Raw genomic sequence first — 220938 nt, 5'->3', positions numbered from 1 at the left:
TCTGCCTTTCCCCATTACTTTTATTTTTGTTTGTTTATTTTATTTTTTATTTTTATTTTTTACTCTTCCTCCCCCTGTACTAGATGTATTTGTTTTCATTCTCTAAATAATGTGTCTGACATAATTAAAATGTAATAATTGTCAAGGCTGTTGAAATATGATGGACTAATATGTTAAAAACTAATATTATTCTGTATTGTATGTTATTTTGTTGTTCAAAATAAAAATATAAGTTAAAACAAAAACAATAACAACAACAACAAAAAACATACCTAACCAGCATATGCTGTTTTTTTTTTTTTTCCAACAGGGTGAACAGACTTGACCAAACCACTTACAGACAGCAGGGTTACATAACCATGGGTTACTGCACAAGTACACTACAGTCTACATGCTCGCTCTATGGCATTTAAATGCGGTGACCCTGAAGGTTACAAAAAGACAAAAAGTAGATATGATGTTAGCAAAAGCATAAAAGCTACCAAAGCATCTTACAGTCAGAGACTGGAAACGTACTACACTGCACATGACTCCAGGAAAATGTGGCAAGGCCTAGCACACATCACAGATTACAAAGGCCGGATATTTGCAAATAGCTCTGATTCTTTGCCTGATGAGCTCAACCTCTTCTATGCACACTTTGAAACCATGAACACAAAGCCCTGGAAAACACTGGAAGTGACTCCTGGGGGAATGGGCACAGGTTTACAGGTTTACAAGTCACTGAGTAAAGTGAACACTCGCTAGGCGGCAGGTCCAGATAACATCCCAGAATGCATGCTCAGACTATGTGTTTCAGAACTGACCAGCATGACCACTGACATCTTCTATTTTTCCATCACTATGGCTACAGTCCCCTTCTGATTCAATTCCACCACTATCATCCCTGTTCCAAAGAAAGCCACAGTCTCATGTCTTAATGACTTCAGACCAGTGCTGAGATTGAGAGAGTGGGCAGCTATGAGTTCCTTGGTTTCCACATCTGTGAGGACCTCCAGTGGACAGTGAACACAGTGAAACTGGTAAGGAAGGCCAACCAAAGAATACAGTTCCTTCGGAGACTAAGAAAGTTTGGCATGTCAGCACAAATACTCCATAACTTCTACAGATGCACTGTGGAGAATGTTCTAACTTGCTGCATTGCTGTGTAGTTTGGCAACAGCAAATGACAAAAAGGCACTACAGAGAGTGATAAAGCTGGCCCAGAGAATCATAGGTACAGATCTCCCCTCACTAAAGGACATCTACAAAGGATCTGCAAATGAGCTTGCAACATGATCAAGGACCCCACCCACCCATGACTTCTTCACCCCCATGAAGCAGTAAGCAGTACCGGAGCGGTGCGGCCAGAACATCCAGACTCCAGAACAGTTTATATCCTCAGGCCATTAGACTGATAAATAGTCATCACTCACTGCCACAGGAAAAAATAAGCCAGTTAAATGGCACTCTGCACTTTACTTTACCTGCTAGACTTTCATACATACACCTCATACTACATCAAACTGATAATTACTGAATCATGGAAAATTTAAACACTTGACTTTACACAGACACTTCATCACCACTTGACACTTTAATCAACATTGTCACTTTGTCACTTGCACTGCATCTTTATACTGTGAAGAAATTTTTATTGTCAATTGTTTTTCTATTTGCATACGAGTTCTCTTTTTTTTTTTTTCATTACACAGTCTTTTATTGTTATTTATTTTTATTTCTGGTTTGTACTTTACTGTATATTCTATATTTTTTGTTTTGTTTTGGTATTGTCTTGTTAAGTTTTATGTTTCTTCCCCTACCTCGTCTGTCTTGTCTCAGGCTAAACATGCATGAAAACACCTTTTACAAACCCGTTGCAAAAACAACAGGAACACAAGAGAGAGAACGTCCAAAACAAGGTCCTAGCGTCGCTTGTGACGCAGCGTAGAAGTCACTCTGCCTAGAGCGCTGTCCGTGACGCAGCGTTGAAGTCTCACCAAGTTCCCAGGTGAGAGCGTTGAGAATGCAGAGAGGGGCTGGAGCGATGCATCCAAGTCTCAATGGACACAAAGATAGCCAGGGCAGGGAGGAGAACAAAAAAGTCTGGCGGAATGAGAAAGAACTGTTCAAAACAAAAGAAACAAAACAGAACAGCACTTGGAGCCTAATAGACACAACATGGCAAGACTAGGCAAACAAGAAGAGAAGGTCACGAGCGAAGCGTTAGCTCAAACATACAACAACGGTCTGACAAAAGACTGAGCACAAGGGGATCTAAAATAGGGGAAAGCAGACGAGGGATAAGTGGCAACAGGTGAGACAGAACACAATTAAGGATGAGGATAACGAGTGGGAGGGGAAAACGCCACACTGACAGCAGAGCACATGGAGAGCTGTCAAAACAAAACTGATGAGCTTAAAGACAACAGGGCACGCAGACACAGAGACAAGACAACAAAACATGGCAAATCAGACCGAAGTCATGACACAGTTATTATAAAGTGTTACCCAAATAATTTGTAACAGGTAAGAAAGGTTATAGTTTACAGTTTAGAATGGGGGATGCAGAAAGCGTTATAAGTGACTTGTATACATATACAAATAATTTGTAACAGGAAAGAAAGGTCTACAAATGATATGTAACACATTTACAAGTGATGAATAGTTTACACTTTAGAAAAGGGGATGCAGAAAGCTTTGTAAATGATTTATTCATGCATTTACACATCATCTGTAACAGGTGTTGAACACTTTGTAGTGTGTACTGCAGTGTGAGTGCTGACTGCTGAGGGTATAGACAGCTGTCTTCTCTGACACACATGGAGTGTTTAACTCTGTGCACCTGATGTGAGCTTCAGTGGAAGGTAAAACCGGTTCAAGGTTGACTTCATCACTAGATCCCACACACTCCACAGCGAACACAAGCCTGTGCTGATGAGTGAAAGGATTTAATATAATCCACTAGAATCACCTGACTGTAAGGCATTTATAAATGTTTATCCACTTCAAAACAAATAAATTACTCTTCTTAAAAATAGTGCTTTAGCATATCTGCATGTTTGTGCTTTTAAACACAGACCAGCTTACAACTTCATCAATAAATCATATACTGATCATTTACTAATGGTTTGTTCAACATTTGTTCATGATTAACAATTGTTTATTGAGATAATGATAATAAAAGACTATTTATGACTTTTGTCATAAATACTTCAATTATTATAAGTGATAATGTATCAATTAATAACTTATAAACCATATACTAATGATCTGTTTGATTTATTTGATTAAGATAACTTACACATTTGTAAATTGTTAGCATAACACTTATTAATCATTTATGAACGTATATTGTCATGTTTTGTAAATGATTCGTTCATCATTAACTAATAACTTATAAGTGTCTCATAACTGAATTAATAAAACATTCATAAAATGTTAACATATCACTTATTAATCATTTATGAATGTATAGCCATGTTTTGTAAATTATTTGTTCATAATTAAATAATTTATAAATGACTTATAACTGAATTAATAAAACATTCATAAAATATTAGTATATCACTTATCAATCATTTATAAATGTATATTCATGTTTTGTAAATTATTTGTTAATCATTAACTAATAATTCATAAATGACTTATAACTGAAAGTTATTATAAAGTGTTACCCCGCCTTCACAACCAGTGATGACCGTATTTCCTTACACTGAGTTTGCCGGAAAGATAATTGCTTTTCCCCAAAATGGTGCAATGAATTGAACTTTAAGATCACCCATGACAACTTTGCGTTTAAATAATCTTTCCCTGCTGTCTTTCGAATGGGAATTGTTGGGTTATCTGGACTATGACATCATTGACATTTTTAATAATTACTCCTGAAGATTCCACCTTGTCATGAAAAAGGTAATCCCAAGGTGGCCGAACTATGTTGTAAGTTGTTATGTTTGTTCTGCTGAAACTGCGAAGTAAATATGTTGTAGGCTTAATTTGAAAGGTTTTAAAGTTCATGTGTTAAGCCGTTTATATTTCTGTTTAATTAACCTTTCCCTGCTGCATCATTTTTTTTATAGTAATAAAAATAATTTAGTTCAGTTAGAGAACAGACACTACAATTAAAATCTGAATGCGTCTGCTCAATTCAGCGTGAGCTGAACTAGAGTCGCAATACAGATCAGCAGCAAGAGTCAGATTTCATTTATCAGCATGTTGTATGCCGTGCTTATTCGCTTTGTAAATAAAGCTGTCTTTTGTATGTTTTGTTAATAAAAGTTCTGTTTAATATAAGCGAGTTTGTCATTGTACTGTTTTGTTGTTGTATTTTTTCATTAAAAATAATGAACACACCATTCAAGCAAATGCCGGCCCGATTTGCTGCTACTTCAAAAGCGAAAGTTAAATGCGCACAATGCACAGGCATGGAAAAGAGGGAAAAACTACAACAAAAAACTACTATATATATATATATATATATATATATATATATATATATATATATGTTGCCCCCTCATTTTAAGATGGGAGCCCCCAAAAATAAAATTCTGCTGCACGCAAAGATCTGAAGAGGACTCAAATGTGAAAATATCCATAGCGACTATGCATACATTTCAGAAAACCACTTACTATTTAAGAGAAGTACATGAAAGTTTATATAAATTTTCTATTGCTTGTGATGCTTTAGAAATATGAATAGTGGTCAAATCCAATAAATCATCGCTAAAACATGCCATGGACCAATTGGTAGCTGCATTTCTTTCACTTCTTAATATTTTTTTTATATATTTAACATAAGTTATTAATAAAATTATTGTTATTCTACTTCATTTTCCTGAACATATGTACACAGGGCATAACACAAATATCTTTCAGTTGTATATTATCATATGGGGGATAACCGGATCGGATTGGATTTCAGAGGTGCAGGTTCCAGATCCAGCTTGTTCTGACACAAATTAAGCCCTGGTTATGTAACAAATGTTACACAAAGACACTGATTTATAAGTCCCTAATCCAGCATAGAGGGGTTCCGTGAATGTGGAGGTGAATGTGTGTAAGTGTGTGTGTGTGTGTGTGTGTGTCAGAGATGCTGTAAAAGGACAGAGTTCCGGCTGACCAGTCCAGATACACTCCTACTCTATTAGAGGAGGGAGAAAAGACATGCATGACAGTTTCCTTATCATTGTGACAGACAGTAGATATGTAATTTGAGCAGTTCAAAGTCCAGGACTTATCATTAGATCCAAAATAACAGTCTTTACTTGCGCCTTTCCTGCTAATTCCTTTATATGTAACTGATATATAATCTTTAGTGCCACTCCATTCAACCTCCTAGTAACAACGTCCAGTCAGACTCTCTCTACACAGAACCTGATGCCAGTAATCAAATCTCTCTGGATGATCAGGATATGACTTCTCATTCTCCACATATATCACCTTTCTGTTCTTCTCAGACAAGATAAAATGAGGGTTTGCGGTGTTTGGATCCAGTGTGAGATAACAGGCATCTGACCAAATAAAGAGAGATGAAAGGAAATTCAAACTTAGGTAATAGCTCTGTTAAATATGTGTGGGAATAATAATTGTAACTGGACCTACGTTTTTGCAGTCCTGGTGTGATCCTAAAAGGTCCTCCATGGTCCAAACTAGAAGGAGAGACAAACATGTATACACTGTGTTATGCAGTATGCAACTGACATATAAATAGGATTTCAGTACAATAAACATTCAGAATTTAGTTTTTCAAAGAAAATGTTTGTTTTATTTTTTCATATCTTTTTAGATAATTGGTATCAATCTCAGATAGGTTTGTTAAATAGTTTGCCAGGTCTTCTTAGGTAAATGGAAAACCTATTTAAAAAGGTTTTTCCGTATGATTAACCAAGTCACAGTTCTCACAGTATGGGGAGGAAGAAAGATCTTTCTGAAGATGAAAAGCATGAAATGGTGCAATGTCTTGCTAAAGGCATGAAAACTAATATTTTGTGAAAACTGAATAGATATTGTAGGAGCCATATTTAGATACTTGCTCACTACTAACCTAAGAGATTGTTTAATTTATTTATTTTCTATTTCAAATATTATGATTTAAAGATGTAAAGAAATTTTATGTTGGTTTAATACTTGGACTAACCTGTTTATGTGAATTTACTTGCTCCTCCTGCTTGACACGTCACTACGGCGCGAAAGTGCAAGTGTTAATAGCCAGTTAGCATTGTTTGGTAGAAACAGGTTAGAGGGTGGAGAGCAACAGTTTCTTTAATCGCATTCTCACACCTGTAGTTCTGTCATGTATGTTTTGGTATTGTTTTCATGTTCATGTTTTCATGTCTTTTATTTTGTAGTTTTATTCTTGTTGCTTGTTTGTGCCATGTTTCCCTTGTTCCTCTTGTTCTCCCTTAGTCTATGTGTCATGTTGGTTATGGTCATGTGTTTCTGAGTTCTGTTCTGTCATTGGTTCTCTTGTTCCTTGTGTCACTTGCTCATTGGTTGTCTTAGTCATGTGTTCTCTAAGTTCTAGTATTTAAGCCATTGTCTTCCCCATGTTTCTTGGTCGTGTATGTCAATGTAACCCTGCTGTCGGTGAGTGTGATTGTCAAGTCTGTTCTTTGCCAAGTCAAGTCTGCTCAAGTCAAGTCTGCTCATCATCAAGCCTGTTTATGTTCAAGTCTAATGGTTGCTTTGTTTGTTTGCTCACTTTAATTCAATAAACTGCACTTGGGTTCATCAAGCTTGCCTTCAGTTTGGACTAATCGTTACAGAATACACGACCAAGAAACATGAACCCAGCAGTTTCTCTGCTTTTGTGTCTCCGCCAAGGTGACCGGGCTATAGAGAATTATGTAGAGGAGTTTTGTGGACTTTGTGATTTGGTGGGATGTAATGATATAGCCCTCAAAGACATTTTTCGTTTTGGGTTAAATGAACCAATTCGTTCCCAATTGCCTGGAGGGAAAATACACTGGTCCCTTGAGGATTATATTGATTATGCCCTCCTGCTCAGTGGTTCATCATTTACTGTGGGTCTTGCAGATGTGGAGCCCCGCAATCCTACAGCATCCACCATACACCAGAGTGTCTCCACACCCCATCTGTCATGTCAGGAGTTGTTCATGCCACGCCAGGGCCTGCTCACGCCATGCCTGCTCACGCCATGCCCGCCACGTCAGGACCTGTTTTCAACATGGCCTCCACACCAGAGACTTGTCCTAAGATGGCCGCTATACCAGAGTCTCCAGAGGGGACTCCAGCCCCTGACCAGCGTCCAGAGGGGACTCCAGCCCCTGACCAGCATCCAGAGGGGACTCCAGCCCCTGACCAGCGTCCAGAGGGGACTCCAGCCCCTGACCAGCATCCAGAGGGGACTCCAGCCCCTGACAAGCCCTCACCCGAGATGGCTGCCTCGACTGAGCCCTCAGCCGAGATGGCTGCCACGCTAGAGCCTTGTCACGCCACGGCTGCCACGCCAAAGCCTCGTCACGCCACGGCTGCCACTCCAGAGCCTCGTCACGCCACAGCAGAGCCTCGTCACGGCACGGCTGCCACGCCAGAGCCTCGTCACGCCACGGCTGCCACGCCAGAGCCTCGTCACGCCACGGCTGCCACGCCAGAGCCTCGTCACGCCACGGCTTCCATGCCAGAGCCTCGTCACGCCACACCTGCCATGCCAGAGCCTTGTCACACCAAGACAGCCACGCCAGAGCTCCCTCACATCAGGTCTGCCCAAGTTTCCCCTAAATATTTTTTTGGGGGGGGACTATGGGTACCAAGCTCCTGCGGATGCGGAGCTTGGACCACCACTGCACCATGGTCTAGGCCCACCATTGCTCCATGACTCAGGTCCTCCAGTGCACCGGGACCCCACGCTCCACGGCCCAGGTCCGCCCACGCTCCACGGCCCAGGCCCGCCATTGTCATGTCCTATCCTCCTGCACGGGCCTGGCCCACCATCCCTCCCCCAAGACTGCCTCTGCTCCACCACCCTCCTGGACTGTCTTGTTTTGGTTTTGTTGGGCGTCGGGAGCCGCCCTTAGAGGGGGGGATCTGTCACGTATGTTTTGGTATTGTTTTCATGTTCATGTCTTAATGTCTTTTATTTTGTAGTTTTATTCTTGTTGCTTGTTTGTGCCATGCTTCCCTTGTTCCTCTTGTTCTCCCTTAGTCTATGTGTCATGTTCTCATTGGTTGGTTATGGCCATGTGTTTCTGAGTTCTGTTCTGTCATTGGTTCTCTTGTTCCTTGTGTCACTTGCTCATTGGTTGTCTTAGACATGTGTTCTCTAAGTTCTAGTATTTAAGCCATTGTCTTCCCCATGTTTCTTGGTCGTGTATTGTCAATGTAACCCTGCTGTCGGTGAGTGTGATTGTCAAGTCTGTTCTTTGCCAAGTCAAGTCTGCTCAAGTCAAGTCTGCTTATCAAGTCTGCTCATCAAGTCTGTTTATGTTCAAGTCTAATGGTTGCTTTGTTTGTTTGCTCACTTTAATTCAATAAACTGCACTTGGGTTCATCAAGCTCGCCTTCAGATTGGACTAATCGTTACAAGTTCATATTTTTGGGATTTGATTTGTATTTTGTTTGAAAAGTGAACCGGAGATCGTGATTAATAAATAACGTTTTGTTACGATTGCATCTCTGTACGTGCTTTATGGACAGGACATGTGTATACGAAGATGCTCCTCCACTAACCTCAAGGGGCTAAAGAAAGTTTTTAAAGATTAGCCGTCACAGTTATTAAAGAAAATTATGGCCTGTATAAAATGTCTGATGAGGAGATTCAGACGGCCGCCGAGGCTGAAAAGCTTTTAAATTCACGCATTGCAACGCGTAGAGGCAAATTAGGAGTATGCACGAGGAAAATGAATGAAATTAAAGCTTTGCTCGTTGGAGGTGGAAGCATTGAACAGGTGGATGATTGCATGGCGTCATTATTATTTTTCATCCATGATTTTGAAAGTTTGCATAAAGCAGTGCAAGAGCTCTTAGCAGAAGAAGAAAAGGAAAATGATCATGTTGATTGGTATGAACCTAGAATGATGAATTTCGATTACTTTATTAAGGAAGTTGAAATGTGGAAGAAAGAACAGCAAAGTCTACAAACAATAGTCAAACCAAAAGACAGTATTTCTAACATTTCTAGTGAGTCTAAAAGGTCAACATCATCTAAGGCCTCTTCTGCAGCTAAAATAGCTGCCGCTGAGAAGGCTGCTTTGGAGGCAAGTGCTAAAATTCTACCAGATAAACAAGCTTTACAGATGGAAGAAGCAATTATAAAATCAAAGATTGAAAGGGCAGAACTGCAAATAGCTGCAGCAGATGCAAAGATCAAAGTGCTGAAAACTGATACTGAATCACAAGGTGATGTTATGAATGACTATTATGATGAGGCAGAAAAGGAAGGTAATGTTGAACCTACTTTTACTGACACATTGGCATTAGAATTTGCTCCTGTAACCACTGTACCCAAAACTCCACTCCAGAGAATTGTTAGCCACATGCAAACTAACTCTCGAGCAGCCCCAAGTTCATCAAGTCCACAGTTGGAGGCCAGTAACAGCTCGAACAAAGGCATAATCTTAATGGTTCAAATGCAAAAGGAAAGTAGCAAAATCTTTCTCTATTGCCCAAGAGGGAAGTACCAGTTTTTGATGTCTTTCATTCATGCTTTTAAATATTTGATTGAGGACAAGACAAGCAGCAGTCAGGATAGACTCTACTTTCTTGAACAGTTCACTTCTGGTCAAGCCAGTGACCTTGTTCGTAGCTGTCTGCACATGGAACCTCGCAGGTGGTATACTGAGGCTCAGCAACTTTTAAAGAAACATTTCTGCAATGAAATGAAGATTGCAAATGCTTACATAGAAAAGGCACTGAATTGGACAACCATTAAAGCTGATGATGGAAAAACTCTTCATGCCTATGCTCTATGCTTTAGGGAGTGTTGCAATGTCATGCAAGATCTAGAATACATGGATGAACTGGACGTTACATAAAACTTGAAATTGATTTTAACCAAACTCCCATACAAGCTCTGCAAAAGGTGGCAGACAGTAACTTTTGAACTCTTCCAAAGAACGAATACTCGCATCAGATTTAAAAATCTTGTAGAATTCCTGGAAACTCAGTCAGAGATTGTACTTCATCCAGTCTTTGGAGATATCAAAGATCCTACCCCTGTTAAAGGTACAGTTTCAAAATTTAAAACAACCAGCGTGAGGATACCTAAAAGGGACAGCAGCTTTATTACTACGGTGACACAAGCTGATGAGGAGATGAATATAGAGGAATATAAAGTGCAGCAGCAAGCAAACACCCATGATGTTGTTTCGGCCTTGTGTTGTTTTTGCCAAGGTAAACATGCACTAACTGACTGCATAAAATTAAAATCAGAGTCACAGGACAAAAAGGTTGAATATCTCAAAAAGAATGGTCACTGTTTTGGATGCTTGAAAAAAGGTCACATGAGCAAAGATTGCAATAAGAGAATGACTTGTCAGAGATGTCAACGAAAACATCCTACAATGCTCCACATTAACAATATAAAATCAAGGCTGCAGATTTTGCCAAACCCGAACCTCACAAAACTGAAAGAAATGCCAATCAATAGTGCGTTAGTATCAGCTGATAATGCAACAGGGGCCAGTAGAGAATGTGCACTAGCTATCGTGCCAGTTGAAGTTAAAGTTACCAAAGGCAGCAAGACCATAAAAACCTATGCCTGTCTTGACCCAGGCAGTTCGGCAACGTTCTGCACTGAGAACCTCATTAATCAATTGAATGCCAAAGGACGCAGAACCGAAATCCTTCTGCGAACAATGGGGCAGGAGAGACCTGTTAAGAGCTATGAGCTCACAGGACTTGAAGTAGGCAGTATAGATGGAAGTGCATACATCGATTTGCCTAAAGTATATACTCACCCTAAGATTCCTGTGTCAAAAGAGAACCTACTCACCCACCATGATCTTGAAAAATGGCCTTATTTGAAAGAAATCGAACTGAAAAGCATCAACGCTGACATTGAAATTTTGATTGGAATTAATGTTCCAATAGCCATGGAACTGTGGCAAATAGTGAACAGTCAGGGTAATGGACCGTATGCGGTCAAAACTGTGCTAGGATGGGTGGTAAACACCCACTCCCTTCTTGTTCCTCAATGGATGAAACTGGACTGCAAATCGCATCTCTGTGGAGAATCTCAAGGACCTGCTTATCAGGCAATATAATCATGACTTTCCTGAAAAGGATTTTGAAGAAAAAGAGAAATGTCAGTTGAAGACAAAATGTTCATGAACATAGCAACAACTTCAGCGGAACTCAAAGATGGACATTACCACTTACCTCTACCATTTCGTGATAAAGATGTAACCTTGCCTAACAACTATGAGGTGACAACACTGCGTACACTAAACCTCGCTAAGAGATTCAAGAAGGATTTCGCTTATGCAAATGAGTACAGAGCATTCATGGAGGATGTGTTGAGAAAAGGTGCAGAAATAGGTGCCGCAAGAACAACTTGAAAGGAGTGATGGTCATGTATGGTATATACCACATCATGGTGTGTACCATAATCAGAACGGGAAGCTTTGAGTCGTTTTTGACTATTCAGCTTCATACAAAGGCAATTCTCTTTTTGAAGCGATGTACTATCAGGTACGAGTTCAAAGTCATCATTGTGACTTTCTTCGATTCCCGTGGTGTCCACAAGGGGATGTTAACCAACCACTGGAAGTTTACAGAATGAATGTTCACCTCTTTGGTGCAATATCATCCCCAAGCATTACCAACTTTGCCTTAAAGCAAACAGGAACTGATCATTCTGAACGGTACAGCACACAAGTCGTTGACACAATTAATCATAGTTTCTACGTCGATGATTGTCTCAAGTCTGTGGCCTCCGTGAAAGAAGCAATCAAGCTCACTAAAGACCTCAGAGAAGTGTGCACCCTAGGGGGATTTACTTTGAGTAAATGGGTGAGCAACAGCTGTGAAGTCCTTGAGACTATTACAAAAAGGTACAGAGCCCCTCTTGTGAAACAGCTTGACTTGGACAGAGTAAAACCTCCTCTTGAGAGGGCACTCGGAATCCAATGGAATATCCAAAAGGATGTCTTTACCACAAGACAAACAATTCTTTCTATAGTCAATTCCATCTATGACCCACTCGGTTTCCTTTCCACCTTTGTTCTCAAAGCTAAGCAAATCCTGCAAAGCCATGAGAAGTGTGGATGGGATGAAATAATCCCAAACGAAATGAAAAGACCCTGGCTAAGATGGCTCACAGACTTAGACCAGCTGAGCAGACTTGAAGTGGACAGGTGCATGAAAGCTGAGAATTTTGGTGTTGTAAAGACTGCTCAACTGCATCACTGTTGTGATGCGAGCAAGTTAGGATATGGAACAGTAAGTTACATCAGACTTACAGACAGTATCAAAAATGTTCACGTCACCTTTGCACTGGGAAAAGCCAGAATAGTCCCACTGAAACGAATGACCATTCCGAGACTTGAGCTTGCAGCTGCAACACTTGCTGTGAAAGTGGACCGAATGCTGCAAAAGGAACTTCACATGGAACTGGAAGATTCTACTTTTTGGACAGACAGTACAGTAGGTACTGAAATAAATCCATAACCAAACAAAATGATTCCATACTTATGTTGCCAACAGAATTGCATTGATACATAACCTCTCGCAAGTACATCAGTGGAGGTATGTATGTTCTGGAGACAACCCAGCAGATGACGCCTCACGTGGACTACAAATAGAATCCCTCTTGAATTCCACCAGATGGTTGAATGGTCCTCACTTCTTGTCAAAAGAGGAATCTGAATGGCCTGAGGTTCCAGAAGATCTCAGTTACATCTCACCAAGCGATACAGAGGTGAAAAAAGAAATCATTATGAACTGCTTGAACCTGCAGAACAACGCAGCTACCAGAATAATTGAGTATTATTCTTTATGGAAGAAACTATTGAGAGCTACTGCATGGTGGCTAAAGCTCAAAAGACTCCTGATGCTTCGAAATCAGAAAGACAAAGCTCTTATTCTAGATTCCAATATTGAACAAAAAGGATTAACACCGGAAAACTTGGACAAAGCCGAGAAGTCGATCATTCGCTATGAACAACAGCACTACTTTTGACCTGGAGATTACACATTCGAGAGAAGGCAAACCTATCAAATCAGGTAGCTCCATATACAAACTAGATCCAATTTTGAGAATTGGAGGAAGACTAAGTAAAGCAGCTATGCCGGTGAGTCTGAAGAACCTAATGATTCTGCCAAAAGACTCGCACATATCCAAATCCATCAAAGGGTTGGACACTCAGGAAGAAATCACATGCTCTCACAATTAGGTCAGAGGTTCTGGTTGCCTTCTGCCAACTCTTCTGCTAGAAAGATAATAAAATCTTGTGTCTTTTGCAGACGAATGCAAGCTAAAGTTGGAGAACAGAAAATGGCTGACTTGCCAGAGGAACGTGTTGCTCCTGATCTACCACCTTTCTCACATGTAGGTATTGACTGTTTTGGACCTATAGAAGTCAAGAGGGGAGTGATATTCACCTGTCTGGCGAGCCGAGCCATTCATCTTGAAGTGGCAAGCACACTTGACACAGACTCTTGTATCAATGCTATTCAACGATTTTTATGTCGGAGAAGACCAGTACTGACCATCAGGACAGATTGAGGAACCAATTTTGTGGGTGCACAGAAAGAATTAGAGACCACATTGAACCAGATTGACCATCACAAAATTCAAGAAGCATTGCTGAGCAATCAAGTCAAGTGGATATTTAATCCACCATATGCACTCTGCCATAAAGCCCTGACTGGTGGAGGGCTGCAGTGATGGTTGACTTTCTACAACTTTCTCCCATCTCCCGACTGCATCTCTGGAGCTCAACCACAGTGATCTTTGGGTTCTTCTTTACCTCTCTCACCAAGGCTCTTCTCCCCCGATAGCTCAGTTTGGCCGGGCGGCCAGCTCTAGGAAGGGTTCCGGTCATCCCAAACATCTTCCATTTAAGGATTATGGAGGCCACTGTGCTCTTAGGAACCTTAAGTGGAGCAGAATTTTTTTTGTAACCTTGGCCAGATCTGTGCCTTGCCACAATTCTGTCTCTGAGCTCTTCAGGCAGTTCCTTTGACCTCATGATTCTCATTTGCTCTGACATGCACTGTGAGCTGTAAGGTCTTATATAGACAGGTGTGTAGCTTTCCTAATCAAGAACCATCTCAAGGATGATCAGAAGAAATGGACAGCACCTGAGTTAAATATATGAGTGTCACAGCAAAGGGTCTGAATACTTAGGACCATGTGTTATATTTGAGTTTTTCTTTTTTAATAAATCTGCAAAAATGTCAACAATTCTGTGTTTTTCTCTCAATATGGGGTGCTGTGTGTACATTAATGAGGAAAAAAAATGAACTTAAATGATTTTAGCAAATGGCTGCAATATAACAAAGAGTGAAAAATTGAAGGGGGTCTGAATACTTTCCGTACCCACTGTACATTCAATGCCTGCACATACATGGACTTCTCATTTTTTGCACCACATGTACACCCATTGGATTCTCTATGTCTCCCTCCCTCCCTATTTTATTTATTTTTTTAAGTTGGGCAGAGAGAGGGGGCAGGCTTGGGTCGCCGTGAACGCATTTACGCCATATGTCGGCACACTAACCACTAGGCTATCAGCGCTGACAACTTTGGAGGGATTCATAGGAATTGTTAAAAAAAAAAAAAAAAGATATATATTGTCATATATTGACATTGTTGAATAGTATGAATAGAATGCAAGTAATGCTATGTTATTGATTTGATAAATACAATATGAATTGACATTTGGTTTGATGTATGTCAAGATTGTATCTAATTATGTGTGTTCTGGCTCCATTGAATGTTTGTTGTTTGGTAATTGTTCTGCAAGTGTTAATAGCCAGTTAGAATTGTTTGGCAGAAACAGGTTAGAGGGTGGAAAGCTACACTACACTAACCCTAAGGGGCTAAAGAAAGTTTTTAAAGATTAGCCATCACAGATATTATATGTTCAACATACTTAAGTATCTCCAGTCTGCATGTGGGGTCCTTCAGTTTCTCAGAGAGCACCTTCACTCCTGAGTCTCCTGGGTGATTGTAGCTCAGATCCCGCTCACTCAGGTGTGAGGGGTTTGAACTCAGAGCTGAAGGCAGATAACGACAGACTTCCGCTGTCACCATACAGCCTGATAATCTAAAAAGAAACAGATATCAGACTTGACATTGGGACCTCTTTTGAATTGTAAATTGTAAAACAAGGAAACTTTCATCTGGGAATATGCCTTGGTTTTACTAAGACCAAGGATCAGTGCCACAAATTTCCCTCTGCAGTTAGAACTAATTTCTTTAAACTATGTAATTCAAACTTGAAGACTAAATAGGTCTAAGATTTTGTCAGTGATTTTGTCATGGATCCTTCAGTTTCCTTTCATTTGTCACTCCAATGCAGCATCAGTAACTGATGCAGTGTGAACTCCGTCCAGAAGTGACAATGCCTGAAGCCTGGAATGATGATGCCTCGGCATGGGCCAAACAGAGGGGCTTATTTGAAAAAGTGCTCTTTTGCACCTTTCTGATTAATACTTCTATCAAGTCTTCTACAGCCGCTACTTCTCATTGGGAAAAATGATGACAGGCATTCTAGACCTTGACTGATACTTGACCTACGAAGTTTAAATAGGTCACTGAAGGGCCTTAGTTTTTGAATGTTTATTCAGAACCAAATTCTGTCTCAAATCCATCAGGGATGGTTTGTTGAAATATATTTAAAGGATGCACGTTCTAAATTGTTCCCCAGCACAGGCCTTGCATCAGTTTCACCCCTTGCACATTTACCAAATGTGTTTACTGTCACCCCAGCTGGAGAAGTAAAACCTCCATGCATGGCCACTTGTTGGACTCCATCAGGTGTGGATGACACTCCTGAATGCCAGAGCTCCCTCTACTAGGCAGCTCTCTTTGAGTCTTTTGAGTCTTCAAGTGCTCTGAGCAGGCTGAGGATCTGGAGCAGTGCTCAATGCAAACAGTCCTGCATTTTTTCCCCCCAAGACCCTTTGGATGCTGGTCTATACCCGTGTATTATTTAGATTTACCTTGCTGCTATAGCAGTGTTTCACATAAAGATTCCTCTTCAGAAAGCATCTCCTAGTGTCTAGTCTTTATAAATAAGCACATAGACTCCCTCGCTTTGACTTACACTCCTGCATGGGTATAAACCTCTCACTTGTGCTTAAGGCTCACTTGTGCTTTCCGGTCCTCTCTTTGAACCACTGGAAAATATATAGAGGCTATATAGAGGTTACTTATTAAATAAATCTCTACCTAACAGATACTCTTATAGTGTGTGAGTTTAGGAAACAAAATGCTGCATACACTGCACATTTCTTGCTGAGGCTTCTGTGGCATCTGCCAGTGAATTGTTGTGATGGAATACAGGCATTGTCAGTCCTGTAAGGAATTCCCAGAGTTTCAGCTTCTAATGCAGCCTCCCCTGCCTTTATTTAGGGAACCATGGTCACATTCATAACTCAGAAATTGAAAATTTTGGTCTTTGAAACCTTATTATCTTTGTATAACTTCCATTGCTCATTAACCAATGACAAAAGAAAAGAAAAGAAAAGAAAAGAAAAGAAAAGAAAAGAAAAGAAAAGAAAAAAAGAATAAAAATGTAGGAATGCTTTCTTCTATTCTAAAAACAACTAAAGACAGTGCTGTCCTCTGTGTGTTTATAAATATTTGCATTGATATTTTATTTAAATATTTTTTAATTTTAATTTGGTTTTTGCCATCATAGCCTTACATAACCTTTCTTAGTGTCACATTACCTACACGTTTATTCTAAAATTGTGGGAGAGGTTGGGCTGATATTTGGGGGTTGCTCAAGTGAATGCCAACTTTTCAGAGATACACAGTTGTGTCCTAGAGATGGTGCACTCCGACTTGTCCTGGTTTTACAGAGAAAAAAAAAATAAAAATTTATATATATATATATATATATATATATTAAAACATTTTATATATATAAAAAAACATTTTTGTTCTTAAACTCTAACAAAAATACAAAAGACATATCCTGAAAACTCAGATGATCTCTTGAAAAACTGTGACAAGAGGTGAATTATAATATTATAAAGTATAATAAAATTATAAAATTATAATAAAAATTAAGAATAATGATAAAATGAAAAGATATATACATTGTATAGTAGAAACAATGGGCTTAAAAGGAATAGATATATGTACAGATGTGATACTAAACCTAAAGGCTTCTGCATCAAAATATGGTGGTCATGACATTATCACATGCGCCCCTTTGAAAGCCACACTATGCGAGCACAAGATATGAACAGACATAATCTGAATTAAAAATTTCAAAAGTAATTTCATTCATATAATCTAACTGTAAAGATCCCTCCTAGTGACCCCTGGGGGTAGCTAGTGACTCTTCTTTTACTTCTTTTTCTTATTTTGTTATCCTCGGTTGATAGATTTCAATTCAGGTGTTTCTTGTTTAGTCTGTATATTGCCCTGAGTTTCTTCGTGTCTTGCCTTCTAAATGCCTTGTGATTTACTACCTTGTTTATTTGGTAAGTCTAAGCCTAACCTTTGTTCCTTCAGTTTCTTTTTAGATTGCTGTGCAGCTAATACTGTAAATCAGCGGTTCTCAAAGTGGGGGAAATAATCTTATTTTCCAGACTGTAAGTCACTTTTTTTTTTAATCATGAAACATGCTGTGATTTATTCCAAAGTGACATATATAATGCATTTAACATCAAATAATCTAAATGTTGACTTTTAAAAGTAAGCATGTCAATTATTTGATGTGTTTTGGTTCATATTAGTGGCATGTGCCAGAAAGATGTTTAAATAGACAGATGGCAGAAAGCACATCCTGTTGTTTTCTTTATTTTTCAAAGGCATGACATTTTGTATGATAGTTTTTGCCATCATAGCCTTACATATCCTTTCTTAGTGTCACATTACCTACATGTTTATACTTACATTGTGGGAGAGGTTGGGCTGATATTTGGGGGTTGCTCAAGTGAATGCCAACTTTTCAGAGATACACAGCTGTGTCCTGGAGATGGTGCACTACGACTTGTCCTGGTTTTACTAAAAAAAAAAAAAAAAATTGTTCACATGTCTTAACCTCTATCAAAAATACAAAAGACATATCCTGAAAAGTCAGATGATCTCTTGAAAAACTGTGACAAGAGGTGAATTATAATTCACCTCTTGTTATAAATATTATAAAGTATAATAAAAGAATAAGAATAAGATATCTTATATAGTAATATCATTAAGAATAATGATAACATGAAAATATATATACATTGTATAGTAGAAACAATAGGCTTACAAGGAATAGATATATGTACAGATGTAATACTAAACCTAAAGGCTTCTGCATCAAAATATGGTGGTCATGGCATTATCACAAGCACCCCTTTAAAAGCCACACTATGTGAGCACAAGATATGAACAGACATTATCTGAATTAAAAATTTCAAAAATAATTTCATTCATATAATCCTTATATCCTTATATAATTTCATTCTATAAGATCCTTCCTAGTGGCCACTGGGGGTAGCTAGTGATGGCTGATGGATTTCAATTAATGTGTTCCTGTGTCTGTATATTGCCCTGAGTTTCTTTGTGTCTTGCCTTCTAAATGTCTTGTGATTTGCCACCTAGTTTTTTGGTAAGTCCAGACTGTAAGTCACTTTTTTTTTTTTATTATCATGAAACATGCTGTGATTTATTCCAAAGTGACATATATAATGCATTTAACATCAAATAATCTAAATGTTGACTTTTAAAAGAAAGCATGTCAATTATTTGATGTGTTTTGGTTCATAATAGTGGCATGTGCCAGAATGATGTTCATGTAGACAGAGATGGCAGAAAGCACATCCTGTTGTTTTCTTTATTTTTCAAAGGCATGGACCACACCCACGAGGAGGCCATACCTCTCGTGGAATGCGCTCTCACACCCAAGGGGCATTGAAGGCCAAAGGAGGAGTAAGCAAGTGCTATAGCGTCAACTATCCATCTGGAAAGCCTGGGCTTCGTGACCAGAAGACCTTTTGTGCGGCCACCGAAGCAGACAAAAAGCTGTTCCGCCTGTCGAAAGGAGGCGGAACGGTCAATGTAAGACCTCAGGGCTCTTACAGGACAGAGTAGGTTCAACTCCTGTTCATCCTGAGAAGGAGGAAGAGCGGAGAGAACTACCATCTGCGCCCTAAAGGAGGTAGATAGGACTTTCGGGACATATCCATGTCTCGGTTTCAGGACAACTTTGAAGTCGTTAGGCCCGAACTCAAGACACGAGGGGCTCACAGAGAGCGCCTGTAAGTCTCCCACATGCTTAACTGATGCTAAAGCTAGCAGCAAGGCAGTTTTCAGCAACAAGGGTCGTAGGTTGTCAGTCTGGATTGGCTCAAAGGGAGGGCCTTTAAGGCCTCTAAGAACCACAGAAAGATCCCAGGTAGGAAGGAGGAGGGGGATTCAACCTCCTGGATCCCTTAAGGAAGCGAACAACAAGGTTGTTTCTCCCTATCAACTGCCCTGCTATAGGAGCGTGAGAAGCTGCTATAGCTGCAAAATACACTTTAAGGGTAGAGGGAGTACGGCCTCTATCCATTAAGTCTTGAAGGAAGGACAATATCTGGGATATGTCACAAGTCAATGGGTCCTCGCCCCAGGCTGTACACCAGGTGGCAAAGATGGCCCATTTCAGGGAGTAGAGACGTCTCGTAGACGGAGCTCTGGCCTGAGAGATAGTGTTTAAGACATTCTCGGGGAGGCTTGCAGGCTCCCATTGAGAAACCACACATGAAGGTCCCACAGCTCGGGTCTGGGGTGCCATATTGTCCTTCTCGCTTGGGAGCGGAGGTCCCGTCTCAGAGGGATTGACCATGGCTCCAGGGGTGATAGCCGAGATAGCTCAGAGAACCATGGTTGGGTCCTCCAAAGAAAAGCCACCAGGAGGACTTTGTTAGCACCTTCCCTGACTCGTCTGTTTACTTGGGGAATCAGCGCGATCGGGGGAAAAGCATAAAGGAGGAGGCTGGGCCAGTCGTGGGCCAGCGCGTCCCTGGCTTTTGAGAAATATATTGGGCAGTGATGATTGTCAGAGGCAAAGAGGTCGACCTCTGCCTTCCCTAAGACGCCCCAAATTCTCTGGACTGAGCGGGGGTGGAGTGACCATTCCTCTTAGGAAAGGTTGCTCCAGGACAACATGTCTGCCCCTATGTTCAGCACGCCCTGTATGTGTGCTGCTCTCAACGAGAGCAGGTTGCACTGGGCCCACTCTAAGATGGTTTTCTCTAGAGTGAAGAGGGGCTTTGAAAAGAGGCCGCCCTGGTGATTTATGAAGGACACCACCGTCATGCTGTCTGACCTGACCAAGACGTGCTGTCCCACCAGGAGAGAAAGGAAAACCTGGAGAGCTCGATATACCACCATCATAGGTTGTGGCACTAAGTCGCTGTGAGGGACTGTGGTGCACACATGGAGTGGAAGAGGAATTCTGCACTCTTCCTTTTTTTTTTTTTTTTTGAGTATGTTTGTGTTTTATTTTGTCCGCTACCACAGCGGTTATACACTTGGGCGCTAGAACTGGCCCTTTGTGTGCAATAAACACATTTTCCCAGCACCCGGAATTGAACGGGGCGACTGGGAACACATACGAGGCTGTTTGGGTCAGTGAATGCGGCTTGCGGGGCGGGGCCAACAAGCAAAGCGCACAGTGATACAGCATTTGATAAACACCAGAGAAATCTGCTTTCTCAGAATTAATATATTCCACGAGTCTCACCTGAGTCAGGGGAGAGCGTCATGTCATATTCAGCTGAGCGCTGTCAGCATTGAGCTTGTTCTAGCACTCTTGTAGTGAGAGCACACTCCCTCAATTAATGTGGCTTGCGGGGCGGGGCCGCAAGTGAAGCACTCAAAGGTTCGTTATTTAATAACAAACACTAGAGAGATACGCTCTTTCAGTGGTAATATATACCACAAGTCTCACCTGAATCAGGGGAGAGCGTCATGTCATATTCAGCTGAGAACTGTCAGCATTAAGCTCGTTTTCCTGCTCTTGTAGTGAGAGCACACACCCTCAGTGAACACGGCTCGCGGGTGCGTGGCCGGCAAACGACACGCTCAGAGATCGGGCATTTTACAACAAATGCTGGAGAAATGCTGGAGTGAATATATACCATGAGTCTCAACTGAATCAGGGGAGAGCATCATTTCATATTCAGTTGAGCACTGTCAGCATTTAGATTGTTCTAGCACTCTTGTAGTAAGAACAAACTCCCTCAATGAACGCGGCTTGCAGGGGGAGCCGGCGAGCGAAGCGCTCAGAAGTTCGGCATCTAATAACAAACACCAGAGAAATATGCTTTATATCAGAGTTAATATATTCCAAGAGTCTCACCTGAGTCAGGGGAGAGCTTCTCGTCATATACAGCTGAGCGCTGTCAGTATTCCTATATCGTTGTAGCGCTCTCATCGTGAGAGCACACGCCCTCAATGAACGGGGGTGTGGCCGGCAAACGACACGCTCAGAGACTGGGCATATTACAACAAATGCTGGAGAAATACGCTCTTTTAGAGTGAATAAGTATTCCAAGAGTCTCACCTGAGTCAGGGGAGAGCGTCATGTCATATTCAGCTGAGCGCTGTCAGCATTGAGCTCGCTCTCACGTCTTTTTCAATGAACGCGGCTTACGGGGTGTGGCCGGCAAGCAACACGCTCAGAGATTCAGCATTTTGCAACAAACATCAAAAAAAGCGGTCTTTTAGGGAGAATATATATCATGAGTCTCGCCTGAGTCAGGGAAGAACGTCATGTCATATTCAGCTGAGTACAGTAGTGAAAACACAGTGAACGCGGCTTCTGCGTGGGACTTCCCTAGACGTCGCACACACTCACTGTGTCTGTCATCAGCGTGCAGAGAGGTTCTGCACATGCCACAGCCGTGGTGCAAAATTTGCAACAACGTTGCAGAAATTTGCTCTTTAGAAAGCTTTTATATTTATAATGCAACTTCGTTGCAAAAGGATACACCGAAGTGCACTTGCTCGATGCTGCAGGCGGCTCGGGGGCGAAGCGCTGACCAGACTGCTTGGGAGCGGTGTGGGAACAGGGCTGCTTGAGAACGGCGAGCTGATCTGGCTGCTGTGAAGCGGCGGGTTGATCAGCGCTGCACGAGAGCGGCGATCTGGCAGACCTGTGAGAAAGCAGCAGGCTACTCGTAGGCGGCGGCTGCTAGAGAGCGGCGAGCAGAATAGAGAGTGGCGAGCAGGGAGAGGCGAGCTGACCAAACTGCTGCAGAGCGGCGAGCTGATCAGCTGTGAATTCCAGCTGCTTGCAGGTGAAGGCGGCTTCAAGTCTTGTAGATCAAGCGAAGAGATGATATCTGCATCGCTGAAGGAGAATGATTCGATTTGCCATGGTGAGACGGCCGCTTATATAGCCTGAGACCCCGCCACTTTTGGCGGGCTCGCTCACCATTGGCTCGCGCATTCCGTGCTGTCATTGGTTTGTTGTCTTTAACTTCACAAACCAATGGCCGTGCAGTTCACACTGCGTGATTGTATAAAGGCTTCAGAATCAGAGAAAAAGGAGTTTTCCCCGAAGCGTGCGAAGTGCGAATGATCTAAAAACACAGACAAGTAAGCTGGAGTTCAGCGATCTTCATTTGAGATTTTCTACTTAAATTAAAATGTCACTCAGTCGGTCGATATATTGCGCTGCTCGTTTTCTGACTAAATCTGCGACCAAATTGTAGGCTGATATCCAGCAGTGGTTCTTAAACTGACGTACTCGAACAAAATGCTGAGTTTTGCCGTTCGTTTTATTCTACTCCACCTTAAAATAACATTAAAACTGGGCATGTATTTCTAGCAGGTAAAATCCATTAAATACTCGATATTCAGTCAAATTACCTCATCTTTCGCAGTCAAAACTGACTGCATCCACACCAGCAAATCACACTACATTAGTGCTGTTCTCGAAAATATGCCTTTGTAAAAGTGGGGATTTAGCACTTACTAGCATGAAGAGTAAATATAGACACAGACTGCATAGAGGTTTAAGATTAAAACTCTCTTCGATACAAAAAACATGCCCTTCTGTGAGTTATTGTTTTTAATGTTGATCATATTATACCAACAAGAATGCAATGTTTCCCGAATATCCACACGATTTCAAATGCGACATTGTTTTTTTTACAACAGTTCAACAAACAAAAGGGTAATATTAGGCTAAGTGATGTATTTTAAACAGTATTGTCAGTATTTTTGCTCTATATTGCAATGAAAAGGCAGAATGCCCACCACACACTGGTGGAGAGGAGACGTAATGAAGTAATGAAGCCAATCAGTATATGGGGATGATTAGGGGGCCATGATGGGCAAATGTGGCCAGGATGTTGGGGATACACCCTTACTCTTTTCGAAGGACATCCTGGGATTTTTAACGACCACAGAGAGTCAGGACCTCGGTTTAACGTCTCATCCGAAGGATGGTGCTTTTTGACAGTATAGTGTTCCCATCACTATACTATACTATATAGTGTTCCCATCACTATACTGGGGTGTTATGACCAACACAGACCACAGTGTGAGCACCCCCTGCTGGCCTCACTAACATCTCTTCCAGCAGCAACCTAGTTTTTCCCAGAAGGTCTCCCATCCAGGTACTAGCTCCAGGTACTAGCATCCAGGCTTAGCCCTGCTTAGCTTCAGTGGGCAACCAGGGCTACAGGGTGATACGGTTGCTGGCTAATGCTGTTACCTGTAGTTTGACTAAAAGTAATGACTAAAACTTGACAAAAATGCGATGACTTTTTGTTGACTAAAACTAGACTAAAATATGAAAGACAAAAATGACTAAAATGTGACTAAGACTAAAGAGCATTTTCGTCTGAAGATAAAGACTAAGACTAAATCAAAAATGGCTGCCAAAATTAACACTAGTTTTGGCTCATGTTAGTGGCGTGTGCCAGAAAGATGTTCAAGTAGACAGAGACGGCAGAAAGCACACCCTGTTGTTTTCTTTATGTTTCAAAGGCATGACTTTTTGTAGTCATTTTGAATGTACACAAATAAAACAAGACATTTTACAATTTCGAATGATGTCCTACTCTTATCTGTATGACTATAAATGACAGAGTATTAAGTTGTTTCTGCTGCTGAAGAAAAAATCCAAGTGATGGCGCTGGCGCCTTGCACGCTCACACAACAAAGTATCAGTTCTGGCATTGCGAACTTGACATCGAAATAAAACACAAAATAAAACACAGTTAACCAAACATATAACAAGTTATTCTACTTAATTTAATTTGTCTGTTGTACAATATGAATGCTGTGCTGGTCAGTCATCACCACGTTACTTTAAAAAAGTAATTAGTTATAGTTACTAGTTATATATTTCTCATGTCTGTGAGGCAAGCAGCCTATACGCTGAGTTTCGGTTCATTTAGCCTATAAGACGCGCTCCAGTTCACGTGCAAGTGATGGCGCCGGTGTTCTGAAATATTCGGTGTCTGAGATTTTCGGTGACACTGGGCAGAGCTTACATGAATATTCACGAGTTTCCTATTTTGTGTTAAAGCGCCAATGAAAATTTTAGTGCACTGTCCTTGGATCACAGAACTGTTTTCGGTAACGTGATTGTGTTTCTGCGTCGAATGAGGTTAAGATTCTTTTTTATTAATAACTGTTTATGTATGCTCAATAGTTTGTAGGTAACATGTGTCGTGAGATATAATTTAGTAGTGATTACAGCCACTGGTGGTCTTTCGTTAGGAAATGAGCCAACAGCCATATGAATAGAAATGTAATGAGACAGTGATATTAGCTACCCTGCAGCACTTTCACAAGGTTTTAGTTCAATTCTACAAGCTTTCCACAACAATTAAAATGTTAAAATTGAATTACAAGTGGTCAAATTGATCAAAACTAAAGTTACTAATGCAGGTTTTATTTACAAATATTTATATGGAGAAGACCTAATTGTCAAAAGTATGAGGAATATTATTGTTATGTGGGTAATCAGACATACAGGTGCTGGTCATATAATTAGAATATCGTGAAAAAGTTCATTTTTTTATTGTAAATTATTTTAAAAAATGAAACTTTCATATATTCTAGATTCCCTACATGTAAAGTAAAACATTTCAAAAGTTTTTTTTTTTTTTAATTTGTTGATTAGAGCGTACAGCTAATGAAAGTCCAAAATCCAGTATCTCAAAATATTAGAATATTTACATTTGAGTTTCATTAAATGACAATCCCTACAGTATAAATTCCAGGTATCTTTTGTTCTTTGAAACCACACTAATGGGGAAGACTGCTGACTTGGCAATGGTCCAGGAGACAATCATTGACACCCTCCACAAAGAGAGTAAGTCACAGAAGGTCATTACTGAATGGGGTGGCTGTTTACAGAGTGATGTATCAAAGCATATTAAATGCAAAGTTGACTGGAAGGAAGAAATTGGGTAGGCAAAGGTGCACAAGCAACAGGGATGACCGCAAGCTTGAGAATACTGTCAAGTAAAGCCGATTCAAACACTTGGGAGAGCTTCACATTGAGTAGAATGAAGCCGGAGTCAGCGCATCAAGAGTCACCACACTCAGACATCTTCAGGAAAAGGACTACCAAGCCACTTCTGAACCAGAGACAACGTCAGAAGCATCTTACCTGGGCTAAGGAGAAAAAGAACTGGACAGTGAACAGTGGTCGAAAGTCCTCTTTTCAGATAAAAGTAAATTTTGCATTTCATGTTGAAATCATGGTCCCAGAGTCTGAAGGAAGACTGGAGAGGCACAGAATCCAAGCTGCTTGAAGTCTAGTGTGAAGTTTCTGAAGTCAATAATGATTTGGGGGGGGGGGGGGGGGGGGGGGGGGGGGGGGGGGGGGGCGTGACGTCTGCTGGTGTTGGTCCATTGTGTTTTATCAAGTGCAAAGTCAATGCAGCCATCTTCCAGGAGATTTTGGAGCACTTTATGCTTCTATCTGCTGACAAGCTTTATGGAGATGCTGATTTCCTTTTCCAGCAGGACTTTAGACGTCAAAAACCACTTCCAAGTGGTTTGCTGACCATGATATTACTGTGCTTTATTGGCCAGCCAATATGCCTGACCTGAATCTATGGGATATTTTCAAGAGAAAGATGAGAAACAGTCGATCCAACAATATACAGATGATCTGAAGGCTCAATAGTGCCTCAGCAGTGCCACAGGCTGATCACTTCCATTCCACACTTCACTGATGCAGTAATTTGTGCTAGGAGCAAGTCATTTGCTGTAATATGTCCTGCCGATCAAGTATTGAGTGCACAAAAGAACATACTTTAAAGAACTTTAACTTTTCTGTTTTGCAAATCCATGTTTTGATTGATCTTAGGAAATATTCTAATATTTTTGAAATACTGGATTTTGGACTTTCATGAGCTGTACGCTCTAATCATCAAAATTTAAAAAAAAAACTTTTGAAATGTTTTACTTTACATGTAGGGAATCTAGAATATATGAAAGTTTCATTTTAAAAAATAATTTATAATAAAAAAATTAACTTTTTGATGATATTCTAATTATATGACCAGCACCTGTATATACACACTGCTGTGATTGTTCTGTCATTTCTTAATTGCTTGCTCAGTTGGTAAATAATTTCAAAGGGACTTTATTAAATTGGTCTGATCATGTGATACCAGTGATACCAGCCTTTGCTACTTACACATTCAATCTAAAATATATAATAAAATGACATTACAACAAACCTGTATTATTAAAATTTTTAATACACTGTGAAAAAGTGAAAAAATAAAGTGTCTGCTCTGTCTGGTGTACAGGGATATTTATTGGCAAAAGTCATCATCTTTGGGAACGAACAAAGGTTATATTAGCTATAGACATTATATTAGTTATTACATGCATAATTCATCATGGCCTATTTGGATAATCATTAAACTATATTTAAAGTACATTAACATGTTTTCATGCATGTGCGCAATTTTGGAAACATATAACACTAGAAATTCAAGTCTACCCAGATTAGAAGTGCTTCTACAAACTAGGAAAGTTTACTACTGCCTTCAGCACAGGAGTTTACAATTAATATTATTATGCTACCATACATTTCGGCAAACTTTTAAAACTATATGCATTAAAGTTGACAAATAAAAATAACAAACACGTTATGTAACACGTTTATTTCAAGCGAATGAGGAAAATAAAGTGGGTTTAATTCAAGCAGCTTTAAAAGTTTTTAGAATTATAGAATAATCTGGCATTTTTCTGAAGGCACTCGTCTGCACTTGAGATGTTGAATGCTCTGCTGATTATTAAGCATGTTAATTACACAAATAAAATGTTTAGCGTACATTTATTGAACAGTGATTTATTAGCCTATATGTAGTTATTTATTGTAAACTTTATTATTAAGTGAAGTAAACATTTTGCTGAAATATCCACAAGATATAGGCTAAGAGCGCATGATTTATCCGTCGATCTGATGCGTGTGAAAGTTGTGTTCGTTTCTATAGCAACAGTAGAATCCGGGTGCAGTGTTTCAGAATCAATCATTGTAAAAAGAACTCTTATGTCGAGATGACGAGAAAATTAAGTTGTGATCATGGGAAAACAACTTTTGTTATCTCGAGATCATGAGAAAATTAAGTCGTGATCACGAGAAAACAACTTTCGTTATCTCGAGATCACGAGAAAACAGCTTGTTCCCTTTCGATACTTCACTCGTACTGCGTATGGGGAAAGGTCTCCTTTTTCCCCGTTACTGAAGCTTTTTTCAATAACGCAGTGTAACTGCATCGTCACTCATGGAAAGTTGTTGAACCAATGACGGCGCGGCATAGCTGTGCGGCCTATGGCGACAAAGCGTGCGAAGAAGCCCGCCAAAAGAGGCGGGGCTTACGGCTATATAAGCAGGCATTTCGCCATAGGATTTCAGTTCTCTCTCCTTCAGCGACGACAACGCATCTCCTTGCTGATCTCCGAGCTGAAGCCTTCACCGCTCTGAAGAAGCTCTCGCCGCCGTCGAAGAGGCTCCCGCAGCGGACTGAGCTGAGCTCACTGGACGAAGACAGCGCCGGCGCCCTCGCAGACTGCCGCCTCGAGCACCGCTCTCGAGCCGCCTGCTTCCCGCTTCCGGCCGCCTCTCAGCGCGTCTCCTGCCGCCATCCGGCACGACTATTAGAGCTTTTTCCCGCGGTTTTTCGCCGCTCTAAAAGAGCTTTTTCTCGCGGCTCTCGCCGCTCTAAAAGAGCTTTCAGCGGCCCTCGCTGCTCTATAAGAGCCCCTCAAACGCCGTTTTCACGGCGGCGCCGTTGCTGCAAATGCCGCGCCACTCTTGTGGCACATGCAGAGCCCCTCTGCATGACGACGATGGGCACGGTTAGTGCGCCGGCTGCCTGGGCAAGTCCCACGCAGAGGCCGCGCTCACCGGGACCTCATGCTCTCACTGCGAGAGCATGAGTCTAGCCTCTCTGCGCTCGCGGATCGCTTTCTTCACTGAAAGCGGTCCCGCCGCTCGCTTCCTCCCGCGAGCCGGCTAGGAAGAGACAGCGGGGCAGAGTGGATCAGCGCGACACTTCCTGCCCAAGCGCTCCAGCTCTGCTTCTGCTTCCAGCCGCCCCAGGCCTGCGCCGGCTCAGCAGAGCAAGACTGCCCCCTCTACCTCTCAGGCAGCACCTCCCAAGGAACAGCGCCAGCGCCCATGCCCCGCAAAGCGCTCCTCCTTCCCGAGACGTCAGGGACCCCGGCCTAAGATTTCGCTGGACCCGATGCCTCCTAAGTCTTCCTGATCTGCCAGGAAGGAAGAGGATGGGGCTAAGTCTCGCCGAGGCCGGACCACCCCAAAAGCTCCTTCGTTCAGTCTCCCCTCCGCCCCATTTAGTTCCGGGCATGGGAGATATGTTCAGTGTTGCGCTAACTGGGCCCACAAATGTTGTGTCCATGCAAAACGCTGTTCTCATGGCGAAGACTATACATTTTTTACCTCCTCAAAGAAGGAGCAAACTTCCTCTTCCACTCTTTCCGGTGTACGGGCCCCCGACCGGCGGTCCGTCATCCGATGCCATACAACCCCTTGTCACGCGGGCCGAGGCCTGGCAAGCCATTCCCGGGGTGTCAAGTTGGGTCCTGGGAACCATAAGTCGGGGCTACTCGCTTCAGTTCGCCCGAAGGCCCCCGCGCTTCAGCGGGCTGCTTCAGACTTCAGTAAACACGGACAACGCTCATGTCCTCCGAGCCGAAGTCATGACTCTACCTGAAAGATGCTTACTTTCACATCCAGATAGCCCCTGGTCACAGGCGATTCTTGAGATTCGCATTCGAGGGCGTGGCTTACCAATATACAGTCCTTCCCTTCGGGCTGTCCCTAGCTCCTCGCACTTTTACCAAGTGCATGAACGCGGCGCTTTCCCCACTGAGACAGATGGGAATCCGTGTTCTGAATTATCTCGACGACTGGCTCATTCTGGCCCAGTCAAGAGCCGAGCTAGAACTCCACAGATCCGTGCTCCTCAGCCACTTGGAGTGCCTAGGACTCAGGGTCAACTTTGCCAAGAGCTCGCTGCTTCCCAGCCAACACATCATGTTCCTGGGTGCAGTTTTCGACTCAGTCCGTATGACGGCGGTAGTCTCGCCAGAGCGCGCCCTGGCCATTCAGCAGCTCGCGGCTTCAGTCAGAAACAGAGCCTACCTCCCTTTGTAGTTCTTCCAGAGGATGCTAGGGCTGATGGCTTCCGCCTTCCCGGTTCTGCAGCTCGGCCTTCTCCGGATGCGGCCTCTGCAATACTGGTTGTTTCGGGTCCATCCTCACGCCTGGTGGCACGGCCGCCTGCGTCTCAGGGTCAATCAGGCCTGTTTGACAGCTCTGAAACCCTGGACGAACCCTGTATGGTTCAGTCTTGGAGTACCCCTACAGGCGGTGTCCAGAAGGACAGTGCTCTCAACAGATGCGTCCAACATCGGTTGGGGCGCTCTTTGCGAGGGCAGACCGGCCTTCGGCTCGTGGTCTCGCGAGGAAAGCCATCTGCATATCAACTGCCTCGAGATGCTGGCAGTGTTCTGAGCCCTTCAGGCGTTTCAGGCATACCTGATGGGACGCCACGTCCTAGTCCAGTCGGACAGCATGACAGTGGTGTCATATATAAATCACCAGGGCGGCCTTTCATCCAGCCGCTTATGCGCACTGGCGAAACGTCTTCTGGAGTGGGCATTTCCGAGGTTACAGTCGCTCAAAGTGACTCACATACCCGGGAGAACAAACTTGGGAGCAGATATGCTATCTCGGAGCAACATCCCCTCAGACGAGTGGATGCTCCACCCCCAGACGGTTCTCACGATCTGGGAGTTCTTCGGGAGGGCAGAGATAGACCTCTTCGCCTCAGAAGACAACTCTCACTGCCCAATTTATTTCTCGAAGGAGGAAGATGCTCTGGCCCACGACTGGCCCTGCACCCTCCTTTACGCTTTTCCCCCGATCGCTCTGATCCCTCAGGTTATCAGACGAGTCAAGGAAGACAAGACAAGGAGTCCTCCTAGTGGCCCCGCTCTGGAGGAGCCAAATCTGGTCCTCAGAGCTGTTCAGGCTTTCCACGGAAGCCCCGTGGCCGATCCCCCTGAGACAGGACCTCCTTTCTCAGGCGAACAGGACGATCTGGCATCCCCAGCCAGAACTCTGGGCTCTGCACCTCTGGTCCCTCGATGGGAGCCTCCAAACCTCCCAGGGGACGTGCTAAATACCATCTCTCAGGTGAGACCCCTGTCCACGAGACGCCTCTATGCCCAGAAATGGTCGGTCTTTGTTGACTGGTGCTCTGCACGCAGCATAGACCCTGTGGAGTGTGACGTATCACCGATACTGTCGTTCCTCCAGGAGCGTTTAGATATGGGTCGCACCAGCTATGGCAGCTATGCCGCGCCGTCATTGGTTCAACAACTTTCCATGAGTGAACCAATGACGATGCAGTTACACTGCGTTATTGAAAAAGGCTTCAGTAACGGGGAAAAAGGAGACCTTTCCCCATACGCAGTACTCGTTCCGTATCTCAGGGAACCGAGGTTACGTTAGTAACCGAGTACGTTATCTCGAGATCAAAATAAGTTGTGATCACGAGAAAACCAGATAGAAAAAATAATAATAATCCATGGCCGTTTAGGGCTTCCGTACTACGGAAGCCGTACAGATAGGAAGTATAAGGCCCATAAAATTGGTACAGTAAAAGATGTTTATCAAGCCAAGCCAATAATTTATCAGCCTTTGAAAATGCCAGAGAAACAGCGCTTTTCATCTCTGTTATGGGAACAACGCGTTATGGAAGCATCACGTTGTTCAAGATAGAACATAAACACCTCAATAAGTAGCTGACTAATGAATAACTGGATTCAACCTTGTAATTAAAATGCAAGTTTGTGTAATAGGTGAAATTAATGTCACACAACAGGCAACGGTATTTCCCAGTTCTTCAGCAGTTTTAATGACGCATATGAGCAGTTCCGTGGATATAATGATCAATAGAGTATTATTAATAGTTTTAAACACTGAATACGTATTTAGTATTATGTATTATGATTGTATTATGTATTATGATTCCTTCGTTTGTGTTTTTTTAGGTGGGTTGTTTTTAAACGTGTGACAGGTTGTTGCATTCCAAAGAGATAATTTCATACATTTAAAAGTGTAATGCCACAAAAGTGTTATGCCCACACTTGCAGACAAGCGATATGCATATTTATTTATTGGTTAAAACACTTGATCACACAAATAATATTTCATATGAATCAGACTTAGTTTTTGATTGTAAAAGTAACTTACAGCATCCAAAATAAATAAAAAATATGTATTTTTCAGCATTGCAAGGTTTTTATTTGCATTATCCACTCACAAAACCCCAACTATCTCTGCAATGATGCTGAGGCTCATACTGTTACATCACTCAGGGGCAATTCTAGGATTTCAATATTAGGGGGACTCAGCCCCCAATGAGGGTATGATAAAAAAAGAATAATTTCATATATTGTTTGTATACTTGGGTAGGCATGAACAATACAGTAGTTCTACACCACCTATCAAGTCAATCCCAAAATATATTAAATAAATTTCTAATCATTTTAAAGAACCAGCTAATATTCATTAATATTCACTAAGAATATAGACAAACTTAATATTACTGTAATTGTCTAGATTGCCAATTCGTGGGTCAAATATTTTTTTAAAATATTTTTTCAACACATGTAATGTTTTAAACATTATTATTTTTAACTTTACATTTGTGCAGAAAAAAATAATTTAAAGAACATCATTCATTCATGAAGATAACATGGAAAATGCACCATTCTTTAGTGGATGATTTCTGTCACCTGGTGGAAAACAAAAACACTTTAAGCATGAAAATGACATGAAATTACCACTATAACCAGTAGATTAGCTCATTTTCCATTTCCACTCCCTTTGGGTGGAAATTTAAGGGGACTAAAGCACTCCTAAAATTGGCCTTGTGACGCCCCTGACATCACTGATGGTCATTTGGACTCATATTTGATATTATACTTATACATGATATAATGTTTGTCACTTCAGTTGTACTTTAAAATGTGTAAAGTCTAACGTGATTGGTTGTAGCGAGAATGTGCTATGATTGTTCAGCGCAATGTGGACGTTATCTGATTTGAGTAAATGATGGATGGAGTCCATTTATTTGTGGATTTGTCTGCACGTCTAGACGCTAGAAGTGTTCCAAAATCCACAAATGTGTGCAGAGATCTACAAATGCACAAGACACAATTTACAAATGTGTGTAGCGATTCACAAATACACAAGAAGCCATCCACAAATGCACAGAAAGCAATATTTTTTTTTAAATTTGCAAATCTCATTTTACTATTTTTTTGTGACACTTTATAATCTATTTACATTTGTTTATGAGTATCAATCTATTTATTTGGAATAATGCAACAATTCTAAACCCACTCTTAATGATATGTACCGAGGTCCAATTTCAGTGAGGTTTACTCATAAACAAGCACATAGTTAACGACATACAGGTTACAGAAAACATGTATAAACATTTTATTCTTTTATATCATGTTACTCTCAAATCATGCTTAATAACTTATTCTTATTATTCAGCCTGGTCTCATTGTTAATACGTAGGTATTAATACGTAACTTTCAAAGACACAAAACGTACATTTTTGTACGTTTAGAAAGGTGCTAAAACGTACAATATTGACGTAATTATGGCACTAAAACGTAAAAATACTTACGTTTTTACAGCGAAAAAAACGTAAAATATTTACGAATCTTATCATGTCTTAAAGATATATGTATAATTTCCATTTTATCGTTTTGTAGATAAATGTAAGATCCCTAAACCCCATCCCGAACCTAAACCTACCCATTTTATACAGAATGTTAAAAGAATAAAACATAATGGGCAGAAATGTGTAGGAAAATGACAATTTTAGTAAAAATATAACATTAAAACGATATTTTGAGCCACTAATCCTACACCTATCCCTAAACATACCCATAACCATTTCTTTAAACTACCTACTAATATAAATAAAAGAGTGACAGACAAACAAGCGTAATCACAATAATTTATTTTTTTTGCGAAAATGTCAAAAGTGGTACCAAAAGTAGTTCAAATGATGATGAGTTCCAGTCACAGTCCTCTCTGGCGGTAATAGTTTTTTATAGGGTACAGAGCAGAATTTAACTTATTAATCCATGAAAATATGATGAATCCGGCTTCTCTCCGTGAAGGCGCGACACTCATTTCAGATGTCAATCCACTGAAACACGGCATGTCGCAATCTGTGACGAAGCAGGTGAGAACCAATGAGCGTTCGATATCAGTGCCGTAAACCATGTCGTAACGCTTCTCGAGGGTGGCGCCACTTTCAATTTGAATCATAACGAGCGCGAGCTTTGACTGTGATGGTCGCTGTTGCTGAGCATGAAGATGAAGATCGGTGGATAAAGGGCTGAATTTGGATCTGTTCCTTACAAACATATGGATTCTAAAGATTGGGAGTACAGTGAACAAATAAAATTGATGTGATTTGTGAATTTATGTTGTGTTTTGGTGTATCTTATGGTTGTATTGTCAGTCACTGCATAGGAGAAAACGTCTTCTGTGTCGCACAGCAAACACACTAAATATTACAAAATGGTTAAACAATTACAGAAAATTTATTCATAAGGTTTTAAATTGTAGTCTTGTTTAACATTATGCAATCCTCCGAAACGAGCAGCACAAGTCACGAACAGAAATGTTATTTCATATTAAGTAGATGAGTAAACTGCTTTCAATAAATTCGACTAAAAACAAAATTAAATCCTTAAAGCCACGATTTTAATATTAATACATGGGAATTCATATACATTTACACTTTACGTTACATGATTTACGTTTTTATTGCTGTTAATACGTAAGTACTTTTACGTTTTAGTCTTCTAAATACGTCAATGTTGTACGTTTTTGTGTGTATGAAAACGTAAGTAAATGTACGTGTGGTAGAACCACAATTTACGTAAAAATACACACGTATTCTCATGAGATCACGTTGCAGCATTATTATTATTATTTTTTTTTACATTGTTCTTTTATGTCTCCAAGAAAACCAACAAACTGTTTAAAATGATACAACTCTGGTTAAAAATAAAACATTTGATAAATTTATCCAGATCTATCAGTTTTGCTTAAAACCTCAAACCCCACACATATTCTCAAGGTGAAGCCAAACCTACATCATTTAGTGTATTATTTGTCTGTACTGAACAGTACCAGAGGAGGGAGGGAAAAAAATGTTTGTCAAGATACAACAGGTCCATTCTATGAGTTTTTAGGGAGCAAACATTTTAGTTCATTTTTGACCATGGGACAGTCTGGGGAGCAGATTTAGACTATATTGAGTAACTTCATCTTTGAAGCTCTTCCATAGTTTTTATATTCATGCATGAATTTGATTCACCTTATGTCTCTTTGTACATCTGGTTACAGATTCTCAAGCTAAATATTGTCTCCACAGTTAAATCACCAACTGCATAATTATACTCACGCAGGTTCAGAGGCCACAGAACTTTTGTTGATTTATTAATCTTGATAGACTCAAAGTTGGGTTCTGGAGAAGCAGTGTCCACCACCTCTCTCTCTGTAGAGAGACTCATTGTGGAAGCAGTGCAGAGTCAGCTATTAGGTCTGCAAAAACAGTTATAAATTAGGTAAAAATTATCATCCACACAAAAAGATCTAAACCCAGCATATACACAGACTGATCTACTTCCCCCTCTGAATCAGTAATTTTTGTAATTACTCCATCTTAAAGGTTGATTTGGAAAAGTAATTTTATCAGTAAGTGTCATAAATAGCAGCAAAGGCAGAGTGAATGGTCGAGCCCAAGTGCAGCTGATTTAATAAATAACAAAACACTAAGTAGACAGCCAAGCAATGGCCAATATAAACAAAGAACAAACTAAAGGACTAGAGTAAACTACATATCCAAAACTTATAAAACTGAATACAGAGAAAGCATTACTTGACAAAATATCAGTGTTACTTACCACTACTGCTTAAAATAAAATGTGTCTGTGCATGTCTATATAAATATGAAACACACACGTGGCTCTTTAAGATTTATGAATTTCAACTGAATAGCAAACTTCCATCAAAAAGAATAATGGTTATAAGTGATAAAGTAAAAAAAAGAAAGGAGCTAAGCATGTAATATGGTAATACAATAATTTATACAGAACCTATCTAATATAGCCAGTTTCAGTTTACACAATTTGAATTTAAATTCAAACCATGTTAAAGGAATGGTTGCCAAAAATGAGTATAAAGTATAAGGTTATAACCCCCCACCCCCTCGCCTGCCAGCCTTCAAAAACATAACATGAAAAACATCGACAACACAGCTAACTGTGATACTCATTTGTAATTCTGTTCTGTGCAGTCCGAAGTTTTAAATTACTGTATGGAGTAAGATTGATTTTTTTAAAGAAAGTGACAGATAAACATTCTTGCGATGTCACACTTAATTTATGTTGTGGAAGATTCTGGAAAGCAAGAAAAATAGCAGGTAAGGTAATATACAGTATGGCCCAGATGCAGAAGTTACATGCAAAAAGTGCGGTGGAAAAAGGGGCCTTTGTGACTTTCATGCTCAGGACACATAACTTCATAGTTCATTCCTGTATGGGACACTCTGTCAAGCTTGTCTGAGTGGCGCTTAGTGAATTTGGGTCAATTGCACAATGAAAAAACAAAAATCTAAATTATTAGACCTTAAGTCTACATTGTTTCCACTCTTGCTCTCTCTTTTTCTTTTTTAGTCAAACTGGTAGTACAACAAGAGTGGCACTTTCTCCACCCCCCACCACAACAGGTATTTCGACCAAACATTAAAAAAATCTCATTCTGTTGAATTGTGCCATTTCACTCATTAATTTAAGCAAACTGTCTGTCTCACACTACTATTCCTGCTTTAAAACAAGTCTAAAAAATTAAAGAATACAGAATATAACAAAATTATAAAGCAGGAAACAATTTACCATTTCAGTCTATCAATTTATCAAAGTCTACCATCCTAGCAAATCAATCAAGCAGATGAAGTCTATACATCTTTCGTTAAGCTGAAGCATATCCATTTAAATTGTCTAACCGATCTTATGTCAAATAGCTTAATAAATGTACTTACCATGAAAAACTCTAGCTTGTGAATCTTGACTTTTCAGCCTCTTTCGTTTTTGCTAGCCTTACCTGTTTTACCTGTTTTACCTGATTTATTCAGACACATGGGAGGGATCTTAAGAAGCTGGAGGGATGTGAAGTGTGAGGGCAAGGCGTTGTCCTATGCTATTTCTTTGAGATCTTCTCTCCAGATGCGTTTTATTGCTTTATTGCTTGATCTCAGCTTTTCTTTTAGCAGGAAAATCAAGTCTTACAGTTGAAAAGAAAGATGCTAAAGTTAGAGTAGATATCAAATGATTCTCAGTCAAAGGGCCACGGAAAGGAAAATTGGCTGCTGTGTTGGATTCAAAAGAGTGTCCAAATGTTGTTAGCACTTAAAAGGTACAAGTTGGAGGGAGAGGTAAGAAGCAAAGACCTACACTAAATATAAAAACAGAGTGTAGCAGGCCAAGCCTCCAGGTAAAACAGCACACTCTAGTGTTTACACTGGATTTGCTTTTGTTGTGATGGCAACGGAAGAAGCACAGGACGAAAAGTGGACACATGGGAGCCAGTCGGAAAATATTTACCCCAACTTGATAGCACTTTCTACTTTGATTGAAAAGAAAGATGCTAAAGTTAGAGTAGATATCAACTGATTTTCAGTCAGGAGGGCAAGGAAATGAAACATGGTTACAAAGGATGCAACATAGTGTCCACATGTTGCTCAAAGTTGTTAGCACTTAAAAGTTGAAGGGAGGGATATAAGGGTGCAGCCATATTAGGTCCACTGAAAAATGAAATTCCATAGAAAAGAGGTTGAGTTTTGCCTGTAGCTTACTTCCTCATTAAAACTACCCCAAAGAGAAGCACTTATGAACACAGGACCAATCAATGCTCCCATTTGAAGTAATCTTAATGTGTTGAACTCTGTGTTTAATTGACCATTGCATGGAGAACGCAGTGTTGAGTTCCAGAAGTCTCCTGAAGCACTGATCACTTGAAACTACCCCAACAAATAGCACTTACCAAATACAACAGACGAGTCAGTGCCATTGTGAGGGTACCGATAGTGACATTAGAAGCAGCTGAAAATCTTGTCCAGTGTATAGCCTGAAACTCGGTAGGATGGGACGAGTCAGAGATGTTGCCTGTATTTTGGAAGAGCTGGTCTGAGCCATGTGGTTTACCAGCACCCAATATAAGGGTGTCCATGCTCCCTTGGCTATGCCATGGTCGTTGACACTCTGCTTTTCTGTGAAGCCAATCAAGTTTTGATTGCCGTGTTAACATCTTTGGAACGACTCAGCATTTTTCAGCATGGGTGGACTTTTTACACATTTAAAGCACTTCATGCAAATGCAACAATTATGAGCTTTTTTCCCTAAATTTAGTTCAGAGTCATTTTAAAAGGAAAGACTTACACAAAATACAAAAACAGGAAAAGGCAGACCAAACCTCTAGATTTAAAACAGCACCCTCTAGTGTTTACACTGGGTATGCTGCAACACCAACATGACTGAGCTAAAGAGAAGCACTTATTCTTACATTAGGAATGATTCATTTGTAGTCATCCGAAGGGGCTCTTTGAATGTAAGGGATCTGAGAAAAAAAAAGTGGACACAGAGGAGACAGTCAGCAAATATTTACCCCAACTTGATAGCACTTTCTACTTTGATTGAGAAGAAAGATGCTGAAGTTAGAGTAGATATCAAATGATTCTCAGTCAGGAGGGCAAGGAAATGAAACATGGCTACAAAGGATGCAACATAGTGTCCACATGTTGCTCAAAGTTGTTAGCGCTTAAAAGTTGAAGGGAGGGATATAAGGGTGCAGCCATATTAGGTCCACTGAAAAATGAAATTCCATAGAAAAGAGGTTGAGTTTTGCCTGTAGCTTAATTCTTCATTAAAACTACCCCAAAGAGAAGCACTTATGAACACAGGACCAATCAATGCTCCCATTTGAAGTAATCTTAATGTGTTGAACTCTGTGTTTAATTGACCATTGCATGGAGAATGCAGTGTTGAGTTCCAGAAGTCTCCTGAAGCACTGATCACTTGAAACTACCCCAACAAATAGCACTTACCAAATACAACAGACGAGTCAGTGCCATTGTGAGGGTACCGATAGTGACAGTAGAAGCAGCTGAAAATCTTGTCCAGTGTATAGCCTGAAACTCGGTAGGATGGGACGAGTCAGAGATGTTGCCTGTATTTAGGAAGAGCTGGTCTGAGCCATGTGGTTTACCAGCACCCAATATAAGGGTGTCCATGCTCCCTTGGCTATGCCATGGTCGTTGACACTCTGCTTTTCTGTGAAGCCAATCAAGTTTTGATTGCCGTGTTAACATCTTTGGAACGACTCAGCATTTTTCAGCATGGGTGGACTTTTTACACATTTAAAGCACTTCATGCAAATGCAACAATTATGAGCTTTTTTCCCTAAATTTAGTTCAGAGTCATTTTAAAAGGAAAGACCTACACAAAATACAAAAACAGGAAAAGACAGACCAAAACTCTAGGTTTAAAACAGCACCCTCTAGTGTTTACACTGGGTATGCTGCAACACCAACATGACTGAGCTAAAGAGAAGCACTTATTCTTACATTAGGAATGCTTCATTTGTAGTCATCTAAAGGGGCACTTTGAATGTAAGGGATCTGAGAAAAAAAAAGTGGACACAGAGGAGACAGTCAGCAAATATTTACCCCAACTTGATAGCACTTTCTACTTTGATTGAGAAGAAAGATGCTGAAGTTAGAGTAGATATCAAATGATTCTCAGTCAAAGGGGCAATGAAAGGAAATTTGGCTGCTGAGTTGGATTCAAAAGAGTGTCCAAATGTTGTTAGCACTTAAAAGGTACAAGTTGGAGGGAGAGGTAAGAAGCAAAGACCTACACTAAATACAAAAAGAGAGAGTGGCAGGCCAAGCCTCCAGGTAAAACAGCACCCTCTAGTGTTTACACTGGATTTGCTTTTGTTGTGATGGCAAAGGAAGAAGCACAGGACGAAAAGTGGACACATGGGAGCCAGTCGGAAAATATTTACCGGTGCCCATCCTGTTTTTGGAGATCCAACTTCCTGCAAAGTCCAGCTCCAACCCTGATCGAACACAACTGAACCAGCTAATTAAGATCTACAGGAGCACTTGATAATTACAGACAGGTGTGTTTGATCTGAACTCCGCAGGTAGGTAGACAGGATTTGGCACCCTTGACCTACATGTTTTTCTTGATATTGTGTGACTACTACTCATTTAGGGTCATGAACATATCTGCAAAGTTTCAACATTATGTGGAATATGGGTATACGGAATTTCTATTACAATTGTGACCCATAAATTTTATGGTTAAAGGCAGGCGCACAGCCCCAAAATAATAATAATATTAATAACAAAAAAATTGTCAGTTTTTCAGCTATCCTATGAGGGTATTTATATTTATGCATTTGGCAGACGCTTTTATTCAAAGCCGTTCATGCTGCGTTGAATGTGTACGAATTTATTAGCTCATGCATGTCAGTTTTGCTGGGAATCAAACCCATGAACTTGCCATTGCTAGTGCCATACTCTAACATAATCATACCCAGAATTGTACAAATGTACAACATAATACAAGGGTTGAAACAACGATAAAAGATAAGCTCAGATATAAACTATGAGATCTTTCAGCAAGACAACATTCCAAAAGAGTTTCAGCATCATGCTAGAGTTAAATAATTTCACCACACCATCTTTTCCTGTGACAGACTTCTCTACAGACAATAACACAGTCCTCAGAAAGACAATGATAGCTTCTTCTCTCATCTCACATTAGAACAGAAAGCTGGGGAAGGCCCCACTGGGGAGAGGCTCTTCTAGTGGCATAAACAAAGCCTTAGCACTCAACAAACACACACACATATACAGCGGATCAAAGAGAACTGTGTTAAAACCTCTCCCAGCGCAGCCACACAAACAAGTTCTAGACAAGAAGGTAAAACACTTCAGAACTGACCCTGGCTTATGGGAGAACAAGGGTATACAGTATGCATATGAGTTCAGATGTTAGGGAGAATTTATTAATGCTGACCAATTACATACCAAACTTGATAGAACCCTAAGCTGCAGCTAAAAAAAAAAAAAAAAATCTAAAATACAGAACTGTACAATAAAAAAATAAATAAATAAATAAATGTGGATGCCATCTGTGAAGTTTGACCCTGAAGCACACCATGACCATTACAGTTTTAAACAATAATCTTGTCTCTCATAAAGCCATAGTAACAGGCTGTCGAGGAGATACTGTTGGATAGACATATTGATATTCTTCATTTGCCCCAAAATAATATCCACCTCATACCCATTCTAATAAAGATGCATAAAGATATTATAATGGAGTGTGAATTTGCATCTTTGTCAATCTGCTGCAATCTCTGCCTGTCAGTTGTTTTTTTTTCGGAAAGAGAGACAGAAATCTGACAGCCTTATTTTCTCTGTCTTAATTATGATTTACAGCCTATCCATCTCCACGCCATTCCAAACCATCACAATCGCTGCTCATTTACACCCCATGCAAAATGACTGCCTGCGAAACATTCTGCCAATGTTTCCACGAAATTTGTAAAGCAGTCAGGGGAGTTATTCATTGCAGCCCTCGGGAACTAGTGTGATTGTCAAGAACGGATGTAATGTTGTTAAATTGTGGTGAGCACATTTTCCACTCAATCTGGGATTATAAAATTAAATGAAAACTATAGACTTTACAGGTCGACTGAATGCAAATGTCCTTCATTCACAAAATACTACGCTGATTATAATGGCACTTTCTCTTTTCACTAATTTATTTACAGTAGAAACAAAATAAATAGTGCAAAAATGCACACATTTTGTGTGGGGCGGGGATAGAAACAAATTTTAATAGTCTTTCTCACATTAAAAAAGCCAACCTCTTCTATCATAAACATGAACAAATCATCCTCTCCAAGTCAAAGAGGCAGAGAGGGATCATATGGATAAAAATGAAAGCTTAACAAGTAAACAAACCGCTTCATAAATTACACATCTGAACATTTAAACTTCGGGGGCGCCCTCCCCCTCTCCCAGAGTTATTGATTTTTGCCTCTCTGGTCCTGTTTTCCAAGACTAACAGACTCTTCTGGAGATCTTTTGGGTAAACAGGAGTCTGGAGCGGGCGGCTTTGCTCCTCTGTTGACAGCGAGGGGGGAGGTTATCTGAAGGTTGATTGGGAACAACAAACTTGCAGAGAGGCTCTTAAACTAAGCAGCAACTCACAGATATTTCTCAGTTCTCACCTGCTATTCAATCAGACAGTCTCAAAGCTGTAAAATGTATGTTAAAGGTGTTGCGTTTGCCTAAGGTTTGTCTTACACCTTTCACATTTACATGATGTGATGCACTGAGGCTTCAGCACAGACCATTTTGTAATCAAGACTTTAGATTTTTTTCTTTCTCACCTTTTTGGCACACCCCTTGTGTTTAAACTTTCAAGAAATCACCAGGACCAGTAGAAGGTCTGTAGAAAAAAGGTCTGAGGGGTTGTGTGGTGATTCAGTCTACAAACTGAAGGTCAGAGCCAAGCATCCCGAGACTGAGTTAATGCATTGTTAATTTAGTGTCACACAATCTTCCCAAGTGGTTTATACACACATACACACCCTCTCAAATGGACCCCCTGACCCTTAACCCCTCTGCTCCATTTTCTCTATGATCAATAGTAGTGTGGGTCGAACAAATAAGCCCATCCATCCATCCATCCATCCATCCCTTCAGTGTGTTGTTTTCCATCTCTCCCTGGAGATTGTGTGGAATTCTGTTGACTTTTGCATCTCTCTGGAGGACTGGAGTGATCCGTCTCATCACAGATCTCTGCTCTCCAGCAGTCTAGATTATTATATTTATGCTCTGCTGGCCAACATATTGACCTCACTTAACACAAAACAGCCCTCTGTTGCTTTGTGCCATTAGACTATTTTATACTATTTGACGTGTTAGAACAGTCATGAGAGATACATAGACAGGAAAGAGAGCTAACGATTACCTTGAGGGATTTGAACAAACCTCTAACCCTAGTGTTAAACTGACACCCCAGTGGTTTTGCTACAGAAATGTATGATACCTCAAATCTCCTGTTTCTAAGCAAACTTATTTAAATTTGGTGCTTGATGACTATCAGTGTTAGATTGTAGGATTTTTTTTCTTCATTTGATGTGGCAAAACCACACAAAAACTTAAGTTTCTCTTTCCATAAATAGCAAGATATTCCTCTCATTTCCCTCTCTTGAAATCCACGGGTAACTATGGTAACTGGGATTTTCTCCACAGAGGAAGAGTAACTGTATGAGTTAGCAGAGGCAGAGCTACAGTCTACTAAAATGAGCAAAATTAGCCAATTATTATTAATTCCCAGTTCTCATTGAAAACATTTTAAAATAATTCTTAGCTTTTACTTGGTTAATTCATCATCAATTGCTGTACCTTCCCTGATATGTCTTGTACTCCGAGTTACACCAACAAAAGTACATTTTAAAGCTCAAATCAGGTAGAAATAGTTTCTTAAGGTGACAACTGCACCTTTCACAATTTTTAACATCTTGGTAATTAGAAAAACATTTATGGTAATTAGAGACATTTTCACTTATTTTCCAGTTCCTTGCATGAACTTTAAACATCAAACAGCTCACAAAAGTACTTTATTTATCAAGAGGAAGAACCAGTGACAGACAGACAGACAGACAGATAGACAGACAGACACAGACCTGGATTGCCGTCTATCTGTAATGTGTGCATTCTCTCAAACTAAAATAAATAGGGTGACAGTGCAGTCTATCTGATCTCTGCACATCTCTATTGATCTGTTTACGAAGACTTTCATCTCTCATTAAAAAGACCACAATACACTGTATGACAGAGAATCTCTTTGTGTCATATCAGTGTTATGATATGCTGCTTTAACCATCGTTACCCATGAAAAACAGGTAGATTACAGCAGACAAATACAGGGAGTGCTGACAAGAGTCAAGCCTGGCGTGAGAGAGCCTTCTGTGGGCAGGACTCGAGTTACAGGGACCCTGGTTAAGTATGCAGGGGAGGAGAGGATGGGAAAGGTAAACTCCAGGGCAATCAATCAGCCGGGGACCCGGGGAGGCCAGGTCGGATTGCCTGACTCCATCAGAGAGTGGTGCTGTTCACTTTCTCTGGGCATGAGGCCATGAGAAAAGAGAGGAGAGAGAGAGAGAGAGAGGAGAGAGTGCTATAAGAAAGTAATGAAAAACACAGAAGAGGCGAATGGGATGGTGATGCATAATGTGCAAAATGCAGTGAAAGACAAAGAAGTCCAAAATGAGAAGCGACACAGCCCTGAATGGAACCGAGGGCTGGCCTCTGCAGATGCAGCCATACATGTTGTGTTGCCAACCAACATAAAGACCTCCTGCGATTGCTGGCCCTTCTACCACCTGAGGCTAAACAACAAACTGCTGCTGTTTTTATTAGCATTGTGTCCTGTGTATACTTGACACTGTTTCTGCTGCCAGAGGACAGAGAGAAATGACAGAGTGAAGGAGAGAAAGAGCCAGCTTTCTCTAGCTGCACAGTTTTCAGTCACAAATGACCTCTTTCCTTCATGGACAATCATAGCTGGTTGATCAGCCTATATCTGCAGTGCGAAAACAGGACGTGATCTGAAACCATTCCTAAGCCATGGCCAAAGTGCCCAGACATACATATGTCACGCTCCATTTTTTAAATAATAATTCAACATAAATAATAATAAATTCAAAAATGTAAAAATATACAATATACTTGCAACGCTGCATACCTGCATTTACTTGCACCTATTGGTCAGCCGTCTCATATAAATTTTTATATAAAAATACAAAAATGATGCATTTAAAAAAATGATGTATTTAAAAAAAATAATAATGTTCAAAATAAACTAATTGCTAAATAAAATAGCTAAAATCAATAAATGGCTAAATAAAGGGTTAAATACATGGCTATTAAATACAATTACTTATATAAAAATACATATATTATGTGATTTAAATTGAATGAACAAATTGCTTAATAAAATGTAAACAGCTAGAAAATGCTAAATGGATATATAAATAAATCAATATAATTATTTATATAAAAACAATTGATGTGAATTAATTATAATTATTAAAACAAATAAATTGCTGAATGGCTAAAAATGATAAATAAATAAATAAATAAATAAATAAATAAAGTGCTAACATGTGCACTACAAAAACTACAAAGTGGCTCAATTCACCTGTATTCAATCTATGAACATCAGCTGGATCAGTTGGTGTTCAGCAGCAAAGCTCAAAACTGAAACTATCAAACGTCTCGGGAGGAAATGATACATACACAGGCCTTTTGACCACCTGTCTCACTGTCCAGCACTAAGGCAGCCCTCACCTTTACAAAAGCAAGAGGGAGCGAGAGAGAATGAGAGCGAGAGGGTGAGAGACAGATGAGTGTGAGATTTTAAGCATGCGTGACCTTGGGCAACCATGTGGCAAATGCCATGCCCATGGCCCCTGTCGCGTCTAGTGCACTCAAAAGCCCTGAGAGAGACAGAGAGCGATAGGCCCTGAATCTCTACATATCTCTTTACTCCCCCTTACTTTCCCTCTCTCTCTGCACTTAAGAGGGTAACGTTGCTCTTGGTCTGAAACACTGCAAATGTCTTCCAGACCTTCTCTGGCCCTGTCGCTCCTTAGTGGCACGGGCGATGTGTGCATGTGTGTGTAGAGTGTTTTAAGACCTAGAGGTTGTTGAATATGGAGCTGTGTGAAAGATTGAGATCGCCATGCCACACACAGACTATCGCACAGACACACACTCCTCTGGGGTCCTCAAAAGAGGACAAGAATCCAATTTTCAATTTACAGTGGAGTGGGAAATGTGGCTATCCCTTGAGAGCCTGAAGCATCCATCACCCTCACTTTCTACACAGTGGGTGGAAAGGTAGGCTGTGTATGAGTATGTGTGTTTACGTGTATCCATGTGTGTGCACGTGTCGGAGATCCATTAGTGGGAAAAGTGTGAGGTGGTGAAGTGTTGTTTCGGAACTCCAAGGCCACACAGTTTGAATGTGACTTACTTGACTTACTTGAATTACATGTATGTAACATATGTTTATGTAAAGTATATAAATAATTAAAAAAAAGAAAAAAAAAAGATCAATAATTATCAACCCCTTACATCTTGTCCTAATTAATTGCTTTACATATTTTTTATTGTAAAAAAAAAAAAAAAAATCTTAAATGTATTTTTTTTTTATTGTTAACCCCTTCTATTACATCTAGACTGTGTATTCACAGACAATTACATCCTCCTAAAATGGTTTAGTTTTAAAGGCCTTTCTGTGATAATGTAGAAACTATTAGGGTGCTATCATACACCCGGTGCAATGTGTTTTTTTTTTTTTTTTGATAGTTTCAACCATCACTTTCACGTCCAGCGCCCACGTTGTTTAAATAGCAAATGCACTTGTGCCCATCTGTGCGCCCATGGGTATTCTGGTCTGAAAACAAGGTGTGTTCAGGTGCATTGTTGGCATGTTGCTATTTTGAGGCAACTGAAAATGACTGCGCCATTGACCAACAAAAACCTGGTCTAAAGTCCATGATGCAGATTTTATTTATTTTTTTTTTTTTTGAAAGGACGCGTTAGTAATATGCGCCTATAGGCGGGTGTACAACGTGCGTACACTCTGCTTGTTACACACACACAGGGCAGCAGCACACAAACATGCCAAATATGAAAAATAAAAGGATTACAATGTAAAAGATTATTATTGTGTACATAAAGATAAAAATGCCTACATGTCATAACGGATAGTTGTTGCATTTATTAGAATTACCCTTTGCAGTAATGACGAATGAATTTGTTTATTTGAAATTGCTAGTCATTTGACAAATCGTGGCAATACACACATGTATTTAAACTGACTCGTCAGGTTGAGGGTGTCTATATTCCGCCATGTAAATTGCAATCCGCCTGGCTTTTAAAGGGAATGGGAGATGACACTGTAATTGGTTTAATGCACGTTACAACGCAAAACAAACCCATGACTCATTAAAAGACTAGGTACAACCCTTTTGGACCATGCACCGACCATTTTTTCCGTCGTTAAACTAGCAAAAGTGGATTCTGGCATGCCCTAAGTGCACCTGCGCCATGCGCTTCAGACCATGCGCTTAGAACGTTAAAATAGGGCACTTAATGCCACATGGCACTTAAAGGGATAGTCCACCCAAAAATGAAAGTTCTGTCATTATTTATTCACCCTCATGTCGTTCCAAATCTATATGTATTTCTTTCTTCTGCAGAACACAAACAAATAAAGGATATTTTGAAGAATGTTCCTATTAACTTCCATTGTATTTTTTGTCCAAATAATCAAAGTCAATGGGAACCGAAACTGTTTGGCTACCAGCATTCTTCAAAATATCTTATGTTCCACAGAACATGGGTGGACTATCTCTTTCTATAATCCCCAGATAGTTTGTCTGAATGTAGGTGTGCAGGACAGAGTGTGGTGCAGGAGGGTTGTACTCACATGCTGTGGAGCACACACCAGCCACAGTGAGGATCTCCAGATCCCAGACACTCGTTACAGGACGAATACTGCTCACAGGCCTCCACTGGGACACGGGTCAGCTGGAGACAGAGAAAGAGAGGTTAGGTTATGTGTGGAGTGAGAATTTGATTCATTTATGTCTCTCTTAAGTTGTTCACACCGGCTACAACATTAAAGGCGGATAAGTTGAACTCAACCGTCTCATCGCAAAGGTTCATACTGTCAAATGTCATTGAAAATGAACACCTTCTTGTCGTTCATCGAAATGTGTGGATGGAATGACATTTCTCAGGGTTTTAATTCATGTGCAATAGAAAAATATCATTTTTTTTTTTTTTAAATTTCCTTCATAAAACTGATAACAGCTTAAACTTGAATGCAAACAGAAAGCAGAAAGATTGTGAAGAGGCAAAAAACACAAGAATCATTAGAACACACATACACCCATTCGATAAACATGGCGTTTGGTCACACAGCGGGATAAGGATCTGCCAAGAGAGCTCATCCTGGGATGTCAACTCCAGCTAGAGCATCTTACCATTTACAGCCAATTAACACTTAAGAACTAGAGAGGCGCTGTGGCACCGATGGGAAACATACCGAATTTATTCAAACCAAAGGAGAAATCTGCACTAAAATACACGTAGTATGTAAGAGCTGTGAAGGCGAGGACCCTCTGCCATCTCTGTCTCCATGGCTACGGCCCGGAGCCCTCAGCTTTCTTGTGCTTTGATTGATAACTTGTCACTGGTGGATGACTACTGTCAATCACAGCTTAGATGACAGCTGATAGGTCCAGAGCGGTCAGGCTGGGTGAATGACAGATGACATCATTACTGGCCTCACCACAGTGCTGTTTTTATTTTATTTTTTAAAAAGAAATGGGCCTTTTTCCCCATTTCAATCAGGCTTGGGAGTGAGACTGCGTTTTCAGATTGAGAAGATTTGACTATAACATTTATAAGAGCCGAGTGACCAGTTGCAGTGAATCATGGCTCATATTTAAGTTCGTCGCTCTTGTTCTGGTGTCAGCGCTTATCCATCAGCGTGTAATTGTGTCTCTAAAACTATCTCTCTTTCTAGAAAATTCTTGCAGATATCTCAGCAACATTTACGTGAAGCATTTTGGACACATGACACAAATGGGTTCAAAACAATGCAGGAAAACTAAATCAATACTGTCATGATGCCTGTTTGTTTGCTAAATATTTTGCGAGGGGATGTAAGGTCATTTCAGCCTTCACAGGGCGATTTTGTCAATGTTTTCTCAAACTACCCAGGAGAAAATTCCAGACCGAATTATCTACTGCTTTTTGACAAAAAGCACCTGATGTAATTGAATATTCCAACTGACAAGGAGAACAAATAATTTTGAAAATCTCTTTTGACCACTGCAAATTGCCGTGGGGCTACTATTGGCCATTAATGAGAATTTGGGTATTTGGCACAATGGAAATGAATTACATGAATAAAATTTAATCACCGTCCCACCACAGAGACTGGGAGCTTGGAAGAGAGAGAGAGAGAGAGAGAATGAAAATCCTATTGGGCACAGTCGAAATAGGCAATTTTGGAAAAGTGTCATGTGACTGTGTATATATGGGGCAAACTTTTGGGTTTGTTAAACAACAAAACTCCCCTGTGAATTAAAGGGATAGTTCACCTAAAAATGAAAATGGTGTCAATTACTCACACTCTTATTGTTCCAAATAAGACTTTAGTATAAATATTAAATCTAAATCATCATATAAAGTGATTGTGTCTCTTCAGAAGACTTGGATTATACGTTTACAGTGTCAGATGTTTTGGAAATGCCAAAGTATTGATGGAATGAACTTTCAATGGATGAAGAGAGATCTCTCTGGTTTCATTAAAAATTATTTTATTTGTGTTTCAAAGATGAACAAAAGTCTTACAGGTTTGGAATAACATTAGGGTAAATAATTGATGAAAGAATTTTCATTTGTGGGAGAACCAATCCATTTAATTGTCAGCCAAGTGTATGAGTCGAATGTAAACGTTCTCATCCTGAAAAACATTTATTGAAAATCATTGTAGTAATTACATCACGTTATGTTCTTATGTTACAATAAAAGATTAAACCTATTATTAAATGCTGTGTTAGTCCTTTTTATAGCCTACTCATTTCATAAGAAACAAGATGATGTGAAATCTCTCTCAGTCGGCTCTGCTGTCTAAAAGCACATCGATTTAAACTGTGTCTAATGTTGGCCTCTGATTTCTCCTTCCCAGAGGCTTTTGCGAGAACATTTTGACTGGGATTTACAGTAAATATCAGACACTTTTCCAACAGAATGAGAGAAAGGAAATGCAGTCCTCTGAATGGCTTTAAAAGGGATAGTTACATTTACAGCTATTAGAGAAAGATAAAGAGTATAAGAGAAGAAAGCAGAGGGTGAAAAAGAGAGACCAGGAGGTTGCGACTGAAAGAGGGCATCCTTTGGAAGAGTGCTCCAGATGGCTCGATCTCGCTGCTGTGTCTGAGGTTCTAAATCCAGGAGAAAAGTCATTTCTCTCTTGTCACGCACACATGATGCCTGTCAGCTGGTCTCGGTGCCGCCACAAAGCCCCCCGTCACTCTCCGGCTGCACACCTGAATTCTCTTCCTCCATTTCACAGCTATGAAGAGGTAAATTATCAGGCATTGTGATAGAGCCTTAGCATAGCATAGGGGGCCTGAGAGACCGCAGGTTAGGCCTTAGTGAGCAGAGAGGGAGATTGACTCTCATTACCTTTAGAAAATGATAAGGGTTTAGGAGCCACCCGTGAAATTCTCCCCTCTGATATGACGGGTTTCCTTCCTATTTATGAAAGAGCTTGTTGTGCTTGTGCAAATGTCTGTCTAAATGCTCTGTATGTGTGTGGGGGGTGAAATCACAGATTTTGAAGGCAAGAGCTTTGATAAAGCATCAGATCTGTATGCACCAGGCACACATGACTGATAAAAAATCTCTGAAATTAATAAGAGAGCAGCCCATAGATGAAATGTATAATCTCATGTGTGAGTATGGATGCGCGTGCTTGTTTACACTTCCTTCATTCAGCTAAGGCATAAACCCCATCATCACATGTTGTGAACAGCAATGCTATTTTTAGGGTAGAAGCAGAGCCATCTGTCTGCACACCTCTCTTTTAATAATAATACTTAATAATATGAGATTTTCACATTTTCTGAAGAATATGTGAGTGGTGCCTGCCAGTGCAAAACCAGCTGCCATAATGCTGATGTGTTTGGCAGGACACTGCAATGCTGATGCTAAGGTGTTCTGAGTGGTTTGTAGGGTGTTTCTAGGTTATTCTGGATCATTATTGGCCCAAATCAAGACTCCATCCCCGAGTCTTTATTATATTCACATCTCTAGATATTGGTCAAATCCCTAACCTTACAGGCAAAGTGTGTACTTTTTGTGCCACTAGCATCGTCGACAGAATTGCAAAAATAATGACTGCTTTCAAACAGGTTTTTGAACACCCAACTTCAGTTGGTGAAAGTATTTTAGCATAGAAAAAATCTGCATTTCATTAAGTGAGCTTGTAATATTTTTTGATCCCCCTCTTGTCCCCACAATTTTTTTATTCTGTCTCAACTACATTACCATTGAAAATGCAAAAGCTAAAATAACTACATAAAATTATTTTTGTATATCAACAATGGCTATTATCATCATCATTAATAATAATAATAATAATAATAATAATAATAATAAATAACTCTTATTAACAAGTTATGTTTAGTGAAACACAGTAGAAAAAGTGTTAACTGATTCACAAACAAATGATTCATTTGAGCCAGTCCTTTTAATGAATCATGTATAAAGACTCAAAATCATGTTTTAAATAAATAGCGATTAAACTACATAGTTTGGGCCATGTTGATCATTTAAAAAAAAAAAAAAAAATTGTAATGTTTTGTAAAGTTCCCTATATAATTTACTGCATTCGCTGAGAATATGTAACCAAAATAGACAATATAACTTTAATAGATATATCCAAATGGATCAGAATCAAATGAATCTTAATCATTTAAAATTCTATTCTATCAAAATCAAATCAGGAAATGTGTAATTCTTCTTAGCTAGCACATACTTTAATATGCCACACACTTCCTGTTAGCTGCAGCGAGTGAGTCTATGAATAGCGCACTCCGCTGGTGTAGAGTGGATGTGCGCTCTCTGCCGTATCTAATACATGACTGTGAATTCTGCATTTCGTCTCAGTGGCCTACAGCAGAGCGCGCTTTAACACGCTCCCCACGGCGATAGAGAGAGACGGAGACAACAGGAGGAGGAAGAAGACAAATGTGTCCAGAAAGAGGACTTCCCGCTGCCCTCCCGAGCTGGAAAAGGAGTGGCGGCGACTGAGGAATCTCATTATGTCGTAAATCCTTTAGATTATTAGTCATTTATCTGAGAGCTCTGTAAGAGGATTGAGACCAGCAGATAATGAGGCAAACTGACAAATGACACTGCCCAACAGATTAATGTATCCTTTAACATCTCTCGTTCGGTTCCAAACGGAGGCAGCATTTTAAGGCATCAGACTCACTCTAAACGCTTCTAAAATTGAGTCTGTGTAAGTATGCATGTAAATTAAACTATATAAGAGCTTTCACAATAGTTGTGACACTCCATCTGAGTGTTTTCTGCTTAGATTGACACACTGCGTGTCAAAATAAAGCAGGCTCCTCATCACCTGTTTTGTAATACCTGGTCATCAAGCCTACTTTAATCACCCTACTAACCTAATCAAGCAAAGTCCTCTTCCATTTCTCTCTCCTCATGAAATCCGCCGGTAAATCCCACAGACCTGACTGACTGGCGGAGTTTCTCAGTCGTCGCGGAGCTGAGCTGTGGTTTATTATGGAGTCTAATCCACTGGGCTCATCTGTAGCTCAACGTTCCTCTGCTGGCATTAACAAACTTCCTCTGACTCACTGAGAGTCATTTCTTGCAGTTCTTTTGTACATCCATGAAAGTTCAAGGCAGACTGATGCTGAACTAACATGAAAGGTGACAGAATATTTCAAAACCGAGTGAGCTGACTATCTACATAGCATTTATGGGTATGTTTAAAAAAAAAACTGAATGTTTGAACTCACCTAAAATGGCTACGTTGGATATTTACAAGACTATGTACATTCAGTTGTGGATCAGTTTTTACTAACTGTCTTAATGAAAATACAACTGAAGATAGTTAGGGGATAGAAAATATCATCTCAGAATAAAAACAATGGAATTCTCCACCATAATCAGAAACAAACATGTGTGCGCGCGTGTGTGCGTGTGAGACAGTTGCCCTTATCAGCGGCATAATGTTGTGTTTGCAAGAACCGATGAGTCACAGAATCAACAGGCTTCAGGGAAGAACCGACATTGTTGTCCTGTGAAAGAACAATATCCATGCCATACAACACACTAAGCTTGACCCAGCCAATTACCTGCTGATCAAACATTAGCTGAGCTTCAGCCAATCACAGGGAAGCTCTATTATTGCTAGAGATAAGAGAGCATAAAATAAAATAAAAATAAAATGTCAAACACAAAAACTGCAGCTAACACTAACACAAGTACCCTCAAATTCAAATGAAATCTTCCCTCGGACACACACTAACACAACTACACACACAAAGACACAAGCACACGTATCCCTCTCTTTTCCTATTTGCCCATTTTTGGATGTTTAACCACCAGTGAAGCAGAAGACAGATGACAACATCTCATCATAACTGATTTATGAAATGAATCCATCAACGTCCATCTTAAATGAATCTCACTGCTAATGCGCACACACATATACACACCCTGGCTGACGAAATATATCGTTGTCATTTGGGCAACAGAGGGGGTCATGAAAAGTGCATTTATACGTGTATAGTGAGCTTGTCAGTGGAAGATGAACGCTGGTAATATGAGCTGCGATGTTCTTCCCTCTCATAGTAACAAACACAGCAGCACTGAGCTGTTGCCAACTAAATTACAGTGTCTCATTAACACACATAACATGCAATGTATTTATATAATAAAATTTTAAATAAAAATACTTCTCTCAATCCATTTGCCATTTACATACAATGACACTTAACACATTTATATTTACATCACTGTGAGAACCTCCTATTGGCGTCTATTGTTCATAAAGCAATTGATCCGTTGTTGGATCGCTTTGTGTATATACTGTTCTGGAAGTCAAGAATGGTCTACTTGTGATGAAGCACCTTTAAATAAAGCTAATTACTAGACTAACCGTAATCCTACACTTCTGACAGTACACTATTCAGTCCCATCAGGTGTGTCCCCACAAAGCTGTCTTTCTGGAGACATTTGGTCGAAATCTGACATGCATCCATCCCCAGAACCGCAGGGGGTGCTCAGGTCTGGTAGCTGGTCATAGTCATGGTTAAACAGGCTGTGCCCTTCCATGCCCTGGGGTCTTCACAGACGGAAAATGCAATTATGTGCGCTGTGAACCCAGCCACTCTGTGTGCTAACTGGATTTACATTCAGGCCTTGCTACTCCACTCCCGGCCGTCACACAAACATATCAGAGCTGATTCTGTCCAGACGACATCATTAGGCCTACAGGCACCAAAACCAAAAACCACATCCTAAACGCACTATAGAAAACAGATCAGAGTAGCCACACACACACACACACACACACACTGAACTAACAACAACACTGACTTTTCCTCTCACCTTTTATTGCTCTTTCCTCTAAACAGGGACATATTTTATTGTTTTTAGAAGTGAAGTGGGTGATTTTTGTGCTAAAAATAATAACTGTTTTCTGAACACTTCTTGTCTTCCATTGGTCAACCAAACTCACAGCACTAGTTGAGCCAACGTTGCAGTTTCTGGTCGCTCAAACAAGTCATGTTGATAACATCACAGCTTTGTTTACATGCTTTGGAAAAATTAACCAAGCAAATGTCTTACCAGTACTGCATTTATGCTGTGTCTAAATTACTGTAATTACGAGATAGCAACTTGGAGATTCCACATGGATCTGTTCAAGTCCTCAGAAGGATCCAGCTTTGTTGTTGATGACAGAAAACTCTAAATTTTAGGTTCAACTAAGTCATGAAAGAGTTTAACTAGTCAAAAGCTCATTTTTAATATATGGCATTTATGACTATGACACGAAATGGAGGCAACCCCAAAAGGACATGACAAATAAAAAAATAAATAAATAAACAACAACTATTCCCTATACTATACAACTATTGTTGCATGTGTTCTTCTATGTATGTGCTTCCAAACTGACATTTGTGTGTCCATTCAAGACTCCTTTAATCACAATCAGCATTCCAGGAGAAATTTGTTTGCTCTCGTCTACAAAAATTCCCCTGAAAGTTTGCCAAACGCGTCCAGACATCCTGAGTACTTCTATTCACTCAAACACAATGGCCTGCAGTCTAAGTAGGCCACTGCAATAACACAACGAAACATTTTCAAGACCCGGATGTCACACCGGGGGATTGGCAGAGAACGTTGCATATGGGACCGCTGTTAAATGGCAGCTCATAATTGAAATTAAAGGTCGTCTTTATTAAACCTATTCTGATGAGGTGGCAGATGCCTTATCCCACCTATGAATGCCCAAGAGCTGATCTGCAACGAAAGAGTTTGACTTTGAGCTGTTTGGCTGGTGTGAGACACGCTTAAATTATTAACACTTATACTACCTGCAGTTTCAACTTGCCCTACATGAATTATGAATATGCTGCAAGCATGAGAGTGTAGAGAAGCCACCGTCTCCAGCCTGCTCTCTGACATAGCTGTTATGAAAAACACACAGAGACAAAAAAAAAAAAAAAAATCAATTTAATTTCCCTGAAAATAGGGAAAACGAGCATTGATTCTTGATTCAAATGAAGCCATTGAAGCAACAATTGTCTTAAATTGCGGACAGAACGTTCTAGGGCAGGACAAAGCCAAGGCATACGTGCTTACCTCTGACGGGTTTTGCACAAAAGACCTATCCGAAAATCCAGTGTAAAATGACAGTAAACTGCGGGAGAGAAGAAGACAACTTCCATTTGGATGGTACTGAGACAACAAAAGCCTTTAATGTGCCAAGACCAGTAATTTGTGTAACTCCATTGAGCTCTGAACCTCACTGTCATTCATTTAATGCAGGAGGAACTATAGCTGAGGCCTCTGTCATTAGCGCTCACAGCTGTCCCTCTGACCACACACACGCGCCTGACACTGACATTGTCTAAAGTTACAATAAAAAACACTTATCCCTAGAAGAAAGGATGACAAACGTGGACAAAAAGCCAAGCACAATAATTAGCTGCAAGCTCTGATAACTGTAATCTGCATCACTCTCAACAGACAGTCTGGCCCCTTTCCTTAAAAAGACACATTTATCTTGCTGTTTAAAATGATACAGGAAAGTAGCCAGATTTAATTAGAGGGATAATCAGGGGATTAATTAGAAAGAGAAAGTAAGAGAGGGAGAGAGAAAGAGACAGAGAGAGAAGGAAGGAAGCAAAAAAAAAAAAAAAGTGATCAGCAAAGGTAAAAGTTGCTCCATTATTCAAATTAGGTCTCCTTATAATTTACAGTAAAAAATAATGTTGCAACGTCGGTTCTAATTCATTTAAAATATTTAAATTATCTATCCAAGTGTTTTACTTTTTTTTAAAAATATCTTCTGAGACAATCAGTGACAGTTGTACAATAGTATCCAACAGTGCCAGCCAACTTTTTCAGTGGCCTTGGTTTCAGAAGTATTTTTCCCATAGAGATTTTTAGCCTGTTAAAGTAATATAAACCATGAACCATACCAACCAAAAAATAAAACTATTTTTTAAAGATATTGATTGTTTATGTAGAAATACCACTTTTTTTTCTTTTCTTTTTTTTGCAAAATACTGTATACACGATCAGGCATAACATTATGACCACCTTCCTAATATCGTGTTGGTCCCCATTTTGCTGTCAAAAACAGCCCTGACCCATCAAGGCATGGACTCCACTAGACCCCTGAAGGTGTGCTGTGGTATCTGGCACCAAGATGTTAGCAGCAGATCCTTTAAGTCCTGTAAGTTGCGAGGTGGGGCCTCCATGGATCAGACATGTTTGTTCAGCACATCCCACAGATGCTCGATTGGATTGAGATCTGGAGAATTTGGATGCCAAGTCAACACCTCAAACTCGTTGTTGTGCTCCTCAAACCATTCCTGAACCATTTTTGCTTTGTGGCAGGGCAGGGCGCATTATCCTGCTGAAAGAGGCCACACACAGTAAAACATTCAGTGTTAAATTAACACTTCCAGTGTCACCCGGTGTTTATATAATCCGGTGTGGATTATATAAACACTGGCAATGTTAATTTAACACTAACAGTGTATATTTAACACTGGAGGTTTTACTGTGCAGCCACCAGGGAATACCGTTTCCATGAAAGGGTGTACATGGTCTGCAACAATGCTTAGGTAGGCGGTACGTGTCAAAGTAACATCCGCATGGATGGCAGGAACCAAGGTTTCCCAGCAGAACATTGCCCAAAGCATCACACTGCCTCCGGCAGTTTGCCTTCTTCTTATAGTGCATCTTGATGCCATGTGTTCCCCAGTTAAGTGACGCACATGCACCCGGCCATCCACATGATGCAAAAGAAAACGTGATTCATCAGACCAGGCCACCTTCTTCCATTACTCCGTGGTCCAGTTCTGATGCTCACGTGCCCCCCTGTTGGTGCTTTCGGTGGTGGACAGGGGTCAGCATGGGCACCCTGACTGGTCTGCGGCTATGCAGCTCCATACACAACAAACTGCGATGCACTGTGTATTCTGACACCTTTCTATGAGAACCAGCATTAACTTCTTGATCAATTTGAGCTATAGTAGCTCGTCTGTTGGATCAGACCACACGGGCCAGCATTCGCTCCCCACATGCATCAATGAGCCTTGGCCGCCCATGACACTGTCGCTGGTTCGCCACTGTTCCTTCCTTGGACCACTTTTGATAGATACTGACCACTGCAGTATCTATCACAATTTGGCCCTTGTCAAACTCGCTCAAATCCTTATGCTTGCCCATTTTTCCTGCTTCTAACAACTTTGAGGACAAAATGTTCACTTGCTGCCTAATATATCCCACCCACTAACAGGTGTCGTGACGAAGAGATAATCAGTGTTATTCACTTCACCTCTCAATGGTCATAATGTTATGCCTGATCGGTGTATACACAAATATTTAAGTAGTTTGTGACATAATTTGCAGTGCTCCATGGGAGTGGGTGGGCACTAAAGAGTTTTTTGTGCTTTTGATTCTCTGATTGGTGGAGATTTCTTTGCAGAATCATGGATAATGTAGTTTTTCACCAGGAATTCCACTGTTAAACAATTATTTACAAAGTTGAAATTACCGACTTTTGACTGTTGCATATAAAGAAGAAGAAATTAGGTGCAAGTGTCAAAGGTGATAAATAAAATAAAAACATTCACCTGTAGTGGACTTCATGTATCTGACAGCTCTTACTGTATAAGCTAGACATCAACAGGCCTGGTTTCATGGGAACCGTGATCAGTGCTATACTCACAGCTGACCTCAGCAATGACTCAGTAGGGGGGACTATGGGCTCTCGAACCCCAGCACAACTTGAGCTCTGTTCAACCAATCAGCTATAATCACACACATAACCCAGACCTCCTCAGCTCCCAAACACTATCATTCCCTGCCTCTAAACCCCTCACATTCCCTCCCTCTATCTCTTTCACTCTGTGTCTTCAAGGCTGGACCAGCAGGAGATTATCGACCTACAGTTCTTGTTTTTCTGCTCCGCTCTCCCACAGGGAATTTATATAACGGTGTGTACTCATGATTGTTCTAGCATACACTAAATTTGGGATGTAGGCAGTTAATACAAAAATTATATATAAATTATATATATATATATATATATACATATATAAATTATATACAGTGCTCAGCGTAAATGAGTACACCCCCTTTGAAAAGTATCATTTTAAACAATATCTCAATGAACACAAAAACAATTTTCAAAATGTTGACAAGACTAAGTTCAATATAACATCTGTTTAACTTATAACATGAAAGTAAGGTTAATAATATAACTTAGAGAACAAAATTTTCAGTTTTACTCAAATTAGGGTGATGCAAAAATGAGTATACCCCACTGAAAGCCTCTGGAGCAAAGCTAAATTTTAGACTACAAATGTCTAATTTAACAAGAATTCAACCACAGATGAGTCTTATTATTCATTACACAGGTGTCCAGCAGACAGGTGACTATAAAAGGGTGTTAAAACCCCTTCACAGTTCATGCTGTCAGCAATGGCACCACATGGAAGAGAAATGTCACAAAAAATAATTTCTTTACACCAGAAAGGTAAAGGTTACAAGAAGATCAGCAAAGCTTTACTTATCAGTCAGAATACTGTAGCAAAAGTGGTACAATAATGTAAAAAAAAAATGGAACTGCAACCATCTCACAGAGACGTCCAGGTCATCCACGGAAGTTAACACCTCGACAGGAGCGTCTTCTGATGAGAAGAGTTGAAGAAAATTGGCATGCAAGTTCACTGCAGTTATCTAAAGAAGTAGAAAGCCAAACTGGGGTGACTATTTCCCATGACACAATACGGCGTACACTGCAGAGGAATGGCATGCATGGGTGCCGTCCACGAAAGAAGCCTTTCCTAAAGCCCAGGCACAAAAAAGCCCACCTAGAGTTTGCCAGGGCCCATGCTGACAAAGATGAAGACTACTGGGACTCTATCCTGAGTGAGGAGATCAAGATAAATGTTTTTGGAACTGATGGCTTCAAAACTGTATGGCGTCGCAAAGGTGAGGAATACAAAGAAAAATGTATGGTGCCTACAGTGAAACATGGTGGTGGCAGTGTCCTTATGTGGGTCTGCATGAGTGCTGCTGGTGTCGGGGAGCTACATCATGAATTCACAGATGTACTGCTCTATACTGAAAGAGAAGATGCTACCATCACTCCGTGTCCTTGGTCGTCGTGCACTTTTCCAACATGACAATGATCCTAAAGGCCACTGTTGGATTTCTGAAGAAGAACAGGGTGAAAGTGATTCAGTGGCTCCTGATCTGAACCCACTCAAACACCTATGGGGAATTCCGAAGAGACAAGTTGAGCATCAGTCTCCATCCAGCATCCAGTCTCTAAAAGAGGTCATTCTTGAAGTATGGAAAAAGATAGATGTTGCAAAATGTCGCCAACTTGTTCATTCCATGCCTAGAAGACTTTTGTTGCGGGGTGTACTCATTTTTGCATCACCCTAATTTGAGTAAAACTGAACTGTGTAATCTAAGTTATATTAGTAACCTTACTTTTATGATATAAGTTAAACAGATGTTATATTATGTCTTGTCAACATTTTGGAAATTGTTTTTGTGTTCATTGAGATATTGTTTAAAATGTTACTTTTCAAAGGGGGTGTACTCATTTACACTGAGCACTGTGTATATATATATATATATATATATATATATATGTGAAAGTGATTCAGTCACAAGTGTATCATGTCACAAGTGTATCATGTTGAATTTCCAAGCAATCCCCAAGCTATACTATAACACAGAGCACAGAGACCACAGGACCACCTCATAAACACAAACAAAAAAAAAGAGTGTATGTGTGAAAGAGTTTGAGGTACATGAAAAGGGTAAACGTTTTAAGTGATACCGATTTTGTGTTTGTGTGTTTGTGTGTGTGTGTGTAAGCGTGGAGCAGATGCACCAGGCTCGACCGCAAAAACAGTCATGAGAATTTCTGCATTTTGTTATCAGTCATAAATATTAATGCAGACATCTCAACCACAGAGCTAGAGACAAACTGTGAGAGTGGGATAGACAGACAGAAAGCGACTGAGACAAAGAAACAAGCCAAAAAATGGCAAGTCTCTGTTATTCACAGCAAAACAAATGAAAGTGTAAACACAGAAATGAAAACAGTCTGAGTGAGATCTGAATCTGTGCAAATATATCACAACTATCAAAGCATTAAAGCAGTTCACTTGAGTCAATGATTCTGAGAGTTAATTCAGTGAAAGATTCATCAGCAACCTGTGAGTCTTTCTGATTCGCACTGTATGTTTATGTCCAGCCATGAGGACAACACCATCTTGGCATTATTATATATCACATTCGTTCAAGATCAGGTAAAACATAATTGGTTTTCTGTGGTGCTGTAGATTCAGCAGTGATGCAAGAAGCACTGTGTTACATCACATATCATTAAATTTTAAAGCAAACTAGAATAAATCTTTCAGTGTGCACGTGTGCATGTGTGCTGTGGGGGGGACAGAATTACAGGTGGGACGAGAGAATGCATGTTCACTAAATAGCTTCTAAATATATGCATGATTCCCCAGTAGATGTGATCCCCTGATGTTTGGGACTAAACAGAAACCAGACGACAACTCTCTAACTGGGCTAATAGGCTAATTGCAACAGGGTGAGATTATTCACTGGCAGAACACCACAGGTCCAGCTCTGGTATTTATTCACGTCAAAGAAAACACCATCTTTCCTTTCCCATAAGACTTGAGTAGATGATCATGGCCTAGTTTTAAACCACACTTTCAATTGGTCTTAAATTATGTTTACAGCATAGCTAAAGTTGGCGAGAGTGACCAAAAAAGCCTAGATTCTAGTTTAACGTCTGTATTGATGTGGCAAATCATTAGGATGTAGGAAATATTGTGTTCTGGTGGAAGGTGCGGTCACATTAGCAAAAAAGATCTATTATCAATAGGGTAGCAATGTGTGAAACACAGGTCACACAGAAGTCACTTTCTAACCAAGCCATTTTCTGTTGGTCATTTTGTCAAATCTGTGTGACGAACTTGATTCAGTCTCAAAATCTGCATGGGGAAATCTTTTGCCATCAAATAAAAATTCCTGATCACGTGGATTCCCATTAAAAGAGCAAAGGTAAATGTGACTACACCTTTAGCTGCTATAAACAGGCAGTGTCCAAACACAATTTCTAAAACTATCCAGTAGTAACTTTTGCAGACTAGGCAATTTATAAGTTGTGTCTAGCCAATGTGATTGACTAGGTCTACCTGAGCTGTGCCTCAAATCCCAGGATGCCGTCCACTGACCCTCACTGCTAGTGAAATGAATTTTACTGAATGAGATTTCAGATTTATAGCCTTTGCTATAAATCGTGACATTGCCTGACCATCCGCTTTCAGGCCAGAGTGTGGCATTACAGAAGCATTGTATTGAAGTAAAAGGATTTGTGGGTAAAAATGTCATCTTGAATTTGCCTTGATATTCGAACTAAGTATTGGGATACTTTAACAGTTTGTAAGTATTGTGTGTGTGTGTGTGTGTGTGTGTGTGTGTGTGTGTGTGTGAGAGAGAGAAAGAGAGAGAGCTGAAAGCCTTAAATCCTGGTGATAAGTGCAGACAAGAGTGTTCAGGGTTATATAAAAGAGTGGAGAATCTCTTCTAGGGGTCAGAGGTCAAAGGTTAAAACACCTAATTGTCACATCAAGAACACTTCAAGTGTTATTTTGATTCATGCAGCAGACATGATACTTTCCACCAAATGACAAACAGTGTAGACATGGAAAAAGGTGGTATATTTTGGATAATATGAAAAGCATTATTTATGTCACAAGAAAAGCCCTGATGACAGGTTATTTGAGTTAGGATGTTTTTACAGCACTGAGTGCATGCAGTGCTTTTCTGATTTCGAGATTTACAAGCTTCAGTAGTGCTAAAGACATCAGGGACAGAGCCAAATCTACTCCATTACACCGATTGGGCCATTTTGAGCAGGCATATCCTAATGTGCAAATTGTGTGTGTATTTTGCACACACAGTGTGTGAAAATCTAATCTACCAATCCATCACCTGTCACTTTTTATAATATGGAATGTCTCATCCTCTCTTTGGCTGTCCAAGCGCACCTCTCAGGCTGTAATTACAGTAAGTGAAACCCACAAATTCTGGTATAATTTTATCTCTCACTCTTTCCCAGCTTCTATGTGCTGCGTAAATCCTGATGCATTTTGAGCAAATGGTAGCAGTGACTCACCTGTGACTCTGACATCACATATAAGAAGTGCTGATCAGAAGAAAAGGCCATGTCTCTCAGGATCGGCCCGTTGTCGACCACCTGGATGGTTTCGTACTGTAAAGCACCGTAGGTAGGACCATCTACCCGAATCTGAAAGGAGAGAGAAAAAAGACACTGTGTTACTCGACCATTAATACATTAGTAACGTGTGAAAGAAAAAAAAAGTAAATCAGACGGGAAGGGGAAAGAGTTGTTAAGTTGTTAGACAGCTGTAGGCGACGTTACGTGCCATAAATTGCAGGTTCAGCAGAGAGCTGTAACATTCTCACTCAGTTGGACCGCAGTGATGGAGGTCTCATGACTATATCTGAACATCTGTTGTTGCTGACGCAAAAAGTGCACACTCACACTCAGTTCAGGTCTTGATATAACCCTAGCCTCCCTCCAGACTACATCTTCCAACCAAACACACTCACTAAAGAGCCCTGTGAGAACTTAAGTCTTTATACCTGCCATTAAACATTACAATACACCTGATAACCCATTATGAAAGAATGAATGAGCAATTTCCTTTCCCTTTTTTGACACTAAACAGTTTAGGAGGTATCATATCCATTCCTATGTGAATTTATGGCCTGGAGTCCCATCAGACCGCAAGTCCTGTCAACCCAAGATCATGTTACCACAAGAGACGTCTAAAATAATTTTGTGGCACCACTTCAAAAAGTCCCTCCCTAAGTTTCTGTGAAGTTTCAAGTGTTCCCTCTGGCTTTGCGTCCACTTTCTCTGGGGCTTCTAGTACTGTATGCTGAGGGTCACAAATAAAAAGGAAAAAAAGCACTAGAAACAAAAGAAGAGAACAGAAAAGAAAGGGGCGGAAGAAAGCAAAAACCCTTCACACGAGCCAAAGCCTTATTCAGCAAGAAGGTTATCTAATCTCTTAGATCGAGGGCTGGTTAATTTGGCTGGGATTAGGTTTCGGCCAGGAAGGGCTGCAGTGTTTGGGATGGCAGCGTGTGGACAGTGGAAGAATGAACTGCAGGAGGGCTTGCAAAGCCCCGGTCGAGCCCCGAGAGAGACACATGGAGTGGTCCGACAGATCACTGGAGGGGCCAGGTGAAGCGGATGGACATTATCACAACACTAGCTAAACAAATTAGCCACAGGGGATGAGTATTAGCATGTCTGTTAGCGTTAGCATGATGGTACAAAAGGAGAGTATCTTTTCACAGATAGAGAAGGAAAATAAAAAAAATAAAAAAACTACATGCTAATATGCATAAAATACACAAGTCAACAGAGCGACACAGGACTATTAGAATCCCAATATAAAATCAAGCAGCAGTTCATTAGTCCTAAAGTATATCAGGTTTTATTAATAAATGAACAATATTGGTTTTATGAAATGTTTTTTTCATGATTATAAACTGCTGAATTCCTAAGCCTTGAACAAAACAATATAATTCTCTCCCTTTCATTTCAATATCAATAAAGTGGATTATATTCTTTAAATCCTGATTGGATTACACCGCTAATCTGTGTATCACACAATCATTTGGATTTAATTCCAGTTCAAAGCCATGACTCTGACACCAACTGTACATTTATTATCTCTCCCTCAGTGTCACACATTCTGTGTGTGTTTGTACTAAATACTTCTGCAACTAAAACTTACAATTACAATTTGTTGCAGACTGTGTACTCTTAAAATAGAACTCTTTAATTTTGGAGTAGAAGTAATCCTGCACATTTCTGCTCCATGTATTGTGCTCTGTGTGACCACAGGTATGCACTAACCACTGCACAGTCTCAAAACATCCCCCTAGTGGCTATGGACTGTAACAACAGTGGCCAGTCATGTGAGGTTACACATTAAATTATAGTGTTTAAATGCAGTCAAGGTTAAATTACAAAGAACACTGATAGTAAACAGCTGTTTTTCATAATTTACATCAAGGTCACTGTATTATGCATAATAAAAGTGTTTTTTTTTTATTACAGTTTTTTTTTATTCAGTATATGAATGAAAAAGGATGAAGGTAATGTTGCAGCATTGCTCATTTGTAACATTTGATATAGAGCAGAGGTTAAAGCATCACTGTCATAGGGCAGTATAGTAGAGAATGGCAGACTGACTGTAGTTAAAGGGATAGTTCACCCAAAAATGAAAATTCTGTCGTCATTTACTCACCCTCAAGTAGTTCCAAACCTGTATGAATTTCTTTGTTCTGCTGAACACAAAGGAAGATTTACTAACACAGTAGGAAAAAATAAATAATATGGTAGTCTGTGGGGGGCAAGATCTGTTTGGTTACGGACATTCTTCCAAATATCTTCTTTTGTGTTCAGCAGAACAAAGAAATTCATACAGGTTTGGAACTACTTGAGGGTGAGTAAATGATGACAGCATTTTCATTCTTGGGTGAACTATCCCTTTAAGATCAGCTAAGGGAACAGCAAACAGAAGGAGAGGAGAGGTGATAAAGGAAGCCATAACCACAGGAGCTCTGCAGCTTCATAATGTGGGCAGGACTCTACCCAGCATCCATGGAAACTGCAATTTTCTCTGGTTCAAAATAACTTCATCTTAAGCCCTGGTATCAGGCCAGTGATATGACTAGAGATTAAGACTGATGGTGTAGACTATTTTCTCAAAAACTGTGGGATGAATTCACTAAAACAGTTGGCGACTCGTGTGGTATCCCAAAACTGCGTCTTATTCACTGAAGGACCTTACTTTTTTTACCCTCCAGCTACAGTAACTAATGAATGCAGAAGCATTTTTTTTTGTCCTTATGTATGTAAAACTGGACAAATCTACAAAGCAATTAAATCCTGATAATCATTTTTCTTTTAATCTTTTTTTAATCTTTTTATTTTATTTTAATCCTTTTAGGTTAGCTTAGAGTTTTCTTTAAACTAATTTTATTTAAAAATAAAACATGCAAAAAGAATCCAATTCTTTCTTGATTCATATAGCCTGCCTACAAAGGAGCATTTATTTATTGATATGAATGTATAGCAGCCCAAAATATTTTTTATTGTGGTACATTTCAATGCAAAGTAAAACGTCATGTAATCCCCACTCAATCAAAATCCTTTCAGTCAGCACTCCTGTGGTATCCGACTAGTGATGGCTGCCCTTTCAAACTCAGATTCTTATTCTCTATCTAGCAACTGCCATTGACTTCAGAAAAATCTGCATAAGCACGTAAGCACCTATCTCAGGAGAACGCTTTACTTTTGCACCAGCAGGCACAAGGCAGCCCTTGCTAAGGCCTGCTGTTAACTAAAGCATTTTGCAGAGGAAAAAAAAAAGCGATAGAATTCTTTAAAAACCATAAATTTAACCTTGGCAAAAGCAGTCTTGTGATCTTTCAGTGAGCTTTTCTTCCACAAGCTGCAGTCACTTGGGAGGTGTTCCTTCTGTTTCCTTTAATATGAGCGTGAGATAGCCCACACTCTCCATTTGTGAGGGCAACAGCAGTGCCACGAATACACCACTCACACAGAGCAGAAGTCTGTTCGCCATGGCACACAGGATGCTTCTGGTTGCCCATTACATTACGGCTCAAAACGACCCGGCACTGATATAGAACAAAGCTGAGAAGAGGCACTGAGTTACTGAAGAGCTGTGACAAAAGAAAACTACAAATAACTTCAACAGAGCATTAGCTGCAAAGGTGCACATCTGACAGTACAAACTCGTTGGACACCAGACACCAGGCAGTGTTTGGGTGAAGGCCACTACGATTAAGGCGGTGTGCTGACGCTCCCTCGAGAGTTCCTTTAGAAGCAAGAGCTACTCTGATGCACAGATATTGATCTATGACATTTAAACCCCAACTATAACAAAAATAGAGCTGCACGTGTCGACTTCTGTAAGCAGATCGGCCTCGCTACCGTGAGTGATTCTGTGTCAAGATGTTGAGCGATTGTTTTCTGTTTTTTTGAGTCAAATCCCCCGAGAGGGTTTGAGATAGAACCTACACATCAGCACTCTTAACGCACTGGGAGATCTTGACGTGTTCCAGCCTGCTATAGTCAAGGAAAGTGGAACGAAAGGTTTGCTTTGTTTTCGACGCCTCCATTGGCTGAGTCGGAGTGTGCTGTAGTAAACAGCGAGAGTGGGTGGACTGGAAAGTCTCTTAATGTCAATCAATGCTGAAAGAAACTTGCAAATTCCCATTTTGCAACATCGATACTTGGCTGAAGGCGACTGGTTTTGCAAAAGGAACTTGAATGGGCTGACGCTAAGCTGGGGAATTAAAGATGATCATGTCCTGAAAGCCATTGTCTGCCGTCATGGTGAGAACTAAGTATTAGGCAATAAAAAAATGAGATGATTTCAGTGGGGAATAAAGACTTTGGTGGTCAGGGTCTCTAGACTGCAGATAACAGGGCCAAATTCACTAGTGCCTGTGGAGTGATATATTAAAGATCAAATATATGTATTTTCCCTCATTTGTAAGCTAAGTGAATAAATGTAAATATATAATAAACATTCAATGCTGTACTTGAAGATGAAGAATATGTAACATAAATCCCTCTGAAAGGTTTACGGTTCAGAGTTTTTCATTTCAGTGCATAGGGCGCTACTGCCATTTGCAAACTAATTTTGAGGGCCTGTTTGCATAATTCCTTTAGTCCACTGGATGCTTAAAAGACATAGATTGAGCATGCAAACACTGCCAAAAGTGCCAGTGCCAAACAATCACAACTTATACAAGCACAAGCACAAGTGCAAAGACTAAAAGGACTCTGTTAGCAAAAACACACCAAACCATCAGACGGCTTCATTATCAGGTATCGCCGCAGCCAGGCAACTGGTCCTTCTAATATGGCATTTCTGTCACTAACGAGTGAATGAGACATGGACCTGTTCCGCTCCAAACACGTCGCGCCCAGCAAGATGCCATGTTCACAAGAGAGAAAGGCTTTGTTTTGGTTGCCGGGTTATGAGATTGAGGTTGTTGAAAAGCTCTGATCCGCAAAACACGTGTGCGTGCATGCGTGTACAAAGCCAGGCCCCGGTGTCTCAGGGAGCTCACAGGCAGAACCCTGCGGAGGAGAGACCTAATCAGATTTCCTGATCCGTTTGTCCCTCCGGTTTCTTCTTTGCAATCAGCGGATCGGTACCGCGGCAGGATTTTAATTACCAGGGCTCTAACAGTGCGGCACAAACCCGCTCTGACACACTGATTGCGGCAATGTCATCGCCAGCCAAATTAACTTTACTCTTCAACAACAGGCCTCCAAATAAGCTTAAAGCTTTTAAACACACCAGCTCAAGACCAACATAGTCTGAACTTAAATTGGCTTAAAAACTTTTACATTCATTTTCTCATTTAACGCTCCGTAACACACTGTAGGACATGAATACACAATTTAAGGACACAATTTAAGCCATTGTTTCCCTGCCCGTAATGTAGTTAACCTTTATGTAATTGCGTTGAACTCTCAGTCGGTTTGCATGAACTTCGAATCTTGGCATATTTTCTCTTTTAGCGATGCTGAAAATGTAAAAATGTCCCCGTTCTGCTTGAGGAAGGTGTGTTTTATATGCAGGGCTTGCTCTGGCTGCAGGGAGGATGGAAGTGATATTAGCAGGCCGAAAGTTTCTCTGTCACCTCTCTTACCCTGCAGTCCCGCAGAGAAGAGAGCTGGGATCACACTGCTGTAACTGTTAAAAACCCATTGCGATGGGAAGGAAAGAGAGAGAGGGAGAGATATTACCCACGGGAGTCTGGTGGGGAAATGTTGCGAGCACGTCCATCATATTTCTCCTCTCCGCAGTCTTTCCACAGGACTACTGGAGGAGTTTTGTACTGTGCATACAAAAACGGGGGCCTAAAGTTAAAGATCCAAACTGTGAAGTTGCATGTATACATGCAAAAGTTTTAACACTTGACTGAATTTTTGTTTTGCTTGATTGTTGAACCTTTTTCTATTCTATTCCATTATATTTCCAATTTTATTCCATATCTATTATTTATTAAAAAATATATATATATCAACAGCAGAATACACAAACAATACTCGACAAGGTAACATGGCAAACATGAGGGCTTAGAAGGGGAAACACATCACAAGTTGGAACTAAAGAGCATGAACCAATGAAAAAACAGAACTGATAACAAGATTACAAGACAAACCAATGAGAACATGACACATGAACTAAAGAACCAATGAAAACAAGACATATGTACAAGGAAGATTATATAATATAAAGAATAAATGTTATTACTTTTTTACTTGATTACGTCCCGAGATATGTCACATGTTTTAAAGTCAGTTTATCCCTTTATTTATTATTGACACACATATAAATTGTGGCCACATATTGTATGAAACTAAAAAAAAAACAAAAAAAAAAACAGTGTTTTCATTTTAATATTGTGGAATAAGTATTTTAAGCTCAGATACTTCCCTGCAGATCGGAGGTTATTTTGGCCGTGGAGGGAAGTAAAGGGGACGGGTGTCTGCAGGGCGGCCCCTCTCTCCTCCTGTGTGACAGACAGGACTCCCCTCTCACTCTCTCTCCAGGGTGTCTACGAGTCTGACCTTTCATCCATCTATCTTTCCCCTCTTCCTCTCTACTTTTATCGCCCATGCTTTCTCCTCTCACCCACTCTTCTTCAGCTCTCTCCTTTACATTTCCATCTCTCTATTGCCTCACGTCACTCATGATTTCGCCATCTCTTCACTCATTCCCATCAGCCCCTTAAAACCCACCTCATGCATCAATTTCCACAGTATTCCTCTTCCATACTCATCTCTCTCATCCTCTCCCACTGGGTGTTCCTGGTTTAATCTGAGGTTAGATGTGACCTCTGGGACACATGCTGTTTCTTCTCCATTTTCTATTCTATCCCTCTTTCGGGTCTCTCTCTCTTATATCAGAGAGGGTTCATTCTCTCAGTGTATTCAGTCTGAGAGGAGGCCTCATGGCCTGTGGCTGCTCTGAGTAGCACTGGATCTTTTTTCCCCTTCACCCTTATTTTGAGAGGCAGACATCTTACTGTGGCTCTTCAGTCATGAGCAGCGAGTGCTCTGGGCTGATGCTTGACCAGCACACGCTCTCAGACTCCTCCACATCCATCAAAGAGAAAAACACAGCACACACACATTGTTTCTTCAGTAATGCTTTGTTTATGCTGCAATGCCCGAAATGCACTTATCTGAAAATTCGGTTACACTTTAGTTTAGGGTCCAATTCTTACTATTAAATAAATATTAACTACTAATTTTGCCTCAATAAACTCCTAATTACTGCTTATTAATAGTGAGTAAGGTAGATGTTAAGCTGTCGTGACTTTCTCATGTGGAACACAAAAGATGATATTATGAAGAATGTTTTTTTTTTTTTTTTTGATAAAATGATATTCAATGGGGTCCAAAACAACACTGGACCCCATTCACTTTTGTTATATGGACCAAAAAACAGTGACATTGGAAAATCATACAGCTTTGGAAGGTAAGGGTGAGTAAATGACACAATTATCAGTTTTTGGTGAACTTTCCCTTCAAGTTTTAACCAATATGTGTATTTTACTATATTTTTGGAAAAGGAATAGTTGCATTATAAGATATGCAACACCCAATTTTCACAATTCAATCAATTCCTAATTGATAAAATCAAGCATCGCTCCGACATTTTCTTGTTCACTATTTCAAACGGAAATGCGTCCCATTGTAGAATTGAAATGGTTTGTGAGTGCTGTGTTGATTTTAATCCGTTTGGTTATGTGGAAAAACTTGGCAGTCCCTAACATGGAAAACTCAGTTTTTCATTCCGCATACATCTTTAAAAACCCTCCACTATTATCGCTTTCACCGTGTATTATTTTCAGCCGTCAATACGGCCATTCATTATTTAATACAGCTCTTTCTCTCACTCCAGCTCCTCATTATAGTCACTGCAGGGTGGAGAGACAGACGGGGCGTCACTGGAATTTTTAAATGAAGTAATTTATCTGAAACAAATACCTGCAGAAGGGAGACAAACCTATTTTCCATCAGCCCCATTTTTCCAGCTGGGAAATAAAAACAATTATTTCTGCACTCTTCCTATTTTATCTTATTCACACACATACGCCCAGTGGCCACACACACACACACACACACACACACACACACACACACACACACACACACACACACGCTGGGAAACATACAGTAGGTGTCCATGTGTGGTATGGGTCAAGGCTACTGAAACTGACAGCGACCCTTGGTGTGTCCAGTGACTCGTCGAAGTTAAGAAACATTTAACTTTATGCAAATGAGCTGCAACATGATATTAGAAATGTCTCTGTATACCTTTGCCAATCGCTGCCAGTGTGAACGGAGCTTGATACTGGCTGCATATAGTGAATTAGCCAACATTAACCATGTTTTTGTTGCACAAATGGTTTTTATGTTTCACATATAAGCTACATTCACCATGAATAATGAACCCTTTAAGATGATGCACACTAAAAAGGGGAGAGAGGAGAAGGTGTGTGTTCAAACACCTGTGAGAGTTTTTGGAACTGGCTATGAGACATATGGTAGATGGGAATTTTGCTGGCTTTGAAGTGAGAAAAACAGGGAGAGGAAAGGAAAGGAGAAAGGGCAGACCATCCCTCAAAAAGTGAAACCATACATTTACTACATTTATTACTAAAAAAAACACAAACCATTTTGCATACACTACCTTTCAAAAATTTGGTGTCAGTAATGCTATTCACCAAAGCTGCATTTATTTGACCAGAAATACAGTAATATTGTGAAATATTACAATTTAAACTGTTGTCTGTTTTAATGTATTTTAAAAAGTCATTTATTCCCCTGGTTTTTTTTTTTTTTTTTTTTTTTTTAATTTTCAGCATCATTACTCCAGTCTTCAGTCACGTGATCCTTCAGAAATCATTCTAATATGCTGATTTGGTGCTCAAGAGATGTTTCTTACTATTATCAATGTTGAAAACAGTTGTGCTGCTTAATGTTCTTGTGGAAACTTATTTGATATTTTTTTCAGGATTCTTTGATGACTAGAAAGTTCAAAAGAGTAATCCTTTGTAACATTACAAATGTCTTCATTGTCACTTTTGATCAATTTAATGTGTCTTAAAAAACATTACTGAACTTTTGAACATTATGTGTGAGCACACTTTGTCAAAACAGGTGACTTGCATGAGCAAAAGCTCACAAAATGCAATCTGAAATACACCCAAACGATAGAGTGACAAACAAAGCTATCCTGTAACAATAATTCCCTTTCTCTCTGTCTGTAGTGTCTGGCAGGCTGAGGCTGTGGTAGACCAGATGCTGATAGAGTTACATAGAGACATTTCTTTCTCAGGGATCTATGGTCTTTGGCGGTAAAAAGAGGCCATTGTTTGAACTGCTAGGGGTTTGGGGCTGTTCGGATTGCTGCTACTGCAGCAGGTTAACAGCATTCAAATCTCTCAGTATGACTGAGGAACTTTATAATGAGATTAATTTTTCTGAGAGAGAGAGAGAGAGAGAGAGAGAGAGAGGGAGAGAGAGAGGAAAAAACCATTAAATCAAATTAATCTTTCTTAGTGGTCCTTGATCTGTAAATTATCCATCATTTCTAAAAAAAAAAAAAAAAAAAGTTGTTTTAATTACTTAATATATTTTTCTACAAAATGTAATAACTTTCACTGCCTGATACACAATAATTATAATCAGGATTTCTGCCCTTCCAAAAATAATAAGTACTTAATTCACAGACATAATTCAGAAATCAAAGCTTGAGGGTATCTCTTTTACTAGCTACAAAAATGTACTGTGTACTTATGGAAGTTACAAATGCCATTTGAAGTGAGATGATAAACTCGCAGGGCATTCTGAACTGTTTTAAAAATCTTAGGAACGATTCAAGGATGCATTCACATGCAGTTGATACCTGTGGGCTGATTAACTGAAATAGTGATGCTGATAGACTCCTGCAGAGTATGTCAGTCTCTCTGCCGTAGCACATACACACACCTGACACTTTCCCCTGTCTGAGCTTCATGCGGCAATTCAGCAAATGACAGACGCTCCGACAGCTAAAACAACAGGTCTGATTCCACTCTCGCACACACACCCCACAATTACCACGGCAGACCTGAAACAGACATAATGTCACTCAGCTAACAAGCCAATGGGACAGAAGAGCAGAGTGACAAGACAGGTAAAGACTGCGTGTCTTCATTTGAAAGTCTGATAAATGCAGGGACCGATAATAGCATCGCTTCAGTATAGCACGATCAAAAAACTAAACGTTCAGGCTTGTCTAATGAATGAGGATCTAGACTACAATTAAAAAGTTTGCAGGTTTATAAAGGTTTCACCAAGAAGTTGGACAAGAAATGACACCACATTGAAGTGAATCAATGTTAATGAATGGATATTTTAAGAGATTGAATCATTCTCGTTCACTTTCCCTTTTGAAGTGCTTCATCTGGTCTTGAGTAATAATAGATCTATAAATATAGTAAGTATAATAAAGGATAAGACTTGTTTCACTGAAGAACAACTGTTTCTGAGTCAATGCAGTGAATGATTTAATAACTTATTCCTACAGAAAAAAAATATGCTGGTCATTATTTACGTATTACAATAATGTAATCTACAAAAAGATTCCCTGAACAAATCACTGAATTAAACAGAATGAATCTTTTTGGTTAACTGAATCAAAAAATGTGTTTTTAAATTGCATTAGATATAAAATATCCACTTATCAGTAGGAATGAAACAGATTTTGAAATAGAAAATGTCAGACGAAGTCAGGAGTGTGACAGCACTCTTTATCCTTTCAGGGAGCAGAGAGAGGGGTGAAAGGGAGGATGAAAGAGGGATGAGTGAAAACAGTCCTTAAAGGTGTGAATAATGCATGAAGAGCCGAGGCCAGACGAGAAACAGTCATCAGACCAGAACCCGATCGCTGATCCAGTTACCACTGAGCCGTCCCTAAAGCCCTGAAGTCTGCCTCTCTCTCATTTCTGTCTTGCTAAAACACACACACACTCTAACATAGAGAAAGTGAGGTGAATTGATTCTGGATCAGTGTGTAATCAGTGTAATAAAATGAGAATTATTTAAAAAGACTGTAGGTTGATTGGTCCGCACCATCCAATCATATTTTCTGTGAGAAAAATCTCTTGAGCAGTTCACTCAGGATTTGTTCTTGCATTCAAAAACAGCTAGACAGCGCAACAGAATAAAACAGAATGCAGATGTCTTATTGCATATTTTTTAAAACATGAAGGTCTTTTAACTTCAGATGGTGTCTAAAAAACTGAGACATCACAAAGACATGGTCAAAGACTTTCTTCTAGAGTATGTTTACAAAGAATAAAGAGCTGCAGATGGATACAAGAACATATCATGAATGGATCTTTATTTGGTGAGCTATTTTTTTCTATGTTTGTTGACGTGCTGCACTGTACATCATTTTAATTTCTCACATTACCACATTTTCATATCTGGAAATGTGTTTGCCACCTCACAACAAAGACTTTCGATCACACATAAAACCAATCTAACGTTCCAGCATGCATGCAATAAATCAAATTATCATAATTCATATTTCACACATGCCGTTTCTGAGAATGCTCTCCGGTAAATAATACTGTAGTAGATGACAGAAAGACGACTTGTTTCTTTAAACAACATTCACCTGTCATCAACAATCCATTGCCTTAACAAGTCTAAATGAAAAGCTACACCTATTAAAATCAAAAGCATCAATTACTAATTTTTAACATTAACAAACATTATTATATAATGATTAACACTCATTAGGTAATGCATATTATATTGCCACAAAAATTCAGATGTGTTCATATTTATTTCAAAATTCAATGAACAAGTGATCTGTTTGATACTGTGTGTTTCTAAATGAGTAAATCTAACATATAGTGAGGTTTATGCTAAAACCAAAGAAAAGTTAACAATGGGTTAAAAAAAAAAAATCAAGAAATAAAACTCCATTCATCCATCCATCCATCCATCCATCCTTCATCCAAGTGTGTAACATACAAGGAAAAGTACAGCCTTTGCTACAACTTGAACATGAAAGCACCAAAGCATTCATTGCACATTTATTTAGCTAAAGCTAATTTTGTCCGTATACTTTACAAAGCTAATTTTTGTTGTATATTTTCCAAAGCTATAGATGGTTGCTTAGTCATGTGATCGCTTTGCCTATGGCAGCCACCGAAGCTCTGCTATAGCTTAGGCTATACTGTATGTAGCCGTTATTAACTGCATTCTGAAGTCATCAACTCCTGGACATCCACGTCCACTAAGAGGTGTGAGGCCATCCCTCTTTCTCTCTGTCTGTAGGTGTGAAGGTTGTATTACGCCTTGTTAGCTCTGAAACACAGATTCTCAGTTGCCTGAGAGAAGTGTTGGCACTTAACAGCAGTGCTCTGTCACTAGCTATCTGCACTCTCCATGAGCCCGGGGAGAGATCTCTCTCTCTCAATCACACACACAGAATGCAAACCACACACCACAACAAGCCACTAAACACTAGCATGTATATGAAACTAACAGGAGCTATAGAGAATATGTGTTCTGATTTCTGTTCATGTTTGTGACTTTGTTGTAACATCATCCTGGCTGCAGTAACCTTTGTTTTTCAAGTTGTGACAATGACAGTAGGTGGGAGAGTGAGTTTATCTGTGAGCGTATACATTCTCTCATCATTTTCTGCGTGGTGACATATCAAAGAGCAAAGAGCGAGACCTGGCAGGCGTAGTCTTTGTATACAGTAAGTATGAGTGACAAAGCAAACTACGCTGCAATAAATATGGAGAGAGAAGTGTGTGTGTGTGTGTGTGTGTGTGTGTGTAATCTGAAAGACAGCTCTTATAAGTGTAAAGCTTTAATTCGGGAGAGACGGGAATGGGTTGTTTCCCACAGAGACGGAAGTCTAAAGAGGATCAGAGATTGTGTCTGTCAACAGCCATAAGAAATCCTTTCATATGGTTTCAATTAGAAAACGGAAAAGGAACTGTCGGGAGTCCATTTCCTGTCCTCCTTCCCTTGTTTCTTTTCTCTTTCTCAATCAATCTTTTCAGAAAGTTGTTTTACTTAATATCTGTATAACTGAGCACCAGAGATGTAGCTAGGGATTGTGGTCCCCCTGACAAAATACACATGGCACTTGGGTTCAAATCCATTTACATTAATATAATACAGTATATTACGTCGTAAAAATATTAATGCACAAATATAATAAATTAATAACCATTCAAGAATTTATTTTTTTATTTTAGTTGTTTTTTTTAGTTATTGTTCATATATATATATATAAACAATAAATTAAAAAGCACAACTAAAATAAATAAATAAATTCACACCAACCACAATTGTGTGTTTTTTTTTTTACTTAATACTTGCATTAAAAAAAAAAAAAAAACATTCCCACCATACAGCCCATTAGGTGCGCTCTGGATCCAGAAGAGAATGTTGCAAAGGTAATAAAAATTTGAGTGAGTTCTGCATGTCTTTTTACTCCACTCATGTCATTACAGGTATTTGAGTGAGTGAGTGAGTGTGTGTGTGTGCGTGTGTGTGTGAGAGTGAGTGAGTGAGTGAGAGAGAGAGAGAGAGAGAGAGAGAGAGAGAGAGAGAGAGAGAGAGAGAGAGAGAGAGAGAGAGAGAGAGAGAGAGAGAGAGAGAGAGAGATAGAAAGACGCTGCTCTCTGGCTCTGCGCTTCCCTGCAGGCTTTCATCTTTCTCAGGTTAGATTACTGTAAAGCACTCCTGTCTGCCAGCATTCCTGGAAGCTTTTTATCCGTGTACTTGTTTGTTTAAAAAAAAAGTGGCGGAAAAAAGTGAAGTGGAAAAAAAACAGATATAAAGGGAGCTGGGAATAAGAGGAGCTAACGGTCCTTTCCTCAACTGTCTAAACACATTTCAAAGCTCTGTTAGCAAACTGACTTAACTCTAAACCTACTGGCATACTCCCACCTTTCACCCTCACTCAGGGTCATTTACAACAATGCATGAAAGCTAATAAAACATAACATTAGCCTCAACAAGAGCCATAATGACAGGATGAAATGTATATACCCTGCTGAAAACTAAAAGCTAAAAACTTTATTATTTAAACTTCAAAACGTAAAGTTTAGTGTTTTAAAATATTGATTTAGAGTAAACTTTTGTGCAAAGTGATTTCTATTTAGTCTAATATAAGTTTATACACATTCTCCAAATGAGGGTGTTATCTGTCAGATAACAAATTTCTACACACAGTATGTGTTTCAGAAATCTGATTCAATCGAACATGTGAACAAACCAATTCACACTGCTTTTAGTTTTAGCAGATGCTGACAACTTAAAAACAGCAGCACAAATTTAATTAGAGCTGCCCTAGAGCTGTTTGTAACTATTAGTGCTGGCAATTGGACAACTGGAGGACCGAGTGTGTTTGTATGTGTGTTTGAAGGGACTGTGTGTTTAATAAAGGGTAGTATTACCATCCCACCTTGGAATGCCCAGAGGCAACATCAGTAATCATAGGGCTCATCCCACATTCACATGCATGTCTCTTACAGTATGTTTATGTATACAGGTATGCATGTGCATGCTTGTGTGTGTGAGAGAAAGAGTCTTGACTCTGCATTGGCTCTAAATGTCTGGTAGGGCCTAAAGCCGGAATGGAGTTCATGCACAAAGCTGTTTAAGCATGACAAGCCCAGGCAGTGTTAACCCTGCAGGGCTTGGGCAGGCCGGGCCGCCCCTGTACCCACAGACAGAAGCTGTGGAGAGAGCGCAGAACTTGTGAGCCAGTTGGGCAGGTGTTGCCAAAGCCTGCAAAAGCTTGTGTGTCCTCTAGGACCTCTGTGCACAACCACCCACACAAACACACATGCTCTCCAGTGAATTCATTACATGGGTTTGCAACACGGGAAGATTTCTGAAAAATATCCGAACTATACCCTGGTGATTTAGCTCACTTCTGAAGACAATTTTGTCCCTAAACTATAGTCAAGTTAATGCACGCATACACACAAACAGAAACACCAGGTTACAGGTTACTTTACGTACAACATCTCATTATGGGGTTTACACGCAGAGTTCTTACTGAACTGTTATCCATAATGCAATGCTGGTTTGAACAATGCTGACATTTCTCACCTGAGGTCAGAGTTCAGGCCTCGTAGACAAATTGTGGACGCATTCAACCTTTCTAATCATAATCACAACCCTCAATTTGTTATCCCTCTGCTATGATGTAGAGCAAAAACAAATGGTTTAAAAAAAAATCAATTCAAGCACAGGGCTTTTAAACAAACTGAAAGCATTAGCACTTGCTGAAAATGTTTTTAAACTATTATTTAATTATTTCCTGTTATTTTTCTATAAACTTGGTGGAGTGGAGAGCTGAAATGATAGTTTAATAAATGAATACATTAACATGTGGCGTCATCATCATAACAGCATCATAATGAACAGAGCAAGCATAGCGTATTGTTTAATTATCCCATGATTTTACAAAAAGGCTAATTGGAAAGATTAGACTTGTGTACAGAATAACCATTTACGTAAGAAGAGCGTAAGAACAATGGGGGGGAAAAAATGCATCAGCACACTGGGGTGGAAAACAGTGATGAACAAAACATACTGGACATATTTACTTAAACAAGCATAAGCTGTGCCAACAGGTACACAACATATGTACATTTAGTCTTGGCCCAATGCAGATGGCAGAACAAACTGCTGAGCCAATGGCAGCAATTGAGGATATCTTTGAACTGATACCTCCAAATACTAATAGCTTATACAATACAAACAACAAAAATCCAAATTGAGATTTACAGGCAGTCCTACAACAAGTGAAGAGCTGCAGAGCTAACTTACATTAAAGCTATTAGACATGGAGCTCAGAGAGAAGAAGCCCGCAGATATGAGCGGCTATATGATTGTTATAGGTAGACAGATGGCCGGCTTTCACTCGTGTCTCCTCTTGTCCATGTCAGCATGACCTCAGTTCCTCCACAACTGCTCTACACACAGGTCACCTGTGCTCAAAACACCTGGACCAGACCTATGCCACGTCATCTGTGTGCAGGCTGCACCTTGACAATAATCTCATGGCTTTTTATGTTATTTTAAAGTTTCCATGGAATCAAAGTAAGTTTTGTGGTCATCTATATGCTAACGGAGCCCTAAACACTGACAAAATTCACTCGTACACATTTAAAATTTACTGTCTTGCTCTTCAGGGAAAAGGGACTGTAAATATTAATTACTCATGGGACAAACCTTTCAATGTCTCACCCAAACTTCCTAGTATATAATATATCAGTATCTTCCTAATATATCAGTACATGACAGAAACCTGAGCACGTTGAGCAATTTCATGTTGTCTTTAACATCATTAGCAGTAACCGTATGTTTCTTTACTGACACATGAACAGCCTATGGTGTTTTACCAAGGGGGGGGAATCAACTCCACACACACACACAGTTGACTGTCAGTCAGTGACTCATATGTGAAGATCTATCTTAGACAGCATTATACATATATATGTAAACTCTCTGTTACTGTATATTAACCAATATAAGAGAATCCAACACTGATTTCAGACCAGCCAACAAGCCCCAATCTGCTATTTTCATGAGCGTCATAGGCACAAGGCCTGCTCCATGACAAACCCCTGAAACTCTTTAGCATTTTAATGAGGCGCTTTATCCCGTGTCAGTCGACTGTGTAACTGCGGGTAAGAAGAGGAATGGCAGGGTAAATTATTAAGCAGAGCTGCCCTGTGCCTCCCAGCTGATACGTTCTGAACCAGAAGACACCAGGGGTAGAGGGGACGCACAGCCCTGAAGTACGACACAATTTATGACCTCTGATGGAAAACACCTTCTGAAACCATTATGGATGAGCTATACGATATATGCAGATAGATGGAGCAGCACATTTAAATTTTATTGATCGTTATTACATTAGGAAGGTGATTATGGGAACAGAAAAATTTACTGACAATTTAAAATAGCATATATATAAAAACATATGAACAAAATGGTATTATATGGTATATTATAATACATGTATATATTACAATAAAGAGGAAAATTATTATATTATAAAACAGTGTAACAACAACAGATTTTTAAAACTATAAAATAATTATATTCAGATAACTTGAAAAATTAACAAGAATTACTATTAAATTGTTTTTCTAAATATTTTCCCCATATCAATTTTGAATAATAATAGTAGTAGTAGTAGTACAAAATAATGAGAAAGATTTGTACTGTACATTCATGTCTCCAACAAAAGACCGTTCATGTACAGTCACAGTCCGAACAGTATGATCTAATGTTTGAGTCACACTGAAAGTGAGCAGTGAAATCAAAGGTGACTGTTCACTTAACTATAAATGTAACTAATATTGACACAGATGCCCACATGCTTTTAGGTCATTTCAAATCCAAGACAAGGCATTAAAATACTTTCCCCAGTAGAACTAAATGCAACAAAGAAAGACCAGATGAGGGTGGAGGTTTTTTTCTGACATTTTGCATCCATTTTATAGTTTTACCAAGGCAATCTTGATGCCAAAGGACGTTTCCCAAAGAAGGACAGACAAATCCCCCTCAAATAAGGGCCGGAAAGAGGCTTTTCTATTGCACATTCAGAGGTACCACTCATCAGGGGCGTTTGAGAGGCTTGTTTAGTGTTCGGCAAATAATGGAGAATCAGAATTCCAAAGATTCCATCTCGTCTTGGAGCCTTTGATTGCTGATGAAAGAATGCATGGATAATCTCATTCAAAAGGCGCTAATAACCTTGACTGACCTCAACTGCCACACTTCAGAATGGGACTGAAATGAGACTTTTTTGGTGACAAAAACGAGTCCTTTACAAAGAAACGCTTGGCTGTGGCCTTTCCTTTGTGGTGCGAGAGCACTATGAATGCACAGGGGCCTTTGACAGGCAGAAGTCAGTGTTCACAGTCGGCGTCTGGTGATGAAGACTGGCTGAGGCAACTGCAAACCCTGAGGCAGATAGAGCGCGAGTGTGACTGGTTCTCCGTGGCATTCACCGCAGAGCCTTAGGGCAGAGGCCCGACTTCCCAATGAATGGGTCAGTGACTATTGAATTTGAGATGCAGAAAGCATGAAGGAATGAATGAATACAGACAAATTAACACCTCTATAAATCTGCATCTTGCATGTCTGAGCACAGATGATGAGTCAAAGACTGAGTCAGCTCTAAACTAGAGCAGACTGGAAGCAAAAGAACAACCTGTGAGCACTTTCAAGTAAAAAAAAAAAAAAAAAAAAAAAACACTTTCCATTCGGATAGCATCATTATGAATTTAATTAGTGCATGCACCGGTCCAGATAAGGGATGAGCAAGTTTCTGTTTAAAAAACAAAAGGGCAGTGGGAGAGCTCAGCACTGATTTACACACTTTAATAAAATCCAAATACAATTGTTCGGCTGTAGATAAGCAGATGAATGAAAAAATAGGAGAAAAGCGCAAGCCACTGATTTAGGGTCTAATTAATTCATGAGATAACTGCAAACTGCCAGCCAGAGAGACAGACAGACAGCATGACAGAGACAGGATAAAGCAGGAGGATAGCCAAAGAGACAAAGAACAAGTAAATTTGGAAAGAGGACAGAAAGAAAAGTGAGAGAAAGAGAGGATCAAAGAGACTTAAAGATCAAGGTGCAAATTACTGGGGGTTTTGGGCAAGATATAACCACATATTTGTGACTAGGGAGGACCAAATTTAAAAATTTATGAGGTTAACCACTATTTTGAATATTGGAGCGGGTCTGTGATGGTTACCCTCATAATTACAGTTTGAACCCCTACAAATCAGTCAAATTGTAAGAATGGGGTCTTAAAAGCATGTTTCTAATTCTACACATTAAGTTTAACAAAATTTTCAAAATTTAATTATCCAAGTTAGATCAACAAATTAGTCAGAGTGCTTATTTTTACTTTGTGGAATGGCCGGAGGTGGTAACCATGGCAACAGGAACCTCACTTCTATTAGGATAAGTATCAGACAGAACATTGAGAAAAGATAAATACTGTCATTATTTCCCATTTTATAACAGGTTTACATATTAAAAATTTTATTTAAAAAAAGACTTCAAGATGGTTGGCCGTTAGCTAACTGAGCTAGGGGGTGGCAGAAAACAGATTACAAACCAAAATTTGCATACAGAAATGAAAAGGTATCCTTCAAAAGAGCTGATGATAGCGCACATATGAATCAGAGTGAGAAAGAGAGAAGGAAGTGTGCATGGTGAGTGTAGTCTCAGGGCTGCAGTGGTATTTGTTACATAATTCCTGCTAGCAGTGTAACATCATGGCTGAGTGCTTGTGCTGGGTGAGTTTATGTAGCGCTGGGCCTGTCGGAGCGGTTCGGCACACATGGCGCATATGCGGTTAAAGCTCTTAATGCAGTTCCCGCGTGACCCCGGCAGGCCATGTCCCAGCCAGCTGCAGTATGAGACGGATGGCCAGCTCCTGCTGGGACGTACAGCCACTCTGGTGCAGGGGTCTCTAGAGGGTATTATCCACACAGGACATCATGTTTAATTTACTCAAAGATGTGCTAATTATCATAAATGCATGGGGGAATTAGGAACACATACTGGAGAATAATTACGGTATGGTTTAGGTGCAGAGAAATGACGGTGCTAACACAGCAAGCTGCATCTAAAATGTCTGTTTTTGGTATTGTTGATACACTTATTTACCGATTTAATAAAAAGAGGACAGAAAATTATGAAGAACAAACAGGTTTAGGAAATGAAGCAAGTTAAACTCGAACTCAAATTTCCCACATAAGCACCAAGGCCCAATGTTAAACTGCTAAGCCACAGCTCCGTTTGATCTGATCCTTATTTCAAAAGGATCATGAAGGTACAGTGCAGCCTGAGTGTACATGTATGTATATCTGTGTGTGTTCAGCAGGAGGGAGGACAGAAACGCAGCAGGCACTAGGAGAACATCTAAAGTACATGAGTGATCTGTCACAGTGTGTGTTGTGCGTCTGCTTTTCTGTTAGATCCAGCAGAGATCTGTGGGCTTATGAACATCACCCTCATCAAACGTACATGCATGTGCTTTTAATCAAGACATGTCTGTTTAACTGTGTTTATCAGCCCCATAACAGAAGGACTGTGTGTCTTCCTATCTGTCTGTACATGTGCCTATCCCTCTGTCTGTCTAGTCTGATGAGAGAGAGTGTTTGTGTGTAATTAATTGGATATGTTTGTAATTAGGAGTGAGTGAGCAACACATTTGGCTTTGTTTGGCTGCCTCAGCACAGCAAAAAGGAGTGCAGAAATAAATTGATTACACAGAATTGTAATTACACTGAAATTATCTCTTTCACTCAGGGGGTTAATTACTGTCCATACAGTAAACATGCACTGTTATTACTCATGGGCCTACATGCAGGGTCTCCCTATTAATTCTGAGGAAAACACTGCAAAAATGGGAAATAAATATAGCGGAAATAAAGAGTGTGGACCGGTGGTGTCCGATCAACATTATGATGGTGGTTCATCTCACCTCCTATTTTTACTAAAGGTCAGTGTGTGGCTATTACTCTGAAAATGCAATGTTGTATTTTGTAGTTCATGCTACAATTACACAGGTTGCTTTGTTCATTCCTCTGACAAATCATTTGTTCTTCCAGCTCCTGCATCTTCACTGGCTTAAATTGAGGGGTGGAACTTATATTCCTTAGAGTATCGGCAGTGATATTGTATAATATTTAATATTTTAACATTTAAAATTCTTACAGACCACAAACCTTTTTTTAAATGCTATATATAAGCTTTATCACCCTATTTTTTACATTATTCTTGTTGTGTTAGCAACAAGTGAAAGTCAAAGTCTTTACCTATCAATTAAAATCCATCACTTATGTAATTCATGACCGTTTATTATGCTACTTTAGAAGGTAACTGCAGACACCAAGGCCATTCACAAAGTTGTGGAACAGGGCTAATGTATCTGCATTTAACCATAACATGACAAGCTGGGTGATCTGCATTTTATCCATCCACAAAACTGAAAGATCAAATCGAGTCGAGTCGACCAATCAGTGTCAGACTAACTCCACCGAACGAATGAGTTCTCATCTCCCTCCTCTTTTCCCTTCAATTTTCGTTTATTTCCTTTGGATAGTGATCTTTTTTTCCTAGCAGACTGTTGAAGGCAGGCAGTAATGAACCGTCTCCATTTAAAGAGGAGAGAGGGCAGTAGAGAGATGAACGCTCACACTGAGATGTGTTATCTTTTATAACTGTGACTAAAACACTGTTTAATGGGTGACTACTCACTCATCAGGGCTCTTGGTTTGACTCTGTTAATAAGCTCTTCTCCCAGCCACTTAAAAAGACCCGTCAAAGCTCACGACACAGACGCACCAATGCTGACACAATTACTAACAGGCATTATAGGATATAAACACATTATAATCAACTAAACATATTGATGTCTATTTAAGGTAAGTCTGTGCACTTGGTCCAGTTTACTCTACCAAAAAGGTGATTGGCTTTTTTTTTTTTTTTTTTTTGAGGCAGTGCTTTCTTTGGTACAGCTGCCAGTGTTATGGTAACTTCTATTCTTTTTATACAGTCTCTAGTGAGACTCAACTCAAGCTAACACGCACTTGTGCGCCCATCAAAAGAATCTGAGTGCAAACTGACTATCAGAGAGATGGAGAGCACCCTGAGAGTTTGATCGTTCACAGCAACAGAGAGAAAGAAGGAAACATCTCGTTTTTAAAGCAGACAGCATACACCTTCAGCTCCTCCGCCGTAAACTCAGAGACAGAGAGTGAAAGATGGACAGAACGAGAGAAAAAGAGAAAGAGTTTGGCGTGTTTGATGTCAGACCACATTCCAGAGGCTGTCTGAATCCCTCCGACGATCACTGCGGCTCTCGTTCCGCCAGTTACCATGGCAACAAGGGCCTGCATGGTGGACCGGAGTTGGAGGGTGTGGATAGAGAGAGAGGGAAGGAAGAGAGTCTCTAACTGCAGCCAGGTACCCAGAGGCCCATAGAGACCCAACATCTTGGCACAGGGTGACAAGCGCTTTTCAAATCCCTCCTTCCATCTACCTCTTGGCTTTTCTTCTCTGGAGAAACAATACGGTCTCTTCTGAATACTAAGAGAGCTCGCAAATTTCTCGCAACTGCTTCATGACTGAAATGTCCTTCAACATCAACGCAGAGATGTATGAGGACTCTCACTCCTGTGCGCAAGGGCAAGACGCATGAATAAGTCATTTGTCAACGTTCCAGTTGGGACGTCATAAGACCGAATCGTAATTATCAAAGTGTCACTCTTGGTTATGAACAAAAGCCATTCCCTGGCACTTAAGATTGGACACTTTAGGGACTGATCGTTTCATTATTGTGTGCGTTTCCAACCCAAAATACACTCCTACTGTCCGTCACTGTCTTAAACCAGTCGAAGCAGAACGGGCTTATATTAAAGACTGACGACTTGTGCATGAAAATGGAAGTTATGAGAAGGTTCACATGGAATATGAGCTTTTATGCAGAATTTAAAGCCCAATCTTAGACAAAACTCTTCACATCTTACAATTTTGTTTTTCACCTATAACTGAATTGAGTTTTGAATACATTTCTTATTATTTTGTATCATATAACACCACCTACAGTGAAATCCCATAGGTCCACGTAACTACATTAAGAATCTTCTGATTGGCTGAAACTGTGACGCTGCAATTTGCAATCAGTAAGGACAGACATATTGCTTGTCGCTGGTAACTTGTTGCACTTTATACATTTGGCAAATGCTTTTATAACGAATGATTTAATTTTCATCAGCATGTGTGTTCCTCGGGAATCAATCACGACCTTATAAGCCATCCTTCTGGTGACTATCCATCCATCCATTCAGCATTAATGTGTGTTTAGCCTGATATCTTTTGACACACATACCACTGGAGTTTTGAATGAAAACACGAACACAATCAGCAATAGCTGATCATTATCATGATTAGCCCTTGAGAATCTGTAGGACAGATCGTTAATGTTGGCGGTGGTAAATGGAGAGAGTCGTGGAGCATCACTACAACCTCAGCACCTTTCAGATCCAATCAGGACAACCATTTCTCACCTCTTCACTCTATTAGAATATCCTTCAACAACAAGCAAATTAATTACAACTCATGGACAACTCAACATGATTGTGTGTGTGTGTGTGTGTGTGTGTGTGTGTGTGTGTTTGGGGGGGTGTGTGAGAGTATCTGTGTGATTTGGTAAAACCTAATGAAAAGTGCAAAAAGCTACGCATGCCAGCTTTACAAATGAAATGTTCAATCCATTCATTAGCAAGGACCATTAGGCAAAACCTCACAGCAAAACAAACAAACATTAGAGCCTATTTGGAACAATGATGGATGGACTCCAAAGAGATTTTTAGTCTTTTTTTCACCTAGTAGAATGTGACCTCTGGCAAAGAGAAAAAGAGAGACTGTTTCACTTAAGTACCAACTTTGCCTCAGATGTTTCTTCTTAAATGTCTTAGAAGAAATAAAAATGGAAACAAATAAGACATGAGTAAAGAGCTATCAAATGGACGTGGATAGAAGTATGAGTAATGTCTGAATATTACATTAAATTAAAATAACAAAATTAAAAATTAATAGTAGGCTTTGATATCTTGGCAAATCTGAGACACTCAGTGGAGACACTGAGATTACTAAGGTCTTTTTCTCAAGAGAATAATCTGAGAAGCAGGAGGCTTTCCTCCATTTACTGTCTATGAGTCTGAAATAAGATAAAGATGTCCTTTGTGATTTTTCTTTCATATGGGTTTGCGCATGATTGTGTATGCCTTATGGGAAAGTGAACAAAAAAAATAATATCACTGACTCATAACCAAGTTACTAACTGAGAGCCAAGGCGTGTGTGTGTGTGTGTGTGTGCGAGAGACACTGTTAGAGAGAGCGAGACGGAGAGAAAGAGAGATCCCAAATTCTGCTTGGAGTACTTCTCATATCTGACTCACAGTGCAAAGTCCCTCTGCAATTAATCTCTCCTTTAAAGTTTCTTTCTGACCCTCCCAAAGGCTTTCCTCTCATTCTCCTCTTTCGCTGTGTGTTTGTGTTCAGTGAGGAGTCATTGTGGATTGGGGCCTATTTGATGCAGAATCACAACAGGAGTGGAAATGAGAATGAGGAAGAGGAAAATGAGAGTGCAGGGCCAGTAATGCTCAAAGACATTTGCTCTGTTCCGAAACCTAGTGAGCACACAGAAGCAGATTTTTAAGACACCACAGGCACACATCACAAAAAGGTACTGTAGGCAATTTAATGATGTTTCCTCCTAAGATAACTTGTTTTATCGAAATTCTAAGGCAGCCTCATCTGTATCATTAGTGGAGAAGACAATCCCAGAATGAATCGTGCAGAGCTAAGATGGTAGACGATGCGAAAGAAATGTTGAATATAAATAAACACTTCAATCATTGTTGAAAAGTATAAAATAGTTTGATGTCATTAAAAATGTATTATTGTACCCAATAATTCAGTGTGCTCTATGTATTTTATGGTTAGTAGAGTATTATGCTGTTATCTCTACTAGTGTTAATTTCGTTCTACCTTTTTTCCATGACTAAGATGAGACGAGACGACACCAAGGTCATTAAATGATAACTGTGACTATATTAACATGCAATATTGTTGTCACTATAAAAAAAAAATAAAAAAAGGACCATGCTGATAGGGAATGTGGAGGTCATTTTGAAAGGGCAGACTTTTTTTCTCCTCGAGTCATCCAGGAAGACCAAGAAAGAAAAGGAAAGGACAGTGATTGAGAGACAGGAGAGGACATACAGGGAATATTAGCACTGTCTTCTTTTCTCCTCCATCACTCCACAGGGTGCCTCTGTGATTTGTGTTTAGGACGGCAATCAACAAACGAACAGAACCAAAATAACAAAACTGACCCCAAAACAGCACTCTCAGATGGCTTAAAATGAACTTGAACTTTTTTTCAGACTCTCTTCCTCATGTGACGTCAGTGACTACTTCACACAGTACAGAAACACCCTGGTGGGGAACAGCAGGCTGGATAGGTTTGATTAATGGGACTGATGGCTTTAGAAGGTGGTGTATATTTAGCATGCTAATATAGGCTCTGCAGACGCAGAGGAGCTCTCTGATATATTGTTTTGAGCACTCTCTTAACAGACCTCTCCATTAAAAGTTCCATAGCATCTGCTCTGGAACTTTTTTTTGTAATGGATGACAACACCTTTACATTCACCGAAGAAAATGTAAGTGGTACTAGCACATGCAAAACTTGCTAGGGTGCTGTGGGTGGTTGCCATGGTGTTGCTACATGGTCACTATGATGTTTAGAGAGACTTATAGTACATTAATAAGGGGTTGCTTTGGTTTTCTGGGCAGTTCTAGGTGGTTGAAGCACCGCTCAAACAGAAGTCGCTTTCAAACAAAGCAGCTTTCTGTTTTATACTAATGCAAAATCTGCACGTGGAAATCTTTCGCCATTACGAGAAAATCCCGACCTTTTGAAATGACTGGATTTCTCCTGCTAAAATTCACTGATCAATGGTAAATGTGACTGATTGTGAACAAATCTCTAAAGGTGCATAGTAATTTTGATACTTGCCTTAGCAAACACTACTATTTTGCTTTATTTATAAAATACAGTGTGCAGGAATCTTTGTGAAGATGTTCACAGCTGAGATGTCCGGCTCTAAAAACAGTTACACTTACATTTTAACATGTAAGCATCCTTAAAGAACAGAAAAAGTGCCACAAAGTATGAGGATAACCTCATTCTAAAGAAAAATTTTCTTGGACATAGCTGGGAGAAGAAGTATGAAGAAAAACGCTTATGAACCTAGAAACCTCTCTCACAATCTCTTTTGTCTATAATTCTGTTCCTCTTTTTTCTCTCAATGTTTCTATTTTCTTCTTTTCCATGCCTCATGTCAGCCAGAAATCATGCTGTATAAAGAGAGTCTGGAACAAAATACAACCTGTGGCCTTGGCAAGCTTTTCTATCAGGCTGCCATTGTGGCACAATGACACATTACCCATGGTTTACGATCGCACGCACACACACAGCAGAACTGTGCTGTCTTGATGATGTCTCCATGAGTAAGAATGTAATGAATGCTGACTTCAGACCCATCAAAACAGACGAGCATTAGCCCAATCCAAGCGTGACAGACAGTCAATAAATACTAATCAGACTTTGCTCACCTTTCCCCAGCCTGTCTGCATGACACAATGCCTGTGCTTGACATGAGTGCCCAGATATAAACCCCCAAATGAACAATGTGGTGACAGAGTCAAATGACCTGATTTGAGTTTAATTTTCTAGATGCTGTGCTTTTTTGGTCTTCAGCACTCAAGTAATTCACTATGTAAGATTTTGGGCCATGATTTAGCAGTCTGAATGCCCTTGCGATTAACAACAAAAATAAACTTGACGATTTTTCCTCTTGCTTGGTCAGCTGCCTTATTGTTCGTCATTAGAATTGCTGCCCATTCTCCTTTTCTTGTTGATCATCTAAAGCTCACTCTTTAAGAGCCGTGCCATGTTCTTTTACTTCCTACTCTGTACATCCGTCCAAATTTAAGAGCTGGAGAGAGAGAAAGAGTGGGATAATTATCAGCCGGATACTCTTGCAGGAGGTAACCCCCTCCTGCCTTTCTGTCTAACATAGAATTTTCAATAGTCTAATCACTGCACTGCTCCGGGGGGCTCGGTGGTCTTTAATATTTTAGGCAAAGAGGTTGACCTGTTGTGCCCAAAAGCTGGGAATTCCCAGAGGACCACCGTGATGGCGGAGAACTGGAGATCTGGCACTTTAGCTGTAGCCTCGGAATGACTCACACCTCCTGCGGTTTACACAGTGTTTCATCACCTGCCTCCAGTCTGAGCCAAAGAGTTTTTGCAGAGATCTTTTGATAACCATTATTTAACGCCTCTGTAAACAAATAGTTGTAGTAAGTCACATTTTAAGCTATTTGGGGAGAATTTAATTGTCTAAATTGTTTTGGCACCCAATTTGTGAAAAGGTTTTTGTCGTACATGCTAACTGTTTAGCGAATGCGCCCTTTTTACTGTAGTTAATGTGTGCATCATTATCTAATGACTGCGCTAATCTCTGAGAGTGTTCATTTATGTGCGCGTGTGTATTACGCTTTGATGGAGTTTTGTGAGTGCCTTGGGGCAGAGCTTATTAACAGAGTCAAACCAAGAGCCCTGATGAGAGAGTGGTCACCCATTAAACAGTGTTTTAGTCACAGTTATGAAAGATGACACATCTCACAGTGAATATTCATCTCTCCCTTTCTTTCTCCTCTATTACTTGCGCAATTAAAACAACTTGTAACGTTTCCCAACGGAAGCCTCAACCAAACCTTCCTCTTTCCGTTCTCTCTCCTTCCCCATCATTCCCATCCAAAGTTCTGTCTCCGTACTGGATGGCTGAACCTGAGTTCCACTGTGGGCAGGTGTTAATGCATATTCATGAGCACGCTAATTCTCATCCAGGCTGCCATTGTGAAGCCAGTACCGTAGGTGGTAACTAGCCTTCACTCAAAGTTAAACAAACAATACGGTCGTGAAAAAGCTTCCTGGACAGCAAATACATGCATATTCATGAGTGAGTCACAAAGGTGGACGGCAGCCTCTGCAACAAATTATTGAGGTTCAGGGAGATTTTGGAGAACAAATCTGTGTTTTTATACAAGAACTGTTGAGCCAAAACAACAATTTGACAATGGGTTTACTATGAGATTGAACAAATATGGACTTTATTATACATTTCTAGAGCTCTATTTCTGAATTTCTGAAATCTGTTGGGGAATTTTCACTGAAGCATTTGATTCAATTTCAAAACCTAGTCTGTTTGAGAGATTTGCCATGATCTTCCTGGATTACAAATTAATGCAACTTGACTGGTCAAAACCATTACTAGAACATCAGACCCAATGAAATTAAAATTAAAGTTTTAGTCAAAATATTTTAGCTTTGAGATCATCTGTTGTCTACTAAAACTTTTAACAGATATCAACATAATTAAATCCTGTTGGAAAAAATATGTCCCAAACTTTCCAAACAATAGAAAATACTGCAACACAGGACAGAAAAATGTCACTTCAGTACCATTGCATATGGGTCTTTAAGGCCTACTAAGCCACCAAGAAACAACAGTCATATAACACAAATAAAATCATGATGAAGTGATAACAGTGTATCGTTTCAGTCTAAGCTCTGAGCTGCTACCATGGCACAATGTGATTTAACAAATATTGCTCTTTACACCGTGTCTACACCATTGTCGCGTCGCACCGCGCCGCAACAGCTAAAAGCTGTCTACACTGAGCGCGACAAACTGACCGTTGCAAAGCACTTGGACTACGTCAGAAATAGAACGGGGAATCCGTTTACTGTCAGGAATCTGTTGTGGAGTTTTCCGCGCCGCATCCTGTGTAGACAATATTACTGATTATAATGGATTCCATTGTCTTTTGACGCGTCACGTCACATCCGGTGTAGACACGATGTTATGCGAATTCAAAACTTCCAGGGCACCAAAACAGGTCTTCTCTTCAGGTGAGTATGAGGAAGATACACCATGGCTTGTTGCAGAAATCAGAATCTCCTACCAGGTATAGTAATTACCCACAAAACACGGCTGCGACAAAAGGTCCTCTGAGAAAGAATTGCTTTCAAAGGTGCACTCAGAAGAATGAAGTTTAATAAAAAAAAAACAGGTTCTTTCAAAAGTGAAGGACACACCACTATAGAAAAAGACATGCCCACACACACAGATGTCAATTTAATGTACAAAAAAAAAAAAAAATTCCACTCCACTCACATGCACACAAAATATACACATTTTTGAAAGCACGTCATTTCCATGGAAACAACTTTCAACAGATGTTTTTCTAGGCAGTGCCATGCCACATTGGGCCAATGAGTTTATACTTTTTACCGTCAACCCTCAAAAACCGATGGTCATACATAATTGAGAGAGACTAAAGACACAGAAGACCAGATTTTCATGGGGGTCTTATAAGACAGGCATGGCAAAGGACACCTATATATCCTTAAAGACCTGGATTTAAGTGTCAACTGAACATTTATTTAAAAGAAAAGTGCCTAAGAGAGAGACATCAATAAATGATTTATGCTCTCTTTATATCACTGCCTGACAGATTAATCAGATATTCACTCCTGGGAGTGAAGATACTATCATAGCACTATGATGTGCCCGAGGAGTCAGTCACACTGCATATTAATGAGGAATGGGACGTGAAGGAAGACCACATGGTCATCACATGTGCAAAGATAATGAGGCAGGTCCAATCATGAGTTTTCAACAAGCATCAATATATTCAGTGTTGGGGAAGCTACTGTAAATCTACTTGAGACATTTCCCATCATCCTGTGCAAGAAAGCATCAGGATGACAGAGGTGTAAAGTACTTGAGTAAATGTAATTAGTTACTGTACTTAAGTATTTTTTTGGTTACTTTGTAGTTGCACTGAGTATCAAAGGCTGCGTTTACATTGGCACAAAAAATCCGATCTTTTGCTCACATCTGACACAGATCGGAATTTGTTGCACACGTGTAAACACAAAAATCCACACGAGATCCGATTTTTTCGCATACGATCTGAGCCACTTCCAAATGTGGTTTTAAATCAGATACGTATCCGATCTCTGGACATGTGACCTACGTCTAAACACGCATAAAGATATTGGCAACTTTTACTCTCTACTTGACTACATTTTTGAGCAAGTAAATGTACTTTTTACTCCACTACATTTGTGATGAGTAATGCAATTACAAATTACATTTTTTATGGCAGCTAACTTTTTCTGCAGCAGTTTGTTTCTGATATAAAGAAATGATATCGCCACCTAAGGGCATTGAAGGTACTATATCTTGTGCATTTTGCCTTTACTCACCCAAAACTTGTCAACAAGGATACTTTACGTGAATGTGAGTGCATTAGCAGGTAGTTGCTGATCGCCGATGTTTTATTTATTAGATGAGGAAATGACTGCAGCTGGTGATTAGGCTTAAACCAGCACATACAGTAGACTCTGACTATTTAATTTTACTTAACATTGTTTTATTTATCCGCTATATTGACAAGACCGTTTTGAAGGATATTGGTTTACTTATGGCCTTTCTGTGCACTTGAGCTCAACTGAGACTTGAGAGTTTGTAGACGTTTAAAAGGTTGTGTCGACCTTGATTTATTGCAACATTGAGGTGTTCCATTTTATTTTGATTTTAGAAAATAAACTTGATTTCTCATCTTACAAATCAATTGATTCTTATTTTCACTGGCATGTCTCTCAGGACTAGTGCTTCTCTAAGCCTACATTCAGCATGAGTAAAATACTTAAGTACTGTTAAAATCAGATACTTTAAGACTTTTACTCAAGTCATATTGGAATTGGTTACTTGTAACTTGTAGTGGAGTCATTTTCAAAGTAAGGTATCAGTACTTTTACTCAAGTATGGTTTTCAGGTACTCTTTACACCTCTGCAGGATGATGTGCTAGCAAAGTTACAGCTGCTCACATCACTTTAGTTGGAGTGCTCAATCTGAAAGCATGATTGGCAGTTAATATAATCAGAGCGCATGGCAAAATTCTCTCAATGTCATGATGTTGTGATGTCATAATCCCTTGTAAGGGATGTGTTATGATGCGTTTTTGGCACTCCTGATGAGTGTTAGTGTGACCTGTAAAGTCTCGCTCTGTCACTCACGGGGTGTAATGACACTGAGAGATAATGACTCAGCATTTCAGCAGGGTGGAAACGTTCTCTGTGAATTTCAATAAAGCAGATGGTAGCGATGCTATCAAATATGCAGCTCACAGTTTCACTTTTCCTCTGCTGTGAGGACAGTTGGGTCTTTATTTAGCAGCTTTAGTGAGACAAGTCTGGCTGTAACTGGTAGCCGAGAACGTGAATCATGAATGGCGAGTATCCTGAACTATGACTTGTCTGGAGAGGACGCTGAAAACCAGGTGGTATCATCCTTGAGTGTGCCATCTATTTTCAACCTACCATTCAAAATCCCATTCAGCATGAAAGCGAATCTCCACTCGACATGTCAAATCAAAACCTCCAAAAAAAAAGAGACGAGCTCCTTTGGAAATGAACCCCCTTGACTTGTCCTCCCGATGCAGCAGCCAATCACACTGTGAGACAGCTGCATCTCTTCTCTTCTCAGCGCTTGCCCTACAGATGCTTGTCTGGCTGCTCCTGTGGACCGATGAATCCTGCAGGTAACGAGTCAGCACAGGGAGGCATGCTGGGACACGTGGCTCTTCTTTTGCGCATCTCGTTTGCCTAAATTTGCATTCATTACACATCAGAAGGGCTCAGAGAGGAAGAAGGGAGTGCAGTGTGGCGCCGTGGTGGATTGTGGGAGCTCAGAGGGGGGCAAGAGCTCTCAGGGGCTGGAAAAACAACTCAGTGGGTTATTAAGCACAAGGGTACAGCAGTTCACTGAGGTGAGAAGGAAGAAGAGAGTGTCAGTGAGCGGGAAGGAGAGAAAGAGTTTGCTCCATTCCAAAACCTAGATACCAATGTAGCATTTTAAGGGATCATAGGAGCAGCTTAATTACAGTGCTTCCTAAGATACCACATTTTAGTCAAATTCTAAGGGTGCGCTGCATGTATCCTTTGCAGAGAAAGCAAACCCAGAATGAGCTCAGTGGAAAAACAATACAAGATGGCAGAGAAAGTGGGAGAAATGTTGAATCTAAAAAAAAAAAGTATCAATAACAATACTTGTAAAGGATAATTTACTGAATGGAGTATTGTGCTTAACTTTGCAACATGCTAATAATGATGATTAGGATGCTATCTTAGGAGGCCTGTGTAAGAAGTAGGCTGCTCACTAGGAACAGAGCTTGTTTGTGTGCGAAAAAGCATGTTTCTTCGAACTGCGTGCAGGTTTCGAGGTGGAAGTGAGCTACACTGGGAGTCGGAGGTGATGGAGCAATGAGACGGAGGAAAGAGGAGAGGAAGAACATGTTTAAACGTCTCGATGCACACGCTCAGACAAACCCCACTGACACATCACAACTCCTCCAGTCTCCTGACAAATCCTGACAGATTAAGTGCTTTTATCTATTCACCATTTGCCACGAGAAAAGCATTTATGAGAGCCGGGACAGTGTACATTAGTAATATTCCCTTAAGCGCTCAATCATGTCAACTGCAATTTGGAAAAGCAAAAAAAAATGTAAAAGGTCAAGTCTTCTTTTTTTTTTTTTTTTTTTTTTGTAACTCTTATAGATATCATGATAGCAGGAGGACGGTATTTGTGTCAGAATAATTCTCTGAAACAGATCAGTTCCTGATCCCTGTTTCCCTCTACTGAGCAGCAGAAACAGAGGGTTATGTGTCTTCTCATAACAACAAATAAAGAAAAATGCAGCAGAGCAGAACAGGTACACAGTACATGTCTAAAATAATACAAAAAATAAGGTAGTTTCAATGGTAATCCTGCAGTTGTACCAGGAATACAGGAGATCTTGCTAAAACTGACAAAATAATGCCTAAACAATTCTAATAAATTAGCAGTAGTGATGTTATCCTAATGTTGAGTCTAGTATTTTAACCACAGATCAGGGTGAATCTTATTAACCCACTCAAAAAATGTTTCACTCCAAATACACAGAAAAAAATATAAGAAACTGTTTCTGATTTGTTGTGAAGAAAATTATTTGATATTAAGATATTTTGCATTGTAATATTTTCACGAAAAATAAACATTACTGTAATGTGAAAAAAATGTTAAATAAGTGTTATTTAAGAGTAATATTTGTTGTACCGTCTTATAATTTATGCTAATTTTATTTAGAATAAAAAGGCTCCAGAAAAGATGATTCTAAAGAGAAATTAATCTAAAGAGAAATGAAGAAAATTACAAAAAAAAAATGAGGTAGAATATGTGCCTAATTCTCAAGAAAATAATGTCACAAAGCACCAAATGCTAATATAGCATTCATTTTCAGAATATAATTGCATAAATATAATAATGCATAATTTCTTATTTTTTACTTTTGGTTTTGATGTTTCATCCTTAAAAGGTTTCGTGTATGACTTCATGCAATTTCGCTTTTGTGGCGTTGTTTTCCAAAACTGCAAGAGAAGGTACTTTAAAAAGTGATCTACGCTCTTCTGAACCCGCATGAACTGATGAGGACAGAAAGATCAAGTCAACCAGCATGTTCTCAAAGGCTTAGAAGAAAAAAAACATCACGACCAGTGAGTCTTAACACAATTTAAACTAATCACTTTCATTACAGGCCTGATCGGGTTATCTGTCCTTGTTGCAAACAGCAGGGATATAAGCTTTATTCAAACTGCTCAAAATAGTCAGAGAAAATGGAGTGAAAATGCCAGTAATTAAGTTATGCAGCTATGTTCTAGGCGTAACCACGGCGACACTGAGCTCAGTGTCCACGCCGGTGATGAAAGCCAATCATGACACTGAGCAGACTCAATGCAGTCTGATCTCCGGAGATTATATCTGATATAGCTCATGCATGTTCATAAACAGATAATGGAAGATAAATTTTATTTAGGGAGCACATTTCTACAGCAAGAGAAGGCAAACTGTAGTCAATACTCCTTTGAGAAGCTTATAAGAAAGTAATGTCCAATGCATACATCTGCTCAGCGCCTTTATTGACTGCTGGGATCGGGTCAGAGCTGTAAAACACACTCTAAATAATGTTTACTAGCGTGTTTATGTGTGAGAGTTGTGTGTAGTTGGATTTCATATACAGAAACAAACAATGCCAGAACCTGTTCATACATACACACTCATAGACACAGGCATTCATTTACACTGTAAACACTTTATATCACTGACCAAAGGTTGAGTTCATGCCAAAGAGGACACCGGGGACTGAGAGACTGTTCCAGACACAAACATATCTGTCATTTCCTTCAAATAGAGATGAGACAGAGCCATATCAACACAGAGCAGCTCATTCAGATCAATACACACAAACACCACTGTGTAATCCATTCTACACACCAGCACACCTGGATCTGTAGCATTCTGTCTCCTTAAATCAAACCTCAACCTTTAAATCAATATCAAAAGTGTCAGGCTGGCACGAGGAGACAGACAGAAACAGCTCAGGAGTCACTTTTAATGACTAAGAGGCCAGAAAATCTGCCAATCTCAGTTGACTTTCAGTGACTGTTTGAGTAAGATAGCCTCGCCAAATGGTTAAGATGCAACACTCTGTTGGGGTTACATGAAAAATTGTGCTCAATAACACTAGGGATCTCTATTATGGAAGTATATAGGGTTAATTTTGATTTCCTTTGGTGTTAATATCACCGCAGACAAGACCTAAAACAAAATGCTTCTGATATAGACCTGGTTTGAGTCTCATAGTCACTGAAGCGTTGCTCTACTAAGTGCACGATTTGATGTGTTGGCTCATTGCTTTGGCATGTGACCGCAGAGCCAGTCGCAATATGGCCTAAAGGTGTGGGGTCTGGTCACAGGCGGTCAGATGAAGAGACAGCGGAAGAAACTCAGACGAGGGCCAGTGTGCTTCATTAATCTCTCAGTGGCCATCCCATCTGGACTTGGATAGAAGGGTCAGCGGCCACATGCAGGTAGAGAAAGGACAGGAGAGATGTGAAGATGGTCAATAAGGAAAAGAAAAAAAAGAGGGAGACGGTAAGTAGAGGGGGTACATCATGAAACTAAAGAGAGACATGCATGGTTTCAAAAGGTAGTGAGCTATGTTTTAAAGATGCATTAGGTAGCATTACTGTTCACAATGGTGGTATCAATGGTGGTGAGTTCTAGTTAAATTACACTGATACTAGTGAGTTTTATAGAGTGGTCTGCACAATAATCACCTAGTCAGTCCCTCCATGATTTCGCGATCAAGTAAATCAAGTAAACTCCGCAGTAATTGGAGGATCTTGCATTTTTTTCTTAATTGCCGCAGATTTTCCACAGATTTTGGGCTTAGGCACGTCCCGTGACGTCATCGCAACATGCATTTAGTCAACTCGATTGAGCTGCGCAGCTCGGACCAATAATAGACAATGCGTCGCGACTAGAGTTCAGAGCAGTGGGCCGATCTCGATCACACAACATTTCTACATGTGCGCTGAGAAGAAACTGCTTGAATTTGCCGCAGAATTAATTTCATCACTGTGAAATCTTATGAGAAGCGTTCACATTCGTCGCAGAATTCTCTGTTAAACCAGATATCAGATCAAACGGTGCCGCTGTGGACTGTTTGATCTGATATGATATCTGATATTTGATCTGGTATTTGTGGTTTAACAGAGAATTCTGCGACAAATTTAACCTAAATTCTTCTCACAAGATTTCACAGCGATGTTATTAATTCTGTGGTGAATTCAAGCGGTTTCTTCCCAGCGCACGTGTAATCTGGAAACCATGAGAAAAATTGTGACACTAACAGAAATAACTTGTGGCAGAAATGGTCTAATGTTTTCGAGTGCTTTTAACTGCTTAACACAACTTTTCCCAGCACTTCAAAGCTATAATATTGCCCAGTTTGAATGTTATTTTTAATGTGATGTCCAAAACATTATTTGTTCATACTTCATAGTTTGTCCCCATTTGTAAAACTAAAGGTTTCACGATGTAGGAAAGTAAACACTTATTTAGAAATAAAAAAGAATAAATCACCACTGTAGTAGATGCTGCAGAGGAGCATTTATTGGCTTATTAGCCATTTCCACACCCTAGTATATATTTTTAATATTTATTAATAATAATAATAAAAAGTTAATATTATCTGCATCTCAACTCAAGCTCAGTGCTTTTCTGTCAGTCCTCACAGCACTGCCAATTCAGGGGCTGGTGCCACCTTAGAACTTAAAGGGTTAGTTCACCCAAAAATGAAAATTCTGTTGTTAATTACTCACCCTCATGTCGTTCCACACCCGTAAGTCCTTTGTTCATCTTCGGAACACAAATTAAGATATTTTTGATATAATCCGATGGCTCAGTGAGGCCTGCATTGACAGCAAGTTAATTTACACTTTCAGATGCCCAGAAAGATACTAAAGACATATTTAAAACAGTTCATGTGACTACAGTGGTTCAACCGTAATGTTATGAAGCGACGAGAATACTTTTCATGCGCCAAAAAAACAAAATAACGACTTTATTCAACAATATCTAGTGATGGGTGATTTCAAAACACTGCTTCATGAAGCTTCGCAGCTTTCTGAATCTTTTGTTTTGAATCAGTGGTTCGGAGCGTGTATCAAACTGCCAAAGTCACGTGATTTCAGTGAATGAGGCTTTGTTACGTCATAAGTGTTTTGAAACATTTAGAAATTTCAATGTTTCACCACTGGGGGCGATGATCTCTGTGAAACCATGAAAACATGCTGTAAATATTGCTGCAAATTTTGAGAAAAACCGCCACAAATTCATTCATTTTAGGCCGCAAAAATCAGAAAAAAATCCTGTGAAATCCTGGAAGGACTGCCTAGTCCACAAAGAAAAAAAAAAAAAAAAGGAACTTGGGCATCACTCTGGGTTTTCACCTTGTATACACTTGTTTTATCTTCTGGCTTTAGACCCTTTCTTCTTCAGCCACACAGGTACTGATTCTCCTATTGTCCTCGCTTGATAAAGCATGAGCATAAATTTCCGTCCCCCTCTTTCTCCCACTTCACTTCCTGTCAGCGTTCTATACTATTTTTTTTGTTATCTCAAAAAAGGCAAAAATGCCAAAAATTAATCTAAAAAACCCCCCAAAACATTAGCTTAGCAACATGCTAACGTCAAACTTTAACAATTGTATGTCTCTTGTGCATACAATGTGAAAGGAAGGGAGGGGTGGCATTTGTTGTGTTATGTAGAGTCTTCCAATTGAGTCAAATTATGAGCTTCTGTGTCTAAGAAAGCAGCTGCCTATGTAGGCAGTGAGGCAGCTCACTAGGATTTGGAACAAAGCTATTGCAAGAATGTGAAAGAGCCAGAGAGAAGCAGTAATTACCAGGCGCTCTGGGTGTACGTTTTACCACTCTCGACCCCGAGATGGCTCTGTGTGAGTTGTAGTGGGCCGGCTGGCAGGGTGGGCAGTTCAGAGCAGACAGCAGATGCTGCCTGAGCCCGGCACACAGATGCAATCTGATCAACGCTCAACAGTGCCAGGGGCCAGAGAGAGACAGACCAGACATACGGCACTCTGGCAGGTAAATCAGAACCGCCTCGTCTTTGCTGCGACTCCACAACTCAAAGCCCTCTGCACCCTCTTTGCAGATGGAAGCACACAGACTTCCTTTTCACTGTCTGTAATGTGACTGCGCCAGTGCTACTTCCTCTCTGCATTGCTGTAGAAAAGAAGCATAGTGCCTAAGGTTGTGATTCATTAATCAGTTTCAGACCCAAGAGAAACCTTATTCTGTTCACCCTGACGCCCCTCACTTCTCAATGCTGACCGCAAATCCTTTTCCTTCTCTATCACTGTCCTCCTAAAGTATAGATATGACAATGCATTTCTAAGGCAAATCCTCAGGGGAGCTGCCTCTGAAGGAATCCGGCTGTTTAGAGGGAAACAAGGATTCCACAGATAATTAGCTGAAGGCAAGGTTGCTTTTTATCAGAAAGCTGCACATTTCTGTTGCTTTTCTTTCCTCTCACCCAATCATGTGTCTTTTCTGCATGTAGCAGGGCATTATTAATCAATGTCCAGGATAATAAGGTCCTACGTGGCCAGAGATTGCAGTTTGCGGCAATTGTGCAACAATTTTAAAGGTCCACTGTGCAACAAGCCAAAATGGGGAAGCTCTAAGGGCCAACACATTCTTTATAGTCCAGCAAAACGGAAGGATGTTTGGATTTAGAAGGATGTGGATATGGATTTGGACCAAAAATTAGGTCTGCAATAAAGCCACTTATCATAAAATAGCAAGATTCCATTGTTACACGTGCTTGGAGAAAGATAAAAGTGTAAAACTTTAATGTTCACATTCTCTTTGATCCTGCAGAACATAATGAATTCATTTTCAGGCTGCTAGAACAGCATAAATCTATAGAAAAACTGAAGGATGAGAATTGTCTGAATACGGCTGAAATTGATGTCAAAAACCTTTTAGCTCAACACCTCCACAGTAACGGATCAAATCTAAACTCCTGGCAAGAACTCCTGCGGTTTCCACTATCCTGATTTTTTTTTTTTTTTAATAAATGTTGAACTGAGTCAATGCTAAATTTGCTGAGTGTGGTAGCTGGCTGTAGTTTCTGGCTGTAGAGTGATTCTCCATCGCCTAATGGCTCTGATCTCCATGCCAACTCACTGGCATCCACGCCAGCCACCCCGAGAACCACACTGAGCGTCCTGAAGCATTGAGCGGTCCTGTGCGGCCCACGTAGGCATTTTCTGAAATAGCCCCAGAAAGTGTTTGGATGTTAAAAAGGGTAACCGGGGGCTGTCATAACACTGTTTAATGCGTTGTGGCACTCGGGCAACCCAGAGTTCACATTTCTAATGGATGAGCTTTGGGAGGACTGCTAAAACTGTCCCCGCTGATCAGAGCAGGCCCACTCCAGTCATGTAAGAAAGATGCATGGAAAGTGAGCCAGCCTTTGATGTATGCAAAATGTTTATGTAACACACAACTCACAAGGAGATGGGAAATGAAGTATTAATCAACAAAAGAACCATCTGGATATGAAAGGTTTACACCTGGAGTTTAGCAGAGGTTCATTTAATCTAAATATGCTATGTGTTGAAGGAGCAGGAAGTTTTATTTCTTCAGTGTTTATGCCATGGCAGTGACACCAACTTTAACCCTCTTTTAAAAATCTAGACACCCAGTTACATCAAAGGAGTACAAAAATGTCCAAACAAGCTAAAAATTGTCATAACAGAGACAACCCCCCGTTCCGCACGTGCTGTCAAATATGAGACTGATATATTATCCTGACAATAATGTCTGGATTGCATTGGGTCAAAGGGGACAGCCATATTGATATGTGTGGTCGGCAATGGTGAAACACAGAGGCCAAGTCAATTGTAAAGCAACAACATATCATTTGGCTCAGACGCTGACCTGGGAGCAGTTCATTGATCTGCGACTGTTTCCCTTGCTCTGGGAATACCCACATGAAGGAACTGCAATACAATACAATAATGCTCCAATAACACAGGCTTTAAATAAACATTATAGCAATCTAAAGTGACTATGACTCTTACAGAGTGAGGCATTACATTTAAAGGAGATCCAAGGAAAAACCAAGACACAATATAACAACACAAATGCCTAAGAAACCACACACATACAACAATTTGAGAATATAGAAGCTCATTTAGGGAATGAATGTTACAGTGTCATATACCAGAAAGATCAGAGCGCATAATAAAAATATTCAGAGTGTCACGATGCAATCAAATATGGCCGAGGTGCTTCACGCCTTGAGTCGCTACACTACAGCAAAAGCAATTTCTGTTTAGATAAACGCCCACAAAAACAGAAGGAGAAAATGCAAGGAGGGGAGAATTATGGGAACACTGATCAGATTTGAGCAGATGGGAGTCATCAAGCAAAGCTTTGCATGACATTTCACCACTAGGAGATGTCTATGATACAAATCGTTCCAAGATATAAAAAAAACAACAACACTTAAGACAGAGTAAAAATCATTGCAGCGTGAGAGAATAAGTGCATTGTTCTTTCGTCGCTGATTTAGAACGAGCCGTATAGCAATGCTGAGGTTCACTGCCAATTAAATGCAAATGTCGGTCTAACTAATTAGCAGAAGAATTCACGATGTTACTTCATACTAAAAGACGATGGCGCTTAAAATGACGGTAATTACCTGTCAATTGGACATAATTGACAATAACAACAGTAGTGAGTGCACAGATGAGGCAGGGACAGACATGTCAAGGGTCCTTCAGACGGGTCTGATGGGTAGACGTACTGACAGCTCTGATTTAATGGACCAGAGACTTTGTTCCAAATGTTTATTCTCTCTTTCCCCATCAGTCTTCCTTTCTTACACGTTCTTTACATCTTCTTCCGTCTGGTTTTCATTCTTCGCTTTGCTTGCACAGTCTCCTTCTGTAGTTGGCAGCACAACAGGACTCTCCGCCATCACTTCCCTATTTAATTGGAGCATTAATCTTATTAATTTTTTCTCTCTCTTTCTCTCTCTCTTTCGCTGTCAGAGAGGGAGGTCAGTGACAGCTCCCACTGTGTCAGTGCACTGGACTGTCTGCACCCCTCCCTTTCCTTTCACACAATCTGTTAGCTCCACACTAGGGCCATTCATTATTGATCAGAGCCGGGGCCGCTGCATGTCCGTGAGGCCAGCAGCACCATTTCCATCAGGAATATTTGAGGCCATAAAGTCATTCAGTGAGAGATTCCTGGAGAGACGCATGTCTCGTGTTGTATGGCTGTGGGCGCTGAGGGGCTCATGCTGCTTGTGTGAAAAATGAACATCTTGCCCACAGTATGTCACAGTAAGAGCCTGGGGCTAGAATACCAGAGAATGAAGCAGGATGACACTTCCAGTTAAACGCACAACTATGGCTGTACTTTGAGTCTGTATTTAGTGTAATCTATGAATTATACTAGCAGCAAGGATCTTGGTAGTACTTTACTGCATTTATGCGTTGAAAACTGACCAAATAATGTGTAGACAGTGGATTCTCTATTTCAGAACTCCCATGTGGTCAGAGCTATGGTCTAGTACAGTGGTTCTCAACATTTTTGACTCCAAGGCCCCCAGCTGCCCACAACAATATTCGAAGGCAATGTTTTGGATGGGTTAAAATAGTCTACAGGCATGTTGAGTTATGGTGCTCATGCAGGTGATTCAGGATTGAGTAGAGCTTGTAATGTGTCCTGATGCCATTGATCCTCTCTCACTCCATTATTTTTATGTCCCTTAACTATTTCATGCATTCTGACTTATTTACACTGTTAAAGAGTTGCATTCTCATGCTAAACATGGCCAAAGTTTAAAACACGAGTTAGACATATGACAGAGTATTTCTGTGCCAAATATACTACTTCCGGTTGTGGACATGTCTCGCCGTTTTTTTTCGAGTATGGCCCTTTATCACATAATAAAGGGTGGAATTCCTTGTATAGGCACTTCTCCCTGATAAGCGTGCACACACACACCACCCAGAGCAAGAGCACACCCATCGACACGCTTCGTTCGGGATACGGAAGCCAAGAGATTTTTCAACAATGGGTGCGTCTCAATCAGCTCCCTAGTTCAGTAGTCAGGACACTGATCAGGGAGTCGGCCACATTCATTTTCACGATACTGATTCATGACCTAGGGAGCTAGAGAGCTGATTGAGAAACAAGGAATGTAACCAAAGGAGTGTGTTTTTGGTTGTGAGGGAAAGATAACCTTTTTCAGCTTCCCAAAGAACCCAGGGTTAAGGGAACAGTGGATGACGTTTGTTTTTCCGGGTCAGCAACGGAGTTGCACACATACACACGTTTGTTTGTTCCTGGAATTTCGGTAATGAATGCTTTATAAACAAGTCCCAATTCTGCGCTGTATTTGCAGATCGCAGGTGATGAGTAAAACTGCACCAGATGTCTGTGTTTTGTTGGCAATCGACATGCATGTGCATATAATGTAAACAACACAAACGTTTTTGTTCCCTTTTTATTTATAATAATGTCGCAGCTTGCAGACAATCTCTACGCAAAAGCTGCGCGTGCTCATGACTCTTTAGCTCTGCCCATGGCAGGCACACCTCCAGGAGCTCAGCTTTTTTCGGAAAGACTCGGTACAGCGTATGTATCTTTTATAAATACACCGCCCCCCCTTTAAAAAGTGTGAAAGGCCAAAAAGCTATCCCATGTGGGGTAAATAGTAAAACAAGACTGATCATTATCATTATTATTCATGATTATTGATCATGACTATAGACAGTGATGCAGTAAACTAAAAGTTCCTTCCCTGTTTAAGGTCATTTTACTGTTGGAGAGTGTAACATTTAAGACACATCTGATACAGCTCTGACATCCCCGTGCAGCAGCCGCTGTTCTAGGAACAGTCGTGATTATCCAGCAGCGTGTAGGTCGGAGGCAAGTCACGACAGGGAAAATCTCCCCTTTTGAAAAGGTCACAGGCCTCTCCTTTTGTCTCATGTCAGGATTCATCCACACGCATATGGCCAGCGAGTGGCCCACTATATTTCCATTTGCTTATAGATAGGGACAGATGAGTAAAAGAGACCTTTACAGACAGTGGCACACTGCTCTAATACTGTATAATATCTCTGGATTAAAACTACACAGCGCCGTTCATGTGGACCACAACATCCTGTGTCATTAAAGAGAGAGAGTGGCTTCCTGAGCTGGGTTATAAATGATCAATTGGATATCCTTATGCATCTAGCGTTAATCAGTCATATGGCAGTACGAGAGGAAGTGGGGCTACTTTATGGCTGTGTTGAGACGCCCTGTGAATCTAAGTGAGCTCCACATCCTGTTCTATAGCTATACATTAACCCGCAGTTCATTAATCACACGGTTCTAATTATCTCAGCAGCAGCAGCACGAGTGCAGATAACCACACCAGGTATGTCAGCACGCACTACAGATGTTTCCAAAACCTAGCTGGCCTCTTTGTCTTCTACAGCAGCATCCTAATTGAAATGTTCCTCATATTGTAAGTGGCTGATTTCAAATGCTCTACATAAGCAAAAACACAAACAGAGCTACTCACAAGACTCCAACTTTTGAGTTTGACATTAACGTAAAAATGTGACGTAAAATATTAAATACATTGCAAAAACACATTCCTTGTAATAATTATAAGGCAACCAGGTAATTTTTTAAGTTAAACCAACAATTCTTTTTTTATAGTGTGGGATTGCAAAGTAATACTACCACCTTAGAACTCTGGCCACCCAGAGTATGCAATTTTTGCATTCAGTTTCAGTTTCTCCTACATTTTTTGTAAATTTATAATACATTTTAATACAAAAAGTTATTTGTGAAAACATTTGTACACAGATTTACACGTTGTTAGTGAATGAGACCCACTGTCTAGGTAGGCAGCTCGCTGTTTTGAAACAGCACATGTTTTTACATATATACACAGCTACACATACAAACGCATTGGTGTCACAGTCAGGATGTGTAAATGTGAAATCCAATATGGATGTTCACACACTCTTGGTACGGTGTATGCTGACAGCAGAGACAGCCATACATGACACGAGAGCTTCCGTCAACTCAAACTGTCAGCGAAGAAGCACGCAGAAAAAATGTGGCTCTATATGGCTGAAGGCGAAAGAAAAAGAGTCCAACCGCAGAAGCCCATCTGTTGTCTAAGACGAAGTCACCCTCTTATTTGGACTCGGGTATATCTGGACTTGTGTTCTCAGGCTCAAAGCCCTCTTCTGGGAAATGAATTTGAATATTGGTATAAACAGGCATGCTTGTATCTGCTGCCATGTTGTAGAGAATTAGAAAAGAGAAAGAGAATGCGAGACACATAATGTCTGATGTCCCCCAGGGGAGGACGCATCTTACACATGGTTATCTGCCAGAGTTAAAAAAACGCTTCCATAAGTTTTTCAACAACCTGTGCATAATTACAGCAAACAGCTGCGGTCACTGTTAATCACATACAGTACCTGTACATCTGCTTGGGTCTTCAATGCACGCTCTGTTTTCTTAGCTTTTTATATGGTGATTTAGTTTATGCATAAATGGCAGCACTGAAATACTGCAAATGTTTGAAATTACTGAAAGGCTCATGATAAATACCACAGAACAGGGAAAGAGATTATTCATTTACAGCAATAGACCAACAAGTTGACTGTGTTAAAGTGATAGTTCACCCAAAAATGAAAATTCTGTCATCATTCTGCTGAACACAAAGGAAGATATTTGGAAGAATGTCAGCGAAAAAACAGATCTCGCCCACCATTGACTACCATAGTGTTTATTTTCCCTACTATGGTAGTCAATGGGGGACGAGATCTGTTTGGTTACTGACATTCTTCCAAATATCTTTCTTTGTGTTCAGCAGAACAAAGAAACTCATACAGGTTTGGAACTACTTGAGGGTGTGTAAATGATGACAGAATTTTCATTTTTGGGTGAACTATCCCTTTAAGATCTAAGGTCACGCCTGGTTTTATCACCCATGTTTTCAAATAATATAAAACTTTCTTTTGACATTTCTCAAAAAATATTTTTTTAGGTTAAAAAAAACCTGCCGATAATCCATGTAGACTGAAACATCTCCCAGTAGCCAGTGTCTTTTTGCAATCTGATTTTTATTAAAAAGGTTAAAAAAAAAAGATGATCTCATTTAAAAAAGACTCAAGACAGACCTCAAGATAAGGGGCATCAGATGGTGCAAATTTCAAACACACACACAAAACCAGCATGAGGTTTTAATCAGTGTTTGACCATAAAGACGTAATATACAAATTAGGACCAGATAGGAAGAACGGAGTGGGGGGTGAGGGTGTAGTGGGGCGGCACAGCACTTGACCCTTTTAAATATTAAGTATCAGGGCCACTATCTACAGTCATCAGCTCTTATTGATTGAGCATGAATGTGGACTATACACACACATACACACACAATCACTCACACACTCACAGTGCCCTGTATCCCCCCTTATCCTGACCTCTCTCCCTCCGCTGTGCTGCATGGCAGTTTTAATTGCTGCGGTCAGTGCTACAACCCCATGGGGTCATTTCAATTAAACAGAGTATCTAGAGAAGAGAAAGAGAGAGGTTAGTCTCTACTTCTGTCTCAGCCTGAGCCCATTATTTGACTCCAACCGGCACACACATACACACATTAGCCATAACAAATGAACACAGATCCAGCAACCCTTATTTAAATCAGAGGAAACCCCTCTCTGAGTGAAAGCTCATTCAGTGCTTATCACTTAATAATGCTTATCAGGCTTTATTTGGGAATCTAATGGGACAATATATTTGTTATTTCATTACATTTAGACTATATTTCATGCTTTATTAGCATTTCCATGACAGGAACTGTTGTAGTATTAAGCCTAACCTTTGCATCTATAAATCAAAATCTTCATTCATATGCAACATTCTACAATATTAGTTCACGCTAGCGCTTACACAGGGGACGATTAACGACTCAATCTTCATAATCAGTAGCCATGCAAAGAAAGGCTGGAAATAAGAGCAACCTCATGCATGTTTAACCTTATCACACGCTTGCATGATGTGCTCGACACACCCTGAGGTGACATCAACACAATCATTCCTCTTTCCATTGAGCCTGACCGTCAACCTTTGACCTGTGGGGCTGATCTTGCGGCACAGAGGTTGAATATGTCTAGACCAGTCATGGCTTCAGGCGGAGGGCCTGACTCTGTGTGTGATTAAATAAACAAGGAAGTTTTTCTGCTCGGCTTTTGAAAAGAGTCACTAGACGCCCACTGGGCCTTTGAGTGGGATCAGGCTCCACTGCACTCTGTGATCAGCCGGCTGTTGCAGGACCATGGTCAGACTCTGTGATCGGCTAGAGAGGTCTGAGAGTTCTGGCCCACAGGGCTGAAACACAAATCAGAGACTCGATCATACAATAGAGGAGTCTAAAAAAGACATTGCCTGCATTGCCTGTCCGGTCCTGAGCACCGAAAGGAGCAATAGTAGAATCAGATTCTACCTTGTCTGAAGTGAAGGAAACTATAAACATAGCTTCACATACTTTACTTTAAAGATACAATATAAAAAATAATATTATTAAGGTGCACACAAAGTGTCTCTGGTTGCCTGTGACCATGACCATATTAAAAATTATTTTTTAAAAATCTATTCTTTTTTCTCTATGGCTGCTGTTGATGGCATTTTATCTTACACTATAGCAGTTTTCACTGCTGAAAAGACACAACTCAATAGAAAAATGAAAAGTAGGCCCTGTTGTACAAGATTGTGGAGGGAGGGGATAACAGGGAGGAGGAAAAAGAAAGACTAATACATGTCTACATCTATCTTGTTAAGTCCTAATCTGTTTTCGCTTCTATGCGACGCTGTCGTCTTTACCTATTTTTCTTTCTTCGGCACATAAAAACGTCTGTAATAGGATTTCCCAAATATTACACCAGGATTATTATAGGCTTCCGGAAGGCTTCTTTGCCTCCGCTTTCGGAGCATCTGAAGGACTAGCATGCTTCATCATTCCTAATGCAGCTGAGACACAACGGAAAAGCAATCAGCTCAGAGTTCACATTTCCCGAATCCGTCACTGTAATCTAAGTCATCTGTTGTGCCAACACAATGGGGAAATGCATGCATAATCCATCCCTTAATCGATAGGGGAGGCCAGACGTGCGCTATTAAAGCTACCTCATCAATCATAACATATTTAACCTCTGTAGGCTCAGACTGTGCACCCCTCTCCCCCCTCTATCCCAGCATTCCCTGTGATTCTCGCTATTCCCACAAACATCACTCTGCCTTGCACTAAGAGCGATGACTATGAGGCAGAATGAACAGCCCAGTAGAGATACTTATGGCTATACGGTGGAACCACAAAAGCCCATTTGTGGTGTCCAAAGCTTCGCCCAATCTGGGCAGGTCAGTGAGGTAAGAGACCCCTTCTTTTACTCCATGCTGCTTTTGCCTAGGGGAGGCACTCAAGAGCTTTAGCCCCCCTCCCTAAGGAAAGAAGCTCATCAAGCAAGTCAATACCCTTTCATCCCTGGATATGAGCCTTCTTAAAACATACATGAGCCCAGGAGCCGTTCAGCCCGCAGGAGGCAAAACAAGTGACCCAGGACTAAGTGGAAAAAGGTTTTACTGGATTAGGGTTAAACATTTCACTCATCTACCAACATTCCCAGCCCTGATCCAATCTTTCATATACTTCCCACAAACGTTTTCACTATTAACTTCAGGCTGACTTTGCCTCCAAACATGGACCCATAAATAAACTTAAAGTGTGGAATTGTTGCACCATTTGTGCCAACAAAATTGCATCCTAATTAGTGGAAAAAAATGTGTTTGCATTTTGTGAAACAGTGCTGCAGAGATTCACTCTCGTCCCTGACAGTGTCCTCAAGAGCCCTGTCCTTTCTTTACAGTATCTTAGCAAGCGTTTAAAGCTGCCGCAGGTCTGTTTTAAAACATATAACCGACCATTTCCGGAGGACGAGCTTTGGGGCAATGAATCTTTGATGAACTGAAATGGCTTTATCCCTCAAACAGCTGCCAGGGCATGGAGGGCTTTTAGTGTTGCAGAAGTGCAACTAAATGAGTTTCTGGAAACGGACAGATGACGGAAGAGCGTTGTGGATACGGCAGAAAAAAAGTTGTCTGTCTGGCCCTACGAGGAAGCCCTATGTCTGGCTAAGAGTGATTTCATACAAGACCTTGCTAAATCTTTACACTAAATCACTACACTAAACACTTAATCTTAAGGAGGCAACATCTCAGGATGCAGGAGGCTGATTCGTTGACTCAACTGCAGTGTGATGGACAGCAAACTAATAACACAGATACAGACAAGAACCATCACATATTCGCTCATTGTCTGAATAATGAAATATGGGTGGAAACAAATGAGGGACAAAGGACAGAGCAATGCGGATAAGGAATAAAGGATTGGGCCTAGAGTAATGATGAAACGGACCCCCTGCTTAGCTGCGCATTAATCATTAAAATACAAAAGGAGCACAGAGACAGACAGGCAGCAGACGCAGCCTTAACTCCACTTTACACGCTCTCTTCTGAGCACTTATTTCATCTCTCGCTTTCTATTGGACCCTTTTTCCTTCTCTCTTTGTATCTCCTTGAGAATGATCAGTGTTCTGCCTTCTCTCCTTAAGTGCCACCATTACAGCATGCCTTTATAGCTTTTACTGCATTGATTGATCAAATCAATACGTCATCCTCGGCACTGCTTTGGAGACAATACATTAAGAGCTGCATACAGAAGTGTTCCAAATGTACTACAGCCATTTTCAGGGCATACGAATTGGCGGCAACGCAGAAGTCAGTGTCTGATTGACTCTGTTTTGATTGTTTTTGTGGTTGAACAATCTCTCTGTGTTTATAATATAGTGCATTGAATCTACTTCAGATCTGCATTATCGCCACTTCGTACCTTTCCCAGCTTGTCTTTCCCATGAGTCCCGCTAAAGACTGATTTCAATCTATTGGTTGCAAAAATATGCAATACATCATGCAGCACCACATCATTCTGCAACCACATGTAGTGCGAACATAATCTCTGATAAGAAAATAAATATCGATTTCACTTATATACACAGTTTAGAACCAGACAGGAAAATACAGGAGAGAATTGGTTCTCTATTCATTTTGAGATCACTAACTGTAAATGTTAGGGAGTGCTGATGTAGTATTCTAAAACTAGGGCTGGATATCTTGATAAACTACAACATGACAATATACATTGTGATGTGTCACAGTATCATAATAGAATCACAACTAAAACTGCGGCAAATGCCAGGATCAAAATGGAATCAGTTTAAATTTCTCAAATATTTGCTTTACTTTTGTTTAGTAGAACACCTTAAGACCACCGTGAGAAACTACATTGTTTTGTCATTTGCACTTCATTTATTGAACTGTAAGAAATAATACAAATACACACAGATTAATTCTTCTTCTTCTAATTATTAGTTGTGCTGGTGGAAATCATGAAACCATGATACATTTTCTCAAGATTCTTTGAGGAATAGAAATGTGTAAAAAAAAAAAAAAAAAAAAAAATTGCATTTATTTGAAACAGAAATCTCTTGTAACATCAGAAAAGTCTTTACTGTCACCTCCAGTGCATCCTTGCTGAATAAAAGTATGAAATTTCGGTCACACTTTTGGTTTGGGTCCAATTCTCACTGTTAACTAACTATTAACTACGACTTTTGCCTCAATAAAATCCTAATTACTGCTTATTAATATTTAGTAAAGTAGTGGTTATTATAATCATTATTATTAGAAAATATATATTTGTGTGTAGAACGATTAAACTGGAATTTAATTAAATTTGAAAAGAAAGCCAAACAGAAGCGCTTTTATTTTTATCCCACTGTATGATTCTATGGGCACATCCCTACAGTATATCAAACACAACTGCAGTCAGTTTGATTCAGACATTGTCTTGTTCCCGGTCTCTCTTTTCTGTCGTTCCTTCTCACACAAACATGTTGTACAAGTTCAAAGCACAGCTTCTACACTTACAATTCAGTGCAGACTTTGCACTTTCAGCAGATCAATGATCCCTCGTGGCTCATTTAATACCTCTCCCACAATCATTCTTTCTTTGCCTCTCTTGCTTTCCAACTTCTCACCTCTTCCAACATATTGTTTCCCAATGAAGATTTTTTTGCATTTTCCTACACCTTCTCTCTGTCTATATGTGCTGACTCAGTTCTGTGTGGGGTCAGATGCTGATGGTGGTCATCAGTAGCGTGGTACCCCTGAAACGGCTGCACCCCCAAACATCTGCTCCTCATGAAAAGGAGGGGGCTCGATGATTGATGAACTTGTAAAAAAAGGCCCGAGGTCAGTGATGTATGAAATCTCATCACTTATTCATAGGAGAGAAGGCAAAATGAGACGGGATGAGAAGGCTCTGGCGCTGCGAATAAGAACCCAAAAAGCGAGGCGGCGGGACTCCGCCCTTGAGCATTTTTCTTAAACAAGCCCCTGCATCAGGGCCCTCTTCAGAACCATTAAAACCCATTAAAACTGAATGGCATGCACAAACGCTTAGACAAACCATTTACGCAAGAGAAGAATAGCACAAGCAATTGACAAGCTTGTCATGTCATTGAAACGACTGCACTTTGGAGTAATCTGGGAGCCCCATTCAAAGGTTTTAACCAGCATTCACGCACACACTCACTCTTTGCTCGTTGAGATGCAACAAAGGAATGGCCTTTTTCTCTTTCCTATTTATGAGGTGAATTAGAATTCAGAGAGAGACTGTCCAACCCGGCTGCAGGTGCTGAGTGCAGCTCTCTTGCATTGATACAGGCGTGGTCGTGATTTTTGTGTGTGTGTGTTTTGTAACCAACAGCAGAGAAGGGATGTCTCTGATCCCAAAGGAAACAGATCCAACACTTCCTAACAAAGCAAACAAATCCAACACACCCACTTCACGTCACACATATTTAAAAAGAAAAAGAGAAAAATCAGGGACGGAAAGACCGAGTTGGCAGGAAGGAACGAGCCGTGTGTATTCAAAGACAGATAGAACAAATGTTGGCTGCTTAGTTGTAATTAAACATTGTGCATAGTGGCGTTCCAGCAAATAAAACACTGGCTCGGGCTCCGCTCTTCCTTTCAGTAGGGCCGCAGGTGGCGAAATTGGCAGTAATTGTTCTAATTGTTGGCACTGTTTCCAGCTTAAGATATGTAGCTCTGTTCAATCAGCTGGGCTACTGGGAAAGAAATGGGATGGAGAGATGAAGAGGAGGTGGGTGTGTGTGTGGAATAGAGGGATGAAAAGATGCGGAAGAGAGGAAAGACGAAGACGCAAAAATTCTGTCCAAGTGTTTATTGGTGGCCAAAAGAATTTCCCTGGCAAGCCACTAAGCCGGAACAGAGGGATTGTCTAGGGATGGAACGAGTTCTAGCTGCGCTATTTTTGAATTGTTATTACATATACATCAGGTGAACGTTTTTGGTCAACAAAATTCTATTTTTAAATAGACTTTTTTTATTGTGAAATTATTTTTGACAATTAAGCACATCTCACCCACAAATTCTCTTTTTTTCTGTTAATTCCCATTTTATGACGTAATGTATGAAACATTGCTTACACATTGGTCAGCATGGCAAGTCCTAGGTCCTGTTTACACCTGGTATTAAGATGCGTTTTGGTCGATTTGGTCGAGAGACACATTCCCATCTACACCTGGTCTTTTTTGTTCACTTTCGACCACTTCTTCCCTGATTTCTTTAAGGGGAGGGTCTATGGATGGCTAAATGTATGGGCTTCTTCAGAAGTTTTGATTTAATAGGCGAAAAAAACCGTGCACAATTTGCATATGAACATGACCGGAGACTACGGGAAAACATACAGAGAGCATCAGCTTTCGTTTTTGCTCTGACAGCCACAAGACCACGCTGAACACAGCAAGTGCATGTTAGAAAACAGAAATTTTTAGAGAACATTGTGCTTAGTATGGTTTTTGTCTTCAAACCAAACGTATGGCTTCATCCGGTAAAGTTGAAATCCCGTCTGGCTAGCGCGCTTCCCATAGTGTTTATTGTGTCAGTAGGCGGAGAGTAGGTGGTCTTTAGTGGCTTTCGACCACATGAGCGTCTACACCACGAGCGCAATCACATGACCACATGAGCGTCTACACCACGAACGCAATCCGATTGAATGCCATCTTAATACCAGGTATAAACAGGGCCGCAGTGACAAAATCGAACCCCGTGAAATCAGTATGCGGAAATATTTCACTCTCATGCTTAACCCATGATCGACTGGATTCCCATTGAAATGACCAGATTTCAACTGTGGAAAATACACAGAAAAGTAAGAATTATTTTTTGAATTACAATAATGAGAAATGTACCAGACATACAGTATGCTCAGCTGTCAAATAAACATCATAATAGCCCTAAACATAAGCCTATTTTTTAATAAATTCAGCAAAATAGTGTCTTTCTTTTGATTTTGGGGTGAAATATGAACAATTCTTAAGAGGTTTTGAGAGATTCACCCACACAAGCTTATCTCTGGACTGGTCATGTTTTGTGGTGGTAAAGAGGGAGAGGAAAGACAGAAGAAAGAAGGAGTTAGAAGCTCTCATTGCATCAGACACAGCTCGAGTGTGTTCCGTCTTATTCCCCAGCCTGATGCAGGAGCCATTAGAGACAAAAACATCATGTTGCCCATGGCAAACAGTGGATGCCAAGTAAGCTTTTTCGGATGCGTGAACGTGTGGGGCAATACCTAGTGTTTTTTCTTTCCTCCAAGAGTGAGAATGACGCAGCACCTGCCAGGTGTGAACAGATGACATATGCTATGACGTCATCAACAAGGGACTCCACAGACGGAGAAAAACCCGAATCAAAACAAATCTTCCAACAACAATTATTTAGAAACTTCTCCACTGCACAACATTTTGTGAAGACAGACAGGAGAGAGGCTCCAGGCTGAAGTTTGTCAGGAGTCTGTCACGACTATCTCTCAGGCTACACCTGTACACTGCATGTTTCTGTCCGTCCCTGCACACCAGTCTCCACAGAGACAGGCATGAAGTGGGTAGAGGGGCATGCTGGGATTTGTGTGCTGCTGTGAATTCCTGACAGCTGTGTGTGTGTGTGCACGTTTGTGCGTGAAGTGCCATGTTATCCTCCAGAACTGCTGATAAAGGGGGTGAGCAGTGTATCTGTGACTGAGCTAAAGGCAGAAGAGAGGAACTACTCTATTCTGAACTAGAGATATTGCCATGGAAACAGGGGCAGTTCAAGGTTAAGAAATTTGTTTTCCTTCTGTCTTTAAACAGATCTTGTTAGACTGCAATGAACCAAGTTGAAAAATGGTAATACCTCTTCCAGTTGAGATCTGTGCCATTTCATTGGCTGGATCTGTGCTATTTTTACAGGAATGGCCTATTTAAACAGTTCAGGAATGGACTTAGCTGTGTACTCTCCTGGAAGAAAGAGACAGAAAACAAGGAATGGGGAGAGACCTGCTGGTCTCAGGTGTAAAGGTGACGCAGGTGAAAGTCATGCTTTATCAACCACACTGGTACTTTCACTATGGGAAACATCTGAGCTTACTTAGAGAATCAAACCTGCAATTTAATAATAAAAAAGTCACAAATCATTTTGACTAGCCTGTTTAATAACCCTGACTTTATTAAGTAATTCGAAAATTGTTCATATTACAAAGCTTCACGTATTTAGAGACAATACATGGACTCTGCTATAACCATTTGTAATCCAAGTTTCATTATTAGTTTGAACGCTCAAAGTCATCTAAAGGCTTGAATAGACTACACGAATCTGAATAGATTTTAAAAAACACTATGCATCATACACTTGCCAACTTTCACCCCAAAAAATGAACTTTTGTTGTTGTTAGTTTCACTCAAACATCCTTGCTCACATTACTTAAAAAACTCATGTAACTACATGAACTTAATTTAACTCAGTTGTTTCTACTAAAAATGAGTATTGTCAGTTTTACTTAAGTGTTTGTTCAGTCAACTTAACATTGCTGAGTGAAACGCACAAATTAATGTTGACATAACTAACTGGGCAGTGGATCTATATTTGTCAAATTTTGGCTTTACTTGAATTTATTTTGTTCATACAACTAAATTGTTATTTGTACAAATTACTCAATATAGTTGCGTGGAACCACTTGACACTGCTTTTAAAATCCAACAATTCATTTTTTGGAGTGTTGTAAATGGTTACAACGTTAAATTAAGTTGTAAATTAAAGTAACAGCTATGCATTTGTGGAACAATTACAGTATTAGTTTGCTTTTGAAAGGTTCAACAAAAAATGTGTTTATGTACCCGTACATTTACATAATGTTAATTTCCCCTATGTAAAATTAAATAAGCTTGGTAAAACCTCATAGATGTGATTTGGACTTGATGTAACCTGACAGCATTTACAGGCAAACACATGTTCCTGTGAAGCGCATTTGCATTCCTTTAATTTCCAATCCTGCATGTTCCAGCTTTCACCGTACAACCAAACACTCCGTCTATTCCGCCCCAGTGAGCTTGATGGTGTAATTTGTTATTTGTTGGGCTGTTTTTCTGGTTCTCTGCTGTTGACAACCCTGAATAATTCAAATCAACTGAGCAAAGTTGTTTATTTGTGGAGGTGACTCTCTCTCCCACCCCTCCTTCTGTTCTCTCTTCCCCCTTCTCTATTTTCCTCCCTCTTTCTCCATCGCTCTTGCAAGTATCGGAAAAATCCCTCCCTTCTCTGATTCAGGTGCAGCGGCGGTTATAAAGAGCAACAAACACGGTCTCTCTCTCTCTCTCTCTCTCTATCGTCTGTGCTCTAGTAAGATGGCTTCCAGCTAGGACACAACAGCTCATTTCTCACTCGTACAGTTCAGCTGAGCTGATTCGTAGCATGCAGCTGCGTCTAACATAATGCAATGAAAACCATTATGACAACTTCCACATATACCAGCTGAGTTTTGACAGAAAAACTGCAGTCAAATAACCCTGATTGTGGACATTTCTATCAAAACTAAAAGACTTATGAGTCAGCAAGACAAACTAATTTACTTTCTAAATACTGTACATGTTCCTGGTCCTATTGTGCACAACTCAGTGCATGTTATTTAAAAAATATTATGTAGTAATACTGTGAACTATTTTAAAATGTAATTTATTCCTGTGAGGGTAAAGCTGAATATTCAAGATCATTACTCCAGTCTTCAGTGTCACGTGATCCTTCAGAAATCATTCTGATATGGCGCTCAAGGAACATTTATTATTATTATCAATGTTGAAAACAGAAAACAGCAATTTCTTCTAGTTTAATAATGTATTTCACTTGAAAATATGCCAGATTATGAAAGTAAAATAGGTTGTGAACAGCTTTTCTAGTATAATTTACTAAGCTACAGGCTAGAGTTTATTTAAACTATGTTCTTGTTGAACTAAATCAAGGGTTGCCAACAACAGACTGAATGGCAAAGCTTCCCGAGTCGAAAAAAGAGTGATGAGATCATTTCTGATGCTGGTGTTAAGTTCATCCCTCCTCATTCTTCCCTTCATCTCTCTCCCTCTCTCGCAGGTTGGTCCCTGGACTCTGGGGCAGATCTAATGGCCTGTGTATAGCAGGGGGCAGGAGGCCACACATCTGAGAGGATTTACTGGGTCACTGAGCTAAAGAGTCTCAGCACCGGGCACCAAATGCTCACTGCAGACTTCAGAGTCGGTAAAACTAATGAGAATACATGAAAAGAGATGGAGGAGATGGAGATAAGCAACTAGTGGTTAACTGATATGGGATTTTCATTAGCTGATGCTGATATCTCGAGAGCAGGATGGCTGATGGATGATACAATGCCGATTTTAATAAAAGCAAATGATATGTACAGAAAACTGCTGAAATATGAACCTATAACACACTATTTACTCAAATTAATATGACAAATGTCTTCATTCCGTCTTCCCTTAATAGGTGAGTACCAACCAATCAAATGACAGAAAAGAACATGAATTGTTATGGGGTTAATTGCCATTCTCACCCAAGACTAACATCTGTCTAATGTTTCATTAACACCTGTGCTTACCACTTGGCAAGGCAAGGTTGGCATGCTGGCATCTGCTCTAGGACATCAAGGGGTTAAAGAGAGGAGATGCAAACACACAAACACACATGCAGCATTCCCAATTAGCTCCAGGCGTGAGCATCAGTGCTAGCGAAACATTTAATAAGGTATCAAGTTTCCATGCCGATCAGAAGCAGATTATATCAGTGTGTTTACGCCAGGCTTTCACAGAGCTGCCAGACGTGTCAAGACCCACGGGCGAATTGATTTATTACATTACACCGTTCCAGCGTGCAAAGCGCTGTATGAAGGCCTTTTCGATGAAATTGTTTATAGACATTTCTACCCAAATAAAGCGAAGCCCACTTGCGCATTAGAGCGTGAACTATTAAGACAACATGATTTCTCCAAGGCTCAATAAATGCCAAGAAGCGTTTTCCCTAAAACTATTCATTGATCTCCGAAACTTCAACTTCAGTTTAAACTTTCTTGGACGCAGAAAAAAAAATAGCTACCATGTCTAGGATATGAAAGGATAAAAGGGAAAGGGTTTTTAAATTCAACCACAAAAGAGTTCAGTCACTTCAGTTAGTGTTGGACATCTACACAACAACAAAGTCAAAATCATCCCACTTAAATCCTGTTGCCTGAGCTCTGGTAAACACAGATGTCCCCTGAGAGGCTGAATTTACTGACTGCAGGTACATGCAGCACTCTTGGGGAGGGAGGGATGTCTACAGAAGACTCACAACAAGACAGAACATTCCATTCCAATTAGAGATACACAGTTATACTCGTACAGATCTGACAAACACCCCACTGACAATTTCATTTTAAAACTGCATTAAGTCATTCGAGGTGAGGTACTATATTTCATACATAGATTTTATATATAGGGTGAATTAAGGTTGATTGGGACACTTTTTCCAAGTCATCTCAATGGCAAAAAGTGTCCCAATCACCCTGAATTCACACACACGCACATGCACACGCACACACAATTTATTAGAAAACCTGTCAAATTTATTAGAGCACACAAATATTTTAGGAATCTGTCAAAAGCTTGTTTAAAACTAAACATTTTATTGTGATTTATAACAAACTGAAACAACTAAATAGTCTTTATTCACACATAAAAGATGAAAAAAAAAAAGTATATTTTATTTATTTATTTATTTATTTATTTATTTATTTATTTTGTATGGCCTCCTTTGGCCTTGATAACAGCTTGCATTCTTGCTGGCATTGTTTTTATGTACTTTTCCACAGTGTCTGTTGTTATTGACTTCCAAATAGTTTTTAGTTGTTCCCAAAGACTAGCTTTTGATTAAAAATGTTGATTAAAGGGATAGTTCACCCAAAAATTAAAATTTGATATTTATCTGCTTACCCCCAGGGCATCCAAGATGTAGGTGACTTTGTTTCTTCAGTAGAACACAAATGATGATTTTTAACTCCAACTGTTGCAGTCTGTCAGTCGAATAATGCATGTCAATGGTAAAAAAATCTATGAGAGTAAAAAAAAACATGCAGACAAATCCAAATTAAACCCTGCGGCTCGTGACGACACATTGATGCCCTAAGACACGAAACGATTGATCTGTGCGAGAAACTGAACGGTGTTTATATCATTTTTTACCTCCAATAAACCACTATGTCCAACTGCCTTGAGCGCGCGCACGGCATCCGGTGCGTGAGGTGTGTACGCGCTCTGGCGTAGTTTAAACATTTACTTTTCGTAAGGGCAGCTTTACAAATAAAAAGGACACATACAAAGATCTTGTTCACATACCTCAGTTGGATGTGGAAAGTTGGACGTAGTGGTATATTAGAGGTAAAAAATGATATAAATACTGTTCAGTTTCTCACACAAAACAATTGTTTCGTGTCTTAGGACATCAATGTGTCGTTACGAGCCGCAGGGTTTAATTTGGATTTGTCTGTGCATGTTTTTTTTACTCTCATAGATTTTGTTACCATTGACATGTATTATACGACTGACAGACCGCAACGGTTGGAGTTAAAAATAATCATTTGTGTTCTACTGAAGAAACAAAGTCACCTACATCTTGGATGCCCTGGGGGTAAGCAGATAAACATCAAATTTTCATTTTTGGGTGAACTATCCCTTTAAATCACAACAATAATTATATTTTAACATTATAAACACTACAGTGACTAAAGAGCTTATATATACTGGTGTGGAATAACTACAGAGTTTACAGAAACATAACAATTTATTTTGGTAATCACATACTGTTAGTTTAGGGCAGCTGTGGTACAAACCTTACATTGGGTGGTGGTCTAAGAAATTTGTTAAGCACTCTCTATATATTTATAAACACTGTATATAATTAATATATATAGAAAATGTGTGTGTGCAGGTACATACAGTACACTGGCCACTTTATTATGTATATCTGCTCAACTGCCCGTTAATGCAAATATCTAATCAGCTAATCACATGGAAACTCTGCATTTAGGCATGTAGACATGGTCAAGACCAGGGGTGTCCTGGCTCCAACACCAATTAAACACCTGAACCAGTTAATCAAGGGCATACTAGAAACTTCCAGGCAGCTGTGTTGAGGCAAGTTGGAGCTAAACAATGCAGGACAGTGGCCCTCCAGGAGCAGGTTTGGACACCCCTGGTCAAGACAATCTCAAGTTCAAACTGTGCATCTGAATGGGAAAGAAAGGTGACTTTGAATGTGGCATGGTTGTTGGTGCCAAACAGGCTGGTCTTAGTATTTTAGAAACTGCTGATCTACTGGGATTTTCACACAGCCTTCTCTAGGGTTTACAGAGAATGGTCAGAAAAAAAGAAAAAAATATCCAGTAAGCAGCAGTTCTGTCGGCGAATATGCCTTGTTGATGCCAGAGGTCAGAGGACAATGACTAGATTACAAAAATAACCACTCGTTACAACCGAGGTATCTCTGAATTCACAACACATCGAACCTTGAAGCAGATGGACTAGTGCAGAAGAAGAACACACCGGGTGCCACGACTGTCAGCTAAGAACAGGAAACTGAGGCTACAATTCACACTGGCTCACCAAAATTGGACAATAGAAGATTGGAAAAACGTTGCCTGGTCTGCTTTCTGCTGCGACATTCAAATGGTAGGGGCAGAATTTGGCGTACAAATGGCTACACATTGGATTTGATATTTTTGAGTCAGAAGTTCTGTTAATGCAAAAAATGGAATTAATGTACAATGAAGTGACATCTCCAGTGGTCAAAAATAATTAAGATTGCATCTAAGTGAGAATCATGGCACATGACTGCAGTGGAGCCGCAGATCACAGAGCCTTTGGTGTGCAGAGACATGAGACAGCATTACAATACATCAGAGCTTGCTCTATTTCTTTACTTCTCTCTTCTCCTCTACTATTCCTTTTCTACAGATCTTTACGTTTAATCATTTTTCTTTCTCTAAGGATTCTTGCTTTGTATTCTCTTCTCTCTCTGTCATTCCGAGTCTCTCTTTCTCTCTCTCTCTCTCTCTCTCTCTCTCTCTCTCTCCATAAATGGTCAGTTTTAGTCAGTGAGCAAGTGGAGTTGAACAGAGAGGAGATGAATGTCTGGCAGTGTTTGTCCACCCTGCCTGAGTTACAGTCTTTTAAAACCCACTGCACTGTCAGAGGAGCTACAGGATAAATCTCAAAAAAGACATCAGCCCATTGATCAGACCGAGCGCATGTGTATGTGTGTGTTTTCCTGCCGCAGGTTGATGACAATACTAGTTGAGGCAAATTCCACGTCCTCCAGGGACTGTGGGAGAGGAAAACCCCCTCTGGAGAACTCCCTGTTCCCTCATACTCCACAACACACAGTCCCTGCTGAGGCCCTGTAACCTGGAGTCAACCACACACACAATATCCTAACTTAGTTCCATGGTTGGTAAACGTAGCTTTCAGTGGAAAGATTTAGATACATCTATTGTGTTTCCACCTAGAGTTCCCAGGTGAAAGAGCAAGCCTGGACATGGTAAAGAATAATACACATACATGTGCACGCACACACGCAAACACTCATACTCATGGGCATTCACTTCACACGTCATCGGGGTGACCGCAGAAGGAAACTCACCGTCTCTGTAGAGCAAAAGGGGTCTCCTGGTCTGCTATGGTTCAAACCCACACAGACCTATGAATGCAAACCTATTTAATGGATAAAATTAGAGTTGTCAAAAGTACCGACTTCGGTACCAAACGGTACTGAGATTTTAAAAATGTGACGCTTTGAGCGCTGTTAATAAACACCTCTGATTGGCTGTTGTGTTCACAAGCTCAACATATACAGTATGTCTGTGATTGGCTACAATGATCAACGCACGGGAGTGTTTGAAAGCACATGGAAGTGTTTGAATTTGAAAGCGGGAGTGTTTGAAAGCAGGCGTCAATCAGCGGACTGGTCCGCGATAGACACCTGTTTTCAGACGCTCCCGTGTGTATCTGTGTAAGCGCTCGGTGAAGAGCGTCATTGATGAGAATTTACAACGTTTTTGAAGCATTGATCATTGAAACCAATCACAGACATATCCGATGAGTCATGGACACAACGGCCAATCAGAGGTGTTTACGAATCCGCTCAACAGCGCTCAAAGCGTCACATTTTTAAAATTTCAGTACCATCGTGGTACCGAAGTCGGTACTTTTGACTACTCAAGAAGAAAAGTAATCATTTAAAGTGATAGTTCACCATAAATTACTCTGCCTCATGACGTTCCAAACCTGTATGACTTACTTTTTTCTTTGAAACACACAAGACTATATTTTGAACAATTATTTAACTGTTTTTGTTTATACAATGAAAGTGGAGTCCAAAAACACACTTTCACTGTATGGACACACCAAATCAAACCAAAAAGAAAACGAAAAACCAAACCAAACCCTTGTTATTTTGGTATTAACCTTGGTATTTTAAACATGTTATTACACGTTCTGAATAAAATATGATTGGTGATTCTCGTGAAATACTCTACTCTGCAGTTACTAGGGCATTGCCTATGAGGTTACTATGGCTTTCTGGGAGGTTGCTTACTGGCCATTAATCAAGTATGAGTAATAATAATAGTGATACTTGCCTTAGGAAGCACATCTAAATATTGAACGTCTCATCTGAGTCCAACCATGGGAAAGAAAGACCAAAAAGAAAGACAAAGAGAGGTAGAGAGAGATTGGCAGGTGAGACTGAAGGAGAGACAGGTGCATAAACACAAACAAAAACGCTTATAAACACTGCCAGAAAACAGACACAAAGAAAGCTGTACGTGTGGAAGTCTGCATTGAAACGCAGCAAACCACAGTGCTATGCAGAGAAAGACGTAGCATATGCTTCCAGCGTGTGGCATCTGGAGAAATCTGGTGCCAAACTCTACAGGTCGCACAAAACACACACACACAGGTCACACTATGTTAGACTCCTCTTCAGGGGATGGCTGATGAAATATATGTGTGTGTACTCTCACGGCATCAACAGAATGAAGGACAGCAAAAATAAGAGAGCGTGTACAATGTGATTAGACTGGCACGAGTCCAATACGAGGGGGAAAAAAAACATACAAATGAGAAGACTTAGAGCTCTGATGTCAGATCAGGTGTGCATGTCGCTACGGCACTAAAGAAGAAGATTCCATGTGTTTCTCCCACATGAAAGGGAATATCAAAGATGAACATGCATCTATCCTGAAGGTTATATAGATGCTACAGAGTCCTTTGACCATATTGCAAAATATAGCATGTGAAGACTAAAAAAAAAAATACAGATGAGCACCTAAATGTGAAAAGTTGACACAAGATGTTAAATTGCTAAGATGACAGGGTAGGTGGTTGCCAGGGTGTTGCTATGCAGTTGCTAAGGAGTTACGAGTTACTTTTTAATGCAGTGCTAGGGTATTCTAGGTTGTATAAAATCAGCACTAGTAAAAGTGATGCTTGCCATGATAAACACCACTAATCAGTCTATATACTATGTGATTGGTGTAAAAAAAGAATTGACAAGCTCTAATAGAACAAACGATTCACACACACATTCACACGGCAAGTGTTCTGAGCCAAGGTGGCAGACAAACATTGGAGCCGAGACGGAAATAAGACAGAAAGGCAGACAAATTAAGAAACAGAGCGAGGGCGAGAGAAGTGGGAGCACACAGAGCAGAATGGAGCATGATAAAGCTTTTTTTACATAAATGATTTGAGCCCAAAAGAAAGGGTGTCTATTCCTGAGTCGTTCTTCCAGCAGGTTGAGTACAGTTTGTTCATCTCTCTCCATTAATAAGCACAGGCTGGAAACTTTCCAACAGAGTGGAATTATTCAGTGTGGATGATGTGAAGAGTGTATGTGTGTGCAGGAAGTGTAAGTGTGGATATACTCTCATTTAGTGGCCAACACGAGTTCAAAGCCATTAAAGCGATGCTCATGTCCTGCACTCTGCTCTCAGGGTGAGATCGCACACAGCTGCTGTGATATTGAACCAACGTACGGTCGTCGACCTGCACTTTAGAGACAGACGTGTACGTGTGCAAGTGTCTGATGTATGGACGTGTGTGTGTGTGTGTTGAGGAGGTGTGCTAATGCACACATGGGACTCAGGGTAAGTGGCCCGGTGTCGTTCTTGGGTAATGTAATGCCATAAATCTATGACAACACAAGCAGACACATGGCCCAAACAGACTGTCAGCAACACTAGAGTCTGTCATTAAACACACAGACAACTAGCATATGTGAGAACCCGTAAACACATGGCCATACGTCAACCGGCACCTATTTAAAATTCATTCCCATTAGTGTTGAAAGGAACAAAGGAGTTGATGTGCACACAAAGAAAACACACCCATACGGTCACATACAAACTTTTTCTTTCTCTCCTTCTCAGGAAATAAAGCATGACTCAATATTTTTACTGCTGTTTTAAAGAACCCAGACACCAAAACCTTGATCTGAGGAATGTGTAATGTAACGAAAACTGTATAATCACTTCAAAAACTCTATACAGTGAAAAACAATGAAAACTATTCTCAAGAGTGTATTAATGGTGAGAAAAACACCCATTTTGAGTGAGATCACTAGCCTAAAGTTCATTATACAGTTGCACAATGAAGATGTTTCAACACTGATCTCCTCAAGGAACTTTGTCAGTTTGACTTGTGTGCCAACAGCAATAAGCAATCGTCTCTTCAGTAAGCAGCTGCAATTTTCTCAAATGATAAAACCAACAATAAAAATTCTATGTGAAAGGCAACTGTGAAGAAAAGTAAGTAGTACAGAGTTTTCTATGCAAAGTCATTGAGCTGAGCACAGCATGAACGTGTAACTGTGGACTGAAAGAGTTGGATTGTTGAGGTTTAGATTGGCCAGGAGACAATATCTCCAGAATTTTTTTTTTACAATTTCTGTGCTAATTCTGTGTGGGGAAAAATGAGCAGAATTCTTTATTTCAACATTAAAAACAATTAAACAGTTATTTCATTTTTTAAATAAGTTTAAAAATGTCTACACCCATATAGAACTGTGAATAGTATGTGTTTAAATGTCATCTTATCAACAAAAAACAATTCCGCTAAGTGTCTATTATAGACATAAATACACACAAACAAAAGAGCAATTACATCAGAGCACGTCAGTTTCTTAAAAAACAAAACAAACAAAAAAAACAGCTGTCATCTGGATCGACAGCGACAACCTTTTCAAACGGATGCCTGACACTTCTCTGGACAGATGCCACTTCCTGTCGGTTCCTCCGGACGCCTACTGTAAGCTCTCCATCACAGAGAACAGCTATCCCCAAAATTACTCTCTAAAAGTGACACCTTAAGGGTGTTGCTGTAAAAACTTTTGGCCGAGAGCCTTGCGCTTCAGCGCCAAAGCTAGAACCCAAAAAACAAAACAAAAAAAAATAAAAACGATGGTGAGAAATGCTACCCTTTTCAAAGTGTCACCTCTCAAGACAAACAAGTAGGATTGATTCAGCTCCGACTCGCTCCATTTCTTGCTCTTTCAGACTCTATTTCTCTCTCTCTTGTTTCACAACCCAGCAACAGGGGAGGGGAAAAACAATGCAGAGAAAGGCCACTGTCCATCTCACAGCAGTAAACATATCTTAATCATTTCTGTTGGCTCGCCTGATATTGCTCATTATTGTGAAAGAGGAACAATGTGTGAGAGAGAAATAAACAGAAACAAGGAGAAACTGGCCACGTATTTCCACTGCAAAAATCACACTGGTTCTCATCCTGGGGGATTTGTAAAATTCTCGCAGAACCATTTTGTATTTCAACTGACTTCTGAACAATGGCACAACATGAGTATGATACAACATAACATGTCCACATACAGATATAGCACATCATGAACATGTTATTAAAAAAAAGTCATTTTAAGTAATCTGATTCAGATGCTGAATAAAACTATAAATTACTAAAAATGTGAAGAACGGCATCGGCTCCTTCTTCTGCATGAGAAGAATATATTTCACAGAAACTCTCCTTCTCTCTTCAACTGTCTAACACGGTCTGGCAGTCTGATCATCACACACATGTATTTTTAATCCAGACATTTTGCCAGACACAGTCACAGAACTCTGTTAACCCTCCAGCCTGCAGCAGTGTCTCTCTCTAGAGGCTTTTACTGAACCAATGTCACAGCGGGCTAAGACAGGCAGATGTGGACATCTAATCAAGTAGTGTTACTTAAGACAGGACAGTAGTGTGTATTTAATTCAGCACCATATTAAAAGACTACACTCTAAAAAATGCTGGGTTAAAAACAACCCAAGCTGGGTTGAAAATGGCCAAACCCAGTGATTGTGTTGTTTTAACCCAGCGATTGTGTTGTTTTAACCCAGCGGGTTAGATGCTTGCCCAACCTGCTGGGTATTTTTTTAATTAAATAATTATTTAATGACAAATTTTATTTATTTAAATTGTTTAAAAATGACTGTGTTGCTTGCTTAAAATGAACCAAAAATATGTTGGAAATTAACATTTATTAATATGTTTAATAAATGAACATTTATTAATAAGTTTAATGAATAATAATTAAACAATAAACAGGTCGTTGATGACGTGACGTGATGGGTCATTTTTTTGTCCAAAGGCCTTAATAATAATAAACAAAGATATGACATCCAAAGTATGTAAGGTAGTACAACTAGATTTTGAAGTGTCAAAAGGTCATTCGGTTTAACCATCCAAAGGCCAACACAGCCATTTTATTTGTGATTAAAATATCTTAAAATGTAATAAACGTATATATTTTTTATTCTGACATGATTTTATAACATCATATATCAACATAGGACAAAATGGTATTAAAATTATGTGTAGAAGTCGAGAGTTCCTTTGTTATGTTATGTCCGGAAAAATGAATTTTTTTTATGTCATTCGGAGTAACCAATATAAAGGGACCATTTTGGATCAAGTCATGTGGTCAGTATCCTGTGACAGGATGTGACATCATTCAGACACCTGCAAAGGATCACATGGTCATAAGGCAAAGTAACTAACTCTCTTTTAACTATCTGAAAAATTCACGTTTTCACTTGCTCATACGCATGTCCCGAAATATCAGGTCATTCGGTACAATCGCCATAAAACATGGAAAATGTTGTAATATTTTAAAAACTTGTACTAAATATAAAATGTTTGATTGTCCTTTTGCTAGCTAACTAGCTAGATATCAGTCTGTTAGCATTGTTTGAAAATATCGTCATTCTGTATAACCAAAAGTGTCATTCGGTAAAACCGAAATTTTGGTTAAACCGAATGACTTTTTTGGTGACAAATTTTGTCCATCATGATTATAAAAACCACATAATCTCATTGTTATCACTTAATAAAACTTCAAAATTAATTATAGCTCCATTATTTTTTTTTACACTTTTAAAAACCTTATTCGTCAGTGAGCAAACATTTATTAAATTGCTTATTAATAAATGTTCGCCTTTTGATTATTATTGTTGCCTCTAGTAATTATGTGTCTTTTAGGTTCATTTTAAGCCAGCCATATAGTAATTTTTAAACAATAGTTGGGTTAAATAAAACAACCCAATCGCTGGGTTTGTCCATTTTCAACCCAACATTTTTTACAGTACTTACACTGCATGCACCTACAACCAACTAGTCCATTCATGAACAAATAGACTGTCATACATCCCTCTTGGAATATACACATGCACACAGGCACAAGAAAGTGAACTGGTGTAATAAGTTTGCCTGATTTGAATCCGGTTCTTGATATTCATATCTGCAGCTGCACGGCACTTGACGCAGCACTTGAGCTGACGGAGTGAGATCAGGACCCCAGCCCCACTCCTGCTGTTATAAAAGAGCAACACTACCTCACCGAGCCCACTCGCACACTTAACACATCAAAGAGCAAACCACCGCCTTTAGCTTTAAAAGATATGCCCTCATCCTTCCTTCCTTCCTTTCTTTTGACACTTTTTTTAATGAACCAAGCAAAACTGCAGATGAACTTAACCAGTGATCAGCATGCATTTTCATTGTACTGCATGTAAAAGAGCAGCTTTGACATTTTGACACTAACTTCTTTTGTGTTTTACGTGAAAAATGTCTCGTATTAAGCTGCATGTTGCTGGGTAAGTGACAAAATTTTCAGTTTAAAGCAAATGATCTGTGAAAAGTACAGACTGCCCAAATTTAAACATGTGAACGTGTAATTTTTCTCGATTTCTGCCACAGAGTTTTAGACTTGGCTCGGGTGAAAAATATTCACTTGGCTCAAAAATCTGAGAGGGCAGTTTTTAATGGGCACAAACCTTCTGGTAGAGATCTTTCGAATGTTATGCCAAAATAAGTACGTTTTGGAATAGCTCATAGCGTAATGTAGAAAAAATGAATGTGTTACATTTCAGATCTCTGCATTTCTGTTTCTTTCTCCTCTTTGGTCAGATGAGTGACATAAGGCCTTTTGTGATCTTTTATTGACCATCCTGGGTAGATTTATCTGTGCGCCAGTGGTGTCAGGTTCAGTCCATACGCACAATGATCCCACAGGGTGAGTGTTAAACCAGTCATTAGCTTCATTTCAATACACTTTTGAAAGCCATGGGAGATCCAGACGCTGAGACCGTGGCACTTTTGATATCTGCCCTCCAAATAGAGGTGGTGGCAGTCTGAGCGCCGCACCCCTCAGTGCGAGAAGTCGTCTTTGTAAAAAAAAAAAAAAAAAAAAAAAGGGGGAACCAAAAGTTGGCAGGCGGCTGAAGGGGTAATTAAGGGAGGGACGCACGTGTCTCGCCTTGAGAGGTCCCCCGGCGAGACGCGACTCAATCAAAAGCCAGCTGCAGGTATAAGGAGCTCCTTAGATCCTACTACTGTGTTTAAGTGTGAAGGGTTGATGAGCGTGTGTTTATGTTAATGTAGATAAATCTCCAGAAAGGAGGTACAGCTGTACCTTCAACTGAACTCATTAATTATTATGACACATAAAAACTTGATTAATATTTTGGCACGTGTGCGATTCATATCGCACCCAGACACGCACACAAACGGTGCCCCGGTGAATTGCACAATAACGACGCCACACTGTGCGCCATGGTATAACGGAAAATGACACCAGCGTGTTGATGTGTGCGTGTCTTGATGTGTATAATTAGAGGAATCTATTGCCCACAGGCGGAAGCCACAAAGGCAGAGTCGCAGCGAGGCGGTGTGTTTTGGGAGCGGGCATCTATCCAGAACAGCTGTCCGGATTACGGTTTAATGAAAAAAAAGCACTTCACAATGCCCGACTCAAACCCCCACTGACACACGCCCCACGATACCCCTATAATACACTAACAGTGATGTCGCCCCGTTGCCCACGGGGGGCTGCACCCGGATTCTACGCCTTGTTCCCGGATCCTGCGCCGCACTGCCTGCAGCGAGAGGCAGGTTGAGGAGGGGCCGCTGTCCCTCCCCGTTCATTTGGGCTCATTGAAGGCTTCAGAAAAGAGTCATGGGGAGACTTTCATCTTCTGACATAAAGAAAGAGCCTGTGAGATCAAGATGGTGAAAAAGGTAGACAATGAGAGGATGGGGAACGAAATAAACACTTTCTATAAAGCCTGTGTATATAATGAATTCATAATACCTTATATTTAGTTGTATGTTCAAGCAAACAAAGGTAACCAGCGTTATAACTCCCTCTTTTTATAATAATTTGTTTATATATATATATATATATATATAATGCATTAAAACAGAATGGCCAAAAGAAAGTGGAACCACCAAAAAGTTCTGCGATACGATTACGATACAATTCGATTCAGGGGTATATCAATCACTATTTCGATATTATGATATTATGTGCCTATTTTACACAACCAGTTACATATTATAGGTAGCACAGAACAAGATAGGCTATTAATTTTCTTTAACTGTGCAAAAGTATTATAATATGAAAGGCTCCAACACAGAGTGGCAAAAAGCACTTATGCGCATCCCGTGTGCAGAAAGATGTGCTTGAAGCAACACAAAGTCACAGTGCGCAGCGCTCCTATGCAGCAGTTTATTGAGCATTTTCTTTTAACAATTGTAAATTTCAGTTACTGTGTTTGTGAAGAACAAAAGCACAAAAATGTTTTTTTACGCGTTGCATCGATACATCGTATCGTTAGACAATAGATCGATGTATCAATCTATATCGATGTATTGTTACACCCCTAGTGCTCAATATTTCACTTTTTAGCAAATAAAATGCATAAGAGTCAAAGTCTCAACATTAGATAAAATATAAACCTGTTTGCAGAGACAGGTCTATATAACTGTAAATAATATAATCATACACCTCCGAAGACAAACACTACACTCTAAAAAAAAAAAAAATGCTGGGTTGTTTCAACCCAAATTTGGGTCAAAAATGGACAAACCCAACCGCTGGGTAAATTTTTAACCCAATGGTTGGGTTTGTCCATTAGACCCAAATTTGGGTTGAAGCAACCTAGCATGTTTTAGAATGTAGCATTATAGTTCTTTATGTGTGTAATAATTTGTTTAAACACAAGAAAACAACCAGAAAACTGTAGCCTAGTTGGAAGTTATGGATATCACAAATATCCCACATCTAACTTTGAACTGAACGCAACATTATAACTGCATACAACTAAAAATCAGAACCGGTTACAATGTGCATAATATATATATATATATATATATATATATATACACACACACACACACACACATACACACAGGTTTCCAAAAAGTGTTATCAAATAAAGTGCCTAAGGGAGGGTTTGTATCATACCGAAATCATTAAATCAGCTAATAAAAGTCTTTCCTGCTCCTGAGCGGGCTTATCTAGAGGAGAGGATTGGATGCGGCTGTTGTCTTAACAGATAGACGCAAAACATTGGCAGAGAAAGTGGTCTTAGTATCTTGTGTGTGAGTGGAAAGATGCTGTGCTATCTGATTGGTGGGGGGGATTGGGGGGGGTCTATCATCCCTCCATCAGTGGCACTCAGAGCCTATCGTCCTCACTCGCTGAAATGGAGGAGAGATTAAAAATAGAGCTTTATTCTTCACTCGCAATTCAATTTCTGTCTTCGCTGTATGACAGTTTTACCAATGCGGTCTCGCTCAAAACTTCACACCCACTTCTTACTTAAAAATAAACCTAGGAGTAGGCCAGGGCTAGAGTTTGACATTAATTTGGAGAAATTTCCCTTCATAATGATCATGTTTTTCTAGCTAACATGGTTCAAAGCTTGTTTCGCATCAATAAATTAAAGTCCCCTAATGACCACACATGTTGCTGTACATAGCCAGTATGTCAACATCACTGGTTTGCAGCTATATCCAGTAATGGAAAGCAATCTATAATTCATAAGTGTAATAATAATCAAATATTCAAACAGAGACTGGAGTGTCAGTAGTTTGTTATTCTGTAAAGCTTATTAATAAACAGGCTCATTTATGATACTAATTTCTTGGCGTTTGCGGGTGGGAGAGATCACAGTTCTTCTACTGTAGCGGTCAGCTGGGATATGTCAAGCATTAATCATGGAAATGGGAAACTGACTTCATTCTAAAGCCCTCATGTTTGGGATGACAACCATCATCGATGGCCTTCTAAACTTTGAGTAAAATCAACAGAATTAAAAGATTCACACATTCTAACAGTGAGTGAATAAGATTGCGTTTTCATGTCTGCACCATAATTTGATGAGTTTCTGAGGGAGATTACAAGAATAGTTCAATCAAAAATGAATCTGCTCTTTTCCAATCACAGTAAATGGGATTAAATTTGAAAAAGCATATGAGCCCCATTCAAATCTTCTCCTCACTGAAGAAAGATGGAGAATAAGCTATATTTTTGAGATACTATGGCTGTTGATGAAATACTCTGCACATTTGGATGTCTTGCATAGTGCACATTTACAGGCGGAATGAAACAGTCTTTTAGTACAGTGTGTGAACTGCAGCCCTGTGAGGGTACTGTGAGGTTTTCTAATACCGCAACAAGCAATCTAGGAGGTATTTTTATTCGATCTGACACTCAGTTTGGGCTGATTTCTTACAGGAACACATGCTGCCTCCCAAAATGTTAATTATTCAGAGATGCAACAAAGATCTGTGTGTGCGCGTGTGCATGTGATATCGCATGGTGAATCCAAACTGTGCATTACAGTAGATGTCACTTCAGAGATGAAAACACTGTAAACCTTTGCACTATTCCTAAACCCTTCATCCTAAACGAGAGATGACAGCAAAGAGAGAGCGAGACAGACAGAGGGAGACAAAGGGAGAGACATCAAAAGAAAGTGACACACTGATTTTCAAACAAACCACAAGAAGATGAGTCAAACCTTCCCTGTTGTATCTTTCTATCCCCAGCTCCCTGCTCTCCAAAACAAAAACACAACAAATGTGCTCAAACCAACCCTGGCCAGGAAGAATGGCAGAGGCCTCTGGGGCCTGAAGGCTTCATCGGGTTCGACAAGGTGAATGGTACACAGTTTAATCATAAACACACAGTGCAAGTGTGTCAGCCAAAAAAACTTGTTCAAATAATGAAAATTCAAAGCATGGGATAAACAAATAGAAAAATGGGATTAAAGACTGAGTCAAATACGTGAAAGGTGACTAAAATCAATGATGCCAGCTGTCCATGTCTTCCCAAATACATTACATAAAGGGGTCAAGGTCAGGCATGGGATCAAGGTCAAAGCTCAAGGGCAACAAAGTATACAAACAGCTGGTCATTTGGTTTATTGTCTGACCTAGTCATCAGTCACATGTGCCAATTTTGCTGGCATGTGAAGGAAATGTTTCCCCTTTGTATTCAAGATCACAATTTGTTAAAAAGAATAGTTCAATAAATTAAAAATGTCATTATTTACTCATGTTACTCTTCTGTAGAACATTGTTTCCCATATAACAGACATAAATGGAGACTGTCAATCCTCAAAATACTAAAAATGGTATATATGATGTATACAAAAAGGAATCATAAATGTAGTCTACATAAGAGGACTGTCTAATGCTTATATAAATATTAGTATATTATTAATTATAAATATTATATTAAATATTTTATTTTATTATTAGTTTCCTGAGTCACAAAATAGACTACCACATTTTTGCTTATTTATTATTGTATGAAATACATCATATATGATATTTGTCTATATATTACTGTATAATAATTATAATAATAGTAGAAGTAGTAGTAATAGTAGTAGTATATAGAAAAATGTGCATCAAAAACATTAGGCACCTATAAACGATTGGTTCCCAAGGGTCTCAACTTAAGTGGACAAACATTACCAACATCAAACCTAATGCTGCCATTTGATTTGAAAGCTACAGCAAAGTGAAAGATTTTCAGTAAATAACGACATTAGGGTGAGTAAATGATGACAGCATTTTCATTTTTGGCAAACTATCCCTTTAAAAGGAGCTCAGCTGGGCTCATTGATACATCAAAGTCAAAGGATGTGCAGCAGAAAACATGACAACGGTCTCTGGATACTGTGTTTACTGTTATCAGCCTCAGAAATCCATAACAACAGTCACCCAGCACAGAAATTGAGGGAATTTAGGCTTTGCCGAAAGCATAACCCAAGTGGAGGCCTATTGTGAGCAAAGATTTTACTCAACACATAACCTCTGAGCTACACAAAAAGCCAACAACTAATCATGTCCTTCCGGTTTCTCTCCACTCTCTCCATTACTCTCCCCTTCACACCCACCCATGTCATTTTATTGTCACCATTCAACATCACATCACAGCAAATGATATAGTTCATATCACACTCCAATTAGAGACACAACCGGGGACTACAGGATGCGTTCGAGCACTGCTGAGAGAATGGGGGAAAAGTGCTGAAAAACATGTGTACGTGTATGGCATATAAACACCAACCATGCTGTTCTTTCCTTTTGTGTTGTTTTGCACTCCCGCTAATCAGATTCAATATCCATGTTAAACTCAGAGTACTGATCCTATTTAGACTCAATGCCAGATTAATCAACTTTCCTAACCCTGACCCCTGGTTGGGGGCTGAGACGTCCTTGTTTTGATCAGTGGGGTGTCTCTTTTGAAAGACTGAGTGGGAAATGTGAGGTTTCGGTAAACAGTAGGACATCTGGGGAGGTACATTTTTATAGTCTGTCTTCTTTTTACAATCCCATGTGCCTCTGCTTGTGGCCTGATCGCATCTTCCCATCACAGAGTGACATTTATTACCTGCACTCAGAGCCACATGTGTCTACAGGTGATCAGCAAGACAATAAAACATGTCTCTCGTGTGGATTTCTCTATGAAAGATGCCTTCCCATGATGCATTTCATCAGATCTTTCTCCATGAAACAAGTTCTGAATCTATATTTACAGACTAGTCTACTATTTATAGTTCCCAATATGCTGAAGGCGATCTTATCCATTTATATACAGTGAAGTATGTACTCAGAAATAAACACAATTTTGGCTGCTGCTGGGCCAAGATCGAACCCCTGCAGACCCCAGGGAGAAAATGATATATCAACATATAATATCAGATGGCTATCAAAGGTAGAAAATAACACCCACAAGCCCTTGTAAGGAACTTGCCACTTTGCCCCATAGGGAGTGTTTTTGATTTAATCATGGTCATTTAAGCCTGTTCATTTTGACATTTTCTCATCTCTTCCAATTGAAACATTAGTAATACAGAGCTGAATTTGCAGCGATGTAATTGTGTGTGAGCATGTATGTGTGTGTCTATAGTCTAAAGTGCAATTGGACTGAATAGTAATACCGCTAATGGAACGGCTGGGAAGGTCACACTATCACCTCTACAGGAGCTCAAAAGGAGAGCATAATCAATACTGTTGGACAGGTGAGAGAGTGAGAGCGAGCGATGTATAAATGGCCTCTCTCTAACAATATGATGTGCTGCATAGTTCACCTCTAAACCTATAAATCAGCAGCTCGTTCAGAAATGAGGTGAGAACAGCTCAAGTGTTATGACAGCGTGCAGACAGGAGACTGTAACTCTGGACTCCCCTGGGCTAAACAAACGCTCGTTTCTAATATAGCTAAAAGCCAAGCTCGCATGCAGTATACAGGCTAATGGCGGTAAGTCTGAGTACAGATCTGAGGGTTTTAATGCACATTTTGTGGCACCAATCCACGTAAAATACCTTGCCCTTGCTACATAAAGTATACCTGACCCGTTCACATAATGTAATTTCGCAATAGACTCCAATGCAGTATCTCAGGGTTATACTAAGTCTTATTTTAGATCAGGAAATGTTGATTCCTCCATTCATTCTTATATATATATATTACAATTAATATTAATAACAAAACTAATGACTGCTCATTTCATGTCATGTTGGATACATCCCACTGTGGACATTCAAAAATAATAAAATACAAATAAAAAACAAATATATAGAATATAAAATAATAAATAAACTATAATAACTTTGTTTCAAGTTCTGCTGGGAACATTCACGTGTTGGCTCTCTGTGCAAGAGAAAGCTCCCGAAAGCTGTGTGTATGGAGAATGGTCCATCAGCTGAGAGAGAGATTACCAGCACTCAGAGATCAGAGATGAGAGACAAGAGAGAGTCCCTCTCTCTGCAAAATGGCCATTCATTAACCCACGGCCAGGGGAAAACACTGCACACCAAACTCCACAGAAATGGATCGGCCTCATCGATTGTGGCCCGCAGAAGGTGTGGAAACAGATACTTCAGCTGCCGAAACAGTGGATAGCGTTTCATAAAAACACCAGCGCTTCACTGCTTTCCAGCCCGTATTGGGTTTCTGCCACACGCAATACAAGCGTAATGCTGTTATATCCAAAGACAAGCAGAAAATATAGTACAAAACCGTGTGTCTGAATCAAACCACTGACTGTAACAGGACCTTTTTTATTTCAAACAGATGGTTCCATTGAGAAGATTAAGAGCAAATTAGCGGCTGTTGAACAAACTTGAATCTCATTGAGGTAATTTACGAAATCTTCAAGCTTTGTTTTTACTTGAGTATTTTTCAAATCTGTAAAAGGCCCAGACGGCAAGTAGCCAGTGTTCATGAAAACCATCCTGAGGTTAAGTGAGCTGTTAGACACCCGTAGAGAGATAGTTTCCGGCCTGGCAAACCCAAAATAGTCACGCCGGTCTGAGTCGGCGTTTTCTGTGGATCATCGTAATTTCACTCCTCATTCCTGAATCAATTATGCATGTCCTCCCCTGATAAGAAGAGTGCCAGTGCCAATCCGAGGGGCGAGGGGAAATTGGGGGTCGAGGAGTAGGGTCTGCCGTGAAGAGCACTTTGCTAAAACAATAAAAAGAACGGGCATGTGTCTTCTGCTCTGGGCCACGCAGAACAGAGGCTGAGATTAATTAATGACACAACAGGAGCAAGTGCAGCGCAGCCCAGAGCCAATAAAGCAATGCTAAAAGCTGATAAGTGCTAAGTGAGTGGAGCACTCCAGCTACATTTCAGCAGATGCCAATGGGGTAGAGAGTTATTTAAACCCGATATTAGTGTTGAAGTGCAATGAAGAAACAAGTCAAGGTTAGCGTTTGGGCTAGAGGTCGGTTTGAGTGAACTGAGTGAAAACTCAGAATTTGTTGCTGTGTCACACTGTGGGGCTTTATCTCTTTTTAATGATATGCTACAGAGAAAATATGTAGATTCTTTTTTTCTCTTAAGAGAGCCCTTCTTTTGCTTCACTTGCCTCTGTCCTCATACCTTTTGGCTTAATGCCAATCCCCCTCCTCCACCGCCCCAAAACGCTCACAATATCTTGGTTATTGCCTAATCAACCCAAAAGATCTGGCTGTGTTCCAGACGATAACCAAGAATAGGACTGTAGTAACCATAAACAGCAATGATGGTTATGTGCTTTAGAAACTGAGGTAATAATGAAGCGCTGAAAGGATTAGGAAAGATTTGAGAGTGTAGAAGTAAAACGAGTGTTGCTAGAGTTCTGCTATGCTACAAGAACCAGCAAGAATCTTCAGGGGAATGCCTGAAGGCCATATATGTCCATTAGACCTTCTGCAGCAGAAGATTACATCAATTCTCAGCTCCCTTAATGGTGTAAACAGAAGGACTCTGTGACAGAGTGAAACGTGTGTTTGTGTTAAAAGCCTACCGTATCAAAACAGATGAGGCCTTGCAACGAGTCAGCATGGGGTATAGCCCACTGAGGAACGAGTCTACAGTGAACAAACGGTTGGTTTGCCAGGCCAACAGCTGAGACTAAACAGCTATAATGAAATAACAGAAACCAATTAGAGACAAATCCAATAGAATTGCCCTGGCCTTTCTCTGGTGCTTTTGCTCAGCTAATGCAGAAAATCTTTTTAAGGAGAGAAAGAGAATACATTTATGACTAAGCCTCGATTTTTCATAATGTCATTGTCAGTGAAAAGGTTTGCTTGATTACACACAGAGAGTCTAAACTAGGACGCAAACTCAGGAGAGCAAAATGGCTGTCAGCAGTTTCTTTTGTTAAAAGCTTAAAGACTTCAAACATTCTCATCTGAATGCCCTTTGAAACTTCATTTCCCATGATGCCTTGCATTTTGGGGGGTGAATTAAAAGTGGAAGTGCAGACCTTGCTTCTGTGTCTTGTTTGGCATTGACATTTCTTTTCATAGAAATGCACAATAGGACTTGCATAACTATTCATTTTTACTAGTCATTCAGAAAAAAATATTCAACTTGTTAGCTAGCCAATATTTACTGATGGCCAGCTTGAGGAAAAGCCATATCACATGAAAAAAGCAACAAAAATCAACAAAAATTCTTCTCTCAAAGGTCCCTTTCTGTTATTTTTTCTTAAAAAGGGAAGCTTTAGAGAACTAGATGACCCAGATCAATCATTGGCTATTATGGCTGAACAAACCAAAGATTTGAGCTCTAGTAAGATGTGAAAAGAGACTGCAATGATCTATCCTTAGAATCACACTAAATAAAGGTGCATTTACCATGTTCGGCGAAATCCAGTCATTTCACGCCATATTGACCAACAGAAGAGAAGCTTGGTTTAAAAGTGGCTTCAGTGTGAGTTCTCAGTGTGAGACATCACTACACAATTGGCAATAAAAAATTTACCTTTTTTGCCCAAAATGTGACAGCACCTTAATTCTTCAGCCTGGTAAAAGAGTCAGTGGGCTGCAGGATGAATTACAGTCAATATCTCAAAGAACATGAAAACTTCTTCCCTGTCCAGGGCTCTGTTGTGCTACTAACCACAGCAACCCCATGTTTAGGACTCTTTTGACTTGCTAACATTCACTAATACCTCTGGACAGACATTTAACTCTCGCAGGTTGGACTACAATAATGGAAATTCCCATAATGCACATACGATGTATTGTGAGATCTTCATGATTTCCTATTTCTGTATCCCCCATGGAAGGTTACAAACAACACACACTTCTATACCCTTTAAACAAACACAAAAGAACACAGCATGATGAATGCATGTGCAAGTCAAACGCAGGGCATAGGCTCTAATGAGGAGCCCATCTCATGTATCTCCCATCTACTGGAATAGAAAGTGTTTCTTTCAAAGATCTGTAATTACCATTCCATGAGCGTAGTGAAAAGCCCCATAATCCTTTGGGAGAGACGGTGTAGCTGAGATAAAAATCCACTTATTAAGGTTTGGGTGATGGTTCTGTCAGCAGGGGATGAAGGGACGAGAGAAAAGGAGGGAATGAAGGAAATGAGGGCTGAGAGTCTTAATTTCTGCATCATTTCGTACATCTTCCTGCTTTAGTGCATGTAAAGAAAGTGTGATGGTTTGAGTGTAACCTTTTTCATATGCAAATTATATTTATCCTACAAACAGCGACAAAATGGGGGGGGAGTTAGGAGTTCTATAACAGCAGACACACACTCCCGCTGTGCACCTTTTCTAGGTTGCTCCTGCCTTGTATTGTCAAGGGAACAGAATGAGTGACCCAGTTGTGAGGAAGCCCATTTTCCTGCTTCCACAGCAGAGAGTCACACCGGTCACCTCTTGAGACCGGAAGGAGCGCTGTGATTGGCTAATGTAAGCTCACCTGCAATATGTCCTCTACTGTTACAGTGACATGTAAAGACCAAGGCTCATAAATCAGAGTAAGTGAGAGGAGGAGGAGGAGGAGAGAGAGAGAGAGAGAGAGAGAGAGAGAGAGAGAGAAAGGGAAAAGAAATGAAGATGAAGGAACAAAGGAAAAAGATAAAGAGCTGGCTCTGCGGTTAAGCAGGACAGCAGATATTTCTCAGTCGCAATGCTAACACAACACGTTCAATGACAGTCATAATTTATGCATTATAGTTTCAAGGAACACAAATCAGCTGAATAAAGGAGGTCTTGCATATTTAGAGTTGCGTAACTGTAAAGTTGAATGTTCAAAGTTGCATAAATTCAGGGGATAAAGCAATGAATTGCGCTTGTGTAAAAAACGCATCCTCGTGCAGCCTCTTTTATTCCATGTTTAAATGACAGGTGTCAGATTAAAAAAAAAAGAAAAAAAAAAAACGAGTGTAAAATGTTGACACGTTTAAATTTACTCAAACTTTCTTACGCCCGGTTCTGCTTTCAACTACGGCCCTGAAACAGTCTGAACCATCATCCTCACACACAAAGACATTTTGAAGACTAATTAAAACAATGGAAGTTTGGAGTTGCCGAAAGAATATGAATAACCTTTCGCCACACTATTTAATTAAAGATCAACTTTGGTTTTAATTAAACGTTTGAAAGAGAATGTTCACAGTCTGTTACACAGAGTAATTAATGTAGAATCAAGGAGTTCCTATCTGGCTGAAAGGAGTGGCGCCTCAGCATGTCTGATTCTAATCATTCCCTCAACATCTTACACATTTAGCGCTTCCGCAGGCTTAAGAACATGTTGACAAACTCTATCACGCGCACACACACAGTTGATTGGACATCGCCTGCGCGTGGTTCAGATCAAACCGGATTGATTAAACTGAACAGAAGTATCTCTTGAACATGAGGCCTGGGCTTGGTAAGGCTGACTGCTCACTGAATAAAGTAATAAACTTAGAAGACATTACAAGACATTACTGGGTACAAGCAAAATAGAGAAATTTAGGTTCTAAACCAGTTTGGACAAGATGTAGCCCTTATGCAGCTGGCAAACGTGACCAGGAGGAGTGATTATGGTGGAGAATTGTGGGAAATTACAATTCCGATAGTGATTTGTGGATTTTATGCAGTTGCTTATGCAATGCGCTATGCTTGATCCTCCATTTACAACATGCTGAATAATCTATGTAAAATCAACCTTGATTTTTAACTACTTAAAGGTAGAGTTCACCCAAAAATGGAAATTCTGGCATCTTTTATTTTCTGGGACTTGAGGATGAGGGTTTTGACATTCTGTATGTCTCAGTGTTTTTGTCTGTAGAATGAAAGTCAATGGGGTCAAATGTTGTTTTGGACCCATTGACATTTATTCAAATATCTTCTTTTACATTCCGCAGAAGTAAGTCATACAGGTTGGGAACAACATACTATTTCAAATACGGTATTTCATTTTGCAGAAAAAAAAATTAGATGCTAAGTAAACATTTAATGCTTCTTCACCTTCCAAAATTCATCATCATTTAGCATCACACCGAGTACAACTAACACTAATAGGCTCCATTAATCCAATTACACAACTGCTTCTGATGGTCCATGACAGTTTGAATCCCTGTAAGAGTTCAGAGGCTGCTGAAGAAGAGAGAGTTGGTTTCTAGCAGACAGATGTCCATTAGTTCAGAGAGGCTCTGGTAGCCGAAGCTGCCATTCGAAGGCGGGCATCTCCTCCAGGGCGTTTAGGTAGTTTTACGGCAGTCTTAATGGTCTGTTTACTGCTGTTTAAAAGGAGATGTCTGGCTCATAATGCTTCAATAAGACTTCTCATAAAATACTAGAGGCTTCTGGACATTCAGGGTGGACCCAGACATGCTAATTATGGTGGGAGTAGAGAGCAGAAAGAGGGACAGTCATAGTGTTTGGAGGACAGATTTGACAGAATATTTGAATACACAGAGATGAGCAAACCAACGGGTATCTGAATAAAAGGTAATACTAATATAATTTTTCAGTAGTGTGACAATCATTTGTCTTCAAAATAGTGTAGCTTTCCCTTTCCCTTAATTTTTTTCCAAGAAGTAGTAGTATAGCATGCAATAGTGGGAAAGGCAATAATCAAACACGTCTAAATAAATCAATGACCGACTCATCTGAGCTTGTTTCACAGCAAAATATTAATCTAAATGCAAAATTAACCATGTTTACATTTATAAATTTTCCTTAAGTTTTATTAATTGTATTAGTCTAAATTTAGTATTTAATTTGCAGTTTGCCATAACTAATAAGCTACAATTAATTTATATAGTATAATATAGTATAAATTTAGTTTTTAATTTCTATTTAGTATTTTTTTTTTTTTTTTTAAATAAAACCAGTTGAGAACCTCTGGTGAAGTAAATTAAACTAGTAAACTACTAAAGTTAAGCTACAGTTTCAATGCAACCTCATCCACACATCCCACAATGGCTGTTTTTCACACACAAATGCAAAAAATAACCCTTTCCACAGACACTATGCAGCCCAGCTAAAATAGACATGGTAATCTAAGCCCCGCATATCTTAAACTGGCACTGAATGGTAGAGCGAAGCCCGTATCCTCCATTACTGCAGTATGATTACAGAGCTCTGGCATTCGCTTCACCTCGAGATGAATAACCCTCCTCATGAATGAGCATAGTCAAGAATATTCTCTTTCTCTCTCTCTCTCTCTCTTTCTCGCTCTTTTGGTGTCTCTGTCAGCTTTGATTTCTCACTTCCTTTCAGAAAATATCCAAGAATTTCACAAACGTGGAACTGTGGCTAATATATGCCGAATTTAAAACGGTCAGGGAAAAATGTATTTGTTGTACCCAAAATTCCAACAACAGAAAGGCTTGAGCGTGAATTATTTGTAGTTACAAGACAGAAAACCATTATAATTTATTAGTATTAATAATAAAGACAAGCACACTGAATAATACAATGACTACAAGTCCCATGATGCTCTGCTCCATCTACGCTGTGTGTAATCAGTGATGTAACAGAAGAAACCATGTGCTCTGTCACCCTGCTGAGCTGCAAACAGGCCTTATCAATTATAGAGGACAAGGAGGAGAGGTAGACCAAACAAAGCTCCACTAAAAATAGACACATATCAAATGCATGACATGTCATGGCTATTTTTAGACCCAATGTGTTCATGCAGTACAGTAGCTCAAACCTTCCTCTCACTGATACAGATCTAATACACATCCCTATGACAAGATCACACTCTACACAGGTACACAAACATGGATGTGAATGCTGATGTATTGCATGTTTGAGGTGGCATAAGCTACCGTTCAAAAGTTTATGGTCAATTATGGTCAGTTTTTTAAGAAATTAATACTTTTATTTAGCAAGGATGCATTAAAAGTACAGTAAACATTTATAATTTTACAAAACATGTAACACTGAAGACTGGAGTAATGGCTGCTGAAAATTCAGCTTTGACATCACAGGAATAAATTACATTTTGAAATATTAAATTAGAAAACAATATTACAGTTTTTACTGTATGTTGGATCAGATAAATGCAGCTTTGGTGAGCATAAGAGACTTCTTTCAAAAGCATTACCGATCCCAAACTTTTTGAGCAGTAGCATACATACTTTTTTCAGCACTCAGGGGGATGATAAAGCTGTTTATATGAAGCTATTCAGATGTAAAATTATATATAGAAGATCAAGAAAGCCCCACAATCCTGTGCATTTCAGCAGTTAACTCAAGAAACAAATGACATTCGACAGAGTGGTTGAAAGTAAATTCGATTTATATAAACATCACTTTTCAATTCAATTTTTAGAGGGAAATAAGCACTGCAGTAATTAAATATTAATTTGCTCATCTCTAAAACTCACTTGAATTTGTTCTAGATCATTAGACATGGCGTTATGATGCCATGAAAGCTTTGGAAAGGCTTTCTGTGAAGTCACTGACTGTTGTTTCACAGAATGAAAAGGTGAGCCTGCATCCTCCTATTTAGCTTCATTCCCCATGTGCCTTCCCTTCTTTTCTGAGGCTGCAGGTGAATAACAAGCCCAGTAGAGGAGGTTGGTATGTCTGCGCGCGTGTAAGTCTGACCCCAGATACACTAACAGGCCAGCAAGTTGTCGGCAGTGTGGATCTTAGACCGCTCCCAGGTCATTATTGCGCCTCACTTCTCATTTGCCATTTGCAGGCTTTACCCACAAAACAACCGCAGCAAAAGGTTTCCAGCTCTGCCTCAGAACAGACCAACTGCAGCTAAACTTGCCTCGAAAACTGCACAAACAAGTCATTAAAACTGAAACAGACACACGCAAAGAGAGAGAGAGAGGCAACAAGCCAGACAGGAAGGGCTTTATCAACACGTTATAGTGTGGACACTGAAACCACTATTATAGGACAACTATTTTGAGATATGCTATTTTTTTAACTATATTTTTACATTTACTGAATGTAACAGTGATGCTTGCTTTACCAAACACCCCAAAATACTGAGATATAATTTTCCTATGATCGTGTGAATGTGATAAATTGGTGCAAAGCAGATTGAGATATATATATATATATATATATATATATATATATATATATTAGTCTGTTTAATCTCAGCCAGTCTGATAGATGTCTATTGTGTTCGATCATTAGATTGGGTTGCTGTCACACGACAGGAAATGGTTCTTTTCTCTCCGATAAGTGAAGCTACTGCAACATGCCACAACACATGGCAGGCGAGAGAGAGAGAGAGAGAGAGAGAGAGAGAGAGAGAGAGCAGCCTGGCTGCCATGGCAACCCTCCCATAGATTCATAAGCATGGGAAGAGGCCTAAGTTTTGCTGTCATCACAGACATATTCAGGACACACACATATTGAAGTGTCTCTTACAAATGAGTTGTGTACTTTCACACTGGGTGTTTCTCTATAGGGCTGCTCTGTTTCTCTGCAGAAAGGCCCGACTCGAAACCACTGTGTTTTCCTCTGGGGTTTGGCATAAGCAGCTGCAGAGAGAGTGATAAAACTGTTGTATACACGGACACACACACACACACACGCTCAACATGCCCATATTCACATGTGCACTCAGACACACACACACACACACACACACACACACACACTCAGTTTCCCCTGCATCTAAAGCACGCTGTCCTGCAGCATATTTCATCATTAATTTTCAACACTTAATCCTCTGCTCCAGTGGCTCCAGCTCTCTCACATCATTTCAATAATCTACATTTGTGGTGAGCGTCCAAACAAACACACACATCCACGAAGGCGAGCCAACCCACCAGGTTTGGGCACACAAAGTAGGGATGGGTCACAGTGGTAAACTAGTTGACTAGTCATCCAACAACAATTTATATTTACATATTTTATACATTCATAAATGCATATTCAATAAAAAACAAATTATAATAATAATATTAATTTGCTATTTATTTGTTTGTTTTTTAATAGTTTATTCATTTATGCATTCACTCATTCTAACATAAGTAGACTGACACATCCCTAATACACTAATGTATGTAGTTGATCCGTATGGAAGCTTGTTTCTGCCACTAAATAAAAAAAAAGGTAATTGCGACTTTTTCTCTCACAATTCTGACTTTTTTTCTCGCAATTGCGAATTTATATCTCACAATTCTGACTTTTTTTTCTCAGAATTGCGAGATTTAAACTCTCAATTGCGAGTTATAAAGTCAGAATTGCACAATATAAAGTCAGAATTGCAAGATATGAAGTCGCAATTCTGACTTTTTTTCTCAGAATTGCGAGATAACCTCACATTTGCGAGTTATAAAGTAAGAATTGCATGATATAAACTCGCAATTGCGTCATATAGTCAGAATTGCGACTTTTCTCAGAATTGCGAGTTTATATCTCACAATTCTGACTTTATATCTCGCAATTCTGACTTTCTATTATGCAATTCTGACTTTATAACTCGCAATTCTGACATTATATCATGTAATTCTGACTTTATAACTCACAATTCTGACTTTATAACTCACAATTGTGAGTTAATATCCCACAATTCTGAGAAAAAAAGTCAGAATTGTGAGATATAAACTCACAATTGCGAGAAAAAAAGTCAGAATTGTGAGATAAAAAGTCACAATTACCTTTGTATTTTTTATTTCAATGGTCGGAAACAAGCTTCCATAGATTCACCAATGTGCATGCTCACAAATCAGTAAAACAGGAAGGACTGGAATACGGGCAGTCACATCTAAAGGATAACGTGACCTTTTCCTCAACACCTTCTACCATTCATAGACAAATTGAAGCCTTTTCCGCCAACCATCACCATCGACAACCGGCAATCGGAGCCGTCATCCTGAAACAACCCGTCTCCACGGTCTGAACAATTTTACAGTGTCTGAATCGCGCCCTTTGAACTGTGCATCTCCTCAGTGGCGTCTCCAAGGGCCAAAGAATTCACTTCAGTGCACACCTCATGGCTAAATGCACAGAACCTCATCAGATAACACACACACTTCGACCCATCTACACACAAGCACACACTTTCCCCTCTGTCCTTCACACAGGGCGCTGTCAGCCAGACTTCCTGTGCCAGGTCTGCTTCAAGGTTAGCTGCTCATTGTATTGAGTGAGTGGCTGAGGTTCTCTCAGTGGCGAGCAGGCCTACTGGATGCATTATCACCTCGGTGGGGGGGCTTATCCGGCCCTCCTGGTCAGCGTGTACCCCGCCAGTGAAACGGGCTGCCATGAATGCTTCACGCAAAAGGATTAAAAGACCGTCGACTTCACCCTTGGCTCAAAACAGATTCACTGACCGCAATTAATAGGTTTAATTTCACCCTTTTTGACATAGCTACTGGCCAAAGGAGAGGATTGAGGCCTTGGCCATATGGTCTATTTATTATACGTAAACACTGAAAGGCATCATGATGGGTTTTTGAAAGGATAATGTAGATGCCTACTACAGGGAACTAAAGAGATTGGAGAGATTTAAGCCAACATGTAAAATCATATTATTGATTTTGCCTTCATACCCTCCTTGCATGATCTTAAGAATTTGGATTCTGTTGAATTTTTGCAGAATAAAATAAACATGTTGGCTGACTTCAACTTCCTGACTAACACAGTGAACTTTGTAGTACTAGAGCAACAAAATGAATGACATAGGAAAAGGATAAGCATAATATATATACGTCACTGCTGGAAAAATTGGCTTTCAATAAAACTTGTCTTCCCTTTTTCCAAATATGTAGGAAAACTTCAATACCCATAATGCACCGGGCATGTTGCCGTCCAAAGCCACTTCCACCAGTCTGCTATGGATACGCTTTACCAGAATCAAATACTGCCTTGCTTTAGTAGGAAATACCTTGTGGCAAACTTTTAATCAGAATGGTGTCGACTTGTATTGTTCCCTGGTGCAAGAATTTAAAGAGTAAATGTTTAGTGGGAGTGAGTTACTTTTGGTTTCCAGTGAAGGATCCAGCGCGTTTTAGGCAGTGCCTAAAGGCAAAGAATGGTAAATATGGAGAGAATGCCACAATGGAAAATCTGAAAATCTTGAAATCAACATTTCAAACTGGATGTCAAAAGTCTTTTGCGTCATCCGGCAGACTTTTGCTGACAAATAAACATGAATTTCTTGGCCTATAGGTAACATGGGGAATGAGTAAATATTGTTAATTTACATACTACCGACATTGTAACAATACAAAGCGGGTTGAAAATTGTCTATGTTGCACTTTAAATACTATTATTTCATAATTAATTTTTATAATAATAATATAAAATATATTATAAAATATTTTTATTATATAAATACATTAAATAAATATAAAGCATAAATTCCTTTATTTTGTTGCACTAGATAAAAGAAAAGTGCATATAAAATTTCATACAAATTTGTGAAAAGAGAGACATAAGGAGAGAGGAATGGATAGATGATTGGACGAATGTAGAACAAGGGAGCAAGAGGGGACAAAAAGGTTCCAAAGTCCCAAAACCACATCTGGTCTGGGGGTCCGCCGCAGTGCCAGGGGTGCTGAACAACTGCTGCAGCAAACACAGCAGTTTCGTGTTTTCAGCTCTGTGCTTTTTATGCTGACGGCCGAGTGTGTGCGCACATTATAAAAACGTGTCTGTGTGATATTCTCTGGTGGGTTTAGAAGTTGTTTACTGCTTCTCTCTGGGGTTTGGCTACAGCTCTGTCTTTTAACATGGTGAGACACAGAACATTCTGCCATTGCACCTCCTCTCAGAGTCAATCACACAGACAACGCTAACTACAGTTGGAGAACCACAGCCATGCTGAATGCTGTAAGCCTTGGATTATCCTGTTTAAATTTAAAATAAATACCTGGTGGAAATTCTGCTGTCGTGTTCAGCCTAAGTAATCCTAATACCAACATTTACATTCATAAAAAAAAAAAAACTGCATTAAATGGAAATGAACCAAAATCACAGCAACACAAAGAAGAAACATCTCATTTTGATTTCATGGGTTCTTTTTTCCCCAGCTTCCCATACAACTCTCACATAAACGACCAAAGTCGCTCCAGATAATATTTACTTTTCATGATGAGCTCGTCTTCAGCTAGTAAACAATTTACTGAGTGTGACGTGCTGGCGGACTATAAATCACCATGCAAAAGGGACGGTAATAAACTCATTTTCATTGATTAATGACTGCCAGCGAGGACTATTTTCTTGTTTTGTCTAAAAGGCAACAGTGACATCATTGGCTGTTTTCCCGCAGAGATCTGCAATCACCGAAATGGCAACTAAAAGGTTTCTGTGTGTTTGTGTGTGTGTGCATGGTTATGTTTGTCCGTCTGCCTGAAAGAGAAAGTCACTGTGTTGTCTGTCTGTTCCTTGGAGATTTGTTTGGCTTGTTCGTATCTGCAATTTGGTGTCTGTCATTTCGTCAATCATAGTCTCTAACAAAACAAGTCAGTCATTTTTTTAATGGAATGTCACACAGAAAACATCCTTATTACCTGCAAGATATCACAGAGTTAGTTGTCTTGAAGTATGAGTGCTCCATCTCTATAATTACAACAGTCTCAACGGTATATTTGAGGGTGGAGATTGAAAAAAGGAGTGTAATTAAGTGGCTAAAAGCCCATTCACACCAAGGACGCTAACTAACAATAACCATAAAGTTTTAGTAATCGTTCTAATTTAATGAGAATAGGGAAGTCCACACCACAACTATAATGATAATAACACAGAGGAACAATATTGTTGGAATCATTTTCAGAACGATCTTTTCCAGCTAATGAATGATAAAAACATTACGTTTACATGGACAGCAATAATCTAATTATTGACCTTTATTCTTACTAATACAATATTCTGATTAAGGTGTTTACATGAGTTGCTTTTAGAATATTCCTTTCATGTTCCCGTTTTAAATGTTATAGAACATAGATCGCTTAATGGCAAACGTCATTACATCCCCATGCAACGCCGTCCAACATTCCCTCCAGAATTTCAAGTATCAACATACAGTTCGTCTTCGTTATGGTACCATATACCGTTTTGGATGTTTAATTTTTAATTTTATAAAAGCTTCAAGTGCAGTTAATTATTTGTCATGCTTTATGTGCAAATAGACAACGGTGGATACAAATTCTCCAGCAACAGGCCTTCTCTGTACTTTCATTCGGCAACATTTCATTCATGCCACTGCGACAAACTCGGAGGTACTGGATGAGAGATGAGAAGAGGTGAGAGGAATTTGATTTGTGCCTTCTTGCTTGAAGCTATGCTCTCTTGTTTGCCGTCAAACAGCTGATTACTGCCGTGTGTCTATGTGTCCTACTGCAAAATCCGGCGAAAACTCCCACACAACGTTAATAGTGTGATTAAGGTGTGTACATGTCTATAATGCACTTCGATAATGCGACTAAAATAGGAATACTCCACTTCTCTTAATTCGATTTGTGTTCACTTTGAGTATGACTTCAGCCAGATTCAGGTAATCAAAAATCACTGTTTACATGGTAGTTTTTTAATCAGAGTATTGTCTTAATCTTGTTAATATTGTAAACGTACTGATTGACAGCCAATCGGAATCCACCAGACATTATAGAGCTCAAGCATTTAAAGTGGCAGAGAGCATAACTGCAGCACATGCTTATAATAAAGCGAATGTTACCGCGCCTTGGTGTGGAAGCTAATATAGTTATTGGTATAGTTAATGTTCTTGGTGTGAACAAGTAAGTCTGGCATAAGCTCCAGAACTACTAACATTGCTTACAGCACCAAAACAGCTCTTCTTCTTCCTTCTGCAGGGATGATTTTTTTGGGGGAAAGGACTAGTCTGTTATGCCACGGATTTTCATCCACAGCCAGACCCAACTACAAAACACACCACCATAATAACAAGAATGCGTCGAATTGGAATCCTGCCTTTTGGCAAAGATTTGCCTGTCTGTAACGTCAACACCCTGGAGGTTTAGCACTTGAGAAAAAGAGAAAAATGATACTCTCATTCTCTCTCTTCCTCTCTGTCTGTCTTACCCTTCTTCTGCTGTCGTGCTCTCTCTCTCTATTTTAATGTTATTTTCTGCTCTGTGCAGTGTCTGGCTGGCCCTTGGATTCGTCTCAGACACGGCTCCTCTGAGGCACAGTCGGAGAAGAGGGTACCGGGCCGAAAGCCCCTGCACCGCATCATCCAATTACCCCCGACAGCCTCTGCCTGTGCAGGGATTCCCATGGCCCTCTCTGCTTGCCTCTCATTGCGCCGCTTACCAACCGTTCCTCTCTACACACGTCAGACACAACAGCAGAAGATTGCCGAGCATGACCACGTTTGCAAAACTCACTGCATCTAACGTTCTTACAGAACAGATGTAGTTGACCACGCTCTGATCTTCTCATGTGTCATAAAATGCCCACTGTCAGCAATTACTACACAAGACTTGCTCCATATCTGAAGCTTACAACAATAGTCCTTGGTTTCTCACGCTCCTGCAAAAGAAACAAAAGTCCTACCTTTTTCAGACGACCCCCTTTGGTCCCCACAAAAGCCAAAGAGTGGTTCTTGTACACGTAGGCGATAACGGAAGTCATTTTGTCATTGGATTCGGAGAAGAGTGGAATTCCGCGTACCATCTCCGAGACACCAAGTGGGGCGTTCATATCCAGACCACAGAAGTTGTCATCGATGGTGAGAAGCTAGAAAGGAGAACAAAGAATGTTTAATTCAACTTATTAGAGTAGTGTGCAAGCTAAATCACTAACCGCCTCTAAAAATAATTTTAAAATAACAAGATGAAAAATCTAAAACTAGTCGACCATACTAAATTAACTTATTGACTCATTTTAGTTTAGAGCAGTGTGATGAAGAAACAATGGCCTATTATCTTTAGCAAGGATGTGGAAAACACTACAAATGTGGGAGAAAAAGCATATATGTTTCTTTAGACTAGTTTGTCACAATATACGTTTACTGGACCATTTGCGAGGCAGCTTCACAGCAGATTCATCATTGTCACTATTTAGCATCAATTCAGCCAGTCATATCTAAAATGGGTTGTGAGGTTTATCTGATATAAGACCAAGTGCATTTATCATTTCAGGTGGAAAAGCATCTTAAAAAACATCTTTTAAATATGGCTTTTCAGGTGATGCCGTGTGACATGTAACATATGGCTGGGAAAGTTACCAGTGTCAGCCAGAATGGAGTGATTTACAGCTTCTGATATAGAAATAATAATTTGGTAATGCTTCCATATTTCAGTCTGCTGAGAGGGCTTTGGAAACAACGGCATCCATTGAAACAGCTGCACAGACCTCAGGATAAAATGTCAAACAAATCGAAAGCATGATTAATGATGCCCAGGACTTTGACTCATTGAGGGCATGAAACCATAACACTTCTCAAGCGCTGCCAAATATTATATGCTCACGGCATTTAATTCATTCATGAGTGTCTCCTCAGGCTCTGATAAGGCCTGCTGAGAAAAAAAGTTTGAATGTTAATTTAAACTGATTTTTTATATTATCCAAATTGATTCATTTTTAATATACATATTAAAAAGAAAAAACAAGCAACATTTTTTTCTGTAAACATATTATGCAACATTAAGGAAAAAAGTGGGTTTGAAAAAAAGACCAAATTTGTTTATTCTTAATACATATATGTAAGGGAAAATCCATGGCTAGCTGCACATTTACCGATTTTAGATTCAAATAACTATCAGATTAAAATCGTTTAATGCACAGCTAGCCATTGATTATCTCGCTTATACCATGGTCATATGCCAGCATTGACAACTTAAAGCTGTTATTAATGTTTGCAGCACATTTCACTAAAAGGATAAAAATGATGGTTATTTTCATCAGTTACGGCTCGTTACATGTAGCATTCTGCCCGCTTTGAATCAGACACAGAGATAAAGTAGTGTGTAAGATTACATTTATTTGAAGAATGAATTATAGCAATTATTTGATGTAATTATCGAGAGAGAGAGAGAGAGAGAGAGAGAAATATAAATAAACCTATTTTGACATGAAAAACAACATAAAAACCTGAAAACTTCAATATCTCATATAAATACATAAATTACAAAAAACTCCCACTGTTTGGGTGTTTGTGTCATCTTGTACAAAAGTTTGACCTACATGATGTCAGGCACTTTAAAAGGTCTAATTTTGTTCTAAAAGCATGGCCCACAATTATCCATCACTGGGAAGCAGCATAACAGGTGCCTCAAACTGCTTTATTAGCATTAATATTTCAGTTTTTAATGGCATATTCTCTCAGTCAGAGCATGAAACAAGAGACAGCTTGAGCTGTGTTTTGGCCCCAGGCACCAACCCAAAGCACAGTCCCAAGTGACAAAAAAGGGTGAAGGGCAATCCTGAGTGATGCCCAGGTTGGGAAAGGAAGCATCTGGATGTACATTATCACTCAATAAGACTCTTTGTGTATGAACTGAAATAATGTACATACTCCCTTGATGAGAGTTCAATTATATCTGAAGCAGTGTTTATCTTAATAACAACGGCCCCCGGCTAATGATATTTAAAAATCCATTGCAGGCCAGGGGACAAATCTGTAGTGTAGCAGCAGATCGGACCAACCTCGGAGAGACCCGATCAATCAAGTGACTGGATGGGTCTTTACATGCAATATAGCAAATGTCTATTTGTCAGCGGTCAGGAGATACAAGACCCTTCATTAAGCAAATGGAAGACAGGGGCTGCCTCTCTAAAATGGCGGATTATGAGTGATCGGCCGAATCGATATCGAACACCGCACTCAATTCTCAGTTCACTCAATACAAGCCGGAATGAAGAATAAATAGAGAAATGAAGAAGGGAGTTGAGAGAGAGAGAGAACAGGGAAATGTTCAACGTCGTATATGTTTTTTTTTACTCTCTCTCTTTGCAGATGTCTGACCTTTAGAAATGTTCTGCTGTCAGCCAAAGCCTGCGTGCCGCTCGGCTCGCTTATGCCAGCCTAGAGTAATGGTGCTCATTTCTAGCGCACGGCTCTTGTTAGAAAGCCACAGCTACATGAAAGATCTGTTTTCTGCAGTGTTAGTCTTTCTGCAGATGTCTCCTGTCCATATCGGGGGCCATGAATCATCACGGGTTGTTGAGGCAGCAGCAATCTGCTTCTATGTGCGCACCTGCTTACACACGCAAATAAAATAAAAAAACTCGACCGCAATCACAGCCTTGATCCTGCTTACACGGGTCAAAATGTGTAAAGCCCAAACACAGCAGACTGGTAGCAACAGCTACAAAGACTTGCCACCTCTGAGGTTAGGAATGAAAAAGAAAACAGCGCTAAGAATAAACACAATGACAGTCATAGTTGTGACACAGACTAATGCCTTTTGGCATTGTGGATATTTTATCAGAAGGCCCAGGCCTTGTGTGGCAGGGCGCATATGCCTGTGACACAGACAGGGGGGATGGAGCATGTGTCTTGTCGTCTTCTCATTGGCATATGCCATGGTATTTCTGGCAAGGTGAACAACATGCCAGTCAGACCCTATGTGCTGCAATCTAATGAAATAGGCTTCCTGTCTGTCAACCTTTCAGGAAGCAGACACGTTTTCATTACCTAGCCACATAAACATGACATTTCCTCTCTCCCCATCCCGACGCAAATAACATCTTTCGACGCCCCTTGTGCGAGAGGGGGCGCCCTCCCTGCCGCCCATCAACCTCTTCTACTTCTCCGTTTCTCCATCTTTAATGCTTCCCTTCTGTCTACGACTGCCTCACTCGCTCTCGGTGTGGAGCGCTCGAACAAGCTGCCGCATTATTGGCAATTTCATGCTGCGTGTCTGAAGGTGTAAAGGAGGAGGTGGGGGGGGGGGGGGGGGGGGGGGGAATGGTTTGACGAGCGCAACTAAAAGCTTCTGGATCAGCGCAGGCGCCGTTTTTCATTTGAACTGGTTCCAGAGAGAGGGAAGCAGAATCAGGTCATTCGGACCACTCGCTGCCTGGCTACGTCCACCAACACAAAGACAGCTCTCTTTCCTTGCGCCGGCGTCTCTATGTGTCCCTGGATAGAAAGACAACAAGTGAAATCCAAGCTTTTTTTCAGAAGCTTTTTTCTAGGTCTTTTTGTCCAATTGGAGAACACAGGGGTCCAACCTTAGAGCATCTGGCACAAGAAGTAAAAGGAACCATGGATGCAGGTCTAGAGCATGAACTACACACTTTTTAGTTCAAAAACAGCTTTTGTAGTCCTTACTGTTAGCTGAGAGGGTGCAAAACATTTTAATGTGCTATTAATAGATCACAGTTTGATCAAAATGCAGAGTTTATGCAAATAAACCCTGATCAGTGCTGCGAGTGTACATCATTCAGATGATGAATCGGCTCTTCAAGAGCTAATTCTGCACAGTCATATAATTACCCTTTCAGAGTCTTTCCTTTTCATGCTCAAGTAATATCTCACGCAGGGATTGTTGTTAGCAACAAAGACATTATTTCCCACAAATTTTAGCTCCATGTTCGACGTAATTATATCAACACTCAATCAGCTCTGAGCATGGCAATCCTTGTGCTCTCACAATTCTGCAGCATTTAAGAGGTTGTTTTTTGTGTCCGTTATGCATTTTGATTGGGTGCATTCTCCACTCGGTCTGTCTTAATAGTTTCTATCAGGGTTGAACAACTGATAGACAATCACGCAAGCTCTCCACAGAAAAGAACCTTTCCGGAGAAGAGCATAATGGCACTCTAGAGATGCACAAAATTGCATATCTGCAAATTCGACTACTCTGAGGGTTGTCTAAACTACTAGTTGACTAATCAGTCTTATAGAAGCCCTTTATAACTAGACTGATTTCAGGTTTATTCAAAACAGCTTGTGTTCAAATACACACTGTAAACTCCAACGCTCGAAATATTAAACAAAAATTAAACAAATTAGTTTAGCACTTTCTTTTTCTTTCAAGTTCACAGAACTGATATATTTTAAGTAAACTGAACTGTTTCATTGTTTTGAGTTCTATTAACTTTTTCCCAGCATGCTTTGCCCATGGCACTCAAAAGGGAGAGTAAATGTTAAAATTAAGTGTTATATAATGTTTTTTTTCTGCAATATTAATGTTAAGTGGGAGATTTAGTAGAGATTAATGTTTTGTTAAGCTAATTTAGAAGAGTTTCTGTTAATGTGGGTTTTTGGAGAGTTACCATCATGGAGACAAGTGGTGCATGCGGCTTGATTTAAGAGCAAGTATGTTTTATATTGCTGTACTCATTCAGTAAGTGCTATACCATGCTATTGTTAACAAATTAGCAAATTAGCAAGTTAGCATTTTCTGAATTAGCTTCTTGTAGCTAGCTAAGTTTACACTAATTAAAATGTTTACAATGAGGTTACATGATAATTTTAAGTTAAATGTATGAATTAGTGTACTCAACCATTTCAAGTTAAGAACAATTAAAATGTATGAGTACAAAATAAAAATCTGCCACTTCTGCTTGTTCTGAATTTCTTAACTTAAAAATTGAGGCAACTGATTGCCTCAAATTTTTTGAGTTTTGCCAACTTATTTGGGTTTACAGTGCAGCTAGATGCAGCACAAACTGAAGGATCTCGAGAAGCATTTCAATTTTTTTTTATTATTTTTAATTTGACAAGTAGGGAGGCATGATATATTGCTCTATCCGGATAATGGCAGATATTATAGATTTTGTAATGTTAATTTACCGATAGATATCGGTTAATTAATTTTCACATGCTCGTTTATCCCCACTCAATCTTTAAAAGAACTAAATATTTAAAACACAGTTATGTAATCTTTAGCAAATCTCAAAAAGAATGTACGTTTTCATACTGTACATTATAATGTTATATTAAAAATGCACCACTAGTGAGACACTAAATATATACATATATATATATATATACATATACATATATATATATATATATATATATATATATATACGAGACATGATACAGGAGCCAAAAGGGAAGAATTTTAAGTTGAGAATTGTAAAGCACCACCACATAAAAATGTTAAATATCAAAATCAATAAATCTACAAAAAAAAAGACCAAATAAATATCAAAATCTCAAATAAATAAATATAAAAAAAAAAAAAACTAAATCACGAATCATTGCTGAATGCCAAAAAAATCAAATAAATGAAATATCAAAATCTCAAATAAATAAATATTTTAAAAAAAAAATAAAACTAATCACCAATCGTTGCTGAATGCCTCGCTAACCCATCATCACCCATTCCTACGCTCCATCTTTTCCTCTCTTGTCTTCCACACTGCTTCTTCTGAATTAAAGGCCTCATCATCTCTGTTTCCATCCTACTGTGGCCTCTACCTAGTGCTGAATTTACCAAAGAACTCCGCTAAGGGAGAATGAAAAGATGTGAGTGATGAATATTGCACAACTGTCTGCACGTAATGACATTTAATGACTTAATGACTGTGAACCCCTTCAGTAAGAAAGAGATTCTGCAAGCTTCCGAGACCTCCATTTGAAAGCTCTTTGTCAGTATTATTAGATCCAACATTGGCCTTTTCTGGGCAATATCACCATTTCCAACTGAATGGGAGAGCTTCAAAGAAATTGTCAAAATATATTAAAATGAGTGTTACTGATACAAATCAAACCCCAAAAATCCCATCTTATGCCACTACACTGACAGAAAGATATACAGTAGAGTCCAACATCTAAACAAAGCCAAAGGACACGATTTTCACAGACCCATGATGGTATCTAAAAAGCCGGTGAGTTGTAAATCCTTCTTACATCTGCTCTACATCTCTTCGAGCATCATTAAACAGAGATATTAAAAATAATCTGCTATACCTACTGGAGGTAAATAACAACATTCAGATTGCCGCCGTTACAACATTTACACAAAGCTCAGGACACCAATCAGAAAAAGTCATTTGTTTGATTTGGCAGAGTAAAGCTCAACGATAAAAACACATGCAGCATTGTATGTTTTGCACTCCTAATAAAAAATAAATAAATAAATAAATAAAAACCATGCAGCAGCTGTCAGTGATGTCACTGCATACATCACCCTTTGTGGATCAGTGAAACCCTTGGGATGTGAAATGTCAGCATTTGTGAAGAAACTACACTAGAAGTTTTGGGTTTTCATTTGTGTGCTCTTAAGCCCATTTTTGAGGTCGTGCGTTGGGTGGATGTGAAAAATTCATGCATTTAAGGCTGAAGGTGGGTTTATAATGTAAATTATGTTTTTTGCAAGATCTCAACTGTCAGAAGCAACACAGTTCGCCGCTTAAATGTGTTTGTACATGTGCTTGTGTATGCACTCTTGTCAACATGGGTGTACATGTATGTGTGGCACAACATAAGATTTACGACTGCTCCAAAGAATGCTGGAAAGGAAAGACGAAATTGTTGTACCTCTCAAGAAATATCAAACAAGTGTCAGAGCACATAACCTTTTCACATCTACATGTAAAGTGAGTTTAGGCTGATTAGGAGATAACGATCTTATGATGGATTATGACCTTTGCTGCAGTAGTTACGATGGGAGATGTAATTACGGAGGCCAATAAACCTGGAGATCGACTTTAATGAATGGAAATGCAGTGCGCACAGTGCAAGCGACTGATTAAAACCATGTCACACTATCCCATAAAGTGGTTCTCCCAGAAAGCTTCACCAAAGAGAAACTTGGCGAGGAACTGGAGCAATGTTAATGAAAAATCAAGACATCTCAGGAGGACTACAGTACATATTTTATACTGATAAACCACCATGTTGTCAAATTTAGAGGTGCACTCATTAATTTTGCCTTAATTTAAAATGTTTTATACATAAAAAATAAGGCATGGTCACATTGTTGAAATTTTGCTGGCAAAAAATGTCCATTGACAATAATGCAGTAATGCGTGAAACACAGAAGTTACTTTAAAATCAACCAGCATTCTGTCGGTCAATGTGGTGAATTTGCGTAAAAAAAAAAAAAACAAATTTAACCCAATGCAAAATCTTCATGAGAAAATGTTTTGCCTTTGCACCAAATTCTCAATTGTGCAGATTCCTACTGAAATGACTGGATTTTGCCATAAAATATTGCCAAGCAGTGATAAATGTGACCGCATCTACAATACTTTTAAAGTCCCCCTGTGGTGAAAATCATTTTTTTTTAATGTTGTTTATATGTCTATGTGGTGTTTTTAATCTGCTTTAAGACAAACCATGTGCAAATTCATAAGCCAACACCATTGCTGAGTATTTTCTCAAGACTGCAGTGAAAAAACACGGGTTGAAATCGCTGTTGTTTCTGACGTCACAAACTACCTTGTAACCAATCACATCAATGTGTGATCGTCAACTAGTGGATCTCTGAGCTGGTGTGAGTGAGTGGAGGCAGGGCTAATTTGCATATTCATAGAACCATGTATACTAAATGAGGCAAGGGTGCAGAGTTACATTCAAGCTATTTTAAGACGTGAATAATTTTTTTTCAAGGAAAGAAACATTTAAATATGTAATTTTGGTGATCAAAGATGAGGTTTAAGGGATACAATTACTGACTACAGGGGGACTTTAAACAAAATGTTTAAAGTAATTTACAACATAGTAGCAAGACCTCAGTCATATCAGTAGCTTAATAAAAGCAATTTTATCATTTCACTCATTAAATAAATGAATGAATCACAGCTGACTGTGAAGAGCATATTTTTGCTATTTTGCTTAAAATTAGTATTTCTAAACATTTGCTTTTGCATAATTCTGCACATCAGTATAAGTCCAACATGACTGCCATATCAACGCAACATAGTAATTACTAAGTGCACCTTTAATGGAAAAAAATAAGTGTGACTAGCAGATGGAAACTAACGAGAACTGACAGCCACTTCGATAGTATTAAGTCTGAAAAAACTGGTCTGTCTAGGAGAGTGAAAAGCGCTAATTATTTGGCAATAATATGTAATGAGCATGCAGAGAGACTGACAGCTGTAAGGGAACAGCCTATAGCCTGATTTTAATGACTTATAATTGAGATGATTATGAATAATAATGAGACCAATCTTAATTTAAAATGTTCTTATCTCTCTGACCGCAATGTCTCTATATCCGAGCAGGGGTTGAGAAAAACGCATAAATTAATGAAAAAAGACCCTATTAGCGTGTGGTATGCCCTTGTTTGCTTGAATACATCACTCCAGGAGACGATAGGGGTGAATTTACTGTGCCAGACTCATTTTCTCACAATTTTTTTCTGCTGACATAGGGAACATGGGGCGCTGGCAGATTTTTTTTATAGGTCAGATGTCAACACAGAATGATCTATAGACACCACAACTTCCACACTGATACGATTATACATTCATTATGTGATACTGTCATGCACATTTGCATCAAGTGCTTCAGAATTATCTTCTCCCTTACAAGGATTTGTTATTGGCAAGAAATATAAAATATCAGTATTAACAGGAACATACATTACACACCTGATGCAAAATGAGACAAGACACAATGAATATGAATATCTAAGAATATCCAGCATTTTCCTTGTAAATAACATGGAAATATTTGGACTCACAAAAATGGAACAATATTGTTGTTTTTGGTTTAAAAAAAAAAAAGCATGACAGGCAGTGAAGTTCCAGTCAATCACATATCAATCCCATACACTTTAAAAACAAAAAAATAAACAAACATCAGAATGCCTTTTGTTGTTCAGGTTTGAACACTCATCTGTCTGGGCCCAAAGGTACTTGGGAAGTCTGAGAGATGTTTGGCACAACCAAAGCTACAGTAGTCTTGAGCGAGCTTCAGATCTCTGCCTCTGCATTTGGATTCCCCTTCGGTGTGTCTGATCTTTAAATAGCAGCACACAGCTGCCAGTTGTAACCCTGTGGGAGTAAAGCTGTGAGCATGACTTATCGAACCCTGGACTTGGGATTAAGAGAACATGGGCCTGACTTCAAATCTCATGAACACATACCTGTATGGAGCAAATTAAATATACATACATACATACACACACACACGCATGTTCTCATATTATAATTAATAAAATTAATAAATAAATAAATTAATAATTAAATGTGGTTTTGAATATATAAATCACAATTAACAAAAGTATAAGAAAATAGAAAGAAGGCACTATTGCATCTGGCCATGCAACATAATTAAGAGTTCATGTCATATGTAGTGGCGAATATATTTCAAAGAGACAATCTCTTCTTAATGAGGGTGACAGCATGACCATTGTGTGTGATGTGCCACGCCTATTTGTACGTGTGTGAGAGATGACTTCATTACCGCCATCTAGAAAGATTTAGTCTACGTCTGGTTTAATGAACTGATGAGGATGGCTAGTCTGTCTCACATAGTGAAATGCACACCCTTTCTTTTGTAAGTTTGTGTGTGTGTGCACATAATGTTTGACATTAACAGTGCCCCTTCATGCAGTCTGACTGCCCTAATGAGCAGTAGGGCTGCTCATCTGTTCATTAATTGGGAAAAAACACACACCATGGGAGAAAAGAGGAACAGAGAGCTTGAAAGAGTCAGCAAAGCGCAGAGTTCTGCTGCTGCCTCTGCAAATACATTTCTGTTTTCACTTGACACATGCACATACTAAATTTACCATGGTAACCATAGTTACTAGTTATTTCTAAAACTAAAACTATGGAAATGTGGCATTAGCCATCACTTTAAATATATATATAAAAAAAGTGAAATGACAGAAAAAAAATGTTCACACAGAATGAATCCTTATGTATAAAACAGACAGACAGTGCAACAGAAAGCAGGTATCTCAGGAAGCGCTTCACTAAGTTGAACTTGACATGCCATCTTAAATGTGGCACATGGTGCAAGACATTGGAAAAATAGTGATATTCATTGCGTCAAAGACGTACCTCTAGCATGTTAACTTTTTTTTTGAAAGTACACTGTAAAAAATTATTTTCATGATTTGTTATAACATTTTTTCTTTTGTCAAATCAACTTAGATAGTTATTTGTGGTTCAGATAACATAATATTTTGAGTTTCTGTTGATTAAATCAATCGCCTTCATTGTATTAAACTCAAATTTTTAATTTCTCAAAATTAAGGTAACTTACTTTAAGTTAAACCAACAATTCTTTTTTACAGTGTAGTTTCTCTTCTTTTATCATTTCAGTATTTCTCTAAAGCTGTAGAATAGTTTATAGCCAAATATTCTCATTGTTAAGTCTCAGCCAGATTAGATCATAGTTTCATATATTTTCTATATTATTTTTGATATGCATCTAAAATAATAAAAAAGCTATTCATCCATGTCATCTGCCTGCACATGATACATGATGATAACTGCTAGTAAAGACCTGATTTTTTGGACAGAACTAGAGATATATCTCATATGAGCCAGGCTTACATTATGCTATGATTTTTCACAGCATAATATCCTTATCGTTTGCAGAGGGCACAGAGAGGATATTAAGATATACATCACTTTCATATCTTCACCGAACCTGCATTACTATCATGTCATGTTGATGTAATGTTTGCAGAGGGCTGAATATTGAGAGAATGTTATCTTCACATTCATGAAGAAGGGCTTGCTTGATCTCACTGCGCTTCTCTGCTTACTTAATTAGACTTTCATATCAGGGAGTCAAAAAGCTATCATTTTTGTCCATTTCTTTCTTGCTTCTTTCTTGGTTTGTGCTGAAAAGCTTATGTGTTTGTTGCCCTTGGTAAATGATGACGTGCAATATTCTAGCAACACGGCAGCGTTGAGTTTTTCCATGCATTATTGAAAACACAAACCCATCTGAGACCAACAACAGTGATTCTTGTAAAATCATGCAAGTGATTTTAGCGAAACATCCATCTCCTCCCCTCAAGACAGAAGGTTCATGCGCCGTTTTCTCACTCCTGTCATTCCCCACTTTTTATCTTGTCAATGTGGTCCCATTGAGCGCAGATTCAGGAATACCACAGCCCAAGAGCGTTTAACTTCAGTCACAGAATTGCCTGAAAGACGTGTCATTCTTTTTTGCCCTGGGACGCTTTCGAATAAGTGTGTTTGTAAGTGTTTTACTGAAACACAAGAGTGTCTATGAGCGTGTGCTTTTATTCATAGGTGAGTCAGCGCAATCATGCCCATGCTCCTTCTGCCTGTGGGTGTTGGAAGCTGCCTTATACCTAATGTAGTCTGCTCACTGTGAAAGACAACATGAAACAGCATTCACAATGCATTAAACTTCCATAATGTACCCTATGTTTCCAGATGAAACAGAATATTCAGTTGAAAGCAAATGTAGGATGAGGCTTGATTTTATCCACTAGGATGTAATACCTATTAAAAGTGTACATTCTGTTATGATAAATTAGGTTAAGATTTTCCCCCCACCCATATCCTTAGCTACAACTGCAGACATGTTAACTCATTAGGTGGAGAAAGTATATATGACAGTAATATAAATGTGAAATTGGCCTATATCAGTTTTTTATATATGGAAGAAAAACTGTGATTTTCAGAATGACATGCTGTGAATAATGCACTTTATTTATTAAAGTAAATAGGGTCATTTCATGTTGTCTTTTATAAGCCTATGTATGCATGTGTTTGTATTTTTCTGTGTTTATATTTGTTTGTGAGATCTAACAGCTCTCGGAGAAGATCATTTAAACAGTAACAGAGCATTTATCAGTCTCAGATATAATGTGTTTGAGCTCACTTGTCTTTTTCTCTTCCCCAATCAAACAATTGTCTGGCTTTTAAATGAGGAGCTAGTAGCCATAGTTACCAGAGGAGGAGACACAGGCCATCCATCTCTCTCTCCTCGCTGTGACGCTCTCTCTTTAATTTATGCTGCAGTGGCCATACTGCAGCGCACGCAGAAATGGCACCATTCCTCAACATAACTCCCTCTCTTCCTCCATCTCTAGCCATTCACTTATCACGAAAGCACTCTCTCACAGTCTGCTTCACATTTATTCTTGTGTGTGAGTGCCTGTAAGGGTGTGTGTCAGTTTCACTTCCACATCAGTTCACACACATATCCTCTCCACATCAGGAAAAACTTGCCAAAAATCATACCCTTCAAACAGAAACCCTCATGTTACCTCATTCACCATCTTAAAAAAAAAAAGGTGAAATGGAACGGTGATGACATATGATGACATATTCCATGGTATTCATATGATATTTACATTCTACGCCAAGGTATTTCAAAAGAATATCATGCTATTACCATGGAACCTTTTTTTGTAAATGCCAGAACAGCTCATTCTATTGCTGTAGCGTTTTACCTGGCACTGATGTTTCTGAAAGGAGCAAGAATTCGTTGGGTCTGGTGCTGAGCGTTATGTGTGGTAATAATTCATTTATTCCCTGGCTGGAATTCAATAAAGTGTTATTATAATAGTGTGATACTTCGAGTATGGCAGTTTCACATTTATACAGCTTGGCTGCATTTATGAAAAGGTCTAGAAAAAAAAGAATCCACACTGAGCATTTTAGCCTAAAGAAGACATTTTAAACAAGTAACAAACATTTTAACCTTATTTTGTGGAATTGAGGGGAAAACTACTGGATCAAATGAATTATTTTGTCTGGAACCGGCCATAAGTTGGTAACCAAAATGGTAGTATTTATGTTGTCACTGCTCTGAGAATTAAATCAAGAGAAAAACAAAGTAAAAAAAAAAAATAATAATAATTTGCCAAGAACTGCATTTATACAGATATAGCGATCAGATCTATTGCAAGATAAAATATCATTGTCTCTCTGTAAATACTGGGTTAAAATGCAGACTGAAATTGAAATTATAAAATTTCCAATTCATGTAACCCAAACACCCACAGTTTAAAATACAAGCTTTTTGCTTTCAAATCAGTCAGTTTCCAGGGAACCATTAAAAATGTCACTTTATTTCGATACCTAGTCCTGTGTTGTCAAAAGGCTTGTTATAAGCACAGCCAGTGGTAATTGATCAAAAGTCATATTGCATTGCTAGTGGGCACTACCTCATATGTGCGCCTTTATCTGACCAAAATTAGCTCTACGCTCTGGTAAAAACTTGAATGGTCTCATTTAAGAAACTTCCATTTGTATACAATTTGATGACTAGCCCTGAATGTAATAGTGTTCACATCAATCATTGTGAGTCATAGTGTGTTACTATAGTAACTGTCACAAGTACTATTGTTCTGCTAATGGCAGGTAAGCAGGGGTGTGTTGAATGTACTCACCGCACTACTGCATGAGATATCTTTCACTTTGAGCCAGGCGAGATCCAGGGTTCCCTCTCCTTTATAACACGACTGCAGCCGGTCCTTTATTCTTTCATTAATTTCTTTCAGAGTGAACACACAGAGAGCCGACTCCTGAGATGATTCCTTGGGCCTCCTTTTCTGTCCTTTGGAGAACACAGCATAAAGGATGTCATCATCGGGTCCTATGCCTAGCGAACGCGCCAGGATGGTACCTGCCTTGGACAGGTAGGCTGCCTGCAGGAGGCGATACTCAACCCCACCCTTAACACAGCCAAGAGGAACCTCGACGTACGAGTTGAATGCGGTGTCGTCCTTGCAGAGTCGCACCAGTTTGGAAGTGTACACCTGTTCACGTCCGGCCGAGGATGACCCGGTCGTCGGGCCTCCCCCCATTTCAGGCTGCAATGTGAGAAAATACACAAAATTTCCACTGCTAAACCCATAGACATAATAGATGTCAAAGTCTGGCACCACCGTGAATGTATCCGATGGGATTTTAATCATTGAGGCAACAAATTCATCATGGAAGACGTAGGCGAACATCCCATCCTCCTCAGAGTTACGGGTGAGCTTACGACTGGATATCGTCGGGAAGTACTCCGGTCTTCCGTCGACAGCTGTGGCCACAAACAGCCTATCAGGAGAGGCATCACCGTAAGACACAATGACTCCAAACACAGAGCCGCTCTCGTTGACGCCAGAGAGGTAGTGTTCTTTTTTATGGAAGGGCTCTCCAAGCTTAAAGAGATCATCCAGACGGAGGAGTTTGCAAATACCCTGGTACAGACTGCCGCAGGCCAGCAGCCGGTTCTCGCGGTAGTCCATGAGCAGCATCTTATTGACATTGTTGGTCAATGTGAGTGGTTCGCTACAAGGCTGCACTATACGGGGCGGGTAGCAGTTCCGGTTATCCTCATCTGGACCGGTCTGATGCGACACCTGTACGTCCAGTCCAGGTGAGAGTTTGTAGATGCGATTCACTGCCCCAAGGTACACATTCCCATTTCTGTGGTCCACTGCAAGGTGGTTAAAAGTCCATTCGGGATTTTCCACTCGGAAGGTACTGTATTCCTCATGTACTCTGGACGCTGCTGAAGGCTGTTGTGGTCTCGTAGCCACAAGGGGAACCAACAGGACAATGATGCAGCAAGAAAAAGTGAAAAAGTTCCATCTCCTGGTGTGAAAAGCCATTGTCCTGGTGCCTTATGGGAAGAATGTCTCTGTCCACAACTCGCTACCTGTACTCTGTATCAGTATTCAGGCTTCTCATGAAGTTGGGGACATTCTGTACCTGCACAGAGAGAAAGAACAGAAGAGTGTTAGCATTAAAGATATTGTACAGATATATTCCACAATTTACATTCACTGTATCAGATTCTGATAAGAGGAGGAGTCTCAGCACACAAATTATTAAAGTCACATAACAGTTTTCCAGCCATTTGAAAAATGTAGGAGTAATTAGAGAGAGAAAGAGGGGTGGAAAAGGGCCAATTTGGGAGCTTGCACAGTTGGCATGAATGGATGCCATTCTCAATGGGATAATGCATTTGCCCCAGGAGCTAACAGCAAGGATGGGCACAATTTCTCTGCCTGTGCCCCACCTCACAGTCGGACCTCTGGCCTTCTAATTGATTTTTCCCCTTGGTATGCGATTTGCATGCTTGGCCGATTTTCTCCCATCTTTCCAGATAGTGCAGTTCACCTGCTGACACTGCTAAAGGAGTGGCAGAACTCACAGTCATGCCTGCAATGTTTGAGTAGTGGTGGACCACAGGGCCAATTAGAAGGAATTGTTAATATCTGCACAAAAGACAAGGGAAAAAAGAACATAGTTTGCTCCTTATCCTTGAGTAAAATAAGTAACTTTTAGCTCTGTGGTATATAGTGTTGAGCTGCACAAATTCTAAAAGTTTGAAAATAAATGGACAGCAGAGTCTTGTATATGAACACAGTTTTTTTTTAGCTGCAGAGCAAGCTAGCAGTGGTATGCTAGGCTGACACTTAACTGCTGAGGTTCACAGCAGATGTGAAAATCACTGCCTAGCTGTTGTAGTGGGCATTAAAACGTTATACAGAGTGAAGGGTATGGGCTCCACAATAATGATTAGCCACTGAAACAGAAAGCAGAGACGCACTAAGGGAGGGAGCGTTAGCCCACTCAGAGGCATAGTAGAGTAATAAAGGGTTCTGCACACTTTCCATTCTGCGCGAGAATGGTCCTACTACAGCTGTGTTCGTGTGTATGGAAGGGAATGGTTGGAAATATAGTAGTGTATGTAATCTGAGCAGTGGGGGATAATGTTTTCTCATAGAAAAGTCTAGCAAAGAACCACTTCAAAACACTACAGCAGGTATCATTTACTAGCGATTACATTTAAAGTGGGAGAGAACGGAGATGTGAGCCGAAGTAAAAACCATGCATGAGGAAATGGTGGTCTTGTAAAGCTGAATCAAAACACACATTATGACCCCTCAGCTAGTTGGTGGGTTCAAATAACAGCCAAAAGACAAAATCAACATCCTTCCCATAAAGCAATCACATGCAGAAGCCCTTTCATTAAACAAAAATACTCTTTTTGACATTTTACACATAGACAAAGGAGAGAGACAATGGGAAACTATTCTCCTATCTCCCAAATCGACTAAATGGACCTGTAGCATGTTTACTAACCATTAGGCTATGGCTCCAACAACTCTCTAAAATATTAATATGCAGATATCAAACTATTGTAAAATGCAGCTTGGTTTGCTAGAGGCTTTTCTGTGCATGGTTGGATGTCAAGAGCAAGTATCCAATCCATAGTGGTAAAATATTTAAAAGGGCATCTAGCACTGGGCTTTAGGATCAGCTAATCTGCAAGGTCATCCAAAAACAGGGGTTTATAATTCTAACATCTTCCCATAGGTTGCTTTAGGAGATTGCCAGTTGGATATGAAACAGCATTCCCAGTGTCTTAAACAGGGAACATGAGTTGACCTCCAGCCCAGAGTTACTCCAACACGTTGCCAAAAGAAAAGTTCTTCTATTGGAAAGCTTGCTTGCAACACACACACACACACACACACAAATACATGGACTGGAGACCACATGCTGAGTAGCCACATCAAAGAGTGCTAATGAATTCATGTTTAATACCACACACAAGCAGCATCTCTGGGAATGTGAGGAAACTGCACATTTAGGGTTTAAGCGGAGTGTGTGTGTGTTCGCTTGATAAATAATTGGATATTCATGCTTCTCTTTCCAATTCTTTGTCTTTCTAGGATACAACTGAGACATTGGAAGTCTCACTTGATCCATTTTCTTTTGTGCTTCCAGAAAACCAGCACAAATAATCAGAGACTTCAAATTCCAGTCCAAAAAAACAATTGCAAGATCTTGCATTGTAAATACAAGATCCTGACCAAAAACTGATGCACCTCTTGATGGAAATAAATGTCATGATGTTATTTCCATCAAGAGGTGCATAAATGTTTGGTCAAGATCTTGTATTGACAATGCAAGAGTCAAGCACTGTAAAGTCTACTCCAGCACATCCCAAACTTTTTAAATAAATTTAAGGTCTGGACTACAAGGTAACTAACCATTCTTTCACAATCTAAGCCTGATGAATCTTGGCTTTGTCATCCTGGAATATGGCCATGATGTGCCTTCCTACATGAAAAGCTACACATGCTAGAAACATAATAATCACAGCAATAATGATCCAATCTTAGACTCTTAAACATTAAATCCAAACAGCAAATTTTTTTTTTTTTTTTTTTGACCGGGCTGTGCATCTAGTTAAGCAACAATGTAAGTGCTTTTGCATTCATATGCTGTATTTTGAGGTCTCAGATTGGATCTGCTGTAACAAGCCTGTCCAGGCTATTTCATTCATGGCCTTCTGGTTAAAATGTGCACCAATTGCCAAGCACCATACGCTCCACACTGGGCATCAGTATGGCAAACTGAGTTGACACCAGGCTGCATAAATCCTGGCTTCAAGTTGGGTGGGTTGGTGCTGGCAGTGGTAGACTCACTATTTTCATGCTACTTTTTTGATTTTGAGATAAACTCCAGGCCATCTGAATGTCAAATGAGGTCAAGTGAAGATCTCATAGACCAGTTGGTGGCATTAATTGACAATGGCCAAAAAAGAAAAAATACAATTTGCAAAGAATAAGCAACTAAATACATCTAAGACCAAAATGTTTAACTGGAGCCTTTCCAGGCTTTGCAAACACTCGACCTTGAATTTCATCAGATGTGTGTGAGAGAGGGTGGGGGGCCAAGGGCATCCGAACAATCCTGATTTTATCCTCCCTGATCTAAGAGCATTATCTCAGAACAGTGCAATTCAACTTTGATTACGGCATGTCACAAAATCTCGTACTCTTTGACACCCGCACAGGCAAAATTGCGCATACACACAGACGCTTACACACGCATCCTCCTGTTCGACTTTCATTAGCACAGCCTGCGCTCCTTATCCCACTATGGACAGATGGAGGGATTCATCCCTGATGTGGGTCTGAAGGAAAGGGCGACAGAAGGATGATAGGAAGAAAAGGAGTTATGTTTACACACCAAGCACATACAGATAAGGGTTTTTAATTATCTACTGTCCTCCCAGAGGGTGTAGGGGCTATGCCCACCAAAATCTGATGGGACTTCAGGATGCTCAAGAGAGAGAGACAGAGAGAGCAACAGAAAGGTCACACTCAACACAAATAATGAGTAATGCAGTTAATCTTCAGTGTCAATTAAAATCTTCTAAAAACAATCATTGTGAACTCAAATTAATTGCCGACGCATACATACAACATTAGATTTTCACTACACGAATATCGTGGGCAAAAGAATTAATGATAATATCGTGATACAGATAGACTCTTTTGGGGGCCACCTGCCATCCCCTCCAACATGATTATGTGCTGCAGTAGTAGCTGTACACGTGAGCAGCACGATGCATGATTGTGATGCTGACGCAGGAGCCGGCCAATAATGAGTCAGCGTTTTGACGTAGAACACGGAAGCTCTGCACTGCGTTAACTACCTCAACAGTGTAGGAGACTGACAGGTAAGAAAAGAAATTGTTGAATAAAGTCATTATTTTTCTTTTGTTTTTGCACACACAAAAAGTATTCTCATCGTTTCATAATATTAAGGTTGAACCACTGTAGTCACATGGACTATTTTAACGATGTCTTTACTACCTTTCTGGGCCTTGAAATGTGCAATGACGTTGCTGCCTATGTGTGGTTCAGAAACCATTGGATTTCAAAAATATCAAAAATATCTTAATTTGGGTTCTGAAGATGAACGAAGGTCTTACGGGTTTGGAACAACATGAGGGTGAGTACTTAATGGCAGAAATTTCATTTTTGGGTTAACTAACCCTTTAACAAATATGATTAGATATAGAAAATTTAGCACAGGTGCATGTTGATTCAGTTTGCCTTATATGGAGTCCTCACATTATATTACAGTTATAGTCAATACCAGTATATTGCAACACAGAATTTTAAACAGAATGCAAAAAGCATATTATGACACTTGTCATATCATATAAATAAACAAGATTAACAGCAAAATAGTAACGTCCCATTTCTGTGATGCTATCTACAACTTTTAATGTGAGGGTCAAAGTGACGAGATGAACTGTCATTTGAATTATTGTATTATATCTATTATGTGAGTGTTTCTGATGCTGTAAACTTGTCATGAACCAATGTGGTGTTTGATGTTTACACTTATCAAACTTAGTTATTTACAGAATTCATCAAAACCACAGCTCTCCCAGAATAGTGGCATTTCAAAGCAATGGATTGAGACCAAACACCGGTCAGACAAATCCAGTGGATCTGAGAGACATGTTGACATCTGCCTGTCCTCGCTCTCTCTCCCATTTTCCTTCTTTCTATTTCCTCCCTTGCTCTGATCAGAGGGGCCGTAATCCTCCACAGCAGCTCTCGGTTCAAACAGACTCTGTCAAACGCTTTCCATCCATCTTCCTCTCCCTCACTCACACACATACACAAATCACTTCCCTTCTCTTTTGCACACAAATGCATTTTTCCCCTCTCACACCTTTATCAAACGAGTCAGGGTCTTACTCAAAGATGAAAACGTGTTTGTCAGGGGGTGCTTTCTGCCTTGAGCAGGCACGGGTCTCCTGCTGACCATAAAAAAAAAAAATATATAATATATATATATATATATATATATATATTGCAGCCAGCTGTACTAGCTCACACACACACACACCATTCATACTCACATGGAAATGATGAACAACTAGATAAAGATCTGCACACAATCATGCATAGAACCACATTAACATACCTTCTATTTCCCACTTGGTCCACCTCCTCTCTATTTCTCCTGATGCCCAGTGTCATGGGTGTTGACTGCACTGAATGTTATCTCCTTAGATAAAGATGTTTCGATACCATTAGGAGGTCTATTGAAAAGCAACTGATCCACATTGTCAGTATCCTGTTATTAGGTTAGACTCCAAGCTCCTTCCTGTTGCTGTCTGACATGCCCAGCTCACGATATAAACAAATGTCTTATTTGTCACTCATTACTTTGACTAGATGAGGTTTTGTATTCAATTAAACAATGTCTTAGGAAGACCACAAAACAGTGGGCAATGTTAATGACTGGGCTGTGATATGATGGGGAAATAAAGGGATAGCTCACTCCAAAATGACAATTTGTGTACCGCAGAAATGAGTGAATAAATTTTATTTTTGGGTGAACTCTCTCTTTTAACAAGAAATGGAACCATTGTGTGTAATTCCAGAGGCTCTAAATCCTCCTTTTCTTCATCAGACACTCACAGCCCAACAGAAGACGCAGATTATCAAGTACACACTACTGTGTAAAATACACTGATGTAAGAACAAAACAAAACAAAAAAAGCCTGTCTGACAGTCAAATTAAATGCTTAAGTCATAAAGCCGACAGTGCATTATCAAAGCTGGACCAAACAGCCATCCAGCCATCCATATGATATACTGGTCTATCACTACTCTTGAAAAAGTACAAGGGGTTTCTAAGCAGTTTTCGAAGGGCTGCTCAGCCAATCCTAACCAAGTGTATGGTAGTGTGTCCACCAAAGCATTTTTTCCAAGGCTAGCGTATTTTTCCAATTGTTTTCAATGGGAGTGCCGCGTTTTTAAAACGGCAGGAACGTAAAGCCCCGGTTAACTTTCCGCATGCGCGAGTGCGTGCGAGGGTCCGCTTGGGTCCGCATGATGTAAAAATCATCATCGGAGGGTGTGCGCAGAGGGTCTTTGTGTCCGCGCGGACAAGTATCTGTGTACATGTCCGAACTGGAGTATAACCAGGCCTTAACAAGGCGCTGAGCATCTATTTCACGCTGAAGCACTGAGCACTCTGCGTTTTTAACTGGTTGCCTCGAGTTTGGGTAAAACGCAGCACTCATCACTATCACTTTGTACCCAGCTGTCCAATCACAGTGGAGAAGGGGCGGGACAAATACAACACCGATCAACTGCCACATTCTGCTTGTACAACGTCAACAGATGACAACAAGCATAATAACGGAACAAATTATTTAAAACAAGAGTTAGAGCAAATACTTTACATTGTATCAACATTTTTATATAGAAACAGTACAGAAACAAACTATCTTTACAATTATATACTAGTAACACTTCCGTGGATATTCCGTATCTTAACAAGCAAAGCATCTCAACTGAAAAAAACACTGCGCTGCAAAGCGCTCTCATGCGCCCACAGCTATGCGTTTTCAGCAGAACGCCTAGCGTTTTCAGCTGGCTAAAAACGCTTTAGTGGACACACTCCCAGATGCCCCTGAAAAGCCTTTAGACAAGAGACGCTGATCCTGTAGACAAACCGGGTCTATCCTCACCTGAAGGGTTACTATCCTGAGTCTCAACACGTTCCACATTCCCTCAGTCTTTCTCTTCACTAAGGAAGCTAAACCACATCCTTGGTCATTCACACCATGTTAGACCTGCATATTGAAACTTTTATGTGCTCTCTACTGGCTTTTCTATGTTCTTTCTCTCTGCTTACTCTGAACTTTTCCACACTACTTGATTAGTTTTCAATGACATTCATGAGAGGTCACCTCTCAGTGTTTAAGAGGGTGTCTTATTTATGATCCCAGCACTTACTGTGAGACAAACGCACAGTTCAGCACCTTAAATCAAGATGTTAGCCACTTCCAGCACAAATATATTCAGCACACTAGAGTTTCAGAGCAGTGTTGTGCTGCTGCTGCTGAATCTGCAGCATTACAAAAAAAAAAATAATTTTTAGCTGAGTTGTGAGATTATGAAATGCATGTGAATAGAGAGAAAGACAGGGCAGTGTGAAATATTGCCAATAAATGGGTCAGCAACTGTGTGCAAATAGCTGTTAAAAATAAATTAATTAATCAAGTAATAAAATAAAATTACACTTTAAAAAAAAAAAAAAAAATCAATTCAATTAAAAATAAATAATTTACATGTAATAAATCAATTAAATATATACTCTACAACAAGTGGAAATATGAAACTGACTCATATTAATGCACAACATAAGCAAGACGCACAGAATACACGTGTGAGCAGCAGTGTGGGACAGCGGGTAAAGTGTCGATGAGGGGGGTGTGGATTTGATTTCTCACCCAGACTGAAGGCTTTTCCCTCCAGCTTTCCTCAAAGCAATCCTGGGGCGTTTCAGAGCCACTGATGCAGGTAATAAATCAGAGATCATAAAAGTTCATTTCCCACACAGCAGAGTCAGTAATACAGTGCTGATGTGTGCTGGGCCAGCCAGAGGGTGGGGTCTGACTGTCATCACTGCACGCCACATTTCATCAACTAAAGGAAAGATGGCTGAAGGTTTCAGCTGACTCGAGCTTAGATTTGTCTTTAATAATAACTCTGGCTAGATGGCAACATCTGGCCCTGGATCAGTAACTGAACAGATTCTGTTTTAGCCTAAAGGCAAACTGCCAACAGTGAGAGTGAACTCAATAATGAAGTATGGAGGACATGCATGTAAAAAAGTAGATATGATCTCTGAAACGAACAGCCAACACAGTCCACATCAAGAAAGATGTGGGAGACGTTCTCATTTACTCGTTTGGAAAACACTTATCCTTGTCATTCTTAGTGCCATGATCTACAAGCTGAACTGCAGATGACCGATCTAGCACTGGTTTACATACAGTATTAATACGCAATCTCCCCCAATACAGTTCAAACACTGTTGGATGAACTGGACCTGGAAGATTAACTTCTTAGACATGAATGCCAGATAATCACAAGCTTTGGAATGATTATTATAAACCGTTAAACTGTGTTTTTAATTTATGTGTGTGTGAGGGGGGATGGAATAATCGTGGGATTGGGGCCCTGATACACACCGCTGGATTCAACACTGATAATCCAACTTATACCCTCCCATTCTCCACACACATACGCACACTCATCTCAGTGTTCCTTAAGTGGAATCTTGGATTAAGTCTTTCCTGCTGTAATTTTTCATTCAAAAGAACCTCAGAACTCCGCAGAACTCTCATGCATTTCTGTGAGTGTCCAGGTCCATTGCACACTTTTCCGCAAAATACACTCTAAAAAATGCTGGGTTAAAAACAACCCAGGTTGGGTTGAAAATGGACAAACCCAGCAATTAGGTTGTTTTAACCCAGTGGTTATTAATAAGTGCTCATTTATTAAACATTAATAAATGTTAATTTTCAAAATACTTTGGGCTCATTTTAAGCAAGCAATACAGTAATTTTTAAACAATTGCTGAGTTAGATAAAACTATGCAGCAGGTTGAACAAACATTTAACCAAACCGCTGGGTTAAAACAACCTAATTGTTGGGTTTGTCCATTTTCAACCCAACTTGGGTTGTTTTTAACCCAGCATTTCTTAGAGTTTAAGTAGGCCTATATGAAATGTGGAAACGGCTCTGCAAATTTCATCTGCAGCCCATGATGAGCATATTGTTCCTGTGCCGTTATCATTACAGCTGTGGTGTGGACTTCCCTGTTCTCATAGATTTAAAATGATTATTAAAACTTTATAGTTAAAATTATCATTAAATTTATCATCCTTGGTTGTGAATGGCCTTTAAGACTGGACATAAGTCCTGGCCATAAACCATGAAGCCTCTTCCCTCTCGTTGGCAGTGATCTGATGAGAGTGGACACACTTTAGGAACATGACTACTGAATTCTAACACACTCAAACAGCAATAAGACCCTGTCAGTAGCCTTTCCTTTTAAATCGAGCACTCTGAAAGCAGATGTGTGCAGATTCAAAGCCTAAAATAAATCACTGCCCCATTGAAGTCAATTGAACACACTGGAACAGCTTGGAACCACATTGTAATTGCCAGCAAGGCTGCAAAGCGCAGTTTTAAAGAATCTGTCAGCTCCGCCTCTGTTCCAGGAGAAAACCCATTTTCTTACAGACTCACACAAGTGATAAATCACCACCTCAATATTAACTGTGAGACCAAAGGGAAGAATGGACAGAAGAAGAGAGAATAGAGATGGAAACAGTTTTCCAAAAGGTCACAAGAAAAGCAAATAAAATTGTGCCTCTAGCAAAGCAAAAAAAAAACATTGCGTCTTTGTATATTACTGCTTGGAACGACAAGAGACTAATCAAATAACAGTAGCAACACAACAGTCAACAAATTCAACCAGTATAATCATAAGGCAGCAGAGAGATTAAGAACAAGGTGACAATTTTTGCATGCATGGAATTTTATTGGATTTCTCCTCCCCATGCACAAATTGATTTACAAATTTATTTCAAGACTGTTTATATTAGAGCTATTGTGATAATTACAGTTGGTTTTTGAAGAATCATGCTGTGAGTCAAGTCAATATCTGCTTATGTCAAGTCTTATGAAGTTATTCTAATAACACATTATTCAGACAACCATAGCCGTTAAATTACTGCTAAGTAATGAGTTCAAGAAATGACTCACTCATTTAGAGGCATTTTGGAGGAATTACATCTAAAGTGTATGAGTCATCAATAAACGGAATGTGTTCATGCTCTCTCTCTCTCTCTCTCTCTCTCAAACACACACAATCTCAATGCATTATCCTTTACTTCCCACTCCAAGGCTCTATGGTCCAGACGTGTCCATAAAAGCAAAAGCAACGCTATCCCACAAAACCATCACTATGTCTGCACTACGGTTTCCTGGACTTTCAATAGCACCATTCATGTGCTGATGACAAAGACGTTCGCATGAGCACACACACACAGACCCACAAGCATGTAGTTTAAGTGAAGATGTCACACTGGTAATGGCCTGAAGGCAAACCGTCATGGGTGTCATATGTAGAGATAATGAAGAACGAGGCGCACACAGAAGTTTCTTTGATGAAGGCTGACCGTGATGTGCTCACTTCCATCCGTATGCGTGCGAGTAGACAGATGAGCTATTGTCCACCGCTGGTAGATTACACACCACTCGAGCGTCGCAAGTGGCTACAAAAACATGCAGATGAGCCTCATCAATATGCATTTTATACAAATTAAATGTAAATTCTGTGCGTGGTTGTTGGCGGAATCATTTCCTGAACTTTTAGCCATAACTTTCTCATTGAATGAGATGCGGGTGCCGCTGCGCCCAGCCTTCTGTGCCTGGCCTGACGCCAACGCTCTTCTCCTCATCATCTGCGTGCAGAAGTCGGGACAGGAAGATAGCACTCCATTCTGTTTTCTATTTACCTTCCTCCCTCGCTCTGTTTGTCAGAGCCCTTGGCGTAAACACGGAAGGCTGCATTCGAGTTCTTTCAGCAGGGGGCTCCTGTGGTTTGTGATGAAAGAAACGTAATCCATTCGTCTTTTCTTTCCCTTTCTGCAGTTGGTCAGGCTGTTTAGTTTGATTTTCTACATGCTTAACCGCGCCACATTTCTTGTGCGAGTGAATCCGAGGGGTCTGGGTGAGCATGCATGACCGTTCCCCAGAAACTAAATCACAGTGACACTGTGGAAAAGTGGAAATAACCTGTGCATTTACCATGTTTACCTTCCCTTTTCACTCCAAGAGGATGTTCCGTCCCAAAGCACTGCAGTGACATGAATCACCCTGACAAGATTCTAATATCACCTTCATTCTTGTTAGCTGTGCCAAATAAAATAACTTGTCAAGCGCATACGATGAGGGGTTGAAAACGTTCATCTTGAACGTGTTGAAAAAATACAGGATGGCAGGAGCACAAAACGGTGCAGGGGAGGATCGTGCAACAGCTATAATTCCTTGTCTGTATCCCTGAAATGATACATCACCATTCATAATCCTGAAAAACGTGTGGACTCAAATAATTAACACTCAATTAACACTCAACTCAGCATTCAGTGTCCGATATTAGATTATTCAATGGGTGACAAGTGAGCCGTGCTGATTTATGGAATAATTCTGACCATTCCCCTTGAATTTTATCAATGCCCATGATGACAGAATCAAAGACTCACTGGCGCCCTCTAGCCCACACTGCAGTTGTGATTTGTGTGTGTGTGTATGTCTGTGTGTGGTGAGGTACATTAAGAGGGATAATGGAGCTAAAAAGTCATGTTTCCATGGGAACACTTATAGATGTGTGAGTGGGTGGCAGAGGGACTGAAGCTCACTGATACAACGGAGATGCCTAATGCACAGAACACAGAGAAAGAAAAACACATAGACATTCACAGATTGCACAACCATAGACATACACACTACTGACCTTCAATGCATCTAGTAGAGACATTTACAACATGGTTGCAGTTTGCTGAATGGAAGCACCTGTGCCTACAGAAATCAAGAGAGCGAAAAAAAAAACATGTTGGTTTGTTTAGTCCAATGCTTACTGTCAGGGTGAATTAAACCTTACCTTGGCAACCCAGAATGCACAAACGTCAAAAGCAAATGTACCACGCTTTATCTCCCAGACGAATGCTAAACAGATTTAAACCAAAGTCAACAAGAAGTCGACTCACCTCAAATCATAAGTACAATTCCCTGAAGGGTCAGGGACACAATATTACTTCAAAAGGAAAAATACTAATGGTGAATGGAAAGAGATCTTCACGTTTAACATTGCTGGAACCTGCCCCTCTCAGAATGGATATTAAGAGCACAGCATAAATTTAGGATGCACAGCATAAAAATGCTGTGTAGATGGCACCATGTTACCCTCCCTCTGGCTTCTCATCTTTTCTCTCTTTGTAAGTACAAGAAATCATGTTTAAAACTGTAGTCTGACACCACTTTAAAATCGAGACTTAAGAAGGATGTTTCAAACAGCGAGTTCACCTAAAAAAGGAATATAATACATATACCTGTCTCCAGGTTTCAAATCATTTCATGCATCTGAAACAAAACTAATTTATTACCTGTCACGCATGGCTTAGCAGAGGCAAATATAAAAGCCGGCATAGAAGGATGTTTTCAATATAATCCTCGTGACCTAACCCCTGGGAAGATCTGCACCAGAAATATTCTGTTCTGCTCTCTTTCCTCAGGTATATTACTGAAACTACACTGAGGAGAGGTCATATCACCAAGTTCCAAATTTGGAACAACCTAAAGCCCAGTTCACAATGACACTGCATTGGCGGCTGCTAGTAGTGGTACGTCTGCTGTACGATGTTACTGGTGGGCTGTGTAACGGGCCATAGCTTTTAAAAATTTGGTAACACTTTGGTATGGGGAAAACAAATTCACTATTAACTACGACTTTTGCCTCAACAAACTCTTAATTTACTGCTTATTAATAGTTAGAAAGGTTGTTGTTGTAGCATTTAAGTTTAGGTATGGGGTAGGATTTAGGGATGTAGAATATGGCCATGCAGAATAAGGTATTCATTTGTGCTTTATAAGTTCTAATAAACAGCCAATATGCAAGCTAATAAGCAACAAGTTAAAGGTGAGAAATGTTCCCCATACTAAAGTGTTACCGAAAATTTGGTATTTGTAAATTTCGTTGCTGCTAAAAATGAATATTGAGGAAAACATTTGTATATACAGTAAATTGCGACAGTGCATAAAGCATCACATCATGCACAAGATGAACAATCTTCAATCAATGCATGAATCAAAATCACTCAATTTTGATTTCACAATTCCTGGCATGACTTTTTTCAGCAACTCCAATGACTTCTGGTTGAAATTCGGTTGAAATCCAATGACTTCCGGTTGCTTTTCTGCCCCTCAAACGTTGTCAGTGTGAACAGGGCTTAAGGTTAAGTGCACAATGCTGTTAGTTCATAGATTTGAACATCTAACCTTTGGGTTACTAGCCCAGATGTTTAGCCACTAAGCTAAGATCACAAGGCATGTGGGCATAAAGTCTAAAACTGAACTTTAAACACTTAGGCCTGGTTTCAAAGACAGGGTTTAGATTAGGCCAGGATTAGGCCTTTAAATATCTTTTATAAATGTCCCCTAGAAAAAAACATGACTGGTGTGCATCTTGAGACAAAACAAAGGCACTGACATATTTTAAGATATGTCAATGCAATTTGTTTCCAGTTAAAACAGCTCAAACATGCATTTTAGTCTGGGACTAGACTTAAACCTTGTCTGTGCAATAGCAACACCACAAGCTTTCTCTTGCTATATTTCCATTTCTGGATTATCTGCACCATGCACACAAATTAGGTGCTAGTGAAATTTACACATGCAACCAACAGACTCCTACTGTAAACATAAGGATTAAGTTGTTTAAAAAAAAAAAAGTATCAGCAATCTTGAAAAGATGACAAAAACATGGGGTTGAAAAAATATACACAAAGACGGACAGCCTGTAGTTTTGTAATAGGACTCACGTGTGCAACAGTGCTGACAGGAAGCTGAGTTTCTCACTGGTGGAAAATCACTCTCTCCTCATTATCCACACAGACATACGAGCTCACGTACACACCAGCACGCACACGCGGTGGGACGTAGGGGACGCACAGCGGGAGTCTATTCTGAAGATGTCACAAGCAGACAGAACTGTCACTCACAATTCACACATTTACCTACAGACAATCCCATCCAGTTGCACACAGAACTGCACATGACATGAGCATATGGGCATATGCACAGAGAGATCTGCAATAAGAAACTCGCTATGTTCCTAACATAAATATTTACGGTGCAAATAAACTTTGTGTTCTGCCAAGCACAAAACAGTTTCCAGGTACAAGTTAATTTACTTCCCACAGAAACAGCATATGTTAAATACATAAAAGGTCAAATTTCGAGAACGCACGTGTTTGTTGCTATAAGCTAACACAAATAGTGGGATGATAAGTTGTAAAAACTGTTGTAGTAACCAAATCATAACAGAAGGGTTAGGTACATGGTTCATTTGTCCAACCACACACACGTAAACAGGTTTTCAACAGGCCAGTAGAGGGAAACAGTCGAGCAGAGTCTCATTAAGCACAACAAGATTACAAAAATTGATTTTTCTTCCTCTTAGATTCCTGTTGGCTATTGTGTCTTACCGAGCTGTTCGAATGAAACACATCTTTACTCAAAGCTCATGCAGTTCAAGATCAGTTTCCCAAAGTCAGCTCATCAAGCCGCTATTTAATTGGGTTACAGGGTAAAGACACACTTGCTCTAACAGTACACAGAACAGCAAATGTATAAACTCCATACACTGTTAAAAAAATTATATTTATATATATATATATATATAATATTACAGAACTGGTGCAAACAGCAGTCCCACAACCAAAAAACACATTTAAAAAGCATTTAAGTATTCAAATTTTAGTTGTTTACTAAGATCTTTCTATTATCTATTGAATCCTACAATAATATTTAAAATATCAGCAAGCTTAATATATATAAAATCATCATTTATTGGATACTTTCAATTGGGAGGTGGCTGTCCCGAACCATAACCCCTAAGTTTCAACTTGTGAAAATGATATTGAAATAATTTTTGCAATTTTTTCCATTGTTGATTTTAAATATATATATATTTTTTTTTTTTTTTTTTTTTTTTTTTAAAAGGTGAAGTTAAAAAATTTATTTCATGAAATCATGAAATCCGCATTTTCATGTCACTACCAAAACAGTGTATGTTTTAGTCCATGGGCTGAGACTGATTTTAATCACACCACTACATTTTTGATCAGGAAATATTTCTGTGTCCCTCCCTCTCATAGCCTCTCTTTTATAGTAGATAGGTACCACCATTTTGAGTTAAATGTGTTCAAAAGTCTGAAAATTTATGTTTAATTTTAATGAATGTCACTACCAAACACCTTTTTTTCTGCAATTAAGCAAACTTTTTTGGGTGTTATTCCATAAAATTTAGTTTTCATGTGTGTACAACTGTTCAGAACTGTGCTAGATAACCATGTGCTGATTAGCATCTTTGAGCTAGGCTCAAAAGTATCTAAAATAGTCACTACTAAAACAGTCACAACCAAAATGACATCATTGTTTTTTGGGGGTTATTCAATAAAATCTATTTTTTGTGTGAGTACAACTGTTCAGAACTATGCTAGCTAACCATGTGCTGATTATCATCTTTGAGCTTGGCTTCACCACTGTTTCAGTCGTGACTGTTTCGGTAGTGACATCATTGTTTTGGTAGTGACAAAAGGGAACACATAATCATTTATTTGGGGGAAATAAACTATTTTAGTACAGTTATGCAAATTATTATAATTTTAGTATGTTTTATTATGTAAATCATTAGTGTTTTAGTATGGGAGTTAAAATTCTGTAATGTGTCATCATTCTCACCATAACTGCATCAGTTAGTGACCCAAAAAAAGCAACAGCAAACTCTGATACAAATTAATAATAACTATTTTATTTGAGGGAAATAGCAAAACTTAAACCTGGTTGGCTGGCACAGCCAATCAGCAGCCTGTAAGAACAGAGAGGGTGGTTCTTCCTTTGGAAGAACAGACAGAGAGAGTCATTCACCAGTTTCCAAACCAGTCATTCAGCCTCATCTCAACTGCTCGTTCATACTCTAGTGCATGTGAACACACACTCTCACATGCTACATATCAGCTCAATACAGTGGACTCATTCTAACAGCTATGACATTTCTAATACTTTAATAATATAAAGTACTGTATCTTGCTCTCACATCATAAATAATGCCATGTTTGCACTCTATGCATTCCATATTCCATTCTATTTCCAAGTCTATCTCTCAACTACAACCAAGAAGACTTTGAAAAATGTCAACATTATTTTCATCCTTGCTGATAGCACTGTGTTTAAGGTCTCTTAAAGCTCTCTGGGGGCAAAAAGACAAGCAGACTGTCACGCATTCAAGGCTGAAACGCCACTGGAACGCGCTGAAATGATTAAGTTTCGTGTTTTATCACAGTCTGATGGTACTTGCTGTTTCTCCTTGAAACTCAGGGGCACTCTGACTGCACTGAATGCTTAACACATTCATCTACACCTACACTTTATACAAACAAATGAAAAAAAAAAAAAAAAAAAAAAAGCCATATTGTTGCCTCGGGTGCATGCAAATGCAAACACATACTGCCATTCATTCACCTATAGCTTTATGCTATTGAAAGGCAAGCCACAATTGCCCACATGCAGAGACAATCCTCCACTCACTGTAGAAAAAACCCTGCGTCTTATCCGCTTCTAAAGAGAACAAATTCCACTCGGTTCACAAAAGCTAAAATACTTCATTAACACAATCTTCATGAATTCATAATTTATACACAGAAACCTCTAGACACAGTCAGCGGCTGTGAACACTGTGAAGTCCCACTATTAACAGAATCCTTACTGAAATACGACTCACCATAAACATACTCCTCTGATTACTTTATATTCCCATAAAAACTCACACCCTCAGCTGAGAATAGCGGAGCATAACAAAAGAGTTCAGGTTGAAGTCAGTGAGAAACTGGCAATTAGAAGGTTTGCAAACAGCAGTGATGCATAACTGAAGATGGTGCTCATTTCCACATCTCTGAGGGCAAAAGACAGGTGACGTGTACAATCGACAAACTGAACATCAGAAACATGTTAAATGTGTCCTCAGCTGATTCATGCTGCATTGAGGCTTTGCAGATGTGTTGCTTTGAGACATGAGATGAGACAATGGCTCGAATGAGTAAGAGTCATAACATTGTAACAAGCCATTACTGCAGCTGCCCCTGATTTGACATGTAAATTAGGGAAAAACTCTTGATCCGCCCATAACTACATCTCTCTATGAATAAACAATGCTTGGATAGATAGATAGATTGATAGATTGATTGATTGGACTACGCGTTGAACGCATCACCATGGGCGCGCAAAACAGACCTCTTGTGTTTTGATGACCCTGATGAAATAACTAAAAATTACGCACAATTACGGGGAACCAAGGTCTGCCAAACAGTATGACACACAGTGCCTACAAATAGCACGGCAATTGTCAGAAATTCTAAGGGAAAAATCTCACATGTGATAGCCGGCCGCTCATTCTCCACCCTGTGCCGGCAGGTAAAGCGCGCGCAGAAAGGAAGCGCTCACGCACGCGGCTCACAGAGAACAAGTTGCGCTCTCGAGTTAACGAGAGCGCGGCAGCCGCGTGCCAGTAACAGGCTCTGTTTTTCGCTTTAGACTTTTAACAGTCCCATGCGCGCTGTTTGTAGCGTTTCATCTCTGGCCAGGCATACAGAGTCTTTCCAAAATAGAGCTTTTGCGGAGAAACATGTGCGTAAAATAATGAATATCATGCGAACTGCGTCAACTCCACTTTCTATCATAAATCACGTCTTGTGCCTTGGTACAGCTCAGAGAAAACTGAAAATTGTGTCATTTACTTAACCTCATGTTGTTGCGAACATGTATGACTTTCTTCCGTGGAACACGAAAAGGTGATATGCACAATATTAGGGACTGACAGCCTTACTCACCATACAATAAAAGTGAACAGAGGCTGTCATTATGCCCAACATCTGCTAACCAGAAAGTAAAGGGCTTTGGAACAACATGAGGTTGAGCAAACGTTGACAGAAAATCATTTTTGGGTGAACTATCCCTTTAAGACTCGTTGACAGTCTATGAGCTTGTGTGCTTTTTTTAAATAAAGACTGACATATCTTAAAAATTGCAGTATAAAAAAAAATCTCTATATACTGTTCCTAGTTTTAAACGATAAAAGCTCCAGAGAGTAAAATAACACAATCCTGTAACGCACGGGTGCGGATGGTGCATTGCCCTCCTCACAGCACGCCCTTATACTACATAGCAGGTAACACGCCTCGCTTACCTGCTCAAATAACCTTTCCCAGTCGCTATTCCGTTAAATAACAAGTTCAAGATGTAAAACGCCAATCCGGTTATACGGTTGTCCCGTGTCAAGCGCTTACCTGTTCTCGCTGCGGATTTCACCTCACCGCCGCAGTCGCGCTCACACTGCGGATGATAGGCACCTTCACAGGAATCCCAACTCACTTACTCCACAAATAGCCGCCTTTTTAAAAGAACACTCGATTCGCTGTGTTTCGAGTATCACAGACACTTCTTTTTATCGCAAAGATCCTCCGCGTTTAATTTCCTCAAGCAGAAACGACAGACGAGCTTCAGAATCCCATCAACGAATAAGCTGAAGCGCTGGTGAGGTGACCGTTAAAACTGCCGCTCGAGCTATAGTTTCCATCATGACGTGCTGATTGACAGAATTTAAAGCGCGCTAAAACGGCAACTGGAATTCCGCGTGCAGCAGCAGCAGCTGTGGGAACGAACGCGCTGTGCGCGCTGCAGTCAGAGCGGCTGTTTCGGAGTTTGCTGGTTCGCAGCTGACTCCCAAGTAGGCTACCAGAGGAGAGGCGTGAGTCAGTGGCTTTCTGCTGAGACGCAGCGACTGTCTTGTTTTACAAACCCTCCTGACTCGCCCGCAGTGACATCCCGAATCTGGCCGCTGATTGGGCTAATTGTAAAATCTCATTGGCTGCAATCAGCGCGCGCGGCTGGCATGAATGAGGCATATGCTGCGCCCCAATGTCTTTTAATGTGTCTATAATGCATGCATTACACCGTGGAACGGATTTGGGGGAAACACGCGGCTGAACATAATACTGCGGACAGAATGGTCTATGGATTTGAATATCTAATCAGCAAGATCATTTGGAGATGGAGATTAGGATATAAACATGTAATACAAACATTTTGTCAGGAGATTAGCTTTACACCCATTTATTTACGCTCATTATTGTACATTAATCAAAATAAATATAGATTCGCAAATAAAACAAAACAAGCCAGGCCGTCAATTTAATTAACAAACAACGTATGAAAAGAACGTGGATGTTATTAAATAGGATATTAACCTTTGGACGTTATTATAAATGTGTCATAAAACCGCATTGCAGAAACAAGTGTTTATGATTTTTGGCTTCATGTATTACTTTCATAACCAATAATCTGACAAACTTTTCCACCTTGCTGTATATATGAAGAATACTCATTGGCATCATGGTATATGGTTAAATCACTGCAATATTCCTGAACGCAAAGCTCTCAAAACACTGCATCACAGCTCCACCTGCAGGCGCATACAGTACTGCATGCATATTCAGACCCTCATGCAGAGGACCACAGTCCTGGTCCTGATTCCTGAAGGACACCAAACTTTACATTTTGTATGTCTCTCTTATTTAAGACTCATTTCAGGACATAACACCTCCAACAATGAGCTAATGAGTTAAACCAAGTGTCTTTGATATATGGGAGACATGCAAAATAGAACCAGTCATTCATTTCTACAGACAATAATAATCTGATGACTTGTGTTCATTCATGTGTTTATTCCTGAAGACAGCAGTCAGTTCAGATCTTAGATGAATCAGCACATTCGCTCATTTCAAATCTTTTGTTTGTTTGTACAGTGCTGAAATGTAAACCAGGCTTGTGTTGATCTTTAAGGTGTAGTGGTATACGTAAACTCCTCACAGTTGTTTTCAAACATTTAAAATGTGTTTGAAATTATATGGCTTGTTTAACAAAACTGATTTACAAGCACATGTGAGTCATTTCCTAAATTCAAGGAGACTACATGAGAGGCTTGCATGCATTGATGATCCTTGGTAATATTCAGAAATTCCCTCCGGTGTATCAAGTATTTGGAAGGACGAACTAATAAACTCTTTTAAAAGGACCCAGTGGTGGTGTTTTGGGTTAGGATTGAGTTTTTAAATGTATAATTACTTGGGGATAGCAAAGATGCTCTGGTCATCCAATGGGTCGATTCTTCCCAATTATCCAATTTAAATGAATAGTTGAAGAAAGTGGTAAGTTTGTAGACAACATCCTAATTAGTTAGCCTTGTGCATGCTTTGCATAAACTGTGAAAAAGTAATGAATAGATTTTAGGACATTTAAATACAAGCAAACTGAGGAATCAATCTTAAATGACTAATAATCAATATACACATCTTTGGTATAATGATGATAAATGCTCAAGCTGTGCTGACCCGTATGGATACAGTTCTAAAGTCTTTATATTTAAAAGAAGAAGAAAAAAAGTGTATATTATAATTAGGAATGCTAAAATAGAGTTCATGGCTTCTATTATTTTTTCAGGTTTTATTGTTTGATTAATTTTTTTATTAAATAATAGAGAAAAAGAACACAATTAGCAATACATAAATTGCAAATGGTAAGCTGATAACCAATAAAATGCTGATAATAAAATTACGTACTATTTTTGTAAATTACAAAAACTGAAATGAATAATTTTAAATGCTGTGTTAATGTAGGCATCACAACATTATAATATACAAAAAAAAAGGATAATCATTTTGAGATTAGCTAAATATTATGTTTAAAAGTGTTAATTATTAGTATTTTAAAGATTATCTTCTAACGCTGACTTAATCTAAATGTAAAAATAGTGTAAAATTAGCATATACAATTAAATGTCCAATTTTGGGCCTATAAACACACAGACAATATATCAACCAATAATAATGATAAAAAATCTTACCAATAACTGATATAGTACAGATATATTGTGCATCCCTAGCAATATTAACAATAATAATGTAATAAACTAATAAATTAGTAAATTAAGTGGCAGGATTCCCTGCAACTTCTTCACAATGATTAAAAATATATGCACAAGTTATATAAGTTAACTTTTATTAAGTTATATATAAGTTATAACATTAAGTTATTAACTATTAAGCTACAATGATAACTTATAGGCATGAACTGCAGTGTGTGACAACCTTTTCTCTGTGAACATTTTATATCCAACTGTGAATGAAGGAGATTAGGAAAGGACGACTGCAAAGTCAGAGTCATCTGTTATAAAACTAAGGGATTATACTATTGAAAGAATTGTCATCTGTAAAGAACATTGACCTTTTTGTAAATCAATGCAGAGACTATGAATCAACATTGAATATGTCTGTGAAAACACCAAAGTTCCTTTGTACAATTGGATGCCATTGATTGAGACTGCACAAGGGTCAACTTTGTAATCTTTTACACTTCTTGCCCTTGTCCCAGCGGCTGGGACCTGTCAGATAAAATTAATTTAAAGACAAAATAAACACACAAACAATTTGTCAGTTTAAACAAACGTTCCACAGTGCAGTGGAATTAAAACAGATCTGGACCCCGATACTGACCATTTTTCTGTCAGTCTGATCAATAGACACTGTGTAGACAGGATGCGGACCAGAGGAAAGGCCAATGATAAGCACAGCACAACAGTGTCAAACTATAAAGACAAGTAAAAGGAGTGATGGCATGGTTTATTTCTGAAAGTTTCTTTCTCAAACCATCACAGATACTGTGTGTTATACTATTTACATGCATAAACATCTTGTAATGGAATATTTTGCCTTCACATGACAGATCTGTATGATCTACTCCTCTGTCAAGCAATGAGTGTTTTCAGTGATTTTCTGTCAGTTACTCTAGATAAGAATCTAGTTAAGATATATTATTCCTGCTCATGACAGAGAGGTACAATCAAGCATCGCTCAAATGATCAGTGTGTGTGCAGTGAAGTAGATTTAAAGTTCATAAATTTTTCTCCGCTGACACCTGCAGATAGATTCCTCAGACAGGTTGTGTCTGCTGAGGAATGATCAATAACATTGATTGGAGTGTTTGGGGCCTATAAGAACAGGAAGAAGGAAGCGAAGCATGAGGGCGACTCATGTTGAGTCCTTTTTGGGTCCTCAAGTTTGTGTTTGTGTGTATGCAAGAGAAATGGGGGTCAGTTTAACAGTCTAAAAAAAAAAAAAAAAGAAATTTAGCATCAAAGCCCCTTTCAGACAGAGATTCCGGAAAATACACCGCTAATTTGTCCTGGGTTGATTTTGGTTCATTCACACTGCCAGTGATTTTCTGGAATCTGTGCGCATTCACACACATCCCGTAAAGATCCCATAAAGACATGTGATGTGTAATGTCTCCGCAGCGTCTTAACTTAAGATCGTAGACTCTTAAGTTTGCTTATGATCTGTGATTTCTCTCTCGAGAAACCACGCTCGTGCATTTTTTTCTTTTGATTTGATCATAAACTAGCACATCGCATACCGTTCCATAAGCTGACGAACGATCTCAGCTTCAGTGTCATCACTACAACACACCCCTGGCTTACGGCATTGATTACTGCCTTTGTTCAAACAGGGCACATTCCAGTGTTGTGCCGAATTCTGACCCCCGCCAAATTCTGGTCCCCCTGGGTGACCACAAAAGGCACAAAAGGTTAGGATTAAGGGTGGGGTTAGGATTAGGTAATCAGGTAGCAACTTCAATGAGGGGGGTAATAATTTGGCAGGGAGTCAACTTCAGCACAACACCGGAAATGATCCTGGCAATGTTAATAGGTCTCCATCCCGGAACCAATCCCAGGACGTGTTTGCGTTCACACAGAAGGCACTTTGGCAATTTTATGGCAATTTTCTGGGATCAACATGCTGTGTGAAAGGGTCTCTATTTTGCACTGCCAACGAAACCTTACAAATTCACAGCTGAATTAACCGTCATTCCTGAATAAATCAGTCTTTTGAATTAGGTGAGTGAATGATTCAATGATTCGGTTAATTGTTTAATTCCTGAATGAATCAGTGTTTGTGAACAAACCAGTTCAGTAAGTAATTTAATGACTCACTCAAAGACAGTGGCTGCATCTGAAATTGTGTACTTCTCTACTTTATAGTAGGTGAAAAACAGTATGTGACAAAAAAAAATGTATGTCCGAATTCACAGTACTCATAAAAGAGTAGGCAAAAAGTACCTGGATGATCTACTTCCGACGAGATTCCAGAGTGTACAAATGATGGACACTTTACTATCCCATGAGGCCACAGATTTGTGGATGCCAGAGAAACGACACAACTGATGTAGGTCACATGATAATGACAACATAGCGAATACATTGATACCATATAGAACATACTTTTTTTAAGTGCTCACAAAGTCAAAAAAATTACCTACTCAAGAGAGTATGCGATTTCAGATGCAGCCAGTTATTTATTTCAGTCCTAAATGAATCAGTCTTTTGAACAATTCGGTTGAATGAACGATTCAATGACTCACTCATCAAGAGTGTAATTTGTTTTGGTCCTGAATGAATCAGGGCTTTGAACGAATCGATTGAGAGAGTGGTTGCACGTACCAGCTACATAATATCCATTCATCGGTCATCTTTCTCTGCATTATGGGGCACCGTACTAGATTTATGTCATTACATCATGCATACAAAATGTGTACACACACGCTAGGGTCAATTTCAAAGCCATTTTAAACCATGGACAATAATATTTATGGGCTGCCAATGAAAGGACAGGATTTATAGTGTCTGCCTTCATAAAAGTGTCCACCCTCTTACTGGCTGCTTTTTGTGTTTCAAGACTGATTTCTGTCTGATGAACATCCCTTCAGAAACAGCATCCCTGCCACTGCTGTGTACAAGACCTCATCTGTTCTTACAATCTATCTGCCATCAGCAGTGTCAAAACCAGGCTGTAAAAACCTTAAGTCAGCCCAATTACTTAAGTTAAGCCCATGTTTTCACTGACATATTCATGTTATTTATCTACATAAAAGTCAATGTTCTTCACAGATGACAATTCTTTCAATTGTATAATCCCTTAAAAAGTCTGTACTAATTACTTTTGCTTATGCAGGCAGAAATTCTGTTTACAGAGTCTATACCAGCGGTGTCCAAACTCGGTCCTGGAGGACCAACTTGCCTCAACACACCTGCCTGGAAGTTTCTAGTATGCCTTGCAAGACGTTGATAAGCTGGTTCATATTAAAAAAAAAAAAAAGATTGCAAGGCAAGGCTGAATTTGGACGCCTACATGAGATTCATGACTGTTGTCACTGTTCCTCGCACACAGCTGGTCACTCCATCCTCTCGGTCAATGGCAATCATTGTGTGCATCATGTGTGTCTTCCAGGCACAGCAGCCAAAGTCAGACAGTCTCATCTGGAGAGATTGGTTTATTACATAGGGAGACGTCCTCAAGGAAAGGTTGCAGAGGTCCTCCAGGGGCCTTCAGATGCACATGCGAAGATTTCCGCGAAAACTTGCCCTTCATCACAGCACGCTATCATTTGCATGGCTGAGATGCAGCAAATGTCTGTTACCCAAGGCTGTGGCGATAAGCCCAAGTTACAAATACAGTCTTCACTGAAAACTTTTACCAGAGAATCTCCAGAATGTTCTTCCGCTTCAGGCAATTCAATCACGCCTGCTGAAGGTGAGGTTATCTGTGTACACGGTCTGGTCACCGGCAGCAATGTGTGCAATCACATAGCAGGGGGTTGCTTCACCGGCTCTTGTTTTGTGGTTCAGCTTGTCTGCATGATGTTTCTCTCTGGCGGTTTAAGGCTCCAAAAGCCCATATCCTATAATCCAAAAGCTTGTGCAGCAAGCTCATTCCAAAAGGGTTTTTGATATAAATCATTAAAGAAAACCCAAACACTGCAATACACACAGGTTAATAAGTGAAAAATGGGCTGTTAAAAGTTTTAAAGACCGAAATAGACATGCTAGTTTGTTTGAACTGAACAAAGCCCTCTACCATTTTTCCTTACATCCTCAAGTATTGATGTAGATTTTTTTTTTTTTTTTTTTTTTTTTTTTTTGTTAAAGTTAATAAGAAATTGAAATGGAATACATTTACTTTTAATGCATGTTCCTAGACTTAGTGTGAACAATTTATTGAGCATGTTATTTCAAAGAAAAAGTTTGTTTTCTTAATCTATCCACCTTATTTTTAATGTAAGACAGGGTGCATCCGAAATCGCATACTGTATAGTAGGTACTACATTTGTTTTGAAACTTACTTCATGACCGGTAAAGAAGTATGTTCTATATAGTATGAATGAAATTCGGACGTACTTCATCCGCCATGTTGTCAGTGTAATGTGACCTACGGCGTCAGTTGCGTCGCTTCACCTCCATTCACAAATCCTCTAATGTGGCCTCATGGGATTGTAAAGAGTCAATCGAATGCGCACTTCAGAATTTCGCCGCAAGTAGTAGGTCACCCGGGTATTTTTTTACTTGTTTTATGAATACTATGAATTCGGACATACTATTGGCTCACATACTGTTTTTCATTTACACTGTAAACCCGAATAAGTTGGCAAACTCAAAAAAATTTAGGCAATCAGTTGCTTAATGTTTAAGTACGCTAATTCATACATTTAACTTGAAAATTTCATATAACCTCAATGTGAACATTTTTATTAGTGTAAACTTAGCTAGCTATAACAAACTTGCTAATTTGCTAACATGCGAAAAATAGCATGGTATAACACTTGCTGAATGAGTACAGCAATATAAAGCATTTAACATACTTGCTCTCAATGATGGTAACTCTCCAAATACCCACATTAACAGAAATTAGCATGACAAAACATTAATCACTACTAAATCTCCCACTTAACATTAATCTTGCACAAAAAAACATTATATAACTCTTAATTTTTGCATTAACTCTCTCTTTTGTGTGCCATGGGCAAAGCATGCTGGGAAATATAAATCCCAGCCCAGTTTCAGTTAAACTTAAGTTTGTCTAAATTAAAAGAAATAAGTTCATAAAACTCAAAACAACGAAGTTGTTATGTTTAACGAAGTTGTTAATATGTTTAATTTAAGTTTGTCCTACTCAAACCAATTAATTATTTTGAGCTTTGGGTGTACTATTTAGTATGGAGGTAGGCATATTCTGAAGCAGTATTAGTCTTTGCAGGCTGTTAGTTAATGTTAACCAACAACCATAGAGCTACTAATAATTTGTTTTAGCAAACTCTTTAGCAAATGGTCAAGCTCCAGTCTGGTACTCTTTTCTCAATCAAGTCTTTTTCCAATGGATAAAATCAAACACTGCTCTACGTTTTTCTTAGTGATTATCCTGTTTCACTCAGAAATACATCACATTACAAATTTTAAAGTAGGTCGAACACGACAATTCACATCGATTCAAGCATATACCTCTAAACAGTCCAACCTTTGTGTGTAATACTGTTTTTTTCATGTACAAACCACCTCTAAGAAGACAATATGGCAACTTCAAGAATATTACAAAAATTCTCATGCTAAATGTGTCTAAAAAGGCTGAAGATAAATGTGTATTTTGTAGAGTTAGAAAAGCTATTTATCACATGGTCAGGACATTTAAAGCTGTTTAAAGCTTTTAGAATGTCTACAATCACTGTTCAATTTAGATACAGCTGCACAAAGCAGTGAGCTATATAGAAACATATGAACAACAGTGGAGCTATAATGATATCTTTTGTTCTGTAGTGGAGGGAGAATTCACTTGTGCTTTACAGTGTCGTTGAGACTGATTGAATGTCCGTCTTATTGCGGATTTAATTTGTGTTATTTGTTATGCTGACTGAAAGCTTTTGTAAATAAAGAAAAAAAATCAATCTCTCCCACTCTTTCTTGAGTTGATATATGGAACTCCATATTTCATGCTTGGCCTCTTTCATTTACCCAAACTTTGCCTGTACCTGCTATTACCAGAACACACAATTATTCTCAGCATCCATCTCTCTCTCAGATTCAAAAATAAAATTCACAAGTTCTGAAGGCTACATAAAGATATGAACGACAGAAAGGGAAAAACGCAATGATATATTATTCTCATGAGAGCCCAGGTGAAATATGCATTATTTCATTACAGATCAATCCATCACAGGTCATTAGGAAGAAGTGTCAAATGCCCATGTGTCAGAGTGTATATTTTTCTTTATTATACTAATTAATGTGCTTCTCTATTGATAGCGGCATGATGGATCAGTGTTGTTACTGTTAACTCAAAATTAAAAAAAATGAAATAAAGCTGAAATAATATTAAATATAAATATTAGATTAAAATAAAAATGTCTTGTCTGAACAACTAAATGAAACAAGTTCAAGTTTAAGTACTAAAATTACTCAAAATAAAATAAAATAAATTTAAAGCTACACTATAAAAATTATAGGTTGTTTCAACCCATGTTTGGGTCAAATATGGACACACTTATCAATTAGTTTTAAAAAATTTAATTAAGTGTATATATATATATGTATATATATATAAGATTACTAAAAGATTAAGTAAACCACATAAGATTACAAAAATGTAAATGAAAATTAAAACTAAAAATATAAAAATAAAAGCCAATTTAAAATATCAATAAATACAATAATAGTAGCTATATAAATAATAGTAAAATAGCACTGTCATGGGCCGATAGGGTAGACCAGGTCTAGTTCTCACACTTTTTACTCTAGTCTAGTGTATATTTTACAGAGTAGGTTTATTTTTGAAGGTCAAGTTCTAGACACATAAAGCCTTGTCTACAAAACAACATATTTTCTCCGTTGTTGTTACTCAGCAAAAAAAAAAAAAAAAGAGACTCACTGAACAAAATATGACCTTTTGTAGCCAAGTTTTCACAATGGAACTTGCCGGTAAAAAAACTGAATACAAAACAGTGACATTTAATTTTAAAAAAATCTCTTAATTTTAGAGGATTTTCAAGTACTTGAAAACAACATACAATAGCACTGTTAATGAAAAAAAAAAACACACACACACACATTTGTGCAAAAAAAAAGAAAAGAAAAAGAAACCTTACCAAGATATAGTCCTTGTGACCAACTTCCTTGTGTGACCAACAGGAAGCCCCTGTCCCCCCTTTAAATGAAAAAAAAAACCAAAAAAAACATTAAGTATCATGGTTAACTTGTGTCTACAGTCTATTATTATGCACAGAACTTAATTTGACCATAAAGAATACCACTTCTAGACAGCTGCTCAGCTGTCACAACTAATCGTCACAACACACACATAACATAAATCAAAAAATGACCACAAAAGGAGTGACAGAGTTCAGTAACATGACACAGTAAGATTAATATTTCCTCCAGCCTGTACCGTCAGGCTCATTGTTTTCAATAAAGTGTCACGGCGCCCCATTACATAATCACATCTGCGATTTGGGATCAAGGTTTTGATGCAATCAATGCCTATTAGAATCAGCCTGTATTGATTGAAAGCAGAGAGCTGATACCATCTCTCCATCTCTGGCCTGCTTAGATCATAATCTCTCTCTAGTCTGCGTGGGACTTGATTGGCATTAATAGGTCAGTGTGTTGCCCACGGATGCAGGCGAGGATAATTTTTCACCACTAATAGTGTGACTGTAAACTGCCCTCAGACCCATTAGGGTCAAGGGCGGAGGTGCATCCTGCCCTCTCAGTTGTCTGGGAACAGGATGGAATTGTTGGGATGAGAACTTGAGAATCAAACAGATATAAGTGTGGGTTTCCCATTCTCTCTGGCTCACTACTACAATGTTTCCAAAACTATTTGTTTTAGGTAAAAGCGATATTAGTAAGCCTCAAGTAACCCTTTATATGTAGTATTCCATATGACTGGATATGATGGATGGATGGATATAATGCTGGGTTGTACATTTTAAAATTAATGTCCATATACACAGCTTGGTTGTTTTAACTCATGTTTGGGTCATATGGACAAACTAACCGTTGGGTTTAATACGTAATTTAAACAAACGGTTGGGTTGGTCCAAGGGTTGAAACAACCCAGCGTTTTTTTTTTTTTTTTAAGAGTGTGTATGAACATTAATATTAAAATATTAAATTTCTATTAAATATTACTATAGTTACATTAATAGCCTTTATTAAATTAACCATTTTAATGCTACAATGTTTCACATCAGTGAAAAACTGACTTACCAATATTGTCCTTTCAAACTAAAGCATGTTGTTTGTTTTCTGCTGCATTTGCAGTTATAGTGTTCATAGAGTTATAGAGTGCGATGTTAGTTTGTTTGGCTGTGTAAAAAAATCAACGCGACGTACTATTAACTCAATGCGACACCTTGCGTTTGATTTGATTAGATTTACTAGCAGGTGCACTCAGAGTATGGTGTGTGCGGCGAACAGCCAATCGCGTGAAGCAACGCAGAGCGAGAAAGAGCGAGAGAGATTTACTTCTCGCGAGAGAGCACGATTGCGCCGTTTGTTGATTAATTAATTTAAATTAAATTAATTTGTATAAACTGTTCGTCCAAAAGAAGGGTTATTCATTTTTAAATCTTAAAATATTTAATGTATTCATTATAAATGTAAAAGGCTAGGCTATTTTAATTTAAATGCTTAAGCTAATTTAATTGTTATAATACGCATTATTATTCTAGAATATTAATTATTATTAAAACGTAAGCCAACAAGACATGACAGCAAAAAAAAAATCAAAGTGAATGTTTGCAATTACCTCTTGATTCTTCTTGGGTACATTATAACAAACACATGTGCAACAAATAGGATAATACAATAAAATACAGAAATACAGCTGCACAAATACAGCTCATGTCACTTTGATCCTATAATATAATTTTAACCTATACATTATTTCTTCAGGCAGACACCTTGACCTGTAATGAATGAATGGATGGATGGATGGATGGATAAGATTATTATTTTCAATTATTTTAACCTTTTGACAACCCTAATATATTAATTTTAAAGTCATAATTTCTGCTTTATAGGTTTAACAAAACAAAAATGAAATCTTTTCCCCCTTGTGATACACGTACCCCTGGATGGGAATCACAGCGCTACTCTATACAAGGAATTCTCTTTGAAAAATGAGAGCGGGTGTTTGTATCCTGTGGGAGTTTCCTGTACGTTTTCACAAGGTGACATTTAAAAGACAGTTTCACACACTGCAGTTCAGCAGCCATGAGCGGCTGACACATAAAAACCTTTATCACCGTCAAACCACACGGTAGAGCAGGACCAGCATCCTCTGTGTGTGTGTGTGTGTGCCATGCCATAATAGTAGCAGCGAGCAGCTCAAGTGTGTGTTGGTTGATAATGTCCTCGAGTGTGTGTGCGTCTCAGACCACGATAACAGGCAATGTGCACCTGTGTTTGTGTGCGTTGATTGCTAATTAAAAGGATGGTGAAAGGTGTGTGCGTGTGGTTTTGAGACTACAGCATTGAATGGGTGCACCTGCTTTCATTTGAAACAAGGAATTTTGTATGAAATTGACAACAGAAAAGTGTTAGTCTGGCATGTTTAATTTAACTGTAAGTAATTAAAATCTGATATGGATAGGTCTATCCAAGTTTGCATACTTCTACACTAGTCTACCTCATTTTGTGGTATAGTGTGTTCATTCAAATGGAAAAAAGTAAAAATGGCAGATGTGGCATTTATTGTACCAAAATTTGTGTACAAATGTGATGTGAATGCTTTACCATCATCTAAAATCGCGTGACTTATGTTTTAATATTTGTATAAGATGTAAAACACAATTTTTGGGCACTTTGCACTTAGGTAAGCTAACATGCTAAAACTAGCAGCAACACCAAACAAGGAGCAAGGCAATACTCTTTGTTCCATTTGAAACAATATTTCCCTTCAAAAAAACGAAATACTTCGCCAAGTACACAGTGTATAGTACATTGTTTGAGACTACAGCTATGAATATGTGAACCTGTGATGTTTTAAACACAGAAGTGTGATATTGTCAACATTAGCATGTGGGTCTTGTATCATATGTTTAACTGTATGTAACTGAAATGCACTGTGGGAATGAGTGTTGTCTGTACACTGGAGAACGGTGGGTGTGTTAAGTAATTGTGGAAGTGTAGGTGTGTGTGTGAGCACTGCAGTTTCCTGTTCTCAGAATGTCTCATTACGATGAAGAGGATCTGACCTCACTACTGCAGTGTGGTGTAGCCTAGTCAGCATGCATCTCACACCCTGAGTCTCTCTCTTTATCTCTCTCTCTCATACACTCAGTTTTCTCCTAGTGGATAATACTAAATAATGAAAATAAAGACGTACATTTTTGTGGAGAAAATGTGAGTTTTCACCCGTCACAACACCAGGGTGCTTTTAGTTTTAGAGTGTTTGGAGTGGTTGCAAGCGCATTGCTATGAAAGGTATGGTCACATTAGCTAAATTTCAGCAAAATTCTATGGACAAAAAAATCCATTGTCTATAGCACAGCTAACACAGAAATCACTTTGAAACCAAACAACATTATGTTGTTCAACGCAGTGAATCTGTCTGACCAACCCGTTGCAAAATCACCAAGTACAACATGTTCCTGGATCAACGTCTTTGTTGATCCTGGAACGACATTCCAATCAACCAACCAGATTTGGGGGACAAGCTTACAGTTTATGTCAAGATTAGGCTTACATGCTTCTACATCAGTGTTATTCACCTATCATTTCCCTCTGATTTTAGAGTTATGTGTAGGGTTAGGTCTAGGGGTAGAGATAGAGTTGGAGCAAACTTTTCAGACAGGAATGTTGTTCCAGGTGTAACCAGTTCTACTGACCCACTCTGAGCGGGATTCGAACCCTGGTCTCCGGTGTGGGAGTCGGGCCCTCTAACAAGGATGTTAAGATGCATTTTGGTCTATCGGATCACAAGTGAATGACGATAAATACAGGTGTAAATGGGGTGTAAAACATTTTGAGCTTGTCCATTTTCGACCATTTCCAGAGACAGTCAAAAACGCATTAAACCTGATTTCTTTTGTAGTGGAAACGTTCATGTGGCTGAATGTGTTTGAACAGCCACTAAAGACCATCTATTCTCCGCCTACTGACCTAACGCGTACGGGAAGCACGCTAGCCAGACTGAACTTAAACTTTGTCAGCTGAAGACCCAAGTTTGGTTTGAAGACGAAAAACCTACCAAGCACAATATTCTCTCACCATTTCACAGCGTTCGGCGTGGTATTACGGCTATCAGAGCAGAAATAAAAGCTGCTGCTCTCCGTATGTTTTTCCATCTTCGGACGCATTAATAAGTAAATTGCGCAAGCTTATTTTGTCCATTAGATTGAAACATCTGAAAAAAAAAAAAAAAAACATTAATTTACCCGCCCATAGACCCTCCCCTTGAGGAAATCAGTACAGAAGTGGTTGAAAGTGGACAAAAGAGATGGATTTAAACACCAAGTGGAAATGGGTATGTGTCTCCCTCCCAGGTGGAAACGGGACCTTACTGGCCTATGACAGTTACATAGGATCAACAAAATATGCTGATCCAGGAACATGTCTACTTTGGCATAATCACAGTGACCATGGGGAAATATTTAGTCCATACACAAAATCCTCGATTTCATGGATTCCTATTGAAATGACTGGATTTCGCCCATGAAAATACGGTGAATGCTGGTAAAGGTGCAGTTACACTAGTGACATTTTGGTGAAGCAGATTTCTGTTGGTAAACGTGGCAAATCTGCATGACCAACTCTAACTGGTTAAATCTTTGGTCATTCCAATGCGTCCAACAATGTCGATTTCAGAAGTTAATTTGGAACATTGAACAGCCCCAGATCCTTTCTTAAAAGTAATTTTATATCCGCTATGCAAAAGTCTGATCGCTTCGAAAAATGATAGCACACCTCAGCGATGATTTTGGGTATCATTCAAAAGTGTAGCACAAATAGTACAAGAGTTTTATGCAAAAGTTTAATAGCAAACACCACTGAAAATAATACTAAACAGTTCCAGAGACATTACACAACATTTAAAATACTTTCTTCCTTTACTTTTCTCTTCTTCTTCGTTCATTTGTAATACAGACACCTCCAGCAGGGTTCTGCTTATCAAGTATGCTTTGTCTAAACCAAACTTCATCAAACACGGCCGAAGGTCTCTGTTGACTTAGTAACGCTCAATGATGATGCAATGTTTCAGCTTAATAGAATAATTGAGTCTCTTTATATTTTATTGACTCTTTGAGAATAAAACACACAAGAAAACCCTGCGTTCTCTCCCTTCCACCGCCTTAAACTTCATTTATTTTTCTGCCGGCTTCTTATTATTGATAAGACACGACTTTTCCTTTATTTGAATGTAAATGAAGCGTTAGATTAACCCGGGCCGTGGATTTGAAATATTACAGATGTATTTGTAGGGAAATTAGATTTATTCTGCTGATCTGATGGATTTCTCTGATGGCTTTTTTTTTCGTCCTCTTTTTTTATTTTTTTTTATGATGAGCACATATTTGATTTCGGAAATGGAAACAGCGCAGCCCCTCTCACTCCATCTGCTGATTATATCCCATGATTACTGAGCTGAAGGTAAACAGAACTCACTTGATGGAGGAATCTTTTGGCTGCCGCATGTTTAGAAGATTGAAATGAGGCGACAGTGTCATCCATGTCTGAACCCTGGCTCTGTATTTTATTTATCAGGTCTGTCTGGCATCAATACATTATGCAATTCCAGGGTCATGCAACATACACTAATATTTGCGACTCTGATCTTTTAGAATCACAATAAAAATGCAATTTAGCATTAAATATAACCTGACATGATGCTCTTTTTTGTCCTACTGTAAAAAATGTTAAGCCTGTACAACAAAAACAAATCTTAATTTCCCCTAGCTTTTTCTTGTTTATTCAACTTCTGTAAATAAGTTATACTAACTGAAAATTAGTTGTCTATGATACAAAAAAATGTTTAGTTGAGTTAACTTAACATTGTTAGTTTTCTGGATAGGCGCAATTATTCTATAACAAATCTTTTTAAGTTGAGCCAATTCAACATTTCTTGTCTGTAGAACTCAATGTCTGAAGTTGAGTGAACAACAAAAAAAAAAATGCTATTGGAAATTAGTACCAAGAAATTTTACATTACATAAACTACAATAACAATGCCAAAGTCATAAACTGAAGTGTGTGCTCAGTGTAGATCTGTATAAGAAAATACACAATGTGAATGATCAAGTTAATAAAAGGCCAAGTAATGAATTAATAATGAAAAAGATAATGAATTGTATTATTTTTATTTTATGGCTACTGCTGCGCAGCTTTGAAACTATATTATCAATGAACATTATCTTAGAACTTAAAAACTTGATTTAAACATTCAGGAACATTCAAAAGGAAGTGGTGTAAGCATTTTTCATAATTAGCCAATATCGACCGATAGGAAAGCTGTGACTTAAAGACAGAACAACGATAATCAAAAATGCACTATTATTAAGCACAATCGCCATAAAGTTCATCTGGATTATTGCCCACATCATGCTGACTTTTCTTTCATGAATATTCTTCTTCGGCCATTTGTTGGAGGTCCCTAATGCTAAATGTCCCAGTTCTAATCTAAACTAAAGCATACGGGTCCCCCTAAAAAAACAGGGTTTGAAACCAGGTAAACCGTTAAACCAGTGCTTATGAAAAGATTAAGAAAACCAAAAATATAACAAGATGGCAATACATTTACAGACAATTTACTCAACAATATAACAAGGGCTTAGACGCAAAAAGAAATTAAAAAGGAAAGAAAAATAAATAAATGAAAATAAATAAATAGGCCTAAAGAAAGAACCTTCTAAACACAAAATTAGCAATGAATACAAGATTATCACAAGGTTATTAGGAAAATATCATAATGAATTGTCTTTTTATCAACTGAGCCCAGCAAAATCTTTTTATTTGTAGTTTTTGACAGGCTTTAGATATTGTATCAGTTAGTTCCCTCATGAAGAGTTGAAGCTCCGTATTCACAGCCAATCTCAGTGACGTCACAGTTACACGACGCGTTCTAAATATCAGCTGCAGTCCTGTATAAAGCTGCCTGGAATTCTCTCTCTCGAGCTCAGTGTGTGTGTGTCTCCAACTGCAGGACGGAAAAGATAAGACTCAATAACGATGGTCGAGCAAGTTTCTTCGTGAAGCTTCGCTTGGCGAGTCTGTGCCCAGTCCTTCGCGGGATTGGATTGCATACGCGAAACGCAATTCTCGCGAAGGATTTTACGTGTCTGCTGCTTTCATTGTGCCGCGGAGCAGCATCCGGTCTCCGGCACGGCCTGGCACCCGGTTTACTCGCGCTGATGACCCCCAGGGAGGCACGTGAAACCGGTATACTTGGCCCCCGCTGCCAGGGTGTGGTGGGTGGATGCAGCGGGGGCCAAGAGGGTCCCGACCCCGAGTGGTGGAGTGTGGTCGGGTTGGGGGTGTGATAGTGATCGCCAGAAGTCGGGTGTCGTGGTTATTCTCTCTAATCAAATAACCTTCTTTAGTTGTTGATCACTGTTAACACCTGTTATACCTTAATATGAAGATCTGCGTGATAATCAAACACAGGCACACAATTATAAATTGTGCATAAAATGTCTTCTACATTATGCCATAAACTAGTTACAAAGTAATGCAAAGTGTCAAGGTAAAATTCCCTTACTGTTATTGACCAAGTAACTTAGTAACTTTAATAAGAATCAATGTATATTTCATTCACACAGTGAATACGATGCAGAGTTTTAGTTTTTAAATTAGATTACTTTATTAAATGTTACTTGGCCCCCGCTGCCAGGGTGTGGTGGGTGGATGCAGCGGGGGCCAAGAGGGTCCCGACCCCGAGTGGTGGAGTGTGGTCAGGGTTGGGGTTGTGATACTTATTGGCAAAAGGGGGGTGCCGTGGTTATTCTGGAATATAATAAAACAACCTTCATTAGTTGTTGATCACTGTTAACACCTGCTATACCTTAATATGAATAACCTTAATATGAAGATCTGTGTGATAATCAAACACAGGCACAAAATTATAAATTGCGCATAAAATGCCCTATATTATGCAATAAACAAGTTGCAAAGTAATGCAAAGTGCCATGTATCTTTTCAAATATAATTTGTCTCTTTAAGTGTATCTAAATAAATATTATGCTCTATATTAAAAGAAAACAATTAGTCTCCTAAGTTTATTTGGAACACAAAATATTCCGTAATTTCTGGCAACAGACAAACATGTGACTTAGTTGTCCAATCTTTTCAGTCACACACATATGTACTAGTAGTTGTACAGGTGCTGGTCATATAATTAGAATATCATCAAAAAGTTGATGTATTTCACTAATTCCATTCAAAAAGTGAAACTTGTATATTATATTCATTCATTACACACAGACTGATATATTTCAAATGTTTATTTCTTTTCATTTTGATGATTATAACTGACAACTAAGGAAAATCCCAAATTCAGTATCTCAGAAAATTAGAATATTGTGAAAAGGTTCAATATTGAAGACACCTGGTGCCACACTCTAATCAGCTAATTAAATCAAAACACCTGCAAAGGCCTTTAAATGGTCTCTCAGTCTAGTTCTGTAGGCTACACAATCATGGGGAAGACTGCTGACTTGACAGTTGTCCAAAAGACGACCATTGACACCTTGCACAAGGAGGGCAAGACACAAAAGGTCATTGCAAAAGAGGCTGGCTGTTCACAGAGCTCTGTGTCCAAGCACATTAATAGAGAGGTGAAGGAAAGGAAAAGATGTGGTAGAAAAAAGTGTACAAGCAATAGGGATAACCGCACCCTGGAGAGGATTGTGAAACAAAACTATTCAAAAATGTGGGGGAGATTCACAAAGAGTGGACTGCAGCTGGAGTCAGTGCTTCAAGAACCACTACGCACAGACGTATGCAAGACATAGGTTTCAGCTGTCGCATTCCTTGTGTCAAGCCACTCTTGAACAACAGACAGCGTCAGAAGCGTCTCGCCTGGGCTAAAGACAAAAAGGACTGGACTGCTGCTGAGTGGTCCAAAGTTATGTTCTCTGATGAAAGTAAATTTTGCATTTCCTTTGGAAATCAGGGTCCCAGAGTCTGGAGGAAGAGAGGAGAGGCACACAATCCACGTTGCTTGAGGTCCAGTGTAAAGTTTCCACAGTCAGTGATGGTTTGGGGTGCCATGTCATCTGCTGGTGTTGGTCCACTGTGTTTTCTGAGGTCCAAGGTCAACGCAGCCGTATACCAGGAAGTTTTAGAGCACTTCATGCTTCCTGCTGCTGACCAACTTTATGGAGATGCAGATTTCATTTTCCAACAGGACTTGGCACCTGCACACAGTGCCAAAGCTACCAGTACCTGGTTTAAGGACCATGGTATCCCTGTTCTTAATTGGCCAGCAAACTCTCCTGACCTTAACCCCATAGAAAATCTATGGGGTATTGTGAAGAGGAAGATGCGATATGCCAGACCCAACAATGCAGAAGAGCTGAAGGCCACTATCAGAGCAACCTGGGCTCTTATAACACCTGAGCAGTGCCACAGACTGATCGACTCCATGCCACGCCGCACTGCTGCAGTAATTTAGGCAAAAGGAGCCCCAATTAAGTATTGAGTGCTGTACATGCTCATACTTTTCATGTTCATACTTTTCAGTTGGCCAAGATTTCTAAAAATCCTTTCTTTGTATTGGTCTTAAGTAATATTCTAATTTTCTGAGATACTGAATTTGGGATTTTCCTTAGTTGTCAGTTATAATCATCAAAATTAAAAGAAATAAACATTTGAAATATATCAGTCTGTGTGTAATGAATGAATATAATATACAAGTTTCACTTTTTGAATGGAATTAGTGAAATAAATCAACTTTTTGATGATATTCTAATTATATGACCAGCACCTGTATTTATATTTATAATTCTTTCTCCCGCATTAAAAAAAGTTGATGTACGTTGACGTTGAACTCCAAAAGTAAGCTCCACCGCCAAGGGCGTGGTTTAGCATGAGAGAAAATGATGTCGTCTACAAATATACTTTTTAAATGTATGGTTTATTTAAATATAACAATTTAATAAAACAGAATAGTACATTTGTGAAAAGTGTTATGTTCTGTTTGTGCAGCATATTACACAAATGAGATGAGATCATAGGCGTTCACTCCTGTTAACAAAACTTCACACACACACATTAAACTTCACAGTAAAAGTACTTTTCGATAATAAGAATGATTCATACTTGTATACAAGTGTCACATGTATTCAAGGAAAATATATTTAAATATTCTTCAAAACCATATGGAATATATGTCTATTACTTACTGGCGCCTTTTTTAAACTACATTTTTAAAGGTTTTTTTTTTTGTTATCATTGACTCACTAATGTTTTTGACCCTTTTATTATAAAAATCAATTTAGGCTGTTCATTTTCTGCCAGTCACATAAATGTAAATGAGTCTTAAGACAGAGAAAGAGATCATTAGTGTTAGTGAAGAGTGTATGTTTATGCAATAGAGGAATATATGGACAGAACATTGGTGTGTTCAGCATGAGTGTGTGTGTATTCCTGCTTAAGGCTGTCTTTGCTCTCTCCTTCATGGCCCGAGTCCCAGCTCTCAGCCTGACCTCTACGCCACATACAGAGAGCAAATGAAGAGGAACTAACACGCAGCCCTGCATCTCTCCCCTTCACTCCACAAGCCTTTCGTATCTCTCTTTTCCGCCCCACAATTCCCTTTTATCCTCTAATCATCTCTCCCTCCTCTCTCTTTTTATTGCTTTCATACCCGTGCTCACCTCAACGCTCCTTTAGGTTTTTTTATTTATTTATTTCCTTCACTCACAGTGAGGATAAACTTTTATATTCAAAATAGCGTTGTCATGAAAAGGAGGGATAATCCTGTTTTCTGCTCATGTTCTGCTCAGGATGAACCTGCAAGGTGTCTCAAGTACATACATCTCTATATTCTTGTTAACACACAGTGAGACAACTTTTTTTTCTTCATTTTTTCATTTATGCTTAGCAAGACACTATAAAAGGGTACATAAAACTACACTAAAAAGAATTGTTGGTTTAACTTAAAGTAAGTTACCTGGTTGCCTTAAAATTTTGAGTTCAATGAAATTACAAATTTGAGTTATGAAGAGAATTGATTTAATCAACAGAAACTCAAAATGTTATGTTATCTGAACCACATTAATTATCTAAATTGAATTGACAAAAGAAAAAAATGTGATAAACCATGAAAATAATTTTTTATACTATCATGTTTTTGAGACTTTTTTTTAGGCATATACCATGGTATTCTTTGAAGTTTTTGTAATATACCATGGTAAATGAATATAGTAGTCATTCATTACCTTGGTATACATCAAAGTATTATGGCAATACCTTACTTATGAGGTACATTTTATGGTACTTTTATAACGTTTTGTATGAAAAGTTAGTTTTGTAATGATAAAAAGCAGTTTATATGAGTTGTCCCAACACGTACCATCTGTTCACTTCTCTTCTCATCTTCTCTCCTTTTCCTAATGTTCAAATTGATCAAATTTTCAAGTATGAGTGTGTGTTGATGTTGCTTGCTCCCTCCTGAGCAGTCAAACCATTAAACCACATTAAAATACAGTATATATGAGACCAAAAATATATATGCAAACATATCAACCCACAACTGAAATCCAGAGAGAGGATTCTGGAGCTCCCCATTTCGGAATACACAGGCATGACACACTCATACCAAGATGGGCAGAGGGAGGGAATCAGTGTGTGTGTGTCTAGGGTCTCATCTCTTGTCCATGCTAATGAGCGTAAAGTGACTTCACTTGCTGCAGCTGTCCGGCAGGCTGCTCCGAGTCGATTGGTGGCAAAATAAATAAAGATCTAGACGATGTGGTTTATGGATGACTGCTTCTGTCCTGAAGGCCGGAACACAGGGACAGTGAGGGTCTGTGGGGAAGACACAAATTACAATTATTAACACACACATACACACACACACACTCACTCACAGATGCAGATACTGCAGTCACAGCCTGAGTGCATTGTGGGACATTAACACAAATTATGAAAATGGAAGAATTGCAACCCAATATAGCAACTTTTGAACTTTTTTTTTGAGATGTACACTACCTATCAAAAGTTTGTGGTCAGTAAGTTAATGAGAAATGTTTCTTGAGCACCAAATCAGCATATTAGAATGATTTCTGAAGGATCATGTGACACTGAAGACTGGAGTAATGATGCTGAAAATTCAGCTTTGCTATCACAAGAATAAATTACATTTTAAAACCGAAAACTGTTATTTAAAACTAATAATATTTCACGAAATGACTTTTTACTGTATTTTTGATCAAATAATCGCAGCATTGGTGAGCATAAGAGACTACTTAAAAAAAAAAAAAAAAAAAAAAAAAAAACCTTTAAAATCTTACTGACCCCAAACTTTTGAACAGTAGTATGTATACTGTACTATATACAGTACATAAAAGGGATAATATATATTTTAAGTTCATTTTCCAGTTTTTCACCTTTTTAGCTTTTTTTGTTGTTGTTGTTATTGCATAAATTCACATAAAAAAAGTTGTAGTGTGATAAATGAATTTTAAAAGTACAAATATTACACATACAATAAAAACATTTAAAAAAATGTAATTTACTCACCCTCATGTAGTGTTGTAGGACTCGAAACCGGTCTTAAGACCATTTTTTGAAGGTCTTTGTCTTGTCTTGGTCTCGGCCGCATTTGGTCTCAGTCTTGTCTTGTTCTCAGACTAAAAGGACTCAGGATTTTATTTCAAGACCGGTCAAGACCACAACTGCGGGGATATCGCTAAATTGTCGTTGCATTGTCTGATTTCTTTGTTTACATCACTAATTTGATTGGAGTTTTTCAATTGATTGGTAACAGCTCTATATAGTGTTAATAATTACTAATTGTAATTATTGATTAAAAATAAGACATTTCTCAGGCAGTAAATGTGGATCTTTCAGATGAATTTGAGGAGTGCTTGTCTGGTCTTGGTCTCGACTTGATCTCAGTTTAGGTGGTCTTGACTACAACACTACCCTCATGTGCTTCTAAACTCGTATGACTTTCTTCTGATTTTAGGCAGGATGTTTAGTGCTGTCTTCCATACAATTAAATTAAATGGCAACCAGTCTGTCTAGCTGCAAAAAACATCATAAAAGTACCATAAAAGTAATCAGAACAACTCATGCCCTCATGTGTTATTCATCTAGCTCTCAAATCATATTTGTGCAATTTAAATATATGCATATTCAAATTAGTTGCAATTGGTTATGAGATAACCAATGACATTTGCCACCATGGACAAAAAAACATTTGAATGTACACAAATTAATATGTATTTCTTTTAATACAGTAACTATAAAAGAACCAGAATCCCATTTATAATAGTTTTAGATGAAGTATAACATGTCACACTGTAGGACACTGCTATCACTGCTTGAAATTTCATGTCATCTACTCACAATATTACCGTCTGCTCACTCCACACCAAGTAATCCAGGTTTCACCAAGCCCTTCCACAGTAATTTGAAGCACACAGCAGACTAGCCTCCTCGCAGAAATAAATGGCACTCAAGTCAGTGACCCTGATCCAAACCCGGCTTCATTACACGCTCACTGAACATGGGCCCTTCTCACCTCCTCCTCAGTCTGGACTCGCGTGACGAACGGAACACGTCTAATAATGACGGCTGCCAGTCAGTCATTCAGCTACGCTCTGCCTCTGCCGCAATGATCTCTAGACCTTAAATGTGCCTGTAGTGAACAGAATTGGAATTATTTGGGGAACAAAATGGCTGTCTATTATTTGTGTGTGACGGTGTGTGTATTGATGGCCTGTGGCTCATGGTATACGTCACACTTTAGCATGTGGTAATGACAGTCCTTGGGCCATAGAGTCTCATTAAGACTGGACACAAACACACACACACACACACACACACTTCACTAAAGGTTATGAAGAGGGCCAGTGCACTCTGAAATTGTTCTGTAAATAAGCACAGCATTCATCTATAACCCAGACCACTGGATTCCCCTCTGGGATAGTACAAATCTCATGTCAGACTTCAGCTGCCAGCATTTATTGGCTTGATTTTTCATTGTGCTCATGATATAGTTATAGTACAGATTGAGATATTTGTCTGTACAAAATCGGCTGCAGCTGGGGTCGATTGCGATAATAGTTACTGTGGATCAGAGCTGGCTGGTGGGTGAAAAGTTTGAGCTGGAGAGGGGATTATGAGTGTTCATGGTGCCCACGACCAACAAATGACTCATCCGAGATGCATGTGTATATGTTTTATATGCTATTTTGGGGCATTTTGACACTTTTATTTCGAGAAACAGTAGAAAGATGACAGATTATGATGAAGAGAGAAGGTGAGGGACCATTATACATAATTAGCTCCTGCGTGAACTGCTCAAATGTTCGTGCTTGGAACATATACAATGCAACGCAACAACATCTGCAATTAGTTTTAATAGGAAATAGGGGCATAGCAACCATTAGAACCACTTTTTAACATTTTTGGAACCTACTTCTTCGATGTATTTTGGAGATTCATGTTACAATTTATTTTGTTTGGCCTCAGTAAAAAGATTTTTTTTTTAAAAAAATGGCCACATAAAACAGAGAATAACGAATTAGCACAAGAGATAACGTACAGTAAACTGGTCATTATGTCGCAAAATATCACCTTAAAGGTGTTTATTTTGTGATAATGACTGACTGACTGTACATTATCCTGCTTATTATATGGCTGCTCACTAAATAAATAAGTGGAAATATTGATTTGAGTTGAAATAAGTTTATAATCTTACCTGTATATTATCTTAAAGGGTTAGTTCACCCAAAAAAGAAAAATCTGTCATTAATTACTTACCCTCATGTCATTCCACACCCATAAGACCTTCGTTCATCTTCGGAACACAAATTAAGATATTTTTGATAAACTCCGATGTCTCAGTGAGCCCTCCATTGCCAGCAAGACAATTAACACTTTCAATGCCCAGAAAGGCACTAAAGACATTTTTAAAACAGTTCATGTGACTACAGTGGTTCAACCTTAATTATATGAAGCGACGAGAATTCTTTTTGTGTGCCAAAAAACAAAATAACGACTTTATTCAGCAATATCTAGTGATGGGTGATTTCAAAACACCGCTTCATGAAGCTTCGAAGCTTTACGAATCTTTTGTTTCGAATCAGTAGTTCGGAGCACGTATCAAACTGCCAAAGTCACGTGATTTCAGTAAACGAGGCTTCGTTACGTCATAATTGTTTCGAAATTTCAATGGTTCACCACTGGGGGGCGTGACTTTGGCAGTTTGATATACGATGTATCAAGCAGAGCTCACAAAGAAGTCTCTTTCAAACCAAGCAGCTTTCTGTTGGTCAATGCAGTGAATTTGCATGCCTAAATTGAACCCATTGCAAAATTGGTATGGGGAAAACTTTCCAAAATATTTAGCCTATTAAAAATTACTGGATTTTGCTGTCGAAAATTTGCCGAACAGTAATTGTCACTGCATCTTGAATGAAACAAGAGAGAGCGAGTCCGCAGTTCTGGTATACAGTGTTGCCATGGATGACAGTGAATTCTGTTTTTTCTTGGTATCTCTGATCATGTGTTTTTGTATTCACTGCCATTCCTTTGCTTTACTGATGATAATATGATAAATATATGATACATTTGGTGGATGAGCGGAAAAGTCTTTGACTGAAACAGATGAATATTAGTAAATACTGACTAATCGCAATAGAGTATTCAAGACACTGGTAGCATCATTAATATTCTTGAGAAAATTACATTTTATGTTGTGTCCTCAGTTTTCAGATTATCCAAAAAAACACATTTATACATTTTAAGTAACTTTATAGTACAAACAGACAGTGAACAACACACATCAGGTCAGGGCAATACTACAAAACCCAGCAGTTAAACTATTTAGCATTACTGTCTTGTCAGAGAATTTTAAATGATTTAAATAGTGTGTATTTGCATAGTTTGTGAATTGTGGGTTGCGTTTTGCACATCTAAAGCTGCACTGGATGTTTTCCGAGTTTCGAGAAACACTTGAGACCAGAGCACTGACACACGGCTCACCAATAAACCATCAGTACTCTAGAGGTGAGAGAGAAAGAGAAAAAGCATCTCTGCCTTTCAGTTTGCCTGAGGGAATGCTATCCACTCCATTTTTACATGAAAGACCTTTTCTGTTTTTGTGATTGAGGGCATCGGGATGGCCTGAGGGAAGAGAGTTTGTAGGGGAGCGTTGTAGAATTGGGGGCGTGTTGAATGGTAATTCGCACGGAACAGCAAAATCCAATCATCCCGGTCAGTCAAAGAGCTGAGCACACAAAAAGCCGGCGTTCTCGAACACACAAACACGCAAGCTCTTCGGGTGGATATGAATCTGCTTTATTTGCGGTCGATTGAAGACAATAGTGCGCGCCGCAGATAAGATTTGCCCGGTCTCCTCGGACAGAGAAAATAACTATTACCCATTCACCCCAACCCCCTCGAAAACATACACACGTGCAAACGCGTCCCAAATGTCCCACTCTCAAGCAATGAACATAGATAAGCAAATGTCATGTCATTCTTGAGTTAAAACGCTTTCATAGCGGTTGCCGTCACATTCGTAATCAAAATCAATAACAGCCAAGGGCCATGAAAGAAAGAAAGAAAAAAACAAGCTAATAAGCAGATGCTAATGAGCCCCAGAGAAAGGTCAAGTCTAAACAAAAGATTTCCCCCTTATAAATATTTAACCATGATTAGTATTACAGGAGCAGGTAATTAAGCCATCAGGCATCAGGGCTGGCTACCTCTGATTGGGTTCTCATTTAAGATTAGTTCACTTGAGTGAAGGACCCCTCAACAGCCCCTAATGGGCTTCTTTTGTGTGTGAAGATGTCCACTGCAAAAACAAACCATACACAACAAAGCCAATGACTTCTATCCTTAACTACATACTGCAGATAACAGGATGCAATGAATGTAAAAGAGTTATTTATAAGATATAACTAGCAATTATATGGGTATTTGCATATGATGATATTGGTTTTCAAAAATAGAGCTCTCGAAGGAAGAAATGAATGAGATCTGAAATAGAAACTAGTAACTATAAAACAAAAGAGCTGAACACAATATGTGCAAGGTGTTCTGCTTTTTTGTGCCTGACAGGCTGATCAGCCTGACAGGTCATATGGTAAGGGTTAGCAGCAGGTCAGGCACAAAGCAGGGCACCTTCCACCAAAGGGCCCTACTATAAATGCAGCACATGACAACCCAACATGTGCCAGGTGAAATCGACTTGACAGATATATTATAAGCAAACAAGAAAACGAACGCGGAAAGGTTCACAAGTGGTAACGTTAACAGAATCAGTCTTTAAACTTGACAGCTGTTCAAACCTATTCATCTGATTTTTGATAAACACATTTACGGTTTATATACAACATGTTTTGTTTCAGTTACTGTCCAAAGCATGTGAATATGAGGCGTGTGATTGGGTATCTGTTGCTAAGCATCAAGCCGTAACATTCTAGCTACATTTTCATGTATAAAATTTTCATTTTATAACTCCATACATTTATATGTTTTTATCAAAAATCAGATGAATAGGTTTGAAGACAAATCAACAGACAAATCAAAATTCCAGTCACAGAGGTACACAGAATTACACTATATAATAATTTTAAAAATTATCTTCAGCAGTGTTGTTAATGTTACAGTAGCTTATTAACTATGTTAATTGAAAGCTAAAAATAAAATATTATATGAAACTTAAAGGGATAGTTCACCCAAGAGTGAAAATTCTGTCATTAATTACTCACCCTCATGTCGTTCCAAACCTGTAAAACCTTCGTTCATCTTCGGAACACAAATTAAGATATTTTTGATAAAATCCAATGGCTCAGTGAGGCCTGCATTGACAGCAAGTTAATTTACACTTTCAGATGCCCAGCAGTGTTGTTGAATAAAGTCTTTTTTTTTTTTTTTTTTTTTTGGCACACAAAAAGTATTCTTGTCGCTTCATAACATTAAGGTTGAACCACTGTAGTCACATGAACTGTTTTAAATATGTCTTTAGTAGATTTCTGGGCATCTGAAAGTGTTAATTGTCTTGCTGTCAATGGAGGCCTCACTGAGCCATCGGATTTTTATCAAAAATATCTTAATTTGTGTTCTGAAGATGAACGAAGGTCTTACGGGTGTAGAACGACATGAGGGTGAGTAATTAAAGACATAATTTTTATTTTTGGGTGAACTAACCCTTTAAAAAAAAAAAAAAAAAAACTGTATTATGAATTTGAAATGTTTTACTGGCAACTAAGTTAGTTTAAATTGAAGTACTAAAATTACAAAAACTGAAACAAAAATAAAGCTATATATATATATATATATATATATATATATATATATATATATATATATATATATATATATATACACACACACATACACATACATACATACACACACAATAAATAAATAAATAAAACATAAAAAAATATAAAAACAAAAGCTAATTCAAAATATTAAGAAATACTATAATTGTATTAATGATTACACTTAATAGGCCTATAGGTTATGATGAAAACTGAGGATGAAAACAGTTATAACCTATTTGTTATGATTACAAATAATGAATATGTTTGAACTATTCATCTAATTCATGGAATTAGATATATAAAGCTATAAAGCTGCTTAAACAAGCTGTTTAATTAAAAAACAAAATGTGATAAAAGATTAGTAAGTGCATAAGTGTTATAAATGTGTTGAGATGACAAATTTATACCCTACTTTTCCCCCTACTCCTCCACCTGAAGTCGACATATATGTAGTGTGTGTGTGTGTGTGCACAGGCCAGTCCACAGGGACGGCTGTATGTTATCACTCCTCTGCCATCACACACACACAGAAATATATAAAAGCAGGTTTGTGTAGACTTGTCATAAAGGGAGCAGTTTGCCGAGTCCCAGCGCTCTTAGCAGGAGGATGTGAGAGAGCTTTAACCGTCTAACAGAAATTACACAGCTTTGCAGGTGAGTCAAGATGGAGACGGGTTTATTTTTCTCCACACGTTCCCATGGTGGAAACTCCCAACCTCGAGACACAAACCAATAAAAGCGGACGAGAAAGCAGTCATATACCAAGCGATAATGCTCCTGCCAGCACACGCGTGTGTCAGAGGAAAAAAAGGGAATGATTCTCTCGAGACAGACACTTGACATTTGTTGAATCTGACAATATATTCTGAAAAAAGAGAAATGAATCACTTTTATCTTTTCTCATTCCAATCTCTCATTATTCAACCAGTTTCGGTCCGACGTGACGCTCAGAAGCTTGTTTAATAGAAGCATATCTCTCCCTTCCCCATGCCATGCAAATAAAAAAGGGGTTGTGTAGGATTAGGGCAGGGGAGAGGACATTACTGCTTTGTAAAAGGGACTGAAGACATTTCAGTGCTCCTTAGAGGGAGGGATGAACAGCGGAGAGTACATGAGCGGGAGGGGAGCGGGGAGGGGGGCAGATACTAGCAGAAGAAATCATTCAAATCCCCTCAAAGGGAAAACCAGTTTTCCAGTCTCACAGTAAAAAGGATTGAGAGTTCACACATGGATAGGTTTATGTTCAGTACACTCTGCCTACAAAACAGCAGCTCAGAGAGAGAAAAGTATATGTATATTGAACGCTTGAGTCAGTGTGCACCTGTGGATCACTGACATTTACACACTTGCTGTACCTGTCAAATTACCACAAGGAGGCTAAACTCTGTCTCAAGGCTTGATACGCAAGTTGGCATGAAATTAAAATTCACCCTGTCTGTTTTTTAAAGCATGTAAAGGATCTACTTGTGAAGAATTCATCTGTGCATAAGTTTATTTTTTAAAGATGTTTTGACCTTGTAATGTTCAATCAAAGTGTCATAACTGGACCTTCCGGTGAAAATGACATATATACGACTTCTCTAATCATTTAGTCTGCTTAATCCTGGGCCTGCAAGCTCTTGTTATCTCATCAAATCAACAACCAATAGATAGAATAAAGTCCCCATCCTTCATTTTTTATTTTTTGATAATCCATTGCCCTTGGATGTACACTATATTGCCAAAAGTATTGGGACACCCCTCCAAATCACTGAATTCAGGTTTTCCAATCACTTCCATGGCCACAGGTGTATAAAATCAAGCACCTAGGCATGCAGACTGCTTCTACAAACATTTGTGATAGAATGGGTCGCTCTCAGGAGCTCAGTGAATACTTGCCACCTGTGCAATAAGTCCATTCGTGAAATTTCCTCACTACTAAATATTAAAGAGTCAACTGTTAGTGGTATCATAACAAATTGGAAGCAATTGGGAACAACAGTAACTCAGCCACAAAGTGGTAGGCCACGTAAAATCACAGAGCGGGGTCAGCGCATGTTGAGGCAGCGCAGAAGTCGCCAACTTTCTGCAGAGTCAATAGCTACAGACCTCCAAACTTCGTGTGGCCTTCAGATTAGCTCAAGAACAGTGTGTAGAGAGTTTCATGGAATGGGTTTTAATGGCCGAGCAGCTGCATCCAAACCTTACATCACCAAGTGCAATGCAAAGCGTCGGATGCAGTGGTGTAAAGCACGCCGCCACTGGACTCTAGAGCAGTGGAGACGTGTTCTCTGGGGTGACGAATCATGCTTCTCTGTCTGGCAATCTGATGGATAAGTCTGGGTTTGGCGGTTGCCAGGAGAATGGTACTTGCCTGACTGCATTGTGCCAAGTGTAAAGTTTGGTGGAGGGGGAATTATGGTGTGGGGTTGTTTTTCAGGGGTTGGGCTTGGCCCCTTAGTTCCAGTGAAAGGAACTCTTAATGCTTCAGCATACCAAGACATTTTGAACAATTTCATGCTCCCAACTTTGTGGGAACAGTTTGGGGATGGCCCCTTCCTGTTCCAACATGACTGCGCACCAGTGCACCAAGCAAGGTCCATAAAGACATGGATGAGCGAGTTTGGTGTGGAGGAACTTGACTGGCCTGCACAGAGTCCTGATCTCAACCCGATAGAACACCTTTGGGATGAATTAGAGCGGAGACTGCGAGCCAGGCCTTCTCACCAAAATCAGTGCCTGACCTCACAAATGTGCTTCTAGAAGAATGGTCAAAAATTCCCATAAACACACTCCTAAACATTTTGGAAAGCCTTCCCGGAAGAGTTGAAGCTGTTATAGCTGCAAAGGGTGGGCCAACTCCATATTAAACCCTACAGATTAAGAATGGGATGTCATTAAAGTTCATGTGCATGTAAAGGCAGGCGTCCCAAAACTTTTGGCAATATAGTGTATGTCACAATATGAAAAAAAAAGAAAAAAAAAAAAGATCTGTAGCTGTTTCATCGCAACTTCACAGGAGAAGTGTGTAATTTTTGTAATTTGTGACTAGTGACTAGCATAAACAAATAGAACTGCAAAAGCAATTGCTCAAATATGCACACTTATATAGTGTGCAAAAAAAAAAAAAAGTATGCCAAAGGAGTACTATGTCCGGATAAAAAGTATTCGAAAAGCAGTAAGCAAAAAGTAAGTCAGATGACCTACTACTTCTGGCAAGATTTTGAAGTGCACATCTGATGGACACTTTACACTTCCCCATGAGAAGTCATGAACGCAACTGACACTGTAGGTCACAAAGTAAGTTCTTCAACAAATGTAGTACCTACTTCAGCAGTATGCAATTATAAATATATTGTTTCCAAATCAATCAATCTTTTCCAATAAAGCCAATAATCAAAGTTGATCAAACAAGAATTGCAGTGATGTGATGACTAACGATTGTTGATTGGCTCTTTTTATGTTCAGTACACTCTGCCTACAAAACAGCAGCTCAGAGAGAGAAACGTTTATGTATATTGAATCTATTTCCAAATCAATCAATCAATCAATCAATCCATCTTTTCCAATAAAGCCAATAATCAAAGTTGATCAAACAAGAATTGCAGTGATGTGATGACTAACGATTGTTGAGTGGCTCTTTTATTTAGAAGGTGGGACTTGTTCTGCCATATTGAGTGCTGCAGTTTCTTCATTTACAATGAGTGAACCTTGAGATATATATATATATATATATATATATATATATATATATATATATATATATATATATATATATCTCAAGGTTCACTCATTGTAAATAGTCTTTGGCTCAACTCAATTTAATTCTACTTCCTTGTTTTCAAATTTGAATAGCAATTCTGTGTCTTGTTTGCTAAATCAATCTAAATTTAATTCAAATTAATTTCAAATTGGTATTCTTAGTTCAATTCTGAATGGTGCACAACCCTGCAACTCCAGATCTGTTGTTTTATTACTATTATTTTTGAGATTTAGGCCTTTACAAGATATCAGGGAGGAAACAAAATGTTTCAAACTCAGATCACCACCTGTCATGTCACGACTCCAACATCACCCCGTAGGCCCATACTAAGCACCTTATCAAACATTTCAACTAAAGTAACTAGTAAAGTGAAGTCACTCTTGTTCAGTGAAGCTAGGAAGGGAGAGACAGAGATGTGTAGCTGAGTAAAGAAAGTTAAACTTCTATCAGCACACGCCACACTCAGGCCTCTGCTGTGACTCCTCCATTTTTCTCCCACTGAAAGGTTCATCCCTCACAAACACGCAGCCCGAGACCAGGCACTCACACACCTTCAGCCCACAAGGTCACTCTTCTGTCGCCAAGACAGCAGCACTGAAGTTCATTATCGTGTCTCTAATCTCAGGAGGAAGTATGCATGTTGACTGTAACCTTGGATTCCCTTGATCTCGCTCTCTGTTGAAGACACATGCACATACACATACACATAATAACCACCAAAACTTGTCACTTCTAAAAAGAAAGCCACAGATAGCCACACATGGGAGGAAGAGAGCGAAAACAAGTGAAAAGCTCTAAGCTCTGTTCCAGAACTTAGTGGGATGCATACCTACACAATACATTACTAAACATTATGCCTTCAAACACTTACCAGATATAACGAAATAAGTTTACAGTGTCATGTAACATATTCTATCCACAGCAGTGAAATGCTGCATACATAACATGTCCTACAGCTTGTTACTGGGGCATTACTTCAAAATTACATTTTTTTTTTTTTTTTTTTTACATGTTACTACTCAAAAGGGCTTTCCACATGCACTGCACTTAACCAATATCATCATTCTAAACCCTGCTTTTAACCCTGGGTAGAAAAATGTTTTACGCTTGTAATTTAGAAGCTGCTTCAGAGCAGCTCAGGGTTAGCACTGCTTTTGCAGGGTTGTATATAAACAGTAGTTTCAGCGTTTGAGGGGAAAAATGTCAAATGGTGATGGAAAATCGGAGTGAAGAAGAAACCACTTAATTCTTACCTTTATAGTCCGAAAAGAGAAAACTTGAGAGCAGTCTGCAATATATATTATAAAGATGCGCAATGTAAACAGGTCACATGCTACATTCGTCCAATCAATGACACTGACTTTGCAAATATGTTTAGGAAGGTACAGTGTCAAACATCAGCATTCGAATACACAGGACTAATTGTTAACCCCACATAAATTATGAGCAGGATTTTGTTTACCCAGGGTTTAGAATGACCCAGGGGTAAGTATTTTGAGTGTGAAATATGCATCTTTTAAGGGTAGTTACGGCACAGAATTGTCCCTTTAGTCCTGCCCCAATGACAAGCTGTTGTACCCCTAAAGGTACAAGTTTGGAATTTTTTATTCCGACAGAGTAATAATAGGATTAATCAAGCCTAAAGTGGTGTGCTGGTCTTAGCTGTCTCCCTTAGCTTTGTTTGTATGGTGGTTCTAGAAAGGTTTTGGGGAACTTCCAGCTGGTTGGCCTGGCTGGGATATCAGGTAGACCAGCTTAAACCAGCTAAGAACAGCTTAGGCTGGTTTGCAATGATTTTTTTCCAGCAAGGAGTCAATCAGAACATAAAATGTATGATTACTTTGCAGTTATTTAGATCAATGAGATCACTCGAAGTTGAGTTTCTTATGTGATTTGAGCAAGGACTGTCAGCGCCATCGCTATAAATTTTTGCAGTCATTTTACTTCCATAATGTGAAGTATTTCCAAATAAAACAGTTTTTTTTTATTTTTTTTTTTTTTTTAAACATAATTCAACAAGAAAAAAAAAAGTAAGACAGGACTTGATTGGATGGTTAAACTATATGGCTATTATATACCAAAACAACGCAAGATTATACTAGTTACTTGGCTATTGGTTAACTTTATCCAATAGCCCATGATGCTTAAATAACAGGAAAGAAGAGCCATTTCAGAGGAAAAAGAGTTACAAAAACTATATTTTGATTAAAGATTACGGAGAGATTTCTTTCAAATAACGTGCAACATCAAATCTTTCAAAATAAATCCAGGAACGTGCATTTAGAAAATCAAAATGGACCCTATTGCCATTATGTTAACGTAAAGTAAGTTGTTATGTGTGTTCCTTAACTGTAAAGTTAAAGGGCAGGAAGGGATTGAGATTCAATCTTTCTTTATCTACTTAGAATCTCACTCTCACTCCTTTTACTTGTACAAAGTCAGTGAGACTTTCACTTATGCATTATTTAGCTAAATTCAATTAATTCTACATGCACCATTTTGCCTGAATTACATTAGCAACAATTAAAATAAATGTTCCAGCCATATTTAACAGGTCAATTAAAATAACCTTTTGGGCAAATGGGGAAAAAAGCAGCAGCAAAAGACCCTGTTAAACTTTTCAGGAGACAAATGACCAGAGCGGTTATTATATACAGCAGAGCTCCTGAGCTTCTGCACAAGAGAATGAAAACATTATTTATCAGCTGTTGATCCAAATGAAGAATTATTCCAAGATGGTGTCTTAGCTAGCGGCTCTGCGGCGAGCAGACCATGGTGTAGAAAAGTGAGGGTGAAGATAGAGGAAGTCTGCAGTTTATAAATTATTTGGGGAGCATGTTAGAGGATATAGCTTGCTAATGAATAGAGAGAGCCCATGGAAAGGACTGCCATCTGCCTCCCCATTATAATAATGAACTGTGTGTCACCCCACGGCAGGGCCTGTGCGCTACAGGTGCACAGAACCAGGGGAGAGCATTATATACTAGAACGTCCCAATAAGCTCCGCCCCTGGAGCGCCTAGATAGTTTCTTCACACCTCATTGGTTAGACAAATGCACTGGTGAACTACCTGCCACCACAATCTGCAAACTACTGCTCTGAGAACGATCAACATTTAGTTACAGCACCTCAGATTTTAATATTCATGTTTTTTTGGTCTGTTAAAGAGATAATTCACTCAAAAAAGAAAACGTCCTCACCCTCATATGACTTTAAGTGGAACATTTTATGGAGCTATTATGAAGAATATTTTGACTGCTTTTGTCCATACAAAGAAAGTAAATTGGGTCCAAACAGCGTTACTATCATTACCTAAAATTAAAACTATTAAAAACATTTTTAAAAAGGAGCTATTATGTCCTATTACAAAGTCTTAATTTTGTTTTTAGGGTCTCCTAGAATAGGTTTTCATGCTTGAATGTTAAAGAAAACTCTAACTTTTCTTTAAAAAAACATCTTTACTTTTTAGATCACCATTAACTTTCATTGTAGGAAAAAGAGCAGCATGAACATTCTTCAAAATATCTCCTTTTGCGTTCCAAAGAAGAAAGAAAATCCCACAGGATTGAAACGACATGAAGGTGAGTAAATTAATTTTCTAGGTGAACTAACACTACTAAGTAATCCAAAATGACGGTTCAGTCATCGTTCCTATAATGCTAAGTGTTAGTTCGGCAAGGATTAGAGTACCTGAGAAACACAGTGAGAGAGAATCCATAATCCCTCTGTGAGAAACTCTCTTCGATTACAGCCGGCAGAAACATTCACACAGCACACAAACAGGAACAATCTGCAAAGCTATCAGAGAAAAGAAGTAGAAAGAGAGAAAAAGCACTGATAAAGTAGAGAGGACTTAGGAGTATTTCCCCTGTAGCTGCTCTGAGGGGAGGAGATGAGAGTGAGATCTGCCCTGAGAGGAATAATCTTTACAGAATGAAGATTAACCTCTGATTTCTGAAAGCCAATGATGGAGAAAACCAAGAGCCGTAAGAGACAGCCAACATTTGTGGGCAAGATCTCAAAGGGAAAATGGTAGACACGAAAAGACTGACAGGAATAAAGGGCATGGATCTGTTTAGGGCACAGATAAAGAACGATACAGATTACTAATGTAAGAAGATACTGAAAAAGGGAGCTTGTTATTATATTTTGACAAATGATTAAATATTTTTGGATTAACATACACCACAAAAATGTATTAAGGAAGCAAATAAGGTTCATTTTAATTCCATGTTGACTATTCTATATACGGGGCCCACCTAGAGCCAAAGTTACCTGACTGACAGGGTCTCTGAGGATTGAAGTCTCCCAGAAGCTACACAAAAAACTTGGCCTAGAAATTTTGATTCTCCATGTGGTGATGTCCATCCAGCCTTGGCCTCTCCTGAAAAACAGCCTTCATTTAGTCAGTCCACTATTCAATAGCTTCATAAATGTGTCTGGAGTCAAACATTAGGGACGTATATGTGTGTGTGCGCGAGAGAGAAAGAATTCCAGTGAAGATGGCATGTTTGTGTTTGCCATGTTTTCAGATCACCAGTGCACAGAGAATGTTCATCTGGCATGGAGAGGAGTTCTCATGGCTGGCAACTTTATAAATGTGTGTATGTGTGTGTGTGAAGCGGATTTTAGCCTGAAAGTGAAGAGGCATTTTCACTGCTCTCCAGAACTACTGGAGCGACACTGCATAGTCTGACGGATAAATTTAAAATGGTGAGGAGAATGAGGGAGGGGGAAAAAGATATAAAAGAGAGAGAGGCTACGCTTTAGGATGGAAACGTGCTTTCACTCTCAAATGCTCTTATTCTTTGCAGCGTCTAGTTCTCTCTTGCTTTTCTTCCAATTCTCTATATCAAAAAAGGCTTTTCATAAAACTATTTCTAATCTACAACTATAAATGCCAACAGGGCCTAAGAAACATATAATAGTTTAAAGGGATAGTTCATCCAAAAATAAAATTCTGTCATTTACTCAGCCTCATGTCATTCCAAACCCTTAAAGCCCGGAACACACCAAGCCGACGGTTGGCCGCCGGGCATTTTTCTCAGTGTGTTCCGCACCGTTGGCTGAAGTTGGTCCTCGTGGCTTTTTCTGGCTCATTCAACATGTTGAATCGGTGTCTGAGCTCGTCGGTCAGTCTGGCCATCTGGTCATTCTGATTGGCTGTTCAGCTACTGCCACCTGCTGGTACAGAAAGGCATTTCTTCTTACGCAGGCGCTGAATGGATGTGCTACTTGGCCGTTGGGTGTCGAGCGTCGGTTTGGTGTGTCAGGGCAACGCTGCTGACGTGAGCCAACCCCGCAGTCTGCTTTCGTCGCTTTCGGCGTCGGCTTGGTGTGTTCTGGGCTTTACACTTTCGTTCATCTTCGAAACACAAATGAAGACATTTTTAAGAAATCTGAGATTTCTGTCCCTCCATTGACAGTCTACGTAACTACCATTTTGACGCTTCAAAAAGTTCATAAAGAGATTGTAAAACTAATCCATATGAATTGAGAAGTTTATCCCAAATTTTCTGAAGAGACATGCTTGCTTTATATGATAAACAGATCTAATTTAGGCTTTTATTCACATACAAACATTCATCAACGCACACATCAGATATGGTAAACGGAAGCTCAAACATGCTTGCTTGACGTGCGAGAAACAATGACGTTCATTCTCGTGTCACACAGCTTTCAAAAGAACCAATGAGGTTTGTTCTCATGCATCACGCAAGTACAGTTGAGCTTCTGTTTATATTCGCTGATCGAAGAAACGCTGATCAAAATTCACATTTTTGGGTGAACTAACCATTTAACTAATGAAGTCAATTTAACTTATA

General features: G+C 39.4%; 1 protein-coding gene across 3 annotated transcripts; it reads right to left on the bottom strand.

Annotated features, from left to right (window-relative positions):
- Positions 1-47295: 47295 nt before the first annotated feature.
- On the bottom strand, positions 47296-193362 carry plxna4 (plexin A4). 3 transcript variants are annotated; one of them, XM_051889881.1, is made up of 5 exons: positions 193006-193362; positions 163909-165223; positions 150221-150403; positions 62393-62524; positions 47296-47400 (listed from the first exon to the last, which is right to left on the bottom strand). In XM_051889881.1, the coding sequence occupies exons 2-5, from the start codon at positions 165121-165123 to the stop codon at positions 47296-47298; spliced, it is 1635 nt and encodes a 544-aa protein (XP_051745841.1). In that variant the 5' UTR covers positions 165124-165223; positions 193006-193362. The 3 variants fall into 3 exon arrangements, with proteins under 3 accessions (XP_051745841.1, XP_051745840.1, XP_051745842.1); XM_051889880.1 differs by lacking the exon at positions 193006-193362 and adding an exon at positions 183270-183859; XM_051889882.1 differs by lacking the exon at positions 193006-193362 and adding an exon at positions 176663-176684.
- Between the last annotated feature and the right edge of the window lie 27576 nt (positions 193363-220938).

This window comes from Ctenopharyngodon idella, chromosome 4 (genome assembly GCF_019924925.1).
Source record: "Ctenopharyngodon idella isolate HZGC_01 chromosome 4, HZGC01, whole genome shotgun sequence".
Taxonomy (NCBI): domain Eukaryota; kingdom Metazoa; phylum Chordata; class Actinopteri; order Cypriniformes; family Xenocyprididae; genus Ctenopharyngodon; species Ctenopharyngodon idella.
Note: the sequence above shows the minus strand (reverse complement) of the source record. Positions and strands in the feature narration are given on the sequence as shown.

Coding starts and splice junctions, on each gene's coding strand:
- plxna4 (XM_051889881.1), bottom strand. CDS start 165,123: ATGGCTTTTCACACCAGGAGATGGAACTTTTTCACTTTTTCTTGCTGC. Junction 150,404..163,908: donor ATATCTCATGCAGTAGTGCG/GTGAGTACATTC, acceptor TCTCCTTTCTAG/CTTCTCACCATCGATGACAA. Junction 62,525..150,220: donor AAGGGGGTCGTCTGAAAAAG/GTAGGACTTTTG, acceptor CTCTCCTTTCAG/ATTCGGGTAGATGGTCCTAC.